The sequence below is a fragment of the Barbatula barbatula genome (genome assembly GCF_947034865.1).
Source record: "Barbatula barbatula genome assembly, chromosome: 11".
NCBI lineage: Eukaryota > Metazoa > Chordata > Actinopteri > Cypriniformes > Nemacheilidae > Barbatula > Barbatula barbatula.
Genome location: NC_136774.1, coordinates 22,621,842 through 22,908,463, shown reverse-complemented (window position 1 = coordinate 22,908,463; position 286,622 = coordinate 22,621,842). Strand labels below are relative to the sequence as shown.

Below are 286,622 nucleotides of genomic sequence, written 5' to 3'. Positions count from 1 at the left end.
GCAGATGTGTACTTATATTATCCTAAATGTTCCCAAGAATGTGCAAATCCAGAGAAATTCCTATTTAAAAATAATGTCCCGTCCCTTGTCTCCCTTGTATTTGTTGCATATCACTGACTTAATATCCGCTGCTCCGCACGACCCTCAGTTTCCGGTTGTAACTACGGCAACACGCAAATCCGGAAGTGGTTATACAGCATCTGGGACTCAGCATCTGTTGTTCTGTTATTATGGATCACGATGACTCTTTGGCGAGTAAAAGAAAACCCCAAAAAGCGTTTTAAACGACGACTGTATGACTGTAATAAACAAGTTAAACTGTGTAGCATTACGCTCCCAAATCAATTGACAAAGTCCAATATCATTCTCATTACATTCCACGTTTCTTGCGAGCTAATTCCTTACGATGACATCAAATAAAATGATTTTGTGCATAATGGGCGACCTCCGTACGCCATCTGGATGTTATAAACGACATGTCCCATAATTCCACTCTCATACATAACGTCGTTTATCTTCACTTTTTCTTGTTGTTTCCAAAGGGCACCATCTAGCGCTCCAAACGTACATATTGTGGTTTAAGACATGACAACGTCACAATGTAACTGCATTACTGTAACAAAGAAATCAAAGCACGTTGCATTTTTGCTCGGAGAGACAACAAACACCTTGAACAGTAATGGGTCACAAGTCATTGAACACCGGCTTAAGAATAATTCTGGCACAACATGACACAAACTCAACATTTAGTGTACATGCTAAAAATGGAAATGTTGAGCTTCTAACACATTTGTATCCCACTGACATAGATACAGGCTATCAGAAATCGGCCTTACAAATGCAGTTGTCAATCAAACGAGCAGACACGTTGTACGGTTTAGGAACTTCATCCCGACAACTGTCCTGTGTTCTGTGTTTAAATCCACCGGGCGGCTGATCTATTAAAGCCTTTTAATCAGGATTCTTAAAATAACTTCTGAAGACTACAATTGACTAGAAATAACGTCATGGAAAATGTATTCATAGATGGGGAGGGTATGTTAGGTTTATATATAAAAACAGCGTTTTAAAAGTTCAGTTTGATATCACTTTCGCCGTCTATCTTGGGATTGAAGAGTTACAGTTATGGTGAGTTTGATTTGTCTTTTAGAAACCTTTATGTTTTACAATGTACCATTTTTCTCAAGCTATATATTTTATACATATTTGTAGTTGTTAATGTTTGGGGACAGGTCAAGATATTGGAAACTTTCCATACATGCTTATATTAAAATACAGAAGATGTTTTCTATATTCTCATACTCACTGAAGCTATTTACAATTTTAAACAGTATACACGTTAATTCACATGAACATTATACAAAAGATGTAGAGAATCAGTTCTTCCTGTGTTTGAAACAAACGCTTAATGTGTGTTTTTTTATTGAGGTAAGAGTTACTCAGAGCCACTTTCATCTGTCTGACTGTTTTATTCATGTTACTTTCAATGGGAAATTAATAATAATCCGTTTCTGCTCTCAAAGATGAATACACATGTTTTCATTGCACAGGAAGAACACAAAGAAAATGCACAAAGTACATTTGAAAAAGGAACATCATAACAGATACAGCCAATTCTTTTAGACCTAATGAAAACCCAAATCTCCTATACTGACATCGCTAATGTTTCCTTTTAAGTTATCACAGCTTCTAGCACTCTAGCCATTATTTGTCTCAACAACCGTATTGTTTGCATATCCATCTTATCTTAAAATCCTTTGTTCATGCAACACAAAAATATAAATCACAACAAAGCTCAAAAGTATGCAAAACGTGAATGGAAAAATCAAGTAAACCTCTAATACATTTCTAGTGCAGTGAACTTAATATTATCAGTAAAACCGCTGTGAGGAATACCTATAAGCCCTTGTGCCTGAAAAGTTTGATAATAAATGCTTTTTTTAAATGATAAGCATTTTTGGGGCATTTATGTAGATGTTAATAAGATGTATATGGAATTTCAAAATGTATTTAGTATTATTGATGTTGTTTTCTGTGAAGTTACCGTTCAGGTGAATCGTGTTTGCTTTGGTAAGCATGGACCCTGTTCAACCCTTCATGTTTCTAAGGAAGACAGACACACATCAGTAATACAGTATGTTGTGAGCTTCTGTGGAGAATCAGTCAATGACTGACATCAAATCAGTCAAGGATGATTTCAATACTGTTTGATATAATAACATTCTTCACTGTGCTATATGAACAATAAAGCAAATGAATGAAATATTTAAGTACAGCCTACGTGAGCACTGTAAGTTTATTGAACTCGTGCTACTTCATTTTTAAGTAAAGAGGGTTAAATAAACTAATATATTTGTGTAAAAGCAACAAAGATACTCTTATTATTTTGACTTAAAATCTCCTTAAATTGAATTTACTTTAAAACTATGATGCAAAAATGGTGCACGTATTAAGTCAAAGCATCATTTTTTACAGACAAAATCATGAATTCGAACATCTAAAGTCTCAACAACATAAACATGTCTCATCTAATTCTTTTAAAATCAAATAATATGAGCAGGCGTTTGCATATTAACATTACACCTCTACACTCATACTGTACATCAACAATTCAACAATTCATTTCTCCTAAAAATTTGGGGAGACAACGCAGTCGAAATGGATACCTAAATGAAAACTCCCATTAGCAATGAAAAAGCTCAAACTTTTGGAAATACCCTTGAAAGAAAACACTTTGCAGTTCACGTCTACAGGACGAATGTAAAAATGTAATCCAGGCCGAAGACCGACCCGCAGCTGTCCTGTGATGTCACCGATCAGAAATGCATCTCGCAATGTTTTCCAGATTGTGTGGCATGAGTGTAAATAGTGGTGATTAATCCTGTCTTGGTAAGATTATCTATCAGCAGGCTCAGAGACGAGAGCGTCAACAGTCAGCGCCAGTTTATAATCCCAAATCTGATCCGTTGCTCTGCACTCTTTGAGCTCATTTTACATTTCATAGGGCAGCGCCCGTACATTCACATTCACATACACTCATTTATTTCTCACATCGTAGCAGTTTCAGAGCTTCGTTTAAGCATCAACTGTGCCTAAGATGTCACATCTGAAATTTCTCATTTTTATCGAAAACAGACCAGCAACATACGAGCAATGATTCTCAAACTGCTACATGAGCACCTTAAAAAACCAGAGACTAAAATTGAATGTACGCACCCTCTACTGTACAAAAAACACAATGTCAATGTAAAAAAGAAATACATATAGAAATACATATCGTCCTGTAAATGGGGAGATGTGTTTTTTCGCTTTGGATAAAAGCGTTTGCTAAATGACTAAATGTAATAATGTAATACAGAACATTTCGTGCTATTGTACACATGACACGTGGTATGGAGCAGTCTAACATTTCGAATATACAAACATTTTCATGAATCCGAAAATTCATATTAAAATGATTTTCCAACGATTTACAAAACAAAAGTGTTTCATGAATGAGGCCCAATATGTGCATTTTTTAAACTACTTTGTGGACTCACACCGGCATTAAGAATACAGACAGCGATAGCAAATAAACGCTGCAAGTCCCTCCATGCAATCCTTTTGTCCTTAATAAGTTATTAAAAGCTATTTTGTTTTGTGAAATAAACCTATTTGATATGAATGTGTTCTTTGGTTTTATTATTATGAATACTTCATAAAGTAATCCACAACATAGTCTATAGTATACGATTCATATATCATAAGTACTATTTATATGTGTTATTTATATACTTTATGTATTTTTATGTAACCTGTCACGTGTGCTTTTGCAGGCACCCAAAAAAGCAAAGAAGAGGACAGAAGGAGCCAATTCAAATGTCTTCTCCATGTTCGAGCAGACACAAATCCAGGAGTTCAAAGAGGTACAAACCATACAAGTGTTCTGCTCTAATGGCCGTGACGGCGTTCTTTATCAGGCCTGTTTCGCTGTGATGTCAAGCATTTGAAGAAGCACGGCGAGATTCCCGTATGTGACTTCAATATGTCATCGCTCATCATCGCTCGTGAATAATTCAGAATCTGTCAGTGACGATTAGCACAGCAGAGTGATTTACACCCTAGACACACACACACACACACACACACACACACTGAACCTGCTGTCAAGCCTGCAGAAGTTGCGTGGAGAATGCAGCAGGACAGACGTTGTCTCTGGTCTAAAAGCAGCTGTGAAAAGATCACGACAAACAGGATAAGGATGACTCTGATCCGAGATGGCAGTGACGGGAGCGTGGAGACGAATGGTTTCTCTCTCCTCCTCTCTCTCACATATCACAAACAGACACAAAATGCACAAATTATCACTTTTTAAGGAATCTTTAGCACGTCCGCCATTCATCAGACATACTACGTCCCTCTCTCTCACTCATCCACTATATTTGCTCTCTTTCATCCGCTTCAGGCTTTCACAATCATGGACCAGAACAGAGATGGCTTTATCGACAAGAACGACCTGAGGGACACGTTCGCAGCTTTAGGTGGGCTTTACTAATCTCTGCTGTGCGTCGCTGTCCTTTTGCGTGCCGGCTGAGGGAGCTTTCTGACAGCGGCATTGACCTCTGACCCCCGTCTCCACAGGCCGTCTGAACGTCAAGCAAGAGGAGATCGATGAGATGCTGAAGGAGGCTCCAGGGCCCATTAACTTCACCGTCTTCCTCACCATGTTTGGAGAGAAGCTGAAAGGTAAACGTGATGATAAAATGTTTGCAAGAATCCAGTGAAAATGAATTCTGTGTGTCCGGCAGGATCTTAATAGGAGGATTAGCTGTTACTTTCATTTTATAAGTAATTTAAAAATGTAATTTCCTTTACAGTCATAGAAGCCCAATTGGGAACAGTGCGTTCTGAAAGATCTTGTATTAGCCTATATGAATATTCCCATTAGGATCGTCTTCAATTATTTCTGAAACTCCAGTAGGATTTCTGCGTGAATCTTTGCACTTTTTGGGGGAAGTTTTCGCGTGTCGCTCTCTCTCTCTCTCTCTCAACATTTCTCAATATTTTCAGGAGCAGATGCAGAAGAGACAATCCTGAATGCTTTCAAAGTGTTCGACAGTGATGGAAAGGGGACACTGAAAAAGGATTTGTGAGGACATTTATAATAATACGCATCCGTGTAAAAAATGAAGCAGGTTTTGTCGTATGGTCTATCTGGGGTTTAACAAAACTTTGTCTCGCCCCACAGTTTGACAAAGATGTTGACGACACAAGCAGACCGATTCACTCCAGAGGAGGTTTGACGTCACTTGTTTGGTGTCTTAAACATTGTGTGTTCACAAGTATGTCACAATACTCGTAAATCGAATAGAAAAAGTTTGCGTTTATCTGTCTTGATTTATTTTGTGTAAGCTTACACATCCGTCCAGAGTAACAGCACATTCTTTTTCTAACTTTCCTTAGATGGAGCAGATGTATAGTGCGTTCCCTCCAGATGCAGCGGGTAATCTGGATTATAAGAATCTGGTCCACATCATCACACATGGAGAAGAGAAAGACCAGGAGTGATAAATCTCCTATCCATGCATCAGCTTACAAAACAAGCTTTATTCAGAGTTAGTATAAACATATTAAACGTATTAGAGCTGGCTTTGATTTTTATTTCAATTCAAATGTGAGAGGATGTTTTTGTGGCAAAATCACGATTTTAATAGTGAACCCAAATGATATGCCGTGCTAAATAAAACGTTATTTGTGAGAAAAGCTCCAGCATTTGTTTTCACATGACACGTTGATATTGTGTTAAATAATGCAATGATAATAAGAGGTTTTATGCATGGCTCAAATTATTGAGTGGTTACTGTAGTCTCTGTATTCTAAACAGTGGTCTTTACTGCCATCTACTGTCTGAGTAGATACAGACATTTAACATTACAGTCACACAAATACAAATGAAATAAGACGGACATTAAAAATAAATGTAGGTTCAATCACACTGAATAAATAACAAGTTAAGATCTTCCTGTGCTCTTTCAATCTTGTATATTTTCAATTCTACCCTTCAAAAGACACTACTGTTCCATAAAGCATTTACTTAAATGCAAAATATGCTAAATAAACGACCGGGAGACTGCATTTATTAGATGTTATTTACTATTTATTATATAAACACCATTTAGTTTGACCTTTTTGTGTTTTAAGGTTTCTATTTTCCCCTGTAAAGCTGCTTTGGAACGATGCACATTGTGAAAAGCGATATATAAATCAAATTGAATTGAATTGAATTCTGAAACACAAATGCTGTCAAGGCTTTATACCACAAAAGAATCCGAGTTTAATTTCACCAGCAAGACGTTACAACGACCTGAATCATACACTTCATTCTGACCCGACACTTCACAAGGTTACATGTTATATTTCATGAAAACAAACTAAATGAAAAGCAACAAAAGGGAAACTTTGCAATCAGACGTTTGCACATTTGAAGTTTAGACAAGCACAGTATTGTGGACACTTTGTGGATGTCAGACTACTCGTGTGGTTGTTCAGGTAAAACACCTGTGTGAAATAAACGATTGGGAAAAAACAATTAGGCCTACTTGCATTGCAGCTGTCAACCTGTTTGATATATATATATATATATATATATATATATATATAATGTAATATATAATAAAGTACCTTGAAATTGAAATATTGAAATATATAATATGTGAAACAGCAAGACACTTAAAGGAAACGTTTAAATGGCGTAATATTTTATCTGGTAAGATTCCTCTTCGTGTGACAACTGCGTCAAGTACATTTTCAATATAGTACAATAGGCCGATTTTCTGTGTATTCCATTAGTCGTCTGTTCGTGTACTGCACAAGTGCTGCCACTAGATGACGCTAAAGAACTAAAATACACCATCTCACTTAAATCTGCTTCCCTCCCATCAGTATTCAGATCCTGAATGACCGAGCACAACAACTTTCTGATTTTGGACTTTGACATTGAAGTCAACATATTTACACTCAATTTAAGATGCTAGAGCTCTATTACGAAACATGTTGCCGAGTACTGACTTGCACCTGCAGTTGAACTCTGTCTGGCACGTGCAGAGAAATGATTCACCTGGACCTGAACCAGGGGTTTGAAAGTTCACAAGCTGTACCCGAGTAAAGCTGTTTCCACATGCAGCTAATGCTCAAAACTAACCGCAATGCTCTATTCACAGTCTTGGACCCTGTCACACCACATACATTTTGTGTGATTTTGTTAAAGGGATAGTTCACTCAAAAACCTAAATTCTGTCACGAATTGCTTTCTAGTTGTTCCAAATCTGTATACATTTCCTTGGTTGGACACAGAGAAAGATATATGGAAGAATGCTTATAACCAGACAGATTCTGCCCCCATTGACTCCCATAGAAGGAGAAATTACAATTTACATTTAGTCATTTAGCAGACGCTTTTATCCAAAGTGACTTACAATGGTAGACAGATGTGCCCCAGAACTGTTCGCTGTCCTACATTCTTCTATATATCTTATTTTGTGTTCGACAAAACATTATAAAGTAATTTTCCCTACAATAGTAGTCAATGGGATCACAGAACTGTTTGGTTACAAGCATTATTCCAAATATATTCCTCTGTGTTCATCAGAACAAAGAAATGTATAGAGATTTGGAAGAACTCGAAGGCAAGTAAATGATGACAGATCTTTTATTTTTGGGTCATTGTAAGTGAGCAATTTTTTCATGAAATGGGCCCAATTCATGAAAAAATAACACGTTCTACGTTCGACTGTTAACGTTTTTACAATAATGGTAAAGAATTCAAAATAATATGAAATATGGAAATAGAATGAAAGTGTGCATGAAGTTATTAAACGATTTCACATTTTACATTCAAATTATACATTATAGGTGTAATTATAAATTTTTCAAAAATATTTTAAAACCCTAAGTTTGTTTCCAAAACTTGATATCAAAGATAACTTTTTTTATAATGTTAACATGTTTTTGTTGTGTTGTATTGTGTTATTGTGGCTCAAATCCAAACAAACCAAGTGCAGTTTGATTGATATTAATCGGACTGCACAACAAATAAACATGATTTTTTCATTTCAGTTATAAAATTGAGATAAGTTTATCATTTTGAAAGCAAACTCTTCATATTAAACGTCAGAAAAGACTATATGCTATATATTAACACGACGCTGTAGCTATATTACTGTGAAAGGAGAAAAGTGCAACGCTCAGCGAAGTTAGTCCCGCCCTTTAGTTAAAAGAGCCAATCATCAAAAAGGGGCTCAAGAACCGTCCAGTTTTGCGCATGCGCTGAGTTTTTTGTTGTTGCGTAATTTGTCTTAAAGAAACAGAAGTTTCGATTAAGTTGATATCAGGGTTATTTTCTTTATAGTTAAATTACTGTTTCATCGTGACGTCACTATTAAAGTAGATAGGGCTCGGTTTTATATGACTGCAAATGTCTGCCGAGTGCAGAGACCTTACTTAGATAAGCTTTGGCGTGGTTTGCGTAACGGCGCGTGACGTCAGAACGGTCTATGTCGCGGCCTTCTCTCCTTCTTCGGCAGTTCGCGAACCGATGCGAGCGCACGAGAGCAGCGATGAGGTTCGTCGCCAGAAGTGACTTATAAAACCCGGATCTTTTCGGATATCCCGACTGACATCTAATCGACCGACATGGAGATCTTAACGCGAATGTAAAGATACGCGCACGTTTATTTTGAAACCCGGATGGTTTTGTAACGTTCTTTTGTCACGATAGCAGCGTTGACGTATCTTCAAACATCATCTAGACCCGCGGGTCTGTTGTTATTGCCCGGACTGGGTGATGTTGTCCGTTCTGTCGTACGGTAGACTGGTGGCCCGGGCGGTCATCGGCGGACTCTCTCAAACCGACGGCCGCGATTATAGCCTGGTGTCCGCCAGCTTCGGCTTCGGAAAGGATTTTCGGAAGGGGATCTTGAAGAAAGGCATGTGTTATGGAGACGACGCGTGTTTTATAGCGCGACACAGGACCGCCGATGTGTTAGGTGAGTGGTCTGCACGCATGCTCCTGCTGTTTTATTTACACACAATTCGCTCTATGTAACGTTACATTTAATACAAATACAAATACACACTACGATAGTCGAGTATCGTTTCGTGTCAGAATCGACTCTGACGTCACCGTCGCCGCAAATCGTTTTGCTATAGGTGCGACTGTCACTTGTTGTAAAGGTATAAACTCCGTTTACTGGCTCATTTAGTGACTGCTTTTATAACTTATATTTTTGTCATAATACGAATAAGATTGACTTACGAAAGTGACGTAAAATGCATTCAAGTTATCAGTGTCGGATTCGAACCCCTGACCTTTGCGTTGTAACGCAGTGCGATATATCGTTGATCTACCGGAATACATTTTTATTGATTATAACCTTTTTATAAATGAAATTATATTTTATTATGCAACAGTGATAATCCGCGTCTCGTGTGTTTTCAATCAACGTCAAACTCACGTTTATGAGAACGAGTTCGAGGCTAACCAACTGTCATTAAAACAAATTTTACTACAAAGTGAGTGCGAGGTTCTTCATGTGACTAGAGTGGTCGTAATGCACTTTATTTTCCACCTTTATTCGTACACTAGTGGAAAAGTGGGCGTATATGTTTTGAGAACGGTCTTGATGCGCAGTGTACGATGCGATTCACGATTGATCGCAAGATGCGATTTTAGTCACGGTTATTTTTACAGAATGAGTTGAGGCAAATTAAAAAAGAACAACTGCCCGGTTTTTATATTTCCTTGATGTTGCAAAATGTCGTATTTTATGTCAAAAAACTAAATTGCCGTTTTATAACAAGAAAAAAGTCTCTTTACTACAAACAAAGACTTTGTCCGTGCTTTTCCTAACTTTTATATTTTTTAAGAAATATCAGCACATCCACATTTACTATATGGACAGGGTTCGGTATTGTGTAAAATGATAATAAGACGCTGTGCAAACTTGAACTTCAAGCCAACAGATGTAAACAGCACCAGTGGTACTCTAAGAGGCGAGATCACACGAGGATGCAATGAGAAACTGCAGGATTTGCCTTGTATGGTCACAAACAAGTGTTCCTGGGTATTGTCTGGGACGCTGGGAGCAAGTTGTAGGAAAATTCCCTCTGTCTGTTCGGTTGATTTGGCTAAAGCACATGACCTTATGTGGTGTGGGCCATTGATGTTTGCTTTAAGTGTCAATATACAAGACAAATCAAATCATTTGATCATATTTATGATTTGAAGCAGCATTTCTGTTACATAAAACACTGTACTGTATGAGTAAAAATAAATAATCTAGTGACAGTGAAAGTTCAGCAGGGTATTTGCAGGGTTAGTACACTAACATCAGAGTCCGTTGTTTCCATTACAAAGAAGCACAGATGCCATTTCATTCTGTAGCTTCTTTTTCAGATATTTACAGTTAGCGATGAGCAGTATTTTATGACCACTGTATGCATCGTTTTATATCATGGTTAGTTACGTGTAGCACAATTATGCATGTGATAATATATTTGTAGTTATTTATTATTTAATAAATTACTGGGAGTTTTGTTGTGATGGTGTAATATTACAAACACCGGTTTAAATGTTGTTAAAAAAAATAATATTTAAATCAAAATATAAATAAATAAATGTGCTTGTTTTTATGGTGTCTCTGAATCATCAAAACGCCTTTCAAAATGCTGCGGATGCGAAAAACGCAGAAAATGTAACCCAGTCCAAATTTGTTATGACGGACGAAAATATCCGAGGCAGTCTGTAAATGTGATTGACACAACCTGATGTTGTATTTATATTTGAACGTGCAGAAATTTCGGACTTCATGTGCAGTGGCCAAAAAAATACTGTGCGTGTTTATTACCACAATATATTTTATTATTAATAACAGCACATTTATGCAAAGTATAGTTATTTTTGCTTTACTACTTATTTAATTATACAATATTAAAGTCATGTCGTAATGCCCTTGTGGCCTTTTTGTGTAATCCAAACTACATTCATAACAAATAATGTGTGTCATCATGTTTGTTTTGCAGGTGTGGCTGATGGAGTGGGGGGCTGGCGAGATTACGGGGTGGACCCTTCTCAGTTCTCTGGGACCCTCATGAGGACGTGTGAACGATTGGTTAAAGAAGGACGATTTGTGCCGAGCAACCCGGTGGGAATCCTCACCACCAGCTACTATGAGTTACTTCAGAACAAAGTGCCGCTGTTAGGTGAGCACATTCAGCATAAGAATATACGGATACATGAGTACATTGTATTTACGGACCTGTGGAGCAGTTTTTCTCTTTTTGAATTTATTCCTTACAAATATATTTCCAAATCGCAACTGGTCACATTAGATTATAATCAGCTGTTATGGTTGATTTTAAATTAAGGGTGTGGTCACAGCAGATTTTGTTTCATTTGCTGGACATATTTAAAAGAAAACAAATCTTCAATTGAAGAAGATTTGTCGCATGCTGTTTCAATAAAATGTTGTGTGATGCCTCCTTCAAGGCTCTAAACCTTAGTTAATTGTTTGTTTCATGAAGCTACAGCGTGTAGTTACAGTTTATGGGCACCTTTCTTAGCTCTGCGTGCGCCAACATGCAGGACTCTATACGGTGAAAACCTGTGGAATGGTTATTATGCCAGAAGACATTCTGTGCCATTCAAGAAGAGAATGTTTCATGACTTGGGAAGGAAGTTGGTTTTGGGAAGGGCTCTGTTTTTTCCAGGATGGGATCAAAACTGTAACTGGAGTGAATTGGGCAGAAATTAGTCATTGCACTCAAAAACAGACTGTAGGCTTGATGAGTCACAGACATCATGTCCACTGGGTCACAAGTTTATATTGTTGTACAAAATCTTCCCAGATTCAAACAGTCCCTGCCCTGATTTAAAGTAATATGAAGTGTTTGGGGTTTGGCTTTTCAAAGAAATGTTCTGGAGTCAATAGTTGACAGCATCCCTAACACTGTTGTTCATTAATGAAATGAAAGACTTTAGAATGTCTTAAATGCGACAAACTAATAATTTTTGTCTTTAGGAAGCAGTACGGCGTGTATCGTAGTGCTGGACAGACAGAGTCATCAACTGCACACAGCCAATCTGGGCGACTCTGGTTTTCTGGTGGTCAGAGGAGGAGAAGTGGTCCACCGGTCCGATGAGCAGCAGCATTACTTTAACACACCGTTCCAGCTATCCATCGCCCCGCCGGAGGCAGAGGGCTCTGTCCTCAGTGACAGGTAGAGCTGTTTGTAGTGTTATGAGAGTTTATAATCAGTCTCTGATTATGCAATGATCGTCTCTGTCTGGACTCGTGTGATGATAATCTCCCTGCTGAGAGTATTAAAGCGGGATGAGATCGTCACCCTGAGAGTCTAAGGTTATTAACTCCACTGGATTATCAGTCCCCGCAGGCGAGAAATGAGTCTCTCGGTGTGAAAACAGCAGGGTCTACCACAAAGATTAGGGTATAGAACAATCTCTGCTAATTGTGGCTCAAAATTGACTTATTGCTCCAAAAACAATTGACTACGAGGAGAACTGGCCCTCCTGGCAAAGTCTGGTTTCTCCCAAGGTTTATTCTCCATTTATTCATAATTGGCGTTTTGGTTCCTCACAACTGTTGCCGTGTTTGCTTGCTCACTCAGAGACGGCTGATATTATATTAACTTCTGCAAATTCCATTAGCACTCCTTTTATTTGGTGTGTTTGTACTCTTTACATTACATTTTCATCTTTTGTGTTTTCTTTTCCATGTAAAGCTGCTTTGATGCAATGCAACATTTTTAATGGAATATGTGCACCAAACTTTATACACAAAACAATCGGTCTCAACTCTAAAATCTTATATGATAAGCAAAGTTCATAGTTATTGTAAATATCTTCTTATGCTAATAAGGTGGAATTTTAAAAGACTTTAATAATTTGTACTTACTGACCCTGGGTTGTGTGTCTTTCCTGGTATCATATGCGTCCTGTCAGTTAAAATCCTGTCAGACACATTATCACGGTTGCCAAGTGGAGACAACCTTAGCACAACCTCTGTAAATCTCGCCATCTTCTCCTTTTCTGTCTCAAAGACAAACTAATGGAGTGCTTTGAGGCCAAGCGACTTATACTTTAACGCTGTTCTAATTTAAAACAGTTTCTCTGAATTTAACATTTCAACCAAGTATTAAGTTTAAAGAAGATGACCTGGGGGCGTCTGGCAATGACAGAGAAACTGTCAGCCACTGTTCAGAACGTCTGATCCAGATTTCCTGGAACGCAACAAGACACTTCACAACTGATCTACATGTTTTCTCATGTTGTAATGAGGATCAAGCCACAAGCTTCTTAGATTAGAACTGCTTTTATTCCTCTCAACTTGTGCTGTTCAATATGCTGTTCCTGTTGAATGTAAAGTGATAGCGCTTTTTGGTTTGTCACAGCCCTGACGCCGCTGATAGCTCTTCGTTTGATGTCCAGTTGGGTGACATCATCCTCACGGCTACAGACGGCCTGTTTGACAACATGCCAGACTACATGATCTTACAAGAACTCAAAAAGCTCAAGGTAGCAGAATTTTTGGGCTTGCGACAGTAACAGATTTTTACGTATTCTAGTATTTTTCAGAAATGTTAATATGAGTTTTGCTCTGTTCCTAGAACGCCAACTATGAAAGCATCCAGCAAACTGCCAAGAGTATTGCTGAACAGGCCCATGTTCTGGCATACGACCCCAATTACATGTCTCCTTTTGCACAGTTTGCCTGCGATAACGGACTGAATGTTAGGGGTAAGTTGTGCCACCGTATTCACAAATATATTTGATCCGCTCTTTTAAGGAAACCTTATTACAAAGTCTTACCCTCTTTTTGAACGATGATTTAAATAGGAATTTTAGGAATAAAACTCTGGACTTTCTCCTATAGAACAATGTTGTAGTCGTTTGGTAACTGTCTCTGTTTTCTTTTCTTAGGAGGAAAGCCAGATGACATCACTGTTCTGCTGTCAATTGTGGCGGAGTACACAGACTGACACTCGGCTGCGGAAAGTTTCTCTTTTCGTCTTCCTCGCAGACACTGGACGGTCGGCTGTTTCCTGCTGGCAGGATTCTTGTACTCTCTCCGACAGAGCCCTTCTATTGGTTGGGTACTTAATGATGACGTTCTCTTTTGTCAGCAGGCTCATGACAAAGTAAAAGTCCACCTTCCTCATGTTGATAAAGACTGCTGTAATAAATTCTGTGTTTGTCACTTCTGAGGAACTACTTTCGTTGAGCTTGATAAGGGCTGCATTAAATGTTTAAGGCTGATAGGGTCATGAAGCTGAAGAGGGGAAAATAATGATGTCCATCAATCAGGGAAGAAAAGCGAACCAGCGAGGAATAACAATCTGATAAACATCCCCAGCGTAATGTTAAATTTAGATCAGTTTACTTTGGGGAGTCTGTGTGTATATTTTTACAAAATGTCAAGGGAGATACTCTCAATACATCTCTTGTGATTTTGCTTGTTAAGTCTCCATTTAAAAATACACCTACATGTTATAGACGGACATATATGGGCTGGGATACCGGCAGAGATCTGAGGTTGTTAGGCACACATGACTACAACAAATTCTTCATTAGTTTATTAACTGTTTGTATTTTGTAGAGTTTCAATTATCGCCATTTGCTGTACTGGATCGATTTTTAACGTTTAGCAACCAAAAAGCATCACCGTTAAAGATCAACCATAGAAATGATGAATGATCTATGATGAAATAAGCTTTTGGAGCTTTAAGAGAACAAGTTTACATGATTGTATAGATGTGTTGTTTGACTGAATGATACTGGCACACAAACTGCTCAACAAAGCATATAACAACTTGTTAAGTTAATCTGTGTTTGGAGACATACTTAGAAACCTTTACATTAATATTAATTAATAATAAAACAGTATTACGTCCCCCCTTTAGTTTCGTAGCAATTATAGCAAGCGCAAGAGACTGCAAGGGATTGTGGGATGTGGTTAGAGGAAAGAACAGTCCCACTTAAACCACTTTTAAGAGGTTTACATTTTGTGGCGTGTGTGAAAGTGAGAGAAACGTTTAGGAGCTGTAGATATTTGGGAAACCGGCTGTATATTTATTCGTCACATGCATTTGGAAAGTGTAGGTCATTGCACATCAGAAGAACATGAGAATATGTTTGATAATTGTGTGGATTCTGTTTAAAAATTTCGCTTTTTTGTAAACTTTCATTTGAAATACCCCTCGAGACGTTTACGCACAAGGCTAATGCTAGAATCTGTGAATGCATTCAGTGGGTATGTGATGGATCACATGATCTAATAAAGGTATATTTTTTTAACATCTGGATGTTCTGTGTTACTTCTGCTTTTCACACATGTGGTTAAAGCGAACCTTCCTCTTACAATTTCTCTGTTTCGGGTTAATAAAGCATTACAAGATACAGGTACAAGATAACTAACAATAACATTAAAGGGACAGTTCACCCAAAGTCGATCTCTAGGATATGTGGAGGAATGCTTGTAACCAAACCGTTATTGGCCACCATAGTAGGAAATGACAACGGTAGTAAAAAGTGCCCCAGAACTGTTTCCTGTTCTACATATCTTGTTTTGTTCAACAGAACAAAAAAACGATAAAGTAAGTTTTCCTTCCATGGTAGTCAATGGGGTCCAAGAACTGCTGTGATATAAGCATTTTTCCAAATATCTTTCTCAGTGTTCGTCAAAACAAAGAAGTTTATAGAGATTTGGAACAACTCGTAGGTGAGTAAATAAAGACAGAATTTTATTTTTGGATGAACTTTCCCTTGAACAAAACAAATTGACTTGGTTTGCTGAAATCACAGTAGTTATAGCTTCTTCGTTTTTTGCTCAATGAAGTTAGAAATTGTTAATCCGAAAACAATGGAGTGAAATATCATCCATGTCGCCAGTAAGTACTTAGATTGCGGATGTTCGTTTGCAGCAGCAAACCAACGTATAAGCAGTGACCCTGTAGATTCAGCTAAGAAGTTCACAGCTATGCGACTTAAAATGCGATGAGAGAAAAGGATACCTCAGCTATGATTTCATTCGTCAAACTTCAAAATATGTCAAGCTCACATTTCTTTTGAAATCCAGCAGTATTATAGTGGAGATAAACCCAAGGCTCTCTCTCTGGATAATGCAGCGAGACGATACCCATAATTACTGCAGTGTTATGTAAGAATCGTTTCAAGACATCCGGACAGCATTTTAAAGTGGTGAGTCAATGCTTTCTGTGAGTCGGAGGAGGACACGAGGAACACAGAGTTCTTCAACCCAAACGGTGTTTTTTCTTGTGAAGTTTTGGCATCTCCGTGGTAAGCTTATCTAGTTGAACTGTGTGTTTAGGTAAACATTCCACTTTATAACAAAATGACAAGCTTCAAATCCATCTCCTTTACTGCTTTTGGATTGTTTTAAACTTGGAACAGTTTTATCACGAGACATAAAATATTGTGTACATTGAAAACACATCTTCAATTCCAACCCTTAAAACAGTTCTTTACATTTTATAATATATATATATTATAAAATGTAAAGAACTAAGGTTGTAAAACGTAACAGTCTTCCATTGACAGCAGTATATAAAGAACAGTTTTCATATTAATTTAAGATAATTTAATTTAATTAAGAACAAACAAACTGTTAATATAACATGACAGAATAGCAAGGCTGAGTTTCTGCACATCATGCAGTTCAGTCTCCAAGTCCATTCATTACTGTTACCTGTGTCGGGTAACTGTGCGCTGTTACCCGAGTCTGTCGTCTACCCCTCCATCCTCTTCTGTATCACTTGCACACACCAGGCTGGGCAAATCTCCAGTGATGCTGCCCCCTCCGTCACTAAACACAGCCCCAAAGAGCAGAGAGCGCATCTGATGGGGACACAAAAAAGTCAATATTCTGTGCTTCGCTTTTGTTAAATGTCACAAAACTGCAGCTAGCACATCATAACCCTGTAGAACTCAACAGCAGGGTTCTGACAGTAACATCATCAGCGAATGCAACATCATTCATTTTCTCCATAGCCAAACACTTGAAAATGTTTAAAACCTTTCAAGACAAGCCCACCATGAGCTCCGTTGTTGTTTGCAGAAGCCACAAGTCATTCAACTTCTTTTAAAATAAAAACAACAAATTAAGCCTTGTGAAGTTCTGCCCAGGCCACAATCATAGTTATCTTTGAGGGTTTTAAGTCAAATCTTTTAATGTGATTTATGTCAGAGCTGATTGAATGGGTTCTGACCGAACCTTAGCTATTGCAGAAAATGAATGAAATATAAATCAATGCTGCTGAATGCTAACTGGGCTATAGTGAGAAAAACCTCCATACCTTAAAACACTGGCTGGAGGCCGGTGACACCGGTGTAATTGAGCTTGATCTTGGCCGGGTCTCTTCAACTGGATTAAACTGAATTATTTTGCTCATGTGGTGCGCTGGGCTAAAGACCTCGCTGTTCTGACTGGAAGCTACCCGTTCCTCATCAACGATACCCACAATATCAGCACCCTTTGCCTCAGCAGGCCCGAAGGAGATATCTGCTACAGCAGTCGTGGTGTTCTTGACAGGACAGACTGCTCCATCATCCCTAAGAGATACAGATAATGTCAAAGGTACAGATTTGTTTATGTCATTTAAATTTTGATTTGAATCTTTAAGTACAAGCCTTGTTCAACAAACCAAAATCTGTTCACGTGATTAAACTGGTATTTCATATTGTATATTGCAATACTTTATTGAATACATGCTTGTGTCGTTTGATGTGTGCATGTGTGTCTTTAAGCATAGCAGACACCGGAGTTTAGTTTTGAACAGTGCGTGACGTGACTGCTGCGGTTACAGAAGCACGTGCAGACATGAGTGAAGGACTGCAGACGTCAGACACCCTGTGAAAGTGAGGCAGACTATGTAAAAGAAACATGAATGCATGTCTATATGTGAATTGGACCCCAGGGGGCGGGGCTAAACTATGTTGGGATCTGGCCCTCTACCAGAAGTGAGGCCCACGGGACAAACATGCCATTAAAGGAGTAGTTCACTTCAAAAATAGGTCCCCACTAACTTTGGAAATGTTTGTGAAAAAAGTGGAAAAAAAAGATTTATAATGACTGAATGGTGACGCAACTTATTCTTGTATTCATAATGACAATTTTCATTCTCAGGAGCTCGAGGAGGTTTGTTCATTCAAACGAGATAAGCTCAAATGGCCTATTGTACCGTAGACTTTGTCTGAACACAAAACAAAACTTTGTTGAAATTATGTAAATATTAAGCTTTCACACAACAAATAAAACCTTGCTCACACAAAGTCCTAAATCAAAACTTTATATTCTAGGTATGGATTATTGCCTTCAGCCGACTGTTTAATCAATAAAGCAGTGACGTGGGACGGACTACAGGTGACCCAGATGTGTGCAATCACACACATGCTCACGCACTAACATAAAACAAATACAAACAGCTCTAGTGACGTCACAGCTGGACAGACGAAGCTCAGACAGGGACATTATGTGACAGCTCTAGCAAATTAATCGTGTTGTGGGGGTTTTTCATTTGCAAAGTCTCTCTAATTTGCTATAACATTATATGAAGAAGATATGACACAATGTCACAGGAGGGAATGCTGGGATTATATTACAGGGAGTGCGTGAGAGTTTAAACCGTTTTACTTTTTTATGTCAAGCACGCCCATATATGACAACATTTGACACACATAGTCCCTGTAAATAAGAGATTTAAAATGAATCACCCTGGTGCGGATAAAGAACCTTCTTGGTTTTGATCCATTAAGGTGGATAACACGACATTGGCCCCCAGAATCATGTCTTCTACACTAAAAGCAACAGGCCTAAAAGAGCAAACAATCAGATATCAGCTTTAATGTACTGAATATTATTCAAATTTAATAAAGCAAGAACAAAATCATGGAGATCGTTCTTAGCTCTAAACTTAAAACTTTTTTATAATGCAAAATCCTATTTAGTTTATTTGTTTGTTTAAGTAGATTTTATGCATTTACTGTATGCTTGTTTAGTGTTGAAAATCGAATCCTTGCTTACTGTCCAGCAACACCAAACTGTCCAGACACTGGTAGACCATGTGACTCTGCAAAGTTTAAAAACCCCTAAAAAAAGATAAAATAATCATAAACAGTCGTGTCAGAATAATTCATGGTTATGCATTAAAGCATCTGAATTTATAAGACAACCATGAGCGCCAACTAGAGGAAGCCCTGCAGAATTCTGAAGAATTTCAAGAGATGAAGACTGTCTGGTACAGCGTTTTATGCACAAGGTACATGCTGATCTGTACGAATGTATCTGACCTGTCTTTAAACTCTCAGAGAAGGTCAGTCATGTGTGTTCAGACCGCAGTGTGCCACACGGAGCTGTAACTCATTGTGACAGGTTAGCTGGTCACTGTCCAAGCATCCGTCTCAATGAATCAGTGACTGACAAAAGCACACTGTGGTCTGCCAAGACGTGATGGCACGCAGCCAGTCGTGTACATGAAGGGAGTCGGTACTACAGGGTCACACTCCAGTGCCACCAGGTTTCCCGGGAAAACACGGTCAAAGGTTGAGCAAAAGAGTACAAAATAAGCTTGGATAAGCAAATGAATATATTCATGTTTCATTGCTTTTTAGTAAATACTGAATATTTATATTTGTTTTTGGGGTGTTTTATGTAAAATGAGTCTAGGGAGTGAATTCTAAGGGGGGAGGAATGCAGAGGAATAGGAATCATTTTCTACATCTACGGTTTAAAAACTATAAAAAAAAAATTTTATAAAAATTTCTAAACCTTTTCTAAATCTTACATTTTCAGATATCTTTTCGATTTTGTATTCTATATTTTTATTACTTGTATAATTTTATTGCATACTGTGGGAAGTGTGTTTCACAAAACATTTCACTGCATATCATTCATTGTATGTTTATGTATATGCCAAATGAATAAAAAAAAACTCGCCCGAGATGTTTATTTAGCAATAATCACTAGCTTACCGTATGCCACTGATTTTAGTTATAAATACATACAGTAAAATACCATGAATTTTTGATCTGACATTGAAACTACTGCATTATGTGAGTGGAAAATAATTGTAGAGTACTATGAGCACAGTGATGGAAATTGGTCGGGACAGAGGTCCACGATACACTTCACTATACAGGACAAACATTAGACTGCAGAAGCCTGCCGATCAGAATCAAATGTTCCAGTGAAAATATGAATGCACATTATTTCGTTTAGGTGGACGTTTATAGAACAGTTTGTTCAGTTCACATGTATGATATACGATGGCATGAATAGGATATGCACATCCCGGGACAGAAATAAATTACTATTAAAATGAATACGGACAGACTCGCCCATTAAATACACATGACCAGATCTAATAAAAACATGCTTGCATCTTACACACACACCAATCCTGTTTATTTGTGTATTCAAAATATTCACTCACCCTCAGTTCTTTAAGGCAGAAGGTCACTGCTGAATCCACTCCAACCTGAAAGTAATCAAACTCATCGGGGTGCAGCGACAGCTCCGTGTTCATGCCTTTAATACGGGCTGATATCAAACAAATGATGAATGCAATTCCAAACTGTACAACATCTGAATAGACAGAAGTTCCTAGAATATCATGTAGTGAATTAATTTCCTTAGCAAATGGGTTTGAAATAATACTTTACTCAAAATTTTATAAAATAAAGATAATGTCAGAAGTAGAATGCAAGCTTACTAGTTAAGGATAGTAGCACATAATCAGAAACAATTGTATAGTATAATTGGATAAAAGCGTCTGCCAAATGCATAAATGTAAATGTAAGAAATAATAACAATTAAGCAGAAAAAATAGCGTGTAATTAAATGTTATATTACACTAAATGTTTTAAACAGTAGTAGCACGACCTCACTAATGTTCAAATCAGTACATATTTAAATACATCTGGTTATTTTACATGATTAAACCAATTTTGTGTCCAAGTGTATTACCTCTTGGCGGTCAGATCTAGATAATGCAATTTGCAGTTGATAATACAAACATTTCCTTACAATTTTCTTCCTCACAGAAGGTCTTCAAAGACATCTTAGCAGAGGAAACGGAGAGAGTGACCTCCTCTTGTGAAACAGGGAAATGCACCACAATGTCACTTAAAAGTCTAAAACAGAAAAAACACGAAAAAGAAATATAGCTAAATCGCATCATTAAATCAACCATTTTAAAGAGCATGATAATTATATTCGATATGTGTTTAGGTTTGTTTACTTGGGCTGGGCTGTCAGGACGTTTGGACAGAGGTGAGATGGGAAAACAGCCTGCAAAGCTTCACATTCCTGATAACCCAGATTATAGGTCTTAGTTATTCCTGAAACACATGAATAAATCCCAGCAGGTTAATTAATACAAATATGATACGTCTCGATAAATTATAAAGCAGTGTGAATTAAGAACGGAGAACGTTCTCTGAGCAGATTTCTCCAGATGTGTACCTGTAAATGAACTAACCGTGTCTGCAGTGAAACCGAAACATCACCCTGTTGTTTGGGATATTGATGGATATCTCGCATCTGTCCACACCGCGTTCTCTCCAAGCGACACAGCGGAAAAGAGGAAGCACACACTACACATGACACGAAAGCACATTTGATTATCGATGAACACTATATGGTACTTTAAATAAAACGCATGGTAGTATGTTGTGGGTTTGTTTGTTGTGTTGATAATTGCGCAGCACAGCATTCACATATTTACGATAACGTGATGAAGGTCCTCGGTCAACCAGTGGCAGTCATACAGTTAATGTTCATTACCTTCATGTTTAGTTTGCATTTAGCAGCTTTACAGCCCTGCTGGGCGTCTGACTGAAGAATGTACTGCTTGAAGAACAGAGGTGTGAAGACAAAACAGCCGTAAGCTGATTGAGATGAGTTAACTGATCTGACAGCCAGCTACAAATGAGAGAGAGAGAGAGAGAGAGAGAGACAGAGAGAGATGGGTATCTGGTAAATAGTTTAAATTAGGGATGCAAGATAAATTATCAGCCCTATCGGTCGATAAACGTTCATTTTTTATGTTATCGGTATCTGCCGATAATACAATTTAGGCCGATATATTATATCCTATAAATGATTTCCTCTGGTCAAACTTCTTCAGCTGCTCACAGTTAAAATACAGCACAGTTCTGTCTTTCTGTCGCGATCAGATACAGTATTTATGAATGTGTAAATTATAGGAACAAAAGCATATGGTTTGAATCAGACTGCTGTCTGAATGCTTTCTGTCTTGAGATCTGTTAGACTCGTGGCTATTGAGAACATTTGTCTGGGCTGCTCGGGAAGAACATCTATCGTTTGTTTGTTGAATAAACACGTACCAGAAAAGTTTGATGTTTAAATAATGTTTAACTAGTATAAAGTTTGGCTTGATATATGATTTAACAGGGGAAAAGAGAACTAACGGTTACCTTGTTTTCTGCAGTCAATGTTTTCATATAAGTCTTTTGTTTCAGTTTCCATCATTAAATCTTCTATAAAGACTTACTTATTTTCGCTTGCTTTTAATACTCATTGACTCTGATACGATTATTGCTTATATTCTTGTCTTATTTTATAAGTTGTTTATTCTTATCGTCCTGTTCTGCCCCGTATTTTTATGTTTTGCTTTGTACAATACTTTGGTCAGCCTTGGTTGTTTTTAAATGTGCTTTATAAATAAATATTGTATTGTATCTAGATAGTGTATATCGGCCAATAGGCCTATATCGGTTATCGGCTTCCTATCAACGGCCAAAATTGACATATCGGTGCAGGCACGTCACTACCTAGTGCTGCTGTCTAGGCAGCTTACTACCCACATGAAATATACCGTAGCGTACTTCAGTATTTACTATAGTAACTGTAGTATACGGCAGTAATCTTTGTTAATGTACACTATAATGTTTTGGGAATTGATAAACTGTAGAACATAATATACTTTTATATTTATGAATTTTACTAACGATTGTTATAGTAATTTAAATGCTAAAGAAATAACCTATAAACAAATAAAGGTAATGAATAAAGAAATCACCCCTTTCTCCAGAGGATCCAGCCACATTTCATCACCGATCCTCGACAGGGCGTGAACTGCTTTCCCAAACACTGACAATAATAAAACACACATTTCTCAAAAACATAAACTATTCTGACTAAAGTTAATCATATAATAATAACGGTATTTAAACGATACTAGAGAATAAAACGATGCACACCTTTAACGCCGTTCCCTTCGATTACAAACTTCATTATTTTTCTCAATACTTACTCTTCAAAATATTGAACGCTTGTCTAAACGATAAACTCGTTTTATTTATAACAATATAAAGTTTTTTTAAAAGCATAAATTTGACAAAAAAACGGGTTATCAATCTAGTCAGATGTCATCGGTTCGAGCGCGCGCGCGTGCAACGGCCGGAGTGACCCGCGGACTTTTATTTCAGCGAAACAACTATTTGGTTATTTTTTAACACGACGCTAAAATACATAAAAATATAACTTTATAGTAATAATAAATCAATCAATCAACGTTGATATCATAATTCAAAACAATGCATAAAATTGCAGTGGTTTTTCATGTTTCTGACTGCAATCATTTCCACTCTTAAATTCACAAAATACGTATTTTAAGCAAATACCTATAATTAATTTAATTTACCAATGTGTCTTTGTAAGCTATAAGTTTTTATAAAACTCCTAGGAACTGCTTATATGAAACAGCGTTCGATCGGAACATTCAAAGTGTAACACATAAACAATCTCATGCCCGCAAGAGCGATTCTATTCGTAGCATTGAGTTGAAATATCATCACTAATGCCAATAATATAAAATGCATTCACATAGTAATCGAAATGTTCTCTAACGCGATTTTATATAATTATCGTGCATTTGCGATTGATTGACAAGTCTTAGCTAACATGGCTTGTAAGGATGACTGGCAGGTAGCAGGACGTCGTAAAGGCGCTTCCCGACGAATAAAACAGCACAAAACAGACTCTCGTCAGGTCTCTGAGTGTCAAGTGGATAAACAAAGGATAATAAACGCAATGTGAGCGTCTGCCACTCACTATAACATATAGCAGTTCGTTCACTAAGTGCCCTTTAAACAAACTCAACCTTCTTTACGTCACAGGAATGAGCTGAGAGGAGAAGACTTCTGGCTGCAATGGAGAAGTGGGTCATTTTTTAATACATCTCATCCATAGTGTGCGATGGACTGCAGTTTAAACCACATTTTCATTTGTCAACCTTTAGATGTCCTGTCTGAGCATCTTGCCTCCAGTGCTTCAGTCTCCTCAAAGAAGAATGAAGACGTGTCTCTTAAGGACTGTGTGTCTTACGGTTTGGGAAACTTTGCCTCCTGCATATCTGCACGATACCAGCTTGCCATGTTGTTACTGCTTTTGGAGACACTCCATGTAAGCAAACACACCTTGCCTACACAACACAACACATCAAATGTTTATCACACAATACATGTTCTCTTCCTCTGTCAGATTCCAGTGGGAAGATGTTGTGTCTATGACCCTGTGTTTTCTGTGTCGGAGTGCAATGCCCTCAGAGAGCTCGGCTTCCATGTGTTAACTGAAAATGAGGTAGACAATGATCTAGGGCTGCAACAACGAATCGATAAAATCGATAAAAATCGATTATTAAAAATGTTGGCAACGAATTTCATTATCGATTCGTTGTATCGCGCGACTATAACGCGCGCCACATGTTTGAGTGGCGTGAGCGTGGCGTTTCTGTTGCGTGTCAGCTCTGTGGCGGCTGCGTCGTGTTTTCTGTATCTTTGCACACCAGCACCGTGCCTGACGCGGCGCTGGCGCGCTGCTGCTGCTATAGGTGACATAGAGAGAGGCCGCCGACAGACAAGGGTCTTGTATTCACGACAAGTTTAAACTTTTTTCACATAACCTACACCTTCCAAAATCCGAAAAATGAGTAAGTAGGCTGTCTGTTTATTTAAATAACATTTCCAAATGTTTTGTAGATTTATTACCTGATGTTGGACCGTCACTCAGATGACACACTACGTTGTTATTGTAGTGTGTCATATTTTTTTCCATTTTTAATCACATTGTTAAGAGCATAAAAAACAAAAATAATTCAGTCACCAATACATTTTGGGGTTTAATACGAACCACAATTCGTATTAAGATGATTCTCAGATATGTTATTAAAGTTGTAACGTAATCAATTGATGCACGAGTTTACTTTATGCAATATGTGTTTCAGATGGACATAAATTAATATTCCCATTCAATGCAATGTATCTTTTCATTGGATATAGCCTAAGCATTTTCTTGGAGGAAGATTTTATGGAAAAAAGTAGTTAATTGGAGTATTCATTTGCAACATTTTAGTAATAATATCTCATACTTAATAGGAATATTAATGTATAATTTATTTCAATATTCACTTGTTGTTTCTCCAAAAATGCATTATAAACATGATTTAAGTCCTGATGTTTTCTACAGTGGACATGTAAACCCCGTAACGTGTAGATGTTGGTTTAATGAAATTCAATTTGAAAATACGATCAATGGTTGATGATTAGCTTTCAAACATCAAAATGGCATTCATTAATATGTATTCATGTACACAATTACATATAAACATCTTTTCTTATTCTATTTTGCCTGGAAACGCTTCCAACACGCTTGCGTGTCTCGTGAAAAATAGGCGTCGATTCAATTCCTAGCATGCACGCGTTTTCCGTGCGGCTCGTCTCACGCAGGCAGTGTGCAAGCTCTAACCTGTTAACATGGGAGCCGATTTAAAAACGGTCACGCCAGGCTTCTGAGACGCTCACGCCACGCATCTAGTGTGTCACAGGACTAAAAAAAGTTGATCGCGCAGCATAGCGGAGAAAAAATAAATTAAAAAAGCAGAGCGGAGGTAGAGGAAAGACCATCAGAGAGACCCGAAAAAAACAGCAAACCATGAGAGGCTTCTTGATGGGAAATGCATCATGTAAACCACAGCCAGCTGTAATAATAATATAATAAGTAATAATAAAGCTTTTGAAATATGTTTTGCAATGTCAGTTCTATTTTTCAATAAAGGGTTGAAAATGAATGCTTTTAAAAATTTGTATCCGATTCATCGATTAATCGAACAAATAATCGACAGATTAATCGATTATTAAAATAATCGTTAGTTGCAGCTCTACAATGATCGCATTTACTGTAGTGAAAAGATTGGTTTCACTCGTCATTTCATTCTAATGGTCTCTGTACACTCACCAGGAGGGGAAGCGAGCCGTGTGTCAACCTACCCTATTCTACCTGATGCATTGTGGGAAAGCTCTGTATAACAACATGCTGTGGAAAAACTGGTCGCCTCAGACATTGCCAAAGATTGTTATTATAGGCAACAGTTTTCATGGCATTCAAGAGAGGTAAATGTGGTATTACATCTTATTTAAATACCAAGGTGCAAAATAAAATAACTTATTTATTTTTATTTGCATAGGATGATACAGAGAGAATTTGTAAGAGATTACTGCTGTCTATCAAATGTATCCTTTGTCATCTTACACCTTTGAAATGGACCAAGCTCTATGGCCCGGTGTCACAGACATGGCTTTGCTTAAGCCAGGACTATGCCTTAGTTGATTTGACGCTTTTATAAAAATACCTTAGAAGAATACAATACTGGTGTGCATCATAAGACAAAACAATGGCACTGATATATTTTGAGACATTTCAGAGCAAGTTATATTGAGTCACGACCGGTCAAAGATTCATTTTAGTCTTGTCTGTGAAACCGGACCTATGAGTTTTAGACAGTAGATGCACATTAGATTCCCGTAAATGTAAGATTTTTTTCTTGAGACCGGTTGCAGCCCTTGACTCGTCTATCTTAAGGTGATCGGTGTATGTGAGGAGACGTCTCTGCCCTGCTCACAACGCTTTCTGGATGTCTTTAATGACACAGCGCTCATTCAGTTCCCTCCTGAGAATCTGAACAGACTAGCAGACTGTACGTGGACTGAGACTTCAGAGCCGCTGTACCAACACTGCACAGATCTCGAGATCATCCTGAGAGAGAAACACTGCTGAGGAATATAGACACGCGTGAAACAAGATGCTGTTAACGTTTCATTACGTTTTTTTATATTATTATTTTGATGGATTGAATTATAATTAAAACATTTGAAAATAAATGCTCAATGTCTTCCATCCATCCATCCATCCATTTTCTTCCGCTTATCCGGGGCCGGGTCGCGGGGGCAGCAGTCTAAGCAGAGATGCCCAGACATCCCTCACCCTAGACACTTCCTCCAGCTCTTCCGGGGGGACACCGAAAAGACATGCTCAATGTCTGTGCATCCCTTTTTTAAGGAAAAAATTATAATTTGAACTAAAATCTTTTTATTTTTCGCCGATGTAACTAAAGCAGTCTGGATGGGGGAAATTATTAACCAACCGACTGATCTATTCTTTAGTAGAATAAGGCGGCGGCTATTAGCTTGCTTTCTTTTGCTCTTGACAAAATGTTGCGTAACATTGGATCAATGCATTCGCTAAATAAATGGAAATGAACAAGATGAGAAAACTGTGCAATAAAGAACTTTCTGTTTGATGTAGGCCGACAAGGATTCACTCAAAGACAGTAAAAATCTAGTAAAGAGATTTTATTAAATTCAAAACCGAAAGAAATGTTCACTGCACACTTGTGTTAGTTGTAAAAATGTAAAATTTAGATGTTTTAATGTCTTTCATTTCATTCACATACTTCAAAATCTCACTCTGTTTCAACCTGTTTCTTCACATCGCCCGAGCCTTCGCTCACATCACACTCGTTTCCATTTACCACTGCAGACATTGTAATATTATTCAATTTTGATTGGCTCTTAGTCGAGACGCCATTGGTGATGTCTGATCGGCATTCCTCTTCTCCGTTGTTCGTCGGACAATCTCCGTTATGCTGATGGGAGGCAATCTCACCATTAACATTGACTTGGTCAGATTTCTTCTCTACTGCATCAGTCTTGGCACGTTCACTTTCTGCATTTTCTTCGGTGGCCTCTTGCGCCTGTTCCCCATTGGTCTTCTCATCCCCAGTCGCCTCTCCATCGTTGGCCTGAAGCCCCGAAGCTTCTTTCTCATTGGTCGACTGTGATTTGGCCTTTTCAGCCTCTTCTGCTGCTTTTTTTTCTTTAAGCATTTCTTTGAACTCCATAATCCTTGTGCTTTAAATAACAACAATGAAAGTCATTCATTATGTTTTGTTTGCACTAAATAAACCGAATGTGAACTTGACAATTCTGCAAAACTGGAACAGTATTTAACTTATTTTATTTACGTTACAGTTCATTTATAATAAGCGATTATCGGCTTACAATTGTATTTGTTTTCGTAAAACATACACACAGACACAATCCTTTTCTTATTTTAGTTTGGGATGTTCCTTACATGTATGACGTCTTGAGTATACCATTGACCAGAGCGAGCTGTTCCAGTGTGGTGTCCAGAGACGGAGTCAAACTCTGTAGATGGCAGAAGAAATGATCGTTTAAAACAAAACGGAAGGCACACCTTGGTTCTTTTAAAAGATGTTTTCGAATCGAGCTTACCTCAGGCAGCGCATCACAAAGCTCCACACCCCCCTGACGAATGGACCGCTCCACACGCACAGCCTGCTGGGTAATGTTCTTTAGGAACTCTGAGCTGCATTTAGTTTGGGGATGATCTTCACCCCACTGTTGAAAAATATACAAGCAATCTCAGAACACCATTGTACATTTGGCTCGAATCACTAACTTCTCACCTGAACACAAAAGCTCACCTTATTCTGGAAGATGCTGTGAGCCTGTTTCTCGAGGTTCATTCCTCCTCTGTAGTCACCAGACACACAGAGCCTCTGTGCCAGCAGATGGAGACTGCAAGCCACAAGAAATCAGAAATAGCATCTCTCAAATCAATGTTTCACATGTATTTAAGCAGAAATATGCCAAAGAGACTTAATGTACATTCACAAAAATAAGAGCCCAGCCTGTCTGGGTTTATAATGATCGTCATAAGCTTATGCTCTGTACTAAATCTTGTAAGGCAGTGACATCCTAAGGAACTAAGTTAAGTCATTCCTCCCATGCAAAAAATCTCAACATCGATCAACTTCTCATACTTCTAGGCTACACTAACGCTCAGTTTGTCTTCGTCTGAAGTGTGCACCTGCTATCTGAGCTCTTTAAGAACATCAGAACGTCTTACATGAGAGCTGCCGTAAGGTCTGTGTCTCCTTTGAATGAGCTGGTGATTTTCAGTGCACTCTGCAGGTATTGATGCGACTGCTCTCCCTGAAGAATCAGTCCAAGAGACGCCTGCAAGGCACAAAGTCGACGGATCACAGTAGCGTTTAGGATCAAAACATGTAATGGGAACAAAAATTTTATTTTGATTATTGTGTAGGCACTATACACCCTGCTGAAAAACACATCCTAAACAAGCTTAAGCTGGTTTACACTGGACTGGCTGGTTTCGGAGTAGATTCCCAAAACCACAAACCAAACTTGATCATCTTGGGAAACCTGAGGTCTAAGATGTTCTCTTCAGCGAGTTCAAATACGTTAAATGTAACTTGCATCGATGACTGCGGTGTAAGGATGATCTCCGCCGTGAACCGTCAAGAGAAGAACTTTGGCACGATACAGACAACGCTGAGCGAGGGCCGTTTCACCTCCGGCGAACAGATACACGGCCAACAGCACCTGACACAAGAGACATGACTGCATTACATACTGCACATCTTTAGAAACACACCTGTGTTGTTCTGTAAGAACTTCACTCACGTATTGCCGAATGGTGTTGGGATGATCGAATCCTAGAACCCTTTCACTGATGACCACGACCCTCAGCTGCACGCTACGAGCCTATGGAGGGAGAAAATGATGCTAAATGGTCAAAGATTCACATTACTAGGGCTGTGCATTTAACGCATTAACTATAATTTACGTGTTATGGAAGATTACAGCAATTAAAAATCTTAACGCACCCGCCCCAGACATAAGTAGGTCATACATTTCATTCAGTTGACTGGTGAAAAATATGATGCTGGCAACAATGATATTAAATACAGAATACTGCCAGAAAAAGAACCTAAAATTGCTAAAAATGACCCGGATTGAGCTTTTGTCTCATATTTATCTAATTATGCAATCACATAAACGCAATCTCATACTAGTGCTATTTGTCCAGCAAATTACGAGTGCACATGTTGATTTTATACAACAAAGAAATGAATTTAAAGATATTTTTTATAGACAACATTCCAAATTTTCAACGAAAACATAAAAAGAATATAAAGCCCAAGAAGAGTTGCGCGTCTGGCAGTGTGGTTTCGTTTCTAAATGAATACGTTTCTTGATCGAATCAGTAGGGTGAATCAATTCATCACCGGCTCATTCATAAAGAGTAATTTACTGCATTTCTGAATGGCATTCATTCTTCAAAGAAGTTGAACAGTTTTTAAATAAAAAGTTAAATAATAACAAATATAAATAATATATTGGTGATAGATAATTATACTTATTTACATTAACTTACCCTTATGTCGTTTCAAACTTGAATGACTATTTCTGAACATCTGAAGCTACTTTCTGTATTGTCTTATTATGGCTTTAAATTATATGTTGGCCCCAAATGTGATGTGTGATTAAATTGCGATTAATTAGATTTCATTAATTCGATTAAAAATGTAAATCGGTCCCTAATTTAGACATCATTTATATATAGCAGTCACAGTTTTAGGCGTGTCAGAGCAGAACGGTTTACTCAAAAGTGCTTTTATACTTTCACTTAAATCATAATGCTCATTAACTGGCAAACCATCAGTTACCTAAGAGGCTGTATTATATAAAAATGCCATCATTCAAATCATTGACTCAGCAAAGAGTACACGTACCTCAGCGGGACGGCCCTGTAAATACGCCACTTTTGCCAGGAGACTCAGACAGTGACAGGCTTCAGGGTGCAGATCATCACACACACGACCAAACAGATATGAAGCCTCTTTAAGTTTCTCGTACGCCTGCTCTAATAACCCTATAGGAAGAAAATGATGCTGTCAAGCCATATGATCACTACAATGCGCACGAACTTCATGAACTTCCACGGGTACCTTTCTGAAGGTTGCTCTGGGCTGCCTGGAACTTCTTGGTGGCATCGGCGGTCGTCAAGGTTACGTGCTTGATGACAGGCAGGATGTTGAGCACGTCGTCGTAGGAGATGGGCGGCTTGTTACGGTTGTCGAACGTGTACTCTTTGAGACGGAGCTGCGGGACAAATTTCAGGTTCTTGACAAATGCGCTGATTCTCAGAAAAAACACAATTGCCCAATCAGAATCAAGTATTTTTTTATATAAAAAGATTGATCAAATATTTAATAGTTAAATTAAAAACGTTCACTTGACACTTCGCAGGGATGAGTCTGAATGATCATTTCTAATATTAAACAGCAAGCTGTACATAGAAATGATATTTTTAGGTTGTCATTAAAAAATAACAAAATATAAAAAATAAACTGTAAGAAAATAACAAAGTATATATAATTGAAGTTAAAGAACACCTGAATGCCAGTCTTCAAGCACATCTCTCTCAACAAGGATATCTTCTGCAATCCGTAGTGCTCGACTAGATGATCCACATTTGATCTGCGACAAAAAGTTACAATATGATGCTACAACAAACAATATGAGACGGGTGAAAAGATGGCTCTTTTTAACAAACATCTCTCACCCTAGTCCTTCTTTAAGTCTGTAGGTTTCTTGAGCATCCTGACATATCAGACTCCACAGTTCGTTGCCACTCAGCGAACTCCAAGAGGTGCTATCCGTAGCCCCTCCCCCTCCACGGCCACGCCTTCTGGAGCGCTTCTTAGGCTCCTCCCCAATTGATGTTGAACTGAAGTGAGGCACCAATAAGCAGCAGAGGAAATGACTCACGGCTGCAGACATGTTAGACGTCTCCACCCCCTTAAACACAACGTAAGAACTACAGTCACTTTTATTTACTCAACCTCATTTTGATTTTTGTAAAGTAAAAAATTCTGATGTTAAAGGTCCAAAGGTGTGTGATTTTTTGGAGGATCTTTTGACAGAAATGCAATATACATAACGTTGTCTTCAGAAGGGTGACTACCTTACATAATGAAGCGTTGTGTTTTTATGATCTTATAATGAGCTATTTCTATCTACATACACATAGTTTCATTATGTTGTTTCTACAGTAGCCCTAAACGGACAAACGGCTCGACAAAGCGAGTTTCGTAAATACGGCAAAGAAGGAAAGCGTGACGACATCTTAGCCACCGTAGTGCTCCGAAACGGAGGGGTGGAGTGAACCGTTGGTTGCAATTCACAACCTCGGCACTAGATAGCGCTAAATTTCATACACTGGACATTTATAACAAATAAATGAAAATACCTGAATGTAGCCATTGAATATCCTTTGGGCACAGCGTACTGCGATCTCTGTGAAGACCAACCTCTGTAGGAAACATGGCAAGACATGAGAAGAGCATAACAGAAGAAAAAAAGAACGAATTTTACTAAAATATTTACTATAGTTAACTGGGGTGAAACCCTGAACCCTTCTATGTATACTACCGTATTTACTACAGCTTATAGATTTGCAATACATTGGTATACTATAGTAAGATTACTCTTATATACTACAGTATGCAACAGTTTTAATATTTTTCATGTGGATCTTCTGAAATATAATATCCATTATCATTCGAGTGTTTTTTGTGTGATCTTACCGTGATGTGTCTCAGTTGATTCTTAAGATCTGATTGGTTTATGGTCAATATCACTCGACCGAGATATCGCAGGTTTATTCCTTTCTGATGGAGAGCTTGCCGTAAAGTTGCACCGTCCATGGGTACGTCAGGGCCTTGAATGCAATCGTTCATCTGAAAACACACACACTGCCGCTTTAACATGCTGTTCATCACTCATCTGTGAGAACATACACACATTCACCAACACACAACACTCACAAATGCCGGTATCTGCACGTTGATGATGAAAGATGCGGCCTCCTTCAGTAATCTCTTCTGGAGCGCAACCGCGTCACGCTCTGAATCCGGAAACTTCACACCTACCCGAATCAAGAAAAAGTCAGTAGGAAGCACTGCACGTATCCATTATAAATGAGTCAATCCCACAATGCCTTGTGCTTTTTGGCTGTGTTATTAATTGTAAATGCATGTGAATGTGTTTTTGAGGGAGAGTTTTTCTTAAGCTGACCTGGTGAGAAGACATTAGGGTTGAAACGCATCTCGAAGATGATGTCGCTGACAGATCCCACATCTTTGCACGCGCCGCGTACCGCGTCTGTGCTGCGAGAGTCACCTGAAAACAGGAATACACACGTGCCATTAGATCTGTAACATTTCACAAGTGACCACATCAGAACGAAGAGTTTGAGCATCTCACAGGCATTAATACACTCCTCAACTCCTCCGCTCTCCTCCATGCGAGCTTTCACGCCTGCTGAGAACTGATCGTGTCTAACATATAACAAAAAAAAAACACTGCGGTTAGAAAGATGTTCACCTCTGATTTCAGATTTAAAGGTTTAAAGTTTCTTCAATGTTTAAAAACAAACGCAGACTCACTTGTGTTGAATGAAGGCCTTCACCAGCTCCGGTCGTAAACGACACAAAGCGTGAGGGTACCGCCTAGGAAATCCATCACCTCCCGCCGCCTCCTGCTCCGTTTCTACTCCATCACCGTCCTCCACCAAAAAGTTGGTATCAGCAGGCATGATCCGGTACACATCCAACAGGTAATACCGACCATCGGCCCCCAGAATTCCCTGGGCATCCACAGAAGTGAAGAGAGGCAGCTGATGGCCGGTCGGTCCCAGGACCGCGTGTCTTTGCAGAGCGAGAGCCTTTGCCGACTGAGCCAGTAGTTCTAGGAGTTTCCGCCTCGCTGGATTTTCCAGAGGACCCACACTGAATCCGTATAACTGCCCGTTAGGAACTTCAGCCTGCTCGGGGCCCTGGAGGCCGGGTGCCAGAGCCTGCGCGGACAGCCGGACGCCGCGGTAGTCGGCCAGCGCTGTGGGGATGGTGTGTAGGTTTTGGAGGTCTCCTTCCAGGTCGCTGTAACACTGAACCCCTTGCAGTTCCAGACGCTGAGCCGCCCTGTGACCTCGCTCTCCGCCCAGCCACTCCTCACCGTGAGCCGGCACGCTCATGAACACACCGCCCCATAAGAAAGCGGGTTCCTCGCGGGAATCGTTGAGCGGGTCGACCAAACCGTCGATGACTTTCTCGGCAGCCTGAGTAACAGCGCTTATGAAAGCAGAGTTGACCTGCAGGGACACAAGACGGGGCGTCTCTGCATTCAGACAATGTCAGCAGTAAAAAAATGCTTTAAAAAAATAGTTAAGTATATGTGGGTTCAGACCTGTAGTAAGGCTCTGTCTCGCTGAAGTCTCTCCTCTAAACTTCTCTGTGGAAGATCTCTGGCTGCTTGGATCTCTTTGTTCCAGTCTGGGGCCTAAAACACACCAGAGATATTGAATTCGGTTATTTGGTTAATGTACATCTTAACATCCATCTCATTATGCATGTTTCTTAATTTTTTTTTTTAATTATAAATATTTTCCTTATTTTAGACCAACACATCCTTCTCCTTCTTTGAAGTGAAAGACAAAATACTATTATTGTTCTCATTGGTAAAGTTCAAGCGTGTTACCAAAGGTCTTTTGACGAAAGCACAATTTGAAGGACACTTATCAATAAATGAGCAAAGGCACAATTTCATTTGATTCTTTTATGTCCCTATAAACAAGAAGGATGTATTTGTTAACTTTAGTGAATGCATTAGCTAACATGAACTAACAATGAACAATAAAGCATTAATTCATTGAGTTTATTTCAAGATTATTTGTGTTATTTAACATGAACTATAAATGCTGTAGATATAAGTATTCATTGTTAGTTTATGTTAGCTAATATAACCTTATTGTATAGTATTACCTTTTATTTGATTCGTAATCAATTATTCTGATGGAAAACAGTTCGAGTCGTGGCAAATCTGTACAAATGTCTTTGTTTTGATGATCACAGAGAAGGATATTTGAAAGAATGTCTATAACCAAACAGTTCTCGGACCCCATTGAGTACCATAGTAATGAAAATTACTTTATATTTGTTTCTTCTTCTAACAAACAGAGAAAGAGATTTGGGAGAATGTAGGAAAGCAAACAGTTCAACATAAACATTTAGTTATTTAGCAGACACTTTTATCCAAAAACACTTACAAATGAAGCATAACAATGGAAGCCACAAGATATTGGGGCCGATTTCTCGACTTTCAGACAATGGTAAGTAAACTCTTGCTGATAAACGGCTCTAAAGATTATCTTATCAGATTTTCCTGTGGTGTGATGTGTGTTAAGAGTGAATGAACCTGATGGGGTGAACATCATAGCCGTGTGCGCAGATGCTTTAAGGCAGAACAGAAAATATTGCCGGTGGTCTCTTTTAGGTAATAATTTCAGCAGCTATTTTTTACAAAACCGTTTTAATATTCTTTATTAATTACTGTGAAGAGAAGACATAAATACAACAATATTTGAGTTGCAATGAAATTATATCTAGTCCAGTGCCACCTTAAATGCTTTAGACGACGTTGCTTGAGCAATTTCTCAACGATAGATATTCTTTTTAAAGTCACATAAAAGTGTATATGTACACATTGTAATTTACATTTACATTTATTCATTTGGCAGACGCTTTTATCCAAAGCGACTTACAAGTAGTTTTATACAGTGACACATTACTGCAGAGCAATCAGGGGTAAGGTGTCTTGCTCAAGGGCACTACAGTCATGACCTGCTGGCACTGAGATTAGAACCAGCAACCTTCTGATCACAAGCCCAACGCTCTAACAATAAGACCACATCTGACCCCCTGATATGATATGATATGTGTGTGAGGGCAGATGTGGAAAGTACCTGTGTGTTCAGTTCCTGATCCAAACCCAGTCGACCGCTGAAACTGGACTTGTGTGAATGAATCGAAGAGATGCCCAACCAGCTGAGCGTGCGGGCCGGAGTGGACAGTGTTTCCTCTGCCGGAAGTGACGGTCTGTGCGGACACACACATTAACACTTACTAAAGCGAACGGGCGAGTGTGAACGCGTGTGCGAGTGTGTGTCTGAGCATCACCTGTGTTTCAGTGCACCGAGGTTGTGTTTGAACTGTGGGCTGAGGTGAGACAGCAGATCGGTCAGACAGTGACACACTGGAGTGGATGCCGCGGGACGAGGGTCAAACACATCAAGTGTCGATCTGAAACACCAAACACTCAATGAAAACAGCAAAAATAACAGTATCAGTTTGGTGATGGGCTTTTTTTTTACGGCATTACCTGTTGACATAAAATCCACGTGGAGAGGAAGTGATGTCACACTGTTTGCCCTCCAGCGTGTGAACACTGATGTACATATAGTCGCCCTGCAGTTTTCTAAACCCAGGGGGCGGGTTCCAACAGCTGAGTGACAGGTCTAACAGGTAACTGGGATGCTAGAAAATAATTGTTTTATTGTTATTTATTAATATCTGAAAGAATCGCAAGTAAGATCAATATTGTAGCAATGAAATGAAATGTGAGATTAAATGCGTTTGTATTGTGTGTGTATGTTATACATCGCTGTGTGTGTTGTTAGGCAGCAGGGTGGTCAAAGGGGGAAGTTCCGAAGCTCCTGGTTGGATGTAGGCGGGTGGAGGCGGGGCTTCAGCTGACTGTTCTGCTTTACTGTTGGCTCGTTTGTTTTTGAATGATTGGGGTGTGGGAGGGGCTTCTAATACACACAAACACACATTTATAGTCATAAGCGTCAACATAAATCAATTGATATATATATAAAAACATATTTATAATACTTTGTATGTATACTTACCAGATGTCTGGGTGAGCGTGTGAAGCACACTGGGCGATCGGCCCTCCATCAAGGCATCTTGGGGTCCGGCGGCTCTCAGCATCTCTTGAACACGTCCCAGGTGAGCCTGTGCCGATCGGGGCGAGTACGGCTCTGTAACCCACACGCAAGGGTCAGAGGTCACACGAATACAATAATGGGCTGTTCGCATTACAACGATAACTATAGAGGTTCGATTTCATGAGAAACAGAAACAGAGAACGATATCGGTTGGATCACTTTCAGTACCATTTTTTCCAGCTGATGAACGATAAAACACAGTTTCTGGTGGATAACGTTTGACTATTGGTGATCGCAGCGCGCCTTTTATGTCTAAATTAAAGACCGTAGTGGTCGGCGAGATATAATACAGGTATTATTGAAATATCATACATTTCAATTAAGTAGAATATCGTGAAAAAGGTGCACATTTTGGCACTCATTTCGGAAAACTAATATATTATATAGATTCATAAAAGAGTGAAATATCTCAAGCCTTGATTTCTTGAAATGTTGATGATTATGGCTTACAGATAAAGTTATTTTAAACAGAAATGTCAGGCTTCTGAAAACTCTGTTCATTTCTATACAGACACTGAATTTGGGGTTTTCTTTATCTGTAAGCCATAATCCTGAAAAGTTTCAAGAAATAAAGGCTTGAAATATTTCACTCTGTGTGTTATGAATCTAAATAATATATTGGTTTTACTTTCTGAAAATATATTTTGATGCACCTGTATATGTAACGCTCATGAGTCTAAGCAAGCTTTACATCCCAGCCACGAGCGCACCTTCAGCCTTCAGAGAGAGCATCAAACCTTTGCTGTCGTATTTTAGGGAAAAGACGTTGGGAATGCAAAACTAAAGATTTTAGTGACTGCAGCGTGCAGGCTTCAAATAAACATAAAGCTATTGTTGTCGTCCGCTGGTGTGAACGTAAATATAGTAACAGTTATTGTTATCGTTAAAATGTGCCATTAAAACTTCATGAATGTGAATATTTGCGAATGTTATCTGGGAGAGTGTTAATGTGTCCAGTGAGTAATGTTGTAATTCAGTGAACAATCATTTTCCCACACTATTCCCGGTGAGTCCTCTGTGACTCACTTGGCTTTACATTTTACATCAAACAACCCCGGCGAATCAGAAAGTTGCTAAACCAGTATGACAAAACCCCCACTGATTTCTGCACAAACCCTGAGCTCCCTGCTGACAGAAACCAAACCGGTAAATGTTTTTTTTATGAAATTCATTAATTGGTTTCAAGTAAGTCCAAGCGGGTCAGTCAGCCCGTTTTCATTTCTATATAGCAATGGATCGGAGGAACAGATCATCTGCCAACTTTCCCTAGAAAAATGAACCATGGTTTTGCTTTTGTTAAAGTGAAGGTTTTTGTCATTTCATGACTGATTAGCATTTGTATCAGGTTAAGGTGGTTTCGGACGGTGTTAGCCGGTCTACGGGTTGAACCAGATCCCAACAGCTGCAAGTTGTGTCAGTCAACACTGATTCTCAAACACAAATGCAGCCCACGTTTACTTGCGAGGTCTTTACCTTCCACTAGACGAAGAGTAACTCCAGCTTTGAATCCTTTGACATCCCGGAGCTCTGCCAGGAGGTCAAGGGTCACGCCCGAAAGGGCCAGAGCGAGGGACGTGCGGGGCGCTACCTCCTCTCTGCCCAACAAGCTCATTATGGTGTCCTGGACCAGCCAGAATCCATTCACCTGCACAGAGAAGACGCAAGACATCAAAGAGATATCTGCATACTCAAACACAGATAATGTGAGAGATGAGCTCTCAATTTGCATCCTTTGATGATCTTTAAATATTTTATCAGATAACTGAAATGATTTGCATGCGCAGTCGATGTAAACTAAACTGAATTTGAGCGCCAGACGGATCTGAACACCTCGTGTGTCAATAACATCGTGGCGATTTGTTTGAAATGTTTAGCCAAAAATGATTAATTTATCACTTCATTCACTCTCATGTCATTTTAAAACTGCATGACTTTCTTTCTTCTGCGGAACACAAGAGAAGATATTTGGGAAAAATGTCAATAACCAAACAACACTGAACCCCATTCGGTCCCATTAATGAACACAAAACCACCAAAATATCTTCTTTTGTGTTCCACGAAAGAAAAACAAGAGTGTGAATAAAATCAAAGAATAATCATTTTGGGGTGAATGATCATTTTAAGGTGACAAATACTGTTGATGCAATGAATAAAATATACTCAAAAAAGAAAAAAAACTGCTTTATATCTCTTAGACAAATGATCTTAAAGTCTACAGGCACAACGGTGAATGTTTATCAGTTAACTTTTGCTTTATATTGGTTTGACCTAACAACCTTAAGTCTGGATCTTTCACGCCCCCCCCTTGCTCTGAATTACTAGTTTTGGGTTTTTAAAGCTCACCTGCAGCTCAAAAGCGTCGACACCTGCACCCTGAATCTTTACAGGAAACGATCCGTCATCGTCACTTTTGCTTCCAGACACATCTGCAGAATGAAGGAGGTTTAGTGTCCCTGGAGCTCAAAATGTGCTTCAGACTAAAACTATGTTTGGAAACAGCTGGTCAAATATCACTGAAATTGAACAAGAGAAATCTGAATAGTCAAAAATAAAAAGTTTTTCATATTTTTCACAAAATCCATCGTCAGAAGTTATTTTAAAGTCCCCGTGAACCGGACGTTGCAATCGTTTTAACTTCTGTATTTTGATGCATTTCCGAGTGAAATGGAATTTGGAATAAGAAAAACATTGGGCGTGGGTTTCGTCTTTCTCTGCGAGTTGATTGGATGTGTAAAATCAGCCGCTGCATTTTAAAATGGATCTGGCAGCAGACTGACAGTTGAAGGGGAGGAGTTAACGGATGCTCCGCCCAAGCCGTCAAACATACGTCATTTAAGATGGATAGTCACTAGAGGACGGAAGTGCATATTCAGATTTTAACTGAAGAATTGAAGGCACAATTTTTTTTTTACAATAAACACTGCAATATTTCATGAAAAAATAGGCATTGTGATTTTTTATTTCGGTGGGACTTTAACAGCACAACGATGTGAGTAAACAGTTTCAGAATGTCTCAGCATTTGGTTTGTTCCTCTTTGTTTGTAAATGACCTCAGCACCCAAGTGACAGGTCCACAATCTGCTGATCAGCAGGATATAGGAGCTTTGCAAAAGATGAACCGCATTACAGATTTTATTAGTGTTACACTTGACAGCAAGGTTTTGTGTGCTTATCTTGATCTAAGATTGTATATTTTTACAATCAAAAGTTGGCAGTTAATGCAAAGACAAATAAAGTACACATATTAGTTTATATTTGTATTAAATAACATAAACAAAGATGAATAAATGCCGTAAAAATATATTCCTCTTGTTGTTAGGGAATACATTAAAGTCCCAGTGAAATGTAAAATTTGCCTATTTTCTAATGAAATATTTCTCTTTTAAAAATGTGTCTGCCCTCATAATCTTCAGTTAAAATGCACTTCCGTCCTGTAGTGACTATCCATCTTAAATGACGCATGTTAGACGGCTTGGGCGGAGCATCCGTAAACTCCTCCCGTTTTTATACATCTAATCAAATCGCAGATAAAGACGAAAGCCGCGCCCATTGTTTTTCTAATTCAAAATTCCATTTCACTCAGAAATGCGTCCAAAATACGGAGGTAAAACCAATCTCAACTTCCGGTTCACGGGGACTTTACATTTTTTTCTTTTGGTAAAGTGTTACCAACATTATATAAATCCCACATAAAAATGTAGTATCATTTAGTATTTTACTATAGTAAAGTGTGGTAAACTGTAGTATGAGCCCATTCAAGTATTATTAATACACTGTGTAAGTGCATACAATAAAACGACACAATATTGTGGAGTTTTCCCACACTTTACTGTATTAAACACTGAGGAATACTATCTTTTAAATTGGGATTTCAACGAGTGATGCATAAACCGTGCACACTCTCCAATATTTCTCTTTTACTTTAGATCACATCTTCTCATTTTCAACATGTCTGAAGGTTTTTGAGGCAGCTCTAATCTGACAGCAAGACTCGGCTTGATTCAGTACGTGCTTGTCCAGACACTTCTGAAATCCCCTGGGCTAGTAAATGAAGATAACACGCACTGAATAAATGACTATTACTAACACAACACACACCCCTGTGATAATACATCGTTTCGTTAACTGTTTCTCCGAGATCCTGCTGGCTTACTGAGATGATAAAACTCACAGATGAGCTGTTCTCGAACTGAAAGACATCAAACAGAGCGGACCGCCTTCGCCCACCGACATCAAGAGATCCATTGTTTTACAGTCACGTGGGCTTTATAGTTCATACTAAATGCAGTAAATTGAACCCTTTGTAAATCCTCAGAAGAACTTTTGTATTGTAAATCTGGTAAAAGTGAATTTAAATATACAGACCGAGCTGGTATTGTAAAAAGGTTCACAAACACGCGAGGAGAAATAAAAGAATCTGATGATAATGGACTCAGTTCTGCAGACATCAGATGATCTGATTGTTGGTGGGATAATACATTCAATTGATTTAAGACTAGATCTCTGGGTTAATAGTTTAAGAGACAAAGTCCTACATATCATTGGTCTGTTAAAATGTTTTCAGGTACCAATAAAAGTGCAGAGACTTTGTTTTGACCATGTTAAAATCTCCGGTTTACGATGATGACCTGCGGTAACCTCTGCCGAACAAAGGTAAATAAAAAACACTGCATTGCCTGGAGAGCGGCGCGTCCGTGAGAACGATCACAGATGAGATCTCTTCAATGTCTCAATCGTTTCTCCTAGACATCAATCTCCTAGACTCAACTCTGATGTGAGATTTCAGAAGAGACGGCAACAATGTGTCAAACTGAGCTCAGATTTGTATCGTCGATATTATTGAAGATGAACTCAAACATTTCTCATCACATCCAGATTATTTGACCTCTACAATCTACATTCATTCGCACTCTTCGTGTGTTTCAACAATTTGTACCAATTTTCAGAGAAACATCATTGATACTTCCATGAAACAACCGAGGACTCCATCATATCTTCATGACAGGCTGGAATGATGTCGACATGCATTCGCCCGCAGAGAAACGCTCTCCTGAAGAAAGACAGGAATGTCCCAGAGTGTGCTGAACTGGACCGCTGCCATGATAGCAGAGGATGACTTGAAAACATTCGTGTCTTTCACACATGTGTGTGTGTGTGTGTGTGTGTGTTTGTGTGTGTGTGTGTGTGTGTTTGTACTCATGACATCGCAGGGTGAAAATAGCAGGTCAAAGGAGAACTTTGGTGTTTGTTCTGCAACTTTTACAGCACTTTTGAGAACGCTCAGTCGACTCCACGCTGCTCAGAAGAATCATTGCTGAGCTGTTTTGAAAAAGCTGAGCACATCTGCATTTTATATTCATTTCTCTTCGGTTATGGATGTGACGACGAACAACTTCACCAAGACTTGACTCAAACAAGCTTCATTCAAAGCACAAAACATCAAGAAAAAGTTTCAGAGAGAGAGAGAGAGGGAGGAAGGGGAGTGAATCAGAAGGTGCCACACTTACCCACAGTCCTCTTCTCTCCGTTTCCTTTTTTTGCCGTGTCCCTCATGGTTCTTTTTCCTCTGTTTGCTCTTCTCTCTCGGTCGAGTTGGTTTCTAACACTCTTCCTGTATTGTGCCGTTCACTCGGAGAGCTGTCAGGTGTGACTGACTCAACACGTCTTTTCACTTTCTCATTCCCTTGCTCGGCCACTCCCTCTTCTCCACGGACTGCTGGAAGTCCTCCCTCACTCTCTCTCTCTCTCTCTCTCTCTCTCTGGGCGTGACGGTCACTCCATTTTGAGAGAGAACAGCAGGCACTTCCCTCCCCCTCCGACTTCCCTTAGGGCAGGGAGGGAATCCTTTGACCCTACACACACACACACACACACACGCGCACACACATGCACACACACACACACACACACGCACACACACACACACACACACACACACACACACACACGCACGCACACACACACCTTTGAAGCAATCATTAAACCTGTAAAAATTATACGGTTTAACCCCACAGGTTTTTTTTTGCTAAGGGAAACTTTAGTGCTTCATCACGTTTTGGCATTAATGTTTTAAGTATTTAAATTATGAAAATTAGGGGAGGAATGATTTTTTCTTTAATAGATTAACAATGTTGCCCTCGTATATTATAGTATTATTAACTATTGTAAACTTCAGTCAAATTCCTAGATGCTAGTGTTTGTCTTTTTTGCCTGCCATTTTATAATTATAAATAATCAAATTTGGATAAACTCAATTCAAAAAGTTCCTCACAGGGAAACACGGCCCTACAGCTCAATATAATATGTTATTATAGTATTTTTGAACATTTGTATAGTATATATTTAAGTATACGAAAGTATTTACAACAGCATATCAATTCTATATAGATAATTCTACAGAATACCACTATAGTAGGCTATACATTACATAAGTGCAGCAATTACTATAATATACCCCCCCACACATATATATATAAAATGAAACATAGTACACTACAGTAGACGATCAATAAAGTGTGTACTGTAGAATACTACGATTACAGAAGTTGTGGCAAAATATATAATGAAACATAATACACTACAGTAGACTATAAATAAATATTATAGTATTTATATATTATATTATAGTATACATTACATAAGTGTAGCAATTACTATAATATACAGTACGTACATATTACACTTATATAATATACTACAGTATACTGCAAAATACTTAGTATACATTAAAAAAGTGTGGTTATTATCACAATATAGTTGTGTATACTTCAATTTTCAACAGTTTACTGTGGTAAATAGTCAAGTATACTACAGAATTTACTTATGCAATAATTGCAAAAATTTGTTTTAATGCATATGTCCATATGTTTACTTGGATATTTCTTTGCTTTGTGACCTACATTAAATACTCAATAGTAAAGTTTACTACAGTATTTATAATTTTTGTTTTGTTTTCATGCATATGTTCACTTGGATATTTCTATGAGACGTGACCTACATTTAATCTCACAAACGAACAAGTTCATACTTCAGTGGACGTGTGGGAGTGTGTTTAAGTGTGTGTGGGAATAATTACCGTACTTGATAAACTTTTAAAGTATTAACACAGCTTCACATAAACACCTGTAATGACACGGCAGTTTATTTTAAGGTCTCTTTGTTTTCAGTACTGCTCTTAAATTAAAGAGACATCAGAAGCGAAACGGCGTAAATCTCTCACACACACACACACATCAGCATCGGTGGACGTCAGGCCGCATTTAAGTGAGCGGTATCACTTCAGTCCCCACGCAGAACACATCTGAGAATCAATCCACCCTCTTGAATTCACATCCTGTGCCAGTATCAGGAGAGCTCGGGAGGGGGCGATTTATAAACTCACTTTACGAGATCTGAAGGATCCAGTCCTACACCCTGAGAAACCGCATTGAAACAGCGTATTGCCTAATGAAAGGTCTTGATGTTCAAGAGTAAAACAGTAAGCGCTCGGGTAAATCCGCAATGTCAAGAACAAACAAAACATCATCCAGACTATGAGATTGTGTAAAAACATCATACAAATTTATTTGCTCTGGTTTATGATCCATAAAATTTCCAAATGTCCAGTTCACGAGGTATTGAAAAGCCTTCTTGCATTAAATTACAGTCTTCGTTTGAAAGTTATGTGTATGAACATTTTCAGTCTGTTAGATGAAGGGGGGTCCGGTTGAGTTCTACTGTACATCAGAGAGGTCAGAGGTCGTCAGATGGGTGGCCAGCATTTAGTGACCTTTGGATGAAGAGATTCAGGGACCCACTGACAATACGCTGATAACAGATCTACAAAGACAATGTACACTTACTTTAGATTCTATTCATTTGGGTAAAAAACATCTTAATTGATATGGAATACATACAAGATAATTATCTTTTACTTACATTTGTAATTTTTTGTCCACGCCGCCTCTAGAGAGGTTTTGTTGTCTACTTTCTCAGACACCAGAGCTGAGAGAAGAACTTCAGTTCGAGGCTGCAGTCTAAAAGGCAATAACAGGACATTATATGACACTGATGCACATACGTGTGCAGGTGTTTGTGTGTGTGATGGGGTGTGTTGGTCTCACTTGGCCCATGTCTTCATCATTACAGCGGGTGACGACAGCAAACACGTGCTGAACTGCTGCAGCTTTGGACAAACCTGCAGAATTCAGACAGGAAGCGGTTCATTCCGAGGTTATTTCGGTTCATTAAAATTACAATTTTGAAAACGTTTCTGTTTATCGAAATCAAATAACAAACACACTGACCTAAACATTGTAGGAAAAACTTAACAATGAAATATTGCCAAAAAAACAACTCAAATAAGTTAATAACAAAAACTCAAATGAAAATGTGTTTATCTTATATTGCAACATGGAACAAATAAATTATAGATGACAAAAGCATACACCACAATTGCTAAATCTAGTATTGAAGTTATGTTCAAATTAAATCACAAATCTAAAAATAAAAGGCAATTTAAAATATTAATAAAACTAAAACTATAAAAACTATGGTTCATTCATCACGCAATCGTTTTCGACATGGTCTAATGGTAACGAACTTACAAACTCGAAGTATCACTTTCCCCCCGCTCTGTATTACTTGTAGAATTACTATTATTAGCAACGCGAAAATTACGTTCGGACGTGCCGAAAAAGACGTCTCAATTTCGCACTCGAATTTCGTGCTCGAGTTGAAATAATTCGCAGAAAAATGGGATCGAGCCGAATACCGAGTTTACGTCTATTCACTTTGCTTTGATTCGTTCGGACACACGATAACACACATGAACGTTACCTGCCCCTCCAGGAAAAACTTTGCAAACAGTTTGTATCGCTCAAGGCCTTCTGGGTAATCCAACTCAACAGCGGGAAGTTTCCAACCGACTCTGACTGCAGAGACACACCCAAAAACACAGCAGCACATTCATGTATCACATGACTGTTTCGATAAACACATGGGAATAAAGTCATCCATCCACCTCTCAAACCTCTCTGATCGACGGAGAGAGAGAGACACATAAAGGTATAAAAGGAAAGAGGTGTGGTCTTACAAAAGGTGCTCTGCTGTTGGCACTTTATTCTGCCAGTTTGTGGGCAGTACCAGGGGGCGGGATTGTTCTCCGGAGCGCTGAAGTGACAGTATTGTGGGAGGAGCTTTGGAATCCATTCCGGCTGAACGCCACAAACTCCTGCAAGAAATGAAACGAGAACGTTGCGTCATCACAAAATCAATGTGATCCTCTGGAGATGCTTACGAAGTTAAGAATTGTGTTCATTGAAAGCATCTACAAACACACACCTCTCATGAACATCTTTGTCGTCTCCATGATCTCCTGATAAACAACAAACTCAGGGAGTGTCTTGTGAAGAGTAGATGATGGATGAATAAACACCGGCTCATCGAGAAGTGGAGTCTGCGACACATATGAACGTTCATATACATCACATGTCAGCTCATCGAGAGAGATCGAGAGAGAGAGAGAGAGCGAGAGAGCGAGAGAAAGGTTCAGTGTGACACCTTGTAGCCGTTTCTCCATTTGGGATCGAGCAGGTCTTCGTTCTGCACTCGTCTGGCCAGATGATCTCCTAAACCTGCTAGTACGATCTGCCTGAGATAAACCACCTGAGCGTCTGTGGGAGGAGCCATCTGATGATCCACGAACACACTGGCGTCAGCGCACACACTGTTCACTGACAGAGAGAGAGAGATCATCAATAATACTCTACATACATATACAAATAAATATACATATTTATTTATTGTGCATTCCAAGTTAGAGACGTTTCTCAGAAAAATACATTTTCTACAACAACAAAACTGATTTTCGTATTACTCGTAAAGCCATATTTATTTTCATATTGTAACAAAACACAAAACAAACCTCAATATTATTATCCTTCTCAGTTTTCTCCGTTCAAAAACAAATCAATATGTCACTTATTCTTCTTTCATTTTTCGTCTAAAAATAAAACCAAAGTCTGAAAAAACTTTTAGCAAAGAATGAAAGGAAAACTAATTCTTGAAAATGACAGAAAGGACAATTATCAGGAATTGATGAATGTGAATTTATAAAAGCTTTGTTATCTCTACATGTTTGTTTATAATATTTTTATTTATATATTTTATCATTTTTTATTTATACTTGGAAAGTTGACATATATACTGTACATATATGGTTTGACATTGCAAATATTAAGAAAACTTAATGTGAATATTACTAATAATGTTATTAAATTAAAAATAAAATCTGAATGTCTGATACAGTATGCTTAAGTGAACGGTATTTTTTAAACATTTAAATCAGTTGAATGCTATTTTCAGGACTTTTTTTGTTTCATTTTGTTCATTTAAGTTTTAAGACGACAAAATTATAGAACAAAAATATGACGCAATTCGCAAAACTCGAAAACTTTGTCACTTAACACTTGAAATACTAAAGATTTATAAAACAATCTCAAGGAAATGAATTAATTTGAAGATAAACAATGTCATGTGGTGCAATCAGGATTAAGGCTGTGGCCAATTAATAGATGAAACATTAAAAATCACTTAATTTAACATTTTAATCTCATTTAAGTGTACTGCAGGGTTGGAAGAAATGACAGGATTTATTGCGGTGTCAAAACCCCCTCGCTCTTCCCAAATTGCACCATTTGCTCTAGTGAAGATCGCATGGTGTATGATCGTTACGCTCGCGTCTTAAAAACGCAGCGCTCGTGTGCGAGGCTATTCAAAAGTTTAAAAGCTTTCCTGTAGCTCAGTGGTAAGAGCATTGTGTTAACAACACAAGGTTGTGTGTTGGATCCAAGGGGATTGCAGATACCTGTGTATAAATGTAAAGGATAAAAGCGTCTGCCAAATGCCTAAATGTAAAAATGTAAATGTCATATGAAGAAAACTGTTTTATTTGACTCTTATCTATCAAATCTGCTGTTTCTGTTATTTCCATATTTGTCGTTATTGCATCGCGTCTCAAAAGCGATTCTCTGAGCTCTGCGTGTGTCGCATTTTTAGACGCAGAGATGTGTTCTGTCTGAATGGCCCCTTGCAGTACACCACATTCTTAATGTTTGAATAAATGTCCATTTATATACATTTTGCATTACATTCTATATTATATTTTCTTAACCAGGACACTTCAATTTAACTTTATTGTTTGTTTTTCTTGTTTTATGTAAAAGATTTTGGCAGTATTTATGCGAATAAATGAGAGAGAGAGAGAGAGAGAGGCTATAGCTTGGCACTCTGTTTTGCAGAGTTAAATGTGTCGTAGTTCAGATGTTTCGTAAACGTTCTTTCTCAATATCCGTCTCCATGCGTGCATGTGCGCGTGTACCTGCATTGGTCAGCTGTCCTCTCAGTCTGCGGATCTCCAGCATGGCTTTGTAACGCAGGCCGTTCCCCTCACAGAACTGCTGAGAGCATCCCGCAAACTCACACGCGCCCACCGCCCCTAAACACCCACCAATCAGAATCAATGACATTCACTGGACACCTCCTCCATCTGATCAAAACCTGACGTACATACCCAATAAAACCATCAGATCTCCCAGCAGAAGCGACTGACCCTGACCCGCCCATAACCTCTTCATCTGAACCGACCGGGCCTTTTTCCCTGACATCCGGCTGCTCTCCTCCTCGCTGCCCGCAGGCCTGAACACCACAGAGAACCACAGGAACACCAGTCAGGGTGAGCGCTTCCTAATGTTTTATACTAAAATGCATTTATTTAATCACCTGTCATATTCCTCAAAGATCTCTCTGACGGTCATGGCGGACACTATAGTAATGATGTACGGCATACAGCCCTGCTGACGGCCCAGAGCGAGCATCTTAGCGTAACGCGGTGATACGGGGAACGCCGCCATCGCACGACCCAGAGGGCTTATGGGACATGATAGACGCGCTCGCTCCATTTCATTCAACCTGAAAGAGAGAAACACAAGAGAGGTTCCATTATTTATGACACTCATTGACAGCTTTCATTTCCATGTTTTGTGCTAGTACTCGTCTTCTGTAAAACCATAGCATCTCCACATAAAAACACCCGCAGATGACCGTTTCCAAACATTTGTCACTTAATGAATGTTTGGGTTATGAATTAACACTTATGTTACTTAGACTGAACTTGGCGCTGCACGAGGGAAAAATATTTTACTATTGTATAGTAAAGGACGGAACACACCAATCCAGAAAAACGAAAACAGAAAAAACTGAATTTGTGAAACATTTAACAGATTTCTTATTGTTGTCGTGTCATCCATCATATTGCAAGCCATCTCACTCCCGCCCCTCATTTGGGATGTCCTCTTCTCCGCGAAATTGTGCTGCAAAGATATCGATCTGGGCCTTTTATAAGGGGAGTCGGTGCCGTAAACCGTTGCTATGGCCGTGGCTTGTTATCTTGATGATGATCCTGAGAGACTGATTGGATGCCTGAGTAAAATAAGCCGACCCTCTTTGTCTCTGACACTGTGCTGCAAAGATATCCATCTGGGCCTTTTATAATTCCATTAAATGGGCGTATTTCCTGCCCCATTAGAAGTCTATGGGAATTTCGGGTGGCTCTTACACCCCATTGTGCATGTTCTTACAGACCCTGCCAGCCTCTTCAAAGGTGGTACCCTGCAAGTTTCTATGAAATCCTCGCTCTGAGCGGTCAAAGTTAGTAAAATGTTAATGGTGGTTTTGATAGTCTGGTTTTCGAAAACCGGATCAGATAGAAATGATATAGCACACGTCTTTATGCCGGTCTGAAGGTCTGTGAAACGTTTGGTTTATGTAGCGTCTTGAAAGCTCTAGGACCAGTTAGATGCAAAACCTTTAGTCCCAGAAGAAGTTTATATAGCAGATCAGAATGTTGGCTTTGTCGAGCCAACATAATAACATTTATGTTAACATAATATGAACATATAACCAATAATATGAAGGGAAATAACCATAAGCTTGGATGTAACCAACTACGATGGTGATTTATGCTTATAGCAAATATGAGGTCTCTCAAATTCTGTACCTAAAATGTTTTGACAAAATGGTCAGACAATTACGAAAAACACTACATTTACATTCCAGACCTAACAGAAACAGATAATGGCTCATCTAGAATTTAAGAATAACAAACAATCATAGGGGTTAAAAGCAGACTCACCGTCCCCGCCGAGGCGGTTCCTCCAGCGCACCGAGTGAGATGAGAAGCTGTTCTGCAGAGATCAGAGTCTCGGTGGAGGGTGGTGTGGGAAACGGGAAATTCACGACCTGACCACACACAAACGTCGATTTATAACACGCGCGTGATTCAGACACACAACTGACATACAACTGTCATGCGGTGGACCTTTTCAATGTTGAGATCTTTCATTTGAAGAACGAGGTCGTCGACGGGCCGGCGAGTGATTTCAGCCTCCGAGAACAAGCTGAAATCTCCAAACACAGCCGAAGAGTACAACCTACACACACACAGACACACAAACACCTTAACATTACACATTTCAGAATTGAGTCAACTGCTGTGAAAAATTATTTGACATGTTTCACCTATAGCAGTGTCCCGCCTCCGTTCTGCCCGCCCTTCCTGCCCTCTGATTGGCTGAAGCCTGTGAGATCCATGTGACCTTAAAGGTGGAGACGCCCGTCACTCGGTCATAAAACCTCTTCTTCACGCGGCCGCAGTCCACGACATATTTGATGCCGGGAATGGTCAGAGACGTCTCGGCCACGTTGGTCGCAACAACGCACAGACGCGCTCCGGCAGGAGGCGGACGGAATACCTGAACACACGCACACGCATGTAAATCAACATCTGTATTTATTCAATGTGTAATCTACAAAGATATCGAATATAAATCTAATATTAGGATATCCATATTATTACACAAACCTTGGCCTGCTGCTCAGGCGCCAGCAGAGAATACAAAGGCAGCACATAGAGAGGAATGGACGGGTCACTCTTCTCTTCTAAAATGATAAACATTCATGAGTGACACATACACACAAACACAGATTATAGACGCCCGTGTGTGTGTCTCACCTTGATCGCTGTCTAGATGATCACCCAGCTCCAGCTCCAGATCTGAACCCTCTCCATCATCTTCATCAATGCCAGCCTGACGGTCTTCATCACCCTCATCCACTGGAAGAGCCGAGTAATTATCCAGACTGATCTTCGGAAGACACTGGCAGACAGACAGATTCAAAAACTGAATGTGAAAGAACGTCAAACGTCTCTATCGGTGTTGCGTGTCTCTGCGGTCACGTGACCTCACAACATTGCATGTTTAGCACATGACATCATACCACATTCTTTTTCTTTGCTCTTCTGGATGTCCTCAACACTTCAGCGTCCACAGAATCTGTCAAAACAAAATGAAGAATGTAGCTCAAGTCTTTCTCATCTCTTCCAGATGTCCTGACACTTCAGTGATTCAGCAAATTTTTATCATACAGACATCCATAAAACCATCCAAACAAATTGAAGCTCACTACGTCATGGTGTCCGTGTGAAATAAAACACATTTAGTGTCGCACGATAGACCGGTGCTAGAAAAGTACAGCGATTCCTTCTGTTAAAACAACATAATTTCTCGTTTATTTGGTACAGGTACTTTAATAAAGCGAGCATTTCAAAGCTTTCCTCTGCGGCAGTCGTGTGTGCGCGGACGTATGTGCCCTCAGTGACAACTTTCCTTGTATATGCGCAGCTGCTTCCGGGGTGCGAAATAAAAGTCATGGCGGCAAACATAAGTGCCTTTTCCACCTGTTCGCGGCATGTCAATGAAGCAGATGCACGAAGACGAAGATGCATTACAGCTTGGAGTTAAAGGGACAGTTCACACAAAAATGAAAATTCTGTCCTCATTTACTCACCCTCGGGTTGCTTCAAATCGGTATAAATGTCTTTGTTCAGATGTTCACAGAGAAAGACGTATTAAAGAATGTTAGCAATTTCCAATTCATCATTGACTACCACAGTAGGAAAAATGTAATGATAGTCCAAGGTGCCCCAGAAAAACAAAGTCTACTGTGGTAGTGAATGATGTCACAGAACTGAAAATTGCCAACATTCTTCCAAATATCTCTCTTCGTGTTCAACAGAACAAAGAAATGTATACAGATGCACCTGATAGTGAGTAAATGATGACAGAATCTTCATTATTAGGTGAACTGTGCAAAATCTGCGCGGACCAAAAGAGCCAAAGCATGTCACCGACAGACATGCCGACCAACCTGTTTAAAGAATTTTAAAAGCAACAGGAAGCGTATGTGAATAACAACAGCCTGAACATTAATAATATTAATAAATGCTGTAAAAAGATTTATTTTAATGAATTGTAATGTATTGGAGTGAATGTCTTAGCTAGTTTTTATGTCCATTATTTAAATAATAAAACATTTAAATGCTGAGTTGTAATGCTGGGTTCACGCCAAATGCGAACAACGCGTTCCACGCTCTTTATTAAATCGCAGGAAATTTTCACGTGAGTGACGCAATCTGACAAATATTTCTGTGTCATTGCACCGCTTGCCACTAGTTCGCGTCTACACGCATCTTTGTATGTAATTTACTCGTACAAAACACTTCATTCGCGCTTGGTGTGAACCCACTGTAAGAGTTATCAGAGATTATAAAACTTAAAAATGAATAACAGAATTTTAAGTTTTGCATGTTTCATCATCAATTTTTTTCATCATCAATTTTTTATTATTATTTCCTGTATGTTGGTTTTGCATGGTATCGATTCAATATTGGTATCGAAATATTTGTCTTAGGTATTGACAAGTACTGCACACAAACATTTGGTAAACAACACTAGGGGAAATGCTTACTAAAATGTAAAATGCATATCCTCAATGATGATTATTTGTAAGGGCTGTGCGATAATAAAGAATAGTGTGATATTTCATATGCGATGCGATATTTCGTTTTCTAAAATACATTTTAATTGTTTTAAAATACATTGAAAAATATATATTACCAATAGGGCTGCACGATATTAAAGAAAAATGTGATAATTTGCTAAATAATGCGATGTGCGATAGAATAATGGTTCAAGTTTGTAAAATATATATTTGAAAATGATACAACCAACATACATATTTTACTTTATTTCAAACCATCTCTGCTATCAGCATCAACCTGTAAATTATAGAAAAAACTATAGACCACTTTGCAAGATGTCAACACTAAAACTGAAACCGGAAGTGCTTCTGGACCACTTATTTTCTTAAATCTCACAACTCTTCTTCAAAAAAATCCAATATAAGATATTGGACTTACATTTTATTTTGGTTAAAATCTTTTGTTACTTGCATTTTGTTCAATCGTTGTGTAGTGTTAAAAAGCTGAAACAGGAAGTTCTTTCAGACCAGCTTTGGATCAGACTATATACGTAACTATTTGAATTTGTTAAATATGCACATTCGCGATATTTCGAATATTGCGCAGCCATTTGTTTAGTAAATGTAAAAACGGCAAATGGTTTCTGTGAGAGTTTTGGAGATAGAATAGGTCAGTATAAAAAACAAAACGATACCACAAAGATACCAAAACAAACGTGTGTGTTTGTACCTGTGTGCTCTCGGTTGGGTCTGTAAGGAAAAGCTTTTCTCAGTCTGCGACACACAGAGTGAACCTCCGCCTGACCCGTCAGAAACACCAGAATCCCACCTGGAAACACACAAAACACATGTGATCAGATCTGCAGCCTGTGTGTGTGTAGTATCTGCACTCATGTGTGTGTCTCTGACCTGACGGTAGCATGCGGTGAATCTTGCAGATTTTGTGAAAAGCTTCTCCAGTGTAGTCTTCCATCTGTGTGCGTTTATTAAAATGAACCGTGACTGGAAACTGACGCGCCTCCACCTGCACACACACAAAGCGTTAAATAGATCTGTGTACACAAGACCGCATCGATTGTAGAAAAGTGTTTTCAAGCATCCCAGCTATAATGGAGAAGTTGTGCGAGACCTTGATAACAGGTGGAGGTGCGCGGAAGAGTCTCTGGTTCTCTGTGAAGTCCTCCACACGCAGCGTCGCAGACATGATGATGAGTTTCATGGGTAGACCTCTCTGCCAATCACACGTCACAAATTCACATCTCAATCTCATTCAACGTTACCACACTGGTTCGATCGGACATGTGTTGTGTTTTACCCGGTTTCGGAGCGGGGCGATGCGTGAGAGGAGCCCGATGAGAATATCAGTGTACACGCTGCGCTCGTGAGCTTCATCTATAATGATCACACTGTATTTCTGCAGAAGAAAATCCTACAAGACACACGCAGAGTCAATGATACAGAGAGACATTGAGACACCTGAAGATCAAACAATAATAGTGCCAAAGATGATTTTGCTTCCTCTATATGCTTCATGAGTAGCACAAAGGTGACTTGTCATTATTAAATGGTGACAGTGAGTGACACAGGTGTGAAGAGAGACTAAATGTGTAATACGAGTATTATTTCAGAAAACAGACACTAAACCAAATACCATCATCAGCGAAGTCTACAAAAAACAATCATGTTTGCTCGATCTCTCTTTAATCACCATTCAATACGAAAAAATAGGAGTCTGTCTTGGATAGAATGTTCAAAATGATTTGTGCAAAAACAAGTCAGAAGAAAATCACATTTGAAATGATTCTAGAGATAACGATACATTACATTTTAAGTATATCGCCCAGTCCCACACGTCTCACCTTCTGAATTTCTTTCAGCAGAACACCATCTGTCATAAACTTGATCTTTGTGTTTTCTGTCACGTTTCCCTCAAACCTGATCTGATATGACACCACCCTAAACACACAAACACACTGTTAGAAAGAAAGAATACCTGCTCTACCCTCAAACTTAGATGTTTGTCTGTGAATGGACAACACCACAGCTTTCGCAACATATCTTCGTATGAATGCCAAGTCGAGGCTTCCTTCTTAAATAAACCGGACGTCATACCCAGTGGATAAATTCATCTCTTTGGCAACACGTTGAGACATGCTGATAGCGGCCACTCTTCTGGGCTCGGTCACACCAATAATCCCACCAGAGCTGAGAGAGAGAAATTATATGAGAATACAGATGATAGATCGCACGCTGTTTGATATAATGATGTTTATACCTGCCGTATCCGGCCTCATACAGGAACTGAGGCACCTGTGTGGTTTTTCCACTTCCGGTTTCTCCGCACAACACCACACACTCATTCTCGCTCACCGCTTCCATGATGACCTGTTCCTCTGCCAGGATGGGCAGCCTCAGACGGGCTTCCTGAAATTACAAAGACACTTCTGTAGTCTGACTTCATTCACAAACAGTCAGACACAAACATTGTAAATCTGATTGCTTTACTTGAATCTCCGGCAGTCTGTCCACAGGAATGAAGACGGCAGGTTTGCTCTCTTCCTCTTTACGATGAATCTCTTTTATTTCTATAACTTTCTTCTCCTCCTCCTCTTTAACCTCCGGCTGTTTCTTCTCGTTGTCCTCTTTCTCTGGGCTGCTGGTCTTTTCTAAAGGTTTCTCCTCGGCGATCTGTTCCTCGTCTTCATCAGAGTCCGTTCCTTCACTCTCTGAGTCTGATGTCTCACGATCCATTTCTTCCTCATCGTCCTCTTCTCTCCGTCTCTTTCTGTTTGCTCCACTCAAACTGCTGATCTTTTCTGTGGTTACACTTCCGTTCTGTTCTCCATCCATCAATCTGATCACAGATTCAACGAGACATGCGTAAAGCTCTACTACTTGTCAATTATCCTGACGCAGCTCTAAAATATGTAATACTGTTTCTGCATAACATCAATAGTGCATGTGAAGAATAGGGAGCGAGAACTCACTTTTTGGTCTGGTAGAGTTTGTCTCCAATGCCCAGTTTAGATGTCGTGTACAGCATCTTCATCTCAGTCTGAGGCAGTTGAACTTCAGACAGTTTGGATAATATTTCTGCTCTCTACACACACACAGAAACTACATATGAACCAGCAGAATCCATTAAATACTGAACACGAACAACACACACGCTCTCTCCTTACATGTGCTTTCTTTTCTTTCAGCTCCAGAACTTTCTCCAGGTTCTTCCTCTGTTTCTTCGTCAGGGGTTTCTTCTTGTTCACGTGATGTTCCACTTTCTGTTTCTTGGTTTTGGTGGCGGGCAGGACAAGAACGTTAGAGCCATCGACTCCTTTAAGCTCTTTGCCCTCTGCACAGAAACAAGTTACACAACAATGAGATCCAATAGTGTTCATCCACATGCACTGTCAGTTTTGATAAACGTGTCTGCTTTCCTGTGCCTCGGTGGTTAGATCATGGCACTAGCAATGCCGTGGATTGAATCCAGGCGATTGCACATACTTAGAAACAAACGTGTAGTGTAATGCTTTGGATAAAATGCATAATGCAAATGCATAAATGTCAAATGCATATTGTTGCTGTTGTTTTTCAAACGCAAAAGAGGTGCTTTAAAGACAAAGACCTAAAAACGTCTGTGATGGTATATTTGTTATACATCTGCATGTGTGGTACCTCAAGATGACCCTTAGATCTCTTAAGATCAAACGCGTTTTCATACCCTGTATCTCCACCTGGACATCACTGTGTCTCTCTCCAGCTGCTGTCTGCGCAGATGTGCTCTGCAGTCTTCCTTTCCAGTTGTGTTTCTTTCTCAATCTGCCCATGACAGAACCCTGCAGACACACAATCTGAGCGATGAGGCGTTTATCAGAAGGTCAGTTTATTGAATATAATATCTCTTTTATATGTAGTGTGTTTAACGGAAGAAATAAAAGCCGACTGTGGATGTCAATGTTTACAATTGTCCTGATCAGCCGACGAATTAAATAACGGAACCGACGCGCAAAGACAATGTATTAACGAGAATCGCGATATGTTTGAGTTACAAACACATTTGTTTTGATGTCTTATCGATGTGTCTCATACAGTAAGATTTTAAGAGAAACTCACGTGTAGATCCTGTGGTGTAACTGTTAAATGGCGCCGGTGAGCTTCTGCAGCGCATAAAGAGTTCCGCTCATTTTGGTTCCGCTGCGGTAAAAGCAATACAACTTTCACGCAAACAAAAACGAGCTTTATTTAATATAGAAACAGTATTACACAAACAGCTGTAATCGATTATTTTATCATCATATTATTATTGTTATCATGAACATTATGCATTAGCTCACATAAACTACGGTGAACAATGCAACTACAGCATTTATGAATATGAATTAATGTTCATTTCAGCATTTACTCAAATCAAATGTCGTCACTGTTAACATTAGTTGATGCACCTTAAACTGTATTGACATTAACAATGATTAAACTAGATTTTTCAGTGTAAGCTAATGCATTTACTAATGTTAACTAAAAGCACCTTTTTGTAAAGTGATAGTAATTCATTTATTAAGATGAAATATTTGCACGCTGAACATGTCACATGCTGTTAAACACATGTACAGACAAACAACCAAACATGACGCATACACATGTGTACATGTGGACCAAAACTGATATAAAACTATAGTAAACAATATAGCATTGTGGAATACTATAGTAAATTGATAAAATGTAGTAAATACTGTGGTATACTTCAATATCTACTATAGGATGGTTCAAAAACATCATATCTTTTATATACTGTATAGTTTATTATATTAAATGCAATAGTACACTACAATCTTTTTTCATTTGGGTAGACGTAAAAAATCTTCCTCACTCATTTTACAGTAAATTCTACATTTGATTAATAATTGAATAATACAAACGTGCACCACATTTATTAAACCTACTTTCTTGACGCACAAAGAGTTCTTCAAATGATCATTTAAAATGACATAACACAAGAGTTTCCTGACGTACGTCATCATCCTACATGCTCCTGTCTTTCAACATGACATATTCATTACTCCGAGCATCGTCTTCAGCTGTGAAGGTCTCTGCAGCCGTACGCCGGGCCTCTCGGGTGAGCCGCTCAAAACGCCGCAGGAAGAGGATGACAGACGCCAGCAGGAGGGCTTGAACAACGATGAAGATGAAGAGGCTGATCTGAGAAGCCAGCGCTAAATTGCACATCCAATAACGACAGGTCTCCAGAACCTCCTCCTCCACCAGATAGACCACCAGACGGCCTCGCAGGTGCGCTGGAGAGCTACACGTGACGTTCCTGAAACACATACCGGTGTGACATACTGTATGTGATCAATTGTGTTTGGTTCAAACTTTCTCGTAAGTCTTTTCCCGTTTACCGTATCAAAGCATCATTCCTCTGCTTCAGCAGCCATCCCCTCAGATAGAGGACGCTGCAGTCACATGACCAGGGGTTACCGTGGAGATGAGCCAGACGCAGAGAGGGCAGGGACTCCAGCAGGTCGTTGGGCAGCGAGGTCAGGTGGTTGTCATTCAGGTAGAGTTCGGATGTGTGAGGAGGGAAAGAGGAGGGCAGGGTGGCCGAGGTCAAGCCACGTTTACTGCAGTTTATCACAGCGCCCTTACAGGAACACATGCGAGGACAAACAGCCTGAACCATCATCATCATCGTCATCATCTCAGTGCTCAACACAGAGAGAAGAACCTTCAACACGAGCAGATCACACCTCATAACAGCAAATACACACACACACTACAACACAGAGAGAGAGAGAGAGAGATTTTTCAAGATTCTTCGGTTGCAGAACACATATCAATAACATTGCATCATATAATGAAATAATCAAAACAAGTGTCATCTGCGAACAAATGATGTAACAGCTTTTCCCCGTCGCTTTTAGGACATTTTTTTTATTGACCTTTGACCCTGATGGTCTCAGTGTGATTCTAATCGAACCACAAAGTGTCACAATCTTCATTGTTACATTATTTTCAAAGTATTTTTGGTGAAATGTTTTTCTCGATCTGTGTGCTTGTGGTGTCTTTCTGTAGGGATAATATTTGTCTTTGCCTTAAGTTTTTTTTTTACCAGGAAATAAACGTTCTGAGACTAAACATCTCTTTTAGAAGTGTCCTGGTCCACATGGACATTGGACGACCGCAACATCTTCACAAAATTACAATAAGAAAAGAACATATCAATGCAAATTTCTTGATCCGTCCTTGCAGTTTGCACAAAGATTTGATGCTTGTCCTTTTGAAGGAAATGGCATAGACCAAATGACATAGACCTATTAATATTTTAATATTTGTTAGATATGTTGTCGGGGCTGCAGAACACACAGACGTCTGTCTTGGAGTTATCTGACATTTCAGGATACTAAAAGGAAGGAAAGGAAGCTGAAAATGCAGAGATAGAAAATGTCAGTGCGCTAAATTGAGATCATTCAACACTTTTCTGAATTTCCATCTTAAATGAAAGGGAAATGATCTTTTCGGCACTTCTTAGACTAACATTTGCCAAACAAATTTGAGATGAACAAACATTTCGCATAAAAGTTAAAAAATACAAGTGAAGAATTTTATCAACAGTAACAAAAATCCTAGAAAGATTGTGGATGTTTGAATTCCACATTTGTGTGTGTAGTGTGGTGGTGGTACTGTACATGGTTGTTCTCACAGTAGTGCCATGTAAAGACTGTATCATGATCCCGTATCGTGGTGTTTCTATTCAGCAACATCATTTTACCACAGTAGCACCACATTTTAACCTACAACATGTATGTTTACTCAAAGTACAGCGAGAACCAGAAGTAAAGTCATCCTTCTATATATTTATCAAATTAAAGTCTTAGTAAAAGCATGAGAATTAACGTGTAATAATGAGGTAAAGTGAATATTCAGAAGGAGGTCTTACCAGTGTGTCGGTATCAGAAGAAGGGAAGCGTTATGACTGCAACATCAAACACAGCTGGGTCAAACTGATAAAACACACACTAACTCCGCCCCCTCCGAGGATGACATCACAGGAAGTCAGAAACTCAGATACTGAAGCATCTCAACTGCAAGAATTACGTTGACTTTTACTATTTTTCATTTAACATTCAATCATAATTGTTGTAGATTTAATTGAGAATATTAGTATGATGGATGTCATTGCAACTTTGATATTTTTATAAAAGTATGTTTATGTACAAAGTTCTACATTTGTCAGTCGATCTATGAAAATAGCAACATGATAAAACCAATGTAGGAACTACTGATGACTTGATCGATCAGAGAAGATCAAGGACAGTTCATTGAATAAAAATGAATAAAACTCTATTGCATGACGTTGATTTAGAAAATAAACAAATAGAAATTAGAAAAAAATGACTTAACATCTCCAAAATGTATTGCTCAGATATCTCGTCTGTGATTTTTCTTTCTTATGGGAATAAAACAAGTACATGACAGGTGATGTTTCATTCACATTTATTTGCGAGATTGATAACATTTTATACAATAACAGTATAAATATACCGGCTCTGCTTGAAGAAAATGTTACGGTTGTCATAATTAAACCAACAAAAGATCAGCAGTCTGAACTGAGTGTTTATCGACAACAATATGAACCGTATTTTCACATTCACCAAGTTCAAGCACTAAACAAAACTGCCAATGAGCAGAAATATAACAAATTCTCTCTCTCAAGCGCATTTGTTTATATTGATAAACTCCAGCGTTGTTCCAGAAACAACACATTGGTCTTGCTAAGCAAATAAAAAAGGCCATATAAATTAGATATTTTTAAAGTTAATTTAAGTTAAATACACACAGGTTTGTTTACGCTCCTCATCGTGGCTAGTATTTGTCATGAATGATATCACATAACAGCTGCGCTGTGTTTGATTCAGGCAGACCGAAGCACCAGGCGTTGAACGTACAGCAAATGTAAAACTGTGTGTCGGACAAACCTGTAGATGTCAGCATATTTCTACAGTATCATTTAAATGCGTTCACATCTGAGAGCTGCCGTGTGTGTACATCACTGGTCTTTCTCGTGCATTTGTTGTTGCATTTTTTCCAGCATCTCTTGCATCCTCTTGAGCTGCGGATACGAAACAGCACTTGTGAGTCACATTGGTTAAAAACAAAGTATGCATACTATAGTTGATTGAACGATGGAATATAAAAAATAGTGTTGTAGTCGAGACCGCCTAAACCGAGACCAAGACCAGAGGGTGTCGAGACCGATTCAAGATCAAGTCCAGCACTCCTAATATTCATCTTAGAGATCCACATACAAGGAGTCATAATAACAGAATCAAGCGTTTTTAACGTTCTCCGAGTGGCAAAATAGATGTGTGTTGTTTATAGATGCACAAATGTTCTGGTTTGTTCTAGATTTGTTTAGGACTAACCAACTGTTTGTAATTGTGTCTAAAATTAAAGTCATTAAAGTCACTTTTATCGAATAATTGTCTAAAATCAATACCACGTTTTCAGATCATGTCAGACGTTATAATATAAAGAACCTTGTTCAGTTAGCTTGTTTGAAATCACATCTTGGATATCGTGGACCTTTGTATTGATTTTGTTGACAGATTTATTTTAGGACAATCGCATATTCATCTCTTACCACCACAACGGTAACGCAAAACAATTAAAATAACTTTCTCTCAACAGGTATTGGTCTGGCTTTTGTTGAAACTAGTAACTTTTATCAATAGCATAAGCACCTATTGTATTATTGCTACTGTATAGCATATCACTTTATTGCTCCCTGAACTTTCTGAAATCTAAATCTAATAAGAAATAAGTCACTGATTGCTTTTAAAGTTTTACATCCAATCACATTAAGGCTGTTAACACTTAAATCAGACAATGCAACAGCATTTCATTGTCCTTCCAACAGTTGTGGTCTTGAAAACAAATCTTAGACCAAGACAAGACAGAGTCCAAAGACAGTCGAGACCGAGGCAAGACCACGACCATCAAAAAATGGTCTCGAGTACTACAACACTAATAAAAAAACATACGACTCTCCATCATTTTGTACATTTTCATGTTTTGACGAAATAAAACAAAGCTATGGTTGTTGAATCAACTAAAATGTAGAAATTTTAAGCAAATAAAATCCAACATCACACACTATCATGGCTTCATATGACTGATGATTTTGTACCTCTTCGTCCTTCATCTTGATAAGTCTCTCTGTCTCCACATCTGGTGTTGGCAGGGGCAGGATGGGTAACGGACTGTCTGTACGGTTTTCCTGTGCAAGTTTACTGTAACACACACATGAACCCTAATTACATTCATGATCTCACAAACCAGCTGCAACTGAGCAAATCTCACACGCACGTGCACGCGCACACACACACACACACACACACACACACACACACACACACACACACGCACACATACATGCACACAGACACAGACACACATGCATACAGACACACGCACACAGACACAGAAAGACAGACACACACAAACAAACACACACATGCACACAGACACATACATGCACACAGACACATACATGCACACAGACATACACACACACACGCACACACACGCACGCACACACACACACACACACACACACACACACACACACACACACACACGCACACACACGCACACAGACACACACAGACACATACATGCACACAGACACACGCGCACACAAACATAGATGCACACAGACACGCAAACACACACATAGACAGAGACAACACACACACACACGCACACAGACACACGTGCACACGCACAGACACACACGCACAGACACACACACACACGCACAGACACACACGCACGCACACACACACGCACGCACACATACACACACCCACAGACAGACACACACGCATAAACACACACACAGAAATACAGACAGACAACACAAACACAGACAGACAGATACACAGACAGACACATACACACACAAACATACACAGAAAGAAACACAGACACAGACACACACCTGGTCATCTCCTGTATGCAGTGAGCTCTGTAGTTTTCATAATGCACGTCACACGTCACATCTTTCAGGTCGTGCATGTGAGAGCGGATCAGCATGTTTCTCAGTTTCACAAAGTCACAGTGAGACTGATTCTCCACTGAACGAAACACACAATAAAGCACTGAACTTCATCATCATAAAACACAGCTGCCATCTCAAAGGTTTGATTTGCTCTTCAACTGAGATATTGCAGAAATATCATCCGCGACATACGTCACAGACTCCGATCACTGACCTTCCACGATACCCCAGGGGTAAAGACGACCTCTGAGCCGCTGACCTCTGGCCTCCACTACTGTATTACTGCCGATGACAGCAAATGGAGTACACTCCTACAGCGCAACACACAAAACTGACAATGACTTCATGATATCTCATACGTCAGATCAATGGATGTACAGTGTGATGCATTAAATCATGACAGATCAAGAGTGATATGTTTGTCTGACCTTCAGCTCTTTGTCCATCTGTTTAAACTCCTCCTCTTCATCAGAATCACACTCAGGGAACTGGTAGACTTTAATCCCGAAGCGTTCGATCTCATCTCGCACCTGCCACAGGTCAACATCACAAACATGAAACTTGTTTCTTCTTCATCTGCAAGTGATTTTGGAGTGTTTAAATCCGTATTTACAGAGAAAGATATGAGCGGCCATTTACCCGGTCTTTGAGTTTCTTCACTTCATTTGGAGTGAGGCAGTCGGCTTTGGATATCAGAGGAATAATGTTGACTTTCTCATGTAAAGCTTTCATAAACTCCACATCCACCGGCCGCAGACTGCACACAAAACATTACAATCATTCGGAAATCACCCGAATACACGTTCATTTCATTTTACTGAATAAGTGAATGAGTATCACTGCGGCGTTAAACCTGCTTTGCTTTAGCTTGCTGAAAAATATACTTCAAGTATTTTTATTTTTGTGTGTTTGCAACTTGAATAAGGTCAACATTACAACAATAAATGATACAGATGGACAATGCGTGCACAGACGCACACACACAATATTATCATGCAAATATGCATACACGCATGAACAACAGAATGTGCTTTGGGTGGGTTTGTCTTATAAATATTATTTCATGGCATCACATGTTTACTACCTGGGGTTTACTATGAAGTAATTAAGTTAGTATTAAGGGTATGTATTGCACTCCCGCAAATATAAACGCGATCACACATATGAACACACACATGATGTGTTTGTCGTACCCGTGTCCAAACGGCGGTATGAAGTACAGGCAGCAGTGGACTCTGTTGTCCAGAATGTTCTTTCGGTTGAGTCCGCTCTCGTCTCTGAAGTACTGCTCAAACTGTTGATCGATGTAATCTGTGATGGGCTTCCAGCTGAAAACACACACACAGTTAGTTTACTCTTCATTGAGCAAAGTCCTTCTATAAGAAACTTTATTCCCTGGCATGTAAACTAGCTGACGATATAGTGAACGTTGTCGATCAGCATCCAGAAGCATTCTCACCATTCATTATTATTAACGGCGTCTCCAAACCCCGGCGTGTCTACGATCGTGAGCTTGAGTTTAACTCCTTTCTCCTCGATGTCCACTGTGTGTTTGGTGATCTCGACCGTCTGGTTTATACGTTCTACAAACGGCATGAAGGAGGATCAAAAGTTAAACATGAGAAACCAGAGATGTGGACTTCATTTAGACAAAACTTTGCTTTTTGTGTGTTTTATTTATAGTGAATTGTTATAGGGATTTTAATTTATTAAACCCAGATATTACACAAGGAAAATACTCCTTTTTTTTGTTTTGTGTTCTGCGGATAAAGGACAGGCGTGGAGCCGAGGGTCGGCCGATGATCTATTTGTACCTTCAGCATTGAGTAACTTTCTGTCTTTATAGAGATCCGTGAGGAAGAGGCTGTTAACTAGAGTAGACTTTCCCAAACCTGATTCACCTGAAACACACACACACGTTGATATTTCTGTTAATAAAAGCGATATTGTAAGTAGCCATTGCTTGTAGACCAGAAACATAGGATGGAACAGTCAGTTTATACGTAGTTGAGATGCAAAATGACGACATAAATAGTCACTTGAGTAAACTTTTCTTTAATTTTGTTTCTTTACAAAACAAATATTTTATTTAATAAAATGTGCATGATATATATTTTTTAATAGAATTGAACAACTTGGACTGAATAATAATGAAATTCTTGAGACCGCTCGATCAAATGGAGAACATACAAATTCTTGATTTATTATGATTTTTTCACAAAATGATTCCTGTACATTTGATGAGTTTTCTGTGCAATGTGCAAAAAACCCGTCTCGATCTCAAATTCTCAAAGGTATTATATAGGAATCAGAAGTGAATATGTCTAAAAGTACCAAATAAACGGCGACAAACTTAAGTCTTTATGGTTATGAGAGTTAACATGTATTTTTTTGTACGCTGTGAACATGTTTATAAACATTATAAACATGTTTTTCACTCCATCGACTTCTGTTGATTATAAACTGACCGAGCTCATGATATTTCCTTTGTGTTTGGAGAGTTTGTTCACAAACACAGATAACTTCCTTTTAAAAACTTAAAAAAAACATGTTTTTTACTATCCATTCCAAGTTATATCAACTATTGGGTTGTTTTGATGAAGTTATGAAAATAAAACACAGCTTCTAACACAATAAAACACATTCAAAAGATGATAACGTAATAAAAGCATTATTCATGAACATTTTCAAAGACGGATTTATTTTTCAAATAAACGTGTCGTTTGTATATTGACGTGTTTGGCTTTATTCCACGGGGACGGCCGATGACCTCACACGTACCTGCCACCATCAGAGTGAAGTCAAAGCCCTTCTTCACTGACTTCCTATGAACCTGATTTGGAAGTGTGGCGAATCCAACATACTGCTTATCCTGGAGACGGGGAAATAAGTTGACATTGTTAAATTTCAAATAAACTGTTCAGAATGACACGGGGTAAACGGTCTGTTTATGCGTGTACTGTTTCTTTAAGCCTGAAGTTATGTGAACAGTCAGATTGGCACAGAAATCATGGAGCATGAGAAGCGCAGTGACTTTGAGTCGCCCGCTGTACATCTCTACAGTACCAACTGTGCCGGAAACTGGCCAGCAGTCAGAAACTCTTAAAATAGAGACGCAGACATTGACAGCACTCACTGTTATGCAGCGGACGCAAACAAAAAATATTTATTAAACCAACGTAGACAAAATGAAGAGGCCACAGACACACACACAAGGCCCCATTGAAGAGCATCAAAACACCCTGAAACGACAGCCAAACATGATCATCTCACAGCCGGACCATCTCACTGGTGTTTCCGCTGTCATTCTAGAAACAGAACACGGCCAATTCTCAGCCCACACTGAAAAATAAGTAAAGATCTTTACATTTTCTTTTCTGTAAATATATATTTTTACAGGACTATTGAACGCACAACCTTCTGTCGAGTGGTTCGGGTTCGAGGGCACAGAAGTTTCTCCACCAGTTTCTCCTGAAGCATCATGGTGTCCATCCTGGACCAGACGACTCAATACAACGGTCCTCAAAAAGGGTCCTCCTGCCGTCAAAGCCTCCCCTCTCTCTCTCTCTCTCTCGTTCTATGTTTGTTTCCCTTTTCCTTGTTTTAAACCGTTCTCCGGCTCATGGCACATTCCAACACTCTGCGTTCAGGCTGGCAGTGGAATCCTCACGCCAGTAAATGAAAGACACAGAAATGAAGGTAGAGAGAGAGAGAGAGAGAGAAACGTAAAGAGAAAAACGCATGGAAGCAATTTCAGACAGGAAAGGGGGGGAAGCTGAAACCGGGAGAAAAAACACTCATTCATTTGGTCGTGTGTTTCTCCCCCACTTATTTCCACAGACGGCTGTGTGTGTGTGTGAGACACATTTAGTAAGACGGAGCCGCACCCTTGCCAGACTGGCACACCGCTTTTCCACAGACTGTGACTTTCAGTTTTATTTTCTTTCTTCGCGAGGCGCACTTTTGTGAATCCTCCACTCTTTCCACTTAAAATTGCTCTTTTATACCGTTACATTGTTTCTTTATTTCAATGTCTTTTTTTGTGATGTTTGTGACGTGAGTCCAATTATTTCACAGTTATTGAAAGATGGATAATACATCTTTAAACAGTATATACTACAGACAGCATACACAGCCAGTATTTTCACATTACTGCCAGCTTAGGGTGAATTGCATTGTTGTTTTTCTCACCGTTGTGAGTAGCTTTAGATAAAATGTGAAATGCTGTGTGCTATTATGAAAACTTAAAACTGAGCCTTTCAAGTGCAAATCTAACTGTACATCAACAGGGGGCGCTGCTGTTCCAGAGGACAACAGGCATCTCTCAATAGGAAAGGCACAAACTCATTTCAAAATACAAATGTAGAAGCTAAGCATTTAAAATAGTGATTTCTGAAACGTGACATAACAAAAGCACTCGCTGACTCTCGTAAAGACTCAAATATGTAACCAATTGACTTGATTTGAGTTGTGAACCAGACACCAATGTTGATAACCAAACAACACTGAACCCTATTGACTTTCATTGTACACATAAAAATGTACACATGACAGTCTGCCCCTAAGAGGTTTGATGGAGGGGGGGGTTATTGGTCTTGCATATAGATGATAAGCCTGCTGATGGGGGGCTGGAGGGGTTCAGAGGGGGTCTCGTGAATAGATGAGAGCAGATGTCTCTGAGTGACACAATGGTCCCTGCCTCCTCCCTTCTCCCAAAAGTGGAAAACAGAACCCCACTCACTGTCCAGCTGTCAGGTCTGTATGCCACCTGGAACTCTCACACCAGAGTGAAAACATGAAACAATCATACTTCCCAAGACTCAAAAACATAGCCAAACAAATTGGCCTCTGGTTTTTTGTTGTCTGCTAAATTAAACATTTAAGCTCAAATAAATAAGATGGTCACTGGGCATCTTTGATGTCTAATTCATCCTGAACTGTTTGCGCTACACACATGAGATGTGCTGTTCATTTACTAGGCAGATGACGATCAAAAACTGGAGGGGTGACCCGAGTTATTGAGATCAGAATATGCTCTTTTTGACACTCTTAACAAGGACCAAGAAGACCCTAGCAACCAACCATTAGAAACCCTTAACAACATACCATATAAACTGCACAGCAAAAGCAACAACACAAAATGAACACCTTAGCAACCGCAAAGGATCTCCCTAGCAACCGCCCCCACAACACTTTAGCATCACGACAGGAATATCTGCATGGACAGGCACATCTTATCTTTTCACCAAGAGCAATTCAAGCTCAAAGTTGCCGTCACGAGCGTCACACAGGGTCAAACGCGCAGATCACAGGTCGGCTTTTGTGTAATTATTTGATGGATTTTTATAAGTGGCAAATAAGTGCCGAGCATATGAAATCTCTTCTTTTGTGTTTGACAGAAGACAGAGTCACATACAGTTTACACACACATGAGTGAGAATAATCGATGACAGAATTCTTATTTTTGGGTGAACTGTCCCTTTAAAGATGAAAATGAATTCATTTGTTAAATATATAAACGGGCAGTGCTGCTCGTCTCGACAGGGTGCTGAGACGGATGTTTCTTGCTGTGGCATTTGAGCAACAGCACAAGCCATTTGACTTTATGATCAAAAGAATCTCATTTCAACCAGCTGTCACACACATACACAAAACTGACAGCACACTGTGGCAAAGAAATGACCTTTTCACAGAGAAAGTGCCAGTAAGCCTTCCAGACCATTAAGTTATTAAACATCAATACAGAGAGAGAGAGAGAGAGCGAGAGAGAGAGAGGGAGAGAGGGAGAGAGGGAGAGAGGGAGAGATGGAGAGAGGGAGAGAGGGAGAGAGGGAGAGAGAGACAGAGAGACGGAGAGAGAGAGAGACGGAGAGAGAGAGAGAGACGGAGAGAGAGAGAGAGACGGAGAGAGAGAGAGAGAGAGAGAGAGAGAGAGAGAGAGAGAGAGAGAGAGAGAGAGAGAGAGAGAGAGAGAGAGAGAGAGGGAGAGAGGGAGAGAGGGAGAGAGGGGAGAGAGGGAGAGAGGGAGAGATAGAGAGATGGAGAGATGGAGAGATGGAGAGAAGGGAGAGAGGGAGAGAGGGAGAGAGAGAGAGAGATGTAGAGAGAGAGAGAGATGGAGAGAGAGAGAGAGATGGAGAGAGAGAGAGAGATGGAGGAGAGAGAGAGAGGGAGATGGAGAGAGATGGAGAGAGAGAGAGAGAGAGAGAGAGAGAGAGAGAGAGAGAGATGGAGAGAGTAAATTGAGAGAGCATTTAAGTGTGTGTGGGTGTAAGCTGTTGCATGTCTGTTTTGTGTGGGCATCTCAAATCTCGTGCACATCTTCAGTATGTAGATCAAATTGAAAACTCACATCATGACACCACACGCGGCTTTGATCCAACGTGACTTACAACAGAGAATCTAATGGAATAAATGATGTTTTATTTCCAACAGCAGGCAGCAATGCGTAACCCGCTTTTTATCATTAGCTACTAAACCACAGTACTATCCATGCTTCTGGAGCAGTGCACATTCTCTGTGGTTTGAGCCATTGACTGTTAGCTATGAGATCATCTCTGGTGTGCTCTTGAAGTCGACCAAAAAGTTTGAAAGTCTTTATACGGAAATCCACTAAAATCAACATTATGTAAAAAAAAAAGCTCTACAGCTAACAGCAAATCACACCTAACGCTTATTGACTATTAACAAAGAGACAAACACGCCAAGCCCCAACAACTGAAAATCAGTTTCCACAGGAATCAATCAACATTGCACTTGTGCAACTATTTGATGGATTACACAAAGACTGCGCACATCACACATGAACGACATATGACTCGGAAGAATGGTACATCACGACCACCCGTGTGTGACTATCTGAGTCTTAAAACCCCAGGATGCACATATGCAGCTTTTCAAATACGATGTTTATTATAACCTGCGATGCTGTGAGTAAACCTCCCACACTGATGCTCCTGTAACCATGGCGACGACTTGGGAAAGGCACAGCAGCATCAGCATCATCTAACAGCTCACCAGGCGCACATTGTACAATAAAGGCATCAGGACTCTAATCACGAAACGCATTTATGATAAGTCACAGATGAACGCGTGTCATGACATCCGGTCTGATGCACGACGGTCCGGAGGAGCTCGTGAGAAATAAAGTGCGTCAGCTGATGTTGGGTGTAAAACCGTCAGCACAATCTGCTGGATCGTTTTCCAGCTCAAACACAGAAGCATGTAAATGTATATAACAGCGATGGATCTATAAACAACATACTGAATGCATTAAACACATCTGACACGCGCAAGCAGTGCGGTACGCGGTTACGTTGCGCAAAACGCGTCGTGGTTTAAAAAAAGAAGTGAAATGATGCGATGCGTGTCGTGGGTTTCTCACCTCGCTGTCCTCTACATGCGAGCGCAGCATCAGCACCACCACCAGCGGCAGCAGGTCCGATGCACGAGCGAAGGATGAAAAGAGAAAAATCATCATTTAATTCTCTCAAAAACACTCAAAGACTGTAATAACAGTGACTGCGGCTTCTTCTTTACCGGATTTCATCACCCTGCTCTTGTATCGGATGTTGGTGGTCATGTTTCAGGCTCTCTCTGATGGTCTGTACCGGATGAGGTCTTGGGTTTCGTCTGGCTCACAGTCGGGCCCATCGGGAACCCCAAACGTACAAGAGGCGTGGCAAATGGATGTGGACACGCCCCTATGCATCAATCATGACTCATGGTCGTACAGAATACTAGGTTGTCAAATCATATCAAAATGCAAAGATATATATTTTTTACACTTGACCCTGTCTGTGAAGTTAAGGTTTAAGGTTTAATCTGATCGTGGATTTCACTGTAATTTGAATATATATATATGACATCATCACGATATTCAAGGTTTAATTCTCACAGTTCTTTACATCATATAAAATTATTCAACCTGTAAATCACCAACCAGCTTATTTTTCGTATATCAAATATAACATAGAAAAGGGTTTGCAGATAAATAAACGTCAAACACAATCCTCAATATTTGTGACTCATAGATATTTATTTCTCGACATGAGCAAGTACAAAAAGTAACATTTAAAACAATAACGTATGCATTACTGTACCGCACAACAAGAACGGTGTTAATCTTTTATAAAGGCTCGAGCAGGAGATAAGCAAGTCAAAACAAGTGGGCTGAACCACAAATACAAGCAAAGTAAATCAGCATGTTTACAGTAGACGTTTAAAATGCGCGGATAAAACAATACTGTAAATAAACAGTGATTGTGTTTTACGGTTTATAAACTGTGTACCATTTTCGAAAGAAGATCTTGTAGAGTTACACTTATCAACAATAGTTTGTCACTGCAGTGGACGTTAAAATAAGCGGGTGATGCACGAGCGATAAAACTTATAGAAAACCCCGAACCACGAGCGTATAAGAATAAAAAGAATAAAGATTAGTGATGTGTGCACGATGGGAAGTTTTAAGGCATTTCTGTGATGTGAGAGAGTTGAGTTCTGTCGGATTAAAGTCGATACCACACTCTCGAAATAAGAAAGGCAAACTCTCATAAACACTTTCCAGGTCCAACAACCATTCATGAACCCATTTTCAGCCTTTAAAGACAATCTGATCTGATGTTACAGAACATTAACAAAACTATGCATACACGAGATCGTGCCTTTTTATCTGGAAAAATGTAGATTCTCTCTGTTGTATTTTGTTCCTTTCCTGTCCACTAGAGGGAAACGCTGCACAATATAAGACTTAAACCTTCCAGAATAACGCCTGACACTTAAAGTTTGAGACAAGAGCATGTAAACTTCTGGTTAGTTTTAAACTTAAGTTTCGGACGGAGTACCTCCATGAAGAATGTAGTGCTAAATGCAAATCTGACTCAAAAATAGTCTGAATGCATTACTGATATAAACTTGTGTTATGCACTGTAAAAGCTCTGCGTTAAAATGTATTGACAGGGTAAAAATATGCTAGTCTGATACAAATAAATTCTACGAGTTAAGCAGCTTAAAAGATAAAAAGAAGTCAAGGGATATGACATTAAACTTTGTCTTTGAAGCCGTGATTGACGACAGACGGTTTAAATTATAAACAGCGTCTAATCTGATTGGAATTTGACAATATGACATCATAACGGACAGTGCAGAGGTCATTCGATGTGGTACACGAGAGGTTAGTTACACGAATGACATTAATGACAAATTTTATAGACGAGCAAATAGCGTTTAAAAATGGAGAGTGTAAATGTTGTTTTTAGCAAGATGGCACTTTCTGTTCCCACAACACACATATAGACGAACAAAGACAAACACGGAAGCAGACTCTTAGTCATCACCCGGTTTCATCTTCATCTGCGCCTGCATCTGCGCAATCATCTGCTGCATGCGCCTCAGCTGCAAGAAAAACAATTCATACACAGTTAATACAAACGTTAATACATTGAATAAATAAAAAACAAAAGGGTTTCAAAGGAGCATTTTTAGGATTAGGATGATCTATTGACAGAAATGCAATATAATATACAAAACTATTTCTTCAAAGGTTGACCTTACGTAATGAGCCGTTACGTTCATATTACCTTAGAATAAACTATTTATATCTACATACAGAGCGAGCCTACATATATTGAATTTCTCTCCAAAGTCTCTCTGCTGGAAAATATCTCCATAGATATCTATGAGTACCGATGGTCCTAACGCGTCTCTGCCGAAACGCAGGTCCTGACTTTTATCTTTCTTATACTAAAAATCAACAGACCCTTTATTTTACATTGCTCTTTCTACAGACTTTCTAATGCCCGCATGATCTCTTCCCTGTGTCAACATGAGAAGATTCGCTGTCTGAGCCGAAGACATCTTTTTGATATGTGGTGGCCACCGTCATGTTTTGAAAGGGAGGGGTGAGTGGAGGACTGAGAGGTTGGTTGCAATTCTCAACTCACTGCTAGTGGCCGCTATATATCCCACTCTAGACCATTAAACATGAAAACAATATCTATGGTTTTGTCAATGCAATCTTAACAAACTTGTTTTTGTGTAATGTTTTGTTTCAAACTTTATCTCACATCTGATATAATACAACAGATATTTTTAAGTGTGTAAATATTTTTTGTAAACATGATGTGCATTTACTTAACAGTAATCGATCTTAAAGCCATCACTGTTCCATTAAACCTTTTTTGGTCATGTGTAATTGTAAATATGGTAAATGCTATTTTTAAATCAGTTGAAACGTGTGTGACACTCAACACTTCCACTTTAAAAGAGCTCATGAAGACAGATATGCACTCATACACAGAGTGAAAAATAAACACAATTTCCCAACAATCTCTAAATAAACCCTAATCACAACAATCACGATGATTACAGCTCAAACTGTAAACAAACACCTACACACACACACACACACACACACACACACAGCTCACAAAGGACGACAAGCTATAATATGACAACATTTTTAATGGGATCTCTGTTTGTTCTGTACAACAGGAAGCTGATGTCATTTCCTGTGCAGACGTGCATGTTTAAACACAGTTCTGATTGTGTCCGCAACCGGCTGGGATTTACATCCCCATAGGCCACAATAACTACATGTCATTAAGACACGTAATGACGGCTCCAAAAATACAAAACACCCGTAACAACAGTCTGAGATCGACAAACACTGTTAGCATACAGCACATTCTCTCTGTGTAAACCAGAAACCAAAGTCAATCCACTTTTATTCTACCTTTATCCACTTTTGTTCAACCTATCACAAGCCAAATGAATAACTATATTGTGCGTAAACATCCCTGAGAAGTGTAATCTGTTGTCGGCTGAATGTACAGATAGAAAATGTGTGTGTTTGAGAGAGAGAGAGACTCACCTCAGCTTCTTTCGCCATGAGAATCTGATCTTTGTCCATCACCTCTTCTTCGGCCACTCTGTCAGAGACACGCATTTATAATCTCAGTGAAGAAGTTTTGTTTCAAGCACACATGTGCTTTCCACCCGCAACATAATTGCATGTATTCATTGTGGTTACAGATATCCCATAATGCATTGCAATTAGACATGTGCCGATTTTCGGTAATTCAATAAATCACGATAATGAATATACACAATATTGTTATCGTGGGCACTTCAAAATACCGTAAAAAATAATAGATCCGAATTTTTATTTTTAGAACGTGCATTACAGCTTATTTTCCATCAACCGCTTGAGCAAACACTGTGTATATGCTGCGCAGGACACGTGAGCGCACCCGGATGTAAACAGTGTTCACGTCACACGTAGAATCACACTGCACGCAGTGCGCGCCACGGCCACTGACGCCGCAGTCAAATTCTCACATGAAGAAGAAGCATGGCGGAAGGAGGAACGCTGCCGACAATATATCCCCCTTCTAAAAGGGTAAAGTCAGTGGACATATCCTCTCACCTCAGCGTTCAAAGCTCAAGCCAGAAAAAGTGAACATGCTCACATTTTTGCACTTTAATCTTGAGAAGTAAAATATGCCAGGAAGCCCAACACAACTTTATAGTTGTGTATCGTTCTGTTTTTGCAAATGTTGTACTTTTGCAGTTTGCACATGATTCATTTTGATATAATTGTTCAGTTTACTTATATATTTTATATTGTTTTACTTATATTTATTTGTTTTTAAATGTTTGAGGTAATTTTAGTTCATTAAAAAGTTATTAAAGTTACTAAAAGGACAAAACTGAAGTTTATTTTTTTATCCTGTTTCTCTTGCAAAGTGAACATGCTCACATTTTTGCACTTTAATCTTGAGGAGTAAATATGCCAGGAAGCCCGACACAACTTTATAGTTGTTTTTTTTTTGGCAAATGTTCTTTTGCAGTTTGCACATTATTCATTTTGATATAATTGTTCAGTTTACTTTTATATTTTATATTGTTTTATTTATATTTATTTGTATTTAAATGTTTGAGTTACTTTTAGTTCATTAAAAAGCTATTCAAGTTACTAAAAGGACAAAACTGAAGTTTTTCTTTTTTTAACCTGTTTCTCTTGTAAAATTACAATACCGTGATAAAACCGTATACCGTGATAAATGCTCTCTCAATTAATCGCAGCATGAAAAAGTGATACCGGCACATGCCTAATTGCAATAAACTAACTCACAGCCAATATGGCGTGACGCAGTTCACTGGTATTTGGAAGAGGTCTGTGTGTTTACTAGTTTGTGGGTCGTACCTGCCAGCTCGCTTTAGTCTCTCTGAACGGAAGTTCTCGTAATGAAGATCCTGGGTGACCTCCTGCAGGTCTTGCATGTGAGTTCTGCACAAACAGAAAGAGAGAGAGAGACATTAAACCTGCATCCTGTCAGCAGAGGGCGCTACAGAACTAATGAAAAGCTCCAGTCATCTTTATATAGGAAAAAAGTCAATCATTGTCCAATGATGGTATTCTTTGTTGCACTGCATTTAATTTGCATTCAATTAAATATAATAAAATGCTGCATTATATTAATAAATACCTAATAAGAATTAAAATGGTCATTTAAAAGTACTCTGGTGTAAAAGATCATAATATTCCAAGAAAATGCCTTAGTTACTAATGCAATATCTACTGTATATATATATATATATATAAATCATTTTTTTATAATTTAGTTATTTTGTGGGATGAAATGCATGCCGGACATCTAGTCACGAGATTCATGGTATTATCCTAACCCTGACTTTGAAACCTGTAACCTTTAAGTCTGCCTTCTTTCTTATTTCACATATCAATACAAAATGTTTGGCAATCATAACGTAAATAATTCATATAAAGAAGTCACAGTAGCAAGAACAATCTGAGCAATTCTCAGAATTCGAGAGATTTTACCGTTCATCTTTATGACGTTTAGCATCATTTACTCACACAAGCATAGTGCGCAGTTTAAGGAAGTCGTTGTGTTCGGGGTTTTCCACCTCCACCACCCCCCACGGGTACAGACGTCCACGGATCTTCTTCCCCTTCACCTCTATCAGCTGATTGGAGCCGATCACAGCGAACGGGATGCTGGCCTGTGCACAAACACACTCGGTTACCCTCCATCCATCCATACAAACCTTATAATAACAAACTTAAATGCGACCTCTGACCTTCAGGACACGCGTCTGCTCCTTGAACTCTTCGTCTTCGTCCGAATCGGCATCGGGAAGCTGATAGATGCGTATCCCCTGCTCGCTGATCTCATCCAGAATCTGACGGAAACATGAATGGACGGTCATCGGATCCTTACGATCACAGAGAGATCAATCGTATTGAAGTCATCGAGAGTAAACCGGGTACAAGAAAATCTTATTATTATGTTCCTGTAGCTCAGCTGGTAGAACATTGTGTTCACAGGATATAAAAACCTATTGAATAGGAACTGTGATTTAAATGCGCAGTAAGTCGCTTTGGATGAAAGCATCTGCCAAACGAATAAATGTAATGTAATGTATGCTTTTTAAAATAATTTGTAGTTTTCTGTCTTGAAGAAAATAACACAAGCCAAAGGTATTGGAAGGTCAAGATAATAAAATAAGAATGCACAATAAATCATCAAAACATGCACAGATAAAATGCGATATGAATCATAAGGAAGTACAAACATGCCAGATCAAATCCATCCTAAAAGCATAACTAATCCAGATAAAGCCTTAGATGGGGCAGAAGATGAAAAATGTAAAAATCTGTAAAGATTGTTCAGATGTTACTGATTCTCGTTTAAAATGCTTTGGAGAAATAAAAACAGACACAAATAAGAGAGCAAATGTTAAAACACATGAAGAGGTGTGAAATGAATGTAGATTGTAGAGGTCAAATTATCCGGATTTGATTAAATTTCAAAGATATATTTTGAGTTTTTTGCCTTTTTATTAATTAACTTTTCAGCCCGCAACCCCCAAAATAACAGTGCCAGTGACTCGAGACCCCCACTTTCCTCGGAGGTGGTTAAAGTGAACAAACACTGTGGGCAAATGCACCTATTTAACACAAACGTGCATAGTGACAACAGTCTAACATATTATTTTATAGGTATTTACTCATTACTTTCCTTTATACATTAACTATGAACTAATACAACAGATGGTGGAAGTTCATCAAACTGATTCGAGTGCTGATGGATGTGCCTCTTTTCGTACCCGAGGACGATGGCTTCTCCGCCCTCTTCCGCTGGCCTCCCTGCGTTGTCTTTTGTCGACGTTTCATTTCGACAAATAAGAATATCCTAAGCTTAAAGACTGAAAACAATCATGGGACTGTTAAAAATGCGGTCGCTAATGTCGATGGGGGGATTCCTAAGGCTTTATATTTGCGTGGTTTTATTTATAACTTGACTAATATTTTGTTAGACTTGGTCGACCTCGGGTCTCCTAGGGCACAGTTGTGCCGTATGTCTGGAGCGCTGTACACACAGCCACAGGCTCAGATGAAATATTGACGTTTGATCGCAGACTTGACAAATCTGAGCTCAGTTTGACACGTTGTGGATCTCTTCCGAAACAATTCATCTCTCTCAAGTCTTGGAAAAAATCTCATTTGTGAAAGGAGCTGTGCTGATCCACAAACTGTTTTTCAGTAATAGCTGCTTTGCGTTTTCTTTCAAAAAACTGGAAATGACATCTGGTCTATTCTGGAACATGAATGTGGATCAGTCCAAAGTTCTCTCAGCACGCTGTCCATGTGAAACGCTCTGCGAGGAAACGCTTTGATGCTCAAAACAGGAATCGTATGAATCACGCTATGTAAACGAACGCAGAACTATCGGCTCGGCACGTAGACACAGTAGCACAGCGAGTTTGGTACCCATTAGCCTTTTTAACCTGAATACTTCCCGAAAAACACCTGTGCAAAATGATGCAAGGCATTCTGGGAGATCTTCCAAGGAACTAACTGATAAAGAGAATAGGAGATGACGACATCAAGAATCCACTGTACCAAGACCCAACTTCCCCAATTTATACAGAAATCAGTTCTTGGCATTAGAGTATATTGATAAGGTACCAAAGAAGTAAAAGTGGCCACATTTTTAGGCGAGATGAAAAATGTTCAACCACTACTTGAAATGTTCGACTAAAACTACAAAACACACTTCAGAAACACCTGTGTCGGATTATTTTTCTTACTTCAAAGCTGTTTTTCTAAGAAGCACATTCACAATGGCGTTACGTAATCGCAGCCCAAGCGCCACCAGCAGCCCTTTTCCTGACATTATAAACGCTTTCATGTCATGTCAGCAGGGGCTGGAGTTTCAATGGGACTGAAGCTCCTGCTTCACTGCTCTTTACAGAAACCCCCTCCTGTTATGATTAGCCCTGTTTTCACAGCGAGAGACCGCCGCAAAGAGCCGTGTGCGTGTTATTGTTTGTGTGGATGTCATTGTTGCGTGTTCGGAGTCCAAATAAACACGGCGCGGTCGGGTCCCCTTGAGGAGCGTGATCTTAAGACGCTGTCCTTCTGTTCAAACAGACTCATGGGTGGGGAACCCAAAGAAAGTAAAACGTGGAAGAGAATCATAACCAAGACGTGCCAACTTTAGGGTGTGGACCGAGAAAGATGAAATAGAAATTTCGTATGACTTGACCTTGAATTTGGAAAATTTACAATGGACAAAGATCAGCTGTACATGAATGAATGTGATGTACTATGTAGCCAACATGAGAACGAACATAAGTTGGTATGAGATAAAGACTTTAACAAACATAAACCAGTTTAACAGATAAAACCTCAAAAAGATCTCTTTAATATCTCATTTATTTCTCCTAGACATCAATGAGATTACTTGGAAAGCAACGTCTGTTTACGTCTCATCTGCGTCTCATAATAAAAAGAGTCCGAAATCACACAAATGTCTCTGTCATTAGAGTTTCAAAAGATATGTGATTTGTAATATTATTGAAGATCTCACTACGAACATTTCTCATTAAATTGACTAGAATCCAGATTATTTGACCTCTACAGTCTACGTTCATCCAACACCTCCAAACTCATCATGCGTTTCAACAATTCTCTCTTTAAGTTGATACTTAAAACAGAACACCACAGAAAACTCAATAAAATCTCTTGAGCTATAAAACAGCAACCTCCGAGCGATAACATTCTCTTCTGGCCGGTCTCAGTATAATCGTGAGTGTTCTCCGTCGCTCTGAGAGTCAGGTTGTGTTTGGGTTGGCAATGGGAACCTGGAGTCTGGCCTGAAACAATGGCACGGGAAGTGACTTTCACCTATTATGCTTGTAATTTGTTTTTCATAGGATACGTTATGAGTGGTGACCATGTGTTTGCAGAGCGAGACTCTATGCGAGCGGGAAAACTCAATACTATTACGGTCATACGAGGGCTGACCCCGAATAGTGCAAGATTCGATGCTTCTATAGGAGGAGCCTGATTCGACTACCAATCTCACAGTCGAATCTTCGCAGAGGCGTTATGCAATGGGGATCGTGCCATTTTGGTTATATGGTCAGTGGTGTTGCAGACGGGCCGATAAAAATATTATTTATGATGCAAAGAAATAGGAAATCTTTAGGGTTGGGTACCGAAACACCTGGCACATGTGAGCGTGAGGTCTGGCTATGACCCAGCGCAGGATCGCGTCTCACCGCGCCTTCTGTGCTGCAAGTCCGGTAAAGAGAAGCAGCACGTTCCGTACGAACCTGCGGATGACTCGCAAATGACTGTGTACACCGTTTCCAAACATTTGTCACTTACTGAATGTTTGGGCGTATGCAAGGAGTCCGTTACTTAGACTGAACTATGCGCTGCATGATACAAAAAAGAATAACAGATATATATATAAAACAAGCACGGCGCTGACTTTCGGAGCTTGTCATTCTCTGCACTGGAAGCAAGCGTGCACGTCAGGAGGACGGAGAAAGAGTGCACATGAAAAATGTCTTTTTCAATGCTTTAATGGTAAGATGCTTTATTTCATTCCTCTATTACATGGGGTAAATAATGCAACTTTATTGGTAGTTCATTGGTAATGAACGTGCTGTATTCCCGTTTGTAAAAAAAGTGGCGAGATCTGGTCTACGAGGTGGCTGATTTGTATCTGATGGGAAAGCAGATCGTATCAAAACATTTAAACGAGACCGTATACGAATCTTTGTACGAGCGACGGTCACACTTGACTTTTCGTTTCCATGACTTCCATTCAGCCCGTCCGAAGATATTTCGCCGCACAGCAAAGATTCAGTTTGGTGAACTCTGACCTGCGAATTCGCATCAAGTGAGTGCTTGAGACCAAAAGAAGAGCGAAACATCACAGCGTGACCACTCGGTACAGAAACGTGAAAGATGGAGGAATGGCTCCCGCCCATTTTCGCAGCACCGTCCAAACAAATTAAGCATTTGCTCAATGTCTAGTCTGACCGCGACATTAGCTGTCTCATAAAATAAATGCTCGCAGATATCAGGTATAGATAAGATTTAAACCACAAAAACACACCAACTCCGACTCTTCTCCAACTTCACGGGATTGCTTTGAAATAAAACAGCGTGAGAGCAAAACGCTGCTCTGCATATAAAAGCAAACAGCACAAGCTGTTGTTCAGAAACGTACATGAATTGATCTGATCGTTTCTTTACCAGATGTATTTTTACCCACATTTCCGTCTGTCCAACTACAGAGGTGGAGCAAGAACTATTTCGGGCACAAACACACCACACTGACACTATATTCAAGCACGTAACATCAAAATAAGTTAAATATAGTCTTGCTTTTCACAGTATAGAGCAATTATTATGAGATTAACTTCAGGAGGAAAAACAGCGGTTCACGCCATCACGTCGCAGCACGAATAAGAGCTTATAATCCGAGCGCTCCTTACTGTCTGTAACACCGTCATCATTCAGACGACACAAAAACACTCATTATCACACACATGAGCTCGACTTACTGGCCCACAATTATACCTTACACACATTTACAAAACAAATTGTTATGAAATAAACGACAGCGTGCTGGTTTACACCATTGGCCGGTGAAGTCTGCGGATTGGGGCCGCTCATGAATGCCTTTCATTCACACAAAAACACACTCAGGGGTGTTGTGTAAGTCTGAAAGAATCTCCACAGTACTGACCAATTACTCAGAGCCGCACGTGTGTGTGTGTATCAGGGCTAATGCTAATCTGGCGTCTGTGAAACAGCAGGACACCAAGGGACGCTCACACTAGCAAATTCCAGTCAGCCGTGACTGTGTGCGAGTAATACAGGTATCAACACTTGGATCAGAAAGAGCACAATAAATGAGTCAAGGAATCAGAATTAAAAAGATTAAACGGGTTTCATTGGTTTAAAGCAGGGGCGTAACAATATACCTTATTGTGTCGCGATATATCGCGATACCAAACCAATACTGTATATATTTTAGAGTTCTTTTTTTATAATATAACACTTGTTTAGGAGACCTGTGATATTAAGAACCATGATTATCGATATCAAGCTTATGATAATATCGTTGGTTTAAACAGTCTCTCTTCGTCCAAACTAATTTCGAGTGTGATTGGTCAAAACAGAGAAAACAAAGCGCAAAATTACAGCTGAATTTGACTGATAGTATTTTTATGTATGCTTTCTGTCAAATAGATATCATGATGAGATCATTCTGTTTGCGACGGTATTCACGGTATCGGTATAGCGATACCCCCTAAACCGCTACAGCATCAATTTCGGCCCAAGCGCTCTTTGTATGTGACAGGTGCAGGGTATTTATTGTTTTATCTGGACTATGTGAGATGTAATTCCAGGATACGACTGCCTGAGAACATAAATAAATAAGCACATCCTCATTACAAGGATGGAAACTCAAACCCATGACGGATGCTGAACCTATGAAGATGACATGATCACTTCTGTGGACTACAAAATGACTTTCGGGGTCAGAGTACTCTGAGGTGATTCGAAAAAAAGAACGAACGTAACCTCCACCAAGCTTAGATGATATGGTGACGGAAAGCCAAACATATTTGTGAGAACAACAAAGGTTGGCAAACACAAAGCAACAAAAAAAAATCTCACGGGTGCTTTCGTCCGTTTCTTCCACTGAGCCGAACTGAAGGACAAAGAGAGGAAAACTTTGACGGTTTGGAAACTGAGATATGACCGTGATGGGGATCGCAACGCGCCAAACATCAACAATCGCATTCAAATTCGCATAAACACAACAATGCAACCCACCGAGTACACCTAGAACACGCCGTGTTTATCTGGCCTGTGGGAATCGAGTGCAACTCTGCAAGCTTCCCAGATATACGTCAGTCCGGCCGCAAAGCTTTTCCAACGCTGGCTCTTCACTATACATCACTCCAAAGACAGGAAGTCAGGGCTAACGAAACATCCCTGGAGTACTTTCGGGGTTTTATGACCTCACTGAGGGAAGCGGGCACTCAGGGTCCCAGCGGTCTCTGATAAGAGCCGTGCACACCGCTGACCCGCCTCTCCCTGCCAATCGCTCGGACACATTACAGGAAGGCCATGTTGTTCTACACAAGCTGCTTCCCCCTTCATGATGGTGTTCAGAGCGAGGAACGATCGTAGATACAACGAGAAAGAAGCACAGAAGCGTCACAGCGAGAAAACAGAGGGTGAAAACTAAAGATTCAGCTCGGACGGGACTTGAAGACACAATGGGCCGTTTGTCTTTCCAAGACGAGAAACAGCAGGATTTGGGGAAATCTTCAACATGCAGGGGAGCGGGGAAAAGATGAAACTGCTGATCTGAACTTTCAGAATGGAGATAAGAGGAGATATGCGTTGATCCTGACCTCATAAGTTCTCGTGAGAGCATCTTGGGTTTCCCGAAAGAGCTCTCGAGCTGAAGCTTCCACCAATTCATTTATATTAACATTCAAAGTTCAATGGGCAATTTCCTAAGAATCAACTGTGAACAATCAAAGTTTTAAAAGCTTGCGAGTTCCTCAGCAACGGCTTCCACCGGATTGCTGGCATAAAACTTAAAGAGTTCATTTACCCAAAGAATACCGAACTCATGTCGTACCAAACGCATGACCTTCTTCCTATAATCAGTTATGAGGGCTTTCAAATAATCCCATCCAGAATAAAAGTTTGTGTACTGTCCATAATAATAAACATACATGCATATATTTGTGAAAAATATAAAAACTAATAAACATTTATATACAATTTAAATAATATGGGTGAATATAAGTAAATACATGTAAATATTTCCTAAACCGAAACGTTTAATATGGATGCAATTAATCACGATTAATCGTTTGACAGCCATACACATGATCCTATAAACAGTGGTACAAATGGCTTAGATTAACTAAAGCAACACAGATGCAGAAAATCCCACAAAATGTAAATTTAAAATGAAAAAATAATAGCATTTAGAATAAAGAAATGACAAATTTCATTGTGTTTTCATTCCTTTTCGCCATTGTATAGAAATATATGTTGTGTCCCACGGATGAAGTGGTTGTAACAGTAAATAGACATTTTGATCTTTCCTTAAAACTTCTTCTTAAAAAGAAAGAAGCAAAGCAAAGCGGGCTTTATAAATGAAATGCTCTTTTCTTACCCAGAGAAAGGAAAAAACTGCCATCTAAGTATAGCATCTAAGCAGGTGAATAACAGGAACCACTAAAAATAACTGCATCTGTGTCTAAAGCGATGTACAAATATGGATGAATGCAAGCCTTCAAACTGTGTCCTGTGTGCGTCCAACGTTTTTGCTAAATATCTTTACTTGACTACTTGATCATTCCACAACGTGGTATAAGGAAAGCACACCGTGTACAGTACGAGTCACGAGCAGACACACACATCACAGTGTCAGTATTCATTCAGAAGTGTCTTGTGTCCAGGTCATTAACTTGAAGATGGATGGACTGATCTGGCCTCAGAACTCTAATGGGCAGCACATGCACGACTGCAGGAAATGAAGCCGATTCTATCGCTCTTATCTCTGAACAGTCTCCAAAAACCCCCATTTCGGTAACGAAGCAACATTTACATGCAGAAGCACAAGAGGAGGACGGAGGTCAGCTAGAATCAGTAATCTTGACCCAAACTGAAGACTGAAATATAAACGAGATGAGATGAGCCATTGTGTGCTCATTGCACACGTGAGTGAAAGCGACGAAGCAGCAGGTGTTTGTGGGGGTTCATTCTTCTTCTGTCTTGCCCTTTGTGATGCTAAATCTAACAATGTGCGACACGACAGGCTACAAGAGAACGAACAAGCACACAATGACTAACGACTGACGCCGATCTCACCAAAGAAACTTAAAATAGCGATATCTTTGTATAATATAAGATAACTTGAAGAGAATCCAGCATTGAAGCTGTTGAAGATGCAGAGATAAGTACTCAAATATTGATATTTAATCCTAAAGTACTGAGATCAGCCGGCACACACGTTCTAGAGACGGCAAAAGGAAACATCCATAGAGAACCGTATGATACAACACAATGGCCGTCTGACGCGGTTTGAAATGCGAAGATGCGTACACATGTGATTCTTTGGTTTATGCCGTGGGATTCAAACCATTTTGGACAGTTGCACCTGTTGCGATTGGATCCCCCAAGACGGCTGTTGTGGTAAAGTGAGAGAGAAAGAGAGAGAGAGCTTCTCACCCTTCTCTTGAGACGCTCTCTCTCTCTCAGCGTGAGCGTGTCGGCTTTGGCGATCACAGGAACAATGTTGACTTTACTGTGAATGGCCTTCATAAACTCCACGTCCAGAGGCTTCAGGCTGAAAATGAATCAAACACAAGGGAGCACAAGCGAATCAGACAGACGTTTATGTGAAAAAAACAGAGAAATTTCTTGCAAACATTTAGAGAAAGAAAACATTTTGTGAATGTTTACAATAGTATTAGCTGTAGTGGATGAATAAACTGTACAACAACAACAACATGTAGTTTACTGTAGTATACCATAATACCCCCACTTGTGGTCTTTGCACTTGACCACTTGACTACTTTCATGACATATTTCCTGTTTTTCTTAAATGTGATTCATGTGGCTTAGCGGTTAGAGCATGCTCATGGGTTCAATCCCTCGGATTGCATTATACTATACATTGCTTAGTATGTGCAATGTGTATTAACCCAATGCAAGTAGTTTTGGATTAAATTCATAAATGTAAATGTTATGTGTGAATGGTACTAACTGAGGAATAAATCAGAGAAATTAGTTTTAGACAAATGCAAAAAATAAGATGAATAGTGCGCGTTACCCGTGTCCCAACGGTGAGATGAAGTAGAAACAGCAGTGTACTCTGTTGTCCACGATGTGCCTGCGGTTCAGACCGCTCTCATCGTGCAGGTAGCGCTCGAACTGGTTGTCAATATACTGTATGATGGTCTTAAAGCTGTCGGAGAGAAAAAAGCAGAGATCAAACAGTTTAACAGCCATAAAAGCACGAGATCGAATTCAATCTCTGCGTTTCGTCCGTTGGGATATGAGCACAACAAAACTACAAGCTAATCGCTGGGGAAGTAGATACACTTCAGGAATGACAAACAATCACTCTTGTCTAAATAAAGATGATCAAAACCATCCGGAGCATCATATCTACACAGGTTCCCGTCCAGAGAAGAACCACTCGAGCACTACCGTACCCTGATCTGGATCTGTCCGCAGGTTCTTTTTTATCAGACCAGTTTAACTCTTTCAGTTCTCTATGTCTCACCGCCAGCTTCCCTTTGTTCTAAAGTCTCAGGCCTTATCTAAACAACAACACAACGTGGATTTGCTCACTCCTCTGCTCTTATCGCGGCATGGTGAGACCGATTCCCCTTTTCATCTGATGCAGGCTTATCGAGGGAGGTAAAGGAGAAGAGATGATATGACAGTACGTGGATGGCACGTTTTCATTAAGAGCATGTGAAGTCCGTGGGTGAGATGGGGAGGATATTGTTCTTTTAAACAGGACATTCCCAGCATTCCACAGCAGGACTGAGTGGCAAGAGACAACAGCTTTCTCCAGTCTGCAGTGAAGCACCATCAATTATGAATGGTTCACCCGAAAAACAATAACTCGGTCATAACGGCCTTATGTCTAAATGAACTGCTAAATACTAAAATCCTTCCGTACGATAAGTGACTGAATGTGGACGAGGGAGATTCATGGTTCCCAACATAAAAATAATACTGCGTACTACAATTTATTACGGTAAAAAGTGTGCTGCTGAAGTATATTACAGTAACCCTACACTTGTATGCTACAGTATTTTGCTGTGTTAACTGTAGTAAATACTCTAGCATGCTTTAGTATATAGTAAAGTGTAGTGACTTGAAGTATACTGTAGCATATTATAAGAAATTATAACAATGGTTTTATGTTGTATTAGCCATATCGTGGATGAATAAACTGTAGTTCACCGTAGTATATCAGAATAACAAGACTTGTTTTACTTGTTAATGTAGTATTTGGTAGTGTGTTAATAAACTGTGGCGAGTATTGTGTAGTAACCACTAAACATTTTATTCAAAATTACTACGGTAAATACTTAAGTATATTGTAGGATTTTTTCAAATCGTGACAATCTTTCTTTCTCTATGAACTTTAAACTTTAAATTAGCCCTGCTATGCAAATAATTATTTAGTCAGTATACATGTTACCTATAAGAAAGGTAGCTGCCTATGTAGACAGCAAACAGTGAGGGACACAACTAAGGGTGAGTAATGGCAAGCTCACGCTACGTGATTTTTGGCTGGATTTTGCTGTCGCAGACAGATTTCCAAGGTCTGCGACCAAACCCCCGGATCACGAACAAATCGGTGCTGGTTTCGGTCACAGAAGCTCGTTAAAGTGGTCATATGGTGCAAACAGGTGTTTGTTATACGTTGCCCATGCATGAATTAGACACGTAAAAAGTGTGGGACCACACACACTGACCAGTCCTGGCTGTTGATGGCGTCCCCATATCCCGGCGTGTCCACCACAGTCAGGCGAAGCTTGACTCCCCTCTCCTCGATTTCCACGGTGGACGCTTCGATCTGAACCGTGCGCTCGATCTTCTCTGTCAGCGTGAAGAAATAATCACTCACATTTACAGAACAAAAGAATCAAGCCGCGCATAAACAGAGAGTGCAAGGCAGGGTCATTGAGACGAATCGCGCAGAAAGATATTCGTGATTTGTTGACGTATAATAACGTTGAAGATCTTAATAACGTTGAAGATCTTGACTTTACTATTGAAAATATTAATGCCACCTTCTCGGAAACGCTAGACATAGTTGCTCCCTTGCGCTTAAAGAAGATTAAAAATGACAGACCGACACCGTGGAAAAATGAACACACTCAGGCTCTAAAGAAAGCGGCACGAAAAATGGAGCGCAACTTTAAAAAGACTAAATTAGAGGTATTTCGTACTGCCTGGAAGGATAGTACAAAAAAATACAGGAAAGCCCTAAAAACGTCTCGATCCGCCTACATTTCATCACTAATAGAAGAAAACCAGCATAACCCTAGGTTTTTATTTGATACAGTGGCTAAATTAACCAAAAATAAATCGTCAGCGACTTCTGATGCTGTATACCAGCATAGCAGTGATGATTTTATGAACTATTTCACAAATAAAATCCAAGATATTCGAGAGAAAATTATAACTATGCAACCAGATGCGAAACCCGCTGAACAAACGACTTACTACAGCACCCCTAAGGAGAAATTACGTTTATTTTCTACTATAGATCACGATGAACTATCGAAAATCATTAGATCATCTAAATCGACTACATGCATGCTAGACCCTATACCTACAAATCTACTGAAAGAGATGCTCCCAGAAATTATAGATCCTCTACTTAGCATTATTAACTCATCTCTGACATTAGGACATGTGCCTAAAGCATATAAGGTGGCTGTTATAAGGCCCCTTGTCAAAAAACCCCATCTGGACCCTGGAGAACTAGTTAACTATAGACCTATTTCGAATCTACCTTTCTTATCTAAAGTTCTGGAAAAAGTAGTCTCAACTCAAATATGTTCCTTCCTCCAAAGGAATGAGATTAATGAAGATTTCCAGTCTGGATTTAGAGCACATTACAGTACAGAGACTGCTCTGATTAGAGTTACAAATGATCTGTTTATGGCGTCCGACCGAGGTTGTATCTCCTTATTGGTGCTGCTAGATCTTAGTGCTGCATTCGACACCATTGACCACAGCATGCTCCTACATAGACTTGAAAATGATGTCGGTATTAAGGAAATAGCTTTGAAATGGCTTAGATCTTATTTATGCGACCGTTTCCAATATGTAAAAATAAACAATGAGGTATCACGCAAATCGCAAGTCCAGTACGGTGTACCACAGGGCTCAGTACTAGGGCCTATGCTCTTCGCATTATACATGTTACCCCTAGGAGATATAATAAAGCGACACGGAATAAGCTTTCACTGCTATGCTGATGATACGCAACTTTATATTTCCTCGAAGCCTCACGAAACACAGCAATTCCATCGAATAGTGGAATGCATTGTCGATATAAAAAAGTGGATGAGTAGCAATTTTTTATTACTGAACTCGGACAAAACTGAAGTGTTACTTATCGGACCGAAAACCGCCCTACGTAACAACCAAGAATACTGCTTAACTATTGATGGATGTTCCATAAAACCCTCATCTTCAGCTAAGAATCTTGGCTTTATATTCGATAGTACTCTGTCATTTGAGAACCAGGTCGCCAAAACCTGTAAGATTGCGTTTTTCCATCTTAAAAATATATCTAAATTACGTCATATGCTGTCATCATCAGATGCGGAGAAGCTTATACATGCCTTTATGACATCAAGACTAGATTACTGTAATGCACTATTAGGTGGTTGCCCTGCAGGCCTATTACAAAAACTCCAACTGGTCCAAAATGCGGCAGCTCGAGTTCTTACACGTACAAAAAAGTATGAGCATATTAGCCCGGTTCTGTCAACCTTGCACTGGTTACCTATAAAGCATCGCATAAATTTTAAAATCTTGCTTATTACCTATAAAGCCTTGCATGGTTTAGCTCCTCACTACTTGAGAGAACTTCTTACGTATTATAGTCCATCACGTGCACTACGCTCTCAGGCGTCAGGTCAGTTGGTAATACCTAGAATTTCAAAATCAAGTGCAGGCGGCAGATCCTTTTCCTATCTAGCGCCTAAACTTTGGAACAGTCTTCCCTGCAATGTCCGGGAGGCGGACACACTCTGTCAGTTTAAATCTAGACTAAAGACGCATCTTTTTAATCTTGCATACACTAGATTATCATAATATATGTATTTCAAAGATCTAGGCTGCACTAGTTAGATCAACCGGAACCAGGGACACTTCCAATAACAACTGATGCATTTGTTGCATCAAAGAGTGCAGAACAGTACTCTACTCTCAGCCAGTCTTGTCTCATTGTTCCAAGGTTACAAGAGCGGAGCGGGCAGGGCGCAATCCATTCCTAGACCTGACAAATGCTGGACGAAGGAAGTGACGTCCCTACAAAACTTCAGCCACTATAAGATTATTAATGATAATTTTAAATCTAATTTTTTTTTATTTTCGCCTTGTTGTGCAAGCACTGTTGAGCTTGTGCAGAGGCTGCAGTTTTTGCCAGAGGGGAACTGGAATCCCCTGGTTAGGCCTGGTTTCCCTCCGAGGTTTTTTTCTCCTCCAATGGAGTTTTGGGTTCCTCGCCACCGTTTGCATACTGTTTTGCACTGTTTTGCCTGGCCGGGGGGGCTGCTAGAATTTGGTAGTCTTATTTAATTAACACTGCATATAGGAATTTATTGTGTGTCTGATATTTGACCTGTGTTTTGAATTCCATAACCTTTTATGTTTTACTTATAGTCATTTTTTCTTGTACAGCTGCTTTGTAACAATGAAAATTGTAAAAAGCGCTATATAAATAAAGCTGACTTGACTTGACTTGACTTGACGCAACATAAAAGACAGATTTAGGAGACATTCTTTTGAGAAAGCTCCTTCGCCGTGGTGGGAGGAATCCTTGGGCTACAGACAGGATTATTTTGGTAAAAACACGCTGTCCTCCAGAGAGCTTTAATAGAAAAAGTGTTCAACGGAGGGATTTGCAAGGGGCTTATGTGCATTGAGCATAGGAATCAAAAACATTCAGCATTCCACCGAGAACGGCATCATACTGTACAATCTCATCAACAACGATTTCACTCGGATCGTGTCTGAATGTTCTTACAGTAAACACACACATTTCAAGTGAATTGTCCCTTTAAGTAAATCTAAAAGGGCTTTTCTCAAAACTCCTGGGGGATCATTTAGGTCTTAGGTGTTATTGAAGAGCTCCGTGTGTTACCTGCTGCTCCAGGTATATAGCGCTCTGGGTACAGGTCAGTCAGAAACAAGCTGTTGATAAGTGTTGATTTCCCGAGACCAGACTCTCCTATAAAGATCAACAACACTCCGTCACAAACACAGCGTCGGCATGCATGATAAATGTGTTTCTATGAGACTCACCTACAACCATCAGAGTGAACTCGAATCCCTTCTTGACAGACTTTCTGTGCACCTGATTGGGCAGGTTGGCAAAGCCGACATATCCGGCAGCATCAGGAAGCTAACAAACACACATCGGAAGCGTCACAGCATCTTTAAAGACAATCGGAGTATCGGGTACAAACTTCAGAAGAAGAGAGATATGACAAATGTACCTTTCCTTTCTCTGCAGACTGTGACATGATGCTCTTTACTGCTGACTAGACTAAACATATAAATAACATTAGAAACACATAAGTCAACAACCGGTCAACAATGCAACAGAGACGTGCTAATATTAACGGATATATTATAGTTATACTATATAGTTATTATAGTTTGGATTTTTATTGATATTTTAAATTTGCTTAAGATTTTATTTTATTATTATCATTTTAGTGCCTTTAACTTATTTCAGTTTATTTCTGAGGCAACATTTAATTTTTTTCGTTTATTTTAAATTCGGACAATATTTTATTTGATATTTATAATTGTATTCAATTTATGATCTACAGTATACGACAACTTTACGTGATCAGATTATTGTATTAAATAAGAAATAATTTACAATCAACTGGTCATTATCATAAAATAAACCCTGACAGAGCGATCAGGACCAAACGCGGAGCGGAGGCCTCCTCTAACACTCACAAGGGGTTTATGTAGTTAGACGGGCTATGCGTCTCTCGCATCAACACACACATTATGATAAATGTCCAGTGCTGGGCTGGATAATGATGAGGGACATGAGTGAGTGAGACATGAAGAGAGAGAGAGAGAGAGAGAGAGAGAGAGAGAGAGAGAGAGGTTGACTGTAGGGAGTGAACTGTACTGTTTATCTTTCAGATTCCTGGAAACCCTTTCCACACACCTCCCCATAAATGAGAATAAGTACACACCCCACATACACTAAACCTCACAGAAACACTCAAGTATGTGTGAGTGTGTAGGGTTCAGGTGGAAGTGTATTCAATTCAGAGACGGCCGGACTGGACGTTCACCTCGTGACGGCCGAATCAGCTGTAATACTGATGGATTTGAGGATTTAATGTTGATGCTGATGCTGTTTCTACCCCCCGGGGAGAGTCAAAATAGTTCAAATTGAGAATTAATGTCAGATTCTGGGCGTTTCAGTAATGAAGGACCCAGTCAGCGATGCACATCTTATCACAAACATACACAGTCGCTCTCTGTGAGGTCTTGTTATTACTGGCTGGGAATTATGGGCTTTAGATGAGTCAAAAGGCCTCATTATTGCTGCGGTTATTAAAACGAGCAGAAACACATCATATTAATGTGATTTCACGAGAGCGAGTGGTGATCTGACTTAAGAGATTTGCCATTTTTACGATAAAGTTTTCGAAGTTCTTAACAGAATTCCTGACGGAGCTTACCGGATCGTAAGCTCGCGAGACATGTGACCGCTTCATATACAGTCAGATCACTCGAGCTGAGGTTACTGACGACTGGTCGCTCACGATAACGGCGCAAGTGAACTCAAGGAGGTAAAGCCACGTTAGGGTTTATGAGAGAAACCTGTTGCCTCGTGACCCTTTCTGTAATTCACTTCACCTCTGAAGAGCAGCTGCACTCAAACTCACTGATGAATGAATCCAAAGACAAAAGACGGAATCTCTTTCAAACTCGGACGGAAATAACAGAGGAGTTATGAGTGTGGGATGAGCTGTGATGGAGAGAAAGAGAGAGAGGGAGGGAGGGGAAAAGATGTAAAAGAAATTGAGGAGGACAAATGTAGGACAAATTACACACCGTACCTTAATGTTTAAGGTTAGAGGTTTGTTTAAATCCCTAACACGAGTGATGCGTGCCAAAGCTTGAGAAATTCATGCGAATTCTGCCTCATAAAAAAAACAATATGACCAGCTAAACATTTCTCAGTGACAATTGATTTTGTTAGCTTCTGTGGTTTATAAAAACAACATCCAAGTAATGCAAATATAAGTCAAACAGTTTATAGTTCCTTCATTATGAAGAGGTGATTTGGAAACGCGTCCTGTTTACTTGTCACATGTCTTGCCAACGCCAAGACTCTTGGTCATTATAAATGGGGGATTTCCTATTGGAACGGGACTGTTTGAACAAAATGAGCCAAAAGATATAATTTGATGAATGTGGGCTGTTGGACTATATGACGTTTCTTGTTCTGCATTAAAAAACAATTCGAGAAAGAAATTTCAATGAAACTAATTGAACATTGTTTTTAAGCAGGAAACCAACTTGAAAATGCACCTCCGAGACGCCAAAACCTTTGCATTAGAAATATTTTCAAATATGTATTTTGCTAACATTTTAATATTAGATTCTTACAAAACAGTGTGCAAGACCACGTTGAAAATATACAACTTAGACCTGGAAATAAATATTGTTTAGATTATAAAAATGTAAAGATATATACAAACATCAATATCAATATATATATATATAAGAAAGACATTTTATGTGACACTTTTTACCCCGTCTCGCAAAATAGCGATTCTCTGTCGATATTCATCCGTGACATTTAACATGTTGCCTTTCTTCGTGATTTAAAGGGATAGTTCACTTTTAAAATAATACATCTGTTATTATTTACCTGCCTTTTTTTCCATTTCAAACCTATATGACTTTTTTAATCTGCAGAAATCAAAAGAGGACATTCTGAAAAATGTCGGTGACAGAAAACCTTGGTCCACATCGACTTGCATTGGTTTTGTGTCCGTACAATAGAACTCAATGGGGACGGACGGCCTTCGTTTTCCTACATTTTTTCAAAATATCTTCTTTTGTGTTTTGCAGAAAAAAGAAAACCACACACCTTTAAAATGACAACAGGGCGAGTAAATCAGGACAGATGTTTCATTTCGGAGGTGAACTACTCCTTTAACTCCTTTGGTTGAGTTATCCATTAACTTTAAATGGCAAAATGAAAGCACTTTAAGTCGAGGTGCCAGACGTTTGTACAAACAAACTGTAAATGTGTCTTGTGACATGACAGAAAATACTTACATCATTAACAGTTTTCAACATTTTTGCTATATCACAACATAAGACACGTGTGCGTTATACATATGAACTTTTTCAATGTACATGTTTAATGAATTATGTATAATGTCATGAAACATTAGGCATGACGAGCAGTTCAGGATGTTCTTTGTAAGATAAAGGGAAGGAGATAAAGGTGACAGGTATGATGGAGGATCAGTCAGTGACTGTCGAGATGAGAAGGTTTGTTCCAGACACACAACATACACGTGTTGTCAGACTCCAGGCATCTCTATCGGACTCCCACAAACTCTCTCTAAGCAACAGGTTTCTAAATACACTCGCTGCCAAATTCTCGAGAAATGCATTAACAAATAAGATAAACGTGGGTGCATTTTTATAGTACCTCGGTTAGCTCGTCCACACCCTGTTTGATGATAATGTTGTGTTGAGGATTCCGAGCAAGTCTGAAACTGATACCGGCAAACTAACGCAGTGCATATTTGAGCAACTTTAACGAGTTTGCAACAAAGAACCAAGTGAAACGATCTGTTATTTCAAGGTATTGTAACTTTACATCAACTCTCTGACATGCAGTCACGCAGTCATTGACGTGCACGTTTACGCTTTCAAAGGCACGCACTTCCGGATAAACTTCGACTAATGTTTCACTCGTCACAATCTCTTACCTGTAATAAATTCTCGATTAAACACAGAAATCTGTCGTTTTCCACCTTCCTTGTTTTCTCTCTTCCCAACAGGCCAATCCAGGGAATCCGGAAACCACCGCAATTCCGCCCTTATCCCACAATGCACGGTTACCGATGGACCGGCGCAACAGAAGCCATTACGGCTCGCGGCGTGACGTATGAGACGAGCGAAAGAGCGGCGATTCGGAGCCAAGATGGCGCTGACGGCGCACAGATTCAAGGAGATCTTAAACGTTTGGTGAAGGGCTTTTAACGGCGCGTGTTTGTTTGAAAACAGTCGAAGCCTAACAAAACTAAAATAAAACTAATACGACGCGGACTGCAATTAAAATAGAATATTAAAGATAAATGAGATGTATTCAGTTTATATTATTTTCAGGCCGATTCATTGATTTTCGCCTTTGTGTTTTTTATCCAATACATTTATTGTTAAAACTGAAAGCAGAAAGTGTGTTATTGTGACAATGCCCCCCCACCCCGGCGCTCGTGCACGCGCGCGCGCACACGGGCGCACGCACGCTGCATCCTCATTGGGGCGCAACAGATGCTCCGCGGTGCGATTGGACAAAAGTTTGGCTTCAGTCTTGGGACGCTCGCACCACACACCCCCCCCTCCTCTCCCACACCACTATTATTCCACTCCACTTATTCCCAGTCCAAGAAAAGTCCGTTAGTCAAAGCTCAGCAGAGGCAGAGCGCAGTGATGCTGTTCACCTGACCAAGACGCTTCACCTTTTCTCGACTTACGCAACACTTTTTGAAAGAAGAACCGGAAAACTTCAGTTAACAGATTAGAAAGAGAAAAGAAAAAGCGCACAAACGCGTTTGGAGACGGACAAGCGAACCGGTAACCTGGTCCAAAGACTAACAAAGATCCCCAAACTTGTGGAATCGGGTGCGCACTATACCTGTCCGCTATAAGGATTTAAAGAGACGAGTCACGAGCAACAGAGATGGCCTCCGCGGCACTGGAGATCATTGGTCTGACCCTGTGCGTCTTCGGCACGCTTTTGGAAATGACCGCTTGCGGGCTGCCCACCTGGAAGGTGACCGCCTTCATCGAGGCCAACATCGTGGTGGCTCAGACCATCTGGGACGGCCTGTGGATGTCGTGCGCCGTGCAGAGCACCGGCCAGATGCAGTGCAAGATGCACGACTCGATGCTCGCTCTCAACCAGGACCTCCAGGCCGCCCGCGCGCTCACGGTCATCTCGTCCGTCATGTGCGTAGTCGGGCTGCTGGTGGTGATCGCCGGCGCGCAATGCACCAACTGCATCAAGACGGATGGCGTGAAGGCGCGCGTGGTTAACGTCGGAGGGGTGATCTACATCATCAGTGCCATCTTCATGCTGGTGCCTCTGTGCTGGATGGCCAACAACATCATCTCCGACTTCTACAATCCGCAGGTGCCGGCCTCCCAGAAACGGGAGATCGGCGCGGCGCTCTACATCGGCTGGGCGGCCACTGCGATGCTGCTGATCGGAGGCAGCGTGCTCTGCTGCTCGTGTCCGGCTTCTGGAAACTCCGGGTACTCGGTGAAGTATGCGCCCAACAAAAGATCAACGCCTAACGGAGACTATGACAAGAGGAATTATGTTTGAGATTTGCGGGACGATGCGCTCTGGGCTGACAAAAGACCAAATACGAAATAGACACGCTGTTTTTAAACCCTACGTGATGTACCACCTGCAGATATCTTTGTTTTTCTCATAAAAGTGTTTTCAAACGTACTGATTGGCTGAACCATTTGTTTTATTTAATGTGGTGTTTCAAAATTAAAAAACGAGTCTGACAAAATATCTATTTTAGGTACATCGAAAAGTTTGTAAAAGACCCTTAAGATAGTATATAGCTATAGGATGAAATATGTTTACCGATTGTCATGAAGAGGCGATGTAGTGTGTATAGGAACTTCTGCACATTTACAAAGACTCAAGGACTGAATGAAGAGCGTGGAGAAAACAGCTGGAACTATAAAGACTGCAAATCCTGCTTTTGTCGTTTTCTTCCAACACAACCGTCCACACTGATGCTCCGAGAGTCACGAGACATAAGAGCAGCATCATGCCTTGTCCAATATGAAAAATGTTTGCTTGGTTTTGGGATCATCCTGCCAGTTATACCTTGCAGTATGAAAAGTGTTCGGATGGGTATTTTCCTCCAACCTCTAGGATGTGTTCGTCAAGCTCGACTGAAACGTTTATTTTTTGTAACTTTTGTAATTGTTTTTGAACTCCTGAATGAATGTTGTTTGCAATAAACATTTACAGTTTTGACACAGATGTGAACGTTTGTATTTTCGTTTGTGACATCACAGCGCATTTACGCGTACGCTTTTAACCAAATCGACATACATTGCATGGTATTTTACATTTGTTTGTGACTATGTGCAATCCCCGTTGGATCGAACCCGTGACCTAGTGCCACGCTCTAACCCCTGTATGATAAACTTTCATTTTTTTACTTTCACAAACGTATAGTTAGCTAAAACCACATCCTAAACCTAGGTTTACACAGGATATAATTAATTCATAAATTAAAGAATTCATCTCAAATAAAAAACAGTTTGTTAACATTCTTATCATTTGTACAGGGATTTTTGGATTGAGGTCATCTTTACTAGTAAGATCAGTTGGTAAAGTAGTCTGATATTAAATATTAAAACATGTAGGGGTGGTTACCCGGACAGGGTTTAAGGCTAGTCCCAGACTTATTAAAATGTTAGTGCCGTATCTTCAAATATATCAGTGTGATTGCTTTGTCTCCAGATGCACACGGTAATGTTTGTTTGTGTTTTTAAAAAACGCCTTAAATATCCTAATTTAGCAAAGTCCTGGCTTTGGCTAATCCCTGTCCGGAAAACCGCCCTTTAATTATGATTCTCACCCACATGTAGAAGACAGATTTAACAAGTCTCAAAAATCTATACAACACCGTAAAAAAAGTTATCACATGCACGTTTTTGAGTTCACTCAACAAACAGAGACTGAAGATCCCCGACTTTAAAAATGTCATTGGTTGTCTAAGCATAGCTAAGTTTACCTAATGGACACTAGAACCAAATATTTATGTTGACTGCACATAAACAGAGAATTAAAATCAAAATTAACAAATTGTCCTATAGTTTGTCTCTGTGTCATGCACTTACGACTCAATATTGGACACACAAACCTCAACCATGCTAACAATCATTCATAAAGAAACTCAGATAACTTACAGTAACAACAATATTAAAGCATAAATGATGCCAGCAAGACCTGAAACTTTCATCTTTAAAAGAAAAACAAATAAGAAACACAGAATCGAACATGCTGCAATGCATCTTGGGAAATTTCAAACCCTAGCAATATTGTTTGTTCAGAATACACAGTTTTGTAAGTTGGGCAAACTTTCTGACGCATTTTGACCCAAAACTTGAGAATCTAAGTCCGGTCAACAACACAATCTTAATTAGAAACGTGTTTAGGCTAATTTTGTTCAGTATATGCGAAACAATAACTTGACTCCTTTAACTAACAGTTTTATGTTCAATATACTTATTTATCTTTGTTGGATTTTTTACTGCGATTGACACTGCAAATGATAAACAAGCACGTGCTGCAGTACATGAGAACTGAGGTTAATAAATGAAAAGAGTTCCCAGTCAGAAGTGAAGCTGTCTCCAGAGACTCAGGTCTCCAAACCCTTCACGCTTAAGGCTTAACTGGTCATATGGCCACACAAAGCAGCAAAAACACATCAGTCACACATAAAACTCAATGACCTGTTTTTACTTCGCAACATTACATGAACCGGCTGCGTTCGGATCAAGTGCGTTGAATTCAGATGTAAGTGCTGTCTAAAATACACTTCAATTGCTCACATTGTGTATTTCTTTAATCTTTTTGTATTTAGGATCTTGGGTTAGTCAAATCTTAATCCAATTACTAGATTATTAAAATGTCTTTTGTTGTGCACGGACGGAAGTCATCGGAGGTAAATCTACATTTTCAACTAACTATTTGGATTTACATTTTCAATTGTCCCAGTTAAAGTTTTGTAAATTTCACAAATGCCAACCGAGCCGACTGAAGAACTTCATGCTAATTCAGTTCTATTAAATAATGCATCTGACAAATGAAAGTAATCACTTTCCATGTGCAGCGTTCCTCCAGCATTTAAGACAGTCGTGTTCTGTAAGGTTTCTGTACTTTATAAGTTTGTTAACAGAACTGTCGCGCCCCCCCCCAAACTCTCTTGTGAGTGTCAAACACAATAGACTCAGTATGAATATATACAGCAGTGCTTTCACGTGCCATTGTGGGATTGTTAGTTCCAGTCACCCTCGGGAGGCAGAGAGGGTTACGAGGCTGTAACGAGTGTGTTTTTGGTGGGGTGTTGAGGAGGGTGTTTTGGGGGAGGTGCCCCGACTTTTTAAAAGGATCTTCCATCCATAATGAAGAGAGAAGCATGGGGGCAGCCACGACGTCATTAAAGAATCTTCGCCATGGCAACCGCAAAAGAACCTGCTGTTGCCTGGTGACAGGACCCCATAATGTGGCCATATGGATGAATACAATGGACGACCCGTCGGCAGACATTCCAAGACACGGATGGGGGAGAAAAAGGGGGAAATGAGGAAGAAGAATGTGAGAAAAGAGTCACAGCGCTCACAACACAAACACAATCGCACAAACAAACAAATGCAAACAAACGAAAGCGTGGTGCCATTATATTTCTTAGAATTCCTCTCAATTCATTATTGACTCACCGTGTCATTATTGTTATTTTTTGCGGAAAGCAGACAAATGTAAAGAATCTCAAGTCAGTTGCATCTTGAAACATTATAACTAACTTAAAGGCTTAATAAAGTCCCCAAAAGTGACGGAAAGAAAACGGGCAGTTTCTTTGGAGCAGTTTAGACAACAGCAATAATTAAGATGAAATCATTTTATAATATATTATTAAATAAATTAAAACAATTTCACGGTAAAATCAGGCCAGTCACTACGACATCTCATGATGGTTTTTAATCAGGCACTGAATAGAGTCCTCAATACAAGTTATTTCTTTGTGTCGGGGTCCTACGCAGACTTTGATTGGGGGGACTTGATTGTTCACAACACCGGAAACGTGGCAGCATTCACCACCGACTTCACGTCACTGACAAAACAACAATTTTACTGTGTTTGCTCATTTCATGGGAATCAACCTAAAATATTTGACTGATGTTTGACTGACAGTCTTGACCTGTTTTTACTCTAAAGCATTTTAACATTGATTTATTTAGATTGAGAAAATTGAAGAAAACCAGAAAATCTCGTTGGTTTAGAGCCAATGGAGACCATTATTGCTTTTTTATTGAGATCAGGAGAGATCTCAACAATGTCTTAAACTGTGTTTGGATATGCCGACCAATCAAAATATTTTAACATATCATTTTATTTGATCAAATGATCTGAGCCGTGATACGCATTCATTGCACATCTTTATACTCTCACTGTATGTCAACTGCAGGCCAACGAGTTGGTTTCTTGTTTCATTTTTGTAGAAAAATAAACTTAAAACTTAAAAAGACAAAATCTAACCGAGAACTCTGTGAGATATCTTCCGTTGATTCATAAACTTCTGTATGCAAGTTCACCTTATCCCTTTCTGTCACACATACTGTGACCCAACAACGAGGTTCCTGTGACAACGGTGCTGACATCTGCTCTCCAAAGGTCAGAAGTCATTTCCCGCTTCTCATGAATGACCAGTTGTGATATCATCGCCCACTCCGTCGCCACGGCAACGGTACGCTGTGAATAACCTCTCACCCTGATTCACACCCTTGAAGACAGTTAAGTCACCATCCACACTCCCGCTGTCAATCAAACGATGGGAACGAAAACCGCGAGGATCAAATTCCACGGTTTTCCAGCATCACGTGGCACACTGCACGTGTTTCACCTCATTTGCATCGAGCACGAGAATGATCTTAGATTATTTTACTGCTTTTGATCTTAATGCATTTCTTACGCCTATGTTTCCAGGTTTCGGAGTAGCTCTGCTCATGGCCCACTGTGATGCGGGTTAACAAACAAGAACAAGACTGTTGTGTTGGGATGTGTTTATGTGAGGTTGATTACGATGCAGAACTGTTATAGATCAACAGAATGATCAGACTTCCTGTTCAGGGGTCAGCAGAACAGGAAACAGGAAGGAAGTTGATGAGGAGGGGCAGGGATTCTGTGTGTGTGTGTGTTATTATGCAATAAAAATGGGAGTGTCATCATAATCAAGGAAAGATGACGCATGAAAATACCAAAACGTGACACGAGTCATTAGAGCCCCTGCAAGAATGAGAACATTTGAAGGAGCGGACGGATGCAGAGGCATTCTTGAATGGTCTCACTTACGGCTCATTTACAGTTGAAGTCAAGAGTTTACATTACATACCCCTTTGCAGAATCTGGAAAAGGCAAAATATTGGAGAAAAATAGGAGGAATTTTGAAAATGAACGTAAATTTTTTATTTTTAAAGTTATTTTACGAAAGAAATGTCATGAAGTTCACACCAAAGCATAATACCAGAATATCTTAAAATAGCCCGGGTCAAAAGTTTATTTTGAGTTCTGTGATGTTACCTGAACAGTCAATGACAGTCATCATGTTGTTTAAGGGTTTGTTTGTCCCGAGTCATTAAACTGTCCACTGATCTTCAGAAAAGTCGTCCAGGTCCTCCAGAATCTTTACGTTTTCAGCATTTTCGTATATTTGACTCATATCGTGTGATGTTGAGATTCATCTGTTTACATTGAGGACAACACTAAAGTCAGGTGGGTGTAAACCTCTGAAAATGGTTTTTGGTGTAAATTGTTTATATTTCATTTCCTGAGAAGCATGTATGTATTTGTAGAGCTTCTGAAATACATTACTTAATGAAAAAAAAAAGAAAAACATTTTCAGAGGTTTGAAGAATGAAGAAATTAATGGTTTGATTTGATTTTATTAGACATAAAGCGGCATTACATCCGTATTTGGTCAAGGATAACATAAGAAAGTTACATGACTTATTTCCATTGGGGTCCTTGATGATCTTGATTTGTTGACGACAGATGTATTAAGCATGCAAAGAAAAAAGAAGAAAATATAAATACAAACAGTAAAAACCTCAATTTAAAACGACGATGGTGTTGTCTTCGTGAACATCTATTGTGATAGTTGTGTCTCTTGTCCTCAATGTAAACAGATGAACCGCAATATCCTACGGTGAATAACACGCATTAGGATAGCATGACTCAGATCATTGGGTTTGAAAAGTTTTGATTTCATCATTTATTGAAGAGATTGTGAGAACAGTTTGAGATCGAAAGATTTGATCTCTCCTTTAGTTTGTTCTTTATTTCATCTCATTGTTGTTTTGGTATTTTCATGAGTCATCCTGAGATCTCAAACTTGTGATTTGACTGCTTTTGAATGGACATTGATTGGCGGCGCTGACCGATCCCCGCAGGTTCAGGAATGTCTGATTCTGGAACGTTCTTAATAAAAACTGGAATGTCTGCAGGTTAAAAGTAAATGAGAGTGGACGTGGAGTTAACCTCCTGCCGGGACAGCAGCTTAAGGAACAGTCACGGCTTTACTATTTTCTGTAACACAGCTCAAGATTTCCAGCTTTTCATTACAACACAAGAAACAACATTCTTTTAATTTACCAGAGCATGGATCCAAGACCTCACACACGTCCGTTGAAATGGTGTTCTCAGTTGGACAGAGGTTTAATAGGCCGATCGGCAGGATTCTGCACGGATGTGACCGTCTTTGCTTGGAGATTTACAAGCGGTCATTCATACACTTGTGTTTCACCAGAAATACAAAAATGTGAAAAGTAGAACGAAAACTCTGTAGTGAGACACAAAAACACCACAAATAAAAACAAGCTATTCGTGGAATATCATATGTGACCCTGGATCACAAAACCAGTCTTAAGTAGCACGTGAACATTTTTAGTAAAAGCCATAAATACATTGTGTGGGTCAAAATTATAGATTTTTCTTTTATGCCAAAAATCATTAGGATATTAAGTAAACATCATGTTCCGTAAAGATATTTTGTAAATTTTCAACCCAAAATATATAAAAACGTTATTTTTGAGAGTGGATGGCCTGCTACAGTGCCTCTGATTAACAACTTCAAAGGCGATTTTCTCAATATTTAGATTTTTTGCACCCTTTACTTCCAGAGTTTTACACTCTTGTATCTCCACCAGATATTGTCCCATCTTAAGAACCCATATATCAATAAAAAGCTTAACTATTCACCTTTCAGTTGATGTACAAATCTCAATTTCGAAAAATTGACCCATAAGACTGGTTTTGTTGTCCAGGGTCACATATACGTCTTTTTAAAATAGTCATTGGCACAGATTACCACAAAACACACGTTGTTGATTCTCCATTTGATAAAAAGCAAAAGACTAAAATCTTAAATCAGTTCAATCACACAAACTTGAAGACAAGCGGATTAAATGCAAAAATGAGCAGAACAGATTGCAAGAAAACGTGACCATCTAGTGTTCTCACTTTTTAACATATTTCTCTCTCTCTCTCTCTCTGATGTGTGATGCTTCTATTGTTCGTGGTTCTCCAGAGCAGCTAATCCTCATGGGATCAAACCGCTGAAGTGCAGAATGAATGAAAACAAGTGCAAAGCCACTGTCTGAAAATAAAGAACGAGGCGATCGGCTGTTGATAAGCACAGCAGCGGTTTTCTATCATAGTCCTGTTGACTAAAGTGATGTGTTCAACGAGAATAACAGTTACCGGATCATAATGCTCATCTAACCATGACGGAGCGGATTACTGGAAAGAACAACAGGTGTTATCAACACCAGCATGTATTTTCAGGGCTGGGTCATCTCTTATTATTGCTCATATACTGATGGTTAGTGATTCGACTGGTGGACAACAAATCCTGTTTGGATGGATTTAGAATATTGCAGTTCGTTCGCCTCTTACGTCAGAAAACAATGAACTAGCAAGAGATATTTCGATTTTGAATTTCTTTGCTTTTGTCCATCTGACTATTATTTTAGTTTGGTACGTTTTTTGTTCATTTCAATTTGAATGCAATCCATTTTAGATTATAAGGCAACTTTGTACTTTTGTCTAGTTGGGTTTTTCAATGTTTGGGCTTGCATTTATACCCGCAACACCTTATAAATACTTTGTGCAATTCCAGTGTTCTGGCCTAACAACTATAACCACAATCACTGCAACTGTACATACGCAGTTTTGTACGAAATGTGCACATTTACAGAGACGTGAGAGACAGTGGGACGAGAGAAACAGGGAAGAAAGATAAACAGTGGGCTCAGACTTCGATAATAACCTACTGGATGATATACAAACAAATCCACCCGGTCATTAGAGAAGAGATTTGGTCTACAGTCATCAAGTGAGGAAGACCGTCCTGTTCCACATGAAAGAAACAACACGCAACAATAGAAATCATGATGTTTTTGCAAATAAACTGACATTCCTAAACACAATGTAATACTGAAGAATGAAGTAAAGAAATAACGTTGAATCTATTCTAAAAATGTTTTCATTACCTTTTTGTTTAATCCGTCTTCTTTTACCACCTCCCCCCGCCATCACATTAAGAGCACGTTCACATCAATAGCTGAAGGATCAATTTAAGGAACAAAAAGTAAAAAACGGCTTAAAGTTAGTAAAACCATACGTTTCTCAAAAATGAACTACACCAAACGTTTTTATTTGAGCAGTTTTTAATTTCCAACCATTCCACTTTAAAACAAATAAAACAAATATTTAAACAATTATAAAAAGCATTTATTAAATTCTTATAACACACACACACACACACACACAATACTAAATGATATGACCAACAACACTACACCACAGTAAAATCCTGTACAGATACAAACGCAGTTTTAGTCTCAGAATGTCTGTAAGCCGACAACCAAAACACAGCTGGACTGAGGTGATGTTGATGTCTCTAGATGGTATAAAAGATGAACCCTTCTCAAGGTATTTGGCACCAAACTGGCTGAGAACATGTCAAATGTCACGTTTACACAAGGGGTGTAAAATTCCATTTGTGCAGCAACGCAGTGCGTGTGTATGAATTCTCAAATCAGGTGAAGAGAACTCGTACACACACACACCCAGCTTCTGTCTACAGTTTCTGTGGGCGTTCCCAGCATGCAACGGGGTCTTTATGACAGCAGGGTGATGAGGGCATCTAGAAATTTCCCCCTGTCCTCCATCTTCAGCTCAATAACTGCAGAGAGAGATAGAAGAGATTTAAAGAGAACGCCGCCCACATTGATCTCTGCTATATACACCCGTCACTTTATCAGGTCTGAAATGCAGAACGGATGGATATACATGGAAAGATGCATTATAGCATGTAGGTGTGAATGTGCGATACAATTTCGACCCCACAGGTTCAATTCCCCATTGACTGACGCTCATCATGCAGCTCAGCGGTTAGAGCATTGCGTTGGGGTCATGGGTTCGATCCCAGGGAGTGCACGTACTTAGAAACAAAAATAATGTAATATTTGTATAATAATACATTAATGTAAGTCGCTTTGGATAAAAGCGTCTGCCAAATGCATAAATGTAAACGTGTCCGCCATTATACTGTTGTGTGTGTCTATACGGTTACATGTGCGTGTGTTCCGGGGTCTGGCAGAGCTGAAGGTATTTGGCATCAAACTGACAGAAATCATGGGAAAACGGCCCCAGATCCAACAGAATAGATCATATCAAACTGCAGTAATACTAAAACTACACCTGGATGATCTGTCCTCAAAACTTTATATTGGTAATGTATAAATAATAATAATAATAATAACAGATAAACAATGTGATGACAACAGTGTGGACAGGTGGCATGACACTTCATTGGACTGCAGTGTAATTTGCTAAACGGCATCAAAAAGGTGTGAAACTGAATAATTGTATAATTATAAAATCCTTGTTATGAGCTCATAAGAATTGAGAAATAACATACCGCTTGCCAATTACTCAAAAGTATATATTATAAAATGATGAGGGTGACTTTTTCCTTCAAGTATTGGCACTATCCACCTATTAACATAAACACTAGAATGTTTATTCTTTATGATCTTGAATCCAAGATGTCTTACAGCCCTCTAGAGGTGTGTGTGAGATCATCACCCGTGTGTGTGTGTGTGGACTTGGTTTTATATGTTAGTGGGGACCTAAACCGGAATGCACACCAACTCACGGGGATCCGTGTCACTGTGGGGACCAAACTTGCAGAAAACGGGCAGAAAAGCTTATAAATTGTACAGAACGATAATAAAATCTAAAAATGGCAAAAGTTTTCTACGATCACTAGGTTTAGGGGTTGGGTTCGGTGATAAAATATACATTTTGTACAGTATACAACTCATTACGCCTATGGACTGTCCCCAGAGAGATAATAAAACATACACGTGCGTGTTTGGTGACTTACTGGATGTGTCAAAATGATCGTGTACAGTTCTGGAGCTGGTGCTCTCGGCAGCCTTTTCAAAAGCCCTGCCGAAGAAACTAGAGACAAAAAGCATTTGTGTAAACTCAGACTCAATCTTTGACAGGAGGTGACTGTAGCGTCCCTGTAGAAACCCTCACTTTTTCTTATCAGAAGTGTCGGACTCCGGTGGGATTCCCAGGACCATCAGTGTACTCTTCTCCACATCCAGAGGAGATGCCATTATCAACGGCAGGATCTTACAGCGCTTATTCCTCGTCTACAAGAATCAGACACACACAATGAGCGCTGACCTCTACAGCAGTGGTTCGCAAACTGTGGTACGAGTACAACTAGTGGTACACGGAGAGACCCCTAGTGGTACGTGTCACGACAGGATATTAAAACTATATATTAATTTCGTGTTTTAAATACAATTTCAAATGTTATACATGACTGATAAATACGGAACATCTCATATAGCCTGTGCAATTTTAATATAGTTGTATGAATTGTTGTTTATTTATCATGGTTTGATGCAAATTAAGTTCTAATGCATTTCTGCACTTGAACCGCTGTTTAAAACTGTTGTTATTGCCGTAAAGCATCTACTTAAATACTTAATTGCATCTAATTTAACCGACCCTATCATCACCACATTACACACCGGTCCAATTTATAATCTTTATACATTTGTTTGTTATGCACTTATGTCTTTTGTTGCCTATGTTGTTATAATTGCTTCCAATGTTTCCTCATCTGTAAGTCGCTTTGGATAAAAGCGTCCGCTAAATGACTAAATGTAAATGTTATAAACAGCTGTTCTCTGCCTATTAAAACATGTATTTATTCTCATCTCTCTTAAATAATCCTTCCACATTGATTGTCTTTAATGAAGGTTTGCAGTCTTTCTGCAAGTCCCCACAACGCAAATACATTTATACAGAACCCTGTTCTTCACAGTGCACTACAGAAGTGTTTTGTGTCCAATATTACTACTGACTAAGTGTTTGTATTATTAATAAATTAGTAATGGAGGATGAAGTGTATTTAATCGTGAGGCAAGTGAAGATTCACTATGGCGGTCCTTGGAACAACTCATTTTCGTGGTACATGATCTGAAAAGTTTGAGAACCACTGCTCTATAGGCCTCTTGCAGCATATATATTGTCCTAAGAGGGCAAAAGTTGACTTGGATGAACATGTTTTTGTTCACATGAACTTACAGAGCAGATAAAAGCTTTGAGCAGATATTTGCAGAGCAGAGTTAAAGCCAGAGGTTTAGAAAACAGCTTCACGTCCGGCGTTCCCTGCAGACGGACAAAACAAAACACATCCATAAAAATGTCAAAGTTTGGTTACTTCTCAAACAATGCGAGTCAAAGATGCAGACAGTTGACAGTTAATTCGTCGAGTATAGTAAATGTCATTTTATGACCAGGACTTTTGCGGAAATTAGTTTCAGACCTCCATCAGGTGGCAGTAGAGGAAAGGTCCTTGTGACAGTATGAGGTTTGTGCAGATACAGCTCGCCACAGTTTGCTGAATTGCCTTTAATTTCTTCTTGGCCAGATCGATGCCTAGATGCAGCCGCTCCATATTACTCCTACAGGATGAAAATTATGTCATCAAAACGGCACGCTTAACTTTAAAATGCTGGACAGTGAAACTGTAAATTCTGTCTCTCTCCAGTTCATTGTTGTTAAAAGAGAATCAGATCAATTCACTATTAAAACATTCAGACCGATTTACGTTCATACCTGGACAGACAGTCCAGAGCTTTGATGAAGTTGTCCGCCGCCGTTTCGTCCTTCTCCACGTTCTCCAACAGGGCGGCAGCAGCGTGAACAACATCGCTGGCCAGGAAGCGATTCTTGAAGCCAAAGTGTACGCCAAACGTCTGGACGCGAATGTCTTTCATGCTGAGGACAATAAATGACACGCATTTGTTAATATCACTCATGCATGTTTTACTATCACATTATGGAAATGTATGACTCCCACCCAAATTTAGTGGCCGATTCCTCGATGACCTCACGCAGGTTTTCTTTGATGGTCATGTCCATAGAGTGAAATTTCTGACGCACCTGTTTGAGTGGAAGACTGGAGGAGAAACATTCATTAGAAATCTGATCATAAAAGTCTAGAGTCTGGTGAGATGAGGGACATGGTGAAGCTGAACATACACATAATAGATGGGTCATTCTCAAGAAATCACTCAAACATCATGGGCAGTAAACGTATGCTTCGGTAACACGAAAGATTATCATAAACGTACACTTTCATCATTTTTGTGATGATGATTTTTGTATTTTATTGCTTTTCCTGCTGAAATTCTCATTACCATAACCCGTCCTGATTTGTATAAGTGCATTATAAGTTTCAAGATTTAAACAGTGTGAAAAAACAATTGGATGTTCTTCAATGACAAAGAAAAGCGTCAATGACTGACATTCTCAGACTGTTTAAACACACAAATATATTTATATTAAGTTTGATTTTATGTTTAAATAACACATCTAGTAGTACCTTTTAAATTCCTTATAGTTTAACAGATTACTTTATAATGTTAGGTTAAAAGCTTAATAATATCTAGTCAAGCTGTGTACACAACTCTTTTATGCTCATCAAACACGATACACATATTTTCACATGTTTCAAGTGTAATTTTCTATTAAAATGTGTATCATTAAGGTTTATGACTAATAAATTTTATGACTTATATTAATTATGACTAATAAAAACTTGCTTTGGCATCATGGCTTCATTTTTCTTTTAGAAAAACATGCTATGGGATTGACAGTTTTAAATGGTTACGGTAATGAAAATGTTTTGGGAAAATGTTGAAAACTGTGTTAAACCGTCTTGTTTTACAGGAATAAAAATGATTGTGTTTCAAAGAAAATCATGTTTGACATCTTGAAACAAAGATTTCACGAGAATAAACCAAATTGCTGCTATTTTATAGAAAGTTTGTACGGTACATTGATTTGAACATGACCGTTTTTAAGCACAATACCCAGTCCTAGTAATCCTCCAATTCTCACAAATGACTAAACTGCTTGCATAAACAACACATGAAATACATTTGCAAACATTATGTCCAGGTTCGCTCACCCCATATCTGCCAGTAACTCCTGGAGTTTCTTCTGGCCGTTCATGGACCAGAGCTTCAAGTTGCAGGAGGTGTAACAGGAATTACAGATGCTCTCGTACAGAGACCAGTGCTGGTACAACACCAACCTCAGACTGACGGGCGGACGGGGTCAAGGGTCACCACACATACTTATAACATGCACAGGAATCAGCACACAGCATCAATGAAGCAGTACACAATACAACAAACACAGCATGGGAAAGCAAACAGTCTCAACAGTGAATTATTTACCACATTCAACACTAGGTCCGGGTCTCGAGTGCGATACCTTTTCAGGCAGTGACTGAAGTTTAAGATACTATTAATTTGACAATTTCATTGTGAGGGTCACACAAACAACATGACACTTAAAGGATACTCGTATTCAAAAGAGATCCTCATGCAGTCGATGGAGAGCGAGTTCTCCTCATCCTCATTTCTGTGATTGTGACGGGACACGTGACGCTGAAGAGTAGCGATGTCCGTCACATACTTCATGCTGAAGGACACATACAGCTGACGTTACATCACATCGCATTGAATGTCAATGGAACGTCAGACAAAAGTAGAGATTCTTACTGCGGTATTTTGTCGTGAACCCACTGATCAGTCAGGCCAATAATAGTCCACCTGTCAATCAAAGTGTCCAACGTGTTAATCATATACGGTCTGTACTGTGACTGTTAGAGGTCAGAAAGCATGAGGCTCACCACAGCATGTCTTTGGTGTCTTTAGACATGACCCAGGCCAGCTCAAACATCAGAAGCGCTGCCTGCAAAGAAATAAACACATAAATGTAACAACAGCGTGAAAACATTGCTTTTTTATTTGATTTTTTGTCAGTCAGAGCTTGCTTTTCTAAACTTAATCAGATACAGTTACTCACCGATGTTCCATGAAACTCATACTGCTCATAGTCAAACAGAATCTCTCTCCTGCAAACATACAAAGCCCCTTCAGAATTTAAATACTACACAGAAACAGAAGTGGATGTAGAACGACTATAGAACGAGCATTATAAGATCTCTTCTACAACAACCTGCGAGCTTCCCATTCACGTCTGGCGCGCTGCCGCTCGATTCTTCTCTCCAAAGCTCCCTGTAACAATAAACACAAGTGTTATTCATTAAGAAAAAGGGAAGAAACCAGTGATTCTTCTCGTGTGAGAGATAAATGTGCCTCATCGTAACGCCGTCGTTTCCCAGAAGGCTCTGCGCTTCCTTCGCTCTCATTTCCAGAATCATCTCCGTCACCGTCTTCATCCTCCTCATCGTCACGGAAGATGTCATCGTAGGGAGGAACCCCGAGATCATCGTCTTGTTTTATCAGGAGCTTAATCTGATAGAGTACAAGGAAATATTTTAATATCGCTGTACATTCAGTAACAAAACACATACGTGTAAAGAAAGCAGCAGATGTGTGTCAGCACCTGAGTGTCATTGTAGACGTTGACCACATCTACAGGTCTGTGGGTGTCACATATGAAGAAAACAGAGTCTTCCTCAGGCTGAAGGGTCTCCAGCAGGTCCACGTTTGCCCCACAGTTAATCAAAACAAAATACTGATACTAGGGAAAAAAGTAACTAAGTTATCATGACCTTCATGTCATCTGCATGAACGCAGCGAGTTATTTTGAACTACCTGATCTTTATGTTCCATAAAAACAGTGCCAAGATCCTGCCATCCTGTGACTGGGATCAGTGTGTACTGGACGTGATCACAATGAAACAGAGCCTGTACGAAACAAACAGAGAAACTTAAACACTGGCAGGACTATCACACCATCAGCTGTAGGTGGACTATAATTGTTCGTCAATAACACTTAATGCATTTCAGTATTCAATTAAATAAAATAAAAGCTCTAAATAAACTAAGAAAAATAGACATATATACACACACACAGAAAGACAGAAAGACAGACACACACACACACACACACACACACACACACACACACAGAAAGAAAGAAAGACAGACAGACAGACAGGGTCACAGACAGACACACACACACACACACACACACACAGAAAGACAGAAAGACAGACACACACACACACACACACACACACACACACACACACAGAAAGAAAGAAAGACAGACAGACAGAGTCACAGACAGACACACACACACACACACACACACACACACAGAAAGAAAGACAGACAGACAGGGTCACAGACAGACACACACACACACACACACACAGAAAGACAGACAGACAGACAGACACGGTCACAGACAGACACACACACACACACACACACACACACAGAAAGACAGACAGACAGACACGGTCACAGACAGACACACACACATACAAACAGACACACACAGAAAGACAGACAGACAGACAGACAGACACGGTCACAGACAGACACACACACATACAAACAGACACACACAGAAAGACAGACAGGCAGACACACACATGGTCACATACAGACACACACACACACACACACACACACACACACACACACACACACAGAAAGACAGACAGGCAGACACAGACATGGTCACATACAGACACACACACACACACACACACACACACACACAAAGACAGACAGGCAGACACACACACACACACACACACAGTCACAGACAGACACACACAGAAAGACAGACATACAGAAACACACAAACAGACAGACAGGCGCACAGACAGACAGGCGCACAGACAGACAGACAGGCGCACAGACAGACAGACTGGCGCACAGACAGACAGACAGGCGCACAGACAGACAGACAGGCGCACAGACAGACAGGCGCACAGACAGACAGACACGCACAGACAGACACGCACAGACAGACAGGCACAGACAGAAACACACAAAGAATTTGGTTCCAAAATGAGATATCTCGGTTTTCTAAAATGTTTAAATTATTGTGTTTTATTGTGTTAGTGTAGTGTATTCAAAACAATCAAAACAAACCAACTGCAGTTTAATTTATATTAATTGGAATGCACAATAAAAATAAACATGATTTTTGACAAGCCTGAAAAAAGGAGTTCTCATTTTGGAAACAAACGTATATTTGTATTATAATATATATAGAAGCTTATCAAACGTATTCATAAAACTAAAAGGATCCACAATAACAGATACAAGACTAACCTGCAACACTTTACAGGCACAAAGAGCATCAATATCAGGAGACACCAGCAGAGCCACTCTCTATAGGATCAAAACATATGAAATACGTCATCATGTGCACGTTTCAGAAAATTAAAGAATTAAACTCGTTTGAACCTCATACATACACAAACCAAATCCATGAAACTGTTATATTGATTATTACAAGAACAAGTCTATAATAATAACGTCGGTAAGTTTGAATTGTCTGCCAGCAACCACACACAAGAAAAACAATCACTACTCGCCTGATTCACGACGACATCATAAAAATCCTTTCGAATATCCGTCACAAACATGTTAAAATATAAGCGTGTAAACTTCTGACATAAATAAAACTTTACAAAACGGCGTCTGTTCTCGTTTTAAACGCTTCGCTTGTTGTTCCGAACTGAGATTTCCGCGTTTGACAGTGGCGCCAAATCGCCCTTGTTCAAATAACCAATAGAATAGCGAGTTACAGTGACAGGTGGTTACATTCACCAATAGCATTTGAGCAGAGGCGTTCAATAGAATGCAGGTAGGAAATTAAATTAAATTTCACATGTTTTCGGGTTTATGTACAAGCGTGACAAAATTGTTTAATCACAATAATTAAGAACTATTTATTAACGTATTTTGCGCCATGGTTGACGCCGTGTTTCCAAGGGTGAGACGTGATTGGCTGAAACGTTTGTTGTGTTTGTGCGTCACTTCCGGCTGCAGCACGTCTCAGTGAACGCAGGGCTGTTGTTTTCGTTGAGTTTTTATCGGTATTTTTTACTTTATCGTCGTCGCGGAACTGCTGTCAAGCAGATAAACTGCTAACATGGTATGTTATCGATGTCGAGCCGCTGTCACGTTTATCATCGCGCGTCTTTTATTGTCGTAGATGTTAAAATGGTAATGTGATGCTAGGCTAAGAGCAGTAGAAAGCTGCAGTGTCACTGTGGCAAAATCCCTAGATTTAGAGTTTGCTTATTAGTTTATTGTTGAATTTATATTTAAATGTGTGTATTAAGCTGATAATTTGGACTAAAGATACAATAATAATACACGGAGACGGTGTTTGTCTTAATTGTTGCAATAACATACGATGCTAAATGTAGATTGTTATTATGTAGGTGACTCATTTTGCCTGAATATATTTAAAGTTTAAACATTAAATCTGTCCGTCTATCTATCACAGATAATACATCCATATACACCCAGATAAATATATTGTGTATTGCATGTGTATATTAAAGTATAAAAGGCATATAGATATTTGTTCTGTTTCCCCATCAGTTTTCCTTTAACATGTTTGAGCCTCATGTGGGTCGGGTCTTCCAGAACCGCTTCTCCACACAGTACCGCTGTTACTCTGTGTCCATGCTGGCTGGGCCCAATGACCGCTCCGATGTGGAGAAAGGAGGAAAGAGTAGGTTATGATCCAGAACGCGTGAAGATGAAATGGGCTCTTTCGTGTGTTTTGTTCAATTTGGTGGCTTTAGTTTAACTGACCGGATTTTGTGTCTTTTCAGTCATCATGCCTCCGTCTGCTCTGGACCAGCTGAGTAAGTCAGTCGCACTACGTTAAAATACATAAAACATAAAATACACTCCTTAAGTGTGTTGATTTGAACTGCTTTGTCTTTTCAGGCAGACTTAACATCACATACCCCATGCTGTTCAAACTCACCAACAAGAATTCAGACAGAATGACTCATTGTGGAGTACTGGAGTTTGTGGCGGATGAGGGAATCTGTTATCTCCCCCACTGGGTACACACCTTTATTATTCTCAGACCTTTATTGGAGTCTTGATACGCGCATTGTTTTAACACAGCATGATCAAGGATTCTAAAATAGTGATGTTGATTACGTTATATTTTACTTTAGATGATGCAGAACCTGCTGCTGGAAGAGGGTGGTTTGGTCCAGGTGGAGAGCGTCAATCTCATGGTGGCTACGTACTCCAAATTTCAGCCCCAGAGTCCAGACTTCCTTGATATCACAAACCCCAAAGCTGTGTGAGTAAAAACAATTCATTTATCCAAAGCGACTTATGTGATTGAGGGAGGCATCACAAATGTAACACCGTTCCAAAGTTGTAACAATTTTTATTAAGATTTAACATCCCTTAATATATCTGGATATCATACGTGGATCTTGTTCTCATATGTTTTCTTTCTGGTTTTTACAGTTTAGAGAATGCTTTGAGGAATTTTGCCTGTCTGACCACTGGAGATGTGATTGCAATCAACTATAATGAAAAGGTAAATATTCTAGATGTACACCTTAAGTGATTTTATTCAAATTACAACCGCAAACATAAGCTACAACTTGCTGTCTTTCAGATCTATGAGTTACGAGTCATGGAGACCAAACCAGACAAGGCTGTGTCCATCATCGAGTGTGATATGAATGTAGGGCTTTTATACACGATTTAGAAACTTGCTGCCTACATTCACTTTGAAGTATGCTCACACTCTCCTTTTATAAACTATTTTCCTTCCCATCAGGTGGACTTTGATGCTCCTCTTGGTTATAAAGAACCAGAGAGACACATGCAGCATCCTGAAGAACCTGCTGTATGTTCTCACACCAGCCATGCATTTTCATCATAATTTAGTGTTATCTTTTACAAACATATCGTACATGTGCGACTCACACGCTTTCTCACTCTGGCGCAGGAGGAGGAGCCAGATCCCAGTGACTATGAGATGGACATGGGCTTTAGAGTAAGTCACTGTGACAGTACAATGATGTAGCTGTGATTATGAAATTAAATGTTATCGTCTCGTCAATGAAAAACCTGATCTATTTGTGTTTACAATACCTTCTGGTTTCACTTCAGGCATTTACAGGCTCTGGGAATCGTCTAGATGGAAAGAAGAAAGGCATTGAGCCCAGTCCTGCACCCATTGATCCCAGCGATATGAAACGGTATTGCTTCCGTCTTATCTTAACTTGCCAGAATTTAAAATATGCTTCTATATATCATTCTTTTTTTTCCTCCCTGTGCAGTGGAATTCCTAACTATGATTTCAAAATCGGACGGATCACCTTCATTCGTAACTCCAGACAACAGCCCCGCAAAATAGAGACGGTGAGTGAATTATACATTTAAAAATAGAGACTTTACTGGGCAAGTATTTTCATGCAGGGTTTGTTTGACTGATAAACAAATCAACGCTGTATTATTTAATCATGTATTTTTTTTTGCGTCCAGGATGATTCTGCGAGTAACTTCATCGCGTTTTCTGGTGAAGGACAGTCTCTGCGAAAGAAAGGCAGAAATCCTTAAATGCACACGGGACACATCCAAAAACATCTATTGTTTGGTTATTTGTGCTGTTTTTGTATTCTCATGTAAATGAGCAAGATACTCCGAATGGACAGTGATTCCATATGCCTGGATTTTCATAAGGACCTGACATTTTTGAAAAACGTTACAAACATTGTTTTGCTAACGGTTTGATGGATTAAATCTGTTTTTTTTATTTACCAAACCCTTTTCTTGAGTGCATTTCTATGCATATTCCTCCTAATAATTTAAATAAAGATTACGCTGGAATTCATCCGATTTTTTCTTTAATATGAAAATATGCCATGTACATGATTAGATTTACTTGAGTCTCAAGGATCCACCACAGACAAAGATATTTAAAAACCTGTCAGCTAAAGTTCTATGACATTTATGAAGACAATATTTAGTAAGAGGAAGCTATATTTCCTTTCTTGAGTTTTAAGTACAAGCAATACGAAAACCGGTAAAAAAAAGTGTTGAAATGTTACTAAAACATCAATGATGGAAACATTGACATGAACTGTTGCAGAAACTGTCAGTCTGTTGTCACTGGACCAGAGCATTGAACGCATACAATAAACCAAACCCAAACATCTATCAACCAGAGGAAAGCATCTTTTCTTTCACCAGCTCAGGTGTCCGAGCTGTATTTCCAGACAGCAAGTTCTCCGTTATCACTGCAGGTAGCCAGGAGTCCCGGCTCCTTTGGATTCCAGGCCACGCAGTTGACATCCTGACTGTGAGCTTTGGGCATTTGGGCGGACAGAAAGAAGATGGGCTGCTCTGGATCAGCAGTTAGATCTTCTTCAAACACACGGACTCCATCATCACCACATGCTGTGGCCAAAGCCCCGGTCAGACGACACCTTGACATTAGAGTACACATATTAAAACAAATCTCTAGTAAAAAGCACTTGTTAAGAGTAGCGACAGAAAGGCCAATGAATCAGCAATGTCTTGGTCATGGGTTTCAAATCATGTATGCATGCATGTTAAATCTGCAGCTAAAAGACTTTGTGTTGGATAAAAGCATCTTACCATGCGACATCATACACTGTTCTCCCATGAAACCCAGACAAAGTACACACACACTTCCAAGACTCAACTGATGAACCTACAACAACAACAGAATCATCATTAAAAAGAGGATTAAGTCATTGTAAACCTATGAAAATCACATAAAAGCTAGTGATCTTACCATCCGCAGGTGTGAACTCCTTCCAGATCTTCACAGTCCGGTCGTCACTACACGAAGCCAATCGGTGTCCCTCAGGGTCAAAGGTCAGACTCCAGACTGTAGACGTGTGACCCTCTAGTGTAGCTCGACACTCCCAGTCGTCGTCTTCCTCTTTATAAATACACACCTTGTCGTCGTAACTGGCTGAAGCGAGAAGCTGTGAAAGCAAATTGGGTTCATTGTTTGTCAAGTTATGAAGGTATAACATCTGCCGTTTGTTGTCACAAACGGGTTAAAATGAAGACGAAATGCAGCATATACGGCACAGAGAGCACGGGGTAATAAGCATAGATGCGTAAAGGTTTTACCTCCTGTGTGGGGTGCCAAACAACATGCTTCACATCCTGCGTGTGCGAATTCACCACACTTACACACTCATACTCATCCTCTTCATCCACTGGAAGAAAAATAAGGCATTTATCATTTTATCATTCACAGCACCCCGAAACAGGATCACTGACCACACGCACCTTCCCAGATCCACACGCTCTTGTCTCTGCTGCAGGTGGCCAGCAAGTTTCCGGACGGAGCCCAAGCCACACACTTCACCTCGTTTTCATGGCCTTCCAACACTGTAAGCGACTGTAAACGCACGACGGACACGTCAGACTCACAGAAAGTCAAAGCTGTAAAGATATGGGACTCACTGAAAGGACAAACCTCAAAATCATCATTGGTCTTCTTCCAGATGCATGTAGTTGCATCAAAGCTAGCCGATGCCAGATACTTCCCGCAGGGAGACCAGGCGACCTTTCTGACCGCCCGCTGATGTCCATCAGACAGAACACATTTACACACCCAACTGTCACCTGTGACAACACAATTACACATCTTTACATTCAACAACGTTGTCAGTTCCTATATAACCTACTGAAGTATCATATTCACACAGCATGGAAATGACATGGAACCCCACGGTCATGAACATGCATGTCAAACGTGTCTATTAAACACAGGTTGTGTGTTTTACCTTCTTTACCCCACACTCGTATCGCCCGGTCACCGCCACATGACGCCAGCAGCGCGCCTGCGGGATCCCAGGCGACATACCAGCAGCGCGCGTCCGGGTGCGCGCTCACCCTCTGCAGAAGCTCTAATGCCTTCATTTCAATATGGGACTCTGTGATATAAACGCTTATATAATATATAAACAACTGTCTGTACGGTGTGGTCTGATGTGTTTATCAGATCCTGTCAACTTCCTGCAGTGTTCTTCGCTGGTTTGCTGATGATGCCGATGTCAACAGCGACGCCATCAGGGCGGATGCTGTAACTGCACGGAAATACCACCATCAAATATAAACAACCAGTAAAAACGAATTATTTATTCAAATTAAACATATTAAAGTATTAAAACTGCGATAGACACGAATAACAACGGTGATAATGTCTTTGGTGTCGTTTGCATGGAGCTGGTCTTTGCTTCTTTCTTTTTGAGTTTGGTTCCGATATGAGATTATGATGAAAAATCGTGTTTCTTATTATGTTTACGGTTTTTTGTTGTGTTTAGTTGTGCTAGTTAGCTCTATTGTTTGAGTTATTATGGAGTTTTTCTCATCCAAAATCTTCATATTTCTATATAAACATTGGTGTTCTCACTTTTGGTTGATTCTGTATTTCATTTGCCCTGTAGAAAAATTAATTCAACAATAAATATCAAATAATGTATTCTATATATATATATATATTCTGCATTCTATATACCATACAATAACAGTCGCGACGTTTGTGTTGAAACTTTCGTTGTCACGAAATATATCTCTTTTCATCTGGATTTTCTTTTCTTTTTCTCCCTGTTTCTATCTTTCTCTCTCGCGGGCATTGTGAAGAGAAAGTATTAAACTGCATAAAATACAGAGAATAGTTTTAATACTTCGGAAAACACGTCATGTCTGTACTCGAGGACTGACGTCAGCAGCGGGGAGGGCGCTGATTGGTTAACACCGCTCCACGCCGGAAACTGAAGACGGCAGGAAAATCGCTCTCCGTCTGGTTGAGGAAGCAGACGGACTATTGTTTATGTTTTTATCTGAAAATAATCAATAAAGCACAGAGAAATGACTTTAATATAACGGCGGTCGGTGGACTAATTCGCAACAATCCAGGCTGTGCGTTTTATATTTTGTGGGATTTTTTATAGGTTGTGTTTGTGTTGTTTAGATTTAAGGCCACAGATGATCAGTTGTGATTAACATTACAGCCATAGGAGCTTCAGACACAGAGAACAGGTAACTATATCGACTAAAAAACAAATACTCTATATATACTTTATTGCTTCTATGTTTAATAGCTGTGAACAATTCGACTGTGTTGATCTTTTATCAAATGAAAACCCATTAATCCTCAGATTGTTTGTAAAATATGTGCTTGTCATTTCTTGATTCAGTCTGTTCTTTGATCAAGTCTATATTTCTGTTCTGTGAATAATAATTTAACATAAGCAAAATAATACATGATCGATAATTCTCATGAGTTCAGGCTTTTTTATAAAAGGTGTCTGTTCTGATCTCCCTTATCATGTGTCTTTTATTTAACTAGTGATCCATATCATAAAGTCCAACAGTTATTTATTGATATATTTAATAATGTTTTTGAAATATCTGTTATTTGATGCCATATTTCTCTTCCCCAGATCATCAAAAATATATTTGTTCAGATTTTTCAGCTGCAGTGCCCAGCAGAAGCTGTCCACCATCCTCTGGTTAACAGTTGATCAATCATTTTGCGTTAGTTTATCATGTTCACACCTCCGGGAACAGCTGTGCCTGGAAACCGAAGAAGACGGGCGGGCACGGCTCTACCCAAACAGCCAGAGCGGAGCCTGGCTTCGGCGCTGCCCGGGGCTCTCTCCATCACTGCACTGTGTACGGCTCTAGCAGAACCGGCCTGGCTCTGTGTTCATGGAGGAAGCTGCCCCAGACAAGAGCTCGGTGTCACTGACGTCTTAGGATACATCGATGAGAAACTCATTGAGGGTTGGTATCTTGGGTAGATGAATTGACAAACACGCATTGTGCGCAATGCAGATTTACATTTAGCAGACGCTTTTATATAAAGCGACTTACCATGGAAGGAATAACATCAGGACAACAAAAAGCATAAGTGCACTCAAAAGCGGGTCTCATATAGCCTACCACAGTATACAGAGCTAAGGTTATATATATATATATTTTTTTTTTAAAGAGATAGAAGTCAAAACTAATCACTTTGTATTAACGTATAATATCAGTTAGATTTGAACATTTTTAGGTCGTTGCAGATAAGAGTGATTTATGTAAAGACATAATTTGAGCGTTTGCACTTGCTGTGAATAAACAACCTGTTTAATTCTATCCCACAGATTTCTGCATCAACTCCCAGTCTATCCTGCTCTTGAGGGTCATTGCTGCTTTCTGTTTCTTGGGTATTCTGTGCAGCTTGACCGCATTTCTGCTGGATGTTTTTGGACCCAAACATCCAGCATTGAAGATCACACGCAGATACGCCTTCGCTCACATTCTCACAGGTACGAAGCCACCGAACTCTGCAAGAAAACAGTGGTCCTCTGATGTGTTTTGGTCTTTTCTTTCTGAATGGTATCAATAATATTTCTGTATTCTAGTGCTCCAGTGCGCCACGGTGATCGGTTTCTGTTACTGGGCCTCTGAACTGATCCTGTCCCTGCAACAGCAACACAAGAAGTATCACGGTTCGCTCATCTACGTCACGTTTGCCATCAGCTTCTACCTGGTGGCCGGCGCTGGCGGAGCTTCTATTTTAGCCACAGCGGCCAACCTGCTCCGTCACTACCCCACTGAAGAGGAGGAGCAAGCGCTGGAGCTCCTGTCAGAGATGGAGGACAGCAATGAAACATACCCAGTTGACTACGACATCGCCAACCAGTTTCAGCCTCCGCCTGCGTACACGCCCTGATCACCACTCGCTGTTTCTTTCTCCACACACGCTCACCGCCACTTCTGCCCTTATGTGCCACCATTAGCCTTTAAAAGACTAAGCGACCTACTGATTTTAGGTGTCCCGTTATAAAAAGTAACATATGTATATTCTGTATTCCGGATCGCCTTCATCCACACACATAAATAAAAGTTTTCCTTTGGTCAGGCAGAGCTTGTGCGCATGGAATAAAACAAAGAGAATAATAACGGCAGGGCTTATAGAATTTCTGATGGTAGTTTGCATGTATCTGGCAGCGAAAAAAATCCCACACAGAGCTAGAAAACCTATTTTTGTCGCCCTTTATTATTAAAGACTCGCGAAGCGTCGCTGTGCTTGTTGAAGGTGTTTTTACCTCTTTGGTAAACGAAACTTGTGGAATTACGAAAGTCTATGTTGTTTAACGTTTCATCATCTTTAACTTCTCTTTTTTTTAAATGCTTCTCAACATTTTTGACCTTTGTCATGTTATGTTTTCTTTTGTGTCATTTTAATTTGTGGACACTTTATTTGATCAATTATAGGTATCCAACTATAATTGTATTTATTTCAACAGTAACCCACAAATGCTGGTGTAAATATACCAACTACTTGTGCAATCTCCCTAACACGTTAAAAACATATATATTTCAAAAAGCTTTTAGTCGGTAATGATAATGTTGCTTTAAAGGTTCTTGAAAATTCAGGCAGAGATAAAACTATTTATTATTTATTATTGGGTTTAAACAGAGACTCAAAGTCAGCAAGGTTTGCTTGATAATCTGATTATAATTTGGAAGCGTCCGTGTTTGCCAGCATCACGTTGTGAGTGTATTTTATATTCATTGATTTTTTTCTATCTGTTTCTGGTGAAATTGTGTTTGGTGTGTTTCGGTGGTCTCAGTGAGTGAATGTCCAGATGAAAGTCTTAACATGTTTGTATCAACATATGACATCGAGATTTTGCTCTGATCTGATTATTTTTGATAAATTCACTGCATGACACATTTGATGCTGCACTCGTGTTGCATAAATGGTTGTGATTGTGACGATTTGACACCATGTTGTCTGATTTTTGATAATCTGGTGTGTTTTGCGTTATCTCTGATTTCCTCTTTGTGTTTTACTTGAAATGTTTACTGACATGTAAAATGTTTAAAACACGAAAAAGTAAACAAATGGAACCAAAACCTTTTGCGCGTGCGTCTGTGTTTATAGAGCGCGCGCTGTTGTCATGGTGACCTGATGGATCCGGGAAGCGACGCGGCGCGTCTCGCCGGCTTCGCCTGGGAAAAATTACCATAATTTGATCAAATACTCAAGTGAATCATCAAAACATCAACGCATATTAACCACGATTGTGTTCGTTTGATGAAATGTTAATAAAATATTGACCAGATGGTGATAAGTGACGGAATTAACTACATTATGGAAATGAGGTATGCCGTATGCAAATGAGGACAGACTCGCTTAAGGTAACGGACTTAACTTGAATATTGTTTCGTTAAGAGAACACGGTTTAATTTAAGCTGTAGTGTGTTTTATAGACGAATCCTTTAAAGGTGTGTTTAGGTTTACAGTATATTGCATTTATTTAAGTGATAATGTACAGGCAGCCGGTTGTTATCGCTTGTACATATTTACACGGCTTTTCGCCACGTATGAAAAACTGGACATGAAATGTGCATTTGAAATATTTTATCAGCCGATATTAACCGAATGCAGACCTCTCGCGAGGAAAAGCCGATTACTCTCGGTTTTTAGGTAAGAAATGATGTTTAAATGTTGTGCGTCGTGAAATTGGTTTAATAATTTGTAAAAATAATGTCATATATGTTATTAAAAGACATTTCGATTTAAATCATCAAAAAACATGATTCGCTGCATTCGGGGGACCATGTTCGTTTTGAGCGGTTGTTATTTGGGAATAACCAACCTGCAAATGTCCCGACTGGCCAATCAGAATCAAGCATTCCATCGAGCCGTGTAATAATCACATATACGGCACAAATCCATTTCTTTATTATCTTCATAGTAGCATGTCCACCAGCAATCTGCCACCCTTGAGGATCTTACCCAGGTGGTCGGGGGTCAGAGATCTGGACAGGGTGAGATACCCCAGACTTCTGTCTAGTGACTGTACGGTCAGATGTCCATCTGTGAACATCAAGAGTCCAAAAGCGGCTGCTCGGCCCTGTGTGGATGAAGATGGGAAACGCATCACATCTCTGCAGAAAGACATTCTGTTTCTTCAACATCAACATAAAGACATGCTGGAGAGACTGCATGCTGAAGTCGAACATCTGAAGCGTGTTAATAAAGGTATACAAGAAACTAGATCATTTGAAAAGGTTACAGCTCGAAAGTTAAGAAATAATCGCTTAGATCTGTCCAACCGTTTCAAAGCAACGCAGATGCTGTTAAATATGTTGTTTATTTACAGATTTACAGTATCAGTTGGTCATGGAGGATCAGCTTTCTCCAAAAGGTCAGCTTGATTTGAAATATAGTCTTCTGTCATGTAAGGGATAATGTACAGGCAGCCGTTTGTTATTCTGCGATAACAACCGGCTGCTTGTACATTATCGCGCTTATTACACGGCCGTATGCCGACCTTCCGTGAGGAAAAGCCGTTTAGTTTCAGTTTTAAGTTAAGAAACGATGTTCAAATGTCACGAACATGCAATTTTGTTCATTTGGAAATATAACGTCGTTAAACAAAGACTTATTTATATTAAATTTGTCCAAAAAATTCACTGTCAGAGTGATTTCCTGCATCGGGGTTACTGTGTGTTATTCATTTTGAGCGGTTGTTATCTGGGAATAACGGACCTGCAACTGTTACGCGTGGCCAATCAGAATCAAGCATTCCAACGAGCCGTGTAATAAATATACCATATACTCTCTTTACTGATCCTGGATTGCTAACTGTGCAGAGGAAAAGTCTTATGCTTAATGCTGTTTCATGTATTGTAAGTCTAATAACCCAGCAAACCTTCCTACAGATTCTATACGGTCCACGAGTAGCTCCTCGAAATCCAGCAGCCAGGAGAAGAATTCTCAGTGTAGATCCATTAGGTGACTTGTGGCAAATCACTATAATCCTGCTGTCAGCGTCTCTGATCAACTGACCTCACTTCACCACATGAATCAAACTGTTTTCTTTTGAACTCCATCCAGCTCTGAGGAGGTGCGCCAGGAGGCCGCCATCACATGTCTGCTTCCTCTGAGGATCACCTGCAGTCCGTCTCAGCATCCTCGCACCCCGACCCTGAGCGAGTGTGAGGTCATCATCCGTCAGCTTCATCACGCCAACATCTCACAGTGTCAGGAGGTCAGGAGGGTTTGGTTCGGGTGTGTTAGGGTCTACGGGGGAACATGAAAAACCTGTGAAAAAACCTGTGGTCTTTGTCTCAGCTTGTGCAGGTCAAGAATATTCTCAGAGACATCGTGTTGAACAAAAATAATTCGTCCGCTGAAGCGGTTTCTCTCGCAAGGGACTGTCTCTGTGACAAAACCAGGTGTGATGCTATTTTACTGTGTGAATCTTATGAAACCTGACAACACCTCATTCCTTAGTTTTGTAAGATGCACCTTAAAATGACATCGTTTAATAAATCTAAATCTAAACTAGACTAACAATAATAATCGAGAATCTGTCATTACTTCTCACTTTCAGGACTGATGCTTATCAACATTTTCCAAAGCTGCCTCTCAAACCACTGCCAAAAAAACTGTAGGTTGACTTTAGAGCATCTTTCCGCAGACAAGTTGCATTTCCAAAAACACATTTTTGTCATTTCACCCCCAGACATCCCGGCCAGAGGAACGTAGGAGAAACTGTGGAGAAATTTCTGCCAGCCATCAAACACAACTTCAGCAGCACCATGTCAGAACGGCAAAGAAAAGCTCAAGACGTGCACAAGATGCGGTTTAGAAGAACTGTGAACTCCTAACTTTCGTTTTGAAAACTAAACATGACTAATGAAGTATAGAACTTTGTATAGAAAATTCAATAAAAGTCATCCTTTTCAGCAAGAGAAATAGTTGTAATATTTTATGCCAGTGTCTGTAAGGAGGAAGGTGAATTATTGTATTTTTTCAGAGAGGATGAGTGTGTCGAGTCTGTGTCTGTGTCGCCTAATGAACTAAATAAGAAACTTTCCATAGTTGCAGCCAAACGTCCAGGATGAGATGAGAACTAAACTGCTCATTTATCTAAAGCAAGATCACAACAAACAAATCCAAACACAATGGCTGCTTTGAATCGAATGTCATTCACATCCTCACTTTACGTACATGTCTTCTGTATAATCTTGTTGAGAAGTTAACTGGTGGTTTTTATAGCACAGGACTCGACTGCCTGTTGGATGATCGCCCAACATCCCAGCAGACACCACATTGAATTACTGTGATTAAGAACCTGATTAAGTAATGGGTTTTACAGTCCACTATCTCATTATATTTAACACTGAGATTCTGCAGTCCTGTAGCCGCTGTTTGACACGTTCATCCGATTTACATTTACAACAACGCTATTCATGTAAAAATCTGTATGTGACTCCTTCAGTGGAACACAAAAAAATATATTAAAAAAATTGAATTTAAACGATTTTCCACGTATAATGTTAAAATTGTTCATGAATTTTTGAAATATGCTTCAAAACTAAATGACAGAAAAGAAAATCTGTGAAAACATGTACTTTTACAGGGACAAATCTTACTTTTTGAGAAATTGCAGAAAAAGATTTACGGAGGAACTATTTATGATATATCCTTATATCCTGTAATTTTACAGATGAAATTATATTTAATAATATATGTCTAATAATCCTTTTACATTATTTTAGAGTTTTTCATTTACATTTTTTTTGTGTTCCACTACTAGAATTTAAAAGTTTTATTTAATTAGATTAGATTAGATCCAACTTTATTGTCATTACACATATACAAGTACAGTGTAACGAAATGTAGTTTAGGTCTAACTACAGGTTAACACTAACCTGCAATTAACACTGCGTATAGGAATTTATAGTCTGTTAAATATCTGACCTTTGTTTCTCTCTACTTATCTGGTGTGTGGTTCTCAGTGATGGCCCTTGTGTGTGTGTGTGCGCCTACGTGTATTTGTGTTTGTGTATGTGTCTGTACGTGTTGTGTTGTGTGGAGTGTTTTGTGTGTCTGTATTGTGTGTTTTCACCTTTTTAGTTTTGACTTATATATTTTGCTTGTAGTCAATATGTTTCTTGTACAGCTGCTTTGTAACAATGAAAATTGTAAAAGCGCTTTATAAATAAAGTTGACTTGACTTGACATATGTTCTGCTGCAGTGTGTCAATAGCAGAGACCAAAGATTTCCAAATCTTAAAGAATTATGTTCAATGAAAACTCCTGCAATAGATGGTTTGTCCCCCTGATCTCAACATCATGAAGTCTGGGATTACGTGAAGAGAAAGCTACCGAAACCATAGAGGAGTTTCCACAGAAGAAACTTCTTTCCAAAACGATATATACTGTACACATATACTGTACTTGCATAGGCCTATTACCTTTACAAAATATGCATTCAAGGTTTGAATTGATAGATTCAACATTATTAAATAGCATAGATATGTGCACAGCTCTGATGTGAGTGCGGTCAAATGGTCAGACAATCACAATCTGTTTAAGGGGTAAATGCGGGTCATCAGATGGCCACAGTACTGGTGTTGGACAAATGACTTACGGTAATAAGATAATTGAGCAAGGTATTATTAGATGGGCAATGAAGAAAGGAAAAGGGTTGCTCAGACAAAGTATCTTATCTTCTCAGAAACGCAGCTTACAGGGTCACGTCTCAGATAAAACATCGGTATAAAAGACACGGGTGCAGATTGGACGTATCGTGTTCAGTCTTAATCGTGCACCTCGTGTCACTGCTTGACTTCTCGACAGTAAATTCAAAAAGATCAACCATGTTGGCATCACGGGCACTCCTTGCCAAGCAAACCGCAGCTGTGGTGTTGCGCCAGCCCGCATGTCTGATGCACCATGGGGGAGACTGGGGGAACTGGGGCAATACCAACGTGGCTGTGGTAAGACGGTCAAGATGCAGATAGACACAACTTCAATGAAAGTGCACAGGAAAGATAAACTGTAGTTAGTTGAGAGGTGATGTAGTGCATTCACGGTTTGGTATCTCCTGTTAAAGGTGTTTTCAGGCTGTGGTTGGTGGGACGGAACTGACGTCCATGAGGCCACCTAGTAAGTATGAAACTCTAAGCAATAGTGCGGTCAAATGAACACCACACAGTAAAATCGCCAGTGTTAAAGATTTTTTAAATTAACACTCACAGAGTTAATTTGACCTTTTTTAACACTGCCGATTTCGCTGTGCATCATTACAAACCATTAGCATCTAAAGTATTAATTTCAATCACTATATTATTTTGTGTGTATAACAATGTTAATACCATGTTTTGAAGCACAATGTATCATCTGAGCCGCAATGGAGCCCGTTTCCAGATCTTTGCACCCAACCAGCAGCAGATGCATGTTATGGACCACGTGAGGATGCAGCCGTCATCTAGCGACAACAGGTGAACATCACGCCATATTCTCTTATAAAAATGATCATATTATTAAACGTAACAGAAGAGTAAAGTAAGGAATTACTCTTATTTTTTCTGTAATTGAATTAGTTACTTTGGATGTAATTGAACTACATACGATTTAATGTATACAATAGTGGAATTGACATTAAAATTCTAACTTTAAAGTCCATGCATTCATGTATCTTTCTCATATTTATAATACTTAAGTCAGTTAATAAGAACAGTTGTGTAGTTTTACACTATTTATTTGAATGAAATAAGAGTCGTTTTGTGTCTATCCTTGAATCACTTAACTAACAAGGTTGTTATAGGATATAGAAAGTCATTAGTAATGAGTCATTTTTACATTAATCTAATTACACTTGAATATGTCATTAGTAACTAGTGATTCATTACTTTTTCAGAGTTACTTACCCAACCACACATTTGCCATTGTTTCACTACAGTAACCAGTTAACCATTGTATTTGTAATACATATAAAGTAACCTACATGGTAACCAATCTGCCAAAAACAATGGTACCTGCATATTTGTGACCCTGGACAACTAATCCAGTTCATGTGTAAACTTTATCGAAATTGAGATTTTTACATCAAATGAAAGCTAAATAATAAGGCTTTTTATTGATAGAAGGGTTGTTAATATAAGACAATATCTGGTGGAGATACAACAGTGTAAAACTCTGGAATCAAAGGCTGCAAAACAATCGAAATATTGAGAAAACTGCCTTTGAAGTTGTTAATCACAGGCCATCCACTCACTAAAATAAAGTTTCGATATATTTCGGGTTGAAACTTTACACAAAGTCTTAATGGAACATGATCTTTACTTAATATCCTAATGATTTGGGGCATAAAATAACTTTGACCCACACAATGTATTTTTTGCTTTTACTAAAATTGTTCCTGTTCTACTTAAGACTGGTTTTGTGATCCAGGGTCACATTTAATGGAGTTAAAACATGCTTATTGAAGCTTATTACACCTATTATAGTAAAACTGTGATTTTCCTATATGGAGGCATTTCTCTCAGTTATTTTGTGAGCACACTTAAAACTATACATGGTATTTATGGTAGAAACCCACTATTTTACCATTCATAAATTCATTTTAAAACTTTATTTTGATGAGTTTAAGTAGTAAAACCATAATGGAATGGTAAACTGAAATGACCTGTAAAGCCAATGTAACTGTATAAGAATCAAGGCATCAAAAAATGTGTGCCATGCTTATATTACATGAATATAGTCATAATTTAGTACAGTAATATCACAGTATTCCCCTCTTATACCATCACATGTGCCACAGTACTGCCTGACTGCTGGATAATGATGTCAGATCTGCTTCTTCTGTGCAGGAACATGATGATTGAATCGGCTCGATTCAGTCACGGTCAGGGCAAGACGCAGATGAACGATCTGTCTAAACTCGACGTCAACAGTTTCGATGCCGTCATCTTCCCCGGAGGCCACGGGATAGTCAAGAACCTGTGAGATACAGTCATGTTTATGAAAATGTAAAGACGTGCACACACACACACACACACATGATAGAGTCCACCGGCACAAGCATGTGTGATTCGTGATGAGTCTCAGACTAATAGCTGGCTCTATCACTGTCACTCACCTAATGTTTCTATTCCTGGAGTGAAATCCTCTTATCCTTCATCACTATCAGCGAACAAATGTTAAAGTCTGAGAGGAAACGCATGGCAATGAACGACAGTAATCCACGTCCCAAATCAGAGGACCACATCTAAACGTCATGCCAAAAACTGAATAGAGGGAGATTGCAAGATATGGTTGATTTGAGCTAAATTGAGATATTTGACAAAACATTTATTGACGTTCTTGAAAAGTTTGAGTTAGTGATGTGTCCTTCTCACGAGCAGGTCCACCTTCAACAAAGACGGCAAAGACTGCAAGCTGAACAACGACGTGGAGAGAATTCTGAAGGAATTCCATCGCGCTAGCAAACCCATCGGGTATCCGTCCGACTCTAAATCCTCCACATGAATATCAATAACACATCATTGTAAATGAATGGATTGTCCTCTTTCTTTGGCTCAGTCTGGCCAGCATGGCTCCTCTCCTGGCCTGCCGCGTGCTGCCCAATCTGGAGATCACGATGGGTTACGAGCGCGACGAAAGCAGCCGCTGGGGTCGCTGGCCCAACACCAACATGGTGCAGGCGGTGAAGAGCATGGGCGCTCGTCACAACAACCGCGAACCTTATATATCCTTTCATTGAGTCAGAGATAACTCACATCATTGATTCGCCCTTATGGTGTTTAAAACCTGTACGCAAGTCTTTCTTCAGGTCAACACAAAAGAAGATATTTTGAGGAATGTCTCAAATGTCAATGGAGTTCAAAGGTGTTTGGTTATCGACGATCTTCAAAATATCGTCTTCTGTGTTCTGCAGAAGAAAGAAACTCATACAGGTTTGTAATGACATGAGGGTCAATAAAAGATGAGTTTGATGATTATAGGGTTTCTTTTGTGCAAGAAAACTAAACCTCTGTAGCATAAACAACTGTGCGTTTCAGTTATGAGTGGACTCACATCACATTCGCTTAATAATCAGATGGTTTTATTAGAATCTTTCATACAAGAAACATTTAAATATATTACAAATTTTGTGAAAAGTGCAATTGAAGACAACATCTCTAGAATGTTGTTCTTCAAATTGCATCTCTACACGATCTATTCTGAATTATACACATCTCTGCGTGTTGGGTGAAGGACATCACATTTTGTGTTAAGGCCATTGCACATGGAGTCCGAAATTTCCACACGATAAGACATAAATACGACCTCACGTTGTGTCAATAACATTTAAGCCTCCAATATTTTCATCAGCAATATAAACGAACGGCAAATACCAAAAGTTCGGACAGTATGTGCAAAGACCTTTCCTCCGCCTTGTGTTTAACGCACAAAAGACACAACACAAGAATATAAACACATTGCTTTTGAGAGTGTAAGCAATTGAATGATGTCATGACAGGAAATTGTCTTTAACTGCTCATCTCACGAGGCTCATGTGGACGAGAAGAACAAGGTGATCAGCACTCCGACCTTCATGTGGGAGACCGACTATCATTATCATTACATCTTTGACGGTATCGGAAACATGGTCAAACACGTCATGCGTATGACTGCCAAGAGATTGCCGTGAGTCAGGAGAGAAGGCGGCGTTCACACTTAACTTTAGGTTGACCTGAACCTGCTATTATGTGGGCTTACAGAGAGCAATTAAAAAACATTTCATGCAACACGTCTGTGTGTGTGTGTGTGTTATTTCAATAGTGGTCTCTGACATGAGCGATGAATGATTTGTTGGTAAAAGAAAAAGGCAATCGCGCATGACAGCAGTGTTTCTGGGAAACACTTTATTTTACAAGCATATAAAAATGAGTAGCATTAATGAAAACTAAATACAAGAACATATAAAAAGACTTTTTACAAAACTTTACATTTTTGTAATACGTTTGAAGATTTGTGTACAGCAGCATCTTAAATATAAGATAGATTTTTTCTTACAACTTTTTAAGAAGGTTCTCTTAAAACATCCATGAACGGTTATACAAAATCTGGGAAATAACGACATTATGAACAGAGAAGAGATAACCACATACATTAATGTCGAGATTTATGTAGAAACACTGTTTTCTTTCAGCCATGTTATAAATACTCCCCAATGCCGCTCATTTGAGTTCTTTGTTTTAAAGTGAAGTTAATAACATCAAGAAAATAATAAAAAAAATGAGTGTTTGGTTCATGTAGGCACTGAATGTTTAACATTGACCTGAAGGAAAATGTCTGAGGATATTCAGTTTCAAAATGAATGATGCTCAAATATGAACACTGTAAACGCATGTGCATCATTATTGTATATACTCAGGTACATACATCAACATTCATTTCAATTTGTTTGAAAACGGTATTCTCAGTTGCAGTATTGGATTGTCAAAGTTGTTTGGATGTGTTATTTTTTCCAGATTTCCAATAACAAATATCAACATTACAAAACATTTTGTATCTTTCGAGCGCAACTACTAGATTTCATAGTTACTGTAGTAGTCTGGACACAGACATTCAATCTGGGATTGAAGACTTACAGATAAATACATACACCAACAGAAGACAGATCTATAACCACACTTCATACACATTTTTTCAAGTTTAAAAGAAAACATTAGAAACGGAATTGACCTCGCAAGACCTCTTCAATCCGCTGTGGGATGACACATCAAGGCGTCTCAAGGTTATTCAAGTCATTTCTCAGGTTTGTAGCCTACTTGAATTCATCTTCACTGGGATGCTCTGAAAACAAAAACAGAAAGCTTGTAGTTAGTTGTCTTCTATTGAAACAATGTTTTGAATTATGATAATATAACAAATCATTTAAAGCGAGTTTAAATATAATAAAACATTGCATGCATAATGATGCAAACACTTAGAAAACAATAGACTTAAAGGAATAATTCACCAAATAAAAATCTGTCTTTACATCTTACTCCAAACCCATATGACTGAGTGACTTAAAGCAACAACGAGGCGTTTTGGTGTATGGTTACCCCATGTGGTACATGAGCGCAATTGTCTGATCCGCATGTCGTAAATACTGTCGCAAAGTTTCCCCGTTGTCAGCGATACACGTGAATTTTTTTACAAAACGTGACATATGCAGTAAAGCATGTGAATGGGGCTTGTGAACCTACCCGCGTACCAATGTTACACGTGTGATTTTAGCCGATAGAGGACTGCTTAGGTAGCAGCGGCAGTAAAATTCGTCCAGTTAAGAGTTGTCCTACCACTAAAATTATTTTAGAGAGATTATTTTAAGGTTGAAAAACGGCTCGTTGTTGATTAAAAAGAAACACAAAAGGACATTATTTAATGAACGTGGAGTTCATTTGCCTAATTTTCTCAAAAACTTCAAGAAGCAAGCTGGCCACCATGACACAAAGTCATCTTGGGTTTACCTTGCACCGTTCATACTAAAACAATAAAAATTATGACCTTTTGGATTGGTTTGCTGTAAGTTGGGCCTGGAGGGGAGGGCAAAAAATGCCTTGCCATCAGACAGTCAGTATAGGCCGGCTACCTCTTTTTTGCCGCTGACGTCATATGGTAGAGAGTAGAGTTTTTATTAAAGATTTTATTAAATTATTTATAATAATCACTGCAACACTGTGTAAAATTTGCATGATGACTTTAAATATTGGGTTTTAAAACAACGATCAAACTGCATACACGTCCTTGCTTATATATTTTTGCTGAACAAACATTTTTTGCAATTGTCAATTGGTTTGAAGGAAGAGTCATTAAAAGAAGAAAGTCAGTCACAAAGGTTTGGAACCACATGAGAGTGAATGAATGATGACAGATGTTTGGGTGAATTCCTCTTTTCTATGTTGGTCATAGGTCAAAGGATTGAAGGGAGGTCACACCAGAGCAGTGCAGAGCTGGAGTCAGAGTCTGGGTCAGGGGGGATGCCGGGGGATCGGGAGTAGGAATCTTGAGCTCTTAGATGCTCCTGAAACTCTTGTCTCAGGGCATTGAAGCGGGCATCACTTAGGGAACGACTGTACCGCCGCTGGGAAGGCTGGGGTACAAGGGGAGGGCTGATGGAATACAGGCCTAAGAAGAGAGGGACGGAGGAGTGAGGGAGGACGATCGAAAGCAAAACGTCAAATAGGGAACAAATAAAACATGTTGAAGAGATCAAGTTCTTACGTTTTCTCTGGGCGTCCTGGAGGCCAGTGGTGGAGGGCGGCAGTTCACGCTTCAATTCCTTGCCTCGCCCAAAGCCCGCTTGGGGCTGTTCCATCTTCATGGCCTCCAGGATATTAGGATAGGCAGAGAATTCCGTAGCATCCCATTCGTAACTCTCATCTACAGACGTGTTTCTTCTATACACACACATATACACAGTGAGATTTGTACAAAATAATACAAACACACACAGCAAACAAAATAATCCAATGGCAACTATCCTAGTCCATCAGTGTGTTGCCTCAGTTGTGTCTGTGTTTCACCTTTTAGACCTCTGTTCTTGCATGCCTGAGTCTGTCTTGAGTCTCTCACTCTCTTCAGTGGTCTCCGGTGAGCTCAGTAAGGTAGGTGTTATGGAGAGAGACTGGCGTAGGTGTCCATACGGGCCCACGCTACCCCTTCCACTGCTCTGACTGGCATAACTCGCTCGGCCCCCATCTCCTCCCCTGCCCTCCGTCTCTGGACAAACCCTGACTGAACTCACCCCCCTGTCCACCTCTCTCGGGAAGTCCTGCTCTCGTAGAGGAAAGGCTGCACGATACGGTGAGGGCCAGCTGTAACCCCTCGGGAGAAAAGGCCTTTGCGGGAGCCTTCTAGGTTCTGAAGGATGCATATACCCCCCTCTCGCCACAGGTCCGGGTGGGCCAAACGGTCTAAGGGGAACTTGGGGGACATACTTATGCTGAATTGACCTGAGCGTGTCCTGATAGGACAGAGGCCACCGTGAGATGCCTGGAAAGACGGCAGCCTGTCGACGCAGGTCCGGCCCCGGTCTGGAAGAGTGAGTTGATTCCAAGTATCTTGGATGAAAGCGCGCTGGCCCTCGCCACATTGAACCGGACATGGGATAGTAGGGTGCAGGGGTGTGACACAAACTATAGGATTTGACCCTTAAATCTGGTTGGGGTAACTCATCTCTGTAACAGGTGTCAGAGATGTAAGTTCGTGGATTTTCATGATGTTCCCATCTTGGAAAACCTAAACTTATGGACTTCTTAAGGAGAGGTAGTGGCTGCTCAACTCCAGGGAAGTTCCTAAATGGACCAACGCTAGGGGATTTCTTCATCAAAGACACCGGAGCTTGACAGATCCGGGAGGCTATCTTATTTGTTCTTTCTCTGTGAGGTCTTGGAGGTTGTTCAGATCTACAGTCTACACTTTTAGGACTGGAAACGATGGCTGCTACACTTTTAGCTGTGTTTATTAATGTCTGCGCTGGAATCCGTTTCGTACTGTTTTGTCTTTGAGACCCAGATCTTTTTTGACAAATCAAAGGTTGTGAACTTTGTTCATTCTCTTTATGTGATAACAAACCTTTATTGCTTGTGGGTTCAGAATTTAAAACACTAGCAGGTTTAGAATGAGTTATCTGGGTGCTATGGTCATGAATAACCCCATTGTGATGATTACTGACAATCTCGGACTGGTCTTGATCATGTTTTATGCACGTTTTGGGTAATAGGTCAGGTTCACCCCCTAACAGCGTCCCATTGTCTGGTTGTACGCTGGGCTCGATGAATTCTGAAGGTTCAGTCACATCTACAGGATCATCTACGCTCATCTCAATGAACCCTGGAAGACTCAAATATTCCAGGATAGCGCTGGTCTGAACGGGAGACATCCTGACCGGAGCGGCTTTTATTGATTCTGACATTCTAGAGAAATTTGATTGATCACTTTCAGCCTCGTTTTCAAACACCATCAGTGGAGATATCCGACTGGGGCTGTCACTGAAGACGCATTTGTCACTCTCTCTGGATCGAGCCCTGGTAGCCTCCTTCTCTTTCTCATTGTATAGTAACAGGGAGCGGGGTTCATCCTTCACCATCTCATTTCTCTTTGCTGCTACTTTCTGATGATCATAGGGCAGTGTAGAGCAGTCTGAAGGATTATGACTCAGACTGACTTTATGCTCAGTTCTTACATGCTCTGTGTGTGTAACGCATGTGCCTCCATCCCTTTTTGCCATTACATGGTGCAGGTTTAAGGGTTGAAGACTCAATGGAGGAGATGATGATCTACATGCTGTAACATCTTTTAGCATGTTCTTCTCTTGCGTCCAATCCTCCTCTGCTAAAGTCTTGTTTGACAACTCCTGGTCCTCCTCCGAAGGTCTCTCTGGGCATCGTGTCATGCTCTGGTGAGCTCTACAGGGAGACAGGCTATTCCTGGTGGAAAACAGAAGCGAGAGAGAAGTGTTTTGCGTGGCTGGTGAACAGGAGACGTCTGCATCCACTGAGTCTTCCATTTTGGCGATGCCTTGTTGACGTGTGTGAGGGTAGAGGCAGCAAGGAGTGTTTCCTTCGGAAAGGCTCTGAGCCAGAACCGGACTAGTGGGTGACGTCACTGGACTAATATCCCACTGGATGTTTGAAGTAGAAGGAAGTAGCCTCTCCATGGGACTGCTGGTGTTTCCAAAATAACAGCCCCTTCTGTAATCAGACACACGCTGGGCTAAGCTGCTAGGTCGTGCTTTTTGACGTAAATGGATGTCTTGAGGCTTCCAAATGGGGTCTTCGGACTCAACACATGTCCATTTACGTAAGGGGCTTACAGACTTGGCTCGCCTCTGTTCTGTTTCATGCACCTGTGCTCTTTGGTTGGACGTGTAGCACTCTAGCTCCCTTTCAATTTGCTCACGTTCCTTCACAAGTCTCAGGCATTTGCTCAAGTTTTCTCCTTCTCGTTCTCCATCAAGCTGAGATGTCACAGTGCTGGGCTCTGTCAGCTGGCTGTCTCCATCGATGGGCTGGTAACCTGCCTGATGAAGCAGTCTCTCCCTCTCTAAACCTCGGGCTCTCCTGGTTAGACTCGGGAATATGTCCTCTCTTTGGCTGGCCCTCTGGCATTTTCTCTTTTCACTGCAGTCTGAATAAAAGCTGGCCCTCTCCAGCAAAGCCTCAGAACAGCCCTGCTCATCATCTGAATAGAAGCAGCCATGACCATGACGTGAGAAGTTTCTGGCCATCGCCCTCACCCTTCCAGGGGAGTGAGAGCGTCTCTCTTGGTTAGTAGGGGACACAGTTAACGTCTCTCTCTGTCCATTCTTCTCCGAGCTTACAGAATTGGGATCTTTGGAAGCCGCATTGTTACTGTCTTCAACACACGCTCTACCAGGGGATTGTGGGAATTCTTTTCTGAGGTTCTTGTCGATGTTAGTTGCGGTGGAGTCTTTGAGGGAGGGTTTGATAATAAAGCGTCCGTCAGGACCTCTGGATATTGATTCAATGGCAGGCGTGGGCGATTGAGAGCCACTTTGGAAGCTCTCCAACAGAGTGTAGCATGGAGTTGGCGAGGATGGAGAGAGAAGCTGCTTCGTCTGATCCTGGTCCTCACCGCGGCCGCTCCTAGTAAAGGAGGACCGGTCCGAACGATCGGAGGAGGATGAGCTGGGGAAGAAGTTTAGGGGAGGGCACAACTTAAATTTCAGCACGCTGTCTGGGCTGTCAGAAGGCGAGCCAGCTCTAAGGAGAGGGAAGATGATAAAACAATTACCGTAAGTCTTTAGCGTGATAGATGTTTGAAAGAAATACATAATGTGTGGTATCAATTTATATACTGTAATACTGCAACGAAAATGAGGGAGCAAAGTGACACATGCACAGCAGAAATGGACACTTACTGCGGAGACGGATTCTTCTGGAGGGCAGAGGGGATATCTGAAATGATGGGGAGGTTGCAAAGTTCAGATCATGCCACAGATAAGGAGTCAAAAGATGAGATGATAGACGCAAAAGCAGTCTTGGCAGAAACAGAGATGCCATGCATGAAAACCCCACTGAGTTTCAAACAAATATGTAAACGTTCATTGTACAGCTGAGGAAAAAATAAGAGACCATTTCAAATTTGTTGATGTCCATTCCAGTCCAGAGTCTGTTAAATTTCAACAAAATCAAACCTCAGGAGTGACAGAGTCATCCAACAGCGATGTGAAAGACTGACAGCATGACAACTGTGATAAGAGTCAAGCTATCATAACACAAATCATTAAACTTTTCCTAAATGCATGTAGAAATATGAATTGTAAGTTCAATTGAAATATGAACTTGTTTTCTTTGCAGTATTTGAGGTCTGAAAAGAGCATCTTTTCTGCTATTTTCACCCGTTTTTCCAGTTAAAATTTTCTGCAAATAAATACAAATTAAAACAATTTGGTTTTTAATTTTGGAGAAATACTGTCAGTAATTAACAGAAGTAGATAATCATTTTACCTACACACGTCCTGTACATAAAAAGGAAATTCAATAAAACTAAAAATTATTTTGAAATTGTCTCTTAGTTTTTTCCGCGTCTGTTTTAGTCTTAAATATTATTGTAGAGATAAGGCATCAAAAAGCATGTTTGGGCACCAAATGATTTGGGGAGCATGCGAAAAACATTATTTCAAATAAAGTTCAAATAAAAATAACTTTGCATATTCAGAATGCTTTTGGTAATGTCATTGCTTTTACCATCTCTCTTCTTCCTTCGCCGCTGGTCTCTTCTTTTGTTCATAACACAAGCCGTCACCAGAGAGAGGATGATGGCAAGAAACAGAAAACATACGCCTCCAATAACGCCGGCCAGCAGGGGCTCAGGAAAAGAGGCCAGCAGATTGGGTGGAGCTGGATACATCTCCATACCTGAATGTCAAACAAAATACATTTTTAAAAGGATAACAATGTTTAATAAAAGGTGTGTCAGCTTTCCAGCGACCACCCATCTGTCCATGCTCAATGCAAAACTGTTCTAAAAGGAAAAAAGCAACCAACAAATAGTCTTGGTAAGGAACACAAAAAAGCATTCCTGCTCTTCCTGAATACAGATTTATATACTATATATTATAGACTTACCTTCAGTTGAAATCAAGACTGACTCGCTGGGCACACTGAACACTTTGTCTCTGTGAGACAGCAGACGGAGCTCATAGTTGGAGTCCTGTATTTGAAAAAGGTGAACATTAGTGCCCTTTCACACCAAGGTGCCATATTCCCAAATGTTGTTCTAACGTTTTACCTTTACCAATCCTTGTACGATCAGTTCTGTCGTGTTGACAGAGATCGTGTCATACAGAGTGAGCCACTCCCCCCTTTCCCGTCTTGCCTGCAGGACAACAGCTGTGATTGGTGGAGAGTCCGCAGCAGGTGGAAGCCACTGCAGTAGTATCCCCACTGACGTTCGATTGGCTGACAGTGAGGTGGGAGGGGCTAATGTCACAATGGCGGTCACCGCAGTGGGAACTTCTGTTGGAGTTGCTGTGGTTGAAAAACACACAAAACATACTAAATCATATGCTCGGCGCAGCGGTTGGAGAAAATTACAGTCTTGATTGAAATGTTTTGGATGATCTTAAAAAATCTTTTTTGTACCCTTTAGACAAATGAACAATAATGGTTTCATTATATAAATGTGCAAAGATATGCGTCTGGAGCTAAAGGAGGATATATGTCATGTAGTATGTTACAGTCGTATGCATGAACAGAGATGCTGACCCAGCGTCCTGGCGGTGACGATCTCACTGAAGGGTCCAGAACCCAGCTTGTTTTGTGGAAGAACGCTAAACTGGTAACTCGTGGCAGCTTGCAGTCCTGTCACCAGCATGGAGGTTTTGGACGTCGGCACAGGGACTGACGCCCATTCATGTTTTCTTCTTAACGTCGCCTTCACCCTGATGAAAACCTTGAGATTTATACCGTCGACGAGCTTACAAGATTGACCAAAAACACAGAAGAAAACCATCAACTTAAATCTACTTTTGACGTGACTCACCATACGGTGAATTTCTGCGTGTATCCTCCATCGAAGCCCGACTCCCAGGACACATTGGCCTGATTTATCCCTGGATCCACAGACACAGAGGTCACAGCGTGGGGACTCGTACCTTGAGGCAAAAACAGAAACAGGTAGATTTTGTCGCATGTGAATGTGGATCATTTGGAATTAAACCTATTCCGCTCACCTAGCACTAACACCATGGTTGTAACGCTGACAGTGGCCACACGGTTGGTGATGATACACATCCACGCCCCCTGGTGGTCCTTACTGAGTGGTCGCAGGACCAGAGAGCCATTGGATAAGATTGTGAACGGCGAACTAGGGGCGGGGCCAGCCTACATCAGATGATGAACAAGTGGTTTAATGCGTTTCTGTCAACTTTCCATTTCAACAGGAAATATAGTCGTCTACACATGTTACCTTTCTCCATGTGATGTTAGGGGCGGGGTCTCCTTGAGACTGACAGGGTATCATCAGCTCCCTCCCTACTTCCTGAAGGTACTCGGCCCGGGGCGAAACACGGAATGATGGGGGGTCCTGTGGACATCAGTGGATCGTTAACCAAAAAGAAGGTTTATGGCCCCATAAAAATTAAGGGGGTCACTCACCTCTAGGATCACTTTAGTAGGGTCCGATTGGCCCATGGTCCCGTAGCTGTTATACGCCGTACAGGTGTACATGCCCACTGCATCGTCATTGGCTGCGGTTATAAACACAGAACCCTCCGAGTTCACCATCCAGCCTGGAAACTGACCAATCAAGATGAAGAAATAAGTTATGTCATAGGTCACAATGAAATAAGATGCTTGATGATGTACATATGCATAATGTACCTGCTCCAGGTCTAAAGAGGCTCCATCTTTGGTCCAGTTAACAAACAGCATAGGGGGCTCAGCTTGAACCGGGCATGTGATGGTGCCTCCCATGCCCGCGGGCAGATAAGTCTCTCGGGGCATCCGCACTACTCGTGCAGGATCTTTAGGAGACAATGAATCAGACTGTACATGCTATCCTTCATTTGATAAACTATTGATTCATTTTGGAGCATGGAATAAATGACAAAGAAGGATTAAAAATGTCCTCACGTTTAACTTTGAGGTAGGCTGACGCGGAGGGTGGCATCATTAGACCGTTGGTAGGCGTGCATGTGTAATTCCCAGAATCCTCAGGGATCAGGCCCGAAATGAGGAGCGTTCCGTCCACAAGGATTTTTACTCGTGTTTTCAGAGATCTATAAATGCAAACAAACATTCAATAAATGATTGCATTACATTATTATGAACAAAATGTAAAAAATGACACTAAAAAATTGAAAGAAAAGACTTATTTCCAACATTTTCAATATTCAATTGTTAGCGAATTTTCATAACAACGTTCAAGGTTTAATTAAAACATCTATATGCAAATTCATAAAAAACAAATGGACCTATCAATACAACACTGTGGCAAAAATTACTTATAAACCATTAAAATATTACATTAACCAAGAGTATTAAACAGACGTCATATCATAATACAATCACCAGAGCTCTACAATACAAATATAAAAATAATTTGTATCACAATATGAAATAGATTAATATATTGCTACATTGGGATATATATAGACTGTATAATTTATATATATATATATATATACACACCCACATGAAAAAAAGATAATTGTCCAAAAAGACCAAATTTCATTAAAGCTGAATGAATAACTGGCATAAATATAAACTCTCTACATTTGTCAATGAAAAATAAAAATGCTTTTTGACAGATGTTAAGATAGTACTACACTTAAAACATTTCCTGTCATTTATATTAACTACTCAAATGAAGGTACTTAACACTATAGGAAACTAAAACAGCAGGTCAGTAAAGATATCTTTCAAAATGATTCAAGCCAATTCATTTTTCACATTGGCCTGTAACAGCGAGAGACTTACTCGATGTGATGGACGTTTTCACCTTGTTTCCACCACTCGTACGTGAGGTTAAAAGGATATGCTTCAGCCTGGCACTGCAGAACAGCATCCTGGGACATGTTCATGGTGGTGTCTTCAGGAGCAATGATGATAACTGGAGGACCTGTTTGAAACGTGGAAGACGTGTAAATGTTTGAATGCATGAAAGTCATTTGCTTTGATGCACATTTGGATTTTAGCAGATTTTTGAGTCACATAATTAAAAAAAAAAAACAAGCTGCAGCAGTGGCACCAATAGGGGGCGGTGTTTGCTTGTGTCACAGCCTACAGTTTCTCAAATTGTTTCTATGGTATGTTCTTAAACTGTTCCATTTAAAGATGAAAAGATGAATTTATTAATGACATCAATGAAATCTCCATATTCACCTGTAAATGTAAATCTCCATATTTTGTGATTTTTACTTTTTTTCATAAATCACTATTATTAGACTTTGTTTTGCAAATATCAAACCCATAAGAATTCTTAAAAAGTGCTTGTCTACTTTGTACTTTTGAAACGATTAAAAACTTGACAGAGTTTTTATTTCATTTCATTTCCTGAAAAACAGCGAATTTGGAAATCCAAGGTTTTGTAAGGACGGCGACAATTTATATCTATTTAATCCTCCACTTTATCCCTTTTACAGACACGCTTTTGGTTTTTGCTGCACGCGTGGACAAGAGTGACGGGTCACTGACCTTTGACCTGCAGCCGAGTGGTGTGGGTAAGGTTCCCTTCAGGGTTGGACACGTGACACTTGTACATTCCAGCGGTTTCTCTCGTAACCTTGCTTAAAGACAAGGTTTCATTGACCAACTGTCGGAGAACATTAATAATTAAGATGTAGAAAAAACATTCATTAAAACGTTAACAGCTAAAACTGAACTTTACACTCATTTTCATTTCCTGTTCTAAACAGGACTCTTTAGTTTTATTCAATGAGGAAAACTAATGTAAGGTGGGACTATTTCTTTAGAATAACGTGCATAAATGTGTCGTGAACACAAGCGACTTCATTTTTTATTTCAAATGGACCATCCGTTAATCTGTCCAATTCCTCTTTACCTCAAACGCATCATAGGCCTCAACAGGACTGTCATCTCTTCTCCAGGTGACCGTGGGTTTGGGGTTTCCGTGTGCGTCGCAGCGGAGGGTGAGAGATTCACCCAACATGACCTCCAGAGTCGCAGGAGGTGTTTTCAGGAACACTGGAGGAGCTACAACACAGATTTCAACCATCAAAACCTATCAGTGCAAACTGACTGTGTGTGTCTTGAAACCAATGCTGCTTATTGATTTGAACCAAACCATCCCCACTAGACACGGTGAATTTAATCAAACAAAGTGAAACTGATATAGGTAACAATAATATATTGCGCATCTCAACAGAAAAGTGCACGTGGGAAACGGATGACATCACGTGTTTCAGTGCCATTAGTTATTTAATTTAAAAACTCATTCAGTGATGTATCCCAATATCACTATTGTGAATTCCTAAATCAATGATGCAAAACAAAGAGACCTTTAAACAACAGAGGATGTGATTTTCTCATGACCCTGCCGACACACAGACATGTTTGACTGCATCATTACACAATGACAGCTTACAAAACCTGTGTAAGCAGACACTGTGTAGATAATGGGTGTGCAGAAACTCGGGCTGAGAGAGCGAGAGATCTATCCTCAGTAAAAGCCGGTCTGAGGACTCACACACCGGTGGAGAAAGCAAACGAGGGTGTGAATGTTGTCCTGTAGGTGTGACAGAGAGAGTTCAGTGTGGGCAAATGTTAAAAGATAATAAGCAAAGAGAAAAAAGCCTTTAATTTATATTCAATGGTCGATTTCACATCTGAATACAGATGATCAAAGATTATGCGATTCTCTTGTTTACAGCAACAAAACTTTCACATGCACCAACGAGCTTAAAAGTGTCTTTTATCAGATGCTCAGTCGCGTTTCATCCAGCATGAATGGAAAACACACGTCACCTTTATAAAAGATTTTTATAGGCCGTGCTATGAGATTTTAGTGTAATGTGACGACACGTTTGTTTGCTTTCCAAGTGTTTTAAAAGTTTCCTGTGCTACCTGAGATGGAGAGGAAGTTCCAGGTGCCGTTGCGAAACTCATCTGTGGTTCTGTCCAGCAGAAGAATCCGACATTCAAACCAGCCTTCATCATCCAGAGTTAATTTATCCACCAGCAGACTCGCTCCACGACTGAGGGACACTCGACCTGAACGAAAACGGACCATCATTATTCAACACCACTTCAGTACGAATGAAGACTGTAATGCACACAAAGCAAATGCCGCACAGATACAACATTACAGAGCAATCATTCATATTTTTCACACTCACTTCAGACACACAAACTCAGACAAGCTCACATAAACACTCACAGACAGACTTAAACAGACGCGTGCAGATAGGCGCACACACGGAGCAGCACTTATTTTCTGTAGTACGATGATCTCTTTGAAATGGGATATGTGTGTGCCACATGTGTGTGTCTTTTTACTGAAGTCTGGTTTGTCAGCACACTTTCATCTCCAGCACATCCTTTCCTTTCATTCACATTTTCAAATTCCAGTCATGATAAATGATGACAGTGATCACAGAGGATACACAGTGTGTGTGTGTGTGTGTTCTCCCAGCAGCCATTGGGATTTGAAAGTAAGCAGAGTCTGTGGTGATGTGACACCTTTACAGCTGAGAAATACAACATAAACGGTTTTCTTTGAACATACTTGTGTCTACATGTTGCAAAACTCTATACCTAATACACCAAATTAGATCTACTATTAGTTTCAGAGAAACGCATACAGCAATGGCCAAAAGTGATGTCTGGAGGGCATATCTATATTTGCTTCTAATGCTCCCTCGTGTTAAAAACATTAACATATGAGGTCCAAAATGAACAAAACACTAAATGTGCATTTATTGTGCGAAAATATTTGGCAAAAAGGCAAACAATAGCCTACTGGAGAACATCGGTTTTATTCTAACATACAAAAATGCACAAGGAAATAAAAATCTGACAGCAAATAAAGCAAACACTGAATGGGTTATATGATTTATTCATATGTTGATGTTCTCTTGCTTTTGACTACATCAGTCTTTCTCCCCGGAGTCATTAATTCTTTCCTCATGTGCCGTGTTATTATTTTGCCAAACTTTTTATCGATTCTTCTCAAAGCTGAGTTCCAGTTTACGCCCATATTACGACTACCCAACATGCATACAACACGTTTAAAACATAAACAAACAGATGTATGAATGTACAGGACAATAAACAACCATTTCAGAGCTGATGTGTGTTAAAGATGTCAAATGGAAATTTGTCGACTGATGTTGTTATTAATAAAGTCTGTTTATATTAAAAAGAGGGTCGCTCAAGGGAGGATCTGTGTTTACTCTGTCATTAAAAGACTCCTCTGATCTGGGGTCAGAAGGGGTGCATGGTTATTAAAACAGGGGGTGTAGCAAGTGGAGTCAAACCTCAACAGCAAAACTCTTATGTTAGAAACAACAGGAGAAGAGACATTTTCTTAAATATAAAAGGTGATATGAAGAGTCACCGACATGATGCACGCTGTTCTGAGGGGTTGCCAGGGTGTTGCTAAGGTGTCAGGGGATTGTAAGTCTCTCTTATACTAACAGGTAGTGACCAAGAAGAATTTCATGCGGCTAAAAATGATGCTATGCAAAATCAGCAGATGCCTTCCCATGCGAAATTTTTTAAATAAAACCACCAAATGGACCTCGAACAGTCAATTAAACATAAAACAAATGTATGTGAAGGTAAACACGCACGAGAAACAACACACGGTGTGATTATCAACACTCGGCACACACAATGTGCAATCTGTGGGGAAACCAGCCCATTGTTGGACACTTAACCCTTTACCGCCACCGGCAATTCGCTCATCAATGGGAACGGAGCGAGACAGGAGAATGTACCCCCTCCTATTTTAATTCTCTCTGGTTGCCATAGCGATGAAACCAAGGGGTGGGGTTTGGATTTGAATTCAGTTGCTGTAGAAACCCGATGGGGCAAAAACACAGCGAGGGAGGGACTGGTCGTGGGGTAACGTTTGTGCTAATGATTTTGAAAAATGACACGTGGGAATGAAAGAAAAAGCGTGTTTTTATTCGAGCGGACAAAGGGTTGAGAATGAGAGAAAGTTTCTATTTGAACGGAGAGAATGGAGTGACAGATGCACATTGGTTTGGGTTCAATCGTGGAGGCCCCAGGCATTTAGACATGTCGTAAACGTGAGCAAAATAATACGTTCGCGAGATCTAATAGACGTGCACTCACGGAGCAAATTTTCTGGAGTTTTCGTGATCTCTTCTGGAATGGGATCTAAATGATCCCACAGTGCAAGTTATTGATGGACAAAAATTGAATTACTGGGGCAAATGCACTGCATGAACTCCAAAGGAAGGTTAGGAAGGTTCATCTGGATCAATGAACAAACCCTCAACAGCCAATGAGCGCCCGATGACCCCTGACCCTATCATTTTTCAGCAGACACGTCCATCATTCTGCACCGGGCAGCATTGACATGATGGTTGGTCACTTGGACTCCATCGACCAATCAGAGTTTGATGATTCCAGACATGCAAAGACAAAGAGATGAAGACATTTTTTGTGCTTTCCTCTTCCTGTCCTTGGGGCTTTTATCTTTTTTATTGCTCCGCGTCCAACCCATCAATGAACTCTTCAATGTGATTGGCTTTCTGTCAGACACCCGGCATTCTTTCTTTCCCTGTAAATTTCATTCCTTTGTTGTCTTTCTGTACAGCTTTATCGATAAAAACTGATGAATGGATGAGTCACGTTCCAATATCTGTTTGAATAGTCAAAAAAATAATTTCAACTGCTGTGCATCTGGGATACATATTATTTATTCGTGCTATGGGTATGAAAGACACATCGTATCAAAAAAATAACCTAGAACCGCAAAGCAGGATGATAAAAGCCCCTCAAAACATCATCATCAATAACCCAGACACCACACAAAACACACCAACATTGTGGCATCCCTTGAATTTCTTCATTAAATGTAAAGACCTCAATGCAAACTGGTTTCTTATGTTGATTCGGCCTCTTTTAAAAACAGCAATTATCCAATCAAGGCTGACATGATAAAAGGCACAGATTTTACTACAGTAAATGCCAAAAGTGGCCACCGTTTGCTTCACCTCGGTAACATCATTGTAAACACACATCGTCAAACGGTGCTTTGTTTTATTAGCTCTCACATTTATTTGAGTCCAATCACATGATGTCAACCCCATCAGTTCACACCCAAGGTGTTGTTCTGAAGCAGCTATGATATTTTCAGAAGAGAATCATGTGCCAGACTTCTGGCCGGCCTTCAAAGTTTCCGGCCAGCTCATGTGAGCAACAGTCCAGTTCTTTCCCAGTGGGTGGCAGCCGAGCATACACCCCGGAAAAAAACAGGCATACTTTACAGTACTGTGTGAAACATTCTAAGAGATGAGACACAATGTATTGGAACGAATCTTAACCCATGGTTGGGTGAAGTACGTGACCATCCAAATAAAGGTGCGATGCCATAGAAGAACCATTTTTGGTTCCACAACAATTCAGTCAAAGGTTTTTTAAAGAACCGTAATTTTCTTAAAACCCCTTTTCTAGAAACAGAAAGGTTCTTTGGATGTTAAAGGTTCTTTATGGAACCATTTAAACAAAAAATGTTCTTCTATGGCATCATGAAGCACCTTTTTAAGATCTATTTATGAGATTAAGAGCATCAAAGTTTGATTTCAAGCATTAATTTCACTAAGATTTCAATCTTTAACATGGCCTCACTCCGTCAATATTAAAGTTTTCAAGATCATATTTTTACAAAACATTCTGTAAACAGTAAATAAAAAAACGTCTTTAAAAAAAGGGCTTTTAGTCAATCCCAAACACAACCATTGGGTTTAAAGCAACCAACATTTAACATTATTTTATCCAAAAAAAAAGAAAAAATGTGATAACATTTTATAAATATCTCAACCCATGGTTGGATAAAATATGGCTACATTTAAAGGAAGACATATTCTTCTTGTTTCAACCAATTTTTGTATCAAACATGTAAATGTAGATACACTTTACCCAACAGTTTGGTTTGTCCACATATTATAAGTCCATGGATAGAATTAACCCAGCATTTTTAAAGTTACCCGTTCTGTACTGGACACACTTGACAAATTTTTCAGACACATCTATCGATAACTTGCTTGTAAACGCAAAAATGTATTTCATCAATACACTGCTACTCTTATCTACCAGCAGGGGTTAGTTGGATCATGATAACCAGCCAAACTCTGATCCACATCATCCCTGTGCCCATTTGGCCCGCCATTAAAAACGACCTGGAGGCAACACTGCTGGCGAAGCACTCCCAGAGTGTGCCCGCTTCCGCCGTCCGGCTGTGTTAAGCAAACACTGTGCTTTGAGTTTATTTAGCCTAACCCATCTTTTCCTTTCTTTTCTGTCCACACTGGTCTTTTCCATCCCTGTGCGCTAAACTGAAGGGATAACCATCTATTGTCTGAGGTCAGCGGAAAGCACATGTGATCGCTTCAGCTCAAAATATCCCACAGTACCTATGGACAGAGATGAATTATATTGATGAATTATATTGAGAAAGGCCATGAACGTGTTTTTCTTTGTTCCTCCCCGTTGAAGGATGACACATGCCCTGTTGCATGATGGGATGTGTTTTGATTTGAATACAATCTGGGGGGGTCTGAACGGCTCCCTGCCCCTATCAGCTTTTAACCCCCCCCGTTTCAAAAGCTCCCCCACTATAATCGCCTCTATGAATGGCTCTTTGTCGTGGGATAGATTGCGGTTAACGCTGCCCCTGTCGTTCCCTGTGTGAGAAACAGACACATGTGACAATACTCCAGCCATTGGCAAGGCCTTAAGACACGGATCAATAACGCAGAGGTTTACTGCCACCAATTTCAACAAGAAATTGCTAAATGACCAACATGGCTTATTGGGAAAGCCTTTAAATGGCCCTGGAGGACGGTTAGTAATATACAACACTTATCCAGACCAGTGAGTCTGAGCTCTGGTATGTCTGAATGTCCACATGGTGGTAAATTATTGCCTAGTTTAAAATCCATTTTTAAGTTTCCAGTTAAAATGTCTTAAAGCAAACTCAGATGAGTCCATATCAATAACGAACACTTCCAATTGTGAGGCCACAACGGGCACATTTTTACCTTTTACTTAACTAAACATGGCAGTAATAAAAAAATATATACTTTTCGAAGAAAGAAACTATTTTATAAACCAAGATAAAACAATGTTAGTAACATAGCCCTACAGAAAGTGAAAGTTTAAGGTCGATGCAGATGGTAGCGAGACACAGAGAAAGTGATGTTTTTTCTTCGGAAAGAATGAAACATGTTGGATATATTATTTTCAGTTTTTAAAGATTTAAAGACACAGAACCACACACACGGACGTCGCCACACCCACAAAATAGATTAAAAAAAACTTTTTCGTACATCATTATTTTGCAAGTTAAATTTTATAGATGTATATATTTAGTATATGTTTTTTTATAAAAAATATTTAATCATTCACGTATACATTTATATGATTTCTTTATAATTAAAACGATACCAAAGCAATATAAGAGCGTCATTCTTTAACATGTGCCATCAGGTGGTTCCAGTGTTGACAGGACCATTGATTATAATGGGAACATTCTGGTTGCGGCACACATCTGGTTTAGACGCCCCTCATGCCTTTTCCTGTCAGAAACATGCCCCTTTGATTTAGTTTCCTAAGACATCAACCTCCTGTCGGGTGCATGAATTGGGTCTACCTGCACTTACTGGAAAAATCTAACCCCAGGCTCAAAAATGGTCTGATCTGGTTCTTTGGTGCCCCAGATAAAACCATGGTCTTGGTTCAAGACAGTACATATTCATCTAGATTCCCGAAACATGATATGCTTAGTTTCCTTGCTCTTGGCAAGTTTTTTTGCTAGAAGATTAAAGCTGCTCAGTCCGGGTAGAAAGACAGGTTTCACGTTAAACACACAAAATCTTCATGCTATGATTTTTCATTGTTTCCTTATTTGCTGATTGAACACTTCACGTTTCCCAGACGTCAGGTGTGGAATGCAAGAAATGTGAAACCAAAACCGGCAGAAAACCAAAGCTCAGAGGTCACGCAAGGGTAAAGCGACGGCTCTTTTGAATAGGTCGAGCGATGAAAGAGATGGGAGGAGGGGCTCGGGACACGAGCGGTCTATCCACTTTGTGGCTTTTTAGTGGAAGGAAGGTGCAACCTCAGTTTATTCACAATGATGTGTCAGATACTAGAAATAAAACAACCTCAATTCAAAACACAGGTAAAAAGTGATCCCATTCATATATAGAAATGCATTTTGGGTTTTAAGGTTCCAAAATATTTCACAAACATTTGCTACTGACTGAATCTATCCACTTTAAATGAATAAAAAAGTAAATCGTCATCGTGTGCTCTTGCACATTTGATCAGATCAAACGTTCTTCTCAGAGATGCTCTTAGCCAAATATGAGAAATGAGACACTTCATCTGACAAAGAAAGGCATACCTACTGACCCTCAGGGGGTCTTTCCTCTAATCTACTCATGAGGAAGCATTTGATCAGGTTTTCTTAAACTAACTGCTCGCGACAGCCTGAGGCGAACCTACGAGATCCACACATGATGCTGATCTCGTTCCAGCTGTTCATAAAGACAAAAGTGTAATTCAACGTCAGACGGCATTCAAAAAGCTTCTGGAATGTGACGGATGCTTGAGTGAAACTGAATCAAAATACAGCTGTAAATAATGTAGGTTGATTTGATTTGATCAGGATTCTACAAGGTAATAATCATTGTTGGGTATAATATATTCAACAGGAGAAATGAAAACACACCTACTGTTCATACTAGCCTTAGGGATTTAAACAAACCCATAACGAATTAAACTTTAAACATAATTGTAATGATTATACGTCTAAACAATCATTCTACGTAAAAGCCATAAGCTGATACGCATGAGTTCCTAAGGTATTTATTCACGGGCGCCTTCGTGTTTCACAACATCCAAGCCATGATCACATGGACTGATGCAACAGGAGCAATGAACCTCACGGTCGTTCTCGTCGCTTCAAAAAAATTTAAACTGAGCCAATGGATTTTAACAATTTACAATTACACCACTCTTTAGTACTTTTCTGGATCTTGACAAAAGCTGACACCATGATGTATATGAGGAAGCCTGGAAATCTCTTGGATGTCTCCTAAATATATTCATTTGTGCTCGGAAGCACCGGAAACATGTTTCACGTCATGTGGGTGATTAAAAACATTCCCCAATAATATTTCAATTATTCGTTTGCAATATTAAATAGAGAGCAAATACGAACTTTTGCTTACGTCTCATCTGTGTCTCCTGAGAAAAAGAGTCAGAAATATTACAAAATGTCTTCATTGGAGTTTCAGATGAGATGTAATCAAGCTCTGCAATCAATAGTCAATATTTCTCATCAAATTTACAGAAATCCAGATTATCCAGATCTCGTTTATTTCTCCAAAGCAGTTTCAGTAGAAGCATCTGAGACCAAGTCAATACTCAAATGAAATGCAACTGAACTGAATCAAATCTGCTGAGCTAAAAAAGCGCCTTTGGTGCATTTGTAACCGCCCCAGAATCCAACAGCTCTAACGCTAATCTGAAACTGAGCAAATATCTAATCGTGTGACTGTGATAGCGACTGGTAACCGTCTCAGATGCAGACGTCCACTCAGACATCTGAAGAGGCCAAGTGTCATGACGTCAGACAGGTGGGCTGCGACATCCAAACCAAACACATCAACAAGAAGTCACACGAACACACCGCAGTTATCAGTGAATACTTTTCAAATTTAGAACAATGTGCAGAGTAATAAGAATTACGGTCATGGCATTAAATCTTTGTTATTACGGGTCTCAAGAAGAAAAGGGCACATGAGCACATCTGATGAAAACAGACAAACACGTTGGCTGGTAGCAGGATCATATTTAAAGATATGAGGTCTGGTTTCATCTCATCTTGGTGGATTTCCCAGTGTAGTTTAGGAATGCATCATCTTTAAGTCTTTTATTTTGAAAGGGGGGGAAGTACAGTACTTATGATTGTATGATACACACTGAGGGTGTGCCATCATTGTTCCTTCTACCCCGTTCTTTCCTTCAGACTATGTGATGTAATTGTCTGCTTTTATCAAGGATATAATCGCTTCATGTTCTTTCTTCAACACGTGATTCATCATCCAAACACCACAGAACAAATGTTAATTGATTCTGCATCAGTTTCCCTTTCGTGTGCTGACTGACAGGCGAGGGGCTCATGTGTAAAACACCTGTCTCTCTTGACAGTCACATCACATCCCACCGGGACAACATGGAAATTTTCATTTGATCTCCCATCAAAACCATACAAGCGAACCAGACCCCGACCGCACCAGAACCGACAACTTCCATACAAAAAGATCAGGGGCAGTGCAACGGTACAGTGTGTTATCGTAGAAGGAAGAAGTTGGGTTTATTTGTTTAAAATGTTTTATAAGTATTCCCACTGAAAAACTATTTGGAGTCATATTAGGGCAAACCCCCCCGCGCAAACTGCCGCCATTTAACACTGTTCTCTAATCCAGGGTCCCGCTCAATACACCCCCTCCGACCCCCTGGGGCAGTAACGTCTGCCCACCCTCCTTCCCTTCTGCAGCCATTAAACGTGCGCGCCCCATCTCTCCACCCCACACACACACTCTACATAATTACAGGTCTCTTGTTTGGGTGGGTCATTTATATGGGGATATTCGTTTAACAACACAACGCCCTCCCCCATTCAATACATTCCAGAGCGCGACCCCTCCTTCGCAAGCACCGGGGTAAATGGCCACATTACCCCGGGAAGCACCTCTCTGCCAATAAGTGAAGCACCCAAAAGTTGTTCCAAGGGAGCTCTTGGCGAATTGCCTGGGAAATGCGCACCTTATAAAGAAACAACACGGTCATCACGGTCCATTGAAAGTGAGCCCCTTCGTCTAAACAAGTGGCTGTAAAACACAAAAGCACTTTAAAAGCAGCCGTTGGTCTATTTCAGCAAACGCAATAAACTTTCGAAAGCGCTCGATAGCACAGGGCTCACAAATTTTACTGTCTCGTGCAGAATTAAAAAGGTATGAGGGCAGAATTCAGTGTCCCTCCGGCACTCTCACCATCATCATCTTAATGGAAAAGTGATTTATGTTCCACCAGAGCTCACCTCTGTAGTTCGGATGCACTCGTGGCGTGTATCCGCCGAATTTGATGAGGATGGGGACGTTATATCCCAGCCGGACCCACTCCACCACATATAACGGGAAGAGATTCGGGGTGGTGGCCCCTTCTGACGGAGGTGTCAGGCTGCATCCCAGCTCGGCAAAACCCCCGATTCTTCCCTGGACCACCGATTCAGCGCTCCGAGAGGGACCTGGGGGATATAAAGATAAACTCATGAGCTTTTTCCCGTTCAATAAAACACAAGCATCAATTTCCAGACATCACACTGTTGTCCGGCAAAGCTGGTTAATGAAGGACGCTTTTTAATAAAGAAAACTGGTCATGCATTGCATTAACACACAACATGTTTAGGTGGCCATGCGCTTGTTTTATGACACCAACACAATAAAACTCTTTTGACCAACATTTGATACACAATCATTTAATTTACTTAGAATGGCAAAAATCATGAGGAACACGGGGACAACAGCCAACAGGAGAAAGTGAGACGGAAAATAAGCGTGACTGAGGAAAAACACGACACAAAAGACAAGCTGGAGAATGATGTCACCACGCTAAATGGGGATTAAAGGTTGAGATTAACGGGGGGTGCAGGGACGATGTCATGCATGTAAATGAACATACAGCATATTAATGTTGTGTTGGACGGCACAGTCTGTTTTCAGAGTGATTGTGTGACTCTCTTTCGTCAGCATCCCCCAATGGGACAGTTTGGGGTCAGACACAGAGCCCCGTTTGCGTGAATCTCATGAATAAATTTGGGACTCAAACCGCACCCCAAAATTCTCGTTACTGTAAGAAAACCGTCAGATTTGTACTAATGTAATCATAAAATGAAAAATCATTAACTTTAACATCGACATTCAACATGATGTGCGTTTCCAATTGTATTCCACAAATGTACTTTATGATTTAACCTTCAATAATCACTTGTTTGACTGGCAAGAATAAATAGACACAATGCAAATTATATTAACGCTCCTAAAAAATAAAATGTTTGATCTCTTTTGATTTTGGGGTGACACGCCTCCTTGAGATGGAGGTGGTCAATGCACCTCATCTGCGATTAGAGATAATCTCTCTGATTGAACCAGAAATGCAAAAGCTCCCAAAGCACCCTCCCTCTAACCCGAGACCCCCTGAGGCACACACATGGCCAAGAATCACATCTCTGACAAAGCTTGCCTTGACAGAAGGGAAACTTAAATCCCAGACGGATCTAAATCCAGATTTGCAGATTTCATTTTTGGCAGGGATTTGATTCCCCTTTCCCCCAAACGGTTGCGATGTTTCCCCCAAATACCCTCACTCCCCACCAAAAAAAGGTCTCACTGGCCAGACCCTGTGCCATAAGGAGCATAACGGGTCGTGTATTTATTGTAGAAGCAGATTTAACCCCTCAACCAAAAGGGCCCTGAGAGTAAACAGAGCTGCACCAAACCCCTGGTGGGCTGTTGAGATGGTGGTGGTACCAAAATAATCAACAAATCTGATAAACAGAGTGTTTATTTTAGACACCACAGGTTTGGGTTTGTTGGAGAGGTAAGAAGTTCAAGCAGCAAAGGAGAGCACGGAGAGAAAGAAAACAGGACACAAATGGAGAGATAATAGTGTGAATGACATGATGATGGCTGGAAACAAATGTTGAAAGAACATTTACAGTGAACACAAGCACATACACTCGTCTATCACCAAACTTCTAATATTACACAAATTGACAAATAAAATAAATCATTGACCACTTAACTAATAATTTCTATTAAAAACTACATCAATATATGATTTTATCATCACAATAACATTATCATAAACTTAAGGAATAAAATCATCATTTAAAACAGATTTTCATGGTTAATGATACAATAAGTAGTAAACTTTTCTCTACTTATAATACATGTCTGGCAAGAACTTTCACTGATCCCAAATCGTTTTTTAACATTTAAGACATTCCATTAAAATATCACATTTAGTTGTTTTGAGAAAGATACCACACACTAACCAAAACATTTCAAATTGACAATAAGTTTGTTAGGTAACCTGTGGTTAACTGCAGCACAAACAAAAATTAACCACGGTTTAACGACAAATAAAATAAAAACATGGATGCTACTTTATTATAATAAAACTATGGTTATGAATAGACAATTGTGTAAAATTAACTTATTTCACACATTCATAAGCATCTCAAGTCACGGCAAAAATGGCTAAGAAAAGTGAAATTCGTTGCGAGAAAAGCTCCAAATGGCTTTGTTTATTATACCAAATAACACCAGCCTTTTTAAGTTAGGGTCGCTGCAATTTGGAGGCCTGAGCTGTGGATAAGGAACATGAAGAAATACTTACAGAGTACACAGAGAGCGATGACAATGGTGACATTCAGAAACCCGAGTCTCTTCTGTACCATGGTAAACACTCACATACCATCACACATACCCCACCTGAAACACAAAGACACACACAGGTCACTCGAGAACTGTCTGCCAACACTTAACAAAAGACAATCTGTTGGACGCTTCCTGGATCCGGGTTGTTGTACTTTACACAATTCTTCTTGCACTTTACTGTTTATACTTGAGATTATGAAATTGTAACGTTCACTTACTCATAGATCGCAGGGAATATTATTATCAGGTTTTTCCATTCCATTTATCTTGCAGGTATGAATGTTTCATGTTGAACATGTTTCGTACTGCATATATTATAATGGCTCAATAAACGCATGTCTATATAGTTTTTTAAATGTTTTCACACCTGATAAAGTCTAACCCAATGGTTCTCAACAGGGGGGCCGTGAAGGGGGCCCCGGATGACTTCCAATGCCCGGTTCACACTAAACGCGAAAAAAATAAACGCTATCCACGCCCTTTATTGCTCGCAAAAAAAAGTTTATTATTTTCCAGTGAGTGACACCACACCACGTTCGCATCTTTTCGCATCTTTGCATTGACTTTGTATGTAATTTACATGCACAAAACACGAAATTCGCGATTTGTGTGAGCCCAGTGTTATGGTGCCTCAAGATGACTAATATTTAAAAATGAGACTAAAAGATCATTGAAATACGTAAAAAAAACAAGATATTATTTTGCATTTATTAGTGCAGTAGGACAGAGGACAGAAAGGCCTTTAATTCTAGGCGTCATTAATAACACAAACATTAACTAATTACTTAATGCTAAGAAAATTCAAATGAAATTATTAAATTGTCTTTGTGAATATTTGGAATAATTAAGCAAAACAAACCGAGTAAGAGATAAAACCAAGAGAAAACGAGAAACTACAAAAGGCACTAAAACATCAACATATTCTTTTGTACAGAATCTAATGTTCCTGGGGGGCAAATATCTCAATATTGCCTTTGAAATAAACTAATTATCCTTTGATATTTAGGGCCCTTTGAGACCAAAAAGAGCAGTGTTACAGCCCATAATTAACAAAAATTAGATTTCTGTGGAAATACACCTGAGCTCATGGCATCTGTTAACAAAAAACGTGAATTCTCAGAAACGGCAAACAATCCAAGATCTGATCCTGTAAGTAATCAAAAATACAATAAGAAAAAGAAAACATTTTTAAGTCCGCCAAAGATTGCTTTTGTGATGACAAAGCGAAAGCATACAGAATTTTTATTCACATCAGTAATGTTTTCAGTAGTGATACAACATTGTTTAAGATGGTTGCCAGGGGGTTGCTATGTGGTGTGTAAGACTGTAATTTACGGAGTTACCCGAGCTACTAAACCAAAGTATTAGCAAACACCACCAATGAGACTTTTGCCCCTCTGAGATCTACAGCATCCTAGTGGACAAAACTATGATAACCCGAACTAGCTAGTTAGTTTCTAGCCAAACCAGGTGTGAACTTATGTAGGGTATGAACGTGGCTTTTGAGTCATGCAAGTGCATGTGCCACGTCGTAGAAGTCACAATCCCATGGCCCCAGCCATTTAATCCGGTATAATGCATCTGTTCTAAAGTCAGCCCATAATTTGCTTGAATAAAAGCCTCACACAGGGTTGGGACAGCGGGAACTGATCCTGAATCTGCTCTTGCGAGGTGCCAGATGACGGGCAAGGCATTGTGTCCCTCTGCGTGGAGTCTCGGAGCGGGCAAGCTGTTGAACAAGGACTCCTTGTAAAAGTGTCTTTCATAGAGAGGAGAGCCAGCGACCAGCACACGCAGAGAACGACAGACAACGACCGACACCGACCAAAACCAATCTGACAGGAGGGTAAAGAAAAGAGATTGTATGCCCCATAAGGCTCCAGGTGTGTCCTATTCTGCCCGAAAGGTGAAACAACAAGAGTCAAGAAAACCAAATTGGGTATTTTCTTACAAACATCGCAGTAGGTTACAAGACATCTTAATGGGCTCTACACTTAAATCTTCATATCTGCAGACAAAGTTGCACTGGAGAGAAAGCAATTCAACAACAAAGGCAAGATTTAGCAAAACCACTTTAGTTGTTAGTTTGAACTTCATCACCTATAAAAAAAGAATAAGAGTTTGAATCACAGGTGCCTGACTATTACTGGAGCTAAAAAAGCCTTTAAAATGTCTCAAGATCTAGTTGTGTCCCAATGACATACTATACGCTACGCACTTAACCTATGCACTCAACCATCTAGTGAATGACTTTCAGAAGAGTAGTATCGTCCCAATTGGAATACTAAATGGTTTTATACTAACCGGAAGTGTGTGCGGTTTCCCAGACGATAGCAGAGAACGTCAATCTTACAGCACAATGAATGTCAATAGAGGCTATGGATGTGTCGTCACTTTACCACGTGAAAACATTCAGCAAAATTACAGCTTACAATATCAGGAAACACAATTCTGCGCAACATTTCGGTGTCCAGGAACACCTGATTCCTTTGTAGGTCATAGGGAAGTCGTAAGGATCCCCATCAAGTCCAGCTGCTTGTAATTTCAACCAATAATTGCATGTTTTAGTGCTTCTATTCTCTGCCATTTTGCTGTGTATTTTACTACTCAGGGGAACATGACCAGGCGCTAAAGGGGGCGTGTCCTGTTGTCAAAGGGGCGTATCCTGTAGCTAAAGGGTGTGTGTCCAGACACGTTCACGTCGGAAAGTAAGCAAAATAAGCAAAACTGCGACCGTTGAGTATGTGAAGTGTCCAGAGTTTCACACTTCATATTTTAGGTTGAATGAGTGCTTCATCCAGGTATTAAACTGCGCTTCTTTTTTGAGAAATTGAAATGTGAACGCACTACTCACACCATTTACAGTACAAAATAGTTTAGAATAGTGCATAAGTGCGCGATTTGGGTCGCACTTTATGACACAAAAATATTTCATGACTCACTCTGTTAAACTTAGAGGCAGCAACGGGATGAATAACAGGATAAATTGATGTTGGTTTTCCATTTGATGCATGCACAGATCACGGGAAAACCCCAAACCTTGACCTGAATAATAATCAAAATGTGTGGAACAACAAAAACAGTCCATCCAAAATGTAACTAAATGCTTAATGCTGAATATAAACTAATAAGAACATTTTCTCCAGGCATCCAACATTTTACGTGTTCTGCTGAGGTTCTCTCCTAATAAGCTTTTGCACAATCTTCAAAAGACAAAGTACCAGAAACAGATGCTTAAGACAGGTTATAAGGTGAAGAGAGGTCTCATGACCCACAGGTTCTTTAAGGCATGATCAAGACTCTGATCGTTGATCTAGGCTTTGACTGGCAAGGCCGCCCTACGCCACAAGTTACAGACACGTCGTCTTAGAGGAAAACAACTGTATTACCACTAACCGTCTCCTGCCAAGTTGCTAACCTGGTTAAGATCAGTACCATCTGTTACTGACCTAAATGTGCCCACTTGGACCAGCTTCAGGTGATAATGAGGGATCTCGGACACCATAGGAGATTCATGATCAGGTTTGGTTGTGCACAGTTGCGAATGGCATTTTAAACCAAAATGGAACTAAAACTAAACGCTAATAAGCGTTCTGATGTTATTAAAAATACCCCATTCTACACGAGTAAACGCTCAAGATCCATTCGGTTTGTCGTGTTTACAATCGAGTTAACACTGTGTGTTCATATAAGTAAGTACTTTGACTTAAGCTGTTTGCCGGGATCCATGCCATTTTGATCGCATTAAAGTCAACGTGCTCAGTTTGTGGCCTGTTACTCTTAGAGGCCGTCCAAACGGTGACATGTTTAGCTGTATACGTAAAGATTTTGTATCTTATTAGAGTCTCGTCTAGACACACGAGTCCCCGGCGCACAAGTCGTCTTCTCAGTTTTTAGTGTATCTCTGTGGCAGAATTACAGCGCCACATACTGATTTGGCATGTATACTACATCGTTTTGAGTTCACTGGTTTCGTATACGTGTTTCTTGAGACGACGACTTGTTTACAGAATTAAAAGGAAAAAATAATTGGAAAGGGAAAAGATCTGGTCTCATGTGCATGTGGTCTTATATACTCCAAGTGTTAATATGATGGCATTATTTATGAACGCGAGTCCCAGAATACTTTTTAGTATTGTTGGTGAACCAGGAGACTAACACAAGAGTTTGCAATGTCTTTGCCTGAAGACATGAAACAATAAAAAGCCAAGTTTTCTCATGCATTAAGGATATAACATTTGAACCCACACGGGATGGAACGATTCACCATGAGCCGGTTGAAAATCAATTATAATATGTGATGATTCAAGTCTGTAAATACGTTAAAAGAATCGTAGTAAATGTTTTGTACAGGGTCCAATACAGTTGTACAGTTTCTGCAAACCTGGTAAACGTGGATATGCTTATTCTTCTTAAAAAAGTAAAAGTTAGGAAAAGCACAGACCAAGTCTTAGTTTGTTTATGGATATATGTACATTAATATTTGATTTGATTTGGAATATAAAAGATTGGAGATAAAATATATTTGTATTCATTCTGTAAAAAAAAATTGTGAATAAAATCGGATCGCGAGATCAGAATCGTGAATTGCATCGCAATCTGAGTGAATCGTTAGATCCCTACATGCACCTCCCACTAATGCAACTTTTAAACACAGCTAATCGTATTCATTCATTCTCCAAAATACATTTGTATTTACGCATTTTAGCTGTGGCTTTTATCCCAAGCGCCTTACATTGCATTATACTATACATTTGCAATCCCTGTAATGCGGCGCAGCGCCATACTCTAACCACTGAGCAACAGAAAAGCTGTCGTGTAAACCATGTTGAACAATTTCAGCAAAAGTCTGAGAGATCAGGAGAGGTTTCTTACAAATTTATTGGAATTATCAGGAAGGTAACAACAACATAATATCGCCTCTGTATGCTCTGGAATTCAGAGGTACATGTGGTACACCTGCTCTTTACTGCGGTAACCTGTGCAGGCTGTAACTGAGAGACAGGCCGATAAGCAGCAATTTTATTCTACAGTTTATCCCAGAAGATCCAAACCGCCATAGGGTGTCAGCAAAGGCCAAGCAGAATGAGCCGGAAACCAACAGCCCCAACAAGTACCATCATTGTGGCTTTCTCTGAGTGTGTGCCATGGATGTAAATATATCACATATGAACGGATTTGTGCTACGGAATTCAACAACTACGCACATTTCAGTAAACCAATTTGAACCATTTGACAATAAGTGAGAGTAAAACCTGACATGGGTTTTGTTTATATGTAAAGGGTGATGCAATGTGCTGTAGTGTAAATGAAAGTCAACTGGAACAGCCGTCAAAGCAATTGTTCGAGCTTTGACGATGAGCACAGACAGTTCAGCGTCTCTATTGGATACTGGCGTGTCCTTCAGGCAACAATATCAAGCTACATTGAGTTCCTTGATTTTATCGAAACTCTGCATATTGAAATCACACACTACTGTATATGCTGGGAAAAACACCAACTCTCTGTCTAGGTAATAAGGTCATGAGATCTTTAGAAGCCCCGAGGATAAGTCTATCCTGATCATCCCAACGCAATCATGGGAAATGTAAGCTAGGAGAAACCAGGCTGAACATTAATAATAATGTAAACTGGCTAGTGCCTGCGTTCAGAGAGCTACAATCCAACCTTAATGCATAATGCATTAATCTTATCCATAATTTTAAGTATTTAAACCACGATTACAAAAACTAGTCAGATACATTATTCAAGTTTCCCAACTTCAGAAACACAATATAGGATTGCAGGATATCTGATGGGAATTCGTAACCATTTAGTCATTTAGCAGATGCTTTGGTCACACTTCAGTATGGGGGCAATTCTTGCTTTTTGCTACGACCTTTCCCCCAATAAACTCTTAATTTGATGCCTATTAAAGGTTAGTAAGGTAGTTGTTAGGTTTAGGGATGTATAGTATGGTCGTGCAGAATATGTGCTTTATTTACTATGCCAATGATATGCATGCTAATAACAACAATTTAATAATGAGAATTGCCTCCAAACTGAAGTGTTATCCAAAGCGACTTACAAGGTGGCTATTTCAAGGAGCATGGTACACAAATGTGCAATTGTTGGAAAAAAGCGATAATGAAACCCCTCTCCATAACCTGGCTTTTATATCATTAATATAATTCGAGTTATGTTATACAGGCCTGTGATCTGAGCCACGTTCATGCCTAAGGAAACCCCTTTAGAGAATGCAAACGAATACTGTGACAATTTCTGAATATAAACTCTGGGGATTGTTCAAATCCTCTACGTTACGTTTGAGCAAAACAACAAGTAAGGCCAATTAAGTGCCAAACAGAAGTCTTACATGAACATGTACGGTATGTCAAAGCTGTTGAGTTATGAAAAGCACATTGTGTGTGTACGCGGTTGGATTATAGAATGCATGACAAAACAGAACGACAACAATAAAAGACAAAAGACTGGAGACGTCTGCGACCGTATGATGTATCTGCGCTTCCTGTAGTGTGACCTTTGATCTCACAACAGCTGTGTGTGTATCACAACACGCTCTTTAATGTGGGTCAATAATACCTGCTTAAACACAGTTCAAGAACGCAAGACTGCGAGCAGAAGGCAGGACAGTAAAGCTGCGTTGACCCTCATCCGTGACTCCGTTCCAGGTTAAGCCATTCGTTTTGACATTGTTAGGCATGACCACAGAATACCACAAACTAATCCAGGCAGGACAGGTTAAACGGCTTTAAAATGAGCCAAACGCACGTGTTTGGCAAACAATAACCACGAAGACAACCCTTTAATTTCTTGTATAGTCCTGTATTTACATAGCTGGAGTCAAACCCACTCTTATCTGGAGTATTGCTTGCGTCGTCTCCTCTTTACAACCATAAATGTCCATCAAACACGGGGAACAAAGATTAAACACTATTTGGTATTGCATACCATGTCATTAAAAAACTAATATTGCAGAATGATATATTGCACTGAGGAAACCATTCCAATAGGAAACCATAATAAATAAATGATATATATAATGAGTGTATGCCACTTGAGACATCATCATATAAGTGTTGGTCGCAAAGTAATCATGTGATCTATACAATAAGTGTTCTGCTTTAAACAACCTTTAATGGGACTGAAGCAGGTGTGAGTGTTTGGTCATGTGTGTGAGCGGTAGAAACAGTGATGTTCAACACCTGCCTTTGAGATTAAATGCTATAAAGAACAACAGAAATATACAAGAATATACAAACAAAATAAAAAACGTGAAGGGTTTTACGCAACACACTACCACTTAATGTAAACAGAAACGATCAAAGCTCGTGACTGAACTGATTTATGAATTATGTATGTTGACAGAAAAACATCTGCTGGCACAACGACTGCAATATGGCTACTTGTATATGCATGCGAACACACATACACATAAACACATGCATGCATGCATACATTAAACACGTGTGTGCGTGCGTTCTGTTACCTTTCTGAGGTACTTGACTGGTGATAATAGTCACTCCATCGACGGGTTTGTTTTACCTCAAACTCCAGGAAGCAAAACAAATAAAACGAAAAAAAAGTAATCAAATACCTCAGAATCCACTCGAAGGAGGTGATGATAAAACCAAGTGTTTATGTGCGCGTCTCTTCACAAGAGTTTCGCTTCTTACGAATCCGGCGCGAGCTAAAACTTTGATCGGCTTCACGAGACACAACCTCACGAACACAAACACTGATCCCACGCGCTTCTTATCATATGAAACACACGTAATGTTCGTTAAACGCCGTTTGAGCTCCGCGTCGACGTGAAGATCCTCGTGCGCGCCGTTTCCCGCGGTCTCGTGCGCTTTAAATTTGCTCAGGGTTCAAGGTTTGAGTCCAGATACAACTTCTGCTGTTCATGACATCATCCATCAGCGTTAAACACAGAGAGAGAGACATTATACCACAACACACTCACTCACTCACTCACTCACTGAGGGACTCACACAGTAAACACACACACACACACACACACACACCCCTCTCTCTCTCCGTCTCTCTCTCTCCGTCTCTCTCTCTCCGTCTCTCTCTCTCCGTCTCTCTCTCTCCGTCTCTCTCTCTCTCCGTCTCTCTCTCTCTCCGTCTCTCTCTCTCTCCGTCTCTCTCTCTCTCCGTCTCTCTCTCTCTCCGTCTCTCTCTCTCTCCGTCTCTCTCTCTCTCCGTCTCTCTCTCTCTCCGTCTCTCTCTCTCTCCGTCTCTCTCTCTCTCCGTCTCTCTCTCTCTCCGTCTCTCTCTCTCTCCGTCTCTCTCTCTCCGTCTCTCAAGATTCAAGATTCAAAAAAGCTTTATTGGCATGATAAAAAAGTGTTTTACATTGCCAAAGCAGGAAGATTAAATATAAACATTCTGTATAAAATAAAATAAGAGTATCCTATATAAGAAACAATATGTACACATCAATACAGACATAAAAGTGCAAAGTATTGACAAAAGTTCTTAGTGAAAGTGACAGGATCCTGTCATAAGTGTCAGTTTGTGTGTGTTGTGTCAGTGTTGTGTGTGTTGTGTCAGTGTTGTGTGTGTTGTGTTGTGTGTGTTGTGTTGTGTCAGTGTTGTGTGTGTTGTGTCAGTGTTGTGTGTGTTGTGTTGTGTTGTGTTGTGTTGTGTGTTGTGTTGTGTTGTGTCAGTGTTGTGTGTGTTGTGTTGTGTGTGTGTTGTGTCTGTGTTGTGTCTGTGTTGTGTGTGTTGTGCTGGTTGTTGCTCATCTGTCGTGACAGGACTTGACGTATCTCGCCGCCAGGTTTGAGCTGATGGGCTTTTCTCCCAGTATGTATGAGATCTTGTCCTGTTGTTGTGTGTGTTGTGTCAGTGTTGTGTGTGTTGTGTCAGTGTTGTGTGTGTTGTGTCTGTGTTGTGTGTGTTGTGCTGGTTGTTGCTCATCTGTCGTGACAGGACTTGACGTATCTCGCCGCCAGGTTTGAGCTGATGGGCTTTTCTCCCAGTATGTATGAGATCTTGTCCTGTTGTTGTGTGTGTTGTGTCAGTGTTGTGTGTGTTGTGTCAGTGTTGTGTGTGTTGTGTCTGTGTTGTGTGTGTTGTGCTGGTTGTTGCTCTTCTGTCGTGACAGGACTTGACGTATCTGGCCGTCAGGTTTGAGCTGATGGGCTTTTCTCCCAGTATGTATGAGATCTTGTCCTGTTATAGAAACTGGTTGAAGTCTTTGTGGAAGTTTGTGAACTGGGGGAAGAATGTTTCTCTGATGTCCGTATAGTTTGGACACGAGGTTAAGAAGTGCAGCTCTGTTTCCACTTGTCTCTGTGTGCAGTGTGGACACAGTCGCTCTTCTCTTGGAGTCCATGTCTGTCTGTGTCGGCCCGTCTCCACAGTGAGCTTGTGTTCACGGAGTCTGTACATGGTCAACACTTTTCTAAGTTTAGGGTCTGATACGCTTTTGAGGTATTCTGCCGCTTTATATTCTCTGTTTAATGACCGATAGCATTCAAGTTTACTTTGCTGAGCTGTTGCTTCTGTCCAGTGTTTGAGATATTTTTCTTTTTGTGTTTTTATCATTTGGTTAATTCTGGCTGGAGTTTGGGGTTCAGTTGGACACGTTTGGGGTTTTAGAGTTAGTTCTGAGATCAGTTGGATGAGACAACTTTTCTCTGGGTTCAGCTCCTGATGACGTAAGGCTTTGTGATGGAGTGTTTCTGTATCGCTGTTCTTAAGGTGGTTATAGAATTTAATCGCTCTTTTTTGTATTTTAATTATTAGAGGATATAGTCCTAATTCTGCTCTGCAGGCGTTGTTTGGGGTTTTGCGTTGTACCCGTAGAATGTTTTTACACATTTCTGTTTGCAGAGTCTCAGTTGGGTGTTTGTCCCATTTGGTGAACTCTTGGTTGGTGAGGGGACCCCAAACCTCACATCCATAAAGTGCTATTGGTTCTATAACGGATTGGATTATTTTAAGCCAAATTCCAGCTGGGATGTGGATTTTTATATTCCTTTTGATAGCGTAAAAAGCTCTTCGTGCCTTGTCTCTCAGGTCGTTCACTGCCTTGTTTAAGTTTCCGGTGTTACTGATGTTTATACCGAGATATGTGTAGTTTTGGGTTTGCTCTAAAGGCACGTTGTTGAGTTTAAAGTTGTGATGTTGGTTTTGTCGACTATGCCTTTTCTGGAATATCATAACTTTGGTCTTTTTAAGGTTCACTGATAGCGCCCATGTTTGACAGAAAGTGTGCAGGATGTCTAGATGTTGCTGTAGACCCTCTTTTGTGGGTGACAGCAGCACCAGATCATCTGCAAACAGAAGGCATTTCACTTCAGTGTCTAGTAGGATGGGACCGGGTGCTGGTGACTGTTCTAAAGCTCGAGCTAATTCATTAATGTAGATGTTAAATAGAGTCGGACTCAGACTACAGCCCTGTCTTACTCCACGACTCTGGGAGAGGAAGTCTGTGTGCTTGTTGCCTATTTTAACTGCAAATTTGTTATCCGTGTACATTGATTTGATGATGTCGTAGGTTTTTCCTCCAATGCCGCATTGAATAAGCTGAAAGAAAAGCCCCTCATGCCAGATTGAGTCAAAAGCTTTTTTAAAGTCAACAAAGCATGAGAAGAGTTTTCCTTTATTTTGGTTAATTTCTTGGTCGATTAGAGTATGAAGGGTATAAATATGATCCGATGTGCGGTATTTTGGTTGGAAACCGATTTGGCATTTTCTCAGAATGTTTCTGTCATTTAGAAAGTTGGTGAGTCGGCTGTTTAGGATGTTACAGAAGAGTTTGCCTAAGTTGCTGTTTACGCATATTCCGCGGTAGTTATTTGGGTCGAATTTGTCTCCGCTTTTATGGATTGGGGTAATAAGACCTCGGTTCCAGATGCTGGGGAATATACCTGTATTAAGGATGGTGTTTTAACAGTTTGAGGATGGCAAGTTTGAATTTTTGGTCCGTGTTTTTAATCATCTCATTAAGAATGCCATCAATTCCGCTTGCTTTTCTGGATTTAAGTTTGCATATATTATCGCATAGTTCCTCTATTGTAATTTGGTAATCTAAAGGGTTTTGGTAATCTTTAATAGTTGATTCTAGGGTGCTTAGTTTGTCTTCAAGGGTAGTTTGTTTGTGGTTGTTGTTTATATTACTAAAGAGGTTAGAGAAGTGGTTTATCCATACATCTCTGTTCTGAATGGGTAGTTCTTCATGGTGAGATTTATTAAGTGCGTTCCAATGTTCCCAGAAGCGGTTAGTTTCTAGAGATTGTTCAATTGCTCTTAGCTGATTTTGTATATCTTGTTTCTTTTTTGTCCTTAGGGTGTCTTTATATTCTTTAAGTTTTTCATGGTAGAGTTGGCGTGTGTTTACATTATCCGCATCTCTGTGTTTCCGATTTGACAGAATTCGTACTTCTTTTTCTAAGGTTTTTACACTCATTGTCGAACCATTTCTCATTGGCAGGTCTCTTTTTTGTTTTCGTATTTGTTGATTTTAGGTTGGCTAGTGTTTGCAGATATTGTAAATATATTGTTAATTCTGTCTACTGCTAAGTTTACGCCTTCGTTATTGTGTGGAAATGGCGTATCTAGGAATTTATTAAGTAGGTTTTGAATTTTTGGTTCACATATTACGCTTTTGGTATATATCTTCACTATTTTGTTTCCATCTGTATGCGTGTTTAAGGCTATGGAGTTGAGTTTGATTTGGTGCCTCAGTGTTAGGTTTAGATCTGTTTTAGGTAAAGAGTAATTTTACTGTGGTCTGATAAGGGGGTTAGTGTGCTAACCGTAAACGCTCTGAGAGAATTTGGATTTAGATCGGTGATGAAGTAGTCTACTGAACTGTTACCCATCTTGGAACTATAAGTATACCTACCATATGAGTCTCCGCGCAGTCTGCCATTGACTATGTACAGACCCAGTGTACGACACAGATGGAGAAGTTGTAATCCGTTTTTGTTTGTAGTTTTGTCTCTCTCTCTCTCTCTCTCTCTCTCTCTCTCCGTCTCTCTCTCTTTCTCTCTCTCCGTCTCTCTCTCTCTCTCTCTCTCCGTCTCTCTCTCTCTCTCTCTCTCTCTCTCTCTCTCTCTCTCTCTCTCTCTCTCTCTCTCTCTCTCTGTCTCTCTCTCTCTCTCTCTCTCTCTCTCTCTCTCTCTCTCCTCTCTCTCTCTCTCTCTCCCTCTCTCTCTCTCTCTCTCTCTCTGTCTGTCTGTCTGTCTGTTTCTCTCTCTCTCTCTCTCTCTCTCTCTCTCTCTCTCTCTGTCTGTCTGTCTGTCTGTTTCTCTCTCTCTCTCTCTCTCTCTCTGTCTGTCTGTCTGTCTCTCTGTCTCTCTATAAGTTAAGGTTTGAAATAAAGTAATGCACAAGGTTGTTCAAGGTTCATTTATGAACGATTATTTTTACGTGCTACACTTGAAATGCATTTGAGTGTTATTTATTTTGTCTACAGACAAGACTTGGTCTTCTACGCACCCTCGTGTAAATTTTATACACGTATACACTTACTCTTACTAAGAAAGAGAATGTACATTTCAGTCCCGGGACATTGTTGTGTTTGTTTTCCTTAATTCTTCAAAATATCTAATTTTGTGTTAAACAGAACAAAAAAAACTACAATATTGTTTTCCTATGGTGTTGCATGATGTCCTAGAACTGAATATTTCTAACATTCAACAAAAAAATAAATGTATACAGGTTAAAAATAACCTGTTTACTACCCATCTTTAAGGTGTGATTTTTTGTGCGCCAATTCATTCATCGGCCACACGGGGACCACAGAACTCAAAAACACCTCAGACAGATTCACTATGATGTTTTCATCAGAGCCTTCCCTGCAGTGAGGAAATTCACATCATGGAAAATTATTAAGATCCAGTGGCACGACAACTAAACATCATACCCTGGGCTGCGATTGATTTAAGAAAATTACAAACATGTACCACTTCTGTTTTAGATTGAAAGAAACCACAGGGACGTTTGTGCCAAGTCTATTTGTTTTATAGTACTTTATTTATTTCTAGAGTTTGTTTTGAAGCATCAACATGTTCAGACTAATCCATAAAAAAAAGAAACCCAGGGATTTATAGCAGATTTCAACCTAGACCTGCAAATAAATTGCATTTCTGTTAAATATATCACAGAATACTAATATAGCAGTGAACTCTATAATATAATGAAGATTCATTCTCTCTGATATAAAATGCTTTTTATCACATGAATAATCATACTGCTTCATGAATGCAAACTACATTCTCAGTCTATGAAGTAGAAATAAAAAGTCATTTTAATTCAGCACACATCAGCAGGAGGCAGGTGCGTCCCACTGCATCTAAACCGAGCTCAAATCTGTGACACCGTGCCCCGCTGTCTTCAGTCATCAAAGTCTGGGATGTCATCGTAGGAGTAACCGCGGTAACCTTTGGAAGCGTAGTAGGCGATGCGCAGGTGGTAAAATCCAGGGAGGAAAACAAGGATTCCGATGATCAGGACGGGGATGGTGCGATCGCGATGCTGCGAGTTATAAGAAAGACACAAATGTGAAGTGAATGTGTAGCTGCTGGACAGATCATAAAAACAAACCTTTTCAATTTCCAACCTTTCCTTCTTCTTAATTCCAGAAATCAAACTCCATTAACATTCACAACACAACTCAAAATATCTATTTAAACAGAATTCCCGAGTTCCCATGTAGCTGAACACACATATCTAAGTAAATACAAATATCTCAAAATAAATGACTTGGTTGTGTTCTAGATGGAACAATACTCTTCCGTTGAACGCTATTTTTGGGACTTACTCAGGAAATAGGGCAGACTGAGGGGGTGGAGGCATCCTAAAAGCTCCGTTACTAAATCTGAACACCTTATGGGGATAAACCCATGCGTCAGGTGTGCGCCTGACATTTTAGGTGTTTGTAGTGCTTGTAAATGTACGTAAAACCAGCTGACAATGTAACCAGAAGTTTTTCTTTTTAAAATAGACTACAAGCACCTACTCTGGACTGTTTAAATAGAAATCACACCTCAAAAGACAGATACAGTGACATGATCTCAACAATATCAGATCATGAGAGGAAAACTTAAAACGTGGTGTGACACTCACATCGTTCACTTCAAAGTATCCTGCTAACAGGAGAGAGCCGATGATGATCAGTATGGTGCCGATGAGGAAGAGGCCTGTTGCCAGGGCGATTGCTTTATAAGGGACTTTAGGTGGACTCCTCTTAAACTGAGAAAAGAGAAATAGCATTGCACGAAATTAGTTACTGCGTGATTTAAGTGTGATATAGTTTAGACACACAGACGAGCAGACGGTCGTTTCAGAACTTATACGTGATTAGAGAAACACAAAGCAATGTGCACTAGAAAAACAGCTCCAAGTTTGATGTCAGACAGACAGACAAGCATACTAATGACTCTCTGAAATGGATTCATGTTCAAATAAATCACACTCAAGAGCAATAAAAGCCCCTCTCTCTCTCTCTCTCTCTCTCTCTCTCTCTCTCTCTCTCTCTCTCTCTCTCTCTCTCTCTCTCTCTCTCACCTGGAGATCAATGTATCCATCATCATCACTCGCCAGTTTGGAGTATCTCACCCCAGTGTTCGTCATGTTTCGAGGTGCCATCTTTCCTCCTGAGTTCATATTACAAGCACTTTTCAGACTAGTCACTAGTCTATAACATCTAGCCAGACACAGAAATAATATTACACTTTACAATTGTATGCGAAGGTATTATGAATCGGTTATCTTTAACTGTTTTGAATCCTCAATTACCTTAATTCTGAAGTAGCTGCGTCAAAAGCGTCAATTTCACACGACGTAGCAACAAGGAAATAGTTTAGTATGTGCCTTTCAAATCAACGAAATCCATCAAAACTAAACTATCATGTAACTGTCATCTTTCGACTGCATGTGACAGAAACAAACAACACTTTTGTTTACAACGCGAACGCTTCCGGGTTTGAAGTCGCGCACGCGCCTCTCCGCAGTCCTCCGACGTATCGCGCGCATGCGTTTTGATGACGTTTACGACACAACGCCACACGAGGGAGCTCCATAACAGAACACAGTGTACTCGTTAATTAAAATAGTGTGCGACTGATATCTATAATTTAACTAAAAATTGACAAACTCAGTTGGTCTGTTTACATGATAAATAAAGAACTTTGGGGTTCAGCGTTAGAGCAAGAGTCATCAAAACTGCGTAATAATAGGCCTATAAACAATTGATCGGTGATGCAATGAACATCACCAAATGGAAACTTCAGAAATTAGCAATGTAGCAATTTTAAAAACTTTAATATAACAATTAATTAGTATGAATGAGACTTCTACATGAAGAGTTTGGTTCCAAAATGAGATAAATATCAATTGTGTTTTTGAAAATCATGTTTTTATTTTGTTATCGGGTGTTTATTGTGTTAGTCAGCTGTATTTTTAGTTATCGTGGCTTAAATAAAAAACCAACCAACTTCTGTTTAATTGATATTCATTGGAATGCACAGTAAAAACTCGTAAAAGCGGAGTAATCTCATTTTGAAACCAAACTCTTAACACGCTCTTCTACATTTAGGACATAAGGGCGAGTTCAAATACAGAGTTAAAAAATAAGCTTTCTATGTGTAACTTCTGCTCAATATAATACTATCACGGAATATTAAAATATGTGATTGTTTACATATTTTTGATGATCAATGTCTTTATATTTAAATTTTTTTACCACCCAGTTACCACTTAAATATCCACTGTGGTTGTGTAAATATGCATTATATATGATCATGATGCAGAGTTGGGAATTAAAGTGGTTGCATTGCATTGCACATCACAACCTTTTGACACATACCCAAAAGTGCCAACCCAAATATGCGTGTAAAAAAGCAACAACATTGTATACTGTTCCCATGACACATTGTTTGCTTCTTATTCCAGTGGTTTCTGTCACTGAAATCATAAGACGGCTGGTTTGCTTTAACGGTGTTGTACAATGGCAGATTCATTTCTTTGTTTTCCTCATGCGTGTTTATCTGTGTTGAAGGTTACTTAGTGGGATTGAGAGAACGTAAAGAAATGACTCATTGTCGTCAGATTGAAGACCCGACATGAAGCTTGCAGGAAAAAATCAAATCGAGGGAACACCCCCTTCTAACAAGCTCCACCAATTAGCATAACTGCATACATCATATACACAATAGCATCATTTTTTAACGTATTAAATAAATCACCTCACTTCTAAAAACACATGAACACAAAGTCAAAGGATACACGACCCATGCTTTATTAAAAACAGATTGACAAGTATGGTGTGTGCCAACAATGTGTCTTCTGCTGTGATTTATCGACTGCCAACAGCACGAAGCTGTCAACGTTCAATTTTGTATGATAAACAATTTTGGTCAATTCATGACCAATGTCAAATCTGAGACCTGATGCAAACTTGTTTAGAACCGCTGACTGTGAGGGATGAAGTTTACCCCATAAAAATGTACAGATTTCAACCATTTGTTCTCTCAAGGATAAGGAGAGTTAATTCAAGGTCCTGCTCGACAGATCATTTCATAACACCTGACGTCAGCGATGAGTTTGGTAATAGCCTCACTCCACACTGGTACATTAGTGTTATTTACACCATCTCTCTGTCACCCCGACACGCTCCACTGCACCATGAGGCGGCAGAACGGGGGAAAAAGTTCACTTTCACAACAGAGGTCAATATATGGATTGTGATGGAGGTCGGTGGTCTTATTTTAAGACTGTGAAACAGAGGGCTGGAGGGTATCGATTTAGATGCTAAACCACTGATCCATCACATCTTTCACCGTGGGCGTTGTCTGTGCTCTGGGATTTTCAGTCGTGCCTGTTGTCTTGACCGCGTCTAACGCTTTGGTGAATGTTTGTGGGTAGTCAAAAGTAATCAGATAGGGATGAAATTAAGTGCCTAGATAAGTATTTTCTAACATGACATTTTTTCAGAGGTCATACAGAGGGCCCTCTGATAAGCATCAGTCACTTATCTCAGAAGTCGATTGAAAGAAAAGGGTCCAAATGATTTTTTGGCCGTTCACATCATCTACGTAATTAGCTTCATGATGTAGATGCCGGTGTGACGTTTACTTGATTTTCTTCTTACATGCTGCCGTCAGAGATCTCTGAAACACTTAATTTCTCGAGTACAAAATCATGTTTGATATGAATCTTAGACATTTTACAGCAGTACAATATACACAGTGCAAAGTAAAATACAAGTAAGATGATGAAAACAGTGATATTTTCAATATATTTATATACAGACAAGTATATAAGAAACGTATTTTAGCAAACATTGATGTGATGTCATCCTACCTCTTTTTCAGACACTGTAAAAATATCATTTATTTTTATTCAAATCAGCATTAAAAACATTAGAACAAGCATGGCCATCATGTTTAAATAAATATTTTAAAATGTATGTAATGTTTACTTTACAATAAATGAGATTTGTTATGGTATTGATTTGTGCTTAACTGTCAGGAAAAAATGTTATTTGGGATAAAATATGACGTGAACACGGCTTTGTGAGAGTGTTTGTATGTTTAATGCATATGAAAACAAAATAATAGTATTGGCTGTCATTATTTCCTATTGCGTTTTATAAAGTCACATCATCTCTTTCTGCACACGGCGTCCTCCATTTCATCAACGCAGGAAAATGAAAATAACCTTCAGTGTAAGTAATAGCTATTTGTGAGCGTTCAGCATTTTTTAGATTATATTTTCGTGCACTAGCGGCTGCAGGGTTGAGGTCACGATAATTTCATTCGGACGACTTTTATGCCATGTAACATAGAGAACGGCAAACGACTATTGCTTAATAGCCGAAGCATTATACAGTGGACTATTGTGCCATGTTACTGCGGTTAGACCTCTTCTGGTCTCCTCAACACCCTGTTTTTATGTGTGTGTGTTCAAGAATAAATGAGTCTATATGTCTGTGCGGTCTGCAATAAAAACAGCAGGAAAAAAGTTAATCCCATGCTCCATATAACTTTCCCCGCTGTGCTAAATAATTTATACAAGCCAAGAAACTGTCGTAATGCCACACACATACTGTATTGAATCTCTAATACTGCCCATCACTGCTGAGAATATAAGCCTGCCACCCTGACACATAGAGCGCCCCCTACAGGCATGACGCTTAGCGTCATAGTTGAACTACAGTAACCAGGTGACTTGGTTTTATTTAAGTGACATACATTGGGGCACACAGCTTATTTCATTAACTTCATTGGTCGGTGGAGGAAATCCAAATGGCTTCACGGAGATCGTAACAGAGGTTATGAAAGAAGCTTTAAGAAAGCTTTTAAATCTTATGTTCATGGCAGAAGACAGCGTCTCTTCACGTGACCGGATCTCAATGGTTTGTTTTGAAGATGCTGTCGACGTTCTCTGCACTGTCTACCCGGCAAAAATGATCCATTTCCATTTCGCTTTCCCTTGAAGATTTAGAGCAATGCGGCAAAAGCAGGTACAGGTTGGTTTGGCAAAGTGTTTTATAATTGCTGAGGCGCTTTCATTTTAAATGCTGTTTTTATGGGTTTGTCTAAAGGATTTGTCATCATTAGCAAGAGCAGTTTATAAAAGCATCGCAAGGTCATCACGCTGCTACTTTGATGTTTTCGGTTAAAGAACTAGATAGATACAAACACACGCACGTTCCCGCAGGGCGCTTAACAATAGGTCAGGGTTCTGTAGAACCCGTTCAGTAATTTAGTTTATTAAACAGCAATGAGTAGCTCTAGAGAAAACCGAAGGAGAATAAGGTGACGAGTTGGAAAGTCCCCAGGCGAGCTGTAAAAACAAAACCTGTTAAAAAGACGGCAGATGCACTGTAAAACATTATCCTGTAAAAAAACGGTAATCTACTGGCAGCTGTGGTTGCCAGCTTTGTACAGTTAAATAACAGCAGGTTACTGTTTTTTGAAATAACAGCATTATACTGTTTTATACAACTGTTATTTAGCAGCCTGATACTGTTTTAGGCACAGCATACTAATGTTATTTGGCAGCATATAGCTGTGAATTTACATACTAGTCACAACTTATTTTGATTGTAATACTATCATACCCTGCATTTTATATTTGTGAATAAAAAACAAATAAAGCCAACTTATGATTTTTCTATCCTCATGGTAAGTTAACAGGAATTTTTTACAGTGTGTGACGATATGAATTAACTGTAAAATAAAAAGTTTCCTGTAAAATTACATGTTTTCCCCTTTTTTCTTGTTGTCTTTTCCTGTCATTTTACCGCTTTTCAAAAATTCGTTAAAAAATCACATTCAAATTCAGTTTTTCAACATTATACGTTGCAAATCTGTCAAAAAACTTGTTTTTTTTTAAAGTGGGGAGAAAATACACTGATAAAATCTTTTCAATGTCATGATTGTTTCTCTGCACATGCTAGAAAAAACAGCTGGCTAAAATTATGGATTTAACTAATTTAACCAATAATTTGTCCATATTTTACCCAACCATGGGTTAAAACATTATTAGACTTCAGAATAGGAATACATCGAGAGCAAATGGAGATTCCAGTAATCTAACCAGTCTCTTCTGGAGTTTCAGAAGATCTCAGACTGTCTCAAAATGTGCTCAGATTTGCCAGATATAATCTCGGCGTGAAATTTGCCATAAAATTCATCCAAAACCGAATGATCTGAATTATGCACATAGTACTGTGGTATATGAGACCAGATTTATTGCACTTATGCTTTTTGTGGTCCTTGTGTTGTTCCAATTGTTTAGCTCATTTGTACGTCCCTTTGGATAAAAGCGTCTGCTAAATGACTTAATATATATTCCTGTACTGTATGTATAAATTGGCTATTATTTTTCTCCAAAGGAATTTTTCTATTATTCTGAAGCAATCTCTGAGGTGACAAATTGATGCTTAGAAACATAACAGAGAAGTCCATTAAAGGGGTATTTACACACACTGAATGAAATGAAATCACCGCAGGTGTTCCTAAACTGATGGTGTCAAAATAAATTCTGTCTGTGAGCATGGATGTAAACTAACGGTACTGTTTAGCGTGTTGACAAAATGTTTATAACCTTACATTTTTTTTTGATAAAAGCATCTGCCAATTGAATGAATGTAATGATGAGTGTAATTGTTAAAACAAACAGATATGGATGTGTAAATGAATGTAAATTGTAGAGGGCAAATAATTTGGATTTTTGTAAATTTGATGAGAAATGTTTGAGTTCATATTGAGATCTTCAATAATGTTGACTTTTGATTGCAGACTTGACAAATTCGATCTCAGACATTTGCGAGATTTCTGACTCTTTTTCTCGAGAGAAATATCTGAGACGCAGATGAGACTCAAGCAAACATTTCAATTTGCAAACATAATCTCAATAATAATTCCATTTTAAATATTATTGAGATTAAAGAGATTTCCTTTGTCATTTTTATGTGGGACACTTCCTTGGACACTATATCTTCCAAAGAGGACAGTTCTTTATAACATTCATTTTAAACACGTATCTAAACAAATGCCACACTCACTGTCTTTACACCAACCTGGCACAACTGCTTGATGTGATATCGACTTTAAAGTTCTTTTAAACCGTTTAGCACCTACATAACAGAGCTACAACCCGTCACGCTCTCTAAGATCTCAAAGCTCAGGACTTTTGATAACACCTAGAATAACTAAATCCACCAAAGGGGTTCGAGCTTTCCTGACACTATTCCAGGGTCAGACACACTCGCCCCGTTTAAATCTAGATTAAAGACACATCTGTTCTGCCAAGCATTCACTTAATGCAAAAATGCTTAATAAACCACCGGGAGACGGCTGACATTAGATATTATTTACTAGAATAAATTAGCTTGTTCTATAAACACCATGTACTGTGCTGTGTTTTACCTTTTGTGTGCTTTTCTGTTTTTCTTATTTTCTCCTGTAAAGCTGCTCTGGAACAATGCACATTGTGAAAAGCGCTGTATAAATAAAATTGAATTGAATTCCTTTAAAAGGTCATGAAACCCTCTCTTTCAGTTACAGTCGTTTTGCAAAATGCAACTAAAATGGCCGTAAATGCTGCGAGAAGAAGAGTGAGGGAGTGGGCAGGGCACTATTTTTCATTGTTTTATTATTGTCATTATTTTATGCCTGAATGCATCTATGTGTTCTGTGAGCACCTGTAAGAGCGTTGCTATGCAGCGTCTTTGAACTTCCATTGTCTGTTTTATCCGTGATACACCGGCCAGGTGTATTTATTAAAGCACAGTACGCTAGCTCATGTAAAACTCCTGCCCAAACTCACAGAGTTCACTGACATTATTATTTATGAATTTCAAAGCTAAACTGTGACTTTGTTTTGTTCAGTCAACTCAACTATAATGCATTTGCACGTTATTTTCTCAATTTAAAGTCATTCATTTTAGCAAAACGATAAACGCACACTGCACCATGAATAAAAGAATCGCTCTGTAGGATTGCAATAAAAGCTGTGGTATTGGATTGGTAATTGGATGGGTTGTTTTTACCAAATGTGTCTATTGTTTCTCTTTTTTCTCTGGAGGAGTTCGGATGTGTTGCACAGTGACATTGGCCAAATGTGTGATGTTGTGCCTATGAGAGCCAAAATTGCCTCACTGAAGTACAGAAAACTTTCTGAACATAACAGCTTGCAATTCGCTCTGTGTCTTTTTTTTGTGACCGTACTGTACATTATCAAATCGGTTGCTTTCAGAGATAGTGATAACAGTCACTTGTGACTTGGAAATATTGAATAATCCTTTACATCCTGATCCATTTAGAGAATATACATTTAAAAAGACAGTTAACAGAAAGTGAACTCCTGGTCTGTGTTTGGTTATAATATAACAATTATTTTTCATTTTCATTTATATTAATATGACTTTATATTCATATATTATTTTGTGTTATATGCGTTGAATTAAAATAAAACGACTTATCAGTTATTGATTCTTTGCGGACATTTACCGGAACACATGTTTGGGCCACATAACTTTTGTTTATGTTGTTACAGCTGAAACCGTCCATAATGAAACTATTTGGAAATGAATGCTGTTGACTCGGTGAGGAAAAGTTAACAACGTCATTGTGAGTAATTTACAACATCAAATATATGTTTGTGTGATGGTTCGCCCCAAAATAAACATTTGGTCATCATTTATTCGAGATATTTTGAGAAATGTCTCAATGGTTTTGTGTCCATACAATGTGCCCCTCTATTATTTGTGGGGGGTGAACTATCCTTTCAAAAAATTACATTAAAAACATGCAACAACAAAATTCTAGTATTGCCTGATTTGTAGCCAGATGGTTTTGCCAGAGAGAAAGCAGGAATAGTGTGGGTTTAGTCAATATCTAAAGGTTAATTTGTGACAGGAACTCAGGAACATGCAGGTTACTGTACGGGTCACAAAAGAAAACATTTCCACATCATTCATTGTTTCAGCAACATTTGCATGAGGCGCATGCTTTTCCCTTCATTAACTTTAAACGGAGAGACGTCCCGTGAAAAATGATTCTCCGTGTTCTGCCTTCACCTGTTCTTCCGAAGTCACCTCAACCTCAGATAATTGCTCATCTGACAAGCATCTCAGGAGTGGAGATTTTTGGAAAAGGGCTGAGCGTGTTGTACGTGCACATCAACATTCCTGTTGCCTTCCTCTCGCGTTCATCTGAAAATAAATGAATTTCAAAATATCAGGTTGGAGGATCTCACCGCTCGGGATGAACCTCGCTGATTTCTCTGGCTCGGTAAACGTCCGGTATTCTTTAGGGGATAGTAAACTAAACAATACTGGGGTAGAAAGGTCTCTGTAAGAATAGACAGACTGTACAGGTCACAGTCGGGGCAGTTTCATTTTACAAAGTAAAGGTCCTACCCAGATAGGACAGGTACATCTGTAAGAGCTATGTAAAAACATCTGCTAAACATCTTACTAAATCATACACACCTCACAGACATCTTCTAGAGGTCTATATGACATCTGACAGCAGACGTTTCAGAGATGTGGGGCGGATGAGCAAACAGCATCTGCCAGCAGATGTACGTGTGCTATCAGGGTATCACGGCTCATCCCGTCATGCCATGCCATCTTGAGTCTTTGTATATAAATGCAAATGAGGGATAATTTAAATTAATTTAAATGGCTTATTTACATAAAATATACTGTAAATGGTCAGCTTTTTACCATCCCTTGACGTTGTAAGACACAAAATGAGGCTTTTTAAAGAATATTTTCACTGCTTCTCTATATTAGGAAAGCCTACAGTTGTCGTTGAGCTCAATTTAAAAACTCCACAGAAGAGAGTCATACGCTGCGTGAATAAATTAGAAATGTAGCTTTTGGCCCTTTCTTATTTTCATCTTCTTTCTTATTCTGCGGATGATACCTTACGTTTATTTATTCAAATCACTCTGCGCCGTTTCCTCGCTGCCATCTTTTGCTCGACTGTTGAATGATGTTGATGGATATCCACACAGATCGGGGTGTGTGTCGATTGCACCGAGGCCCCCAAGAGCAATCATTTTCCTAAGATGCTCTCCCCCCTCTCTTCTCACATCTAAAGCTATTTCCGAGCAGTGATTTAGGAGATAAATACAACCTTAGAGTTGTCATGGTGATTTAGACTCAGGAGGTGGAGATAAGGCAATACCTTTCTGAGGCAGGGGAGGAGTGTACGATGAAAGACAAAGATGTGGATGAGAGACTGGAAACGCCATCGCTGGGGGGCATGATAATGTCCGGAACTGTGAGACAAATACAGACGGAGCATCATGAGCTGTGCACCATAATATGAGAATGATAAATGTATGTGTGTGTCTGTGAGAGTATGAAAGGAAGAAGGACAAAAGAGTCGATCCGTCAGATAAACACATGCCTGCTAATATAGTCCAGCGGCACGTCTCTCAGAAAGAGGCTTTGTGAGTCCACCTGGGAGTTCGGCGCTCACCTGTACCTCAAAGAAAGAAATATGATTTCATCTGACATGTGACATCTGAAGACCTGAGCTTGCCTTCATATCAAGATTGATATAAATATACTATAAAATCAAAATCATAACATCTACATAGCTTGGGTCTACTTTCAGTTACTTTCGATGAAAAAATGTGTAAATGTTAAAAAAGCAAAAACAGTGTAGTGGATCACTGACGCAATAGTAAAATAGATTCAATTAGAATATTTTGCTACTTATTATAGAAAAATCATCTGAATGTAACGTGATGTATTTTTAACGGGTGTTGAGCTCATGTCATCAGTCTCTTGTCAGCTACTCGGGTGGCAATAATCCACCGTTTGCAAATGATGCATGCACAGACAGAGCATGCGTTGATCCCTAATTATATTTAATATAACTCACCGTTCAAGTTTGTATAAAACATTTTAAATGATCCAAAACTGATCTGAAGTCAGTGAGCAGTGATGTTCACCACTGTTACTAAGACAACCAGAAGCAGGAACGCCTCCCAACTACCACACAGAAAGAGACGGACGACACAGTGACAAAAGTCCCTGGCGGTGTGACATACGTTAGATTCTGGTCAGCTTAATTATGCACGTCTATGATGCTGAAAATACCGTCTAGGTAGGCAGCAGATTTCGTTTGGAAGACAGCTTCAGCCAGTTCCGGAGTGGGTGGACAGCACATCAGCATCTGTGTAGCTCAGGCAAGCAACACGGCGACAAGATATTTCAAAGTATCATGCATGTTGCTCATACTGCTGTTAATTGATATAAACAAACCATTAACCCTGATTGCCGTTTGTGATAAGGACATGCTTGTTGAAAAGCATTACCTTTATGGGATTTTTGAAAGGTGCAGGATAAATCCTGTGATAAAAATCCCAAGCACTGAAGGAGAGTACAGAGTCATACTGCATCTGCAGACCAGATGATTTTAGAAACTCAGAACCGCTCAGCAGCACACGGTTGTGATGGGAAGGGTAGAAAAGAACAGAAAAATACCGCCCATACTCCCGATATAATGGTGAATATCCAGGGATTTAAACAGACATCAATTATTGCATTTAAGAATACATACCTATAAAATACGAATCACATCCCTGACCAATATTAACCAAAGTGTAGTAAACATGGTTTTTGGTGCATTGATCACCATTGGTTTTTAAAATGGTTATTTTGATGTTAACACGGTTTTACTAACAATGTTTTTTTTTGCTTAACTGTAGTAAACCATGTTTTTTGGTGTTTAAAGTTCATTTTTGTAATGGATGGAATCGGGAAATGCCCAAAAATTCTTAGTTCCACTGTGGTCAACAATGTTATCCACTTCTTTTAGTAGCCTATTAAAGACACACAGAAACAAGAGCAGATTTAAGAATGGGTGCTGTAGGTACGACATTGTGAGAAAACAGACAGTAAACACAACTGAACCAAAAAAGTCAAATCCATGAACTGATTTGGTCGAAGAACATCTGGTTATATACTGTATGTGTTTTTATACAGATTAGTTTAAATTTGCCAGCCTGACCTGATTTCTTTTGTTTATTTCCACAGAGATGTTTCCTAAACTTTCGAGAAATGTTTCTCAACATCTGTACCGTTTGTTCCGGCCGTTGTTTTATTCTCGGTGGACTGCATTGCAATTTGAAGCTGATTTGGAACTTGTGTTATATATATACAGTTGAATGAATTCTTGTAAGCATTGCACTTTATACTTATAGCGCACAATTCCAAAAACACCACAACCAGAACGAATGCTTTGAGATATGGGAGTTATTCCCAAGCTTAACACTGAACAAAGCAGACAGCCAAAAAGCTTTTTTATGCCTTTTGTGTTTTAATTCAGTTGTCCTGATTGATTTTCAGCACATGTTATTGTATTACCCTTTTAATTCAATTGTTTTGTGGAGGCAGAGCTGAAAATAAACTCTGACTTATTACACACACAGTTCTCTATGAAGCAACCTGAAGATATTGCAGGTTCACACCGGAAAGAGTTATAGGTTTAAAATGATAAAACAACTCATATATGTGATTTTGAAGTTAGTTGTTAATTTTGGATTGTATCCAAGACAAAGGCATTTTAATCAAATATATTCCAGATGGCATCTGCTTTGGCGCTGGAAATGCGTTTATTATGAACACAGTTCATAGCTGTCCCCACGCGTTATATTTGTTTTATATACATTTGGAAATTATATAATATTATCATGTCTAAATGTCACGGTATTTGATTTCAAAATAATAGAAGTGGCATTTGGAAACACAATGCTAGAGCTTTCAAAGTCATTTTTCAAAGTCATTTTCCAACAGTGTCAAGGTAAATTTTGTTAACGTTTTTCAATTTCCCTTAAAAGTCTATCATCAGATAATCTTGTTAGATTGTACTGTCTAAAAACGTTTTGTCTGCATTTGTTAAAACGATATCAGCAAAATGTCAATGTATATTTTCAACTAAGAATCGAACAAGTCAAGTCAAATGTATTTATATTGCGCTTTTGACCATTTTCAGTGTTACACAGCAGCTGTGCATGAAACATATTGACTATAACCAAAACATATAAAGTAATTCAAGTAAGAACAAAAAAGGTGAAAACACACAAGACACACAAGACAAACAAAACACGCCACACACACAATTGCGCACACAGACGGACACGCACACACGCAAAGTGGTTATCACTGAGAATCCCACATTTAAGATAATGGAGAGAGGATTATCATATTAATTAAATAAAACTTAGTAAAATACTTGTTTGGGGCTAGAGAGAATTCTAAAGTTATCCCTAAAGAACATTCGCTGTTAGAAAGTGTAACCACTATAAACCAAACATCCTCCCAACCGCTCCCCATAGAAACGCCAGCCATCTCACCCAATTGTTAGACTCGTTTCCCACCCGTTTTTACACACAGCACGGGACGTCTGGAGCTATTGAACACGTCACCAGTTGATTCATATACCGTGAGAAACGATGCGCAACCAATGGCCACGTTCACATGCCCAGCGCGCAGAGCGCAGCGCCAAAGTTTGTGTGCGTAAAGGAGGCGGCGCGTCGCGGCGTGGGGAGCCATGACTCACGTCAGTCACCGTCCACGGAGACATACTGACGTCCCGAGCATCGCATCGTGTATATGTGTGTGTGTGGAAACACCCAAGTGCACTTAACTCGCTGAACTTGAGCGCTATCGTTTCCACAGCAATCGGAGGAGACGAAGAAACGCTCGCTCGAACAGCCGAGGATCCGAGTACCTGCGTGCAATAACGTGAAACTGAGGTGAGTGCGGATACAACTGCTGAATCATGTTATTTATTATGTTAACATGTTGTTGTTTATGTGTTAGCTGTATTTTTTGAGTTATTATGGCTCAAATCATGGAAACCAACTGCAGTTTGATTGATATGAATTGGAATGCACAATAAAAAGATTTGATTTATAGTTATCTCATTTTGGAACCAAACTCTTCAACTGATATGCATTAAACATGTACAATCGTTATGCGACATTGTTGCATTTCATATATATGTACCCTAAAAGATGCATTGGCGTGGAATTGCAGTGGCATTGGCATCATTACGTAAACAGTTAACGTGTTGCTTCAGTTGATGCGATGAGAAACTGTAGATCTGGTGTATAAACGGGTTTGTGGTGTTTGGATTGAATGAGTTCATGTGTTGGATGTGTTTGTCGCATGCTGATGTAGTGCATTGATGAGCTGTGTGTGTTGGAGGTATCCGCGTCCTCTCTCTGCTGTCAGGATGATTTATGCGCGACGGACTGGCTGAAAAGGTTACTCTTGCTTTATATTGAATCTGCCTGAAATAGTTTGATTGCAAGGCAGACTTTCCACATCACCCCTGTTTCCAAACCGTTGAATCGGAACAAATCTGAGCTCTGCTTGGTGGTGTGCTATTTCTGAAAACAATCATACAGACACACAAAATTTGCTGTTTTGCATTTATGAATATATCAAGATATGAACCAGTCACTGCTTAAATAACAGGCAAATTTGCGATTGGTAAATGCAGGATTCAACTAAGCAATTGTATTTTTTTAATTCGATTATTTTAATTGGTAGCTAATGCATGTCCAAGCTTTGATTGAAAAGCATTTTATCTTTGGGCACAATTTATTATAGAAATGTTGGGTTGTTTCCATGATCAGGCAAAACATAGACGTACCCAATGAACCTGGTTTAAATGAACCTTGAAATTGTCAATGTTTGTCCTAACCAGGGGGAGGAACAACGCTGCACGTTTAGACTCTTAGAAGTGTATATCTTAGATTCTAAATCATAATTTTTTTAAATATTTTTTAATCAAATAGATGCATTTTGTCTGAGCAAATTTAATTTCCTCAGTTATATAATTGGTTCTTTTATTGAAAGGCTTCAAGACATTTTCTCTGTTTCAGTCATTCTGTAATCTTTCATATTTCTCCTCATTGACGTGACGGAAAGAGCAGAATAATATGTGCTCATCACAGTGACTCAGGGTCTCGGCTCCTCTGAAGAGAGAATCTTCCGGAAAGCCGGAGACCCGAGCTCTTAATCAGGAGAGATGCTGCGCTGTCCGCATGACCTCTCATCCGTGTGCCGTGGTCCCTCAGCTTTGATGATGCATAAACACGCTAGATTCAGTGTCTCTGAGTCCCAGTGTCGGAATTCATTTCTGCCCTTCAGAAGCCCGTGTGCATCAACAGTCATTACCTTTCACTGCTTAGGTCTAAATATTTACCTCTCTTTATGTAAAAGAAGTCAAGCGTTTCCATTAATTTTACAGCCGGCTCTGGCGATTACAGACGGAGCTCCGGTTATTGCGTGCCGCTGCAGGGCTGTGATAAATACTAGGCAAAGAAGACCAATAATTGTGATTTAATCTCCGTCAGACGGAGTGTGGCCCCCGGGCTACGAAGGGGCCGCCAAGCCGAAACCCAACTGATGGAGTGTCTCTGTAATGAGTGACTTTCTAACTCCCCGCAGGTGTTCTTTGCCATTTTGACAGTTTGTTAATGAACAGTAGAGACTTTAAAGAAGACTGATTTACTCAACCCCGCGTGTCTTTTTTCAATATGAAGAACTTGAAGAGAGGTCAATACAGCAAAGCATTTGGTGACCACATCTATAAGAGAACACAGAAATAATAAAATCATTGTTTTAATGAAAGCACATGTAGACTTCTTCTTTTATGGTTCTTTCAGAAGTTTTTGAACAGACGGTCCGAACAAAAGTGAACCATCGTTTTACAAATGGAAACCAGACTGCACACAAAATTGGTTACCACACGTACTATAATCAAACCATGGTTTATTTTCACAAGCATATAGAAAAGAGGTTACAATGTCTTTCTTTGCTCACAAAACAGAATTCAGGTTTAGGATGACAAGAGAGTGAGCAAATGATCGCTGAATTTTCCTTTATGAGTGAATTAAAGGGACGGTTCACCTAAAAAATGGTAATTCTGTCATCATTTACGGACATGACTTTCTTCCGCAGAACACAAAAGAAGTTATTTTGAAGAATGTTGGTAACCGAACGGCGATGGCACCCCATTCACTTGCATTTTGTGTCCATGCAACATTCGTTGAAAGGAAGTGGATTTCAGTAAACGATGACATCATTACCATTCTTTTAGGTGAACTGTGCCTTTAAGGGTCTTATTCATGAGCGAGTTCTCTCACCAGACTTTGCTTTCTCCCTCTCGCTGAATTGTTGAGATATCCCACATTCTGTCATTTTTATGCGAGCAGCCATATGGATGCCAGTCTGGCAAACCTCAAGGTCTCTCACTAATGTTGGTGAAGAGAATCCGGCCGTCACTTTTATTTACAATTTGCTGGAGGACTGACACAGCGAACGCTCTCTCACCGGTGGCCAATTTGAAGAGTCTTGTGCGTTTGGAGACCGATCGGATCTCTTTATTATGTATAACCAAACTTAACCAATCTGTTGAAGATCGTCGCTAGCGGCGTGCGGGTGGATGGTGTTGTGCAGGCGGGAGGGCTGATGTGCCGCGGTGGGTTCAGCCAGCTGAGGTTCAGAGCAGCTGGCGTGTCAGCATGGAGTTCCACTCGCGCGCCAGAGAGGCCCAAAGGTCAGACACCGGTTGATGTCGTGATGGGGAGATCAGAGACCGCTGAATTCCGCGATCTCTGTCCTTGGACTATTATTAACACAGCACGATCGGTGAACCGTAGACAGGATTCTGTTTCTCTCGCCTGTGCTTTCAAAAGGAAAGAATGAGTTCATAGAGCAGACTGAGAGGAAATGAATGTCGACACGGAGAGGCAAATCGTGACTGGTAATTTGCGCTAAAATGAAAAATACCCTGTTTATTTTTAGTAAGTCTCTATGGTTTATTGTGCGTGACTCATCTAATATAGAGGGTTTTTTTTAATAACCTTCTCGGTATCTCTTTCAGGCAACGTTTTTGTGGATCCAACCAGAACTTTGTGAGTGGAGAAAACCAATATTAAATAATATATTTGCTCACTTTTTTAGGATTACCTTGCAATGTTTTCAACATTTTCATTAGGACTTCTGTATGGATTTCACATTTAGGATGCCACAAACTATCACATATGAGATTTCAACTATTTCTCCTACACATCAGTGAGATTAAACGGAGAGCAAATGGAAATGCTTGCTTAAGTATTTTAAGATTTTCTACTAGAAAAAGAGTCAGAAATCTCTGTCGTAAGAGTTTGAGAAGAGATGTCAAGAATGTGTCAAACTGAGCTCAGATTTGTCTCGTCTGCAATCAAAAGTCAATATTAGTGAAGCTCTCAGTATGAACTCAAACATTTCTAATCTTATTTTCTCTAATCCAGATTATTTTTATCTATAATTGACATTCATTGACACCTCCGTGCTCTCCATGTGTTTCGACGATTACTCTCTCTGAGCAATTTTAGGAGAAACATCTATGTTGATACTTAAATGAAACATATATATAGTGGAAAATTGTGTTCGTTTTTTGTGTGTGTGTCTTCTTGTGCGTCACCGGTATCCTAAAAGCTCCTTCTCTCTGAATCGCTATTCCCAGTTGAGTATGGAGTCATTTTGTGTCCTAACACCTCTGGTCTGTCCAGCCGGTGCAGGAGTCACCTCTGCGCCTCATTAAGCCTGAAATCAAATCAATATTTCCACGGATGTCGGAAACGCCAGAGCGTTCGAGTAGGAGTGTTAATCTTGCATGCATTTCTGCCTTCAATGTTAATTGATAGACGGAGAAACGAACGGTGGTCGATCTCATTAGCTATGATTAGTGTCGATCGGGAGAAATAATGCCGTAGTCAAGCCAAAGATCTTCTTGTTTTCCTGAAATAAATGAAGGGTGCACACAGCTTTCCGGTGTCGTTGTCTTTTGTTTGCACGCTTGGAAATGATTTCGATGGCATTGTAAATATAGCAGACAGCACAAAAGTCCTTCCCATCCGTCTCATTCCGTCAGGCATTGTGTCGTTTGGCAGAACATTTGTTTAGGCGCAAAAAAAACAGAACAGAAGAAAAGATTTCAATTTGATGAAGGTCAGGTAGTCAGCAATCTCAAAAATAAACTCAACAATATGTCTTTGTCAACAAAATAAATGGTGTTTGTTTGGCAACCGGCAGATTTGCCTGAAAGCATGGGATGTTTGATGATGTTTGCTGAATTTACAGCGTGCAATAGGCTTGACTGAAGGGGGAATTAGAGAGCTTAGAAAACAATGAAAAAAATATTCTTTGATTTCGAGGCAGCTTTGTAGTTTTGCCCAGTGTGTGCATTTTTCACCAATGTGAAGGAAAGATGTGTTGTTGCTTCATTCTAAAGCGGGCAGAGCTTAACAGGAACCAACCTTGTTAAAACGCTTGTGCCATGTTGTTTTCTATTGTCTGGAAAACACGTCTGACACGGTGCTAGAGTCTTTTGGGTTGTTGCGTATGGGTTCAAATCTCTATGATGATGAAGATGTTTCCATCAAGTCTACAGGGTTTGTATTGTTTGTTTAAAACATAAAATAAACAGCTCTTTATGATTAGTACTGCTTTTAATTTTGTTAGTTAAATAAATGACAGTTCAGTGAAAGATCAGAGTAAAATGTGAATTTGTTGATGACAGAGTTTGATAGAGAAGCTGCAGACAAATGATGTTTTACGAGCAAGGTTTGGGAGGAGCACGTGCAGATAGTTAACTCGGATGCCTTTCGATAAACAATCATCCTGACAGCCTATAGGTAGTCAAGCCACCTCACCACCGTTCTCTCGGACGTTTCGGAACATCCCGAACAGCACCTCAGCACCGGGATGATCCGAGGCCCTCTCCCCGGCAAGGGGCAGGTGCTCCGAGCTCTGAGCCCTCGTCCCAGGACAGCACACCGAACGCGCCTACTATCCGTCCCAGTCGATTAGCTGCAAGGCGAAATTGTGAACTTCACACAGCTGAAAGATGATCTGACTTATTTCCAAAATGAACTTTTTTTTTTTGTATGGCAGATTTTAAAGATCTTTGAAAGAAAGCGATGATATTACTTGACGTTTTGTGCTTGATTTGTTGGTTAACTATTTACTTATAAAGATGACACACTTTACAGTATCTTTCGTTGTCTAATAGTTATTGTTTCTAAAAATGCCCGCCTGATTCACGCTTAACTGGATTTGTATGATGTGCACATTTATTGGTGTCCTGTGCTGGGATGAATCATTGCGAACGTTCCTGTGTTTTTGTACAGAATAAGGCAATTGATTGTTTTTGAAGGGTCAGAGACGGCACCGCTGGTGCACCATATTTGTTGAACATTCTCTCTCTTTCTCTGACTAAACTATTGCCAATCTGTTATGATTGAAAAGGGTAATGTTAGGTAATAGGCAAGAAATTGTAAATCTGGCCATTCGTATTTAAATGACATCATGATAGTGATATAACCAGAGGGAGTTATGAATGCTAGAGCATCTCTGAATACAATTTTGTATTCCTTGCTTATCCCCTTAAAATGTGTCTTGACTACATCCTTAGCATACTTCCTTGATTTCTTTAACGCATGCGGCCAACCTTCCTGATCGACATGTAGTGTGATTTGTGCGCACTAGGTAGTGAGCACTCCATTAGAGATGCATAAGAACCGATCGAGCGTTTATTTTATTTCGTCTGCATTGATCTTGTGTTTGACGTGATAAATGAATAATTCCGGCCCAGGGGAATGCATAAATAGATCGCATGAGAAGCACTGGCTGTGAGATGAACCAACGTGTAAAACAATATCCACCAGCTCCTAATGTCATGTCATGCGCTCATCCGCCGATCAGAAGAGGATTCATTTCACGCTTCATTTGCATGCATGAATAAATAGTGGAAAACTGAGAAATTGTTGGATGATTGTCCCGGTTTCATTTCACTTTCTCTGTGTTTTTCAGGAGCCGGGAGTCTTCAAATGAAAGTGGCACAAGTCGCTCTTCAGCCAGAATAATCCGCTCGCTGGATGCCAAAGAGCTTTTATCTTTGTCCTTATTCTTTCAACCTCCACATCGATGACATCATGCGGTGCTGTGCCGTGACTTTTAATGTGAATCAGCGCTGAGATGCGCAGCAGAGACTCAACTACTAAAGAATATCTACATCACGTGGACAGTTTCCAACCATCACAGGTTTTCTAAAGGAGAAACTGTTTAAATAATCTGCTGAAAACCTGTGGAGAGATTAGCAGATTTAGAGCGGTTAACATCTTCACATCCATCGATGTGGAGATCCTCCATTAAGCAGAATTGCGATTTGCCTCCGCTTGTACCAAAATAAAACACGCAATTTTGTTTTCTTCAATCGGATCCGTTTCTGTTCCATTTAATCAACTGCACATGGTTACGAGCTTGTCTAAACAATCTTTTTTAATTTATGATTCTTCATGACAGAAGAACGAGACTTTTTCTGCAGGACAAAATGTTGACTTCATGCTGTTTATTTTCGCTATTTTCCATAAAAGTCTATCATTAAAAGTCCATCTAGAATAGGCCAAATTTCATTATGCTCTCTAAAACGGACACTTCAATGGAAATACTGCAATGTTCTTGTGTTGCGTCCAGCGCAAAACCAGATTCTCAGACCACTGCGGAGAATCCAGTATTGAGGTACTAACTGAACTGAGGGCATCGCTGGATGTCACAAATCATCTAACAGTCTTTAAATGCCTCCCCTCCAAAACAACATGATCCCAGAATCCTTGGCTAAAAATTGCACAAACTGCAGCCAGGTTCTCGTCCCGGAGCTGAACGTTATGAAGGTTGTCGTGTTGGGCATGCTGATTGCCGTCTTTATCATTTTTGGAGTTCTGGGCAACATCCTTGTTATCCTGTCAGTGGTTTGCCATCGTAACCTACGCACAGTTACCCATTACTTCATCGTGAATTTGGCCGTAGCGGACCTTCTACTAAGTTCCACGGTGCTTCCCTTCTCTGCCGTCTTGGAGATGTTAGGACGTTGGGTCTTTGGTCGACCCTTTTGTGACATTTGGGCGGCTATGGATGTTCTGTGCTGCACGGCATCTATCATGAGCTTATGTGTGATTTCGGTGGACAGATGTATTGGCGTTAGCTATCCGCTGCAGTACCCTTCCATCATGACGGAGCGACGGGCGTGGCTAGCACTGGTTGCGTTGTGGGCTCTATCCGTCACCATTTCTATCGGGCCTCTGTTCGGCTGGAAGGAACCGGCACCGGAGGACGAGACCAAATGCAAGATAACAGAGGAACCGGGATATGCCATCTTCTCAGCCTTGGGGTCTTTCTACCTCCCTCTGGTGGTCATCTTGACCATGTACTGCCGTGTCTACGTGGTGGCCAGGAGGGAGACGTGTGGACTGATTAGTGGACGTAAAACGGAGAAATCGGATCACGCCTCTGAGGCTGTGACTTTGAGGATACACCGTGGCAACAAGATGGCAACTGAGGACGAGGCGTTGAGAAACAGGACCCACTTCGCTGTGCGCCTGCTCAAGTTCTCACGCGAAAAAAAGGCGGCTAAGACACTGAGCATCGTGGTCGGATGCTTCATTCTGTGCTGGTTTCCATTTTTCCTGGTTCTTCCTATCGGTGAGTGATATCAAATATCTTGTGTGTGTTTTTCAAGAGTTCTTTTTAATCTAGTTGACATAAAAAAAAAATATAAAACTTATAAAGCACAATATGACAAAAAGGGGTTTTGTTGTAAAGGTAAAATGAGTCACCGGCTGTCTGTTGCCCTGCTGCAGAATGCACGTTACTAACCTTAAAAGTCTCTTTTTTATGATTTTTGTCTTCTCATCTTTCCATTTTCTTTTGTCGTAGACAAAAATAGAGACATTTTAGTTGGACTAAGTGTTGCATGAGAATTGCTTTTAAATGACAGGGGAGATTGAAAAATAATGTACTTGTATGCTGCCATGTGGTTAATGTAAAAGATCAGTAAAATATTTAGATCCAAACAGGATTTGTATCCTGCAAATGTAGTGCGTGTATGTCAACAGATTTTTCTTGCTTGTGGCCATTAATCATTTGATGTCTTCACAATATATTTAAATTTCTCAAATGTGTTTGTTGCAGTGGTTTGCGATAACTCACCCTAAAAATTTGTTTTTTTCATCGTGTACCCCCAAATACCATTTTAAACCTATGAATTCTTCTGCGGAACAGAAAAGAAGACATTTTGAAGAACGTTGATAACCAATCAACACTGAACCCCATTGACTTCCATTGTATGGACACAAAACCACTGAGACATTTCTCAAAATATCTTCTCTTGTGTTTCACTAAAGAAAGAAATCTATATCCTTGATCTCACAACTCAAGTAGTTTTGCCTGCTTGGAGACCTGCTATCTTCCAGCAGGTTTGGTGTACCAATGGCTGGAAAGATGTTTGTTTAAACCGTCGTTTAGAGAGTTTTAAGACAACAGTATGTTTGGCTCCAGAGATGAGTTTCACAAAGAGTCAGAACAGTTTGTAATTTCTCAAAGCTCAAAGCAAACTTCTTTGGTATACCCCAGATATGAAATGTAGATGTTATAGAATAGAAGGACCATTTTTGGTTCCACATTCAGTCAAAGAACCATCTCTTTCTTGCTTTTTTATCATCTGAAGACCCTTTTGTGAAACAGAACGGTTCTTCAGATGTTAAAGGTTCTTTAGGGAACCAAAAGGTTCTTCTCGAAGCATCTTTTTTTATCATGTCCGGAGGGCAGATTTATACAGTATTTGCTTTGAATGCCTCCTCAAGTTAAATTACACCAAAATATGAGGTGTACGACACAAAATGAACTAAAAAAGAAAACTTAAGAGGTTTGATAAAATCAATACTACTTAAATATTATATGTAGATATACACAAAATACACATAGAGGTAAAGCTCAATGGAAATAAAGCAAAGTTAAGTACAGTTATTCATATTTAGTTTGTCGCTGTTTTTGACAACATTAGTAATTTTCCTGGATCTGTCGTGTGTCATGTTTTGCCAAGCCTCTCTACATACAACATTTTCAAAACATCTTACAATAATATGTTGTAATAAACAACGAAAAAAACAATTTTACAAAGCTGGACATCATTTTCGGCCGCAACTGGTGGACTTCCGTGTGCGAACATTTTTTAAGAAACCCTTGCTTATTAACTAGAATGAAATGGCACGTCAGAGACGGTTTAATAAATCTCCAGGGAATCATCGACCTTATCAGTATGCCTCGGTCTGAAACCAACACACAAGCCACAGAAAGTTGACCGGAACACTGGTCAATGTGATTTCAATCTTACTGCGGTGCCGAGACGTTCAATATCTTGAATTCATAATGAAGTCTGTGTTCAATCTATAATAATTAAAAGCAACAAAGTAATTGTTTTGCTAGTAAAGCAATGTGATGACTTTTTGAAACCTAGAAACTGATCGACCGCAGGAACACGCAGGGCTTTATATAAACACTGTGGGGTGAAATATTGAGGGGATTTATCTGACAAACATGGATTAATATGAAATATTTTCCTCTCAGACCGACATTCTCTCGTGTAAATCTTTCACTGATCCCTTGACGGTTTTACTACCGTAGCTGCGCCGCGGAAAAACAACAACGTATAAACTAAATAAATCGTTTTTTAATAGTAAGTTAACTTTTAGTATAGCAAAATGTTAAGGCAGCAATCATTTTGTCTGGCATGTATTTATCTATCCCATTCTTGTCATCTATCGATCTGTCTGTCTATCATTTCTTGTCATTGGCATGGTTTGCTGTGAACGACCCGTTCACTTCCTGTCTGACTGTCAGAGGTTCTTGTGTACTGGAATTTGTGCTGACATCATATACGCTCATTCACCCTTTAATGATGACCAACAGAAGCACTCCAGCAAAGCCCTCAGTCAAGGACATCGTTGATTTTACAGTCGTGCATATTCAATGTGATCTGTCAACAAGGACCCGGTTGCTTGATTTAGGGTCGGGTGTATGCGGCGTTGTTTATTTCCATCCTGTAAATGGGTTTTAAAACACACCTCGATGAGACTGGACACAGCCTTCAATCCAATCTGATACAATAGAAAATACACGCTTTTGATGAGCGCCGTTTTCTGTAGCATCCCTGGAAAATGAGCAGGGTAGAAAGACTCAAGTCGTCACTTTTGTCATTATCATAATGGGAAATTGTTTTTTGTTTCTCATTTTGGTTTCAATTTAATGCATCATTAACTCGGATCCACTATTTATATTTTGGCACCGAATTCAGAATAGATGTCGGAACATCAGTAATTTAATGTTCCTCTATACACATCACAGTGTGTTGTGACAGTGGCGGTCCTTGGGGGACTTTTCCAGAGAGACTGATACGCAAATGAATATTGATCGAACCGTCCCTCTCTCGCTTTCTCTCGGTCTCAGTACAGGTATATTTACACACACATAGATAGATGGACAAAAATATACCGTCATTTTATAAAGAAATATTTAAAATGTTCGTTGTGATGTGTGGTTGGAGTGTAAACGGATGCTCAGCTGGGAGAAGTACATGTGAAAGTTCGCAAACTCGTGAGCAAAGCATATTGAGAGATGTCAGCTTTTTGCTCTTCTATGTAGTTTTTATATATGAGAATAAAACCCTTTTCCTGGTACACTTTCCTTTTATTTTGCCAAATAATTTTGTCAAATTCCTTAAAACCTCATATTTTGATGGTTTATTCAAACCTAAGGGGCATTACAAGGGAAAGGTTTTCAAATGTGCACTTCTATCTCTTCTGGCCACTATGTCTATCTCTCTCTCTCTCATGTACGTACGCACACACACACATGTGTATATACAGCCGCAGAAAAAATTAAGAGACCATTCAGAGATTGATTTTTTTCTGTACAATGTAAAGGTATGTGATTTGGTCAAATTATCATTTTTGTTTCCTTCTGTGAGCTACTAACAATATTTCTCCCAAATTTCAATTTAAAAAATATTGTTTCTATTAGCATTTATTTGCAGGAAATGAAAACTGGGGAAACCGGTGACAATAGCAGAAAGAGGCTCTGTATTCGTTCAGACCTCAAATACTGCAAAGAAAAGAAGTTCAGTTTCACTTTCAAGCAACACAACAGTCAGTATTTAGGAAAAGTTCAGAAATGCTGATTTGAAATGAACAACTGGAAAGATCTCTTTCTGTTTTCCGCGGCTGTATGTATGTACATATCTATGTGAAGAGTTTGGTTCAAATAATAGATTTTGTCAAAAATCCAATTAATGGATCAGTTAATATCAATTAAACTGCCGTTGGTTTTGATACAGCTTACAAACACAATAAAAATATGTTAACATAATAAAATATTCTCTATATTAGGTTGTGCTCACCTACAGCTATGTCTCTACAAGCAATCTTCATGACATGCTGTAAAGTCTAAAATGTAGGATATTATATTCTTCATTATTTACACATGATGGTTGTTTTTCTTTATTAAGAATTATGGGGTTTCTGAGATTCGTCTGGCTGTAACCGAATTGGTGAAAACCTCAGTTTAATCTCTTGCTCCGGTCCAGTCTGTGGAAATCAAGGATTAAATTGTGGTGCTTGAAGGCACAACTCTTTCATTTCTCTCTCTCTCTCTCTCTATGATCTCTTGATCTTTTATCCTGCGTGTCCAAAAGCCCCTCTAGACTCCCTTTTTAAAGTGTGTTATGAGACGGCCAGATCCTCCATCTCAATGAAACACTTTTAATTATTTTAATGCCATTGCCAATGTGCTATTAAATAAACTCATTGTATGTTTGACCAATATGTGACTCTTCCGTTTTCTAACCCGGTGCCCTCCACAGAACGATTCCTTTACTCCAAAGAGCTCTTCGCTGATCATATTGAAGTGAATTTATGTCAGCGATTTGAATAGAACTATTAACCTTGATTAACAGAGGAACGTTCCAGCGTACAGATCCAAGCGGATGCTATAAAAAGACTTGGCCGGTATTGAGACGCATGACGTGGTTATCTGTCCCGTCACGCAGCGGCCGCGGTGTCGCCGGGCATACAGTACGTTTCTTTCTTTTCCAGACGTATCTGGCCGTAACATTTCTCATTTTCTGACCTTGATTCATTTCAAGTGTCATTAATCTTTCCGCTTCTTTTTGAGAGATGAGTATTCGATCTTTGTCATAGAGAGAACCTGAGACGCACGGTCTAGTGAGTGAAATTCAATCAAAAGCACCTTTTTATCTGATCGTATTCTCAGATGACTCGTATGGAGTTGAACCTGACAGTTTACGTGCATTAAATACAATCCTATTCAAATCTTTATAAAGCATGGCTTGGGTGATATCTATTGGTCTATCACTAGTCATTAGTTTCATTCTTCACAGCATAAAATGCACTAAAGTTGATTGCTTTTTAGATTTATAAAGTAATGTGAGCGTTTTCTGTGCATCTTCATCTAGGTTCCATCTTCCCGACACACAAGCCTTCGGAAACGGTGTTTAAGATAACCTTTTGGCTCGGCTATTTCAACAGCTGTATCAACCCCATCATCTACCCGTGCTCCAGTCAGGAGTTCAAGAAAGCCTTCCTCAGCGTGTTGGGCGCTCACTGTCTCCGTAAGAGATCCACGCCGACCCACCCTCTCTACCAGGGTCACAGTCCAAGGCAAGCCCAGTCGCAGCTCCTCGGCCTCACTGGCAACACTTCCCGTCTGAGCCCCTCCTCCTCCATCGCTCTGTCCCGCAGCCCTTCCTCCCGGGAGTGGCAAGCCCCTTCCCGGACCTCGTCAGCGGGGACCACGGGGGTCGGTGCCGGGGTGAGCGTGGGAGCTAAAGTGGCGGGAATGTGCGGTAAGAACCTGCTGAGGACTTGCTGTGCCGTGAGAACAGATTCCCCTCAGCCGGAGGCGCCCACGCAGAACTCTCTTCCCGTCATCAAAATCCATCAGCTCTCGCTGTGTGAAGACGGGGATGCAGTGTGAATAAAGTCGCCGGGGAATTGCTGTAAAGAGACCGGCGCTGCGTGCGATGCCGTTTGCCACTTGATGGTGTCTCGGATTGGAGAACACAAGCTGACAATCTAAGTGTCTGCTGCGACCCTGCTATTGTGTTGATGGCCATTAAAGCAAAACTGTAGGTCACTCTGAAAATAAACCCAGACGTTATTTATTCTTTCATATGTTCTGTATGCTTTTCTTTTTTTATCCATACTTCGAAATGACGGTGGCTGTCAAGCTCCAAAAAATGACAACTCCATGATAAATAAAGCACCAAAGAAGTCATTCACAACCACACTTGTTTTCCCTTACGTAAATTTACCATGGTTTTTACCGTATTAAAATTGAGTAAAATAATTGACCATGGTGAAGGTGCATTAACCATGTTTTTCGGCAGATTGATAACCATTTGTATAACCACAGTTTTACCACAAATACAACCTTGTTTACTTTAGGAAAAACCACAGTGAGGAGAAATTAAACAGGGTTTTACTATAGTAAAAGTGTATTAACCATGTTTTTGGCAGATTGATTATCATTTGTATAACCAGTTTTAATACAAATTTCATTACATTATGGTTACTGTAGCAGAGCCATGGTACATTTCTGCTTGCCATGATTTAACTATGGTATAAATGAGTATAAATACCAGCAATTCTTTTGATTGACAGAAGTGTCTTTTATTATTTTGCCTTAATGCCTTATAACAAACGTCACTTCTGTTATTGTGTTTATTGTTTGTCATATACTGTAAATATATGTTTGTGATTCCAATCTGATTTTTATCCAATAAATCATGCTGGTTTGTTTCCACTGTGAGAACCCGTCACGGTTACTTTGTTGACACAGACACAGATCTTATTCCCCAAGAGACCGGCTATTCCTTATTTCAGAGAAACGTTTCATCATGCGTTATCGAATATGAGAAAATAAATCAGAAGTATGTGTATACTGGTTTTATGTCAGTGTTACGGATGTGACTCTTAGCGTATATCCCGTGGGCCCCAAAGATCTGAGCTCCTTTACTTTAGTTGAAAAACCGATGTAGTATATACTTACTGGCCCTAGTTTAAGGCACATCCCAATTGTGATTTGTTTTATATTCCACCAGGTTAAAAGCTGTAATGTTAAGAATAGGAATGCACATCCCTCTTTGAGAAAAGCCGCACAATTTGAGTTATCATTTACATTCAAGTAAACAAAACTGAAATAATACTGATGACAGAGGAAGATGTTATTGCTCAGGAGATTTGACAGAGTTCTCAGTTGTCTTTCGCGTAAGCATCCGTGAAAATCGTAGAAATAAAAATTGAAACCAATGAGACGATTGTTGAACCTCATGAAGAATATGGAGGTGTAAAATCAATGCTTATTGAAGAGATAAAATCATCAGAATTTGGGGAAATCACATTGAAATCTTCAAGAATATTGGCCTTCGATTGCAGATGAGAATTGACCAAAAGTTTCCATTTGCTCTACATTCAATAACAGAAGAATAAAATACACAAAAAAGATATAAAACACATCTCATCCGTCATTGTCACTATGGTTTAAAACACCCTTCACAAAAGTGGTTAGTTGTGACGTCTCGACATTGACCATTATTGATTTATAGAGTCTGTATACAGAAGACATTTGGGAAAGGTTATTTTTAGCGCAAGTGCCCTCCAGTTACGACTAGTCTGAACACCCTCTCCTACATCCTCTCTATCCCATCAGCATCGCTCGCAGCGTTCAGATGACAGAGACACAGAGAGCATCTGAAATTGCCATGAGAATACTTCAGAGCGGCTCTTCGGTTGGTAAGCGGTGCTTTGACGTCAGATTTGACCACTTATACTCGGGTAGACGCTTCGCACACATGTGAATGTGAATCGCAGTCTGTCTCGTTGTCTCTTTGGCAACCGGACAAAATTTTACTAACCAATGTAAATGCGGTTGAGCACAAGCTAATACATCAGAGAGGCGCAGAAGGTCAGACTCAGGGGACGCTTCTAATAATACAAAAGCAATAAATTTCTTGGTAACTCGGCATTAAATTTAAATGCAGGTTTATTTGGGGACAGGCAAAATGTTCATCATATAGGGTTTGGTTTTCACAGACTTTATCCAGATCGCTATGGACGAGGACATTTTTCTTTGGAATGAAGTGGGTGCGTGTTTCTTTAAATGTTAATATAATCACATTTAATGAAATTATTTTCTCAAACAGAGGTTAACGTCTCAAGGTCTCTGGGGGAGAGAAAGCATCCACTTCATGTCTGAAGAAAAAAGCTAGAGTTTTCCCATATCATACGGGTCTGTCTTGAATTTGTCATTGGATTGACACGCGTTCTCACGGGATTGAGATACACTTTATTAAAGGCCTCCGTGAGAGTCGCTCCAAACATAGAGCACATGAGAAAGCCGTCGGCCCATAGAATCATGGCAACATGTTTCTAACCCTAAATTCCAGCTCTGACTCGACGCAGCAGAGCCAAATTACCTCCATGTTGATGATCACGGCCTTGTCAAGTGATGTGGTGCAGGTTGTTCATGCACGCTACACGTTAATGTGTGATGGAATCTGAGATTGATGCTTTAGCGTCTTCCAAATGACTTAAGACTTTAAAGTGTAAAATACACCAAGGTCAGAAGCGGGTGAGAAAACGAATGCATGTGTGCTGAACTAATTTAATCAGTTGACATGAATAAACAACAGGGGTCAAAAAAAAATTACCCTGAAAAACATTTCCTGGGGGAAAATCTCGGGCATTATTAAAACGTTTATTCTGACGCTGCCGCACACCCACTGCTAAAAACATAGAATCGGTTAGTAGATCAGACACAAGACGGTCATGTAATGATGTCCAACAGCCCTCGCCGCAGGACAGCGTAGGAGATTTTATAAACCTGTCTTTGGTGATGCGGGGGAAGACGTGATCTGATAGAAACCTCACATACTGTATGTGCTCTTCTTGTACCAATTTCAGCTGTTCTCACATGTGTGGGAGTTTTTAATCACCTTTTGCCCCATCTCGAGTCTCTCTACATACCTTCATACGACACCTTCAAGCAAGAACACACCATTAAAAAAGGAAAGACTAAAAAGCTGAAAAATACAAACATTTTTACGAACTTACTCTAAAATCCACATTTTATAGTAAACTACACAAGGGGTTAATGGACATACAGGTAATTCGGGTGGGATTTGGTTGAGCAGTAGCTACTAATTGGCCCTCATGAAGGGAAAAGTTCATCTCAAAATCAAAATTGTGTTCTTTATTACTCGCCCACATGACGTTCAACATGTTAAGATCTCATGGCATCTTCGGAGCACAAATGAAGATCAAAGACATCATGGTGATAGTTGTTGTCAAGGTCAAGAAAAGTATTAAAGACATCGTTAAATTGGTCCATCCGCTCGTAGTAACTCAAATGATTTTTTTGGGAGCGACGACAATACTTACTGTGTGAAGAACAAACACAAATAACGACTTGAATCTATATATTCTCCTCTGTCTCATCACATGGAGCGCGTCCACGAGAGCTTCGACGCATGCGCATTCGGTGGGGGCAGACACGTGCGTTTTGACTGACAACACGGAGGCGCAACTCTGTGTTTACATGCAGGCGCACGCTGTATATAAGCTGATTTTTGCAGTATGTGTGATGATTTCTATATTGAGAAAGACTTGCACTTTTTTGCCCAACCGAATGCACATGAGTCAAAGTGCTCTCGTGAGCGGATGGACCAATTTAACGATACTTTTCTTGACCTTGACACCAACTATCACCATGATGTATATGAGGAGGCCTGGAAATCTTAACTATGGTATAAGGTATAACTATGGCATAGTTGTGTTCCGATGACGCCCGGAGGTCTGAAAACATGTCGAACGTCTTGTGGATGAGTACAAAATAACACAATATAGATTTTGAGATGAACTTTTACTTTATGGGTGTTTGTCAAACTCGAGGGAGGGCATCCTTCCGTTTCAATGTTTAAGAAGAGAACATCAGCCCAAAATACACTTGGAATATTTTGGTCATCTAGTCACACTTCCTTACAGGCTTTTAACCCCAAGTGGTTTTCGAGAGGACTTCATGTGCTGGTCCGGGTGTGTGTTTCCCAGCAGAAAAGATCAACAGAAACTAATGAAACATCAGCTGTTCACCATTAAAACAATTACAAGATGCCTTTTTGTTTTGTCGTTTGGGGCTTATTTCAGTTGAACATTATCGTTTTCTATTGTTTCCCATCTGCCAAATAACTTCTCACCAGAACTCAACACATTACCAATAGAGTCCCACAGAGACAATTACGATGTCCATTACAGCCGATACAATTCCCACTATTACTCTCTGTGGTCATTAAAAATCCAAAAGAGTAGGGGTGTAAGCAACCCCGGTATCCTGGCCAAATTCACCTCTATACATCATGACCTCCTAATACTGACAATCCCCATACAAACTAGTATGACATATATACTCCGTCTCCTCTCCACCAATAAGCTGGTGTGTGGTGGGTGTTCTGACGCAATATGGCTGCCGTCGCAACATCCAGGTGGATGCTGCACATTGGCGGTGGATGAATTCCCCGCTTCCATATGAAGCGCTTTGAGTGCCTAGTAAAGCGCTATATAAATGTAACAAATTAATTAAGTGTGTTTCTTAAATAATGAGTATTTTCATCATTTCAATGGACCTAATAGGCTAATAAGAGTCACTTGAATTTATTTGAAATTAGCAAATTATTCAAATATAAAGATGAATCTGCTACATATTATGCTATATGCTAAATGGATAACCTGTATGATCCAAATTCAAATTGGCGTTCATAGCTATTAGCAAAAGTATAACGTTAACGGCTTTAAGTTAAACGTTATACGTATTGATATGACACTACAGTGATGTGAAGACTTTTTGTCGATCTTTAAAAAATCCTGTCAGAGGCACGTCAAAAAAACGAGCCGATTCAAATTCAGCCCACAAAATGCGACCTTATTTCCGCTGGTTTTTAACGATAGAACGTGTCCTTCCCAGCGTTGGCTTTCCCGAGATGCATTGCGCGCCTGTAACGGCTGGACATTTTTGAACAATCATTCAAAACTTAAGTTAAATAAAAGTATGTAATTCACCAAAAAGGTCATTTCTGTGTTTTAATATCATATATGATGTTGTTAATTAACATTATTGGTAGTGATGTTAGGTTTTGTGCCAACACTCCCGAGGCTTTGGAGGTTGTGTCGAGAAATCCTGGAAGCATTTATTAGCCAGGTTTCCATTACATTATAAATCGAAAAAGCTTGAAACTACGCCCAATGGAAACACGTCAAATCTTACGCCCGCATTAGTTTTTTTTCAGGCAATACGATAAAGGTATATTTCGCAAAACTGCAATTGAAACACTATTGTCGTATTAACAAGTCACGTGGTGTGTAAAAATGGCACATGGGAGAAAATTTGGTAAGATAGGCTGTAAGGAATTCACATTCAAGTAATAATATCTTATATGATGGCCCAAATGCAGGAAAATGAGCGAGTGAAGTATAAAGATTTATTAGGAACAGTGAGGTAATATTTAAAAATGTACAAGGAAATACAGACATTTCTCCTCACTCTTTCATCACAGTAGGTCGCTCTATGCACTAAAGTTAGTTTGCAACCTGCCATAAATTGAACAAAGAAGAAGTACGGCTGACTAATCGCAGGAAAATTTTAAATATAATTGAATCGCATAATTGAATGGAAATGCAGTCATTCCGCGATATTGCTTAAATTTTGCGCAAATCTGCAATGGAAACCCGGCTTCTCGTAAGAGTTCTTGTACGTGAATCAAACGGCTCTCGTTGTTTGTCTTACACAAAACGTGAGCGATTACTAAAAACAAAAAAAAAATTTCATTATCAGCCACAAAATGAAATCAGTACCGTACACGAACGCACAAAACTTTTAAATGTAATTTCATTGTTCTGAAGGCTTGCGGTCAATCAATGGGAACATTTCAGAACTCCGAGAACAAGATCGTACATCATTTATTACGTATTAAAATGAACCATGGTACTATGACACACAACTGCATTTTATAGTAACAGTCAAAGACATGAAGAATGAATTCTGTACATATCTTCCACGGGAAATGTTCAACTTGTCATAACAATATTCACAGACATTGAGAACTGTATCACTTGGTGAATAGGCAGGCAAGTCAAGTAAAAAACAAATTTGCAAAACGTAACACTGAATCTCCACAAGATCAACCCTACACATGCCGGACACAATCCATTTCAGATAAACACCGTCACTGCAACCTGCAAAATGTCCTTGTGATAAAGGTGAAAGTCAGTTTGGTCAGGGGTTTGGTGGGGTGAGTAGCTGCCCCATGGTGCGGCGGTGAAGATGAACTCCGGTGATGTCACAGGTAAATGAATGAAACCGTGTCCAGATCCACAGCATGAATAAAGCACCTGGTGTGAGGAGGTCAGACCCGGGCAGTCCAACCCTGCACGACTGTCGTTTCTAATCAACAGCCATGACAAGTGATGGAGACCTATTACTATGGTAACAAGACTGTAAGAAACGGAGGGAGTAATACAACTGGGGTAATGAAAGGCCAAAAAGAGCTGTTTGAGTTTATTTCTTAAATGTGTTATATTCTTTCTGGTGGGATCCCCAGTAATGTGAACTGCAGGACGAGTAGGACGGACAGCTTGACATTTACAGCATAAAAATAAGTGAATTCAAATCACAGCAAAACCCCACAGGACTGTGCACGACGGCCAAAACACCACGGTAAGTCTCTTCACTTCGTTTTTTTTTTGCTTTGAAAACAACAAGTAAATAAAACCGAGATAAACAAGAGAAGTGCAAACTGAGAGGAAGACAAACGTGAGGGATTTTTCAAGAAGCGTTTACAGTAAAAGCACTGACCTGAAACCTAAATCATGACAGCAATTCAATAAAGTTCATTATAAAACAACACTCTACAAACCTTAAACCATAAATCAGGCTTTTGTGGAAGAGTTGACACTTTTGCAAAACATAATTTTGAAACAATACGTAACTCATTGACTCTTCCTACAAGGAAAAATAACAAAGCGATATTGCAACAGCACGTTGGGATGCTAAACCACACAGGCGATAGTGTTGTGCTGTATAAAACGTTAACAAATAAATAAATAAAAACTTTAAAAACGGATAGAGGCAGATGATGGACAATACTGGTTCCAGTTCTTTAAATGCAGCGTACTTATTAGTTATTAGTATTCATTTCAGGACGATAAAAACTAGGATTTTACACCAGATTTAAAAAATGGGCTGTGTTTGGAATGGAGCACTAGCGTACAGTATGCATTTGTACGTTTTTGTCAATTTAATTGAAATAAAACTTGATAACAATTGTCTTATGAATCAAGGAAAATATTTCAAGTGCTGTTTAACTGGTAAAGCTTTGCATTTCGCTTTAAATAAAAGCATCTGCAAAATACACAAATAAGATCCATAAACGAAGCAACTAGTACATTAATTCCGGGTTCAGCTGTCATATGCAAAATGGAGGCGTATTGCATCATGGCAAACAATACTAAGCACCAAATGCAAGACTAGTATGCTATCCCACCGATAGCCAAACTGAAGTTTGCTGTCATGCCAACTATTCCAGCTGATTTCCTTGATGTTATCCTGAAACACCAAGTAAGCCACATATAAATAACAGGAACCAGGAGTTTGGGAAACATGAAATGCAAGGGGGAAAGTGAAGGTGTGCTTGTTCAAACACCAGATGGTCGGATTGGTCCAAGAAAAAAGCCCATGTTTCTTTAAGCCCATGTTTTTTCCTGCCTTTATCCCAGGGAGGTAATATTTGCCCTGCCACCAGGGGGCGCCACAATGCGTTGAGTGGTACGACGAGGAATGTTGTCGTCAATTTGAGCCCCTGTGAAACGGTGAAAAAATTATATTGATAAGAGAGACTTGCATGCATACTACAACTTTTGATAACGTAACAGGTCATCTGGGTACAGACTGCACTCACCAGACAGACTGAAACCAGACTGGTGCAGGTTGCGAGCCGGCTGAGGAGCAGATCTGACCGGAGAAGTCTTACCAGAAGGGACAGCGGTCGTGACCTTGGGTGTTACAGTGACCTCACAGACCGGGCCGTCATACAGACCACGTGGAACTCCACGCAGGTCTGCCATCTACGACACAAAACACGTTAAATATGAACGACACGAGAAAATGGACGTTCTGTACATGATACTATTTTGAAAGATCACCGTCGTTCTTTAAGTACAATGAATCAGAGAATCATAACGGCCATCAAATTCTGACATTGTGACTTTCAAGTACTACTGACTCACTCCAACCGCACTTAGACTCTCATGTGTATCATAACGGAATAAACAATGGTGAAACAGATTGTTCTTTCTTTCAAGTATGGTGGGTTGAGTCACATTCAAAGCAATCCTTACATCCCACTCTCGGATAAAGGTTTGTCCATATTTGACCCAGCGATGGGTTGGAAAATCCATCATTTCCCAAAATGCAATGTACCTACATACAGTATATATTTTCTTTTCCAGCATGGATCAACCCACAATTGACCTGATACACAATATACTGTCCTTTAGTCAAATGACCGATTACTTGCATTATTTATTCTAACTATTAACAATAATAAATGAAGAGTTTATTTCCAAATAGAGATTCCAACTCTATTTGATTTCTTAAATTGTTCAAAAGTCTTTATTGTGTTTTCGTTAATTCAAAATATTGTGTATTTTTGTAGTTATTATGGCTTAAATCAAAACAAACCAACTGCAGTTTACATTACATTTACATTAATGCACAATAGAAAAAACATGATTTTTGAAAACGTCTCTTTTTGGAAATAAACTTAAGTTTTAGTGGTTTAATGGTCAAGGTTTACGTTCTTCATGTCATTTCTTATCTTACAGCTCTAGTGTTAAACCTTAAGTGTGTATATCAATCTTAAATATTAGACTGCAGTGTTTATATATGGATACGCGTACCCAGCTACGGGCCTTTATCCTCTTATAGACGTAATCGGGGAAGGGTTTACGGGTGATGTATCGTCCAGATCCCTCGGTGGTGTGAAGGGTCCCTTCCTCCATTGTGATCTTCCCTTGGCTGATGACGATCAGAGGAGCTCCACGTACTTCAATTCCCTCAAAGATGTTATACTCCACCGCCTGAGAGCGAGAATGAAAAAAGGCAACATACGAATGGATAAATCTGCTTTTGGAGCTTCACTATGATAAGTATACAGGTAAAAAGATAACGTGACAGCGTATTTAATATGAAACTATTCGTCTGTGTTTAACTGAAGAAGTGCAGTCATGTACGTCTGGGATGGCACGAGGGTGAATAAATAATGAACTTTCATATTTGGTGAACTGTTCCTTTAAGACCGACTTACTGATTTTGTAAATGAGGTAGTTTTGTTCGTCCCTCAAGTAATTCAACTGGATTGCACAGGATTGTGGGAAATCAGTGATGGACCTAAGACGTGACAGGACTTAAACATTAAGTTTGTATGTGGCTTTAATGTGTTTTATTCTCCATCCACGTTTGACCGCATCAGTGATTCTATCTGAATGAAATCAGTACGGTGAGCCGCATCGGCTTCATTGACAAACAGGAACGGACAGAGAGCGAGTCAGCAGAACGCTGAAACAGCTCGGAGCGAAGCAAAGGATCATGGGAGTCAGAGACGGTCCAAAGTTAATCATGTCACTCGTATAATGGCTTGTTAAAAAACCTCGATACACTGACAGCCTGCTCGTCCTTTACAGGGGTCGTATCAATCAAAACGACACAATTGTCGGAGGGTTAGCTGATTTTGAGGTACACCCAGAATATTCACCCTTTGTTTTTTTGTATGACTCTTTCTTCAGTGGAACACGTAAGACCTATCCCTTCAATTCAGATCAGACTCATTCTGCGTTCGGAGACGGATTAATATAGCGAGACAGAATGGAACTGTACGCAGGGGTCGAAAGATGCATCTTAAGATGCAACGCACATGGTGCGGAACAAAGAGAACCGTGAGATGCGATGAGAGTAATTAGACTCTCGCGTTCATGGAAATTCATGTGAACAATTAAAAGCGGCTGAACAAATGAGCAAGTTCAATTTAGAGGGTTACCGAGTGGTGGTTCTTAGCAGAGATGATCTTGGACGCGTCTGGGTCCCACAGCACCAGGTCACCGTCGGAGCCCACAGCGATGCGGCCCTTGCGTGGGTACAGGTTATAGATCTTGGCAGCGTTGGTGCTTGTCACGGCCACAAACTGATTTTCATCCATCTTGCCTGTCACCTGTGAGGCGAACATCCATCTTTGAGAAACAAAACTTTTCACAAGTGAAGCAGTGAGCAATAAACAAAAGTAATCCTACCGAGGTTAAGGGCAGTACGTTTGCATTTACATGTATTATTAAAAGGTTATTAGTCTCTCATTAGTTAGTTTTTAATTGCATACCTAATGGAAATGTCTCATAAAAAGCTGTTTTGGATACAATAAGGCCAGCCAATAGAAGTAGTGCCATAAAAATGATTATTGATCTTAAAGTCCCAGTGAACCTTGAACCCAGTGAAAAAATTACCTTAAAGTCCCAGTGAAAATAAAATGACAATGCCTATTTTCATGAAATATTACAGTGTTTATTGTAAATAGTTTATCAATGTGGGTCATTCTCTTTTTAAAATTCATGTGCCCGCAAAATCATAAGTTAAAATCTGAATATGCACTTCCGTCCTGTAGTGACTATCCGTCTTAAATGACGCATGTTAGACGGCTTGGGCGGAGCATACGTTTACTCCTCCCCTTCAACTGTCAGTCTGCTTCCAGTTAAATTTCCAAATGCAACAGCTGTTTTCATACATCAAATCGCAGAGAAAGATGAAAGCCACGCCCACTATTTTTCTCATTAGAAATTTCATTTCACTCTGAAATGCTTCAAAATACTTATAAATAATTTTCGATTTAATTCTATTACACAGATTATTTTTAAATCATATTATATAATATAATATTAATCAGCAGTGCTATTGATGCTTGAGTAACACATAAACCCATCACGATACGATTGTTGTGAACAGCTGTCTCTTACCACACATTTGTCCCAGATGATTGACATCCTCTCCTCGGTGCCGTTAGTTCCTTCTGGAATGAGAGTAAAATCATCTTTGCCGACGGCTCTCTGGGAGGTGTTGAAGGTGCAGTGGCCGCTGCCGGTCACCTGCAGGTCACCACTAAGATTTTCAGGAAGGAAAAATGGTGTTATGAAGTAACCCGAAATAGAAATATTAATATTCATGTCCAGTTCTACGTCAGTGTAAGAAAATTTGTGACATTTTTCAAAAGGTCAGATTTTCTTGCCTCTGTTGTTGCACATAAAAACACACTAAAAGAAAATGCCATATAATAAGACATATTTATGAACTTAGCTAATTTTATATTTTGAAATATATAAATGTATTGGTAGCAGAATTACCATTTTTATTATTATTGGGTTACAGAAGATGAGAGACTTAATACATCATATGTGATGCATTGTTTTATATTTACATTAAATCTTGTTTACTAATCTTAATAATCATATTTACACTAATACAATCATATTTGTATGAATTTATAATAGCTAATATAATTATACATTCACACATTTTTTGGTAGATTTATTGTGGAAATCTACATATAATTGTCACTGACAAGGGGTTAAAATATTTACGTTAGTTAAACAGTTTATTGTTTTTTTACACCTTTTATTTTGTATTTGTATCTTTTTATTTGTATATTATCTTTGACAAGTATGTAACATTAGTGTATTATTGCAGATTTGATTATTAATGGTTAAACATTCTGTGTGTAATGGCACCCTCTAGTGTTCACAAGTCGATGTCAAAATATATTTGAACACAGCTGCGGACACATACCAGGCCAGCAGGGAGTTGAGATAGTCCGGGGTGGTGGGGTCAGAGCTGAGGGGGGGAGAGGTGACGTAAGCCGCAGCCTTGGCCCAGTTCTTGCTCCAATAGTGAGTGCCGTCCGTACCCAAGCTGGCGGAGATGGGCTCTCCGTACACCACAGTACCTGCAGGACAGGTGGAGAACAGCAGGGTCAAGCTACAAACCCTCTACACTATTTAGTGCACACGTTTGAGCCGAGAAAACAGAGACGGCCATGTTGCCACTTCTGGCTGATTTGTGGGAGATCGAAACTTGTACCTTTTTTCCTGGCCTGGGCGATGACATCAGCAGCACTCTTGCTCATCACCTTGGTGACGTAAAGGGGACAGTTGGTCTGATTGGCCACAGTTATGGCCCGATTGACCGCCTCAGCCTCCACCTACATCACGAGAGCAGATACACACTGACCTTCAGATGAAATTACTGACGCATTCACTGTAACGTTTATCTATTTTTTAACGCTGACTGCACTTTATATAAGCCAACAGACTCGACTTAAACTTTCTGAAAGGTTGATTTGTGTAAAATAATGATCAACGACTGTAAATTAAATCTCTTTATAATCTCCGATGATTCCCTAAATGTGTGCTATTAATATTAGGGATGCACCGATATGTAAATATTTGTCGATAACGATAACCGATAATTCTTCGACGTTGTAGGCTGATAACCGATATATTGGCCGATATACATTATCTTAATTTTAATAAAACATTTTCTGTGAAATCCTGTACAAAGCCTACCTTACAATAATGAAAGATTCTTTAACTTTAAACGTTTCTGGTATATTTTTTATTCAACAACAAACACACGATAGATGTTCTTCCCGAGCAGCCCAGACAAATGTTCTCAATAGCCACGAGTCTAACAGATCTCAAGACAGAAAGCATTCAGACAGCAGTCTGATTTAAACCATATGCTTTTGTTCCTATAATTTACACATTCATAAATATCTACAAACTACATCAACAATGTTTTGCAAATATCAGTAAGTGAATGATCGAGACAGAAAGACAGCACTGTACTGGATTTTAACTGTGAGCGGCGTGCAGCTGAAGTGGTTCAACTAGAGGAAATGATTCATAATTTGTCCGCTAAAATATATCGGCCCAAATGTTATTATCGGCTGATACCAATAAGGTTAAAAATGACCATTTATCAACCGATACAGATATGGCCGATCATTTATCATGCATCCCTAACTAATTTACTTCTTTGTCATTTCAAAGGACACTTTAAGTCTATTCTTATGTACTTTTCAAAAACCTTCTTATGTATGTCAGCTTATGAACAAATAAAAAAAGCATATTCTTTGTACACACCGACACTAATATGAATTTACATCAAATCGACTTACAGTACAGTTAAAAAGTCATATTTCAAGAATAAAATAATGTCTAAATAGGAACATTGTTATTAATTCAAAGAATAAAAATGATGTGAAGTTAAGTCAAAACGTACTCAAGTTTGATGCACTTATGTATTTTGCTGCCTATGTGGTTATAATTGCTTCCAATGCTTCCTCATCTGTAACTCGCTTCGGATAAAAGCGTCTGCTAAATGACTAAATGTAAAATGCTGGCCAGTGTTCAGTAGTTATGATGCATGTACAGTATTTGGTGTAGTGCTGCTGTCCTTTCGGTCCGTGAGTGCACTACATTACACTAGAATAAAGTACTGTGAAGTGTACTACCTCCTCTGGGCGACTCATAACATGTCCCTCTGGACCAGTGATACCCAATCCCAGAATCCTCTTCTGCTCCTGAAAACGGAACGTCACTATATTAACACAATCACGTATCATTTATTTTCATTACAGAAAAGAAGGGTTTTTTGTTTCGTATACTACACAGGGATGTGTTGCTTCATCACTTGATGCTTTATCACATCAGATTTGGTTGGGACACGCTGTTAAAATGAGAGGAAAGGTGTGCTTACTTCAGCGATGATGTCACCATTCTCTGCGTGCACCTGGGCGATGGCTCCCACATCTCTGATGACACTGAACACCTCATACATCTGGAACAGAGAGGAAAAACATAAAGCCGGGTGTGATTTTGCAATTGGTGTGTTTTAGGCGATATGAATAGGCAGGTACAGAAAATGGCTTACAGAACCATCGCAGGTTCAAATCACACCAATACATAAAGAACTCAGAAACTTTCTTTATTAAACGATAATACTTAACATAGGTGGTTTAGACACTATAGATAGCAATGTATGCAAGTCAAAACCCGGAATTAATGCCAAATCGTTCAACTCTGTTCATCAATAATTACAATTGAAGACATGATGTATATATCATCATGATTTATTATTTCACCTGAGAGTCATTTAGCTGGAAAACATCCTTGTAAGCCAAGTAAACCAAGAAAGAATTGACGCCTGCAGAGACACAGAAGACACAGAAAAGAGAAAGATGCAAGAGATCAGACAGATGATTTCTCCAGCTTCAAAAACAGGTGCCAGACATGCATGAAACAAAGCGTTATTTCATGTTTTTCTTTTAATATTGTTATTCTATTGTTAATGAAACATCTGTGGAGTAATGAAAATCATTTGAGCTAATCTATACATTCATTTTTAAAATGAACAGTAATGTCAGTTTATTCATAACACGTTTTACAATAAAGATTGTTTCAAAGCAGCGTTACTTTAAAGTTGATTCTTCACGTCAGGTTTAGCTTCGGTAAGAACCGTTATGAGTTTATTTACATTTACATTTATGCATTTGGCAGATGCTTTTATCCAAAGCGACTTACATTGCATTATCCTATACATTTATACATAGGTGTCTGCAATCCCCTGGGATCAAACCCACAACCCTGCGATGTTAACACAATGCTCTTACCACTGAGATACAGGAAAGCTATTTATAATACTGGGTTCACACCAAACGCAAATTAAGCGTTTGGCGCAAGTACATTACATACAAAGTCAATGCAAAGATGCGAACTCGGAGCAGGCTGTGCGAATGACGCGAAACGGGGCGATTCGATTGCCGCGATTTAAGTCATCTTGAAAAAAATGCCTCTTTGGAAATTTGTGAAGTCTGTTCAATCAGTTCAAACTGCGATTAAGTTAAGAGAGTTAAGTCTCCAGCCATGGGCGCCGTATAGGGGGGAACAGTTAGGACAATTCCAAGGGCCCTTGACTGACAGGGGCCCCAACAAATAGGTAAAAACTAAAAAAAATATATGATATTATACACTATATAAATCATCATCATTTAGTATATTTCAAATAATAATAAAATGACGATGTCTTTTATTTGACTTATTTTGGCAATAAAAGATCCTCAAATGACCAAAAAGTTAACATCCATATTGACCGAGCACCCCCCTGTATCCTCAGTAAAAAATCTGGTTTTCAAAAAAGAAAAAGAAAGAAAATGGAGAGAGGAGAGACAAAAGAAAGGGTGTCAATCTCTAACCCAGTTTTTCACCAAGAAAGGTGGGTAGAGTGGCATTAACCTGTTGTCCATAGTGATATAAGCTAACTAGCTGCCGGCTAGTGTCAACCTACATTTCATCAACATTTAATCAGTGCAGGTAAACGTTTAGCAAGATATTTATATGAAATCCTTGTCCATGACTCCATGCCCATTTTAGCAGACTTAACAACAGATGAGTCAGCAGCACCCCAGTCTCCCCATAACTGCGCCCCTGCCTGTCCCAGTGAAGAAGGTGAGCAACTTTGTGTTAATGACTTAACATCATTCCAGTGAGTCTGTGTGGGGTTCTCTGTCTCTCTTGCTCTTTTTACCATGACAAAAAAGAAAGTGGAATATTCATTAATGACAGAAATCAAACACAAATTATTTTCTCACAGTATGACCATAATGACATAAAAAAAGAAAAAAAACGAACCTCTTGTCTGTATTAGATGCATTTAGAAACAATGAGTAGTTTACCTCAACCTGCATGTAAGTTACTGACAATATTAAAATAATCCAGTTTGATGCGTTCATTCAGACTGAATTTTGGCCGTTAAATTACATCTATAGATAAAGACCTTATTATTCCCATCATGAAGTCCAATTTATTTGAGAAGCGTGCTTGCTCGCACACACACACACACACACACACAAATCTATCATATCTAATGTATGTAATCAAGTGATGATAATACAGAACTATAGGTAATTTGGGTCAATGTTCTGTAGTGTTAGTGTCATTTATTGGCATATATTTCCATTGTTCTTATTTGTACCATGTTAACTTACCTTTTAATGTCACTAGTACTGTTAGTTTTGTTATGACCATATTCCCAACCTAAAAAACCTATTGATTTAGTGATCACTTGATCTTTTTTCTAGCGCTATAATAACCCTGATGTGGATAATCCGTTTTACACGTCAACTTTATTTTGTTGTTGGCATATATGTGCAGTTAAGTTAAAAAATCAGCTGTTTTCATTGTTTTGAGATGATGATGTTAATTAATTTTGATTCAAAAGTTAATATATATTTAGGTTTTGTCAATCTAAATATCTGTCAATATTTTTACAGTAAAATTACATTGAGAATGGACATTGTATGGTGGCTTTTAATCTTGCATCAAATAGTGAACTGCAAACTGTATGCAGACTTGCATTTACAGATCACCAGCAGTTAATATTTTGCTTGTACTATTATTGAACTACAAGAAGCAAGACAGTTGCAAGCCTTTGATTAGAGTTATTTAAAGCTTTTGATTGGACAGTGAGGTCCTAGAGATGTGGTGGCAACAGCTGCACCGAGGGGGCCCAATTCGATCTTTTTGTCATGGGGCCCAAAATTCCTGGTGGCGCCCCTGTCTCCAGCGTCTCCAGGGGACAGTGGTGTCCGTAATTCAAGTAAAGAAATGAGTTTTTTCTGAGGTCATTGACAGAACAAAACAAATACAATCGACTGAGTTTTAATCCACTTTCCTTTAACTTGTCATATTCATCATTTTTTCATGCATTTGCAGTAGAAATGTTCGGCTTGTTGTTCCAGTAAAGCGATTGAATGGAATTGAAGGTCTGATGCAGTGAAATCATACCGTGATCTTTCACCAGCGCTTCAATCTCCTCCTTCGTTCCTCCGTGCCACTCCGTGATGTCCACATGAAGAGAATAATCACAGCAGGATTTATGATCGGCCCACTCCTTCCACTGGTTAAAAGCAGCGATCAGACTGGCGCCGGGCTCGGGGACCACATGATCAACTAAAACACACACACACATGTCTGGTTTGTTATCTCTGTGGGGACAGTCCAAAGGCGTTAGGATTTTTATACTGTACAAACTGTATATTTGACCCCTTAAACCTAAAGATCATGGGCAACGTTTTGGATTTTTAGATTTGAAAAAACACACACGCACACATTCTGCACATGCCTGATGCGACGGACCCACACATCTCATCTCTCAAGATCACAACCCTGACGGGACATCAGCTGGACTCCCACACACACCACACACTCACTGCAGCCACAAGAGACGCCGAAGAGTTTGTTAGTATAAACAATGATGTTGTTCTGGCTGTTTGGGGAGGTGGTGGATGACACCGGTCTTGTATGATATTGCATTCCATATTGACGTACTGATCATTGTGGTGCCTCCAGCGAGAGCGGCTCGAGTGCCCTGGTAGAAATCATCTGCCGCTGTCATGCCCCGGTCGGGCATCTGGAAGCGGGTGTGAACGTCAATGCCACCTGGTATCAGCATCCTGCCGTGGGCATCGATGGTCTTCACCCCACCAGGAACGATGAGGTTCTCACCGATTTGCCTGGAGTGAGAAACAGCGGGAGACACAGACATAAGCAACCGAGAGGTCATCTATACAGTCTGTCAATAATGAGAGAATTAAGGAAAAACTTGCTTGATGACACCATCCTCCATGTAGATGTCCGCATGGAACGACTGATCATCATTCACTATCTTCGCTCCTTTGATGAGAAGACGATCACTCTGTGTGAGGAACATACTATTTTAAATAAAGAGGAAAATTCGACCTGTAATGTCATTTTCAACCAATACCTTAATCTAGCTAATTTAACCATTTACTCAATCTCATGTCTTTGCAAACCTGTATGAGTTAATTTGTTCCATTTCTCAAAAAGAGTCATATACAGGTTTTGCATGAAGATAAATTGGTGATGACAGAATTTCTATGTATGGGTGACCTATCCCTTAAACCAAGAGCATGATGGGAATGGTGAGAGGTGGGATTATTGTTCTCTGTAATTAGAGACCTGATGGAATAATTGTCGAGTTTACCAGTAAAGAAACTGTAGAATGTAAAGGGGAATTGAGCTGTTGTACATCACCAAATCACTTTCTCAATCTTCCTCTGGCCTATTTCCACTCTCATTTTAACATACTGCGCATACCAGAATTCCACTTACAACACGTAAATAATTTATCAAAGTAAGGACATCAAATCCCACAAGCATAGGTCGATCCAAATGGAAACTTCCAAATGGAAAAAAAGACATTAATGATGAAACCACATCCTAATGCTGGGTTCATACTCTACCAAACGCAAACAATCGCCTCCACGCTCCTTGTTACTCGTGGGATAAGTGCGTTATCTTTGCGTGAGTGAAGTGATCTGACAAATATTTTCAACATTGCGGAAGAGGAGATTTTTGTTGTGCGTTCGCGGCAATCGCAGTGTTATAAAGGAGGTCAGTGTTCGCATTTGGTGTGAACCCAGTGTTATAAAGAGCGTGAAACGCAACTGTTACGAGTTTGGTGTGAACGCAGTGTCATAAAGAGCGTGGAATGCGATTGGTGTAAACCTAGTCTCAGCCTTTCCCTTAGTGTTTCATCCATGTCACCTGCTGCCACTCTCCCTGTGTCATCAGTCCTCGTTAGTGTTTCCCTTTTTCAAGCCCCAGTTTCCCTCTGTCTCTTGTCGGTTCATTTTGCACGTTTACCCACCTTCGTCGATACCCTGCCTTCCATTAGAGTTACCTTGTTGCTGTTTCAAAGTTTGTGGACTTATTCTTATTACCTCGTTTGTTTTGTTCCCCCTTGTGGGAAGTTTTAGTTTTCAGTCTTGTCTTGTTTTTGTTCATGTTTTCCCCATCGAGGGTCTTTGTTTAAATAAAGTTGTATTATTTAGCAAACCGCTGCCTGTGCTTGGGTTCTGTCCATACCTCATAACAGACACTTCAGCACGTTCGAAGTCGTCATCTGATTGGTTACATTTCACAGGATTTCCGGTAGATGTGTGTGTCGCGTTCTTTAAAGTACGACCTGGAAACAACACGAAGCCGTTTGATCTAAGAAATTAGCGTTTACAACAGTTGCTATAAGAATTCATCACGACCTAATAAACGCTTAATTCTTAAAAGTATGCAAGGTTCACGGCATAAACTTATAATCATTTTGTTGCTGTTAACCTTTTCACAGGTTTGTGAATTTACACCAGGCTGTTACTGCGGGGACATTTCACGCCTCTAAAGATTAACGCGGCTCAAGACGAAACGTGATTGATTGCTTTACCTGTCATATGGCCTAATGGGCGGGCCCTAATGGGCGGGCCAAAGAAAGCGGTGATAAGTTCCATTACAGAGACAAAACCTCTCTGTTCACTGCTTTACAACACGAACACACAAAAACACACACACACACACACACACAGAGAGAGAGAGAGAGAGAGAGAGAGAGATGCTGCTGGCCGAAAACTCACAAAAATTCAAACCATCTTAACCTTTGTCCCCGTCTCAGATCAGCGAGCGCAGATGATCACGTGACTTAACTGCTATACTTCTGTTCATGTAATGCCTGTTCGTTACTTAACATTTGAGATGAAATTCATTCATTAAACTCAGAGAGATCGATCTGTTTACATCCATTTTAATGAAGTGGAACACGCTCTCTTGAAAGACACACTCCTAATGGCAGTCCAGGAGTTTTATCATCTTTTTGCCACCAAAAATGAACCACAAATCAAATAGTTTTTTCATCAGTGAAGCTGATAATTATGATATTGATGGCAATAATCCACAGTAAAGTTTAAGAATGGATTTAATAGATCATAACATAACACAGTCCCATTTCTAGCTCAAGTCATGGTTTCTAGGTCTCATGTTGAGACAATCCATATATCTGTGGATTTTTTAGGCAATCCCTCCACAAACCTAGCTAGCTGTTTCCACTTATAAGGCATTGTGTGCTATTTAAATGTTTAAAAGTCTGGAAGGAAAAACTCTTAAAATCAATCTGCTTAAGTAATTCGATCGATGTGATAGATTTTGATAATCTTCGGTAGCTAATTTAAATGCATTTAATAGAACGGTTCACAGTTGTCAAACTTTTTTAACTTAATTTGAACAAAAATTACTTAAAGATACTGTTGGTAAAACCACCGCTAGAGGGCGCACGATCAAAGCAACAACGGCGTAGCTTAATGTGAAAGAGTGATGGGAATGATGGGACCTGTTGTCTTCAACTTCACCGTTGATGGCCGTCAAACAGACGGGAACGAGAAATCATGTTAGCGGACGAGGTTAAAGTAATAAAGTTGTATTAATGTTGCGTATAATTGTGGTCCATAAATAAGTGACTGGTCAAAACAAGCTAGTGGCTTGCTTGACGCTAGATACTACTTCCGCATTTGTCCACGACACTGTTGTCATGCGGTTTCTACGTCAGTAAAGGCGGTAACAAAGGGTAACGCGGATATGACGCCATTGACAGGCGACTGCACAGCCCCGTGTCACTGTTTAGAATGGCGAACTTTTCATGATTTACAACTAGTTGGAAACATTTGCGATATTTTAAGTACCCATCTGAACAAAATATATAAGACTGGCCTAGTAGTTGTTGGATATTTTACTGCAAAATTGTTACAAACTGCACCTTTAAATATGTTTTTTTACATGTGTATTTATTTTTACATTTAGAAAGGTTTTTAGTAAAAAAAAGTATTTTATCGCTGTAACGGGCAACGGGCAATCACGAGAGCCGTGAGAGCCTGGACTTTACGTTGTGATTTATGATGTTTGTGTGGCATTTGACATTTTACTTTGTTTAATTTATTAAAAGATTGTTTTACGTTCGCCGGTTCCCGCTTCCTTCTTTCCTTTTATTGAACGTTGTTACAATCGCATTATTTTGTTTAAAGGAATAACATTTATTGTCTGCTTTTTTTTTAAGTGTCATATGAAAAAACACAAATGCGATCTTTTATTTCTCCGAAAACATAAATGAGTTTAATTGGAGAGATAATGGAAACGTTTGCTTAAATCTACTGCGTCTCAAATATTTCTGAGTCAGAAATCTCACTGATGTCTTTAGTGTTTGAAAAGAGATGTCAATGATGTGTCAAACTGAGCTCAGATTTGTCAAATCTGCAATCAAAAGTCAATATTATTGAAGATCTGAATGTGAACTCAAACATTTCTCATCAAATGACTCAAAACCTCTACAAAACTACATTTTTAAAGTGTAGGGTATATTTACAGTACTTACAGTTAATTAATACAATTGTGTGCAATTCCAGCAGGTGTGTTCTCAATTGTTGGCCCTAGAATCAATCCATATTAAGCTGTAATGGTCACTGGACAGAGTGAGTTATTATCTTTAATGCACAAGCAAAAATAGTCTTTTAATATCTGTCAATGTTCTGCTGAGCAGGGAAACCGTGGGTTCTGTTAGTTGGTCAAGCGATGTCAGATTCATGTCTCGCTAAAACAGAAGAGAGCTATCCCAAAAATAACAAACATTCTGTGGGCTTTTTCTTTTTTAATAAACTAAAAGTATTTAAATGTATCTCTCTCCAACTAAGCATTACTTGATCCATGAAGCATTCAGCCAGTCTGTCAGAAACAGCATGAGAGGCTAATGGAGGTCAGTTTTGATGGAAACCTTCAGTCTGTGTTTGCTGTATTCATACACATGAGGTCAATGACTGTTTTAACTGGAAACTCTGAGTCTGTGCTTGAGCCGTGGGTTCTGCTTCAAATCAGACCAATTCTCTTGGTTCTGAGCAAACATTCAACTGTCAAGGAAAATCCTCAAAATCAAATTAAAAACGAAATAACCAAAAACATGTGTTGCGTGCAATTCCCTATAGCCTATATTAAATATTTGTATTAGGTTATTTTATAAGGTTACAATGCGTAGGCCTACGTAGCGACGTAACTTTTGCGATGTCCCCAAACCAAACACGTCACGAAAGTGCCAAGCAGCTTCCGCCGCCAGCCAGAACAACAAAACAATCGGAGAAATAAAAGGGAAGATGGAAGACGAGGGGCGGTAGAAATTAATGTCGGGAATTTACATAATTAAAAGAGAAGAATGTCAAGCTGCTACATCTAATGTTTGGCACCGGTTCTCAGAAAGAGTTGCAGCAGGACACAACAGCAGTATATCGGCTACGTGATGTGCAAGTTTCTTTGGCGTCTATAAGCGTGTGTTGTTGCGATGTAATCTAATGGCTGTTTCCAAGCACTTTCAGGCTGAATAAAGTCTGTTTGCATTTACATTACAATGCCTAGTATGTCTATTTAATGGTCCCGGGTGCAGGGCGGGTTGTAAAAATAGATACAGTGGTGCGGGGCAAAACATTTCATAAAAGAGGGCATCACTGGTGGAGTGAGCCATTTGTTGCAATTCACAACCTCACCACTAGATCCCCCAAAATGTCATACACTCGAACTGTCCACATACATTTTTTTAATCTTTATGACCGTACGTAAATAAATAAATCTCTTAGATCTCGTTTGTTTCTCCTTGAAGTTTTACAAAAGATATATTTTGTTGCTGTTTGGTTGACATGAACAGTCCATGAGTTATTTTAAAGTAAACTTCACTGCTGTGTCATTCAGAGCGAGGTCAAACCGAGTACAGCATTGCACTTTTATCTAATCAATGAGTTCCATTAAGAGACACAGAGAAACCACAGCACCACAGCAGCAGACCCATCTACAGGAAGCAGTTCATTGTCATGACTGATGCAGAAAACACGCCTAGAACTGGGGCGTGAGTGTGTGTGTGTGTGTGTGTGTGTGTGTGTTCGCGAGTTGTGGTGATAATGCTGAGATTAGAGAGATGCATAATGCTTTATCATCCAAAAATCCTAAAGTCAGGATTTGAGAACATTTGAGAAATGTTTGAGTTCAAATTGAGATCTTCAATAATATTGACTTTTAATTGCAAATCTGAGCTCAGTTTGAAATACTGTTGACATCTCTTCTGAAACTCTAATGGAGACATTTATGAGATTTATGGATGTTTTTCTCAGGATAAATGTATGAGACACAGATGAGATTTAAGCAAATGTTTCCACTTGCTCTCCTTTCAATCTCATTGACTGTTTCTTGATTTTACGTCATTTCTTTGGATGTTGCTGAGATGATAATAACTTCACAACATATATAATGGGTTAAACATGATCTGATCTTTCCCGTGTGCACGTTTCCAATCTGAATCCACACTTATACAGTCAACACATTTCATTTAGTCAGTGCATTAAGGTCCTGGGGTGTGCAGACAGTGTCAGCGTTTGCCACCCACTGGCAGTCTTAGCGCAATGCCTTAAGATGGCTGAAGCTAAGCTGAAATCTGAGAGCTAAACATCTTCCAGCAACGGCAAAGAGAGTCTTCCTGACCGTTTTCAGTGTTCTCCTTCCTGTCCCAGTTCTGTTCATTCCTGCAGGCCCGCACACATCACACATCCGTGCCGCCTCTCCAAAAACACAGCGAGGTATGAGTTCGCTGTTCACTGGAGGGTTTTGCATGTATCTACAGCCCTGAATGTACAGTACCAATACGGTGACATTTGCATCCAACTGACCTACTTTTCAGAAGAGGATTTTCATTCACTTCCTCCGGAGACGGGTCTCTGCATTTAGCTTGACTATAAAACAGGCTCTCAGCGGGGGTGGGTACTGAGGGCAACTCAAGCTGGTTTTTACTCAATCGAAGGTATTTTTTTATTCATTTTACAGCATCATTCACGCTTGTGTTGCATCAATTGACCGCCTTGTTTTTGTTGAGAACAAAATGCACATATTACGAGAAGCACTATATCAGAAATAAATAAAAATGAAGGTTCTGCGGGAGACATTTGAGGTCGTGCATTGGGCTCTGGGTGTGTTATAATGATGTTTGCATGCTTGACAGCTTTCCACCAGCTAGTTTTCAGAAGAAAAATTAAATGCATTGTTGACAGTGCAATGTCACGTTTTTTAATGCATGCACACAAGCTTGATGTTTTTTCCTGGAATGTGTTCAATCTCGACAAAAAACAAATTCAGAATTTAATCTACACCAGTTTGCAAACTGTGTACTGGCACACATCCACTGTGACCTATGGCGTATAGAGTACAGGCAATGACCCACAAAGAAACACATTTGAAAGTGGGCCTGACCACATCATGATTCGATTTTCATAGAGAGAATAGCAATACTATTGACATAACTGGACAACACTGAGTCTGAATGCATGTCATCTGATCATTTTTGTATCAAGCGACCTATGAAACGGCATTATAACAATCAACGGTGTTGCACTGGAAGGCGCTGTCATTTCAGGACCGATTCCTCGAGTGTTTAATCCACAGTGCGAGTATTCTAAGACCATCGTTCATTTTCATACTCACAGTGATGCGAGGGATGTTTTTCTTGCCCTGGTATCCGGACATCTCGTCGCTGATCTGATAGCTGGAGATCCGTGCGTAATTGTTCTGGATGCGCTTTTGGAGAACCGACGCCCCTCAACTCAATGACACCCGCCGCGTTTGAACGAACCCGCCCGAATGCAGCCGATGAAGGTGCTTACGATAAACCCAAAGATGGAAGAGGATACAGAAAAATCCCCAGTGTGTAAAATGACAGCCTCGCCGTGCAACACGCCACCAGAAAGCCGATGGAAAGAGATTTACGCGTCCGACGCCACAGTGCATGCGCAACGCCCCGCCCTGACGCACGCACGCACAACACACACGCATGCGAGCGCTCTAATATGTACACGGATACATTGATAAAACATATGATGAAAACAAACCCAACCAATTTCTGACTTAAAATGTACGAAGATATCATTTTATATCATTTATTTAAGAACAGCACAATTACTTTGACTATAAAATATGAACACTGGAAATAAGAACAATGAGATTTCGACTTAAACGACCTATGTCATGTTTTTGCTGATTTGCAGGGAGAGATTCCTTTCCTTTTTTTTAATAAATAAGTAAATTATTATATATTTGTTATCTAATAAAGATTCTTTAAACAATGAAGAATGTTTAATGACCATAAAATGGTGAACGAACACGATCTCTTAAATGTAATGACCCTAACTAAATTGATGGATAAAGGTTTAACAGACGCACGCACGCAATACATCCACACACAGAACCCCACCACTTCTGCACATGCAACCTCAGAACACCTGCCAGCAGCCAATCACGCGAAGGGAAGCCCACAAGCTCCTCCCATTGGTTGCCATGGCTCTAGGGTAGGATGATCCTCCATGCCTTCCATCAATGAACCGACACAATGAGTTCCTTCTCTTGTGTGGGATAATTTGATATTTCATGGCCAGACTCTCTTGGCACAACTAATCGTTCTTTATTAATGGGACCAATTTGTCCCGAGATGGAATGAGGAGAGCACAGAATATATTTGGAGTCACATAAACGATTGCATTATATATAACAAATAATATGCGAGTTGGTGCTCTGATGACCGGTTTCTAAAAGAACCACTTAAATGCAACAATTATAAAAGGCACATTCAACAGTCTAACTGATGGAGTTATATTTAGGACATCACCACCGTGGAGATGTGATTGTAAGATCACAAAACATGATGTTAGGTTATGTATTGCCAACATTGTGTGATGTGTACAGACTTGAATTCTCTCACTGTGTAGCCATTAGGAGGCACTCTTACCAATCCTGTAATATACTGTACATACTTAAACTATGAAACGCGTACAAGAAAATGTGTATCTACACAAACGCACTGGACTTTTTGATTCCAGAAAACATTCTTAGACAACATAACGATTTCTTAATCATTTATCTTAAGTGCAAACAAAACACAAGACATCATTTACACAAGGGTTGTGAAACAGCCAATACATAACTTACAAATGTCGGCTAAAAATGCTTTGGCAAAAGAAAACGTACATCTGCATGTCGACCTACGAACAAGATTTCAGGACGGAAAAGGACAACTTCGAACCAAAATAGATGTTTTTTGTGAAGGATCACAGACTAAACACCACGAAACAGATACTGTTCAAGCTTTTGTTGCGAATCAAATAACCGTATGCGTGTGCTGATGTTTACTGTATGTGCACCGTAAAACTTTGCTGTAGTTTTTGCAGCAGGTTTGCCAGTAACTTACTGTAGATTTAGTTACTACTTAATATACATTCCAAATTGGTACCGTTTTCAATTACTTTAATCAACATTAAAACACTTTGAGTTTTTTAAATTACGATACATTTACATTTATACAAGAAAAGTGACCCAAGACATTTAGTCCTGTTTTATGAAAGAAAAATATATAACTAGGTAAGTTTATGCTTTAAACTAAATTGCACATTAAATCTACAGTAATTTACTGCCAAACCTGCTGCGAAATTACAGCGAAGTTTTACAGTGTGTGTTAGAATAAAACCATTCACAGTCGGTCAAAGGACGATAGTTAACCATGCAATAATTAAGGCAAGTGAAGGAAAATTGATATTTTTGGTAGTGCATAACAGAGACCTGTACAAGTAAAAATAAAAGACAAAAACCACACCAAAAATGTTTCACATTCTTTGAACAGACTGACATTTCTCTCCAGATTCAGAATCCTTCATGAAGTGAGATATGAGCATCGCAGATCAAACACTGATCCATGTAGACAAAACCTTCAAAAGAATAGTTCACTTTAAATGACAATTCTGTCATCATTTATTCACCCACGTGTCATTCCTACAACATTAGTCATTATAAACGGTTGATTGTATTAAATAAGGAGTGTGAAGATTCATTTATCCTTTTGATCTTCCAAGGATACAATATTTTCATACCGTTTTGAAACCAGGGCGAATACAAAAAATGACAGGATTTTAACTTTCATGCTTTTATCTGTTCCTGAGCACAGCCGATCATTACTGAAGTACATTTGAAAAGCATTCCACGTTTAAAGTGTCTCCTGTATGCGCTTTCTAACATGCATGAGGACACGAGAGACCACCTTCAGACCGCAGGTCACATGCTTGCCTGTCTGCGGAAATAACAGACCATAAAAATACAAAACCCTGCATTCACAGTGCTCGAAAGAGTCATGCATTCAGTCAGCGGACACTCCCTTTACAGTATCAAATAGCACACACACTCATGCAGACTGCAGATTAGCCACAAGCCCACTTTCACCTTACACGAGCAACCTTTGTCAAGAGAAATGGATGAATATGAAGTAAGTCAATGAAGAATGAAAACTGTTGTGATGTTTTCCCCACTGGTAAGATTGACATGACACAAAAGCTATTCAGGCGGCACCCCGTTTATGCAAAAAAGCATGAAAAATAAACAAGTTGACGTTAGCATGTCGAAATTTAAACATTTTTTCTGTGTCCATATTTATCCAATAATATATGATTCATTGCTATTAATGATTATATTATGGCCCTGAGCGCTGGAAGGTAAATAATGTGCTCACATGAGAATTATAACTCTCTGCTTATTATGTGTTAAGAACAAATCCAAAATGTGAAGGAGAACCACTGCTTTATACTATGTAGCCCTTAAAATGTTAAAACTAGAAACAAGCGATTATAATATAGTCTTTTAAATTTTATTTCATTTTTAATATTACAAAGTTACATGGAAAAATTTATTTAGAAAAACAATATTGAGGCCATACTCTGTAATTGTTTTTTCTGTAGTTATGCAGGTAGTTTCCAGTAACTTACTGTAGATTTATATTGATCTTATTTATTGGCAACAGTTTGTTCAAAGATAAATGAACATTAAACACGAAGTCTTTATCTTTACAAAAAATACAATAAAATAACAGCCTCATGCAAAGCATTCTGGGAACCAAAATTAGAAAAGAAAACAGAAAAAGGTTCCCAGAATGCTTTGCTACTGTAAATCTACAGTAAGTTACTGGCAAACTGCTGTAATTTCTACAGATATTCTTTACAGTGTACCGCTATACTTTAAATAGGTTAAAGTCACCGTGTCCTTAGTTTTATTACTAATTTTGAATTTGTTAAAAAAAAATTATCAATTTTGTTATATGTTAATTCTTTATTTATTTTTAATATTGCTTTAGTAATTTAAGTTCTAGTTTCGTTTTTATTTACTTCCAATAAATAATTTCAATAAATACAGTATGAATGTGAAAACAAGAGCATGCTTTTTTAAATCGATTTTAATATCTTTCTAAACATTTAGCATTGGCGCTCAAACCAATAATGAAATGAGAACAAAAGAAAAAGATGACGTCTCAAGAATGTCAGGTTATATTTGCTATTTTAATATTATTCAGCTTTCCTCCATCTGACAAATGAAAATAAACGACATAATCGTTGCTTCATCGCTCCAGTCGCTATCAAAAGGAAACACATCCAGGAGCTGTCAGTCACAAGGGCCCCGCCCTCCAGAATCCACACTCATAATTCAAGCAAAAAAGAAAAACAACAAAAAACATATAACAGAGAGAGAAAACATAATAATGGGCGTAAAACATATACGATCGTGATCCCACCCCACACATACAGGGCGGGGCTAGTTTATCATTAATGACTTGAACGACAACTTCTGCATTCACAGTTCTTCTTCTGTCCCGCGCAGGGGTCAGTTTCACCTCCCACATCATAACACACACATGCAATGCGGCTCAAAACAGGTGCTCAGTTAAAGTAACGCAAAATCCACTCCCTCTCTGAGATAGTTAAAGCATAAGGTGAGAAACGTGGCACAAGATCTGGGTGCAAAAAATCTGCTTCATAAAACGTAGAACTTGGTTTTTAAAGTGTTACTAAAGTACATACGAGTGAAGCTTACAAAGCCTGCCAAGAACACTGAGGTCACAATTTACCTCAAACCAAAACCTCTCTATATTTAAGCATTATGACTTTATTTTTGATCTCGGTGGGAAATATGACTTTGACATGATGAGGAATCTGTTATCTGTTAAGCTACACTACATTGCATAAACATATGTACACGGGGTATGGAATACAATGGGGTATTGTCTCTACTCTCATGACAAATGTACATAAATTAGCCTATAATGCACACCTATGGTACTTTCATAAAGTTATATCACCAGTTCACAGTAAAACCAAAGACTGTACGGTGTTGTTATAACGCGGGACAAATAAACAGTTAAACAGAGTCTGCAGCGATCATCTTTAAAACTTATCCGCACGAGGTGCATGGAAACTCGTGTTGGGTTGGCAGATGTACTATCACAGTGGAAACACTTTGACACAGAGATACACAGTCAGAGACGGCCGTGAGCCCCGTGTGAAACAGCAGGATATGCATCGAGGCAAATAAGTGTGTGTTTGTGTTGCTGTTATATTAACCTTAACGCCAACTTCCTTAACCACATCGACAGAAGGGCTGGATATGTACAGCCATCTGATCAGAAAGTTATCTGGATCAATTATTCAATTTATTCATCAGTTCCTTAGTTTGTCGTTTATAAACCACAGGTTTTGAAATGTTTGGAGTTTATATATTTCGTACTGGAAGCTGACGGCTTGAGAACTGTAAAGTTTCCAAGTTTACCTTCTATGCAAAGTAGGTCTAAGTATCTTTAAACAATGCTTTCATTCTCATAATACACTAAATAAATAATAATAAATCAAGCTTATAATATATTTAAAGAAAATAAATCTGAATTCGAATTAAACGTCAGATTTCTTAATAAGAGCCAATTCACTTTAATACTGCCGAATACTGTGTTTCTGTCATGTGGTACCTAACAGAGTAAATGAGATGGTGAATGTTCTGGCTGTTCACCCACTGCAGACTGCGGCCTTTGAAGTGCAGCACGCTTAAATAAATGTCTGGATGTAGTGATGGATAGATATCTAGACTAGACAGCTATCTCAAACGTGTTTAAACAGCGTATACAGAGGTTCAATGAAAAATGTAGTACCTTTGCAAATTAAAAAGGGGGAAAAACATCTGCATCAATAAGTAAAGAAGTCACGGCATCAGAGAGCAAGAAGCAGCAGGTGAACCGGTGGAACCAGGACCACGGAATCAAACACTAGATGACAGCGGGGTGGGTGGATGAGAGAGAGAGAGAGAGAGAGAGAGAGAGATTTATCACACATGTTTGGCCACTTATTTTTCTCCACTCGAGACGAGACGTCCAGGCACTGGGGTCTGATCAGGTTTAGAACGAGCTGGTGGAAGGTGCGCTCAACCTTTTTCCAATGTAGATCCTGAATAAAACATCACAGACATGTAACTAGACATCTGTGTCTGCATCTATATTTATTGAAGTGTGAATACAATAAACCAGTTTCGATTGTAGATTCTGATTGGTCAGCTGAGACGCGGCACTCACCCCAGTCCCAGGGCGAGGATGTGAGTGAGCAGCAATGACGGCATGAAGACTTTGATGAACTCTGCAGAAAACATGCCACCTTTCTTCATAGCGCCCGTCTTCCTCATGCTGAGAGACACGGATCCAGAGCGCTTCGGGTGGCGGAAGTGGAACTCCCTATAAGTCATTCAATGATGAACATTGTACAAATGTATATTTCGTTTTTTTAAAGAACATTTGTAATGGTCTTTTCACAGATTTCGTAGATTTAATTCACACGAATGCATTTGGGAGATGCATTAAGAGTGTTTTATGGTGTAAAGACACGCATAGAGCATCACTCGGCATACAATTACTTACTTTGGGGGAATGTTTTCAGGTCGACTGGACCAGTCTGACACCCAACTCTCCCCTTTATTCATGAGGATGTCATCATCTCTGTCCTTCTCCGAACCATCATCCTCTGACTGTAAGGGATAAGGAGAGATGGGATACGATGAAGACGAGACAAGACACAGACTGTGTTCCCTAAACCTTGTGATCTTCCACCGTTTGATACCTTAAAATCTTTTATAGTTAGGCAGCTCGGAAGGTTTTAGATCAAAGTTAACCTCAAGCACACTAAAAATCACATTCATATCAGCATTGGGAAGCTTTAATGTTTAATATTCTACAGTGTTTGCTGCTGTGGATTCATATATTCACCTGACAGTCTCTCTCGCTGGGCATCTCCACATCAAACATGATCTGTCCCTCATCTTGCTCTGGACTGTGTGGTCGTGGTGGGCTGTGAAAACACATTTCAAATGCAATGTCACATTATACACATCAGAAAACAAGAGTTTATTGACTGAACCGCAATCTGCGCATGTGGACAAAACTCATTGAGAACAAATGTACATGCGTCTCAGATATTCATCCTGAGAAAAAGAGTCGCAAACACACAAATGTCTCTGTCGTCAGAGTTTCAGAAGAGATGTCAACGATGTCTCAAGTCAACATTACCGAAGATTTTAATTTGAACTCAAACATTTCTCAACAAACAGATTATTTTACCACTACAATCTACATTCATTTTACACCTCCATACTCTACGTGTGATTATGCTCTCATTTGTTTCTCTTTTTATTTTCCGTACAATTTTAGAAGAAACATCTGAGACTAAGTTAATATTTAAATGAAACACAACTGTGATCTCCTAAGCCGAGCAAACTCTAAGCAACGACATCTTCTCTGGGTTCGTACCTGTTGCAGGAGGAGGTGCTGGGGCTGGACTCATGCTGGGCGTCCAGCAATATTTTCTCCATGTCTCCATTATGAATAGAGGAGGATGATGGGACGTGCTCGAGTCCTCCCGTTAACACCACCGCTTCCTCCTCAATGGCCTGCAGGGCCTGTGAAGCCTGCGACTCGCCTTCATTCCCGTTCCCAAGCAGCGACGGCAAACTGAGGTTCTGCTGTTGAGTGTTTCCATTCATTTCCAGCTCCACCCAGGACCCTGAAACACAAACAGATTGAGAGATAAAGAAAAGAGTCAGAGTCAGGAGAACTAAAAGACAGCCGTTCTCCCTGTGAGTAGAAATGAGCACTAAGAGCACACGTTTCTCTGTTGACCTGGTGCAAACATAACACACATGTAAATGCTGTCTGACCCTCTCTGTTGCTAGGAAACACAGATTCACAGACAGGTCCCATGATGCTTTAATGACATGATCTGGTGTGATGGATGCTTAGTTTGGTTTAGTGGTGAAATGAAGACCTGACCAAGAATTCTCAGATGTGTTAAATAAGGGCGACGTCCAAAATGTGCTATGCTGTGGATGAGAACATGATGCTAGGACGGCCTATTCAAAAAAGCCCATCCAATGAGCACAAGAATGAACAAGTAGTCACCGACACCCTAAACAAGTATATTTGATCATTTTTATAAAACTAAAGTCTTACCCCTCATAGCACACAACACTAAACTTCTGTATTTGCCTTACAGGGGCTGTTGGCATGGCAATGCTTTACTCCGGCATTCCCATGGCTTGAACTCAGAGAGGCATCTGATGCATCAAAACTATACAAATCTCAGGGCTGAAAACGGACTGCCGAGACTCGCCGAAGAGCTGAACCATAACAAGTGCTACAATCTGAAGTGCTTTGATATATCCAAAAGCATCTGCTTGTTAATTGAGGTGAATGACTACAGTAACTAGATGAATTATAATGAAGGATTTTCTGTAGCACAGTGAGTAGAGCATCGTTCTTCAGGAATTCATTGGATCGTTGGAAGTCTGGCCACTGGATAGTCAATATAGTCCCGTCTTTGCACATGGACGTCATGCAGAGAAGAGATATTTGGAGGTTGAGATTAATGTTTTTATTTAAAGGGGTTGTGCAACAGTGTATCAGGCATTCTGACTTCTATACAATGTTAAACGTGCTGTCTTCTCATACTTAACATGGTCAACTTGTCAAAAAACAAGTTGGACGTATGACGTAGTATTTCTGTGCTCGATACAACCCCCCACATTCGTACAGGTTTGGGAAAGTTTTGTTCGAACATGAAAAATCGTTACGTAACAACTTTTCTTAGTCCATTGGACAATGCTCACGGAAAAGCATGCCCACGCGTCAACCGTGAAGGGTGGGAGAAGGAGCATGTGCACAAATCACTTTCACATGTGTGCAGGAGAGAGAGAGAGATGTTCGTGAAGTTCAGCTGTGTGGTTTGTTCACTGCATTTGGGTGATGAATGTTGTATAAACGGTGGATAAAACGCTGGATTTGGAGATTGTTTAAAACTGATCGACGGACCGGCGGTCTCAGCGCTAAAAGATTCTGGACATGAACCGCACGCGGTAAGTGAAACTGATGTCTGTGTTTTCTTGGCAATGTGTGCCAAGTATCGCACCCTTCAAATATATCTCGGATATTTGAAGGATGCGATACTATTCTGTAAGTACTCAAGATTAACCTGAGATCTACAGAAACGGTCTGAGTTATGGCCGCTTTGTTTAAGATTATAAGGGCACGTGAATTCAAAGAAATAGTGACCTGCAATAAATCAATAAATCAAACTGCAATATTCCACAAAATAAGTATTGACAGTTCAAAGTGCCTTTAATGTTATCGCAAATTGAGCAAATAATGTTATGTTGGCCTGCTTGATGATAACACAAAACACTCCAGAATACACTAACAGAGGAACAAGTCATAACTAGAAGCAAGCAAATCTATAAAATAGAGATTTGGGATGAGCATGAACAACCACACAGCAACACCCTTGAATCATGAAACAATATAAGTACTAGTTGTTTCATCATCTTGGCCACTGATCATAATATTTCTGTACGACATCAGTGTGATATGATATTAAACACAATCCACGGATATCACACCAGGTCACTGGTCTAGTTACGCAATCTGCGGCTGCAGTTGTGCGAATGCACTGATCCTAGAGCAGCTTTAATGGACTGCACCGCAGGAGCGAGGGGTTCGGGAGGTGGAGGGGGCATTATGTAATGTGTAGCACATCAATCCGCCCTCTGCTTTTCACTCTCTCGTCCACCCGCTGTGACCGTAACCCAGATCTGTGTGTGTGCCACAGACGCTCATAAACCTACAGCACTGAATGTCTAGCACTGCCACGAGTTTACACCTTCTGAAAGCTCTCGGAAAGCGAATGCGGTAAAGACAAAGGCCAGTCTGGACATCACTTTTAACAGTATGCTAATATGTCTGATGGCTGTTTTCACATATTGACAATAAAATATGATATATTGTACTATGACAGAATAATTGCGATAAGAATAGTGTCAATGCAGTTTATTCTTGGCTCTAGATGTCTAAAGATTTGATTCATAATGTATTTAAAGACAAATGTCATTTTAAACATACGATTTCTTTTTCTTTAGACAAAAATGGCTCTGATGAAGTAAAACAGTCTGTTTTTCTGATGTGCTTTCAATTATTAAGGTTAAGCACACCTTACAGACAAAAACAAAGTAACAAACAAACAATAATATAAAAATAACAAAAATAGTAACATTCAGCCCTGTTTTATTAAAAAGGACATCAAATAAGAAATAATTCCATCAGAGATCAACGAGAAATTACATAATGTACATGAACAAACACTTAACGTGACACAAAATAACAATATTCAGACCTTGACCAAAGAAATATAAATATATATTTATCAGGATTCTTTTAATATATATTTGACTCCCAAGACAAACAATGAAGGCCCTGAAGCTTTTGGTATGTTTTCTCCCCCCTGAAGTTTAGAAATCTCTGGTTAGTAAAACAAAGACTCACAATCAACCACAACAAAAACAAACAAGATTATTAAAATATGTCGCCATAAGTCGATTAATACACTCGAGTTAGGTTTGATTTATTTAGCCCACCAGTCTCCATTTTTCCGAGCAGCATCTTCGCCTTGTTTTGACATCGACTAAGCCCCGCCTCCGCTTCAGACGGGCGTACTGCAAAACTAGCGATTGGCTCGAGCTCCGTCAATCACTCCCAGTTGCTACGCGACGCGGAAACGAGTGCGACTTTACGTCGTTTGCATTGGCGCTCACGTTAGGACGCCATAACACGTTCCCGCCCCTCAAGCCCCTCCCCGCGAAATTCCTGCCATTGAGCAAAATGAAACAATAGATGTTGCATAACAGCGTTTTAAAGCCGCCGAGAAAATTAAAAGCCACACAAACAGCCGCTTTAAAGCCGCGGCTAGTCGTCCCGAGGAGAAATGTTTTACCGTGGAGTCCCGGTTCTTCATTGTTGTTCAGTTGCGCGGCGGCTGCGGTGGACATGTTGCCTCTTCAGTCACTCGCGTCCGTCAACACGGCGAGCACGCGCACACGCATCCACAGCCCCTGAATGGCCCCACATGAGCGTCCTCGTGACGTCATCACATTCACAACATCGTTCGGTTTGACTTTAATTTGACCGAAATCAGCTTTATAATAACGAAAGATCCGACCTCTAAATGTAAAAATGATCCCAACAAGATGGAATTTTTCGGTCTTAAAATTCAGTTTTATTTTTTACTATTTGGGTTTGACAACTATTAGGATAAAATGGAACACACTTGAGGGTTTGTTCATATACAGCAGGTCTGATATCCATGTAAACACTCAATTATACAGAATCATTCTGCACCGATCAACAGCTCGTAGACAGTAACACGACTGCATAAAATTCACTAAATACTGTTAAGGAGAATATTTAGATTTTGAAAATTCATATAAAAATATCTAGAGCATTCTCTTCACCTCCCAGGAACCACTCCGTATTAAAAGGCTGCAAAGAAAATGACACACAAGATGCCAAAATCATATGACGTTATAAAACATGCGCATCTGCACGAACATTTACTTGAGTCTCAAAACATTTGGGTCTCCCTATAAAACGATGAAAGAGACCAATTAACAAGTCTCTATTTCACAAACACTACGATATTGCATAAAATAATGCCACGATTAGTTTGCCCATTAGGGACTTCGTCAGAAAGGATGTAGCTGTTCAGGAACCCTGCTTCAAGTCAATTGCACTTGTGGACGTGTTCAGGCATTAGACAGAGTTTTGGGTACACCGGGCCTGAGTTCAGAAAGGGGCGATTAGTGCATGAGGAATTTGACAAACCTTGCTACAGGAATTGATTCTGTGTTATGAGTATGACAATGTATTATGTTGGATTCCGCAGGTCACGTGATGGTCAGTTTGCGTGTTTCAGATTAAATGAGCGATGAATTTGATGATGACTTTATGTTTAAAGCTATATGACAGCTCAACAATGTGCCAAAAGAAATAAGCAAAAAAGAAAACAGTAATGCAACTAAAAAAAAACCTTCTTCCAGTCTACAGTGTATCAATTAACACAATCCAACGTTTTCTTTTCTCAGACTACAGTGGTTAATAACAGTAAGACTATGTATGTGTTTCAGGAGAGTTTGTGCATGGATACAAGATTGAAACGAATCCCATTTATCTCCTGAAGCTGGAGATTAACCAGTTTAAAATTCCGGATTCAGTTTCTCCTGGAATACGTAAAGGTTATTGACTGTTGCCAAGGCAACAATATTATCCTGAGGATGCCAGGAGGTGTAGAGGATCTTTCGGCTGAAGTCCAGGCAGTCCACCCCGATCTCGTTCCTCTTACGCCTGCTTCCCGCGCACACCCGCCAGGTCTTGAGGGGGTAGCCAGGGGAGCAGTTTTCCCAGGAGGCCTCCAGTGTCACGTCTTGCTGGGCGTCGCGATTAAACATCCGGAAGAAGTTGTTATAGGAGCCTGTCATTACCTCACTGTAACAAAGAGGAAAGTGCGTGTAAATGATGTGTAAAACTTTCAACTTTTGAGCAACTAGTATTCAAGAGATAAATTATTATTTCATCATTGGACACCTAGTGTCTTTTCAAGCCTGTGTGACTTTCTTTCTTCTGCAGAACGAAGAAAGTTGGCAACCAAACAACATTGACCCTCATTGACTTCATTCAGTTATACAAGAACAGGTTTTGAACCACTTGAGGATGAATAAATGACTCGAGTTTTATTTTTGGGTGACCTCTAATCTCTAGCAGCTGCTAAAATGATGGATAATGAGATCAACTGAAATGACACTCTTCCCATTACTATAAGAACATAAAAAGGAACCAAAATGTCATATACTAGGAAGGGAAAACAAACACTAGCATGTGTCTGTATATGTCAGCAGTATGTGATTCTATTAAACCATCAGATCCATGTTGTCAGAGTGATCAAATCGTATAGACCATCTCTCTCATCCACACACGGAGTTCGCTTTTATCATCAACTGTGATGTCACTGATGTGAGCGCAGATGTTTTCAGCCGAGCGGATCATTAACAAAATGTGTATCCAAACACGAACAGCAACATGCCAAGCTCACATCTTTACACCATCACGGAGCATTAATGACATCCACAAACATAATCTCACCTGTCATCTCCCTTCCAGCAGCATTCAAACTTGTCAAAAATACAGTCGTTCTCGTAGAGCGAGCACAATTTACTCCTGAGAAAACCGTGAACCTGCGGAGAGATACGAGCACATCAGGATAACATTCAGAGGAGAGGCAGAGAAAACTCCTCAGCTTTATTTTATAAATACACAGTTTACATATTTCTCTCAGAATGTTTAACAATTCCTAATAAAATGCAATGCTTTTTGATTCTACTGATGTGCTTCCCTATAAACCATAACATTTCCAAAAGCTCAATGGGTTGTTACTTGATTTCAGGCTTTCTTTAACATTTTGAGCTGAATCTTTGTCTTTCCAAATCTGCAATGTCTGAAACATCATTCTACACTGAAAAACCATCATTACATCATGCAATAAAACATCAATAAAGAGATTCCAGTCTCTCCCTAATGGTCAAGTCTGACGAAACAGCTTTGTTTTCAGTGTACATTTATTATCTTATGTTACTTTTAAGCGCAAACAACAAACATCTCACAGTGACAGTGGTAGCATTATACCTGATAAGTTTCCACCGGTTGGCTCTCCATGTGAAGGTCCCAGATCTTCAAGGTCAGATAGTCTCTGGTCATCATGTAACGCCCGCTGTGACTGAACTTGACATCAGAGATGGACGAGATGATTTCGGAGAAGAAGGACCGTGTGCTGGGGTCCTCAGGTTCTTCAAACACTACCATAACAAACACACCAACAATTGAAGAAATGTGCGTCTTGTTCAATGTATTAACCCAAAAAGAGCTGATTGAATTATGCTACTTACATTTAGAGTGTTGGTCACACAGGGCAGAGGCTCTCATGTCGCACAGCCGGACACTGCCTTTACTGCTGCCGTACACAAACGTGTTGCACTGGAGCGGATGAAACTCTGACGCTGTGATCACTTCGGTTAGCTCCTCCATGTTAGATGGCTTGATATCCACGATGTCTGAGAGCGGTCGGTGGTTAAGAGATAAACTTATAAATACATTTACATCTATTCATTCCTTTTGCAGACAAATTTGTCCAAGGAAAATAAAATACACTGATAAACTGAGAAAAGCTCAGAAACAGCAGGTAAAATAAATATTGAACACGTCACCATTTGTCTCTGTATTTTCTCAAGGTGCTGTAGAAATGACATTTTCACCAGATGTCGTTAACATCCCAAATAATCCACACATACAAAGAAAACAAATGTGTTCACAAATTAAGTTTTATGTAATAAACTAGAATGACACAGGGGAAATGTATTGAACATCCTTACAGAAATGTATTTAGTACTTTGTACAAAAGCCTTTGTTTGTAATGACAGCTTCAAGACGCCTCCTGTATGGAGAGATGAGTCGCATGCATTGCTCAGGTGTGATTTTGGTATTGCTTTAAATCTTGAAGGTTCCGTGGGCCTCTTCTATGAACTCTGATCTTTAGTTCTTTCCATAGATTTTCTATTGGATTCAAGTCAGGTGATTGGCTGGGCCATCCTAGCAGCTTTATTACCAATTGAGAGTTCCCTTGGCTGTGTTTTTGGAATCATTGCCTTGCTGAAATGTCCACCCTTATTCATCTTCATCCTTCTGGTAGATGGCAGCAGATTTTTATCAAGAATGTGTCCATTCACCCTTCCTTCAATAATATAAAGTTTGCCCGTGCCGAATGCTGAAAACAGCCCCACACCATCATGTGCCCACTTCCAAACTTCACTGTTGATGTGGTGTTTTTGGGGTGATGTGCAGTGCCATGTGAACTCCAAAAATTGTGGGCATTATGGCATCCAAACAGTTCAATATTGGTCTCATCTGACCGGCTTACTGGAACATTCAGAAGTTTAGCAATCCTTCTATAACCAATGCCATCAGTATATTTCGCAACAATAAGGTTGCGAAGGTCTTGAGAGAGCCCTTTGCTTTTACCCATTATGAAATGGCACCTTGGTTTCTCGGCTTTCCATGCCATTTTATTAAATGTAACTTAATTTGTTTTGTTTTCTTTGTATGTATTGATTATTTGGATTGTAAACGACATCTGGTGAAAATTTGCAAAATATATTTACTGAGAAACCGGTGACGTGTTCCATACTTATTTTACTCTGATGTGGATACTCCATGAAAAGAGATCAAAAAGATGTTGATAAACACACAAACAGGTGGGCGAATAGGATACTGAAGCTTCGGTCGGTGAAGTCCAGGTGCCACAGATTGATCCTGAGATCATCAGCAGACAGATATGTCTCGTTGTCACTGTTGACCGAGATGGAGTTGATGTGGTACGTGTGAGCGTTGGCGTACACCCGCCTCGGACTCGCTTCCACCATCAGATCCATAGGCTGAAACACCGGAACCTGCGAGGAGCAAATCACGTCAGAGAAAACATCACATTTCAAAAGAGCGATATGATTGAATCTCCACGCACCCGTAGTGTCGTCAGAGAAGATGGATGTCGGTAACGGCCATCTTCCTCTTTTAGATTATAACCTTCAGGTCTCTTGTCTCTCTCGCTGATCTTCCAAAGCTTGATGGTTTTATCTACGTGCAAGTAATGAAAGTAGAGAAAATTATGCTCGACAACCATAATAGTTGCAAATATGTTCATTTTAAGGGTTACATTGTTAATCGCAAAGCAAACGACTTTCTTTTCGTTAAGCTTGAAAACGGTGACTTGATTTATTCAAAGCCAAACAGTTATCAAATTCTTCAGGCCTAGTAGATATCACACTAATCTGAGCTTTAAAGCAGTCATGACCGACGTTGTAATGGTGTTTTCCACCCTGTTGTTATAGACATATAGAGAAAACATTTTCAGGTTCAGACTCAACTTTGTTTTTCAGGAATCAATTTGATGCTTAAAAGTTGTAGGCCAGGCCTGACTATTAGAGAGTCAACATACTGACAAAAATATATGACATGCACTGCTGCATTTTTTATTTAAACATCTGTAGCATAAAACAAAATCATATATTTGTCGGTTTTGAATCCACGGTGACCTTAAAATAGATGATCTTACTCTGAAACTTTGCTCTTAAAGTGCATGTACACATGCTCATCGTCTCACCATTTGTTGACAACAGAAAGTGTGCAGCGTTCTTCTGTGGAAGCCAGCGGATCTTATTGATCTTCTCTTCAATTTCCAAACTCTTCAGATAGTCAAACTCCGGCTCGTGACTCTGGAACGTGCTGTAGACGTTATACTCCGCACGACACTGCGGAATGTTCTTACTCTGCCGAGAGACACAGGGATGTCACTGTTAAACATGTAATTACAGTTTGCATAATAAAATTTAAACGAAACCTAGAAACCGTTTAGTGTTAGTTATAAACACAAGAATCACAGCAGGTGACAACCCACGGCTTTAATGAACCGTTAACAAATAAAATGTCCACTACTGTTACGTGAAATAAAATATAGGTGTGAAAAGACGAATTTAGACAAGCACTGTTCCTTTAACAGTTAGCTGTTGTCGAACCTCTTGTTCTTGCTGGAAGATGACTATTCTCCCACCCCGGTCTCCAGTGGCCAACAGCTCCCCGGAATGATTGAACTCCACCGCAGAGATGATGTCAGCTGGACAAACACACACAGAGACAGACTGAATTATTAAAAAGATCATCTATGCGACCATATTGTTACACTGAATGTTTTTCAGATAATAAGAGACTTGTGTGCGTGTGTGTGGGTGGGCAAACGCAGAGCCTGGCATCTCGGGCATCTGCACGCACAGTACCATGCGACATCCCCCACCCTTACGCTCTCTCACAACAACAATCTCTCTCCTCTGTCTGTCTGTCTATCTATCTATCTGTCTGTCCGTCCGCCTCTCGTGGTATTGTGGCGGGCAGCAGCGTGGTGCTGGGCAGTGCCATGTTCTGACTTAATACGGGGGGCTGAAGAACAGACCCTTTATGTACACAGCAGCCGCAATTTGAATTTACTCTCATAACTCATGCATGTGAAAGTTTCCGGACTCAAGTTTGTTATACACGGAACAGGTTTTAACAGGCTTTCCCAAAAACACGTCATTTAAGATGACTGGAATCGGGACTCATCATTTATACTTATATAAACATATTGCAAACCATACCAGGGTCATCACTACGGTAAAACACGGTATACCTACCACGCAAAACACTGTAAACAAAGAACTTAATCACGTTACGTTACTGAAAGCTCGCGAGGACTGGTCCCAGGTGAATTGAACCTGTGGAAATCTCGTGTTGAAGCAGGTATGCGTCTTACCTTCAGCTACGTCATCGTCAACGGCACCTTTGACCTGGGACAGACACCACCGGCTCTGACCATCTCCATCTCCTGAAACCGAAGACAGATTGACACCGTACGTCCAACAGGAAGACCACATTTACTTATCCACCAAAACAAACGCGTCCCCGACAATGGCGTTCGAACAGTCAGAAATCGACAGTAAAATCTTTAACTAAAATAACACAGAGCACAGCTTTGAAGGAGAGCGGTTGTTTAGGACCGAGCCCAAACACTGCGAGCCGATGTAATGACATGCATACACGAGGACAGAGGTGGGACATCATTTCCATATCAGTAGCATCATATGCAATTCACAGCAACACGAAAACAAAGAATTCGCTTAACATGGCATCGCGCAAACCGGGCTGGTTTCAACGCGCACGATAACACGAGCGTTACGCCCGCGCATGCATTACACGAGCGAATCGAAATGAAAGTTGCATGTACCGTCCATGCTGGGATGGATGGATTTGATCAATCCTGGGCCTCTTTATTTTCGATGCAGATTCCGGGCGTCTTTTTCTCTCACGCGGTTACGGCAGAAACACGGTCGCTAAATAAAACGGATGGTTGTTTTAAAAGCGCGAGGGAAGGTGGTTTGATTTCGCGTTTAGCTCCTGAACCGGACCCGCACAGGAAACATTTCCCACGCATACGCACGCGCTTGGCTGTGCGTGCGTGCTCCCGTGACGTCACGACTCACGCACGACGCTCGACAGCGGCCACGCGCGGTCGCCATCGGAAGCGTCTTCGTGTCCTCCGGAGGATCCTCAACTAAACGTCCTTCGTAGGACACACTGCAAAATGATTTCTACATGATTATAAGAGGTAAAACGTTTACCACTTTCTCCCTAAACAATGCTTAAGGAGTTTAACAAATGATTAAAAATCACTAAACACTTTGAAACTTGCTTACTACATATGCTTGCTAAGATAAAAACGCCACATATTTGAGGGAAGGCTGCTGCCGTTTATTCCAATAGATTTGTGAATGGTGGGTTATCTCTACCGACGAAGGATACGCCTCATGTGTCCTCCGAATTGTCGTGAAAGTAGGTCGCACTTGAAGGGTGCATACGGCATACCTGCTATTATGAAACGAGACAGCCTCGATGACGTAGCAGGCTTCAAATGTGACCTGCGGAGGACGCGGCCTTCCGAGACACCCCGACCGTAGCTAGCAAAATAAAGTTAGCAGGGATCTTTCATTAACTTTGTATTAGCACCTATGGTAATATTGCTCTTTTATGACATATCGCTTATTGCGTGAACTCTTTTTAAATCGCTTTGGATGAAAGCGTCTGCTAAATGACTATGTAAATGTACATTATGCTCTGACTATGCTTGAATATATTGTTGTGACAACAACAACGCATATAACAATTCAATATTGTATGAATTTTGTTCTGTTTTTATTATATTGAAAAACATTAGCAGCAGCGTATTTACAAAACAATAATATAAAGGGCGACCAGTCAAGGGATTTGCATAAATGTCAAAGAGTCTCTTTCTTGAAAAAGTCCATATTGCATTTCCACTGCATATCTGTAATCGTGCGTGAGCCTGTTTATAAGCCATGGATTGTGGGAAATAAAAGTTAGGCGTTTTAGTGACCATGATTCTAAATTAACCTGCAAATGAGGAAAAAACATTTTAAGAACATTACAGGATTGGGTTCAGGAGCTCTTCAGGAGATCTTTAATACTCTCAAACGCCCAGATGCTAAGAAACAGATGCTAAGACTTTTTGCTATGGAAATGATAATTGTTGGTAGGCCTCCAGGTGCGACAGAGAAGAGAACTATTGCATTTTTCCAAGGCTTCTCTAAAGGTTATTTATAAATGTCAAACGTGTGACGCGTGTTGTCTCAGGATCAACCAAAAAGAAACTGATCAACTAAATCGACCGTTTATATTTTAAACATTTAGCACTGGGCTGTAGATGGTGCACACGTAATTTACGCCGCTTTCACGTGCTCTCGGAAATTCGATGATGTATTTTACGTAACGGTGCTCTTTTAATGTTACCAGATGTTTTAATGCTACTGAATCATTAGTATTATGAGCGCTTTAATAGTACTAAATATTTGAAATGCTACATAATCACTAAATTACTTCCGGGTTGAAAATGATCGAACTTCCGAGAGCAAGTGAAGGCAGTGAGTGTGAGAAACACACAAACTCAATTTAATTCCACATAAGGTTCGCGCAACCTCTGACCGGGGGCCTCATGTATAAAACTCACTCTTTCATCCTAAAAGACAAACAGATATACTATAGAAAAGAAAGCCCAACCCCTCTTGAATCTTTACCTGCAGGTCATGAGTGAACCCTTGATAAAGCAATGATAATGTAGTAATTTGTACCAAAACTGTTGAAATTGTAGCTATAAACTAATTTGTATTGAATCATAAAGAATAAATTGAATTTAAAGTGACTTGAAGAGTCCAGCTCAGAGCCATTATTTGTTTTAAGATACATAAAGATATATTTCTCCTAACGAATAGTACACACAATCGCTAGCCTTGCAGCAAGAGCTCTTTTAAACCAGAAGTAAGTGCCGCGCTGGTTCCCTCGACCGTTTATGCGTTTTTTGCATAAACTTGTGGAAGGTCGCAAAAAATAAGCTCTGTGATTATCAAAGGTTTATGATGTTTACACGTTTTGTCTATCAAGATTATCTTTACAAATTAATTGTTACGTTTGAAGCCGAAAAACAATCGGCAGACTACACTTAAGGTCGCTCGATATTAACGTCACCACCTCGCACAGCTCTTTCAAACTTTATTAAAAATGTGTTCCCTGGTAGGTTATTACTCCGTGAATTAATCCTACATTTTAAGAGATTTCTGCTCATGTTGCATTATTTATGAGCTTTATATGCGCGATGGCGTCTAACGTCCCGCCAAAGGAAGTAGTGGCTTTAAGTAATTTTCGAGACACAAAAAGCTTTTTAAAAAAAACCTCAATAATGGGTGTGTTTTATGTCATCGAATAAAACCACTGAGGTTGTGTTTACCACAGACCTTATTTCAGGCAAAAACCCTTTCAAAAACTCTTAGACTTTGGAGCGATGGAACCGGAAGTCCTTAAATGCCAACTCGCTTCTGGGGTTCGTATATTAAAACACGTCATCTCAGAGGTGCTTAGAAAACATATCCAATGTGCATGCTATACTGCACAGATATTCTGCATTTTAATGTTGTGTAATCATGTTACACAATATGTGCAGAATTTAAAATGCAGGGTCTCAAGACCAGCATACCCAACATTTTCTCTGATGCATGTGCGTTTGTGAGTATCATCCAATATTTAGTCTTCTTTAAAGAAGCATATCTTGAAATCCAATTCAACTAACATCTAATATCAAAGATGGACAGAATGTTGTCATGATAAAACCTGCAGGCAGGTGGCAGTGTCTCCTTACGGACTGAATACAACTACTCTGAATCCTTCTGGCAGCACAGCTGCTTTAACTCATCAATAATTGAAAAGATAATTAAGACACGTTTAGGCAAAGGTCAGACTGAAATCCTGATAATTCCCCTGCTAGGATTTTGATAATGATGCCGTCGATCACTAAATTGAAGTCCAGGAATTACTGCCATTTTCAACCCAAAGTGGGAAATCAAGCCTGTTGAGATATGAATGCAATAACCACCAGCAATACATCAAAAGTGTTTGTTAGGGTAAAAAGGTAAATAATTAAATGTTTTTTGCTCACGTAAAAAAAAGTCGAGTGTCTTCAAAATTCAATTAGCAGATATACACATTAACGTCTTTGTCTCTCTGGGAAAACAAAACCGTTGATGACTCATTCTGCAGTGCACAGATTTTATGTCAAGTTATTTTTCTGAAAAACTTTTTTACAATACAAACCAGCAGATGATAAAACGGGGAAGAATCCTACAGACCAGCAATATCTAGGGAAAATGCAGAATATCATTAAAACCTGAAGGTGGCCTCTTTTGTCTTTGATCAACAAGCCATCCTACAGACCACCTTGGCAACTGCAATGTACCAACACCCACTTATGAAACACTAGCCTAATGGTGCACCGCACCGATGTAAAAATCAAGTGTAGTATATGTTTTTAGTATCTAGCTTACAACTCGAACAGCAGATGGTCAGATGGCGAGCACACACCTTCATAAGGTGCTGTAGTGAGTTACAATAAGGCAGAAATGCTGTCGGTTTTATTCTGTTATTTGCAGAAACGTGGCCTCCTGCCAGTGGCTATCCATATGTCACGCACTCTCTCCACATAAATTCGCCAAGCTTTACTTTGATTAAAGTATAAATCATCATTTACGTTCTTCCCACGGCCGCCATTTCATCAGGAAATGGAATGATGAGTTAAAAAATGCAGAAAGAGATGCTCTCGTGAGTTTAGTCCACGTGTGTTGGCTTTGAGGTCATCTATATGCAAATGGACGTCTATGAAGTGAAATGCATTTTTAGTGGATTGAAATGCATTTGCATTTGTTCTTCTGGAAAAAAAAGTTGACAAAAGATATCGATGAGCCATCTTGGGGTGAGTCTTTCCAAGTAAATGCTCTCTTTCTTAAGCCAACACACCTGCATTTTTTTAGGTCATTTCATCAGGTCAGTCAAATGCAAACTGTCGATACTGTCTCCTTTTCCGTGCGATAATCAGTGCAGTTTTATTGAAAATATCAATTTGATGTCTTAAGACCCATGCAAAGAAAAGTATGTAAAGCGACCTGCAATTTTATATTTCAAACACGGATCGCAGCTTTAAGTTGCATGCATGTTCCTCACCATCACTCAAACTATCCAGTACTCACAGATAATTTAGTTTAAAATTGTATTTTATTTAAATAATTTGAAGCTTTATGTCTGAAGACTTGACCTGCACCAGGCGTGGCATTGTAGCTTTCTCTATAGAGTTGAATGCATTGAAGAACACAAGTCATGTGAAGGACCCTTTATGAGATTTTTTCCTATAAAAATGAAGCATGAATACTAGAGCAGCGCTGCTTTCGCCGTAACACGATTAGATGCTGTATATATTTCCCCGACTCGAGCGCAGAAGGTCAGGGCCGTGTCCTACTACAATGCATTTGTGATGCCAACGTGAATAGAAAATAGAGGATTATGCTTTACTCAGCAAAGCAGCTTCATCGCTCTTGTAATCCAAAGTCTGACACAGCTGAAAGATTTCTGCGTATTTGCTTTTGTGGCTTTTAACAAGATACTGTCTCATAAATGTTGGATTTTTCAAACACGTCTCATAAATGGGATGTAGATGAAATCACAAAGCTCTGTAACCTCAGGTGAGCTTTCTCGGTTACCGCATTTTACACACGTGGTCCATCGGTTTGAAATCATCTGGTCGGCTGAGAATTATCTCGTCGCATCCTATGTCATTTAAGTCGGAGCGGAGCAGGAACTTTTCTGGATGAGAAAAAACCCACGGAGACCCAAGAACGCAAGCTGCATAAGTAGGCGAGTCATAGGGCTCGGGGGCGAGTGTTAGTAATTACCCACTAACACACTGATGATAGTGTGTGTTTCAGGTTAGGAGACTTCAGACAGTCAATTACTGAAACAAATCAATGGAAAGCCAGCAAATACAAGAGACCTGCTGCTGTTGGTCTGGAGAGACTGTCTGTATGCCACCAGATCGTGTTTGTATGCAAGCAATCGTTTGACCTTTGGTTCAGAATAGTACACGTTATTGTGTTCACTGTCTGTTTATACAGTAGAAGAGAGTAACTGAGAAATGCCCGGATGCTTAAATAGATCATGAAATATATAATTTATTATGACAGAAAATAATTAAATCTAGTTTTAAATGTAGATCAGTCTAATGAGTTTATCTGTTTTATTGGCAGTAAACATACAGTAAATACATGATGGGAAACGAATATATTTGTTATCAGACGCTGGGAAGTGAGCTCTACACTAAAGCTTTCATCATTGCTCTGTTGAATGCAAGTAATATTTTGGAGTTGGTAAAAAATAGGTTTGGCTATGAAGTGGAAACCAATGATATGTATGAAAAGAAAGTAGTGCGAGGAGTGTTTTAGATGAGCTGACACATTTGTTCTTATAAGGAGACGATTATTCATGGTATGTTTTATGTTATAACATCAATACATGCAACAATTAATTTTACCTTTTTAAATTCACATTTAATCTGTGTTTCTAGATGTATTGTGGTCATTCCAGTCCAGTGTGAAAGACTGAAAGCATGACAAGACAAATGAAAACTGTGATGAAAATCCAGGTTATCGCATAAAAAAATAAAGTTTGTACAAATATGATTGTTGTTTTTCTTAAAAGTGAATATGAACTTGTTTTCTTTGCCATATTTGAGGTCTGAAATAATACAGAGCATGCTTTCACCCATTCCTCCAGTTTTCATCTTTTGCAATCACACGCAAATAGAAACTATATTTTATGTGAAATTTAGGATAAATATTGTAAGTAGGTCACAGAATGAAAGAAAATTTCAAATTGTAAATTCAAAAATTGTAAAATCTTGAAATGGTATACATAAAATGTATATTTCAATTGTATATTTATAATTTATAATAATAATTTAAAAATTCATGTTCACAACTCAGCAATCACAGCAAATGAAGAGATTTTAAAAAAGCATTAGCACTGGGATGCTTCAAAGTAGACAAAATTCTTATCGCCTCAATTCGCTAGCTGAACAAGATGACGCTGGTGAGCTTTTGGGACGCCGGAGTCGGCAGAGTAATTTCCGGTCGGATAACACTGTATGGGAAAAGGTGGATTCTTTGCCGGCAAATATGGCTCTTTTTTAGATTAAAAAAGAATATATCAGATCCTCTTCACAAAACAACTCGATAGGGTTCTACCGGAAATTAGTTTGTCGAACCTGGCGTCAAGGTCACCGGCGCCATCTTGCGCAGCTAGCCCGTATCCACTTCAAAGTCTCATGCGGGTCCACCTCTGTTATCCTTCAATAAATTTCTGTTCTGATCTTGATTTCTGGATAAGCTCTTGACAACCACTTAGCAATGTCCTAGCAATCCCCATCACAAAAACACAACTCAGACTCGGTATAGCAACACCCTAACAATCACTCATTGAACCGTGAGTGATTTGCATACTTTTATTTCGAAAATGTAAAAGTTGTGTTGTTTTGATGTTACATCACCGATTCATATCGAGGGATATCCGACACCTTCACATTTTTCTAGTTTGGTTACTTTGGTCACTTTAATTGATCCATCGTAAAAGTTTAAGGACTGTTTGAAGAAGTTTGCCAGACCCCCTGAAGTATGAACCGGAGGACTCTTTGGGTTTCACCGTCTAATAGCGTTTAGTTATTTAATAATATGCTCGACAGAGGAAGCTTTCACCATCTCTGAGATCTCTGTTTTAAATGTCAACCAGTGTGTCTCTATCACTATGTGATTGTGTCGTGTTGTTCAGGGCTGAGAGCGTTTAACATTTTATTCCCGTGGGTTGAGATGACCCAGGGTGCTATAAGCGTAACATTCATAACCTTCCAGGTTCCAGAGAAAGACAAATATTGCGTGAACCTGTGAAAAATCTAGTCCTGCAGCAACAGATTGCCGTACGAGCCCGAGAGGCGTTTGATCTGACCCCATGACATCATAATGGGCATCGTTTCACACCGTCTTGATTGGTGGGAGAGGGTAACAAACCGTCCGATTGGCCCTTTCCCTTTCTCATTAAATGAGCAGAATTCATGACTGATGGCAGCCATTAACTGCCCTCCGACAGCAGAGGGGGAGATGGAAGATTACCACATTATGCAATATCATTGTCCGATTCGATTAGTGTGCAGTGCTGTTACTTGCACAAAGTAAATTAGTTCATTCGCTAGATATTTCAGTGTAATATAGAAAGGAAATTAACAAAGGGAGGGCTCTGTCTCTCATTTCTGTCCTTTCTGTTCCACTCTTCAGTCCACCAAACCACACAGCCGGCTCCGGTTTGAGATGGTGTTTGGATAGGCAAATGTTTGATTTACTACCGACTGTTTTTCATCTCTCGATTAACAATATAGGTTGGCAAGCCTATGCTTAGACCCATCATAAAAACACACAGGTGATGTCATAGTGGTGATGCGTCGGCCACTGTGTCTCCAAACATTAATTTGCCATGTTTATATTTAATTAAACTTAATAGGCTCTGGATGTGAAAGTAAATCAATGATTTATGTAGAAATCGTATTCCAAAAACCTGCAGCCGGTCATTCGGAGCACAGGCGAGTTTGAAGGGTCCATCTCAGTGATAGCTGGTAAATGTTTAATTTCTCTATTAAACTCTTATGAGTCATGATGGTCAGAATAACGACGCTGGAATTTGATTTGGGATGAAATGGTCAAAATTAAACCTCTCATTCACGGGAGTTCAATAATTCTGATTGGGTATTATTATTGATCTTAGAGGAAGTGTTTTTCTCTTTTCAGTTATGGTTTGTTTTACGTTGGTTACGATGAATTCATTATGTGAAATTTAAAGATTTTTAAATTGTATAGTTTTACTTCTTAGTCTTTCAAAGTTTCTCTCATAATATCTCACAGTGGAGTATGTTGTTTTATGCGTGAGGTTGATATAAGTATAGGTTTTGCTCATCCAGAGAAATGTATTATTTTTGGAGGACTGGGACGTAAAAGCCTGAGGTCAGATTCACCCCCGAGCATATCCCAAAGGTACACTGTGTTTGTCTGTGGGTTTTGAAAAAAAAGTTATAAAATATTACAAATACAGAGTCGAAATGTATTGTTTTTTATTTCCAAGTGGCAGTTTAAGAAATACAAGCTTTTCCTCCGGGACTCCCTTCAGGATTTGTGCTCATTGTGCTTGCTTTAAAAACCATTAATATCCCAATGATTTTGCTCAATTAATTGTGCAAAGCATAAACGGTTACGATTAAAATACGATTAATCGTGCAGCCCTGCCTTTACGAGTACTTCTCAAAGTCTTGTTTTATTTCAAGCCATACTGTGTGTGTTAACTAACAAAGCTATTTGAGCGTCCTAATTGGCTTTTCTGAAAATGTCAATGTTGTATTTGCCTCTACAGCCAGGAGAAAAGCGTTTAGAGACCGCACCTGCCAATCTCTCGTCTCTTTAAGACCTTGCATCAGCTTCTGTATTTCATCAAACATCTTCATATCTTCATCAACTTGATTCCCGTGGACCACCTATAAACAAGCAAAATTGAGTCTTCCCACTTCTTTAATTGAAATGAATGAGATGAGAAACAAGTTAGATCGCTAGACGAAAGTTAAACAAACAATCCCTGACATCAGACAAGGTTGTTATACTCTTAATAGCATTACGGAGACATCGAACGCAATCACAACAGCAGTCGGGGACAATAAAACTCCATAACGCGCCCGACGCGTATCAAACTCGCCAATGAAAAGCTCGTGAAATAATTGTTTTTCACCTTATTATATTGCCATAATCTCTCTGGGGATACTTTCTCACGTTAGAGCCAAAGGGTTCTTGTGGACTCTGGTCTAATTTCGTCTGGATTCAATATTAACTGTTTAATTAACGCAGCTGAAGAGCGTTATTGAATTGGAAATGAAAATCTTCGGCGAAGTAACCTCGTTGGTCCATCGCAGATGAATGCAAACGGAGCATAAATGAGCTAAAATTATGAATCGGGAAGAAACAGCTGTTGTCTGCGAAGACCTTCTCTCAGGAGACCTCGGGTACCTTTTAGGAGCAAAGGAGCAGAAAGGAGAGGTTTTCGTGTCGGGAAATATGACTTGGCCATGTGTTTATAGAACTGGCCTATTTTTCCAAAACTGCGGGGGAAAATGCTGACATTGTGCTCATGCAAACCCAAACGTCTGCTTCGGCACGGTCGTGGTTTATTTTGCATGCCAGGATGATGAAATTCTACTTGAGCTCAAAACTGAAGTGTGCGCTGTTTAGGATGTTAAAACGCTTTCATCTGTCCTAGCTTACTGTGCAGAGACGACTGAAAGTAGGCCAGCTGTTTGCCTGTTTATTGCCTAGAGAAGTGTAAAAGCATCTTAGGCCGGACATGGAGCGTCGATGTACTTTAGTGTTGAAACTTTTAAAGTTCTGAATGAAGTAGAGAACAGAGGTTAAGAAACCATAAGGTGACCGCATTTCAGTGCTGAGATAAAGAAATTGTGACGGAAATGTTTGACTTTATATTAAAGAACGAGACACGCATGTTTCAATTCATCAGATGACGACATTCAATGTGCTGAAGTGTATCAGATGTTCAACCAACGGTCTGTAGACTTACGGTGACCCAAACTTTTTGGTTTCACACGTTCTTCAAAATATATTTTGTGTTAAGCAAAACATAGAAATGTGTTTGGACTTCAATGCATTTTCCATGTTTTTCCGGTGAAAAAATATTTCCGGTGTACTCCTCCGGCTGGAACATCGGGCTCGACATTACACCCCTCCTCGGCTTCTTTGACCGGCTCAAGGTGGGTGTAGCCGGTTGCGGAGAAGCAGTGGGGAGCATGACTAGCTCCGTGCTCGAAGAGTCAAAGTGTGCAGAGGGTGAGGAGAGGCCCACAGCCCCGACTCGCAGGGTACGGCCCTCGGGGATGGCGGCCAGCGGGGGGGAAAAACTGGGCTGGACTGAGACCCTGGGCTCCGGCCGGTTCATGGCATACCTGATAAGGTTGGAGAAGCCCAGCGGTCTCAGCATTTCCATCTCCCACCCCCGCTAGAGGTTGGTTGAGGCCGCCATTGAACAGGACTATCTGTTCCTGTTCACTGTGGACCATCTCCCCTGCCACCTCAAAGAAGCGGTCCCCATACTCCAGCACATCCAAGTACCCCTGACGTACTCCCCGGAGGCGACGAGCCTGGGTTGCTCGCCTTGCCTCCAATCTGCCTGCTGGGTTCTGTTCTGGCTCGTTCATTCTGTCAGGAAACTGGTAAGGGAAGAACCCAGGTGCAGGCAGACACGGGGATGAAGGGGTTAACAAAAGACTTTAATAAATAATAAAACCGAAAACAAACACCCACGAGGGGGTAAAAGACAGTACACAATCACGAACACTACAAACTGAAGACTAACACTCGACAGGACTAGCAAATACTAACACTAAAACTTGACTTGACTCTAGACGGCTCAGGTACTCGGGAAACAAGAAAGACATATCAGTACACCCAAGGAAACACGTACCACATACAATGAACGAGCCCAGGACAATGAACACGAGGATGTTTTATAGGGAGACAGACAAAGGATAATTAACAATGGGCAGGTGTGGGTCATGAGACACAGGAGGAAAGCAATACTAGGAACGAGAGGGGCGGGGCCAATGACGAGACTGGAGAGAACACATATCATGTCCTGATTGAACATAATATGTTTCTCTCCACATAAAACACGTGGGTCTGTCATGATTCTGCCCCTAGACCAGAAAACCAAGACAAGATTAGGCAGAATCATGACAGATATATATGGATACGTATAAATTATGTTATATTGTAATGGTCCAGATTCCTTAAAAACACAGCGCAGTCATAGCTAAAATGGACCAAAATGAGATTTTCTCTTAATTCACTTTTAAATGGTTGTGAGTTTTTTGGGAAGTGGACTGAAGTGTGAAAGCTCTGTATCATCACACATTATCACACAAGGGAATTTGAGCAGAAGGCCATCTAATTGTACATGATTGCACATGATGTCTGAGCGAAGACAGAATAATTACATCTCCAAGACTTTCTAACAGATGGCCTCTTGAAAACCAAGCTGCGTTTTTGCAAACTTCACACCAACTAACCTCATTGGCCGCTGGAAAAATCTCTTGACCGCGCTCTCTGCATTTCTTTCGTTGGTTTAGCGACGCATGGAGAACGACAGAGAACAATGTCACCTTTCTTGTCTTCAAGGATTCGTGTAATTGTGGCCTCTGCGACCTCAACCGACCATGTGTGTCGAATATTAGAATGCTTCTGCTTTAATGATCTCGTCTAGATTTTCTATCCTTCATCTTGAGGGTGTTTTCTTCCACGTCCTTGACCCATTGAAGACTTTCTGTCTGCGTTTCTGGGTTAAGGAAGCCCCGTTAGATCATCCTTTAAATGGACAAATGTAGGTGTGTGTTAAAAAAAGCCAGGGGTTTTCACAATAAAAAATATTTGTCATAGCCGTATTAAAAGGTATGTTCATATATACAGTATATTAAGTCATTAAAATGAAGTCTTTAAATGCAGTTTTTCTCAAGTCAACAAACACGGCCATAGTTTTCTATTTATTATTCAAGACAAGTAAATAATTAGCAGAATTACGAACAAAGAAACAGATTTCGTGGCACCAAGCAGATATTTCACAGCATGATAAAGTATTCAACTAAACATTTGCAATTGAGACAGAAAGACGTACAGATACAAATAACAAGTTGACCTTCTTAAGTTATTGACATGGTTTCCATTGCATGACAAATAAATGTAATTAGGGCTGTTAAACGATTAATCGCATATGTCTGTAATATATGTCTGTATACTGTGCGTATGAATTTTGTATTTATAAACACAAAAATGTGCACATTCATATGTATATGTATTTAGGTTATATTTAGATATATATTTTATATTTACCAATAATTGAAATGATATATAAACGTTTATTACTTTTTATGTTTTATATTTCTCTCAAATATATGTGTGCATGTGTATGATTTTATACATACAAAATAATATGCACAGTACACAGATCCGACATCGATGGCCCTAGATGTCCGATGTCAAATTGCTTTCATTGTTTACCTCATTTGTATGTCGCTTTGGATAAAAGCGTGTGCTTAATGTAAATGTAAATGTATATGTAATACATTAATATTGATGGAGATGTCAAATTCGGGGATGAAAATTATCTGTACAGTTTGTTTTCATCTTAACTTTGTGCTCCTGTTCCACTGAAGTGGGCTTATAAAACTCATCCAGATGAGAGTTGAATTCTTTCTGTTTGGTTAATAACAACAACACAATAGATAGTTCTACTAGACAGCAAAGTGGGATGAATTTATGTTTTGATGCGTATTCATTTTTTATGGCTATAGTAAGCCAGGCATTTTGTCCAAGATGTGTTTTCAGACGTTTCGAAGCAGTACTTGGCCAGCCAATTGAGTCAGTACTTCCAATAATTCAAAAATATATAGTTACATAGTTTTACCATTGTACAAATACAGGCACTTTTAACATCCCTTGTGTCTTTTGTGTTCATGTTTGTATTACCATTCAGGCTCTGAAATGAGATGATACTGCTGGGAGAGGTCCAGCTTCCAATCTGGCAGCGCGTTGGTACGAAGAACAATGTCAACATGCTACAACTTTATTGCAACTCGACGCTTTATTGCATCCTGGAAATGCGGCCCTTGTGTATACACAACTGCCAGAACTGAGATGTTTGCAAGTTTTGTTTCTGACAAAGAAAAACGCATAAAAAATAATACATCCACCACGCGTAAAAATGTTGTCACCCATTGCCCCAGGACAAAAGCAGGAGGATTTGGATGAAATTGGAGTGTCAGGCGGACGCGCTCTCCCGGAATGACACGCCCCGCAGCTACTCTCCCACAATGCAACCTGTTCTCCTCATAGGGGTGGTATTACCTATTCATCAGAGCAGTCAGGTTACTTACTATGCAAATCGAATGCTAAAACATCCCGCCGCTCCCCAAACTTTTTATCCGCTCCAACTCGACCTCTGAGGTTTCTTTTGAGTTCTAAATTGTTGGAACCGTATTCCCCTCTGTTTAATGACGCATACATTTCCTAGTTTGAAGAATCATCCTCAATGCTTTGTTTAACGCCTCGCGTGGGGCGGCGAACATTAATAATAATAAGATGGTGCTAAAGTTCTCGTTCGGAAACGCCTCTCCCCTGCCGCGCCCTTAATCTTGTCCTCCGGAATTCCGGTCGCAGGCGGTGTTTACCTCGCCGAACGGGTCTCTGAGACTCAAGCACACATTAATGCGAGAGCTTCAAACACTTGGCAGAAATCTGAATCATTGTGATATCACCCTGGGAGAAATTTTGATGCTGTCACACTAGTTCAATTTAAGCAGGGGATTTGCGGCATGAAATTCCTTCCAGTGCCGAGATTGCTTCTTGACGGAAAGTGCCGCTCCGCCTGCCATTTATCCAGGCAGTATTTTTAAGAATGAGTTGACTTTTTTTCCACAGAGATCAATGCTATCATAACGCTGTGAGAGAGGCCAGTGTCAGCTAATGTTCACCCTCACAACAGCAGCTGTTTCATACCGTCGGGCTAATACTGTGATTTTCCATTGTTGTTTTAGATGGGGACAGGTGATACCAGGGGTCATTTTGCGGCTAGATGCATTACATTTACATATACATTTAGGCATTTGGCAGCGCTTTTACCCAAAGCGACTTACATAGCATTATCCTATACATTTTAGCATTATCCTATACATTTAACCCCAGAGAATATATCATGTGTGTGATGTTAATACAGTTGTACGTGACGTGAATGTAGCTTGACCAGTATATGAAGTTCTGCGCAAACGGATATGCAAATAATCTCATGTTATTGTGACATTAACAAACCTCTGTACCCGAGAGGGTGATGCATTTAGACGTTTATTAGTACTATAAAATGTTTACACCTAAACCCTGTCCTGTTTTTATTGTAGGAATCTTTACTTGACATTTTGCACAAAGAGTGTATCGTACGGTATACATGAGTTTTATTTAATTTACACTGCATATAGGAATTTATAGTCTTACAATTCGATGCTTCATTAGCTTCTGTTTCTATTGAAACCTATACATAGATGCCTCAAAAGTCATCGTATCTATAGGTGTATGTACTGTATATGGATTCCTCAATAGCAGCTGTGCCAATACAAATATATACATTGACAGATCAAAGTCGACTATATGTATATGTGTATGTACAGTACATAGATGCCTCATTTGCTGCTGTTTCTATGGAAACATACATAGATGCCTCATTAGTAGCTGTATCTATAGGTGTATGCACAAATTATATTCTTTAATAGCGTCTGTATCTACAGAAATATATACATATATGCCTCAAAAGTTTTAGGCATTTATTTTTGACAACAGCAGCTGAACTGTTGACTATTCCAAAATGGTGTACATGGTCAGTGGCGTAGCGCAAACTGTGTTGGCCCAACCGCAAGAGTGGAGGCGGGGCCCCTCACCGCATAATTAGATGGGGGATTCACCTTTTCATTCAAAATCATGAATTAGTACTGTGGAATTTAATAGTATCTAATTATTTCGTATTTATTTATTAAGAAATTTTCACAAAAAAAGAATAAAAGAAACACCAACAATAAAACAGCAATTACATTAACTTGTTAAAATGCAAGGGCGCACATGACGTCAAAATATTTTTTCTATCTGCAGTATACGACAAAGATTCATGACGTTTAACATTCAATAAAGGTAATATATTTTACCTTTAAAATCCTCCAAAGCGCCCCTTTCTCGTAGCATTTTTCTGCGCAAAGTCCTTGACAATGTCTGTTATGTCCATCTGACGCGTGGGCTGGCTTTCAATGCTGAGTATCGCAAGTTCAGAAAGTCTGTCCTGGCTCATTGTGCTGCGCATGCAGGTTTTTATTAGTTTTAGTTTAGAAAAAGATCTCTCGCCACTTGCCACTGTGCTTCTTGCTGTCGCCTCCTCTGTAATATTTTCAGTGCTGTGACAGTCATCGTCTGGACCGTGAGATCCGCTTTTAGCATCTGAGTCCATGTCTGGCGTATCATTCACCACAGCCGTGTCCGTGATGACACTGCTAGCAAACTCCTGAGTAACGTTACCCATGCTCGCTCTCGCAGCTCCTTCCCGCTGATTTGGAAGAAATATGGATGACATTTTCGGTAGTTTTGCATTGAATTGCTCTTTTCGGTGTTGGTTAGTCCGATTTTGAGCTCCGCTGACATATTTTCTTTTACTCATTTTGCGCTCATAAGCTTCACTCTCTAAACAATTGCGGAAATTCTTAATCGTGATTGGATAACAAGGACAACGGATATGGTCATAATCGCCAAACACGGTAGGCTGCAATTACTACCAAAATAAAAGTCCTATACGTTCACGTTATAAAAACGCTTTAATTATTTATTCGAGTCATTTTTTTGGGGGCCCCCCACAACGCGGGCCCGTCCGCTACGCCACTGCATGTTGTGTCTGAAACAGTCAAATGTGACATCTACGTTTACATGGTGGGAATGTTGTTTTGAGTGGATATTAGTTGGATTGTTGGTATGCAGTTGCTGGTATTTCTAGGTGATTCCAAATCAAGACGGCCCAGACATGACTATCAGTTTTCCACTGCCCTCAACACCGCCGTCCTGCTCTCCAAGCCACGTGACGTGTCGTATGTTTCATGTCTATGGCACATAACTCATCCAACACCATTTGTGAGTTTAATACTTAGCCTTAAGGGTTTGTTCAAAACCACCTTATTCTCATTTTAGCTTCCTTCAAGGGTATCTGTCAGAGATAGGCAGTGTTTCAACCTGCAGATTCAGAAGAAAAATCCCTCTTCCTCCGTTGATGAATTATGGGTATTTTTCACTCGAGGTGACTCAAGAGTTTTGAGGGCTCGTCTGAAAATAAGCCCACTCTCAACCTCAGAAATGTCATTTATAAATATCATTTCATTACATGCCGCGTTGGGAGCGCCCTTGAGGCTCATTCATCTAGCGTGGATTGTTAGATATGCATGCAGAATCTGTACAGAATTGTTGTTATTTATAGAATTTTAATCACAACGAAGACTTGAACAGCCATAGTTTTTGTGTTTTGAGATATTTACCTGAATGTGGTCACCTTGTACCGGTGTATGTTCGGGCAGACATCACTATTACTCATACACAAGTCTTGGTTAGAATACCTCATCATTTATAAATCAAAGAGAAACAATATAAGTGTTCTTCAAAAAGTGTGAAAGTCAACCTAAATCGCTCGTATTTGAATTGCAATACGCTTCAACAGTGACACATATTCAGTCATTATGAGGTCAGAGGTGCATGCTGGGTAATGTTGATGCAAGCGACCGTGGCCTGAAGGGTGACTAATTCATGTTACAGCACACGTGCCTGGTTCTGACCCAAAGACGAGGATCAATCCGCCTCTTAATTATTCCAATTACGCCACGGCTTGTTAACCGTCCCACCCTGCCCCCCAGAAATTACACACAGAAGCCAGAAACATAATCGACGCCGCTGGTTTTGACTGGTGGGTCATGACCCAGAATTGATTCGCGGGTCTGTTTTGATAAGGTCCGTGCACAGCAAGGAAAATAAAGCAGGGCTACGGAAATAAACTACTATTAGGTGCATACTGTTAACACGTAAATAGACTTTAAATGATGTGAAGGTCTATGCCAACCAGAATGTGTTTTGTACTGTAGATTAAGGGCTGCTGCAATTTATAGTATTGTATTATTTTAGTTATCTTGATTGCTAGTATATATCAAATTAAAAAAATAATTTAATTTTATATTATAGTGTCATATTATTTACATTATTATAACACACTGTCACATTTGCGGGACATTTTGCTGACTTTATGGGATAAACACATTTTGTATTTGCTTAATGTCTTAATGCTTTTTAGTTATACTTTACAGTTTTTATGTTTGAGCTACTTTACAGTTTTAGCCAGAGGAGGACATACGTATTTTTACTGTCAGGTACATTTATAAATATTTGTACTTTATGAGAGTGTTTTTACTTTGGAAAAGTTTTTCAACTATACATTTTTGGAAACGATTTGATACTTAAGTACAATCTCAAATCTGGTACTTTTACTTCTGATCTTATAGCTACTTTGTTTCTTTCTTGGTTTACACCCCTTCAGAATCCGCTTATGTTTAAAATGCTATTAACGTTGTTTAGAGATTTATAAACCAACACGAATAGATTACACGCATAAGAACTTGGTGCGTGTGTGTGTTTTAAACATTAAGACATTTTTTATTTATATCTCACAGCCTTGTTTGTCATTGACTTGGAGACAAAGCTGTGCTGTACATGTCTGTGTGGATTAACAGCATTATGAGAACACGAGATTGGCCCTCGGGGAAACAGGTATCATGTAGACACAGCGGAGCTGAGAGCTTGTTGTTGTTTGATGAATGAGAGGCCGTGCGAAATACAACCACTACAGCAGCTGAGGTTAATGAGAAATACAGCCACGCTTCTCCAACATTACATGCATTCAAATGATGTATGTAGTGTATTGAACATTCTTAAAGCAGAATACAATTATTTACAAACACTCTGCAGGTTCTTTACCTTGACAAAGACGAAGTTTAGGGTTATTTTATTAGATGTAAAGTGGTGCGTTCGAGTCCTCATGGCTTGCGTTGTGTTTACGACATCAGGTGCGTTGAAGGTACAGACGCATGATGGGGTCGAGCATCTTTTAATGAAATACACAAAAATACAGCAACGCTTATAGAAAACAAAGAATGTGCGTCATTTAATAATTTGTACATATTATGCACTATAGTATTATATACTCTTGAGTGTATACTAGTTCAGTATTTGGGACTAAATTGACCTGTAACACATGGGTTTTAACTACTTAAACCCCTTCTCTTCTTTGAATACTTGACAGACAAATGAGAAAAAAGTAAACTAACTCTCTCTCTTCTCTCAACAGGTAGTGGTCTAGCTTTTGTTGAAACTATGTGTTAGCACCTAATGTATTATTGCTCTTTTATGACATATCGCTTATTGCTCCCGGAACTTTTGGATAAAAGCGTCTGCTAAATGAATAAATGTAAATGTAAAAAACACAACTAGTTTACAAAATGTTTTCTGAGAAGTACAGCGTGCAAAAGTATAATGCCATCATCAGCTTTGTTGTATTACACACATGTTTTCTGGTTGCATTTGAATAAACAGAATGAGAAATAAATGGTCATGTAGGATTGCTTAAAGACCATCGCTGAAATCGAATGGTGGATATTTGTACGGTGACTGAAAGTATATTTGATTAAAAAGTACTTTATTAAAAAGTATACTGAAAAACACACTTAAATCATCATTTTTTGTAAGTATGGAAAAAAGGACACTGAGATGGAAATGATCAAAAATGTTGTTTGTGCAGTTGTTTTGCATGGTCCAGTCAGTCTCTCGGTATGAATGATATCCGCAGCAGCACTATGAACCATAGGTATCTCTTAAAAATGACCTTTATTCAAATGAACAAGACTATGATAAAGATTATAAGAGCCACAGCACTGTGTAATGTCGCCTCCTAAAGCTGTTTGTCTGTAAAGCGCTGATGCGTGCACTCTCACTGTGTCACATCGCTGTCATTTGTTGGGTTCTTTATCGTGCGGGAACCAAGTCTTTGTGGCGATAGAGAAATCCACATAAATGTGTATGCCTCGAGAACACTGCTAGTTTACTGGAAATATTTCATTACAGTAAAAAGACAATTGAAAAGTGAGGCTAACCTCAGGCATTCAGCGAAAGACATGACACGCATCATAACAATTACACACAAGAGCAAAGAGAAGTGAACCGTCTTTTCTCTTAAGCCTTTATGGCAGAGCAGCTGGAGGGGAAACCTCTGCTCGAAGAAGACACAAAGAGTAAGTAATAGCACGCTATTGCAGATCCATTTATTTTAAACACAGGTGAAAGACAAAAGCAGGACATTACGCTTTGTTTTATCTAGGGGCATCTTCATCGGTTGCTTTTTGTTTATTTAATAAGAAAGGTTAGAGAGTTAGTGTGCAGTTCATCTTGGAAAACTTGATAGTGTTGACAGGTGCAGTTGCCAGTATGTTTCTTGATGGTCCAGGTCAGAAACGGTCCCCCTCATGTGTCTGATGTACAAGTGTTGCTGTATGCAGAATGTGTTAGATTGTCTTTTCTGTAACCAGTTACACAACCAATAGATTTTAAATGAACTTCAGAATAATTGAGCCTGTTCTGTAGAGATGGCTTGGTTGCTCTCTCTGTTTAGATCTTGTTTATTGTCCACTAGGTGAGAAATGTGCAATTTGGATTCTATAGGAAAGTAACAGGACACTAAAATGAAGACACACAATCTGAGATATCATTATTATTATTATTTTAATATAATATGAATGTTATGTATTAATGTTATGTATGTTATAAATAATCATATTTTTAAATAGTTTTTATTTGTTTAATTTTGCTTTGTTGTTTTGTGATTTCATCATTTATTTGTACATTTTTTATGTTGCTATATTAGATGGAATTACTTAATCATATTTTACTTCACTCCTAAGGTCACATTCTAAATTTGTTTAAGTGTTTAAAATTATATTTAGGCAAATATTTGATTTGATAACGTTTAAATAGTTTCAATTTGAGTAAATCTTGCTTCCCATCAAACGTCACTGATAGAAACCTCAGCTTTGCATCCAGAGGGCTCTTGCATCCGCCCCAGCGGGAGGCCTCAGTCTGTTTCTCATGCTGTTACCTCAATTCAAAGTGTTGGCATGTTCTTTTCTGTCATTTCAGCTTCTTATAGTGATGTCTGAACGGTCCCAGGGGACTTCAACATGCCCGGAGCTTTGTCTTAATTAGAACCCCTCATTATTTCTCTGTCAAGGAGACAACATTGTGTCTTGATTTGTAGTCCTCGTGATAAATGTAATACGATTAAGAATATCTGCAAGCAGTGACTGCTGACTTGGATCAACCGTACGGGGCGATGTTAAAGCGCGTGTCGCCCAACCTGTGTACTCTAAACACGGCGTTAAATAAGGGACTTGATCTTCTCGGACAAGAAAGTGACCGGCGCTCGTGAGCTCTGCTCTGGGAAAGCAAGCGGGCACAAATTGTGTGAGAAATGTATTCAGCGTTTTAATAGGGTGGTTTGGGCTCTCTTGGCCCTGGGCTCATGTGAATCTCATGTTCGCTATCTCTGTTTTGCAGTTGTGCGAAAGACGACGGTGCACGGCGTTGGATTGTCAGAGTCTTTAATGTGAAATTCTTATCCAAAACTCCAACTGGTCCAAAATGCGGCAGCTCGAGTTCTTACACGTACAAAAAAGTATGAGCATATTAGCCCGGTTCTGTCAACCTTGCACTGGTTACCTGTAAAGCATCGCATAAACTTTAAAATCTTGCTTATTACCTATAAAGCCTTGCATGGTTTAGCTCCTCACTACTTGAGAGAACTTCTTACGTATTATAGTCCATCACGTGCACTACGCTCTCAGGCGTCAGGTCAGTTAGTAATACCTAGAATTTCAAAATCAAGTGCAGGCGGCAGATCATTTTCCTATCTAGCGCCTAAACTTTGGAACAGTCTTCCCTGCAATGTCCGGGAGGCAGACACACTCTTTTTAATCTTGCATACACTAGACTATCATAATATATATATTTCAAAGATCTAGGCTGCACTAGTTAGATCAACCGGAACCAGGAACACTTCCAATAACAACTGATGCATTTGTTGCATCAAAGAGTGCAGAACAGTACTCTACTCTCAGCCAGTCTTGTCTCATTGTTCCAAGGTTACTGGAGCGGGCAGGACGCAATCCATTCCCAGACCTGACAAATGCTGGATGAAGGACGTGGCGACTCTACAAAACTTCAGTCGCTATTAGATTATTAATGATAATTTTAAATCTAACTTTGTTTTTTATTTTGCCTTGTTGTGCGCGCACTGTCGAGCTTGTGCAGAGGCAGCAGTTTTTGCCAGAGAGGATCTGGAATCCCCTGGTTAGGCCTGGTCTCCCTCTGAGGTTTTTTTTCTCCTCCAATGGAGTTTTGGGTTCCTCGCCACCGTTTGCAGACTGTTTTGCACGGTTTGCCTGGCCGGGGGGGCTGCTAGAATTTGATAGTCTTATTTAATTAACACTTTAATTTTATTGTGTGTCTGATATTTGACCTGTGTTTTGACATCCATAACCTTTTATGTTTTACTTATAGTCAATGTTTTCTTGTACAGCTGCTTTGTAACAATGAAAATTGTAAAAAGCGCTATATAAATAAAGCTGACTTGACTTGACTTATCCGTTGACTGCGGGCCATCTCTGGGATTTGATTTCTTCAGGGCTTTGATGCGGCTTTTATTGCGGATATAGAATGGCTCCCTCTCGCTCACGGAGAGCTACTGCGCTTCGTAACGAAGATGTTAGTGTGCGGAAACACACCATACAATTCAGCGCATTCACATTCAATTGCTGAGTTTGGCTCTCTTTAAATTCCAAGATATATCTTTGAGAAAAGCGAAACTCTTTCTATATGCATATTTATATACACATTTGACAAAGACACATGGCTGTGGTTGTTTAGAAAAGCACACAAACACTCTTTACTATACTATATAGAGCGTATACTATGCATATATGCAGATTTATAGTGTAGTGTAGTTTATCATTGCTAAATGCAGCACACTTATATAAAATAACCATTCCCATAGATTTCAGCGTAAAAGAGTAAGGAACGAAAATGACATTTCATGCAGTGTGTTAGGTTGCCGTGTCCTCCCCCAAACACTGTCGCTCATTTGTGATGCGTGTGCATCATGTTTAGAACACGTGTTCAACTTTGTGAAACAAAGTCTGTCTTATTTAAACTATCAAAGGAGGAACTTCTGAGGAAACGATGGTTACAATTCATTTTTCAAACGACACCAAAGGAGTATAACCTCAGGGTTTTACACTGCGCGAGCATCATTTCACCGACGATTGCTTCAATAATCTTGGCCTGTTCACTGAAGGATATGTTAAAAGACTATCCTTGAAAGAGGGGGACATACCAACTTTATTTGGAACTGTTAGCTCCACCGAATCACAACCCGAAAGTGTGACTATTTATTTTTGTCTTAACTTAAATTAATATGTGTGAACCTTATGTCTGTGTTTAGCTAATGCATAAAACACTAACGTTAACATGTACCGTTATTTCTGCGGTATTACAGTTTTTTATCTAGCTATGAACTCGGCTAATTTAAGTGTTCAATCTATTAACTCTCAAAGTATTTATTTCAAGAACTGAGTGGAGAACTATCTGTATTGTAATAACAAGTGGAAATTGCTTAAATAATTTTGGAGAAATGAGGTCTCAGGAAGTCAGCAGCGATATACTTTTTTGTTGCCAGATCTACTGTATAAACAAAAAGCCCCAAATCAACAAATCTAAATTTGTATTCTGTTTTAAGATTTCGACAAATAATGCATAACTTAGAATGACCTATACAACTTTATTAATTTAAAAGCAACCTTCAAATATGCTTATTTTAACTTGATCTGGCAACCCTGTTTACAATAATAAGATGTGACAACATGCCTAAATTGTAGGATGTAATAACACAACAGAAACTAACTAGTCTTTGTTTTCTTTATGAAAATCAAGTGTATTTTTTGGGGGAGGTAAAATACGAACGAGATCCTCCTGACAGTTGCCTCACGCTGGTAGTAATTCATTTCATGTTTTTTGCGCTGTCGGGGCTGTAAATGACTCATCATCGTCCCAAAAGCTCCTCGCGTCGTTCTAATTCAAAACTCGAGACAGGTAGGACAGAAATTTCAATTGCTGTTGAAACTATAAGTCACTCAGCTGGTAGTGTGTTCTGTCTTCGGCTGAACACGGGTCTTGGAGGAAAGGTCGACAAAAGGCAGCGCGCATAAGAGAAACGACGCCTCCGGACTCTAAACGTCGCTTTGTGTGTGCTTCATTGTTCCATCGAGTAGTGTTGTAATAAATCAATGTCTAGAGAAGCCTCCTGAGCTCTCCATATTACGGAGGATGTCTGACATTGCATTTGTGTGTGTACGTGTGGGTGTGTGTTATGTAGGAGTGTGTGTGCGCCGTTCCGTTACTTCTCATTGCTCGGGCTTTCGGCTGAAGCGATGAGCATCTCTGTGACTTTTCCCAGTGGGCTGGTCCACCAGATTTGCATAGTAAGTAAATATCACACATTTTACATGGACTAAATTATCAAGCTTTTCCAAATACGCCTCTGTGATCGTTCCTGGAGACGGTGACATGGGTGACCCCAGAGACATGCACAGCCCAACTCTGTTTTATATTCCTAATAGTTGATGTGCTGTTTTGTTTATATTGTTGTTTATTTTTTGTTATTTTGGTGCTATCTGTTTGCATAGCCTGTAAGAATCGTATTAAATGTCAATGTTTTTATTTATATGTACTGTTTAACACAATAAGAAAAACCGGTAATCTTTGTAAACACTTTGTTACCGACTCTTAGGTACATGCAGATATTTCACATTTTGTAACGTTACAATTTATATTGTTCACAATATTCCCACAAGAAATCAAAAATCTCTTTTTGAGGTTAAAATACGCAAATTGATTATTAAAGTCTCATCTGCGTCTCAGATATTTCTCCTGAGAAAAAGAGTCAGAAACACAGTTTCAGCAGAAATTTCAACGAAGTCTCAAACTGAGCTCACATTTGTCATTTTTATCCAAATCCAGATTATTTTACCTCCACAATTTATATTCATTTTAGTCTTCACACGTTTCAACAATTGATTAGTTTACATTTGCTTCTCATAAGCAATTTTAAGAGAAGCATCTGAGATTGGCGCTATGAAAGAGCATCATCTAGGCAACATTGTGTTGCTCTGGTATCGCTTATTTTTAGTCTGCTTGGAAAAGCCTCACGAATATATTGTGAATATTCATTAGCCAGGAACTCAAACTGTGTCTGTTTAGGCCGCAGACGCAAACATGTGTATTATATCTTCAGTGCGCGGCTACAGAGGCTGATAGCAGCTGAGCTCATTGTGTATCCGCTATATCACAACAATACATTCTTCAGAGCAGAATACAGGCGAGATGATTCTGTATAACAGTACAGCTTATTGTGCCAAGAGGATGTTGCTCTCATTAGCACTTCAATCCACATAATCCGAGGCTCACACCGGAGCTGTCTGTGTACCGCTCGACTCGAAAAATAACAAGGACACGCCGGGTTCCTAACAGCGCCCGAGGAAAAAGACGTTGAGCCCAACGACAGGCTTCAAACGCCATCCATCAGTCACCGCCGCGCATTTGTTCACGCCTGCTCCCTGACGTCTCAAACTTCCGTCATCGTGCCACGGCTGTCAGCTACCTGTTGGGGAACGCCGAGACGGACGGCGACGGGGACGAGTGGAGCAGAATCCGGTGGTCAATCAATCATGCGTGAGAGTTGGCAGAGTTGATCCGGACTCCACTCGTTTAAAAAACCATTAGTGTTCAGTGGTGGATTGCTTGTCAGATGGGAGTGTAATTGATGTGAATGAGCGGGTGATTAGCGCATCGGCCATACATCATCCCATCTCGCTTCTGTCTCAGCACCATGTGCCCAAACCACCAATCTGCAAGCAGGACGGCGGGACATCAAGATTGTGGCATGGGGTCATTAAGGTCGGAGAGAGATAAGAGGACACGCACACACTGTCACACGTTCTAGTTTTTTGTATTCGTGTAGGTGAAAGATGCATTCCCAAAGAAGAAAGTTACGTCGATCTTAGCAGGAGATGGGATGGAGTTCTCGGTTGTGTTTCATTTGAAAACCAACGTAGTCTTAGATTGCTTAAAAAATGCTTTAGAGACATACAAAGCAGAAACAAATGAGAGCGTTATTGTGGAAATCCATGAAGGTGTAAGATGAATGTAGATTGGAAATTTAATGACTTTTGATAATAATAATAATGACTTTTGACTGCAGACGTGACAGATCTGAGCTCAATTTGACACACAGAGACATCCGTGAGACTTTTTTTCTCAGGAAAAATATCTGGAATTGCAAGAGACGTTGGGTTCACTAGAATCCACCGAAAATTGACTAATTGAGGATTGTTTTCCCAAAAATATATCTTATTTATTATTATATTAGTGAGCCTTCTTCGTTCACCGTCGTTCAATTGTGGCAAGCGTCTGATTAATAATTTATATATATAATTATAATAAAACGTAAATTATATATTTAACTTTAAGGTGTTAATAATGTTCATATCAGATATCCTCAATCTCACCATCTCAATGACATCAGTTGAGTTTTAGAGGTTATAGTTTTCCCAAAAATTGAAATTCTTTCATCATTTACCAATCTGGGCCGGTTGCATAAACTACTTGGACTAGTTTGAGAATTTAGTCTTCTCATTTTTTTCTTTAAGACGGCTCATACATTCTCTAAATCAGTAACACAAAAAGGAGACTGGGCTAGTTTAAATATAGTGAGAGTTAAGATGCTGTCTTCATTTAGCGGAAACGTTTATGCAACTGGGCATGACTTTAATCTGCAGAAGACAAAAAAGGATATTCTGACAGATGTTGGTAACCAAACAACATTGAACCCCATTGACTTTCATTGTATGAACACAAAACCACTGAGATATTTCTCAAAATATCTGTTGTGTTCAGCTGAAGAAAGACTGATGTAAAGGTGACACGAAGGGTGAATAAACGATGACAGAATTTAATTTTTGGGTGAACTATCCCTTACAAATTCATACTAAAGCATCAGTATTCCGGCGTGAGGGCTTCTCTTCTCCGATGTCGCGTTTGTTTTGCCTGTTAGTTAATTCTGTATTTTGCCTCATTAGAGGTTGATAGCGGATGAAACACACAAACATGTGGTGGATTTCTGCAGAGCCAGCAACTTCTCAGTCATGAGTCACAGTAAACATTATCTCTTCTGCTCTTGACGAATTAATAGCAGCGAGTATGAATAATAATGAAATGTAAATGTCCAAAGGGTCATTAGAAAGCTGTGGATGGGCTTTAATTATAATGTGTAAGCAATGTGAATCACAAATGACCTCTTGCGATATAAAGGAAAAGCTTTTTACTCATTATATAGACACACGCTTCAAAATGATGTTTCATGTCTCCTGTGAAAGAGAGAGCAACTCACTTCTGAGTCTAAAATAACTCAGAGGAAAGCACTCAGTTTAGTTTAATCTCAGATGCTTCTTGTAAAATTGCTTTAAAGCCACAATATGGAATATGGTATGAAATATCCAAAAATCACTTGCGCAGTTTGATATATATCATGCAGTTGTGTACATACATTATCTCAAATCCAGAGAAATTCCTATTTAATATTATGTCCCGTCTCTTGTCTCCCTTGTATTTTTCCCGCATATAAGTGACTAAATATCCGCTGCTCCGCACGACTCTCAGTTTCCGGTTGTAACTACGGCAACACGCAAATGCTGAAGTGGTTATACAGCATCTGGGACGCAGCATCTGTTGTTCTGTTATTATGGATCACGATGACTCTTTGGCGAGTAAAGGAAACCCCAAAAAGCGTTTTAAACGACGACTGTATGACTGCATTAAACACGTTAAACTGTGTAGCATTACGCTACCAAAGCAATTGACAAAGTCCAATATCATTAGCGGGCCAACGTAACATTACATTCCACGTTTCTTGCGAGCTAATTCCTTACGATGACAAAATAAAATGAATTCATTACCTCGTCCGTGAACATGATGGGCGACCTCCGTACGCCTCTGGATGGTGAAAACGCATAATTCCACACTCCTACGTGACGTCATTTATCTTTGCCCTTTTTGTTGTTTCAAAAGTGAGCCACCTAGCGCTCCAAACGTACATATTGTGGCTTTAAGAGAAATAAAAACGGATTGAAAGTGTAATGAGTGAGAAATGTTTGAGAGTTCATATTGACGGGTCAGAAACTTTATTCTGTTGTTTGTGCATGTATTAGCTCCTCCTCTGCCGAGGTTTCAAGTAAAATGCACATTACCTGTTCTTATTCTGTAGTATTGAGGGTTTATATTTAGAGGAAACTCTGTCTTGGCTGGCCGCTCTCATTATATCGCAGCAAGACAACCACACACACACGCGCACGCAGACCTCAATTATGATGAGATACAACACAGTACATTGAGATATATCTTGGATTTTATATGCTGTGCTTAACCAAATCCCAGAGCCCTGCAGAGAGCGATGCCACATGCATGAGCCATCTATCACGAATACATGAATTCACCGTACATCACATCACACACTCGTTCTGTTTGTTCTTTTCTCTCAATAGAGGCGTTTGCTTAGGCATCACTTGTACTATTGATCATACTCACGGTTAGAGCGTTGTTGTAATCGCTAAGTTTAGGCATTAAACTCTAGCGCCGGTACTGTTTGCTCTACGGACGTGAAAGATGCCTCAAATTATGCGGCTTGGAGAGAAGTAAAGTTACATGGTTTGTGTCAACATTTTGACCAACGAAATGTCTGTCCTTTATTTTTCTTAGATTGCAAACACAACGTGTAGAGGTTTTGACGTTTTGAGATGAATTTAGGTGACATTTGTAGGCCTAAACACTTTTTAGGATTGTGGATTTATGAACCAGGGCCCGTATTCACGAAACATCCAAAGGCTAAAAGTAGCTCCTATCTCGCTGGTTTATGAGAACTCTTAAAAATAATAGGCGAGTCAGTCATCATTTTAGGATTAACATTTTTGTGGTAAGGGTTTAATCGGCAAATCACGAATATCTTCATAACGGAGCAGAGAAGAGGACTGCTTGACTCGCAACAATCCCAAAATGGCTGTAACACCGGCAGTCTTGAAACATAGAAGTTTAGAAAGATTTCATGACTACTAATATCTGTTTATGAGACGGGCAAAATGCTTACGATAAACTGAACATATACGTTATACATACTTTAATATTAACATTTAGTTTATTTGCAGAAGATTATTCTTATTCAAAAATGTTTAGGAAAATCAGGTTGTTTATTGTGTTATCATGTGTTTTATTGTATTTGTTAGTTATTACTTAATAAAAAAACTAAAATAAAACTGCTTGATTGAAATGAATTGGAACGCACAATGAAAAAACATACATTTTGATGTTTTTGTAAATGAACTCTTCACTTGTTTAATAAGTTGGTCTAACTTGTATAGTGTATTATTTTATAAACTCAATAGAAAATTACATTTTATTAAAAATTATTTTATTGGAATATGAGTAAAAAAATTTTTTATTTAAATATGAATTTAATTAATTTAAATATTATAATATTTCTATGAATAGAGATTATAGAGAGAGTTGTGTTGACTGCAATTGCGGCTCATGGATCCTCTCAATAGTTCCCAGAAGTTACTAGTAAGACACCTTAGCAAAAAGCCATTGAAACCACTTAGCAACACCCTGGCAACCACCAAGCTATTGTCTGACAGATTTTGCATGGGCTAACCATCACTTGAATTGTCTTTAAAAAATGTAAAAAAATCAAACTCCCTACTGTTGTTCACACCCGCCTTCCATCTCTTCTCCGCCTTTCTTCTTTCCTCATCTCTCTCCCACACAAATACACACACTAAGTGTTAAAGCATCCAAGCATGAACATCCACAACGTCTAACTCTCTATTTTCTCTTCATTGTTTGACTTTGAGAACTAAATAGCATCACTTTCGGCTGTTCCCTGAATGCGTCTGTTTATTTCCAGAGCTCTACCCTGTTATTACGCTCCCAATTTGGCATCGGCAGAGCACGAAACTTAAAGGCCTCATGTGATTGACTTTATTCCCTGAGTCATTAAACAACAGTATGTCGTGACAGAATTTGGATTGATTGTGAAATTGCAGCAAAAGCCTCTCTCTTTCTCTCTGTCTCGATGGGAAATGTTCCCAGAGCGCAGGACTTTCTCAGCAGTCGAGCTTACATAATGGATTCTGGACTTTGTGTTTTTATTCGGTAACGACACAATATCAACCAATCTTTGTTTTTATTTTTCTTTGTATTTTATTTTTGACGTAAAGAAATGTTTGGCGGGCTTCCGTTTGCGAGTTATTAGTGTCGTTGTATCCTCACGGGCTCAAGAAAAAGACAAATAGATTTACTGTATGAGAAACACATCTCACAAATAGATCTCACAGGGAGAAAGCATAATCGCTAAAGGTGAAACATACTGCTTTAAAGTTTCCTAAAGCTAGCGTACCTACAAACAGACGTTCTGATTCAGCAAAATAACATCTGATGGGAATCTCACATTAAAGCTGTTTGTCTTTATCACACACATTCATCTCTTACATCAGACAAAAGTCTTAAAATAGCTTATAACTGCAGGGAATAATAAGAATGGATTTTTCTTTACAGTCCCGCACTCTTAAAAATAAAAGTTCCTTAAATGTTTCTTCTCAAGGTGTATTGTAAAGAACCTTGTAAAAATACTAGGATTTTTTTTATCCAGCATTGGTTCAAAATGCACAAACCCAACCTTTGGGTTATAAATGAACCCATGATGGTTTGTTTTATCCTATTATTTGGTCAAATATATACATTTTCTAGGTATTTTTATCCATAGGTTGAGTTTGTCTATTTATGACCCAACGCTGAGTTGAAAATAACCAAGCATTATTCGTATATATATATATTGTATGTATATCTATAAATTATTTTCGTGAGATTATTATAAAATGAGAAATTAATGGTTCCTTTATTAACCCAATTTTCTTTGGGGAACAAAAAAGGGTTCTTTACACTCCTTACAGCGATTCCGTAGAAGAACCTTGTACACGTTACAAGTTCTTAAAAGACATTTTTATTTCATACCCATAAAATTTAAGAATAAAGAGCTTTCTGTGAAAGGATGTTAAAGGTTCTTTATGGAACCAGGCAGACCTAGAAAGGGTTTTATGCTATCGCTGTTAAGAAACTGCGTGATAATTTTATACTTTTTTTTATCGATTTATACTTTATACTTAATTGTTCGTAGAAAGTAAAAGAAAATAATCATATGTTCCAAACACGACACAAACAAAGAAAAAACACGCACAAAAACAATGGGAGCAGATTTATCAACATAAAGAATTCATAAACAAAACAATTAAATAACTGACTTCTGTCTCACCCACATATTCATAACTTAATGTAGAAAATGTAAATAAAGTAAAAAATAGGACTTTTTGTCAGTTTTTTTATGATGGCATTGGCTCGGTCACATTACATGTGCTACATGATGTGAAACACATTCTACTTCCATCAAATCTGCCCTCTCTGATTCACTTGCTTGTAATATGAAGTTGAACTTCAACTAGAACAAAATGCACGGCTTCCGTCTCACGCCTCATAAAACGTGTAAAGAACGACTGGATGTGTGTAAATTCACCCCACGCTGTCTTTGGCAGCAGGAACCACGTCTTTTGTGTCTGACGAGTGAGGAAGGCGCTCATTTCCTGCTCGAGAGGAAGTCATTGTGATTGGATATCATTAAACAAGCCTCCGTGGGTTTAACCGCCCACACCAGCACACCGCTTCTTTTTGTCTTTGAATGTGCAAGCTATGGGATTCTGGAGTCTGTGCGGTGTACACATCTCGAGTATACGACACTCCCTTTACTGGATGGGTATTAATTATGGTGCTGTGATAAACTACCTGCTGGAGACAGAACATTATTACATAATCTCTTGCTGGAGTGCCTCGCGCTTTATCTGTAGAGCTTGTTGTTTTATATAATACTGTTTCTTTGTGACTATCCAAACATAGTCAAAACCTGTTTGTGTAATGGAATTTTTGTGTACTGGCTACTTTGTAGCATACTACAAAGTACACTCTTAAAAACATGCATGGTTTTGTAACACAACCCAGCATTTTTACAGTGTTTCTGCTATGACGACTATATTGTTTTATAGAGAATGTGGCGCTGAAGTCACGCCGTGTTAAATGCTGGGTGTCGCGGCCATATGTAGTTAAGTATACATTTTTGTTTACTCTTAGTACGGTGCAAAATAATTACTATAGGATTCTGTAGCATTACCAGGGGCGGACTGACCAGTAACCAGGGGCTGTCTGGCGGACGTATTATTAACACGAATGCACGCAACGCAATCGCTTTAGCAAGTTGGACACGCAATGCACACGCTACACACGGATAATCCAGGGACGAATTTGCTTCTCAGTCCGCCACTGAGTATTGCGCAAATTAATATGTTGTGGTAAACAATGTATAATATAACATTATAGCATGCATAGTGTGGATCTGTATGTGTAGAATGCACTGGCAAAAATGTGCAGACTGCAACCAGCAAATGATTGTACTAAATAAGCAGTGTTTAGCACAATGCTGTTAAAATGTTTGATGCATGACACTGCACTAGATCCTACCTTCTATTTTTTAGAAACTCACACTTTTTCACACGATGCACATTATTCCATTTCCAACACAGTTATGGTCAACTCAGGTGCATTATGGGATACAGTTAATGCATTTTTTCTCCGGTTGTATACTGACATTGTCAAATACTCTTCTGCAGGTCATTTGGGTGTCTTGTTCATACAAAAACTAACATACCGCAAAAATACGGTGACCAGTATGCATGCGTACTATTCTGAACATAACCATTACACAAAGGTTCTACATGTCAACGCGGCCCTTTAAGAAAAGCACAGAACGCTTCAACTATTCCTCAAATACACAGGACTGTTGCAGAGGTCACTCATCCATCCGTCGCTCTTCCACAGGCGCATCATAATATAGCTTCATCATCTCATTCTGAATTCAAGCATCTCCTCCTGAGCCACAGAGCTTTTAGATATTCATTAGTCTTCATTATACCAAAACACAAAGAGTGCAAAGAATTAACGAAAGATCCCAGCGCACCCGTGCGGCTGCTGCCGTCGCAGGACCTGCGTTTGAATAAGAGAGAGAGAAAGCGTAAAGAGGAGAGAGACAGCGACGGGGCCGGCGTTCAGGGGGATGGATGAGGTTCTCGTGTCCGCAGACGTGAGCGGACTGTGTCATCAAGGAGTCAGATTGAGTTGGGAATAGAGATAGGATGAGACATATGAGACACTTCATTTAGGTGAAATCTCTTTCACAAACAATCACGCACCATTGTGTGGAAATTTAATTCAGTAAAGTGGCCGTGACTGGTTAGCAAATGTGTCCTTGTTTTTAAACACCAATTAGTTTGACAAACAGATATAAGTCAGAGGGTGTAATGAGAAGGCAAACCTCCTTGAAATGACTGCTAATGGTTTGTAGAAGTTTCTTCTGTACAGTATTTTTGTTTCATTCCAAAGGAAATCTCAGTTTTCTGGCCTTTAAGGGTATAAAAATACCATATAAAAATCGTCCTCAGTGTAAAAATAACTCACTGATAACATTCAATAACACTTATTTGATGCCGAATAAAGTGATTTTAAATAGCTTGTCCGACAAGTCATCATCTAAAAAAATTGACTGGTAGTTATTGTGCTTCATATTTGACCCAATAATGGGTTAAAACTGTAAAACTGGGTTTTAAACGGTTAAATGTTCTCATAGTTATTTTGCAGGTAATCCAAAATGTACGATACTTTCTGATTTGAAATAAATGTTTAAAACATAATCTTGACAAACAGTTTTGGAGATTTTTCTCTTTCACTGTTCAAACACAAAGATGATGACTGTCAAGAGAAGAGATGATATTTTGGTCACATCTTGACACGTATAATCACAGATTTTGTTCGGCATGTTTATTACAAATGCAATTTTTTCTTTTTTTCAAGTTTTGGAAATTTCGTCTGTAGGTGTTGGAAACTGTAAAAAGAGCTAGATAAAAAGTAAGCAAACTTTTCCGTCTATTAAGTATTTCAGCAGAAGTTTCTGTCATGCATCCATCTCTGCTGCGGTATTAATGAGAAGCAGAAGGTGCAGAATATCAATCCTGCGATGTGACATCTGTATAGATTCATATGCAGAGAAATCACATCTGTGATGTACAGAACATTTGTAAAGCATCACTGTATTATATAGTTTGTATGTCAGCTGACAGCCGTACGTCAACTATCTAGCCAGAACACGTCCAACTGTGATATCAAATGTATGTTTGCGCTGAATTTGTTCTGGAGGAAACCGTGTGATATTTCATCTTTCTATCTTAAAACAGCAAGAATGTTTAATATTAATAAGGGGAGAAGTACTTTGGCTGTTAAACATTAATATCGTACACGTGCAGCCGTTTCAATTGTGTTGAAACTTGATGGATGATAAAGTGACCTTCAGATGTTAGTGTCATTTCTCTCTACGTTTTGTTATTCAGCTGAGAATACGTTGTGTACTGGCGTTGTGTTACGTCTCCCGTTCTGACACTCCGGCACGCAACGGCGCGTGAAATCGAGCTTGTGTAGCTAGAAGTCACTAAACACTAATTTCAGCTTGTTTTCCGCAGCTCAGAGAAGGAATTGAATAAAAGCTTTCATTAAGTCTGTTCCATGATGGACACCCATTATGTAAACATGATTGGACTTGACTGAAGACTTCCCCGGATGAAGTGCACTGCATGTTAAACAGAGAGGCTTGGAACTTGTCAAACTCCCATTGTCTTTTCTAGGCTTTTTCGAGATTTTTCTGCTTTGTCTTGATGTTGGCGCGTGATCACAGGTGATTTTACAGAGCTGCTGCACCCTAAGTTTACATCAGGCCAGATGCATTGTGGGTATTTGCAAAGGTGTGCTCAAAGTTACACCGTGTCCACAACAGAAGCGATGCGACACAACACGGCTTGTTCTAATGGGATTGTCGCGTCATGCCGTGCGGCAACCAGTGCGGAAATATAACAATGTGTACTGATGCGTTCTATTGTCTTTTGTCATGTCTCATCGCTCCACGTCCGGTGTAGTCAAGGTGTAAGTCTCTGCCATACTGTTTCATTTGGTAAACACTATACAAAGTTTTTCTTATTCTTGGATTATTGATTAAATTAAATTCATGTTCATTTATTAATATTGTTCACTTTTTTTAGGATTAAATTTAAATAAATGCATCACTTATTGCCTTTTAATGTCTTCTTATGTCATTTCTTTATTTAATTCATTTATTTAATTTATTTAAATGTACAATATACTCTTAAACAAATAGAAAAATGAATCAAAATAAGGTGTAGATTTTAAATGTACAGTATTTAATTCCCAATCCTTTAAATAAGAAAGTTGATATTGTAATGTTTAAGTGAGTATTTTCCTGCTTATTTCATTCTCAAGGTATTCTTACGATGCAAAAGATGACTTTCTTAGTTAGTATTTTTGTCTTGTTTTACAGTACAAAAATCTGCAAATTCTTGAATCAAGATGCATTTTCCTGATGAGAAAATGTATCTTGTTTCAAGAATATTTAGACATTTCTATTGGAAAATCAGACAAAAATACCAAATAAGAAAGTCGTTTTTGTAATTAGCCTGGATTTTACAGACTGATCACATTTGAGTTTAATGATACAGAGATTATGTGTCTATAATTGAATCCATCACAACACACAAGCTATCAGTCCGGAGTTTTATTTTAAGTCATATATCCTTCATAAATACAGACAAATTATCATCTTGCTAAAACACCTTCACGTCATATCGGAATAGTGGAGATAAACAATGATGTGAATTGTGACCCTTGAGTCTGAAGATGAAAGTGTGTCATCAACCCACGATTGAAAAACAGTGGAGTTACTCATGAGATCTACTCTTACTACAGTTGTCACGTTTGGACACACTGACAGTCAAGAAAAAAGTGAATCTGTTTTCCAATTTATTTATGTCGATTTGGCACACCTCCAGTCTCAGCACATGATTTCATTTCTCTGTGCCAACTTTCTGATTAATTTCAATTACAAGCTGGCTGCTTATGGATTGGGATGGGATTGCCCTCTTATGGTTTACACCGGCTGTAGTGTGAGTTCATTGAGTCTCTCAGGTCAGATCGTGTCTTGTTAGATGAAGTGCAGATTTCTGAATGTAAGAGTAATGACTGGTGCTTTTTGGTCTCTATCATGGAAGCTTTACACTGCCACCTGAAAGGAGTAAAGATTTCTTGTTTCACTTTCTGACTCATGAGTTTTGCTGAAGGGCATAACATACAGACAGCTCGCTCATGAATGAGAAATGAAATACAATAAGAAAGTCTGTCTGTCTGTCTATCTCATATATTATTGTTCCAAATCATATTTAGTTTTTGCTTTATATGTATTCTAGCCCAGTGTGTGAATTTTAACATCTCACCCCAACCCAACTAACTCAACTCAACCCACTCAACCCAACCCAAATCACTCAACACAACAAACTCAACTCAACCCAACTCAACCCAACCCAACCCACTCAACCCAACCAAAATAATTCAACTCAACCCAACCCACTCAACCCAAATCCCTTAACTCAACCCAACACACTCAACCCAACCCAAATCACTCAACTCAACCCAACGCAAATCACTCAACCCAAATCACTTAACTCAACCCAACCCAACCCAACCCAAATCACTCAACCCAACCCAACCCACTCAACCCACTCAACCCACTCAACCCAAATCACTTAACTCAACCCAACCCAACCCATTCAACCCAACCCAACCAAAATAACTAAACTCAAAGTTATGGCCTGGGGGTTAGAGCGTTGGGCTTGTGATCAGAAGGTTGCTGGTTCAATTCTCAGTGCCAGCAGGTCATGACTGAAGGGCCCTTGAGCAAAACACCTTACCCCTGATTGCTCTGCAGTAATGTGCCACCCAAATCACTCAATCCAACCCAACCAAATCAACTCAACCCAACCCAAATCACTCAACCCAATCCAACCTAACCCAATGCACTCAACCCAACCAAAATAACTAAACTCAACCCCACTCAACCCAAATCACTTAACTCAATCCAAATCACTCAACCCCACTCAACTCAACTATTCACTTCGCTTCGCTTGAAGTCAATTGACATAAAATCACCCAAAAACAATTTCATAGTTTACTTAAATACAAATATTACATTTCCAGAAACAGATTTTTGTGGTCTCCTAATTTGACTACATTTATTAAAATTTCTTACAGTAATAGATATTTTATACACCCAAAACAAAAAGCAAGTATATAAAGACTTATAAAAGCCTGCCATTTTATTTCTAAAACGATTATTTTGATCAGGTTCTTATGTTTATATTTGTCCTAACCAAACGTGAAGTGATGAGATAAGCAACTGTCTGTCCATACCCTGCTTGGAAAGGGGACGGGAAGTGACAATCAATAAACAGTTTTTCTCTGAACACACACTCTTTCGCGGCGTCGCATAGTATTTGGTTAGGACACGGTGTCAATTTATTCATTGCAATTGAAGTCAAAAGGCCTTTCATCTGAACTCTTCATATATGAATCCGCTCCTTATGAGGGGTTTCTTTTTTTGTAAGCATGCTAACCTATAAGAGGTGGTTCTCTTTATAAACTTCAACTATCAAATTTTATCATTTGTCAATCTTCATGTTTCATTGCATTTTTGCACTGAGAAAATCAGGCTCTGTAAAATACTGTAAGTGTATAAAATCGTCTAACACAAGTGTTTGTGTTTGTTTATTCAGACAGTATCAGCACATCAAACTGTGTTTCTGAAACTCAAACTGAGTGACTCTGCAGTCGAGTCTGTTAAGAACAAACGCTAAATGTTTGTGTGTGTGTAATTTTGCTTCAGTTCTCACAAAGCCATCGAGGACGACTTTGGAAGGAAAGCGTGTTGGCTGCGGGGTAGATCACGGGCCCGGTGGGGGACTGAATGCCCCAGAAATCTCTCTCCTGCCGAGCAGAAGGCCACCTGTGTGGATCTCTAGAGAACACGGCAATCACTCCCAATCCCCCCCGTTCTGTCTCTGTGAGGTGCGACAAACTTTATAAATGCTGACGGGGAAGGACAAATATCAGTATGTAAAATATACTTTAAGTCTCTTTAACACGATGTTGCTTTTTGATCAGTTTTTTTGTAAAATGGAAGGATAAATATCTGGTGCTTTTCCCTTTTAAACCCTGATATTTTAATATTTTTAAACTCTCATGCTGGAAAAAAACATGAGAACTCTGGAAATGTAAACCACTTAACTGAGAAAGATTACCTAAAATCCCTAAGCGATGGAAATTTCTGTGTGCCAGGAGCAGACAAAATCTACAGTAGTTTACTTCAAGAAAAATCATGTGATTTATTTAAAATCTCGGTTATTTTTTGCTTATTTCCCTTGAGCATAAGAGTCAAACACACAAATGTCTCTTGTCATTATAGTTTGAGAAGAGATGTCAAGAATGTGTCAAACTGAGCTCAGATTTGTCTCGTTTGCAATCAAAAGCCAATATTAGTGAAGATCACAACATCATCAAATTTGACCCAAATCCAGATTATGTTACTACCGATACTCTTCATGAGCCTCATCTTTTTCTGTTGTTTCATTGCAGCGATTCACAGATGAGTAAATTTTCATGAACACGTTATTCTGTGATGATAGATGTTTTCTTTTGCTTTGTTCGTGTCACCTGCGTACGACTCGAAGGTTCATCAGTGTTATGTAAACTGACAGAGATAGATGAGATCTACTATCCGAAGTGCTTTGGCATAATCCATCAATATAAAATTTGCTCTTCCCATTTTAAATGGACCAAAGGGGTCTTCGTGTCCAGTCGAATCCGAAGTGCGCAGAAAACACATCTTGTGTTTCCGAGATTACGTTTACTAATTCACATCAATAAACGGTTGCCGTCATCTGATCAGTCTTGTGATCGGGCGAAAACGCATTACTCTGGAAACGGTCCTCTGTTGAGAAATTTAATTACATTAGCTCAGGGCTGGACGGGGACTTAAAAAAACCCTGGACCTCTTGGCCAAGAGCAGCCCTCCATCTGTTCCGTACGTCCGTCTGCGATTGCGTTCTGGGGGTCCCCTTCCATTATGCTTGCCGGGAAAAGTCCCTATACATCCGGTCAAATAATCTGGATTTGGGTTTGATGAGAAATATTAGAGTTGGTCTTTAATAAAATTGACTTCTGATTGCAGACTTGACAAATCCGAACTCAGTTTGACACATTGTAGATCTCTTCTGAAACTCTGACATTTGTCAGATTTCTGACTCTTTCTCTCAGGAGCTCACAGATGTTTGCGTTTGATTGCTGACTTTGGTGTCTTGGCAAATCAAAGCATTGAGACAATGTTTCATTTTTTCTAAAGCTGGAGACACGCAAGTGATTACTTGTGTCTCGTGAGAGAAATCAAGAGGCTTATGTCTCCATTCGATCTCTTTCACACGGCTCTCCAGGTGAAATATTTGATAGATTTATATTTGTCTCTCCTACGGGCAGAGTGTTGGACAATAAAGGCTATAAAGTAAAGAAATAAAAAAGTTTGTGTGTATGTGAGTCTGGAAGGGAATAAAGCGATAAACTCCTCCCCAGGTTTTTAATCAGGAGGTTTGTTATGGCAGATGGCCTTTGCTTTGACTGTGTCCCTGCCCACCCACACGCTAGTACAACCATTATTCTTAGCCGTGTTCCACGCACCCCTCGGCCCACACGAAACTCCCAGAGATCCACAGCAAGCTGACCAGAAACAGTTATGCTGGCAAAAAGCAGGAGAATGATGCTCCTTACAAAGCTCAAATGTGCTCGAATAAAATAATTAGTTCATCCCAAAATTTTAATTTTAATTCTAAAACCCACATGACCCTCCATCTGTGGAACATAATGTAGATATAAAGCAGACAGAGTGATGATGCTGGACAACCAAAGCATTGGATCACACATTAACTCTAAAAATGTTGGGTTACTTTCAACCCCTCAAACATGGTTAACCCCAACAAATTGGAACAGGTAAAATAATAGGTTTGGCTAATTCTAATTCCAATAACTCCAATAAATGTGATGCACAGTATCCTGTATATACTGCAATGTCTGTAACGCGCAGTCGTTCAGCTGACAGAAGTGAAATGTGGTGCAGTATACAATATACAGCTACGGATAAAATGAGACTATTCCAAATTTTATGTAAGCATCATTTCAAGATGTGTTGTGGTCATTCGAGTCCAGAATTTCAACAAAATCAAACCTCAGGAGTGACATAAAGTCATCTAACAGCAATGTGAAAGACTGACAGAGTGACAAGACAAGAAATATTACTCTTGTGTTGCTTAAAAGTAAAACAGATTTGTTTTACATTATTTGAAATTTGCGAGAAATATTGTTAGAAGTTCACAGAATGAAGAAAAAAGATAATCTTGTCTAAACGCACACCTTTGTTGGTACATTCTGAAAAGCTGAAATGGTGCTTTGAGTTGGTCTCTTAATATGTTTTCCGCGGCTGTAAGTTCTGTAACTTCAGCTGGTACAGTAATATACTGTTTTTCAAGTCGAAGTTACAGGAAAAATCTGACATTCTTGATAGATGGTTACAGCAGCTCCCGTGGGACGGAGACAAAAACAGAGGATGACTGAAATAGCAGACAGAGAGAGAGAAGGACAGAGAGAGTGTTTTTAATTCATATTGTATATATGTTGCACTGGAGATCTGAGATGTACTGTGTGGAGGACGTGTCCAGGCACTTGCATGAGACACTGTGAAGAAAAAGAACATCTCCTCGGATTCTGCACGGTAGTATGCCAACCTTAAAAATAAGTGTGCAATTTAGACCCAACAAACTTTGGGAAGAAGTAAAAGAACTTTCCGGTGTTTTAGTGCTTCCCGACCGGAAGATTCTACAGTGGACCCAACAGAGCACCAAACCCATTTATTTTGTAGTATGGGACATTTTAACTTTTTTATAGTTTTGCTCATGGTTTTTTTGAGGACACAACCGGTACAAGCTTCCATCAAGTGACGGATTAGTTTGCACTGAAATACTGTAGTGTTGTAATGTGTTTGGGTTGCACAAATAAAACGATAAAGCTCTGAACTCACAGTCCAAAACCACGATCTTAACAACCCACATCAACAATCTGATGATTTACAGTCCCTATCATGTGTGATCACGAACAATACTCATCTCCATAAAACCATACAGCCAATTTAAGAACTAAATAATCTTACACGGTTAAAAATTTATGTTTGCTGAACCAAAGATGTTTATTTATGAACTACATTTGGATCAGTGATGTTTTGGGATGCTAGTTTCTTATAGAAAAGAAAAATCACAATTAAGATTCTTTATGTTGTATTAACAACACATTTTCATGAGACTAACATGTCTGCATTAACGTCTATAAAAAAATCTCAACATAAACTCATTTCCCCATCAAATTCTTTTCAGCCCAAATGTTTTCGCTCTTTACGTTACTATGAATGGCGCAAGAAAAACATGTTGTTCGTGACATGCGTGTGCATGCAACAGACATACACTTATACTACAGCTGTTTCTCAGGACTAAGACATTTACCCTTGTGAAATGACAAGGATGCAAAACCTGTCCACAAACCCCACAACACAGACCGATGAAGTTCACACTGAAACCACACACACAGGAAAACCAGAAACGTTGTTAGTAATTCTTATCGAAAGAGAAAAATCGGCAGAGATGCTTGTCAACAAACTTTCAGTATTGACACCTGACAGACAGAGTAGTGAAGAATCCGACTCGGCTTCATGAAAACAAGTGTTTTTTTCCTCACGTTCCTTTAATCTGAGAAGTTCAAATCGATTCTTACTGTGAATACACAAATCCACTGCCAAAAAGCATTTTTCCCTGTTGACGGCCACTTAAAAGAGCGTTTTAAGTCGATTTTGCAGAAAGCCATGGGCTTGACCGATAAAATATAAAGCCTTAATGCACATTTTGTTGCCTTTTTTATATTTATATTTAGGCATTTGGCAGACGCTTTTATCCAAAGCGACTTACATTGCATTGTCCTATACATTTTACATAGGTATCCGCAATCCCCTGGGATCAAACACACAACCTTGCGTTGTTAACGCAATGCTCTTACCACTTTTTTAGAATATTTAAAGAATCAACTTAGTATCTATAATAGAAATAAAACGAAATCCAATGTTGAAATCCACGAAGAGGAGGTGTGAAACGAATGTATATAATCTGGATTTGGGTCAATTTGATTAGAAATGTTTGAGTTCATATTGTGATCTTCACTAATATTGACTTTTGATTGCAGATGAGACAAATCTGAGCTCAGTTTGACACATGGTTGACATCTATCCTCAAACTGTTATTTAAGTCTGGGAGAAATCATTGAGATACTAAAGAGATCTCATTTTGGATTGGATTCAATTGGATTCAATTTATTGTCATTACACACATACAAGTACAGTACAACGAAATGTATTATGTATTTGTGATGTTTCTTTTTTTATGGTCTGCCCTGTTAGTCATTTTAAATAAACTCTTTCATCTCTTTTATACACGAGAGTCTGACGCATGTGTAGATGTTCTTATATCATCTCGTGGCCCTAAATGCGTCTGTTTTCTCCTCGGCATCTCCTCTGTGGGATCTCTGGATAAATCTTTACCACCCGCCGGTTTATTCGTGGTGATAGTTGGATATTCTCCAGTGTAATCCCTCGCCCTGCAGTCGCTTCACCCGTGGGATCTGAATTACGCAGCGTCAGGGCTGCCGGGGAAACATTAGATTAATTGTGAAGCTCAAGAAAGTGGGACGGGTGCATTTCTCAGTTTTTACTTAGTCTGAAATGGTTCATCTAAAATTGCTTTGGAGAAATAAAAACAGACACAAATCTGACACTTGAGCAAGTTTCAATTTGTTCTCCAATTAATCTCATTGACGTCTGGGAGAAATAATAGAGGTATTAAAACAATCTCTTATTTTTTTCTTTCGAATGGGAGAGTAGTCATGCCAGAGACACCATGGTCACCAAATTGTTCACTTAAACACTTATAGTTGTCTTCATGTACTGTATGTGTAAGATAAACTGGAAAAGGAGAAATTGTAATAACATTCAAACACACAAATTACTTTCAAACAACAGACCCGACTCATAGTTTAAAGTAAACACCAGATTCGATATGTCACACGCTTGGTCTGACACAGAAATACAGATATCAGCAGTCAGAAATGATGAAGAATAAAAAGGCTTTACAGAAAAGAGCAAGAACCGTTCGCTGTGATAACTGCTGTGAGAAGAGCCGAGTGCTATCATTTTATCAGACCATTTCACCCCCTTCTTCTCTTTCACACCAACCTCTCCTCCCGCCCAGGCGCCGGGCGTCAAAAAGAGAGAGGAGCTCAGGAAGAACGAGGACCGCAAGATTGAATCTCCTAAACTATGAAAGAGCAACCTCTGTAAAAGCAATTTTCTTGTGAAAACACTTATATATTGGGTTTATCCAGAATCTGCATATAATATACATTTTCACTATAAACAACAAATACTGTAGATCTTAAAATCATTCTCACTTACAGTATAACAAAAACATTCAACTAGAGAGTCAAAGCCCAACACTTCTCATTTTCGTCCTCTAAAACATGCATCTAAATCAAAACAAACAGCCATGTGTGTGATTTTGCTCAGGGTGGATTTGCAGTAGCGAGTGTGTGTTTGTGTCTTCGTGTGTGTGAGTTTGAGTTGCATCATTGATCCGCAGCAGCAGCTGTGTGTGTCTGGTGGTCCTCTCGCAGCATGTGTGAGATTACATCGTGCTCTTCTTCTGTCACCGAACAGATGTGCGGGGTATTACACGTGTGTCATCCATGCACTCTTACGCCCTTTTTATGCCTCTGCTGTGAAGATCTTCCGCTGACCCTGGATCAGAATCCCACAGGTCTCGACACAGAGTCTGCCTCCTGTACAGAACAGCCGTCACCTCGCATAGGACAGAACATAGCAGACAAGATTAAACAAGACAACACCATGGGAAAAAAAACTAAAACAGCAAGAACAAACAACAGATTTACATGTGGTTATGTGAACTGCAACAGTCATATATGCTGTATTCTCAATATGTTGATATGTGTTATTAGCTGTGAATTCTTAAATAAAATAGAGGAAACAGTAAGTGCTGTATTTTTATTTATCATACCAAAAACCTCTAGTCCTTCTTGAAATAAACCTGAGATATTTATTTCTATTTATATGAGTTTTTTTGAGAAACAATGGATATAAGCATAGCACCAAAGACTTTATTTTAAGTTTAGGTACAAACCTAATGTCTGAAAATATAGCACTTTAAGTACACTTATGGAAGTCTAAAGGTTTAAACATGAGATTAATGTCGTTTTTCTTAATTCATTTCATTCATGCCATATGTTCAAATTCCCTCGAGTCCACCCTTACAAGTACTTTCTACTTTTTTGTTTGTGCAAATTGTTCTTTACTTTCAGGCTCTCAAGGCCATCATACACCTTTTGCTCATTTCATATACAAAAAATATAGTCATTTCATATCAGAACAATATAGTATAAAACATGGTTTAAACATTTGAAAGCTGTTAAAGAAATGTAATATCAGGATTATGTTTGGACTGATGGCGAAGATGACGGTTTTCCGCTTTGTGTGTGAAATGGTACATTCTGTAAAATTAGGAGAGAGAAAACAATGGCAATGTTTCATCAGCAAATGAAAGTGTCTGAGCTGTCGGAGCAATGTGAAACCTTGATGCTTTTTCTTTCTCTTGGTTTATTTACAACAAAAAAGTGCAAAAGCACTAGACTGTAGAAACACCGATCATGTCTGTTCCTCAGATGTAGATTTTCTAGGCAAACAATGCCAAGACAAAACAAAAACTGTTAGTCTCAAAAAGTATAGTGTAAGTCAGGGGTGTCAAAACATACGGCCCGCGGGCCGTATACGGCCCGATAAGGCGTCCAATACGGCCCGAGGGAAGATTTGAAAAATAATATAAATATGAAATAAAAGTTTATTATTATTTTAAATTTTTATTAAATAAAGTTTATTAATACAATCAGGTTTTCGCTGCCATGTTATGTTTTGTTTTATTACATTTTTTATTTTATCATTGATCATTTAATTGGACTTCTGCCGGAACCCCTAACAAGCATGCGCATTCTAAAGCGCCGCCTACATTTCGAAAACAAAGTCGGCTAAGTTGTGCGGCAAGGACTAGTGATTTTAAAATGTCCAAATAAAGAAAACTGACAGAAGAAGACGTATTTCTTCTGTGAGTTCAACGGTAGGCCGGTATGTTTAATCTGCTCACAAGCCGTGGCTGTGCAAAACGAGTACAATATTAAACGGCACTATGAGATACAGATAGAAATTTGATAAATACACTGGACAGCTTCGAAAAGTCAATAATTTAACTTTAGCCTCGGAAAAAAGCAGTTAATGTTCACAAAAAGAACAGGGACTGATGAAGCTGTAACGCTATTTGATCGCCAACGAAATCGCAGCGGGATCAAAGCCGTTTTCAGAGGGAGAATTCATCAAGAATCGGTAATGAACATTAACAAGTCCAACCTGCGCTCTCGACTCACAAACAGACAGCTAAATGACATCATGAGATTGATGTGGTTGAAGAAAAGAGATGTCAGGAATTAAAATCATAATGCAGATGCGATCTAGATCTTTTGTTGTTAAAGGAAATTTCTAGTATATATTTAATGTTCATATCCAAAGTGAAGTTGTACTACTGTACTAGTTGTTAAATATGTTAAGGCAGTTTTTCCTATAAGTGAATTATATTGTATAGCTTGTATGGTTCATATTTAATGTGACCGTCTGTCCACAAATAGAGTCTGTTGCATTTTTGTCATTACTAGTTTAAAAAGTATCTGACAAAAAATATTCATATTCAAAGGAAAGGGTTTTGATTGCCTTACCTAAACAAAATAGTTTTTTCAAAGAGGAATAAGAGTGTTATTGAACCGTTCTGAGGATTTATTAAATGCACCTTTCACAGAACAATATGTCTTTCTAGTTATTTTGCTAATTCATTTGTAATTTGGTGCAATATGGTTTCAAAAAGGTGATTCGGCCCGCACATTGTCACTTTTCTCTCCATCCGGCCCTTACCCTAAAATGAGTTTGACACCCCTGGTGTAAGTCAATGCAATATAATTTATCTAATACGAGGAGCGACACAAAGTAACATTACTGTAACATCACTTGATATTTTCAATCTGGTCTCAAGGGGGCAGTAGTGAGTGCCTCTACTGTTCTGTCTACCTTTTATTTCAAATACTGTCTCTGTGGTTTTGGCCGTACGCTGCAGCGCTGATATAGCCGTATATCTTCTGCAGGCGGCCGGGTGTAATTGATAGCATCACCTTAAGTTACACTCGCCATTCGCCTTGAATATATGTTCCCGTCTTCCTGCAGCCTCGCAACATGATTAAAGAGATTTAAAAAACATTTCCACGCCGCATGGGCCAAACAGATCAGGACGAGAAATTGCATTGAATAAAACAAATAAAAAACATTGCTCTCTGTCCCGGGGTACATTAATGCCTTTTTTGTATGCCGGGATGGGCCCGATTCCGTTGGAGCAAGGCAGCAGGTAAAATGAAATCGGACGCCTTTACAGATGTAAAGTGAAAACAGAGCTGATTTCTCTGCTCACATATACATTAAAAGAGTGCAGCAGATCTCCATGCATCTTCATATTTAAACTCACTCAACTAAACAAACAAAAACAGACCTAAAGGAGTGAAAAATGAAACTCAATGTTTAGTGTCAAGAGACATTTCCTCAAGCGGAGTTTGGCAGTAAAAATCCCCATCGACGCTTGCTGCGTGACGTTGGGCCTCCTTTTGCGCTTCATGGACGAAAGAATACAATATGAACAGTATAGTGTACTTAACAAAGAAATTACTGGGTAGTATAAGGTAACTACATGGTATAAGTTAAGGTTTAAGTGTAGGTTGAGGGTTAGTACCTAGTTATAACCCAGTTATTATAGTGTAATAAGATCACAGTGTGTATATGTGAAACAGGACTGTAAAATAAAGTGCTGCCGAAATAAAGGTGAATAAACAATGACATTTCTTCTTTGGTATCCCAGCTCAAGTTGAATCTAACCTACATTCTTCTGTTCAAGTCGGGAAAGTTTCCTGTGGATGAATGTTTCCGCCTGTGAGGTGAGGCGGCAGGTCTTGTTAGCTCGGGGACCTCCATCAGTCGAAGCGGCTGGTGTTTCGCAGCTGTTGGTCTGGAGGAGAGACGCCTGCGCTGAGATCGAGGTGAGACCGGTCGGCGCTCAGCTGCGCCCGCAGGCCTATGTTCGGCTCATTTGTTCGGCACCGGTGGTTTAATAATTACACCTGGGAAGGGCAGGTAATGGGTCGTATCCACGCAATTACGGCTCTCCGCCAAAACACTCATTTGTCTTTGTCACGTCGGGTCGCCTTAATTGGAGTCATTGGTCTGTTGTTGGGGGGCGACTGGGGGTCTTCGGTTGGCTGTGCTATTGACGCCTTTGACAGAGGTCACGTCCAGGGTCGGACCTGGGGTACTGTACTCTGGACTGTACGGCTTGGCACTGCATTAGAGTTCAATCAAAGGCATGAAATCATTACATCACTGTTATTGTGGTTTCGGGGTCATACATGCTTCAGTGTAGCTAGAATGGAATTGTGCCTGCAAGCCATGTTGAATTTCTAAACTTGGTTCAACCAAAAATCATAATTTTTTCATCCTCATGTCCTTCCAAACCTGTATGGCTTTCTTTTTTGTTCAGAATGCAAAATATCTCCATAGACTTATATTATATGAAACCAAAAATTTATATATTTTACAGTTGGGATCCACTTTGAACTACATCATTAATCACACGTTTTCTTTTTAAATATCTGACGTAAGAACATTTGGAGAGACTTGTCAAAATAAGGATGGAGGACCTTGTATCCTAAAAGTGTGCATAACCCCACATGCATCCTCAAAACGATTGTGGTTGTACTTGGCAAGACATCGTGATGTTCCCAGAGACTAATCTGTGTACACGGACACAACAGCAACGCCTCAGCGCTCGACTCCATTCACAGACCAGCTTTACTCTTTTTGGAAAATGAACTTTCGTGAGCAGGTGAGGTTGTTGTCCATCACTTTTGAGGAAATGAAGCAGAAGAGATTGTTTTTAGACTTGTTTTCGACGTGTCTGTCTACCTTCGTGTTGTAAACATAACAGGAGTGCTATTGATTTCTGCCAGTAGGAAATCACTTTGTTGTGGATGTGTGGTATCCGGAAACTGTAACGCAACATGGTGTCTATCTCAGAGGCATTTTGCGGTGTAGCGCACCAAGATCAGTCATCTGCTCTCTTCAAGTTGTGATACTTTAAAAGGGTCATTTCAAACACTTTATTCTGTTTGATTTATTGCAGAGGTACACATAGCTAGCCGTGTTTTTTTTTAACAAAACAAGTAATAAAAAAGGCATTTCCTTCAGCCTAATTAGATCAAAATTCACAGCTATTCTGGCAGCAAATAAATTTAGAATCTAAATATGGAATTATTGCATTTTTGATCGATAAAGAAGTGGTTACCAAACCAACACATAACATCTCCTTCCTTTTGTTCTTTTCTTCAGGTGATGGCTTGTCCAGACGGATCATAAGTCTTGTCTCAGCTAAAGTCACCTTCCCTGTCCCGGGACTGACAGTCGTCCAATAACACGCTGCCAGGTATTAAGCAGTTTTAATCTCTTTTAATCTCCCTCGAGTTTGACCCAACCCTCCAACTTCCAAGAGTTTCAACTTTTATGATTTGAGATTTGCATTTATGATAGCCTTTCTATCCTCGCTGCCATAAAATCAGTCCCTTTATTCATGCAGACGAGGGTCTCGAGCGCTGTGTAGAGGAGCGAGTCGTGTTATTGCGACCTGCCTCACCGGTTTGCTTTTATGATGACTTAATAATACAAAAACTACATCCAAACCAGGCTTTCACATCTGTTAGGCACATTAATAAAATAAAGGACTGTTTTACAAAAACACAGCCCCAGGGTTAGTTTAATAAAACTCTTTATGTTAATTGGTAGTAAATCAAATATAGGACTAAATATTACCTAAAAAGTAAAATTAGATTTGAGATAAGTTTAAGTTGCACGAAAACTGAAAATTAAGAAAAGCTAAACTTAGCTACATATGAAATAACAATAAACCCATATAGCAAATTTAATAACTAAATAACTACATAAATAAATAATGAAAATTACAAAAGCAGATAACGAGATAAATTGATTAATGGTAGAAAATGAACTAAAATTTAAATTAAAAATATATCAATTTAATAAAAAAAATATAATTATTATAATTAAAATAAAACAAAAAAATGTTTAAATTCGATTGAATTTTATTAAGGATAATTAATTAAGGATATCAACAAAAATGATTCTGTGCTACAAAAAAATAACAAAATGTTATTATGGTAAACACTAAAAATACACACCGTCAATGTTTGATCCCGTCATTATACTGCTTCAAACGACTGCACAATATCAACAATAAAATAACACATTACCCAGGATCATTTAGGTTAAATGGTCAGGGTTCACGGTCCAATGATAATCTGGGATCATTTGTGTAATGAAAGCTCACAGCCGACCAGCTGCTGCTACTTTATTACTGATCTGATTTCATGAACTTCTACAGTTTAATATAATCATATAGATGATTTTATTTTAAGACTAACAATCATCAGGCTTGTGTAAGTCTGCCAAGCTGCCAGGACTGTGACCGGCATACAGAAAACGCTGCGTTTTTCTCTTCCAGCTCACAGTCTGTGCTCGTGAATTTATAAATTGCTAAAATGTTGTCCTGGATTGTCCTGAGATGAAATGTTAAAGGAAACATCCGGAGCGAGCGTTGGTCCGATGAAAGATTGATAGGCGTCTGTCGATCTGAAGTCATATTTGCTGAGCATCAACTATTTTCTTTTCATTTTGGAGAAAGAGGATGAAAAATCAAGGGGTCTTGATCTTTAATCTTGTCAATATTTTACAGGTACATATTGACAAAAGAAGAAGCGACGGTCATCCGCTTCTTGGCCGCCTCCCCAGGCAACATTGTTTCTTTAGAAACGCTTTGTCGACCGTTTCTCGCATCACTAATTATTTTTTGGGGATGCGGCCAGAAATTGACAAAAAGTGTTTGATTAAAGAAATGATTCACAGGTTGCTTTTGGTCTCTTCGTGAGGACTTTCCATAGACTTCTATTGGGTCGTTACACTCAGAGGCGTATTAAGACCTCATGGTGCCACAGTTGTGCCCCCCATCCATCCACCCACCTGCCCGCTATAACCTAAACATAACCACGACCCTCATAGAAATGATTTTTTAGTGTCATTACATTCACTTAGTATGTTTATTAATACATTTCCTTCATTTTGATTTTGGGATAAAAATGTTTGTCATAAAATCCTGGCTATCAACACATTTTGCCATGGCCTAGATATTTCAAGCCTCCCCGAATCCGTTGCTGGATGATAATAAGGGGAAATGGAATCAAGAGATCCATAGAAATACCGTATACCAGCCTAATCGAGCAAACAAATATACTTTTTATGTCCGGAGTGGATCTTAGACACCCGAACACGCCACATATTCACACGAAGCCCATGCTGTGTCACACAAACAGAATTCAGGAAGAGTAGATTTGGCACACGGGACACCTTTGCTTTTGATGGCCAAAAAGTCATTTCCATGGTTGTGTGATACACATTAGACCAGGGTTCCTCAATTAGTTTTCACCAAGGGCCAAATTCTACTAACAATAGCAAGTCAAGGGCCACCGAC

General features: G+C 39.5%; 21 protein-coding genes across 36 annotated transcripts; 8 read left to right on the top strand and 13 right to left on the bottom strand.

Annotated features, from left to right (window-relative positions):
• The first annotated feature begins 1,081 nt into the window (after positions 1-1,081).
• myl2b (myosin, light chain 2b, regulatory, cardiac, slow) lies at positions 1,082-6,000 on the top strand. The gene is made up of 7 exons (XM_079466768.1): positions 1,082-1,128; positions 3,816-3,905; positions 4,445-4,520; positions 4,621-4,725; positions 5,050-5,128; positions 5,228-5,276; positions 5,443-6,000. Exons 1-7 carry the CDS (start codon positions 1,126-1,128, stop codon positions 5,545-5,547), a joined length of 507 nt encoding a protein of 168 aa, XP_079322894.1. The 5' UTR covers positions 1,082-1,125; the 3' UTR covers positions 5,548-6,000.
• A 2,295-nt stretch (positions 6,001-8,295) lies between these two features.
• pptc7a (protein phosphatase targeting COQ7 a) lies at positions 8,296-15,354 on the top strand. Its single transcript, XM_079467695.1, has 6 exons — positions 8,296-9,023; positions 11,059-11,238; positions 12,057-12,255; positions 13,447-13,570; positions 13,663-13,792; positions 13,976-15,354. The coding sequence occupies exons 1-6, from the start codon at positions 8,822-8,824 to the stop codon at positions 14,032-14,034; spliced, it is 894 nt and encodes a 297-aa protein (XP_079323821.1). The 5' UTR covers positions 8,296-8,821; the 3' UTR covers positions 14,035-15,354.
• Positions 15,355-16,783: 1,429 nt separating this feature from the next.
• Positions 16,784-23,327, bottom strand: rad9b (RAD9 checkpoint clamp component B; the record flags this gene model as incomplete). The annotated part of the gene is made up of 11 exons (XM_079468158.1): positions 16,784-16,909; positions 17,368-17,623; positions 18,785-18,883; positions 19,095-19,159; positions 20,503-20,609; positions 21,096-21,202; positions 21,310-21,409; positions 21,550-21,664; positions 21,855-21,992; positions 23,113-23,183; positions 23,294-23,327. The coding sequence occupies 11 exons, from the start codon at positions 23,325-23,327 to the stop codon at positions 16,784-16,786; spliced, it is 1,218 nt and encodes a 405-aa protein (XP_079324284.1).
• A 467-nt stretch (positions 23,328-23,794) lies between these two features.
• srrd (SRR1 domain containing) lies at positions 23,795-27,713 on the top strand. 2 transcript variants are annotated; one of them, XM_079467246.1, is made up of 7 exons: positions 23,795-24,127; positions 24,212-24,252; positions 24,334-24,497; positions 24,576-24,674; positions 26,331-26,482; positions 26,557-26,602; positions 26,952-27,713. In XM_079467246.1, exons 1-7 carry the CDS (start codon positions 23,997-23,999, stop codon positions 27,144-27,146), a joined length of 828 nt encoding a protein of 275 aa, XP_079323372.1. In that variant the 5' UTR covers positions 23,795-23,996; the 3' UTR covers positions 27,147-27,713. The 2 variants fall into 2 exon arrangements, with proteins under 2 accessions (XP_079323372.1, XP_079323373.1); XM_079467247.1 differs by lacking the exon at positions 24,576-24,674 and having other exon boundaries at positions 23,822-24,127; positions 26,952-27,269.
• Positions 27,707-42,809, bottom strand: LOC306900354 (clustered mitochondria protein homolog). The gene is made up of 26 exons (XM_079467245.1): positions 42,617-42,809; positions 39,453-39,535; positions 38,583-38,754; positions 37,011-37,142; positions 36,757-36,911; positions 36,479-36,633; positions 36,277-36,399; positions 36,063-36,195; positions 34,508-34,600; positions 33,709-34,412; positions 33,527-33,600; positions 33,338-33,442; positions 33,088-33,188; positions 32,848-33,000; positions 32,511-32,573; positions 31,824-32,059; positions 31,654-31,738; positions 31,207-31,360; positions 30,991-31,130; positions 29,879-29,959; positions 29,672-29,797; positions 29,301-29,410; positions 28,876-28,969; positions 28,664-28,789; positions 28,503-28,576; positions 27,707-28,279 (listed from the first exon to the last, which is right to left on the bottom strand). The coding sequence occupies exons 1-26, from the start codon at positions 42,660-42,662 to the stop codon at positions 27,832-27,834; spliced, it is 3,966 nt and encodes a 1,321-aa protein (XP_079323371.1). The 5' UTR covers positions 42,663-42,809; the 3' UTR covers positions 27,707-27,831.
• Positions 42,810-44,233: 1,424 nt separating this feature from the next.
• dhx37 (DEAH (Asp-Glu-Ala-His) box polypeptide 37) lies at positions 44,234-57,191 on the bottom strand. 2 transcript variants are annotated; one of them, XM_079467780.1, is made up of 28 exons: positions 57,078-57,191; positions 56,686-56,800; positions 56,150-56,316; positions 55,955-56,067; positions 55,473-55,821; positions 55,243-55,391; positions 55,080-55,172; positions 54,827-54,923; positions 54,283-54,396; positions 54,097-54,198; positions 53,877-53,991; positions 53,698-53,796; positions 51,426-51,481; positions 51,160-51,304; positions 51,010-51,086; positions 50,667-50,899; positions 50,467-50,578; positions 50,281-50,387; positions 48,870-49,058; positions 48,661-48,785; positions 48,469-48,585; positions 46,650-46,822; positions 46,431-46,545; positions 46,183-46,320; positions 45,927-46,021; positions 45,212-45,285; positions 45,027-45,124; positions 44,234-44,927 (listed from the first exon to the last, which is right to left on the bottom strand). In XM_079467780.1, the coding sequence occupies exons 2-28, from the start codon at positions 56,789-56,791 to the stop codon at positions 44,851-44,853; spliced, it is 3,435 nt and encodes a 1,144-aa protein (XP_079323906.1). In that variant the 5' UTR covers positions 56,792-56,800; positions 57,078-57,191; the 3' UTR covers positions 44,234-44,850. The 2 variants fall into 2 exon arrangements, with proteins under 2 accessions (XP_079323906.1, XP_079323907.1); XM_079467781.1 differs by having other exon boundaries at positions 44,649-44,927; positions 56,686-56,815; positions 57,078-57,185.
• Positions 57,183-59,976, bottom strand: gp1bb (glycoprotein Ib platelet subunit beta). 2 transcript variants are annotated; one of them, XM_079467787.1, is made up of 3 exons: positions 59,899-59,976; positions 58,361-58,734; positions 57,183-58,278 (listed from the first exon to the last, which is right to left on the bottom strand). In XM_079467787.1, the coding sequence occupies exons 2-3, from the start codon at positions 58,711-58,713 to the stop codon at positions 57,984-57,986; spliced, it is 648 nt and encodes a 215-aa protein (XP_079323913.1). In that variant the 5' UTR covers positions 58,714-58,734; positions 59,899-59,976; the 3' UTR covers positions 57,183-57,983. The 2 variants fall into 2 exon arrangements, with proteins under 2 accessions (XP_079323913.1, XP_079323914.1); XM_079467788.1 differs by lacking the exon at positions 59,899-59,976 and having other exon boundaries at positions 57,189-58,278; positions 58,361-58,816.
• A 462-nt stretch (positions 59,977-60,438) lies between these two features.
• Positions 60,439-70,683, bottom strand: septin5a (septin 5a). Of its 3 annotated transcripts, none has more exons than XM_079466762.1 (11): positions 70,406-70,655; positions 65,803-65,893; positions 64,836-64,922; positions 64,481-64,604; positions 64,215-64,349; positions 63,661-63,778; positions 63,450-63,551; positions 63,236-63,332; positions 62,962-63,097; positions 62,149-62,251; positions 60,439-61,071 (listed from the first exon to the last, which is right to left on the bottom strand). In XM_079466762.1, the coding sequence occupies exons 1-11, from the start codon at positions 70,499-70,501 to the stop codon at positions 61,009-61,011; spliced, it is 1,152 nt and encodes a 383-aa protein (XP_079322888.1). In that variant the 5' UTR covers positions 70,502-70,655; the 3' UTR covers positions 60,439-61,008. The 3 variants fall into 3 exon arrangements, with proteins under 3 accessions (XP_079322888.1, XP_079322890.1, XP_079322889.1); XM_079466764.1 differs by having other exon boundaries at positions 60,440-61,071; positions 70,561-70,683; XM_079466763.1 differs by lacking the exon at positions 70,406-70,655 and adding an exon at positions 66,439-66,863 and having other exon boundaries at positions 60,440-61,071.
• A 352-nt stretch (positions 70,684-71,035) lies between these two features.
• LOC306901004 (septin-2) lies at positions 71,036-94,264 on the bottom strand. 4 transcript variants are annotated; one of them, XM_079468454.1, is made up of 12 exons: positions 94,147-94,264; positions 90,652-90,701; positions 90,458-90,557; positions 90,297-90,383; positions 86,887-87,010; positions 85,221-85,355; positions 84,617-84,734; positions 76,123-76,224; positions 75,899-76,044; positions 75,227-75,310; positions 73,892-73,949; positions 71,036-72,414 (listed from the first exon to the last, which is right to left on the bottom strand). In XM_079468454.1, the coding sequence occupies exons 2-12, from the start codon at positions 90,676-90,678 to the stop codon at positions 72,346-72,348; spliced, it is 1,050 nt and encodes a 349-aa protein (XP_079324580.1). In that variant the 5' UTR covers positions 90,679-90,701; positions 94,147-94,264; the 3' UTR covers positions 71,036-72,345. The 4 variants fall into 4 exon arrangements, with proteins under 4 accessions (XP_079324580.1, XP_079324582.1, XP_079324581.1 ...); XM_079468456.1 differs by having other exon boundaries at positions 71,037-72,414; positions 90,652-90,696; positions 94,147-94,236; XM_079468455.1 differs by having other exon boundaries at positions 71,037-72,414; positions 93,864-94,171.
• Positions 94,265-94,593: 329 nt separating this feature from the next.
• Positions 94,594-96,446, top strand: cldn5a (claudin 5a). The gene has a single exon (XM_079468458.1). The coding sequence runs from the start codon at positions 95,121-95,123 to the stop codon at positions 95,766-95,768; it is 648 nt and encodes a 215-aa protein (XP_079324584.1). The 5' UTR covers positions 94,594-95,120; the 3' UTR covers positions 95,769-96,446.
• Positions 96,447-103,888: 7,442 nt separating this feature from the next.
• On the bottom strand, positions 103,889-112,367 carry cdc45 (CDC45 cell division cycle 45 homolog). Of its 2 annotated transcripts, none has more exons than XM_079468059.1 (18): positions 112,165-112,367; positions 111,899-111,958; positions 110,420-110,512; positions 110,208-110,345; positions 109,958-110,116; positions 109,818-109,876; positions 109,665-109,713; positions 109,489-109,550; positions 109,358-109,408; positions 109,158-109,277; positions 108,760-108,891; positions 107,647-107,745; positions 107,403-107,564; positions 107,110-107,248; positions 106,869-106,952; positions 105,804-105,922; positions 105,646-105,722; positions 103,889-104,439 (listed from the first exon to the last, which is right to left on the bottom strand). In XM_079468059.1, the coding sequence occupies exons 1-18, from the start codon at positions 112,213-112,215 to the stop codon at positions 104,375-104,377; spliced, it is 1,719 nt and encodes a 572-aa protein (XP_079324185.1). In that variant the 5' UTR covers positions 112,216-112,367; the 3' UTR covers positions 103,889-104,374. The 2 variants fall into 2 exon arrangements, with proteins under 2 accessions (XP_079324185.1, XP_079324186.1); XM_079468060.1 differs by having other exon boundaries at positions 110,208-110,339; positions 112,165-112,336.
• Positions 112,368-112,434: 67 nt separating this feature from the next.
• On the top strand, positions 112,435-115,456 carry ufd1l (ubiquitin recognition factor in ER associated degradation 1). Its single transcript, XM_079468057.1, has 12 exons — positions 112,435-112,727; positions 113,183-113,315; positions 113,419-113,451; positions 113,537-113,658; positions 113,776-113,906; positions 114,080-114,152; positions 114,234-114,302; positions 114,399-114,467; positions 114,570-114,617; positions 114,734-114,822; positions 114,904-114,985; positions 115,109-115,456. The coding sequence occupies exons 1-12, from the start codon at positions 112,725-112,727 to the stop codon at positions 115,181-115,183; spliced, it is 927 nt and encodes a 308-aa protein (XP_079324183.1). The 5' UTR covers positions 112,435-112,724; the 3' UTR covers positions 115,184-115,456.
• ciao1 (cytosolic iron-sulfur assembly component 1) lies at positions 115,456-117,694 on the bottom strand. Its single transcript, XM_079468056.1, has 7 exons — positions 117,394-117,694; positions 117,084-117,232; positions 116,894-117,005; positions 116,732-116,820; positions 116,385-116,580; positions 116,225-116,300; positions 115,456-116,052 (listed from the first exon to the last, which is right to left on the bottom strand). Exons 1-7 carry the CDS (start codon positions 117,527-117,529, stop codon positions 115,818-115,820), a joined length of 993 nt encoding a protein of 330 aa, XP_079324182.1. The 5' UTR covers positions 117,530-117,694; the 3' UTR covers positions 115,456-115,817.
• A 625-nt stretch (positions 117,695-118,319) lies between these two features.
• tmem127 (transmembrane protein 127) lies at positions 118,320-121,740 on the top strand. 3 transcript variants are annotated; one of them, XM_079467476.1, is made up of 5 exons: positions 118,320-118,500; positions 118,584-118,651; positions 119,056-119,398; positions 119,764-119,928; positions 120,025-121,544. In XM_079467476.1, the coding sequence occupies exons 3-5, from the start codon at positions 119,161-119,163 to the stop codon at positions 120,333-120,335; spliced, it is 714 nt and encodes a 237-aa protein (XP_079323602.1). In that variant the 5' UTR covers positions 118,320-118,500; positions 118,584-118,651; positions 119,056-119,160; the 3' UTR covers positions 120,336-121,544. The 3 variants fall into 3 exon arrangements, with proteins under 3 accessions (XP_079323602.1, XP_079323603.1, XP_079323601.1); XM_079467477.1 differs by having other exon boundaries at positions 118,349-118,500; positions 119,080-119,398; positions 120,025-121,529; XM_079467475.1 differs by having other exon boundaries at positions 118,359-118,651; positions 119,080-119,398; positions 120,025-121,740.
• A 4,485-nt stretch (positions 121,741-126,225) lies between these two features.
• Positions 126,226-130,202, top strand: gatd3l (glutamine amidotransferase class 1 domain containing 3, like). 2 transcript variants are annotated; one of them, XR_013787330.1, is made up of 7 exons: positions 126,226-126,409; positions 126,526-126,578; positions 126,800-126,913; positions 128,285-128,416; positions 128,819-128,911; positions 128,997-129,370; positions 129,937-130,202. XR_013787330.1 is itself a non-coding variant. In XM_079468178.1 (7 exons), exons 1-7 carry the CDS (start codon positions 126,290-126,292, stop codon positions 130,105-130,107), a joined length of 822 nt encoding a protein of 273 aa, XP_079324304.1. In that variant the 5' UTR covers positions 126,226-126,289; the 3' UTR covers positions 130,108-130,202. The 2 variants fall into 2 exon arrangements, 1 of the variants encoding a protein (XP_079324304.1); XM_079468178.1 differs by having other exon boundaries at positions 128,997-129,162; positions 129,964-130,202.
• An 89-nt stretch (positions 130,203-130,291) lies between these two features.
• igsf9b (immunoglobulin superfamily, member 9b) lies at positions 130,292-161,927 on the bottom strand. The gene is made up of 22 exons (XM_079467827.1): positions 161,630-161,927; positions 154,100-154,194; positions 151,740-151,946; positions 142,502-142,648; positions 141,480-141,631; positions 141,113-141,230; positions 140,396-140,537; positions 139,550-139,695; positions 139,298-139,440; positions 139,073-139,213; positions 138,885-139,001; positions 138,649-138,799; positions 138,459-138,570; positions 138,182-138,357; positions 137,706-137,944; positions 137,543-137,627; positions 137,162-137,332; positions 136,333-136,369; positions 132,974-136,174; positions 132,672-132,847; positions 132,386-132,575; positions 130,292-131,255 (listed from the first exon to the last, which is right to left on the bottom strand). Coding segments are annotated over exons 2-22 (5,913 nt in total). The 5' UTR covers positions 154,161-154,194; positions 161,630-161,927; the 3' UTR covers positions 130,292-131,254.
• A 4,573-nt stretch (positions 161,928-166,500) lies between these two features.
• On the bottom strand, positions 166,501-169,161 carry tmem230b (transmembrane protein 230b). Of its 2 annotated transcripts, none has more exons than XM_079467486.1 (4): positions 168,901-169,161; positions 168,670-168,808; positions 168,229-168,354; positions 166,501-167,637 (listed from the first exon to the last, which is right to left on the bottom strand). In XM_079467486.1, the coding sequence occupies exons 2-4, from the start codon at positions 168,766-168,768 to the stop codon at positions 167,497-167,499; spliced, it is 366 nt and encodes a 121-aa protein (XP_079323612.1). In that variant the 5' UTR covers positions 168,769-168,808; positions 168,901-169,161; the 3' UTR covers positions 166,501-167,496. The 2 variants fall into 2 exon arrangements, with proteins under 2 accessions (XP_079323612.1, XP_079323613.1); XM_079467487.1 differs by having other exon boundaries at positions 167,106-167,637; positions 168,670-168,758; positions 168,901-169,128.
• Positions 169,162-188,271: 19,110 nt separating this feature from the next.
• Positions 188,272-194,521, top strand: adra1aa (adrenoceptor alpha 1Aa; the record flags this gene model as incomplete). Its single annotated transcript, XM_079468509.1, has 2 exons — positions 188,272-189,175; positions 194,001-194,521. 2 exons carry the CDS (start codon positions 188,272-188,274, stop codon positions 194,519-194,521), a joined length of 1,425 nt encoding a protein of 474 aa, XP_079324635.1.
• A 5,541-nt stretch (positions 194,522-200,062) lies between these two features.
• dpysl2a (dihydropyrimidinase like 2a) lies at positions 200,063-219,410 on the bottom strand. The gene is made up of 14 exons (XM_079467971.1): positions 219,091-219,410; positions 212,355-212,443; positions 212,077-212,261; positions 211,534-211,698; positions 208,833-208,894; positions 208,448-208,528; positions 208,203-208,271; positions 206,768-206,888; positions 206,477-206,633; positions 205,651-205,792; positions 204,687-204,857; positions 203,551-203,730; positions 202,551-202,716; positions 200,063-202,451 (listed from the first exon to the last, which is right to left on the bottom strand). Exons 1-14 carry the CDS (start codon positions 219,130-219,132, stop codon positions 202,360-202,362), a joined length of 1,722 nt encoding a protein of 573 aa, XP_079324097.1. The 5' UTR covers positions 219,133-219,410; the 3' UTR covers positions 200,063-202,359.
• Positions 219,411-222,955: 3,545 nt separating this feature from the next.
• Positions 222,956-229,898, bottom strand: bnip3la (BCL2 interacting protein 3 like a). 2 transcript variants are annotated; one of them, XM_079467130.1, is made up of 6 exons: positions 229,761-229,898; positions 226,253-226,505; positions 225,713-225,794; positions 225,368-225,474; positions 225,029-225,184; positions 222,956-224,903 (listed from the first exon to the last, which is right to left on the bottom strand). In XM_079467130.1, the coding sequence occupies exons 1-6, from the start codon at positions 229,813-229,815 to the stop codon at positions 224,855-224,857; spliced, it is 702 nt and encodes a 233-aa protein (XP_079323256.1). In that variant the 5' UTR covers positions 229,816-229,898; the 3' UTR covers positions 222,956-224,854. The 2 variants fall into 2 exon arrangements, with proteins under 2 accessions (XP_079323256.1, XP_079323257.1); XM_079467131.1 differs by lacking the exon at positions 229,761-229,898 and adding an exon at positions 229,405-229,463.
• Positions 229,899-229,949: 51 nt separating this feature from the next.
• ppp2r2aa (protein phosphatase 2, regulatory subunit B, alpha a) lies at positions 229,950-236,944 on the bottom strand. 2 transcript variants are annotated; one of them, XM_079467129.1, is made up of 10 exons: positions 236,682-236,944; positions 236,211-236,282; positions 235,441-235,538; positions 235,029-235,194; positions 234,390-234,502; positions 234,141-234,318; positions 232,762-232,926; positions 232,502-232,671; positions 231,962-232,053; positions 229,950-231,307 (listed from the first exon to the last, which is right to left on the bottom strand). In XM_079467129.1, exons 1-10 carry the CDS (start codon positions 236,686-236,688, stop codon positions 231,019-231,021), a joined length of 1,350 nt encoding a protein of 449 aa, XP_079323255.1. In that variant the 5' UTR covers positions 236,689-236,944; the 3' UTR covers positions 229,950-231,018. The 2 variants fall into 2 exon arrangements, with proteins under 2 accessions (XP_079323255.1, XP_079323254.1); XM_079467128.1 differs by lacking the exon at positions 236,682-236,944 and having other exon boundaries at positions 229,983-231,307; positions 236,211-236,466.
• Between the last annotated feature and the right edge of the window lie 49,678 nt (positions 236,945-286,622).

What these genes read in the sequence shown, in the direction of transcription:
- myl2b (XM_079466768.1), top strand. An exon ending in GGGACACTGAAAAAGGATTT is followed by an intron (nt 5,129 to 5,227) that starts GTGAGGACATTT and finishes CTCGCCCCACAG; the next exon opens with TTTGACAAAGATGTTGACGA. An exon ending in ACCGATTCACTCCAGAGGAG is followed by an intron (nt 5,277 to 5,442) that starts GTTTGACGTCAC and finishes AACTTTCCTTAG; the next exon opens with ATGGAGCAGATGTATAGTGC.
- pptc7a (XM_079467695.1), top strand. Translation starts at nt 8,822, where the DNA reads ATGTTGTCCGTTCTGTCGTACGGTAGACTGGTGGCCCGGGCGGTCATC. An exon ending in GGCTCTGTCCTCAGTGACAG is followed by an intron (nt 12,256 to 13,446) that starts GTAGAGCTGTTT and finishes GGTTTGTCACAG; the next exon opens with CCCTGACGCCGCTGATAGCT. An exon ending in TAACGGACTGAATGTTAGGG is followed by an intron (nt 13,793 to 13,975) that starts GTAAGTTGTGCC and finishes TTCTTTTCTTAG; the next exon opens with GAGGAAAGCCAGATGACATC.
- srrd (XM_079467246.1), top strand. Translation starts at nt 23,997, where the DNA reads ATGGCTTGTAAGGATGACTGGCAGGTAGCAGGACGTCGTAAAGGCGCT. An exon ending in CAAAGGATAATAAACGCAAT is followed by an intron (nt 24,128 to 24,211) that starts GTGAGCGTCTGC and finishes TTTACGTCACAG; the next exon opens with GAATGAGCTGAGAGGAGAAG. An exon ending in TGCTTTTGGAGACACTCCAT is followed by an intron (nt 24,498 to 24,575) that starts GTAAGCAAACAC and finishes TTCCTCTGTCAG; the next exon opens with ATTCCAGTGGGAAGATGTTG.
- LOC306900354 (XM_079467245.1), bottom strand. Translation starts at nt 42,662, where the DNA reads ATGAGGGACACGGCAAAAAAAGGAAACGGAGAGAAGAGGACTGTGG. An exon ending in CGGAGAGAAGAGGACTGTGG is followed by an intron (nt 39,536 to 42,616) that starts GTAAGTGTGGCA and finishes TTCATTCTGCAG; the next exon opens with ATGTGTCTGGAAGCAAAAGT. An exon ending in CCAGAGCAACCTTCAGAAAG is followed by an intron (nt 31,131 to 31,206) that starts GTACCCGTGGAA and finishes TTCTTCCTATAG; the next exon opens with GGTTATTAGAGCAGGCGTAC.
- dhx37 (XM_079467780.1), bottom strand. Translation starts at nt 56,791, where the DNA reads ATGGGCAGATTGAGAAAGAAACACAACTGGAAAGGAAGACTGCAGAGC. An exon ending in CGCCTGAGCAGCAGGCCAAG is followed by an intron (nt 50,900 to 51,009) that starts GTTTGTGTAATA and finishes GCGTGTGTTCAG; the next exon opens with GTATTCCGTCCGCCTCCTGC. An exon ending in AGTTTTTCCTGGAGGGGCAG is followed by an intron (nt 45,286 to 45,926) that starts GTAACGTTCATG and finishes TGAATTCTGCAG; the next exon opens with GTTTGTCCAAAGCTGCAGCA.
- gp1bb (XM_079467787.1), bottom strand. Translation starts at nt 58,713, where the DNA reads ATGAGGTGTGATCTGCTCGTGTTGAAGGTTCTTCTCTCTGTGTTGAGC. An exon ending in AGGAATGATGCTTTGATACG is followed by an intron (nt 58,279 to 58,360) that starts GTAAACGGGAAA and finishes TATGTGTTTCAG; the next exon opens with GAACGTCACGTGTAGCTCTC.
- septin5a (XM_079466762.1), bottom strand. Translation starts at nt 70,501, where the DNA reads ATGATGATTTTTCTCTTTTCATCCTTCGCTCGTGCATCGGACCTGCTG. An exon ending in GCCGTTAATAATAATGAATG is followed by an intron (nt 64,350 to 64,480) that starts GTGAGAATGCTT and finishes GTGTGTTTTCAG; the next exon opens with CTGGAAGCCCATCACAGATT. An exon ending in TGAAGAAACTCAAAGACCGG is followed by an intron (nt 63,552 to 63,660) that starts GTAAATGGCCGC and finishes GACCTGTGGCAG; the next exon opens with GTGCGAGATGAGATCGAACG.
- LOC306901004 (XM_079468454.1), bottom strand. Translation starts at nt 90,678, where the DNA reads ATGTCACAGTCTGCAGAGAAAGGAAAG. An exon ending in AGTCTGCAGAGAAAGGAAAG is followed by an intron (nt 90,558 to 90,651) that starts GTACATTTGTCA and finishes TGTGTTTGTTAG; the next exon opens with CTTCCTGATGCTGCCGGATA. An exon ending in AAACTGCGCACTATGCTTGT is followed by an intron (nt 75,311 to 75,898) that starts GTGAGTAAATGA and finishes CTGTTTGTGCAG; the next exon opens with AACTCACATGCAAGACCTGC.
- cldn5a (XM_079468458.1), top strand. Translation starts at nt 95,121, where the DNA reads ATGGCCTCCGCGGCACTGGAGATCATTGGTCTGACCCTGTGCGTCTTC.
- cdc45 (XM_079468059.1), bottom strand. Translation starts at nt 112,215, where the DNA reads ATGTTTGTGACGGATATTCGAAAGGATTTTTATGATGTCGTCGTGAAT. An exon ending in AACGACGGCGTTACGATGAG is followed by an intron (nt 109,877 to 109,957) that starts GCACATTTATCT and finishes TTATTGTTACAG; the next exon opens with GGAGCTTTGGAGAGAAGAAT. An exon ending in GAATCGGCCACTAAATTTGG is followed by an intron (nt 107,565 to 107,646) that starts GTGGGAGTCATA and finishes TATTGTCCTCAG; the next exon opens with CATGAAAGACATTCGCGTCC.
- ufd1l (XM_079468057.1), top strand. An exon ending in TCATCGAGTGTGATATGAAT is followed by an intron (nt 114,303 to 114,398) that starts GTAGGGCTTTTA and finishes CCTTCCCATCAG; the next exon opens with GTGGACTTTGATGCTCCTCT. An exon ending in AGCATCCTGAAGAACCTGCT is followed by an intron (nt 114,468 to 114,569) that starts GTATGTTCTCAC and finishes ACTCTGGCGCAG; the next exon opens with GAGGAGGAGCCAGATCCCAG.
- ciao1 (XM_079468056.1), bottom strand. Translation starts at nt 117,529, where the DNA reads ATGAAGGCATTAGAGCTTCTGCAGAGGGTGAGCGCGCACCCGGACGCG. An exon ending in AGACCAATGATGATTTTGAG is followed by an intron (nt 117,006 to 117,083) that starts GTTTGTCCTTTC and finishes GTGCGTTTACAG; the next exon opens with TCGCTTACAGTGTTGGAAGG. An exon ending in ACAGTGTATGATGTCGCATG is followed by an intron (nt 116,053 to 116,224) that starts GTAAGATGCTTT and finishes TCTAATGTCAAG; the next exon opens with GTGTCGTCTGACCGGGGCTT.
- tmem127 (XM_079467475.1), top strand. Translation starts at nt 119,161, where the DNA reads ATGTTCACACCTCCGGGAACAGCTGTGCCTGGAAACCGAAGAAGACGG. An exon ending in CGATGAGAAACTCATTGAGG is followed by an intron (nt 119,399 to 119,763) that starts GTTGGTATCTTG and finishes TCTATCCCACAG; the next exon opens with ATTTCTGCATCAACTCCCAG. An exon ending in CTTCGCTCACATTCTCACAG is followed by an intron (nt 119,929 to 120,024) that starts GTACGAAGCCAC and finishes TCTGTATTCTAG; the next exon opens with TGCTCCAGTGCGCCACGGTG.
- gatd3l (XM_079468178.1), top strand. Translation starts at nt 126,290, where the DNA reads ATGTTGGCATCACGGGCACTCCTTGCCAAGCAAACCGCAGCTGTGGTG. An exon ending in CACGGGATAGTCAAGAACCT is followed by an intron (nt 128,417 to 128,818) that starts GTGAGATACAGT and finishes TCTCACGAGCAG; the next exon opens with GTCCACCTTCAACAAAGACG. An exon ending in CGCGCTAGCAAACCCATCGG is followed by an intron (nt 128,912 to 128,996) that starts GTATCCGTCCGA and finishes TCTTTGGCTCAG; the next exon opens with TCTGGCCAGCATGGCTCCTC.
- igsf9b (XM_079467827.1), bottom strand. Translation starts at nt 154,160, where the DNA reads ATGGTACAGAAGAGACTCGGGTTTCTGAATGTCACCATTGTCATCGCT. An exon ending in CATCGCTCTCTGTGTACTCT is followed by an intron (nt 151,947 to 154,099) that starts GTAAGTATTTCT and finishes TATATCCCCCAG; the next exon opens with GTCCCTCTCGGAGCGCTGAA. An exon ending in CTACTAAAGTGATCCTAGAG is followed by an intron (nt 139,002 to 139,072) that starts GTGAGTGACCCC and finishes TGATGTCCACAG; the next exon opens with GACCCCCCATCATTCCGTGT.
- tmem230b (XM_079467486.1), bottom strand. Translation starts at nt 168,768, where the DNA reads ATGAACTCAGGAGGAAAGATGGCACCTCGAAACATGACGAACACTGGG. An exon ending in ATGGATACATTGATCTCCAG is followed by an intron (nt 168,355 to 168,669) that starts GTGAGAGAGAGA and finishes CTCTTTTCTCAG; the next exon opens with TTTAAGAGGAGTCCACCTAA. An exon ending in GATACTTTGAAGTGAACGAT is followed by an intron (nt 167,638 to 168,228) that starts GTGAGTGTCACA and finishes TATAACTCGCAG; the next exon opens with CATCGCGATCGCACCATCCC.
- dpysl2a (XM_079467971.1), bottom strand. Translation starts at nt 219,132, where the DNA reads ATGTCCGGATACCAGGGCAAGAAAAACATCCCTCGCATCACT. An exon ending in TCCAGCTAAATGACTCTCAG is followed by an intron (nt 208,529 to 208,832) that starts GTGAAATAATAA and finishes TCTCTGTTCCAG; the next exon opens with ATGTATGAGGTGTTCAGTGT. An exon ending in CTGCTAAGAACCACCACTCG is followed by an intron (nt 203,731 to 204,686) that starts GTAACCCTCTAA and finishes TCTCGCTCTCAG; the next exon opens with GCGGTGGAGTATAACATCTT.
- bnip3la (XM_079467130.1), bottom strand. Translation starts at nt 229,815, where the DNA reads ATGTCCACCGCAGCCGCCGCGCAACTGAACAACAATGAAGAACCGGGA. An exon ending in TGAAGAACCGGGACTCCACG is followed by an intron (nt 226,506 to 229,760) that starts GTAAAACATTTC and finishes TTTGTGTTTCAG; the next exon opens with GGTCCTGGGTGGAGCTGGAA. An exon ending in ATCCTCGCCCTGGGACTGGG is followed by an intron (nt 224,904 to 225,028) that starts GTGAGTGCCGCG and finishes TGTTTTATTCAG; the next exon opens with GATCTACATTGGAAAAAGGT.
- ppp2r2aa (XM_079467128.1), bottom strand. Translation starts at nt 236,331, where the DNA reads ATGTGGTCTTCCTGTTGGACGTACGGTGTCAATCTGTCTTCGGTTTCA. An exon ending in TCTTCCAGCAAGAACAAGAG is followed by an intron (nt 235,195 to 235,440) that starts GTTCGACAACAG and finishes GTCTCTCGGCAG; the next exon opens with AGTAAGAACATTCCGCAGTG. An exon ending in AACCGGTGGAAACTTATCAG is followed by an intron (nt 232,054 to 232,501) that starts GTATAATGCTAC and finishes ATCTCTCCGCAG; the next exon opens with GTTCACGGTTTTCTCAGGAG.